The sequence below is a fragment of the Cetorhinus maximus genome, chromosome 14 (assembly GCF_964194155.1).
Source record: "Cetorhinus maximus chromosome 14, sCetMax3.hap1.1, whole genome shotgun sequence".
Taxonomy (NCBI): domain Eukaryota; kingdom Metazoa; phylum Chordata; class Chondrichthyes; order Lamniformes; family Cetorhinidae; genus Cetorhinus; species Cetorhinus maximus.
Genome location: NC_135892.1, coordinates 7,053,595 through 7,297,589, shown reverse-complemented (window position 1 = coordinate 7,297,589; position 243,995 = coordinate 7,053,595). Strand labels below are relative to the sequence as shown.

Sequence of the window (243,995 nt, the reverse complement as noted above, 5' to 3'; positions counted from 1 at the left end):
TAGCTAAGGAGTCCAGTCCTAATCCTGGTCTAATATTTTTTCACAGTGAGGAATGCCCCGGAGCTTGCTGCAGACATGGAACGACCGGAGCTTTTCCAAGGTGTCATGGCTCAAGCGCAGCCTAAGAGATGACATGGGAAAAAAAATCACACAAGGATCCCCTGGGCCTATCATTCCTTCCAGATGGATAGCATCAAGATGATCTGGCATTCCTGTGGTGCTGTCTGATAAATCCAGCCTCCTGCATCTCCAACTTGTGTGTCATTGGGAAACCCATTTTTCAGCCTTCAGCTACTCATTCCCTAATACCTTTTCAATCGGTGGTTGTACAAAGGTAATGGAAGAGCTCTTGAAAAACATGCAATCTGTTCCTCAAGTAAGTAGCATGAATATTTATGTGTCTTTTGTTGAGGCATATTCAAGAAACATCACAAGTATTGTTGAAGCAATAACTGTTGAAGAAGGATCTTTTATTCTTCACCTTTTTTTACATTCAAAGCACAGTTAATTTGAATTATTTCATGGCAGCAAAGCTAGACAGGATGTAATATCATTCAAACACAATACCAGAGCTCCAATTCTTACTTCGTTAATTGATTTAGTCACCTCTTTTCATGCTGCATCCAAGTGTATTTTTATCTTAAACAAAAACAGAAGTACCTGGAAAAACTCAGCAGGTCTGGCAGCATCGGCGGAGAAGAAAAGAGTTGACGTTTCGAGTCCTTATGACCCTTCAGCAGAACTGAGTATAGTTAGGAGAGGGGTGAAATATAAGCTGGTTATTTCACCCCTCTCCTAACTATACTCAGTTCTGCTGAAGGGTCATGAGGACTCGAAACGTCAACTCTTTTCTTCTCTGCCGATGCTGCCAGACCTGCTGAGTTTTTCCAGGTGATTCTGTTTTTGTTTTGGATTTCCAGCATCCGCAGTAGTTTTTTGTTTTTATCTCTGTATTTTTGTCTTGTCTATAAATTCATGAATTGTGTTCCAGGAATAATGGGTCATTCAGCACCTCAAGCTTCTTCCACTATTCAATTAAATCATGGCTGATTTCAACTCTATCTACCCACTTTGGTACCAACACTACAACAACAAAATTTGCAGTTATCTAGCACCTTTAACACAATAAAATATCCCAAGGCAGTTCACAGCAAAATTTGACTCTGAGCCACATAAGGAGGAATCAGGAGAGTTGACAAAAGGTTTGGTCAAAGAGGTAGGTTTTAAAGAGTGCCTCAGAGGAAAATGCAGAGGCTGAGAGGTTTAGGGAGGGAAATCCAGAGTATAGGACATTGGCAACTGAGGGCAAGGCCATCAAATACTGAGCAATTAAAATCCAGGATGCTCAAGAGGCCAGAATTAGAAGAGCGCAGATATCTCGGAGGGTTGTAGAACTGGAGGAGATTACAGAGAGAGGGAAGGGTGAAACCATGGAAGGATTTTAAGACATGGATGAGAATTTTCATATCAAGACGTTGCTTGACTGGGAGACGGTTTAGGTCAGCAAGCACAGGGGTGATTAGAGGAACAGGACTTGATGCGAGCAAGGACATGTGCAAGGGAAGATGATTTCAAGTTTATGGAGAGTAGAAAGTGGGAGGCAGGCCAGGAGTGCTTTGCAATAGTCAAGCCTAGGACCTTAGTGATGCCAGGAATGTAGGGAGGCGATAGCGCAGTGGTATTGTCACTGTGCTAGTGTTCCAGAGACCCAGGGTAATGCTCTGGGGACTGGGATTTGAATCCCACCACAACAGATGGTGGAATTTGATCAATTCAATCAAAGTCTAGAATTGAAAGTCTAATGATGACCACAAAACCATTGTCGATTGTTGTAAAAACCCATCTGGCTCACTAGGGAAGGAAATCTGCCGTCCTTACCTGGTTTGGCCTACATGTGACTCCAGACCCACAGCAATGTGGTTGGCTCTTAACTGCCCTCTGAACAAACAAGGGCAATGAGGGATTGGCAATAAATGCTGGCCTAGCCAGCGATGCCCACATCCCCTGAACGAATTAGAAAAAAGTATGCGACCCGGGTGAGCATCCCAACACCATTGCACACTTGCACGATATTTTAGCCAGCAGCCACGCGCCGGAGTTGGCAGCACACCCGCTGACAATAGAAAGGCCTTAATAGACCTTTAAAAGGTCATTGAAAGGCCAAGCGGCCTTTGCATTTTTTAGGCCAGGATGAGGTTTCCAACAGCAAATAAAAATAAACGAAAAATTATTAAGTTTCGTTCATAACATGCCCCTGCTCATGTGACCGAGTCGCATGAGGGAACATGTTTTCTAACATTTCGGAAATCGTTATTTTTCATTTTGAAAAATGCTTTTTCAGCGCACACTCGTGCACATGCTCAAAGTTCGTGCTCTCCGCTCTCCACCCCACACAGGCAGCGCTGAGCAATGCAGCATGCATTTCATGCTGGCGGGCCTTAAGAGGTCCATCAGCGTGAAACCGCGGTCCAGCCCTGATTGCAGGCAGCGGGTGGCTTCCCGACCCCCCGCCCAACGAGGGAAAAATCCTCCCAGGAGTTATCTCAGGTCAAATATGATCCCAATGTTGTTAACAGTCTGGCACGGCCTCAGGCAGTTGCCAGCGAGTGTGATGAAGTTAGTAGCTGGGGAATGGAGCTTGTGGCCGGCACCAATAACAATGGCCTGAGTCTTCCCAATATTTAACTGGAGGAAATTTCTGCTCATCTAGTACTGGATGTCAGAGAACTTAGAGACAGCGAAAGAGTCGAGAGAGGTGGATTTGGGCATTGTCAGCTTTCATGTGAAAACTGGCGTATTTTTGAATATTGTCACCAAGTGCCAACAAGTCAATGAGAAATAGAAGAGGTGGGGTGGCCAAGAAAAGATCCTTGGGAGACGTCGGAGGTAACAATGCTGGAATGGGAAGAGAAACCATTGCAAGTGATTCTCTGCCTATGCGGATACCCTTAGCTAGCAACAATCTACCAAGTTCAGTGCTGAAATTTTCAGCTAACCTTGCCTCAACAGCTTTCTAGGGTGAATGAGTTCCAGATTTCCACAACCCTTTGTGTAAAGAAGTACTTTCAGACATCATCCAGAACTGTTTAGCTCTGACTTTAAGAATTTTTCCCCTTGTTCTGGATTCTGCCACCATTTTCATCTACCCTATTAACTCTATTAATCATCTTTAGATCACCCCTTAAGTTTTGTATACTCAAAGGAATACAAGCCTAGTTTATGTATACCTAGCCACATAAATAAACCCTTTTGGTCCTGGAATCCTGGATTCTGGACAATCTATGCTGCTCCCACTCTAAGGCATATTTCTTGAGGTGTAAATCACAACTGAATGTTATATTCTAAATGGGGCCTAATCAAAGGTTTCGATAACTAACATAGCTTCCACACCTTTGTATTTCAGCCTCTAGAGTTAAAAGAGGGGTCAATTGGCTTATTTGGCTAGATGACCAGAATGTGGTTCAGAATGATACCACTAACGTGAGTTTGATTCTCATTCCAGCTGAGGTAGACTTGGGACCTGCCTCCTCACCCCGCCCCGTAGAGTGGGAAGCAATGGCAAACCACCACTGACAAAAAACTGCCAAGGACAAAGGCTGATGAAGCGTCAGCAGACAATGAGGCAAGGACCTGCCTCCAGGTGGAGCACACATGAAATGAGAGATGAAAGCCAACATTGTTATAGCCTTTTTAATCATTTTTTGTACCTGTCCTTTTAGTTTTTAGTAATTTTTGTACCTGGGCCTCTAAGTCTCCCTGCTGCTGCACAGTTTCGAACTTCTCAACATTTAGAAAATAGCCTGAGCCGTATTTCTTCAGTCCAAAGTGAATGGCCTCACACTTTCCAACATTAAACTCTGTCATAGTTTTGTCCACTCACAATCTATCAATTCTCCATCACAACTTTCTGCTCCCATCTACCTCAGATATCGACATGTACGTCAACCATATGGAGCATAGAAAAATCTTTTCAAAAACAGGAGTCGATTTAGACGCCAAGTGGAAAATGTGTCATGCCAAGCAGCAACAAGGAATGTAAACACTCCGGCTCTTCTCCATTGGGAGGCTCTGTAAAGCTACACACAGCTTACCGTTATGTAGGGATATGGCAAAGCCAAACTCTACTCTTTTTAGGGATGCGCAATATTTTCAACATTTTATTTGATCAATCCAGTTTGTTTTAGTGCCTTGCAGTAGCCATTTGTGCCCAAATAAAATAAAATAAATCACTTCCCGCCCGTCTAACAGCACCCGGCAAAGGAAGAGAGAAAACCCCTGCAGGTTACGGCAAGTCACTTTGGAAAGAGCCAGCTGGAGTGCCTGGATGGGAAGCCCCACACCCCACGACACCTTGGACCAGTGGACCTGGCCCGGGGTGGATGGCTCCTTGGTTTCGGTCAGAGGGCAGTTGGACGGAACGTCCGAGGCCAAGTCACTCTCGCTGGAAAGCCAGCTTCATGTCAGTAACTTACCAGCTTTTTCCAATTTCAGCTGGGAATTCATTGACAGCATCCAGGAGAAATTCTTAAAAGAAATAGAAGAGCCCTGATCCGAAAATGAGTCCCAGCATCTGAGGGTAGGATTTTTTCATTATTATTATTTTGTGGTTGTGGAAAAATCAGCTTAGTCTCTGTTGTTTTCATCTCCGTTTTGTGGATGTTTCTTAACTGGGTGGGAATTGGGAGATGATGCTTTCATGATATAATCCAGACAGACTGAGGAATTTTATTAACAGAAAAAGATGGGGTTGACTTATACACTGATTATGGGCAAAAAGAGTAAAGTTTGGCTTTGCCAGCTTCTCACATAGCGGTAAGCTGTGTGGCGCTTCACAGTGCTTCCCAGTGGGGGTGAGTCCATTCTTAGCCAAAAAATATGGGGCCATCTTATACATCAGGTCGATATATATGCCGTGATTTAGTATATTTTTTTTACCATGCCACCTAGTTGGATTCACAGCAATCTATTTATCCATCAAAATGGTTTTTAATTTAGTGAGAATCTGAGGCCCAAATACCAATCTCTATGGGACATCACTAGCCACATCCTGCCAATCTGTTTCTACTCTCTGACTTAACCAATTCCATGCCAATGTCAATAGGTTGTTTGCAATTCCATCTGCACTCAATCTGTTAGCAGTCTCTAATGTGAAACATTATCAAATGTCTTCTGGACGTCCATATACATAACATCCATAGACACTTCCTTATCTAGCATGTTAGTTAATTCCTCAAAAAAATTTAAAAACTCTACTTATGGTATCCAGCAAAATTATATTTCTTTTAAAAAGTGGCAAATAACATTAGTAGAAATAACAATTAGCTATAGGTCATGTTTGAGGGAAGATGAAGTTGATGAAAACTGTTCATGATTTTAAAATATTAGATTATACTTTTGACAGATTATGACCTAACTGTGCAAGCACAATATGAAGTAATAACTGCAGGCAGTACAAGACTATCAGTGCTTTTATTAAACCCCATCGTGTCATTACCTCCAACACCAAATTTTAAAACTAAGGTTGCTTCATTCCAGTTATTAATTCGAGAAGCAATCAATGCATTCTGCTTACGGTATGCTTTGTGAGCATAGAAAAAGGCATCTGTGAACCAGGTCGGAAAGTGAATGCACATAAAAACAAGGGCCCTTTCAAACATGGAAACCACGAGGTATTGTGCCTCGAGATTGGGGGACATAAGAGCCCCCACGGCGGTATTTGTAACATCTATAGGATTCCGGGGTTTGCTTTTCATAATGTTCTGCATTTCATCAAAGCAAGCCTTGATGTACTCTTTACTGTAGACACTTTTTACAAAGTGTCATTTAATTTATTCCACAATTCTTCTCTTTTCTTTCTTTTTGTCTTCTCTTTTACAATGTTTGTTCCGCATGCATCGTTCCCTGGTTCAATGATGCTGATCTGGAGGGAACAAAGTACTTTAGTGAAACGGAATTAACCTTTGTTTTGCTCTTTTTAGTTGTTGGACCTGAAAATCTGTTATCGGTGCCTTACCTCTACTCCAAATTTCCTCATTTCAAGCCTCAAGCAATCTGAAAACGCTTTTAGACCATACTTAGTGATCACAAAGGTACTGCAAGCCACAGGATGAATATATGCAGTCTGGCTAGACATAAAAACAAAGTGACCTAAAATGTACTAGAAAAGAAGAAAAGTTACCTTTCAGAACAACAAAGAGTAAACAGTCTAGATCCAAGCTCCACTGTGCAAGAAACCATGGCCAAGGGAGGGGGAAGATATTATGGCCAATCCATTTCTGCCAGGTTTCTGTTGTTTTCTCACTGCCCCAAGAACTTCCAGTGGAGGAGGGAACATGAAATCCTGTTCCTACATTTCCCGATGTCACTTTGTAGTGCAGGATGTCACTAGATGCACCTGTCTGGAAATTCTGGTAGATATGCCTTATACATCTATTCTTGAGTATGCCTTCAAAAAGCAAGTGGGCCATAATGCTACATTCAAATGGCAAACTATCCTACAGTGATTGACTGCTATCTGAATAGAGGATCCATTAGAATGGCTGCAGCAGCTGAGAAAGTTGGGAACATCTTGCTCATAATGATGACAATATGATTGACTGTGAGACTTTGAGAGGGAGAAGGGAGTCTCACAAACCAAGGTTTTAAATTCAGGATGAACTTCGAAAGGGGGATCAGAAATGAACTGACCACAATAAATTGGCTGAATGATTAATGGGTAACTCCGTGGACAAATAGTGGGAAGTATTCATAGAAGCATTTGGCACAATACAAAACCAGTACCCTAAACCTAAAAGGCAAAGGCTCCACTTTGTAGTTAAGCAAGCGCAGTCAACAAATGAACTGAGAGATAATGCTGGGTTAAAGTAAAGACTTGCACAAATGAAAGAAACATAGAAATCCAGTGGACTGGATAGCTATAAAAAACAGCAAGGAAAGTAATAGAGTGCAAATAGGGAATGTGAACTCATTAAAGAGCGATATTGGCATGGACAATAAGAAAATAGCAAACTTGTTACAGCAACAGGCCTTTTGACAAATTTGTCTATGCTGGCATTTATGCTGCATTTGAGCTTCCTCCCACATTTCCTCATCTAGTTTTGTCAGCATAACTGTCTATTCACTTTGCCCTTATATGCTTATCCAGTTTACTGTTAAATGCATCTATATTATTTGCCTCAAAAAAACCCCTGTGGTAACAAGTTCCACATTTTCACCACTCTCTGGGGAAAAAGGTTTATTTTGTATTCCCTCTTGGTTATTTCTTGGTGGCCTCTAGTTTTGCTCTTCCACATGAATTGAAACACTCTTCCTGTGTCTAACCTATCAAAACCCTTCATAGGGCAGAATTTTACGCTTGGCATGCAGGCTCATGCCCCACGCACCTGAGCATAAAATGACGCGCGATGACATTGGACCTGCGTCCCGATGACATCGCGCAGTCACGCGATATTTCGTTCGGAGTCAGCTTTTACGTTTTTTAGGAAACCCCATTCACGAGTGGGATGAGGTTTCCTAAAGCAAATAAGCATTAAATAAAAACTTTATTTTTGAATTAAAAACATCTCCCATCTCATGTGACAGAGGGGCGTGTTTTATTAAATTTTTGATGTCTTTATTCATTTTTAAAGAAAGCCACTGCCTGCCTCAGGGAGATTGAAGCGCTCTTTCACGCACATGCGCTAACTGCGTGCTAGGCCCGGCTCTCCCTCCTGCCCCCCCACCCGCACAAGTAGCGCTCAGCGCTGCCGCTCATAATCCACGCAGGGCATGAAATCGCGGAGCTGAGCCGATCACGAGCGGCAGTCGGCTGCCCGACCACCCCCGCCAAGGACAAAATCCTGCTCATAATTTTAAAGACCTCAATTAGGTGAGCCCACAGCCTTCTCTTTTCAAATGAATACTTGTAATACGAACAAGGAGCAGGAGTAGGCCATTCAGCCCCCCCGAGCCTGCTCCACCATTTAATAAGACCATGGCTGATCTGATAGTAATGTGAAATCTGCATCCCGCCTACCTCCGATAATCTATCATGCCCTTGCTTACCAAAAATCTATTCACCTCTGCCTTTAAACAGTGACCCCTAGTTCTAGATTCTCCAGTAAGAGGAAACATCCTCTCCACATCCACCCTGTCAAGTCCCCTCAGGATCTTATATGTTTCAATCAAGTCGCCTCCCACTCTTCTAAACTTCAGCAGATACAAGCCTAGTCTGTTCAACCTTTCCTCATAAGACAACCCACCCATTCCAGGTATTAGTCTGGTAAACCTTCTCTGAACTGCTTCCAATGCATTTACGTCCTTCCTTAAATAAGGTGACCAATATTGTACACAGTACTCCAGATGTGGTCTCACTGGTGCTCTGTATGACTGAAGCATAACCTCCCTACTTTTGTATTTAATTCTCCTCACAATAAATGATAGCATTCTATTAGCTTTCCTAATTAATTGCTGTGCCTGCATACTGGCCTTTTGCAATTCATGCACTGACACCCTCTGCATCTCAGAGCTCTGCAACCTCTCACCATTTAGATAATATGCCTCTCTTTTATTCTTCCTGCCAAAATAGACAATTTCACATTTGCCCACATTATACTCCATTTGCCAGATCTTTGCCCACTCACTTAATCTATCTATATCTTTTTGTAGCCTCTTTGTGACCTCTTCACAAATTACTTTCCTACCTATCTTTGTGTCATCAAATTTGGCAACCATCCCACCCATCCCTTCATCCAAGTCACTTATATAAACTGTAAACAGTTGAGGTCCCAGCACTGATCCCTGTGGCACACCACTCGTTACATCTTGCTAACCTGAAAAAGACCCATTTATGCCTACTCTCTGATTCCTGTTAGCCAAACAACCTTCTATCCATGCCAATATGTTACCCCATATATCATGAGCTTTTATTTTCTGCATAACCTTTGATGTGGCAGTTTATCAAATGCCTTCTGGAAATTTAAGTACAGTACATCCATCAGTTCCCCTTTATCCACAGCACATGTTACTTCCTCAACGAACTCCAATAAGTTGGTTAAATATGATTTCCCTTTCACAAAATCATGTTGACTGATTACCTTGAACTTACCCAACACACAAAATCATGTTGATTGATTACCTTGAACTTACCCAAGAGCCCTGCTATAACTTCTTTCATAATAGCTTCTAAGATTTTCTCTATTGTAGTTTCCTGCCCTCTGCCTCCCTCCCTTTTTGAATAATGGAGTTACATTTGCTAATCAATTTTCAAAATGGAAGGAGGGGGTCAAAGTATTAGGGAACCTAAAACTAAATCAAAAGGAATTCAGCAGATTTAATGTAAGTTTACAATTGATAATGAAGAAAATAGTTTGACTTAAGCACATCCCCATTGGACCTGGTTTCCACTGTAGAATATGAAAAGGAATAGGTAAGAAAATTGCCAAAGCTTTGTTCTAATTTTTCAATGCTGTTTTGATTCAGGATTTGTGCCTTTCGGTTTGGAAGATTGCAAATGTCAGTCCATTATTTCAAAAGGAAGAGAGAGAGAATCAAAATAACTGCAGACACAACACGGAAATCACCTGTACCACAGGGTGAAAGAAAGAAAGAAAGTGCGAGTGGTTGATACCATTTATTCTGCCATGTAATAATGAGACCGCATGTGCAGATACATTTGTAAATGCGTGGTGCTGGTGGATAGCCTTGCTTGTTGACCATGATGCACATGATTTTCTGTCCATTGAAATGAATAGACAGAAAGTAGCAGCAGTTCCAACTTGCACTGGTGATGGACAAGGTTTTCTATCAGCAGCACGTGTTGAGAATTGTCCTCGTCACCTAATCCTCGAAATCAACTTGAACTGAGCTACAGTACTGAGCCCAGCTAAACCCGAATGTTGGTAATACTGACTGAGTTATGACACGCCAAGCAGAACTCAACTACTGCTGTGTTGTTGCAATTTTGAACCCAAATTAATGCACTGTGATGAACATTCTAAACTCAAATCATCTTTGCAAGTCTAGAGTTAGGAAAATAAAACAACGAGGTACAGCTTTGTGTTGCCATTCATTTCATGCTTTCTGATTTTCAATCGATGCTACGCATAATTTAGGCAACCAGCAGACTATCTTCTGGTCAGTGAACGTCGCTGAAAGCACAGTGCAACATTTCTTTTCTACTTAAAAGGTGGTTTCTAAATGCTATATATATTGTTGTACTGACGGAGGTGCCATCTTTTGGAAGAAATGTTTAAACGAGGCTCTCTCTGCTGTCTCAGGTGGGTGTAAAAGATCCCATGGCACGATTCTGAAGATGGGAGCAGGGACATTATCCCCAGTGTACTGGCCAATATTTAAAGGTGAGGTTGTGATGATTGCACATATTCAGCAACCTGATGACATAACTGTCACAAGCTGAAACTTGACTTAAGTGAATGGCAAAAGTCACAAATGTAATCATATGTAGATGATGAAATGACCATTAAGAGGGATGGAAAGTTTTTGATATCTGTCACTTGAGGAGAATGGGAGACAGCCTCCAATCTCAGTCGAGTATCCCTATCTGCCGTTAACTATTACAAATTGTTGCTTGAATTAGAATCAATCTTGTCGATTCTTGTTAACTGTCCATTAATGTTGTGTCTAATTGACTTTGGACCTTGATTAAGTTAATAAACATTTAAACCTAATACCCCTTGATGTATGTAGCTGTGTTGGTGCTTTTAAGTGTTACTAAGGGACTTGGGAATTGTAAGCTGCTCCCTTACATCAGGATGGAAATCAGGTATTTGTCGGCACAATTTTACAATGGAGACTTCCTAGAAAAATCAGCATGCCTGCTTAATGCAGTCAGAGTTTGCACTGGAGACATAAAGGATGGAACTGGTAGGAAGCCTGGTGAGTGGCATCATTCTGCCAGTTTTACCGTCTCCTTGACCTTGGCAGTGAGAGGGGGAAGGAGAGGCACAAGGAACTGTCTTTTTAAAAAAGCGGGATGGAAACTCAGCAGCACCTGGCCTTACCCCAAATTCTGCCCATTTTGGAAAAGGCTGTTTTGAAGGTGATGACCAGCTTTCATGTGTGCATCTCTCCTTCCATCTCCTATTTCTCCATCTCCCTCACTCCTCCCCACCCCACAATTCTCTCTAATTAGCCTTTTTTTTAACTGTTTTTTTCTACTTTTATTTCAACATAGCTCTTCTGGTAATTCTGCCTTGAATATTATCATGTATGACTGGCAGACACAGCAGCACGCAAGCAGAAGATATTCGCCTATAAGGATAACTAGCCTAAGCTATGGGGTGGGCAGAGGGTAGTTGCAAACACTTGGTGAAGGATTTGCCTTACATACCATAGTGGTCCTATAGGTCTGAATTAAAGCAGTGAGAATCTGAACAAGAGTCTTTGATTGAAACTTAGATCACTACAACATCTGACCAACCTTTAGATTGTCGAAGAAGTGGAATGAAAGCTATTGCCATCCGGATGCTTCCCCTCAGATCAACGTCAGCTTGTCTTTGATAGATCTGAATATTGCTCCATTCCACCTCACTCCGTCCTGAATCACCAGCGTTGTTGACTAATCCCCACAGGCCTGAAATAAAACCTCAGCACATCAATACAGTTCAACGAGCATTGCAATCAGCTCTGAAACATACGCACTATAAACGGAACTCATTCAGCGCTTGTATGAGTCTGTTTAGAAGGGACGCAGTCATATTGTAGGTCAAGCTAAGAATCAATTAAAATTTTTCACCAGGTTTTGTTACAGTATGGCAAGATCAGAATTCATAATGAAAATGTCACATTCTTCCCACGGGAAAGAACAGAAATAAATAAAAACTTTGCTGAGAAGGGAGATAGTGACAATAAAATATTAACAGACACGGGGATTTATTCAGGGAAAGAGAAAGGAATTAAAATACCCCAGAAAATACTTGTAACCCTAGAAAGAAAATTAAGAAGACCATAGCACAGTCCAGTTACATGATTCCGACTACAAATGATAATGGCAAGCTAGGCCCTGAGCCTCACCCATATTGGAAGACTTAAGGCAAAAAAAATTCACTGAAAGTGGCATCACAGGTAGACAGGGTTGTAAAGAAAGCTTTTGGCATACTGGCCTTCATAAATCAAAGTATTGAGTATTGGAGTTGGGATGTTATGGTGAGGTTGTATAAGACATTGGTGAGGCCAACTTTGGAGTATTGTGTGTAGTTCTGGTCACCTAACTACAGGAAGGATATCAGTAAGATTGAGAGAGTGCAGAGAAGATTTACTAGGATGTTGCCGGGTTTTAAGGAATTGAGTTACAGGGAAAGATTAAACAGGTTAGGACTTTATTCCTTGGAGCGTAGAAGAATGAGGGGAGATTTGATGGAAGTTTACAAAATTGTGAGGGGTATAGACAGAGTAAATGCGAGTAGGCTCTTTCCACTTAGATTAGGAGAAATAAACACGAGAGGACATAGCTTTAGGGTGAAAGGGAAAAGGTTTAGGGGGAACATTAGGGGGAACTTCTTCACTCAGAGCGTGGAACGAGCTACCATCTGACGTGGTAAATGCGGGCTCACTCTTAAGTTTTAAGAATAAATTAGATAGATACATGGATGGGAGAGGTCTGGAGGGTTATGGACTAGGTGCAGGTCAATGGGACTAGCGGAATAATATTTCGGCACAGGCTAGAAGGGCCGAATGGCCTGTTTTCTGTGCTGTAGTGTTCTATGGTTCTATGGTTCTAGAGGCAGCAACTACATCTGGCCAATTGACTAAGTGTGCGTGACAGCCCTGGAATACAAAAAGGTTAAGGTGAGATTTGATTGAGGCTGCTAAAGGACCTGGAAAAGAAAGAAACAGACATGGTAGATTGAGAGAACCTTTTCCAGCTGGTAGTGGATGGAGACAGGGGGAGTCTGGAACAAGAAGGCATGACCTGAAACTCAGAGCCAAGCCATTCAGGAGTGAAGTTAGAAAGAAAAAAAATGAAAGGCTTCCATTTATATTGCATCATTCAAGCCTACCAGGCATTTCAGGGTGCTTTGCAGCCAATGAAGTACTTTTTGAAGTGTTGTAATGTAAGAAATGTGACAGGGAACTTGTGCGCTCAAACAGCGACATAACAGCTAGATAATCAGCTTCTTTTTACATGTTGATTGAGGGGTGAATATAGGCCAGGTCACTGGGAATGATTTCTTCAAAATAGTGCCAGGGGATCTTTTATATCCACCTGAGGGGGCAGACAGGGCCTTGGTTTAACATTCATCCAGAAGGGGGCACCTCCTATAGTGCAGCACTCCCTCAGAACTGCAGTGGAACATCAGCCTGCATTTTTGTGCTCAAGTACGAGAGAGGGACATGAACCCAGCACCTTTGGACTCAGAGGTTACAGTGCTAACATCTGAGCCATGGCTGACATCGTTCTTCACGGAAAGGATGCTGAAAAAAGCTATAGATGCTAGCTCAATTAATAAATCATTGTAAATCTGAGATCGAAAGATTTTTGCTAGCAAAAGGTATAGAGGGAAATGCAGCCAAGATAGGTGGATGGTGATACAGATCGGCCATGATTGTATTGAATGGTGGAACTAGCTTGAGCAGCTGAATGGCCTCCTCCTGTCCCTATGCTCCTATCATAGACATTAACATTGAATGGATTTTGTATGGAGAACTTGCAGATGTTTCAAGGCCATTTGGCCTGCTTAGACTCAGGTTTAAAAGATAATCACAAGAAGGACTTGAAAACCGAACTGATATGGAGAAGATGTGACCAACAAGAGCTCATACTGAAGGACGGTGCTGCACAGGGGAGCCAAAACGATGAAGTGAATGATGTTGAAATGCAGCAATGTCGGTTATACTGTTATCATGCCAGATGGTTACGCCATTCACCAGTGGAGGGAGTTACACACAAATGTGCTGGATTGGTCCATGGACTGGCATGATTCACACGTAAAATGAGTCTGAGCCATTGAACCCTGAGGAAACTTGAGTACCCTTGCAACTGTTTGAAAGCATACTGCATTCTCCACTCTTCAGTACAGCTCTGGGAGTGTTTCCATTTTGGTTAGGCACAAATCTCCCCACAATATCCAAAAGCCACGGCTGGAATTTTACGGCCCTGTCACGGTGGAGATGGGGCGGTAAAATGCAGCGAGCCATTCGAAATTGACTTTGGCGGGACCGTAAAATCCCACTGGCGTAAAATTTCACTCCACATCTTTGTTCTAGATCAGCGGCCGGGCGGCAATACAGATTGGAGCTGTGTTCTTTGGGATAGCACGCAGAAGGGGTGGGAAAAGAACAGTGAACTTTATACAGTAGACCTTGATGCCCTTTTGAATGAGCTGGAGGAGAGGAGGCACAATTGTTTGGGACCGGGCTCCCCCACGTCTGGCAGCTGTGTCATCTGGAGGGAGTTGGCATTGACACTCTCAGCCAACTCCTGCATTCCCAAAACAGCAGAGCAGTGCAGAAAAAAAATCCAATGACCTCACAAGATTTCACAAGGTGCAACACTCATGTTAAGCCAAGTTAAAATGAGCTCCACTGATGCTCAAGTAAAAAAGCCCTCATCAGGAAAGATTCCCCTAAAGAAGCACAAATTTATGCCTCAAGTAGGTGGGCGTTAAGGATGTTATCATCTAATATCCATATAAAGGTCTTTAGCATGGATAATTGGAGCTTAAAGGCACTTTGCTACACTTTTTTATTATTGAGAAAGCATTGGGAGTAGCCATAGTCCAGTACAGCAGCATGGTTGAATCGCACATGGGGCGCGATTTTCCGGTCCTGCCGAAAATCACTGGACTTTTGGCTGGGCTGCTGAATCTCCTGCAGTGGGTCCCACCACAACGGGGCTGGAAAATCCTGGCCATGGTTTCACACTGGCTGGTGATAACCCAGCGTTAGACTGATAAGAAATTACTCAAGAACAAAAAAAAGGGAAACTTTGCACCTATAATAATGCATAGAAGGGAAATAAATGACTCCTGTCCATAGCAAGAGCCACACCAAACTTGGTTCCAGCATAAAGATATTCAGAGATGGAAAATATGTCGCCTTTAGCTCCCTAAAAGTCAGTGGTATCCAAATATTTGGAAAAAGGAACCAGATCTACATGATACAACGACAGAATAACTCACAGTAAAAATCCCACGAAAACCTAATCTAGAGTTATTTGGGTTGATTCTAACTCCAAATATAGTTTACAGCTCACCTTCAGAAACTTCTCAAAGTGATTAACCATCCCTCAAATCTTTTAATCAATATGGTAAAGTAATGAGTCACATACGGACTCTGGGATGAGGCTATGTCTTGCTAAAACTTGCATTTTCACTTCATTAATTCAAACAGAGCAGGAAATTATTAAGAAAGTTCTTATTTTTACATTTCTCCCTTCCACAGAAATCTCTTTACTCTGTACTATCAGTTTAATTTTTAATAATTGTTTCCCTGTTCCGACTCACCTTGTTTTAATTCTTAACATGTTTTTATTCTGGACAATATGCAATGTTGATTCCACTACCTTGGGCAAGTGCCATCCCAAGCTGACTTATGGAACACCCATATACTTTGCTGGCCAGTGCTTCATCACATACAGCTATTCCATTAGTAATTCCCCCTGCATCACATCACTCACCTCCATTGCTACCTCAGGACCTCTAGCACCACATTATTGGTCCAGGCCTTCATCCTTTTGAGACTGGACTCACCCTGTTGCTCATATAACCTGCTTCAGCCTTCTCGAGCTTCAGTTCATCCAAAATACTGTGGCTCACACCCTACACTCCTGTTGCCTCTGTCTTCTCCTTCAATGCCTTCGCAGACTCTCAGTGAATTGATTTTAAAGTGCAAAGTGATACATTTTGGTAGGAATAATGAGGAAAGAGAATATGAAATAAAGGATACACTTCTAAAAGGGCCCAGGAACACAGTGACCCGGGAGTATATGTGCACAAATTGTTGAAGGTGGCACAACAAGTTGAGAAAGCAGTTAAAAAGGCACCTGGGATCCTAGATTTTATAAATAGAGGCAGACGGTACAAAAGCAAGGAAGTCACGGTAAACACTAATAAACACTAGTTCTGCCCCAACTGGAGTACTGTGTCCAATTCTAGGCACCACGCTTTAAGAAGGATGTTAAGGCAATGGAGAGAGTGCAAAAAGGATTCGAAGAATGGTTGCATGGATGAGGGACTTCAGTTACATGGGTAGATAGTTCTCCTTTGAGAAAAGAAGGTTGAGAGGGGCTTTGACAGAGTTGTTCAAAATCATGAGGGGTCAGAATAGAGTTGATAAGGAGTACCTGTTCCCATAGGTGGAAGGATCGAGAACCAGAGGGCACAGATTTAAGGTGATTGGCAAAAGAAGCAATGGTGACACGAGGAAAACCTTTTTCATGCAGCATGTGGTTAGGATCTAGAATGCACTGCCTGACAGTGTAGAGGTGGAGATTCAATCTTGGCTTTCAAAACAGGATGTGATTGTTGTCAGAAATGAAAAGGATTTGTAGAACTAAGGGCAAAGGCGGGTGGGGGATGTTGGATTAGGGGAGTTACTCTTGCAGAGAGCCGGCAAGAACGTAATGGGCTGAATGGCTTCCTTCTGTGCTGTAACCATTCCATGATTCAGCCACTGAATACCTTCCTCCTGTAACTGCTTGCCCAGATACCTCTCCCTTGTCAACCCCCTACTCTCCGTGTTCTCAAAACATCTCATTTTAAGTCCTAGTCCTTTCCTTTCACCGTTAATAAGTCTCAAAAATTGCAAAGTTGCAGTAAATACCTTCAGCGGGCAGATTCGGCTGCACAAATTCCTTTGCTCTTACCACATCTTCATCCAGGGTGACATCAAGTTTCAGAATATTCAGTTCAATGGAGCATTCCTTCTTCAGGCGTTGCGCCCCTGGTCGATCTGGGAACAAACAGCCAGCAAACGCACGGAACCCCATCTCATCGAGCTGCTTTGCCAGGAGGTGTCCAAAGCCGGTGTCACAGCCTGTGATCAGCACGGCTCTGCCTTTGGAGTTAATGCGAGCGGCCGCCTGCTCCCCAGAAGGAAAAAACAGTTCGGACCAGTACTCCCATTTCCCGCTTTTTACCGGTGCTTCATTTTAAAGTATACAAGACCAGTTCGGACCAGTATTCTTATTTTCCAGTTTTTACTGTTTTTTTCTCTTTCTGGGTACTGTGATACAATCCAGATTAATGGAGGGATTAAGCATGCCACAGAAGAGACCAACCTGAATGAACACAGAACACCAAGCAGCAGTAAAACTGTGCGCATCTGTACAGCTACAGAAATCTTCAATTGCCAAAATGTTCCCTGTGCTGTTTGTTCTCAGGCTAGCTAATCTGGTCTATTTGGTGATGCTCAGTCTCTGCTGAGGCTCCCTAAGATTCTACAGTGACCAACCCCTCCGGCCCTTCCTGCTGGTTTAATCGGCAAAAACAGTAGAAGGCGCAGTAACGAATGAATTGCAAAGTTAATTGGACGATAGAGAAGAAGAAGAAGATCGGCAAGTGAACATTGAAGGATTCAATTTCAAAAGTCTCTGTTAATCAATCTTGAGATGATGGATTGCTCTCCGCCATTTGCAGCAATTAGTTCCACATTTAAGAAAAACCAAAGGAGATGGGAGGAAAAGGTTGTTTGACTGAAATAGGGAATCAGTTGGGTAATAGAAACAAAGAAAAATTTGCGCCCACAGGAAAAGGTCATTCAGCCCTTTATGAATGTTCTGCAGCCATTCAGTAATATCTGTGCCGCTGGCATCAGGGTAGGTAACATACCATCCTGGAGTCACATCTGCAGCCGCAGAAACACCTGTCTGTTCGCCTAACTTATTGCATCTCCCAACACTATGGCTTTCCTGACCTTCCTGTTTTCCACACAGCTGTGCGCACATTGGCGGCCAGGTTTCCTACACGACAACAGTGACTACACTTCAAAAAATACTTCATTGGCTGTAAAGTGCTTTGAGACGCCCAGTGGTCCTGAAAAGCACTACATAAATGCAAGTTTTTCTTTTCTGTGCCAACATGGTGCTGTGGCCTCGGCTTTGGTTGTATCCTCCAGAGGAACTAATGTTCTCACTCGTATTCAAAACTGGTTGGAGAGCGAGACACACTCATGGCACTTCTACACATCCTCTCTGGTGCACCATCTACTGGATCTCAAAGTCTATGGGCAGGCACAGCTTCTGCCAGTACCCAGTTCCATTGAAATTTAATGTGCATTCATTTTAGAACAGGTGTTTTTAACTCTGGTGTAGCTCATTTGTAACTCAGTTTCAAACCCCGTACCTTGGAACTACACCAGTTTTGCCTCAGAAAGAAATGTCCTAGGCTATCTTTAAAAGCATTTTTTCATTTACTGAAAGGATACATAATCATTGCCGTTGTTACATGCATATAGCACCATCTACTGGGTGCCACTGATAAAAAAGGAATTTATAGGTTGTAAATCATTTTAATCTTCTGAGACCTGTAACTCCAGGATGTGAAATACACCTGGCATCCTAAGTAAGGTTTATTGCAAGCAATTCCTAGCTCCAGATTATCGGAGGCATCTTCCAGTTTGGGTACGGACGGAATACCTGGCGCTCGTGCTCATCCAATGACATCAATAATAGGATAGTCAAGCAATCAATCCACAACAACCAACTTCCTGTCCATGTCCAGAATGAGAATGGCCCTCATAGCCTGCCCATCAGGAAAAGACCTGCATATGCATAAATACGTGTCAAAGGGAGACAGTGGTTGGGTCACTAGACTAGTAATCCAGAGGCCAGGCTAATTCTCTTGGGGCACAGGTTCAAATCGCATCATGGCAGCTGGTGGAATTTCAATTCAATTAATAAAATCTGGAATTGAAAGCTAGTCTCAGTAATGGTGACCATGAAACTATCATCAGTTGTTGTAAAAACCCATCTCTAATGTCATTTAGGGAAGGAAATCTGCCGTCCTTGCCCAGTCTGGTCGACATGTATTTCCAGACTAGTGTTGGACAGAGCTGTGTGTACCAGCCAGCATGGAGACAACTCCTACCTTGTACCCTTTACTGTAAATTTGTGAATAGTTCTAAGAGTCAGCAAAGACTTACAGTTAACCTATGTATGACTACAAATACTTCTTCAGACCTACCGAACTGTATCCAACACAGTACAACACCATTAGGCAGTCATACCCTTACATTACAGGCTGAGTTAGATAGTTAAGGACCACTTACCCTGGTCCTAACCCTTGGCAATGCCCAATTCCTCAGCCACAAAGAGCAGCAAAAAGGGGCAGAAAGCATAGGGTCTCCACCCCTTTAAATTTGCCACCAGATTTATGGAGCTTTCCTGCTTAGCTTGTAGGATAAAGGAAGTTAGTGACTTTTCCGATGAATGTGTTGAATGGACCTCTTCTATTGTGTTTGTCATTTATGATCATTACGAACCAGTGCACTTGCTCTTTGTTAATCCACTGCCGAATATGTCCGCCCTGCATGGGAAAGATCTACTCATGCTAAGAAGATGGATGCCGTTCTGAATGCAAGTTGCCGACTTATCACAGGTTGTTTAAAACCAACAAACACCAACAGCCTGTTTATCCTGGCGGGTATCGCTCCCCCTGATATAAGAAGAACGGTAGCCAGCAAGAAAGAGTGGCTCCGTCAAACATCAGATGAGAGGCACCCTCTACATGGTCGTACACCTACACCCAGCCACCTGAAGTCAAGGAAGAGCTTCATGAACAGTGTTGTTCCATTACAATCAACCCCATCTGAAGCCTGCATCGCCTTGTGGAAAGATCGGCTCGCCAGTCTCGAACAACCCCCAGCAATGGAAATTCTACCGGATGAAAGCCTTCCCCCAGAAGCTAATTGCAACTGGGCAACCTGGAAGTGCCTTAACAGACTTAGGACTGGTGTAGGTCGTTCAAAGGTATCACTAAGCAAATGGGGATATACAACCTGCCCAACAACTTGTGAATGTGGAACTGAGCCACAGACTATGCAACATCTCCTGCAATGTCTATCGCTAGAGGAACCCTGCACTGTTGCAGATCTTGCCGAATTCAACAACAAAGCACAAAAATGTGTCTAGTTCTGGCTGTATAGACTGTCCGTGGACACGATAAGAAGATCAACATAGGTAGCAAGCTATAGGATATGGGTTGGGAAGTGCTCTTCTGAGACTAGGGTTAATTCATAAATATTTAGGTAAGAGTAGAGAGAATGTAATCCAGAATCCAGCTGCTGTAAATATTTTTAAAACTGTTCAGATATCATGCAAACATCTGCCACAAACCATGGAGTGGTACAGAAGCGACTGTTAGAAAACACAGACTGCAACATGTCTAACTACGCTACCGTAGCCTATGTAATGCATTATCTTGCCGCGCTTGCCTACAAATATGGCACAACATCCCATTTGCTAGTACTAACATCAATCATTTTCATAAGCACAATAATTAACTTCTTCAAGAAAACCTTTAAAAAACACAAATGCGGATGTATTTAACCTGTAAAATAATGCCTGCTGTACAGCCGGTATTCTCACACAATGGTTTACAATGCAATGTGTATGCACGGTGAAATCCTCCTCCTTCAGATACCATGCCCTAAGAAGTCTTCAGTGTCCATGGACTTCCATTGGATTGGTCCATGATTATGCTTGGCAAAGTACTACAGTGGTTAGCCCTTGCCTTCTGCAGTATGGCTGACCAGGAACCCCTCCTGCTCTTATCGCTTGCCATCAGGTGCATTGGAAGGATTTACAGGCTGATAATCAACATGTTTGACCACGTTATGAACACACCTTCCATGGCCATCAAGTCCCAAAGTGGGGCTTGAACCCAGAGCTAGGGACGCTACCGCTGTGCCACAAAACTGGACCATGAAATGACGGGGGTAAATTTGACTTTGGACAATCATTTAAAAGAGGTGCTATTGGCTCAGCCATCTATTAAACACCTCTCCCCTTTTCTTTTGTTTCCATTATATTGGCAAATGTTACCTCCAACTTGTTTGAATAGTATTTTTACAAAGCTGAATAAAATTGCTAACAACTTTATAAAGTACTTGAACTTTGTCCTTGTGATTTGTGAGGCCATCCAAAACTCTGCTGTCTGTGTCCTTACTCAGACCAAATCCTACTCAACCTTCACCCCTGTGCTCGCTGACCTACACTGGCCCCAGCCCTAGCAACGCCCCAATTTTAAAACTCTCATCCTCGTTTTCAAATCCCTCCACGGCTTTGCCCTCCCCTATCTCTGTAATCTCCTCCAGCTTGACAACCCTCCAAGACATTTTCACTCTGCTGATCCTGGCCCCTTGGACATCCCTGATTATTAGTAGCCATTCCTTCAGCTGCCAAAGCCCTGAGCTCTGGAGTTCCTTCATGAAATTTCTCTACTCCTTTAGCTCTCTTTCCTTCTTTAAGATGCTCCTTATCTCTTTGACCAAGCTTTTGGATGCCTGCCATAATTACTCCTCATGTGGCTCATTGTTATAATTTTTTGATAATGCTCCTGTGAAGCACCATATGTTTTACTATGATGAAGGTGCTATATACATACATGTTGTTGATGATTTCATATGTTTCATGAAATTTGTAAGGTAGCGTCCAATGCAACCACTAGAACCCATTTTCTATCCATTATTCTATATGCTGTTCCTTTGATGTCAATATTTTTCAATGCCAAAAAATACTATTCATCATGCTAAGATTGTTAACTTTGCAAGTTAAATTTTGATGTCCTGTATAAACCCATGAACAGTACTCACCTACACTTTATGCACAGCAAATACAACACAGAAAAGTAAAGAACAACAATCATACCATTCTTATGTCTCAGGCTTGTTTTGGTTTATTATAAAAGCAAAATACTGCAGATGCTGGAAATCTGAAACAAAAACAAAAATTGCTGGAAAAACTCTGCAGGTCTGACAGCACCTGTGGAGAGAAAGACAGAGTTAACGTTTCGAGTCCTAATGACTCTTTTTCAGAATGAAGAAGAGTCATACGGACTCGAAACGTTAACTCTGTCTTTCTCTCCACAGATGCTGTCAGACCTGCAGAGTTTTACCAGCAATTTTTGTTTTTGTTTGGTTTATTATAGTTTTGTTTAATTTTGCCCCAGTCGCTGGTATCTAGAATACTTCAGATATAATATTTTTCAACAGCTGAAAGTAAAATTATTTTGAACGCAGAAATAATACAATATCGGACTACTTTTTGTACGTTAATTATTGTACTGTTGAATAACACAACAGCAACCCTGCAATGAAAATGCAAGTGCTGTGTAAGATTTGTATTTTATTATTTCATAACTTCAGTGATGTATGATGTTATATAAATAATTGCTTTCATTTGGATGAAAGAATTGATATTTACCGCTGCCACCATATTATGTTTTAAAACCCAGGGCAGTATTTAATGGAGGTGGTGGGGTGCTTAACCGCCAGCAGGAGAACCGGTGAGAGACCCACGTTGCCTCCTTTTGGGCTGACCCACCAAACTAACTGCCAGTCAGGCACTTAACTGGGCAGTTTCAGGTGCCCGGGAGACAAAGGGCCCTGAGGGTGGAATTCCCACCCTCAAGAGCTGTCAACCGATCAGAGGCCGGCAGCTTGGCAGCACTGGCAGGAGTGGTGGCTGCTGTCGGCAATGGATGCACTCAAGGCCCAGGATCGCCGATGGACCCAAGCCACAGGTGAATGATGGTAGGATGGGGTTTGCAGGTTGAGGGACATAGGGGAGTGTGTGGTGTTGGAGGGGATGGGGCGGGGGGAAGGAAATGGCAGCAAGGGAAGCAGGGTGGCTCTCAGCAGGCCCCCCACCCCACCCCCTTGTCCCAGATGGCAGGTCCCTCAATCAGGCACTGAGTGCCTTTGCCGTTCCCGGAAGCCTGCAAGTAACCCTGAAAAGTTTGCTTTTCAGGCTCCTCACATGGCAAGTCCCCATTGCCGGCGCTAAATAAGCATCTGTATCAAGGCTCTTCACAGGAGTGTTACCAAAAAATTATTACACTGAGCCACACAAGGAGATATTAGGACAGGTGACCAAACGTTGGTCAAAGAGGCAAGTTCAAGCCCACTTAAGGGCCTTAATTGGCAGCGGGGCTGGTGACCCTCCATGAGCCTTCCTGCATCAGAATTAATCAGGGCAATGGTGGGAAGGCGGGAAGGTCCCCTACTGCCGCACTCCCCCACCCCCGGTCTGGTTAAATGCCACCCCCGCAACCTCCCCCCATCCCCACGCCTCCAAACTCCACTCGTGGTAGAGCACTAAGTTCCACCCAATAGTAAGATATACAAGTAATTCGGAGATTTTTAGATTGTAATTCTAGTTCGTTTTGAAATTGGTCAATGATGGATTATTTCCTCCGCTTGTATTGGCTAAGGAAGAATAATATTCAGCTTGTTTCGCTTAAGAGGCTTTAATGGTTTGAGGATTCTTTCTCTTCAAGATTGATGTTAAGCAGTTTAATTTTTTATCAGCAAATTTAAAAATGCAGAAAGCTGTTCAACACAATGACATTTCTACAGCTTTTCAGATCTCTAAATCTCTACTTTTGCAAAAGCTTGCTAAACCTACGGCAAAAATATTATTGCTTATTTTCAAAATGCATGAAGTTTTAGGATTGCATTTTCTATTAGGTACAAAGCAGAAGTACGCTGAAAAGATCCAACCTTAGTAGTGCCTTCTGGATATCTTGGATTTTGGATTTTGTGAAGTATATCTGACAGCAAGCTTGACAAATAATACAAGCATTATAGTAGGTTTCCTAAAAATGATAACAGCAAGTTAGAAACTCTGCAATTCGAAGAGATACAGTGAGCACTGCTCTCAAAATATACAACACAAAGACTGAGACCTTGAAACGTAAAAGTCATCCTGAAATTTTTACTAAAATTGTGCTTATTAAGTGGTAAAATATTCATATTCTATTATTTACTCTTGCACACTTGTGACAAGTTTCAAAAATAGGAATCATTTCAGCATGAGATATCATTATTATTAAGGCCACTGATTTTTGGCGACTTAACAAGTCAAGTGTTATTTTTGTTACAAAGGATTTGGGTTTTTACCATGTTGGGGAATCATATTGTGCACATGCTACTCACTTATAATTAGGGATACTGGTTTATAGTGACTGAATAGGTCATGTTCCATTTTTATTACATGAGATTACAGAATTTTTTTTGAATTTTTAGTGGTGTCTTGGCAATCATATTCCATAATTCCATCTATCTTTTATGAAAATAGGTCAAGTTCCATTTTTTGTATGTGGGATTACAGAATTTTCTTCAATTGTTAGTGGTGCCTTGGGAATCATATTCCATTATCTATTTTTTAAGGAAAACCACAAACCAATGGATTTGATTATTGTGAATCTGTACTGAAGCTAGGATATAGTCTATTTAGTCCAATTCACTCCAAGGTGAAAGATTTGTAGAGCTGCTTTTTTGAAAGACAATGCCTTGCAATGTCAAACTTTTAAATTTCTCACCCTTGTTTTCAAATCCCTCCATGGTCACACCCCTCCTTCTCCAGCCCTACAGCCCTCCGAGATCTCTGATCTCCACAAATTCTGACCTCTTGACCATCCTTGATTGTAATCACTCCATCGTTGGTGTGCTGTCAGTTGTCTAGGCCTTAAGCTCTGGAATTCCCTCCCTAAATCTCTCCACCTCCCTACCTCTCTTTCCTCCTTTAAGAGGTCCCTTAAACCCTACCTCTTCAACTAAGCTTTTGGTCATCTGTCCCGATATCTCCTTCTATGGCGCAGTGTTGAATTTTTGATTGTTAACGATCTTGTGAAGCACTGAATCTTCTGAATATTTTTGCTACATTAAAGGCAGTGTACAAATGCAAGTTGGTATTCTTGTTGCATTTCTGAATTATCTTTAGTGCCATAATGAAATGCACAAAATCAAAAGCAAATTTTCTGCTGAAGGAAAGTTTTCTGTCACCCTTCTGTATTCCGTATGTTTAAAATCGTGTCACTTTTATTTGTGTAACTGTGAGGTAATTTACTGACTGACTGACTTAACAAAGCATATACACAAAAGACTACAATATACTTCTTTCAAAATGCAAAGAGCTCATTCAAAACTCTGTATTAATTAGACATTTATATCGAATCCAGACACCATTCCTATTGAATGTCAGCTTGCTCTACATTGTAACCCATTTTAATTTGCTGATCTTGTTTGGTTTCCAGCAGGTACAAGAGTATACTTGAGTTGTATTAGAAATAGGTAGGGCAAAGAAATGACTGGATTTATAAACCCCAAATACGCTTGCAGGATTGGTCTACTAGAATTGTCACTTGGTAATACCGAGCTTGAACATTGTTGAAAAGAAAGACGTGTTGTTGAAGCTTTCCATCTTATGCGCATCTCTGTGGCTTCTAGCAAACATAAATGTGTCACTTGGATGAACGCTTATTTTTGGTTGAATTTCTCTTAGTATGTATTCGACCCAAGGTTGTGCCTGCGTTCATTTGCAAGTGCATTGACAATGCTAAGGTGAAACATAGTCCCACAATAGAGCAAATGTTCATACAGGTGGCTCACTTACACTCGGTAAAAGCAACTTAAATTCATATGCAGGAATCAGTTCTCTGCAAACAAAAGGAATATGTTCAAGCCCTGCGCCTTTGTGAAATTACCCACAGCATGCAGAGTCTATAGTTCCCCATTGCTTTCTCCATAGCAATGCCTCAGCCAATCAGAATTGACTTGCCAACTAATCAACATCGTTTCCTCCTACAGTATTAATTGTTGTGATAGTTTGAAATATGGCGTTCCTGGATTTGTCCTAATGAGTGCCAGTCGAAAATCTTCAGCAACATGTCTTGCTTTTCAGCAATAAGGAAGTTATTTCAAATTGAATTTGGACAGGGTCACAATTGACCTCACAGGCTGTTGCCAATAATCAATAGTTTCATTTCGTTTGCGCCCATCGTATTGGCATTAAACCAGGACAAGAATGTAGTCCTTTGATTGTTAACTTCTGGTTTCAAAGTTGAGGATCCAAACTAGTAAAACGCCAAAAATAAAAAGCAGGTTTGGATGGGCATAATAGTGATGTTTTTTGTGTGTGGGGGTGACAAGAATTTAGAGCAGGGAACTTGATCCACCAGGTTTTCACTCCACATATAATCAAGGATAATGGCAATGGAGCGCCTGCCGAATAAGTAAATACTAGGCTGAGGACAAGGTGATGCCTTTCTAACATGTGCCTGTACAAAGTAGGCATCCCTGCCAGAGGATGATGTGTTAAAGGTGCAAGTGGAGCCATAAAGGGCAAACTGCGCAAGTTGTTTTATAAGGAATTTTAATAAGTTTTAAACAGAACTTTGGTTTAGCTGCATCTTTCGGAAAAATCTGAAGGCTCCAGCTGCAAAGCTTGGTCCTGCTGAAAAGGATTTTGAAGATAGGGATTCAGGGAACGTTGTTTGAAGGCTGCAGAATGGTGCTCCCAGTGGGGATCTCATTATTTCTCATCTGAACTCGCCTATGGTGTTATGGCACTGGAAGCTTTGAAGCAATCCTGAAGCCCTGCAGGTGGCCAAGCTCCCCGTTGCAACTGAATTATGTCCACGCCTGGAGCCATGACCATGCTAATTGTTGCTCAGAAGGTGACCACAGTCTAAATTTATTTTCTTGCACAGGCTCATTCCATGATATGATTTTTGGGTTCTGTCACATTTGTCAGTTAGCAGTCCACATAAGGCAAGTCTTTAATGCTTTGATTGCCAGAACCATCAACTTTATTAAATTTGGTACTGGATGGGGGAAAATGAACAAATGTATTATCAGTTTCTACAGAGAAGCAGGTTTTCCTGTGCTTCTCTGTATTATTGACTTCACTTACGTGCTCTGACAATCCTCAAGGGGGCTCTTAGATTTTCTAGGATAAACTTGGGTTTCTGAATTTCATTAAGATGGCACAGCGGCATGACTAGTTAAAGTGCAAGTACATGGCCCCTGGGTGGCATGGATAGTTACAGCACAAATACATAGCCTCGCAGAGTGGCGTAGCTAGTTAGAGCAAAGACATGTGGCTCCCGAGTGAATGGCTGCAGGCACTGCGCACAGGAGCCACCCTTTTATCCTGGCTGCGCAGAGGCTGAGCTCAAAGCCCATATTTGCAGGTTAGAAATAAGATTTTCACTTTGTTGGTCAGGAGGCATTTTCCCCATTTGGGAAGGCCCATACCCAAAATCATAAAGCCCTGTTGAACAATTGGTAGATTTCTTGTACACCTCCAGCCATTCTAATGCAGACAACAATCTACTCGACAGCGACCATGATTGTAGCCACTTTTCTTGATCGGGGAAAGTGGACCGATTATTTTTGCCAACTGAACAATCCTCCTGAGCATCGAGGTGACAGCCATAGTGGAGCCACATGTCTGGAATACAGTGGGCATAGCAAAGGAAATGTAGTTACATGAATACGCGAGAAAAAATGAATAAGGGCCTGAAGTTTCCATTTAGTTACATTAATATTTTCAGTGCAATTCACCCAAAATCAACCAAACTAAATTGCAGAATTTTAAGATGAAATTACAGAGGATCACAAAATCACAGAATGGTTACAGCACAGAAGGAGGCCATTCAGCCCATTGTTTCTGTGCTGGCTCTCCGAAGGGACCAACTTACCTAGTGCCACTCCCACACCTTCTCCTATAGACCTGCACATTCTTCCTTTTCAGATAATAATTCAATTCCTTCTTGAATGCTTCGGTTGAGCCTACATCCACCACACACTCTGACAGTGCATTCCAGATCTTAATACCTTGCTGCGTGAAAAAGTTTATCTTCATGTCACCATTGCTTCTTTTACCTTAAATCTGTGCCCTGTAGTTCTCGATCTTTCCACCAATGGAAACAGTTTCGCCCTATCCACTCTGTCCAGGCCCCTCATGATTTTGAACACCTCTATCAAATCTCCTCTCAACCTTCTCTTCTCCAAGAAAAACAGTCCCAACTTCTCCAATCTATCTACGCAACTGAAGTTCCTCACCCCAGAACTATTTTCACAAATCTTTTATAAACTCTCTCTAATGCCTTCACGTGTCTCCTAAAGTGTGGTGCCCAGAACTGGATGCAGCACTCCAGTTGAACCAGTATTCTATATAAGTTTAACCTAACCTCTTTGCTTTTGTATTCTATGCCCCTATTAATAAAGCCTAGGATGCTGTATGCTTTATTAACTGCACTGTCAACCTGTCCTGTCACATTCAATGACTTATGCACATAAATATCCAGGTCCTTCTGCTCCTGCACCACTTTAGAATTGTACTCTTCATTTTATTTTGTCTGTCCACATTCTTCCTGCCAAAATGAATCACTTCACACTTCTCCATATTAAAATTCATCTGCCACTTCTCTGCCCATTCCACCAACCTTTCTAGGTCCTTTTGAAGTTCTACATTGTCCTCCCCACTGAGAGTTGGAGAACTCAGATATGTGGACAGATTGGGGAAGCTGGGGCTGTTCTTCTTCTAGAAGAGAAGGCTGAGAGGAGATTTGATAGAGGTGTTCAAAATCATATCGTCTCTGGACCGAGTTGGTAGAGAGAAACTGTTCCTTTGGCATTAGGGTCAAGAACCAAAGGGCACTGGCTCAAGGTGATTGGCAAATGAACCAATGGTGACATGAGGAAAAACCTTACAATTAGGACCTGGAATGCACTACCTGAGAGTGCGGTGGAAACAGATTCAATTGTGGCTTTGAAAAGGGAATAAGTGTTTGAAGGGGGTAAAAAATATAAGCAGGGCTATGGGGAATGGGCTGGGGAGGGGTATGATTAGGTAAATTGCTATAGGAGAGAGCAGGAATGGGTTTGAGGGGCCAAGTGGCCACCTTCTGTGCTGTAACCATCCTATGATTCTACGAAAAAGCTTCTGGGTGGTGTAGTGGGGTGGGGGGACAATAGATATGCTAAATCAAGGGCATGCTTTTCAGAGGCAGATAGCTGCCATGGTTAAAAGAGCCATAAGAAAATAACATTGCTCATACAGATAATCACTACAAAATAATAGCTTTGCATGCAGATTGCCACCATTATTTGGGGTATCGATGACAAACCAGCTAATGCAATATCCACTGGAAACATATGTAATAGAATCTAAACTCCTGTGGCATTGCACAGAGACAAGAGTGAATGTAGAAGCAGGGTTAAAGAGTGTGGGATTCACACAATCCACAAATATAACTCAGGCCTCATTTAAAGTCACATTTCATGTCCTGTTTTCATGTAATGCTTTGCGAGTGGATCTCCTCTGGTATTCACCCACAGCAGGAGTAACAATGGAGCCACTTTTCTTCAGTGTGTTGATGCAGCTGCAGGTACAGGACTGGGAATCCGCAGCTTCTCAAGCTCTTTCCAGTGACAGAAATGTAAAGCTGCAGCTGTGAAGGTGAACAGTGAGAACCTGCAGAACAACCTGTAAGAGGGCAAGAAGAACTGATTGGCCGCCAAAAACACAGTCAGAAAAGGTTAAAGCAGATAATCATGGCAGGAAGGCAAATGCACATTGGTCTTTATTGTAAGGGGAGTGGAGGACAGGTATAAAGAAGTCTTGCTACAATTGGACAGAGCTTTGGGGAGACATATCTGGAATTGTGTAGTTTTGGTCTCCATATTTAAGGAAGGATATACTCGCATTGGAGGCGGTACAACACAGGTTCACTAGATTGGTCTCTGGGAGGAGTGGGTTGTCCTATGATGAGGGGCTGAGTAAATTGGGCTGATATTCTCCAGAGTTTAGAAGAATGAGAGATGATCTAATTGAAGCATACAAGATTTTGAAGAGGCGTGCTAAGGTAGACACTGAGTGATTGTTTCAGGATCTAGAGCAGGGGTCTCAGAATCAGGGGGTCAATCATTTAAGACTGAGATGAGGGGCAATTTATTCACTCAAAGGGTTGTGAATCTTTAGAACTCTCTACCCCAGAGGGTTGTGGTTGCGCCATCGTTGCATACTTTTAAGGATCGGATAGACAGGTTTCTCTCAAGGAATCAAAGGATATGGGAAGTGGGCGGGGATATGGAGTTGAAGCCCAAGGTCACCCATGATGGTCTTGAATGGCGGAGCAGGCTCTACAGGCCGTGTGGTCTACTCCTATTTTTTGTGTTCTTGTGAAGCAAAACCTCTGGAGGGTGGGAAGCTGATCCTATGAGGCAGCGGTGGTTACGCAATAGGCTCCTGAATTGGATTTCAGGGTTAATTTTAACCTAACATGCCTGACTGAAAACTGGCTGGATTAGACCGGTCACCCATCTGGTAAAATCAAATCAGACAGGGCATAAAATGGACTACCGATCTGACGCCATCAGTTTCCTGCTGGGTAGGTTATATTAAGACTTCCCGGGCTCGAGAAGAACCAAATAAAAGACTTTAAAGATCAGTTAGGAAAGCTTCAAAACAGGTAAACACAGGGAAAGGTTCTGAGAACCATGCAGAGAGCCCTGACAGGGAGGAGAATGGGTCACGTCAGACAGGGGTGGGGGATGGGGAGGGGGGGAGGGTGGGGGTGGGGGGTTGTGGGGAGAATTCAAACGTGACAGAAACTTCTGGAAATACTCAGCATCTGTGGAGAGAGAAACAGAATTAACCTTCCAGGTCAACAACCTTTCATCCAAACCAGCTTCAAGCATGTGATCGACCGTTCCTCTCTCCACAGATGCTGCCTGAGTATTTCTAGCCTTTTCTGTTTTTATTTCAGATTCCCAGCATCCACAATATTTTATTTTTGTTTTGGGGAGGATGAGGCCATAGCTATTACACCATGCCTCTGTCTGCATTCTCCAAATGCCCCACAGAGGTACCCATAACTACTGTCTTCTAAGCAACAATCTGAACTGCTCCGCCTTCCCTTTCTCAGCAACATTCCCACCCAGCGGTGTAGATGGGAAAAGTAGAAATGTCACTAATAGCTGCCATGTTAACGATGCAGAAAGCCACAAAGGACCTTCAAGAACAGTGCGTCATAATCATCCACTCCGCCTCTCAAGAAGCCCCTTCAAACCTACCTCTTTGACCAAATTTTTGTCAAATTTTCTTTGTTTTTAGAGCCATTTTTTCTCATTTCATGTTTTTTGATAGCAGCTGTTAGTGATGATTTTATTTCTCACATTTGCACCTCCCCTAGACTCATCTTTTGTTTCTTTAAATTTGCCCATGGATGTGGGTGTCACTGGCTAGGCCAGCATTTACTGCCCACCCCTAATTGCCCTTGTTCAGAGGGCATTTAAAAGTCAACCTCATTGCTCTGGAGTCACATGTAGGCCAGACCAGCTAAGGATGGCAGATTTCTTTCCCTAAAGGGCATTAGTGAACCAGATGGGTTTTTATGACAATCGGCAATGGTTTCATAGTCATCATTAGACATTTTAATTCAAGATTTTTGTTGAATTCAAATTTCACTATTTGCTGTGGTGGGATACAAACCTGGGTCCCCAGACCATTACCCTGGGTCTCTGGATTACTTGCTTAGAGACAATTCCACTATTCCACTGCCTCCCCATCTTGTCCCATCTTTATCTCCTTCTCCCCTGCATCATCATCCCTTCTGTTATTTAATCTCTCCTGCCTTCCACCCTATCACAGACCTTCCCTTTTGCTCTTTCCTCCCATCCCTTTCTTTACCTGTCTTGCTTAAAAACTGCTACATCTTGAGTACTTCCTGTTCTGATAAATGGTCAGCGACCTGAAATATTGGGCTGAATTTTCCAGGGCGCTGTGTTCCCTGGGCCCCTGATTAAAAAGTCAGTTGGGAGCCAACCCACAAAAAAGCCACTGCCCACAGCTATTCTTTGCTCAGAAGGGCACTAATTGGCTCAGGATGAGACTTCTGCCTGCATTTGGGTAGGAAATCCCGCCTTACAGAGCTTCTGGCCAATCTGATTGTTCGGCAGCACTGTCGGCCCAGCAGTGCCAGGTTTGAATAGTGGCCAATGCTGGGACTACAAGGCTGTCCCTGAAGAAGAGGAAGTTATGGAAGCCAAACTGAAGGAATGTTCGGGGAACTGGCGGGATCTGGCTGGCAGGCCTCAGCAAGAGGGACGAGGGAGGTAGGGGGCTGGGGTTGAGAGGCTGGAGGGTTGGGGGGGAGGGTATGTCCTTGTGGGAGGAGGGGTGATGGGGGAGTGCCTCCGTTATTACAACTTGTGGTATGAGTGGCAGGTTTTCTGTCATAAATCATATTATATGAAATTGTCCACTATACTTGTAGGTTGTAAAAGTTTACAAGAAAAAGACATCAAAAAGAAAGAAAATACAGCCCTCAGTAATATCATGGCATATTACAAATTACTTGCAGAGGTGTGAAAAAACACAATTTCTTAGCAGATTTTTTTCAACAACTTTTAAAAAGAAGTATACAAAGTTATTAGGACAGCTCAGCATCCTCACAATCTTCCACCCTCTTCATGTCCTTAAGATCCCTACTCCAAACCTCCGAAATCTCTTGCCTCGCACGTCCTGCCACCAGTCCAGGCCTCCCCATCTTCATGACTGCTCTAGTCCCAGTCCTGTTGTGCCTTCACTTAATCTATCATTGAGAGATGGCGGTGACAGCAGACTATTTAGGGATCCTCAGTTTGTGAGTGATTTGTCCACCCCATTCACTGGTTCTCAGTGAGACAGGGTAGAGTTATCGCACAGGCCCCTAGTCATTGCAGAGCAAGACTGATGTGGTCTAGTGACACAACAGTCATGGATTTCTCATGGAATGGGGGGGTTGGGGTGCAGAGATGTGCAGAGATAAAGCGCTAAGGTTGAAGGTGTCTATAGGCTAGTTCATCTCACAGCAAGACATAGGCAGCTAGTTAGACCCATGTGCAAAATGTCAAATATTGCCAGTTAATAGCAGGATACAATTAAGTACCAAATGATAAAAGATTATTGCCAAAGATTCAAAGGGAGATGGTGTAGTGGTACTACCACTGCCAGAGACCTGGGCTAATGCTCTGCTCTGGGGACATGGGTTCAAATCCCACCATGGCAGCTGGTGGAATTTAAATTCAATTAATTAATAAAATCTGGAATTGATAGCTAGCTTCAGTAATGGTGACCGTGCAACTACCAGATCATTGTTGAGGTGTCAGCTGTGGCTCAGTTCATAGCACCCTCGCCTTTGAATCAGAGGGTTGTGGGTTCATGTCTCACTCCCGGAAACCAAGAACTGTGAATGTACTCGAAAGAGTTACATGCGATCTGTTGATAACTCGAAAGAGTTACAAGGTCATTGTAGAAACCCATCTGGTTCACTAATGTCCTTAAGAGAAGGAAATTCACCACACTTAACTAGTCTGGCCTACATGTGACTCCAGATCCACAACAATGTGGTTGACTCCTCACTGCACTCTGAAATGGCCCAGCCATCCATTCTGTTCAAGGCCAATTAGGGACGGGCAGCTAATGCTGGCCTAGACAGTGACAACTGAAAAGAACCAAAGAAAAAGATCTGGAAGACTGACGGGGAATGAGTGTGATCTTAATTTTCCAAGCTTGTACTTTAAGGTGATGTTCTAGTTTCCATTATTAAAAGGGAGCCAAGACTAAAAACAAAGACCCGCACATTACGCCCAGCTTTCAACCCCCAACCCTCACCTGCCCCACATACTGGTTCAATGTTGCTACACACTATATTAATCATCTTCAGATCATACCTTGCAGTGAGAAGTACAGAGCGATTCGAGAAAAGAATTCGAATTTTTATGAAAGAAAAAAAAAATCAATTATCCAACGACAATGCTGGGGATTTTGCCATTCTGGGCCTCTCAGCTCCCAGCTAACCAAGTCTAGCTGCTAAAACATGGAAGAAATATTTTAAATGAAGCTACTTATAATTTGGTAGCTAGGCGTTTACAGTCACTGAAAATAATTTCTAAATGACTCTTCAGTAAACCTTGACTCTCTAAGATGGCAGGACAAATGCTGGAGACCGTCATTCGGCAAAGGCAAAGATTGCATCCTCTTAACAAAACAAAGGCTAATTACAATGGAGCGGGCAACCAGGTTGATGGATGGATTCAGAATACAATAAGGTCAAGGCACTGATCTTTAAGGTTGTTTGAAAAGTGTTGTTAGCTGCAGAAAGATTGACAAACAACTATGTTTTCTGGCTTATTAATCATTAAATTTGGGCCAATTTTTTCTCCAACTTAGCCAAGTCAGCCAAACCAGTCTTCTGTGAAAATACAGTAAAAGAAACGTGGCTTTAACTACCTTGATTCAAGGTCACTTGGACCAGTCTGTGGTGAAGCTCTTTTTAAGAAGTGTTTCTTACTACACTGTGTCTCTTGCCAATAATGCCAGTGATGGCCATGCATGTGCCCTGCTGCACATTGCCCTCTATAAAAATGGCGGCCGTTAACCTGGGCCTGCCATCAGCGTACAACTGCACATGCATGGCGTTGGCAGCAAACGCAGCCTTCTTAGTATTCCTCAGCTGGCTATCCTGTCACTAAGCCTTGGGAGGTTTGCCCACCTGTAACCCTAAACTGGACAAGGGGAAACTTAATCTTTCCTTCCTCAACAGAATTAACTCCAACATGCTGAGTTTGAACTCGATTGCTACTCACTGCCAAAAGGAACTAAATTATATAATTATATTTGGCTCTCACATGCATTGATGGCACAAAACTCCAGTACCTGAAGAATACTTTCTCTAGTTATTTACCTAGCACTCAACTTGCCCAATGCTCCTGGGCAGCATTAACAACTCTCTTTGCACAGCAGTGTTCCTACAAAATTCCCATTATGATCATCTCCCTCTTAAAAAAAGCCCACCCTTGACTCTTGTGTCCTCCCTAACCACTATCTCATATCTAGTTTTCTTTTTAAAGTTCTTAGATGAAGACATTAATAAACTTGCAGAATGGCCGTGTGAATGGCACATTAACTTTAATATAGATAAGTATGAGGTGGTGCATCTTAGTTAGAGGAATAAAGAGGCCAGCTTGGAAATAAGAGTCAAAATGGGTTAGTGGAATGAAAGGATCCAGAAGTACACACGCACAGATCAATAAACATAGCAAGGCAGGTTAACAAGCCCATAAAAAAATGCATACAAAGCACTGGAGTTCTTTTCCAAGGACACAATCTGAAAAGCAGGGAAGTTACATTAAACTTACATAGAACTTTCATTACACCCGCCATATTACAAAAAGGACATAGAGGCACTACATCGGGTGCGTAAAATATTTACAAGGATGTTACCAGAATTGAGAACTTATAACTAGCAAAGAAGACTGAATAGGTTGGGGGATAAGAGCATAAGAAAAAGGAGCAGGAGTAGACTATATGGCTCCTAAAGCCTGTTCCACCATTCAATATGATCATGGCTGATCTTCTGATTCAACTCCACTTTCCCTCCCACTCCCCATATCCCTTGATTCACCGAGAGATCAAAAATCTGTCTATTTCAGCCTTGAATGTACTCAATTATCCACAAAACTCTAAGGTAGAGAATTCCAAAGATTCACAAACGTTTGAGTGAAGAAATTTCCCCTCATCATTACGATGACCTAATAAAGGTTGTCACGATGATGTGAAGTGTATGAAATAAATCTTTAATTTCATTGGCTGGTCAAATATATATGTTGAAATGATTTCAAAGGACTTTGAAAAAGCAAGCAAAGGCCCTGACTTAAGGTGTCTGCCACAGGTCACCTGATGTCTCATATTACAAGTTGACCAGTTTCTGGAAGTTTCCAATGTGAATTACAATTCAGACATGCCAAGACAATCTCCAATGGACTTTCATACCTGCTAATGTCAAAAATCACTTCAAAAGATGAACTGAAACTGCATTGGACATCACTAATTGCATTCCTATAAAGCTACCTTTCAAACAAAGATCAGAAAGTCTACCGGGACAATGGCTATGTAGAAGGTATTCTTCCTATCTCATCATGATGGAGGATGGATCATTCAGGAGTTAATTGCTGGGACACTAAAGAAACTAATCGCCTAGGCCATAGCAATAACCAAGTCTATCCAGGTCTGTCCAGCCATGAGCTAATCAGTTACCTCCTAAAATCACCACGGGGAGAGAGAGATCAAGTGACCAGAATAACCATTTGAAATGTATTTTATTACAACATTCAAGCTGCTAAAAAGGGTCTGGAAGAAACCTGCCAATGGAGTGGCAACACCATCTCTTTCCCCTCTCTGTCAAGTTCAAGACCCTATCTCCGAAACATATTGGTAACCCCACAGAGATAGAGAAATTTCATTGAAAAGAATCTTAGGTACAATTGCTTCGGCTTTTGGAAAAGACGGATTATGGTTTAAAAGAGACAGTCTCCAGAAATTGCAGTTTACATCAGCCTCAACTCTACTGGAATTTTAAGACCACCATGGAAAAAATCTGCCTCAACCATGGACACCAGCGAAGGTCTCATAAACAGCGAACTCTCTATTTTTTGCCCTTTTATCAGCAAATTTTAATTTAGCCAAAGAGTAACCTCCTACTGTAGAACTTGTAATTTTGCATGCTTGAGTGTGCGTGTGTGTGTTGCAGAAGTTGGAATGTGGATTTACCTTTTTAAATATCTTTATATCTTTACCTGGATGGGTTTTCAGCTCAATATAAACAAACCCCTTTTGATTAAAGCCTGTCAGACTGGTCAGGCTTTGCAAAGTCTGACTCTGCAATCAGCACGTAAATGGTTAAGCTCAGGCATTGAATTAATACCTTCATTCTTATAAATTACAAAAAAAACCCTGTTACGATCAATTGAAGAATGGGAATGAAAGGGCAAGTCCTGGCACGTGACCTCCCGGTCGTAACTTTGGGTGGAATTCTCCCATGCCCCTGCCTGCAGGATCAATAGTGGGCTGGGGGGTGGGGCGGGGAGAAATCAGCAGCAGGGTGAGATGACAGGGGGATATTCCAATGCTGCCCACCATGGCGGATCAGGAATTCAGCTGGAGGCCCGACCAGAATCTTCCCCGCCATGCTCAATTCTCCGCAAGGCCAGCGGGAAAACACTTCGGCCCAGAACACGTCTGGGCCAGCGTGGCGTGCAAAAGTTGGGACTTAATTTGAGGGTCTTATTCAACTCGCTGATGTCTGACGAGAAGAGGGCGATGGAGTTCTGCAGCTATCGGACCCCGGAGGAACACATGCATTGCATGCTGGGTCCAGAGCCTCATCCATGTGGTTCCACCGCGAAACAGCTTTGGGAAGGCGGGAGATCTCCACGCAGCAGCTTCGGCTTTGCTGAGGCTTCGGACTTCCAGGGACTTTATTGAGGCGTTCAGACTATTTTCCAGGGACTTCGGCATGGGAGGTGGGATCATCAAGCTGCGGAATGGAAGGCAGCAGGAGGTACTGAGGGGTTTCAAAGGATAAGTGGGGGAACAACGTCATAGTCTGGGGGGTCTTGCAAAGCCTTTAAAATTACTCTGAAAGAAAACAGTAGACATAGTGCAGTGAAAGTGAGTATATTTGCAGACATTTAATTTTAATGTGCAACCAGTTGTGATCAAAATTTCTTGATTTTTCTGGGCCTACCATTTCTTCTAGGTGCTGCCCTGACATCCGCAGCAGGAGTGGAGGCAGCCTGTTGACTCATTTGTCCTGTTGCCTCTGGTGAGCTGAGGCCTGGAGGGCCCTGGCTTCCTTTGGCTGTCTCCTCCTGTGGGCGAGCTGCTCCCTCTGAAGGGGCCACAGGCAAAGGGGTTCAGAGGGTGCGGACAACCTGTAAGAGTCCTGAGTGGATGACCCGGGGTGTCCAGCTGTTGCTCCTCCTCCCTTTGGGGGCCGAGGGCACTGGCCCGACTCCTTGAGGGGAAGGAGCATCAGGAGGGAGGTCGAGGTACCTCATCCCCCTCTTGCATTGCCACTGCAGAAACTCGCCCATGGCTGCTGTGATGGATGCAGGTCTACGCGCATCTCCGACAGAAACTAGGTGTTCTGCTGGACCAGGGTCTCCATGGCATTCGCCATCCTCCCACGGAGACCTCAAAGCGGGCACATGTGGGCAGCATTTCATCAGCCAGCAGGCGGACGGACTCCTCTGATTCACATGCCACTCTGTTGAGGACTTCCAACACCTCTGCCTGATGTCGCTCAGCCTCTTGCTGACTCTCCACCATGAGTTGGAAGGCCGATTCCGGAGGCTCGTCATCTGACTCGGATCTCACAGGTTCTTATTCCCCAGCAGTCTTCTGAATGCTGGGGATGTCGGCTGAAGTTACCTCCTCTTGCTGCGGACATGACTATGCCATTGCAAATGAAGCCCTTGTACCCTGACATATTGATCTCTTTGTGGTCTATGTGACTTACCCTGGTGGAGCGAATAAGATATTTCATCCTCTTCCAGCGCTGTATGGCCAACCACTTGTGCACCCATTGAGTACTTATGGCATTGGTCACCTGTGCCCATGTGGGGTTAGTCTCCTTGCTCGACTTCCTCCTCCCTTTCAGCCAGGAAAAGTATACTCCGCTGGACTTCCACATGGTGCAGGAGGATGCATAGGGAGGCCTCACTAAACTTAGGCGCTGGCCCTTCAGCTCCCCTTCCAAACATCCCGGTGTTAATGTATTGTGGATGCCCGGGTGCCTTTTAAAAAGGGCGCCTGGATATGACAGTGGGGCACGGGCCATCCATCCCGCCCGCCACAGAAGACATCACAAAACCCCTGGCTGCATAATTAATGATGCCAGAAAGGGAAGATACCGCAGGATTTCCCATTGGCCTCTGCCGCGGGAATTACTCCCTGTTGCCGCCCCCTCCACAGGACTTCATCCCGGATGGGAGAGTTCCACCCTAGGTCTTTCAACAATGAAGTGGTTTCATGGGGTTGACACAAAGAAAATGGCTCCACTTGGCTAAGGGAGTATGGGAGTGAAATGCAGTTTACAAAATAGCAGACATAAAATGAAGGAAAATCTGACAAGCATTCCTCATAATCACTCCTTGCAGTAAAATACACAAAGGTTAACTCAAAGATTGGATGAACGCTGACCTACAGAAGCTTCACAGAGTCAGCCCTTCCCTGTCAGATGAATGCCAGGAAGAATGCAGCCAAAGTGATAAGTTCAAATGCCTCACTCTGGACACCTTTCCCAGAGGCCCATACAATACAATCCCTCTATCCCATCTGCCTCTGCAGATAAAGAAGTGGATTGATGGCAGACAGATGTCAAGGTGTCTCTTCCAAACAATAATGGAAAGCCAGACAGACGTTTTGAGTAACACAATGGCAGGAAAGTAGGACTATTCAGATTGAAGTTCTCATAAGATTAGTCAGACCTAGGACTGGAGGAACAGTTAAATGTTTTGTCAATTAAACCCACTAAGTGCTGCTATTTTTCATTATGGTATTGAAGTCAAGACTCTCAGGAATCATATGTTTTAAAACTGTCCTCTGGTCTATACTACAGCAGACCATGCCTTTACTCACTAAGACATTTGGATAACCCAGTAATACTTAATTAAAATAAAAGTCACTCCAATTTAGCTTTATTTTACTCTTTCATGCGATGTGGGCGTCACTGGCAAGGCCGGCATTTGTTGCCCATCCCTGATTGCCCTTGAGCTGAGTGGCTGGCTAGGCCCTTTCAGCAAAGAATCAACCACATTGCCGTGGGTCCGGAGTCACATGTAGGCCAGACCAGGTAAGGACAGCAGATTTCCTCCCCTAAAGGACATTAGTGAACCAGATGGGTTTTTACAACAATCGACAATTTATTAATTGAATTTAAATTCTACCAGCTACCATGATGGGATTTGAATCAGTGTCCCCAGGTCATTAGCCCGGGCTTTGGGTTTACCACTAAGCCACCACCACCCCAGGTTAAATGGTGAATAGCTTTAAAAATTGACTCCTTGGGGAATGGCCTCCAAGTGAAGGGGGGGAGAAAACAGATAAAGATGTAGAAAATCCATTCTAAATTACACGTTACCAACTTTGGGAAGTGTTTTGAATGAGATTTACAGCAACACAGACGCTGATTATGAACCATTTTAACTATGCAGCGCCATAGCCTGCACCTTTAAAACAAACTGAAACGAATGCTTTTCACACAATATGTATGGTCTTTGGGACTTGCATTCTAAATATTGTTGCAAAGTGCTCGGCTCCAGAGGTGTGAACGGACCACGTGCTCACTGCAGCTCCAGGGAGGAGGTAACAGCACACACTCAGGCGCATGCGCCACAATAATGGCCCCTCCCATCCCCGTATATCAGGCCCCGCCCCTCCCCCCCCCGCGGCCCACCGACAGGCCTCTCCCCCGCAGGCTTGCTCAGCCCCGCCCCTCTCCCCAGCTGGCTCTGCCCCCGCCCTCCTCCCCACCGCGCCCGCTCAGCTCCGCCCCCTCCCCGCGTGCCTGGCCCAGCCCTCGCCTGCTCAGCCCTGCCCTCCCACCGCGCGCCTGACCCCGCCCTTCCCCCCACGTGCTTGGCCCCGCCCCTGGCCGCGGCCCGGATGCTGCAGCCTCCTCACCGTGTGTAGACAGGGGAATATGGCGACTGTGGAGTAACCGGGGCTTTGGAGTGGAGTGAAGGAGACCGAAATTGTACCACCGAAAGGTAGATATATCTTTATTTTTCTAAAAAAAGGTAAGATTTTAATCTGTCATTTTATAACACTGTTTAACTGGCGGTGACATTGTGTCCCTGATGGTTCAATCAGACGGTTGGCGATGAGGGGACCGGTTAAAGTGCAGCCTGACAGCAGCTTTGTTTTATTCTAACACAGGGAAACGGTGTTAACTTTCTCCACAGCCTTGCAGACAAAGAGTGTGGTGCTGAATTACCCGGCTTTGTCGTCTGCCTGCCGTCTATCCGGCTGTATTTGCCCCCCCCCCCCCCCCTGGTTAGGAGCAGGTGCAATGTTGAGGGAGAGCTGGTCATCTTATTGATGAACCACGCTGGGCAATGGGTTGTGTTCCTCTTCACATGAAATGCCAGTGTGTCTTTTTTCTTGCTTTAATTTAAAATGACACTTGGGTCACCCCAAGTGCCATCGAACCAAAGGTGCTCCCTCCTCCTCCTCCTCCTCTTCTTAATTGTCAGCCTGTTTGCTGCCTCGTTCGTTCTTCCACTTGAATGCGATAACCCTTTCAAGCCAGGCTTGCATTTCCTTGGCATATGCTTTCCCCAGTGTGCCCCCCCCCCCCCCCCCCCCCCCCCAGCTTTATGCATCACGTTCTGCAGTACAATATTGCATTTCAGGGCTTGAAGTGAAATAGTTTTGTTTATCTATCAGCATTGTATGAAAGAGTGACATATATCCACACATGAACATTTTCATAAGATTGGGAAATGTGTATCTTAAAATTTTGGGAGGGGGAATATTGGCAAAGAACCTAATGTTGGGTGAAAGCCTTGTACCTATGTTATATAAGATGCAATTGCATTTGCCTGACCATGTCTTGAGTTTCTGCACAAGATTGTGTCGGTTGTCTTATCTCTATCTGTTTCTTGCCATTGTTCTGAGAATACAAAAGAGAATTTCCCTGTAACATGTTGTGGTTTAATAGAAGTTTAATTTGGAAATTTGAAGAATACATTCATTATGTTGTTGAACCTGCTATATCTGATGCCTCTTGTATGGTGGGTACATTGCACACATTTACAATGTAAACACCCCCCCCCCCCTTTCTTCGATGCACCCTGGCCCTGCCCCCTCAGTGCCCCGCCCCCCAGCACCATCCCCCGCACCCTTCCCACCCACCAACAATGTAATTAAAGATAATCAATTGAGCACGTATGGTGGCTCATTTACACTTGCTTTAAGTGACATATGTTCATGTTCGGACCCATTCTCTACAAATGAAAGGAATATGCGCCTTTTTTGAATGAAAACATGGGGAGCACTTGGTTCCTTGTTGCTTTCATCATGGCAACACCTCAGCCAATCAGAGTTGACTTGCCAACCAATCAGCACCCTTTTCTCCTGTCATATAAATTATTGTGAGTGTTTGCAATTTGGCATTCTTGCATTTGTCCTGATGAGAACAAGCCAAAAAGCTTTAGCAAAATGTCACGGGCCTTCCTGCCACGGACTTAACCGGGGTGGAGATGGGAACATGGCTGTGTCCCCACCTACCCTCTCGCCTGATAAGTGGCCCCCTGCCCCCAAACCTGCCTTGGGCGAGGGCACAAGATTACAACCAGAAATAAAGGCAGCTTTAATTTGAAACCAATGTCACACTAACTCTTGAAAGCTACTTTAATCAGTAGATGATGTACACGCATCCATAAAGCAACTTATTAACTTATTTTCAGTGACAATATGGTAACAGTCTTTGAAGAGTTATGTTGATATTTGGAATTAATTTATGAAATCTGATGATTATCCTTCTCATAGGAACATATTGGGTGAAATCTTGTCCCTTCCCTTGTGGCGAGTTTGATTGGACCCTGCCACCTCCCTGCCTTCGCCCAGATTTAAGTACTTGACTTGAAGGCAACTAATGTGGCAGTTAATGCCCACTCAAGGGCCTCATCCTGGCGCCACTGATATCAACCTAGCGGCAGGTGGGGGTATTCTCCACGCAGGACAAGTAAACCCTGGCATGTTTGCTTGTTGGCTCCTGGGCTGGAGGGGATCCCTCATTCTATGGCACTCAGTGGCTGAATGAGGGATCTGGCATTGGGAAGGAGAGGCCTGTTGAGAGCCACACCCATGCCCTTCCTGTCAACCACCACGCTGCTGCTGCTGCTGCCGCCCCCCCCTCACCCTGTCATCACTCACCGTTGGCTTGGGATCCAGTGATGATATTATTCCTTGGGTGGGTATTGTACCGGCAGTAGCCCCCGCCTTCCTGGTGGCGCTGTGACTCAGTAGAGGCCAACAGCTCTCAGCAGATAGGACTTCCACCTCCTGAGGAGACCCGCCATTGGCCTGTCAATGCCTGAGTGGAACAAGATGCAGCAGACCGTCCCTAAAGGAGGTGACCTGGAGTTCTTGCCGGGATCCACAAGCCCTTTGAACAAAGTTTGGAATCTTCATGGACAAGATGGGCCGAATGGCCTCCTTCTGTGCTGTAACTTTTCTAAGGTTCACTGTGCTTTTGATATTAAATCTGCACCTCAGTCTGTGAACCACTGAAAATTTGGATGAGCATTTTAATTGCTCCATCACGACGTAAGAATTAATGGGGCTTTCTATCTCGAATTGTATCGGGCCCCTGTCAATGTCTCTGTGTGATTGCGTGACCTGGAAAGGTGAGAAAGGAAAGTTTTACTGGCAGTGAATCTCTTGTGTGAGCCCATGTCATTACTCAGTGCACTTTTGCTCTGATGCTCTGCTAACATGCTACATCACCAACTCCCTTGAATGTGTTTTATAGTCAGGAGGTGGAAATAACCATTCATAGCACTAATATGGCAGTATCTTATTTGTATCCATATTGATACAATGTTATTCTCTATGCAAAACAGGTGAAAAAATGACCTGATGTCAGCAAAGTTTTCACTGAAAAATTAATTTCTTAATTTTTGTGGTCTTTGGATTCACCACGTGCATATTTTCCAAAATAAAACTGCTGATAAATGGCTCCATAGTATCTTGGCTGCTGGAGGGTGATATCAAGAATTGTGAGGCAAATGCATTAATTTGAAAAAAATTATGTTGGTTTTGCTGCTTGTGTTACATCGACATACCTCCCCATGGCCTAAGGTGATCATCATTCCCCATACTGTTCCCTTGACCCATCCTAAAGAAACTTAATGCAGCACTTCAAAAATTGATGAGAACTGTTGCAAAGGATGGTGCATAATTTGTGGACTAAATGTAATTGGAGGTTTTGGCATTGTCATAGTCTATAATGTCCAGATTGCGGATTTGTGTGGGAAACTGGGATAAGGTTTACCAACTGTGAGGATTTAAACTCCAGTCTAAACCAATGAATTAGCATGAAATGCTGTTTGCTTTGCACCAAAGTTTGACTTTAGTAGCTTTGTCAATATTTGTTCCATAATCTTAAAGATTCATTGATGTATGTATTTCGATAGGGCCCTTTCTCTGTGTTTTGAGGTTATTCTTTGAATAGTTACGCTGCGAAAACTCCTTTGCAAATTCATGCAGTGGTCATATGCACCCAATCTCTGGTTGAACTAATCCTGCTCCTAAAGGCAAAAGAAAATTTGTATCTTTAATTCTATATTCTGACAGAGGAGAGAGGAAAATTGGAAACTTCATGCTTCTGAAACAGATTGGACTATCATTTTGAAAATCTTTTAACTGCTACTATAACATTTGCGGCATTTAGTGCAAATGCTCAAAGGAGAGGGGGTGTTTACGTTATCCCACAAGAATATTTATTTGTATATAGAAAGTATGTAAAATAATTAAATTTATGGAGCAAACCAAAATATGGAATATTAAATGCCATAAATACATAAAAATAGATAAAACTGTCCACATTTGGAAACATCTGTGAATAAAAATGTACCTCTAGATAATATGATCTAACTTAATGCTTCATTAGTTAATGTAATTGTTTTAACGGTGAAGCTAAAACTCTACATGTTGTGAACATGTTTTGGTTATTTGAGTGCGAATGATGAATTGGATATAAATCAGTCCATTCAAATGAATGTAACCATAATATTAAGGGAACCGAATGGCACATTTTTCTGTATATATGTTTTTTAAAAATAAATAGAACATCATGCACAGAATTGGAACCCTGTAAAGATGGATCTATTTAGTATCCTAAACTATTTTTTTAACCTGCAATGGCACCTTGACTAACTTATCAAAATTTGTACAGACTCTCCAATAAGGTTTGATCCAGTAAGTGACTAGGCTATAGCAATGAGTAAGCTGCTGTGTTGGCTGACCTCAGTGATAGAGCTGTTACAGTTGGTTTTGCTTGCCTAGGTTAGGGAGCAGAAAATTGGCCAGGATCCCACAGCATTTAATCCTTAAGCAATTCCTTCTGAAAAATCTGCATGTGTTGATGTTGGGTGGGGTTTGTTTAAGACTTGGCTATTATCCTCTCATGGATACTGCACCATCAGTCTTGCAGTCCAAGGCTCTCACATAAGTACATTTTTTCCAATATCTGTATGTGACCCTGACATGCAAGGCTAGCATTTATTGTTAATTCCTAAATTCCCTTGAGTTGGTGGTTGACTTTCTTGAACCACTACAGATGATGAGGTGAAGGTGCAGCAACAGTTGTTGTTAGGCAGGGGATTTCATGCTTATCACGTTGGACAATGACAAAAATGGCAATACATGTCCAAGTGAGGAAGCTGTGTGACTTGGAGGTGATGGTGTTCTCATGCACCTGCTGCCCTTGTCTTTCTAGGTGGTGGAGGTGACGGATTTAGGATGTGCTGCTGGAGAAGGCTTGGTGAGTTACTGCAGTGCATCATTTAATTGTATACACTACAGTAACGGTATACTGATGGCAGAAGGATTGGATGTTTCTGCCAGTGATGGGATGCCGATCAGAAAGACTGCTTCGTCCTAAATTGTGTCGAGCTTCTTGAGTTGTTGGAGTGGGACAAATCCAGACCTGTGGCGGGTATTCCATCACAGTCCTGAATGTGCCTTCTAGGCAGTAGATGGGCTTTGGGAGTGAGAGGTGAGCCGCTAGCAACAGAATACCCAGCTTCTGACCTGTTCTGGTAGCCGTGGCGTTTTTGTGGCTGATCTAGTTGAGTTTCTGGTCAATGGTCACTTCCTTGATGTTGAAATTGACTATCTGAAGAATTTTGTGACTGGAATTGAATATTGTGAAGTCATCAGCAAACAGCCCTCAATGACTATAACGTTATGATCTTGAAGGAGACAGCAACCTTTAAAAAGAAATTCAGATCCCCGGTTTCTAACAGAAAGAATTATGCCATAAGCCTTCATGTGTTAAACAAGCCTTTTACCATACAAGAGTTAAACAAAGCAAGTACTACTAACTTAACAGCATATTTCATAAACATTTATTCTTTAAGCCTGAAACTCTCAACAGAGATACCGCCCTGTTCTACTGCTTTTAAATTTATTTAATAAACACAGGCTACCCTTTGAATGGCAATACCTCAGGTCCTGTATACCAGCCTCTCACCAGGGACTTCCATTCATCTTACATTTAACAATTCAATCCCCAAACCAAAAGTTATACTCCTAAAACATATGCATCATTAAATTAGACGTTTTCGCAACAATAATCAGCTTTCTTTGTACCAGGTATGATTCCAATCACTGGAGAAGATTGGTTTGTAACAAAGATCCCAAATTTGTGGGTCGTGACAAGGCTATCGGGGCATGAGCAGGTTGCCAGTTGTAAATCGCTAACAGGTAATGATTGCAATATGTACTTCGTCCATTGGTAGTGCTGCAGCACTCCCCTCAGTTCTCAGCTTGACTCCTGATTCTGCACTCTTCAAAGCTCAGGCATTTCCTGCCCTTGTTTACAAGTATTTTCAACACTCTTCAGTTAAAATATGTCTTTGAGTTAACAAAAAAAGGTTGCTTTCCTTCTGGTATGTACCTTTGTGCAGCATAAATTTATTTTTGGAAGTGCTTATGAGCTCTGTGGTCTCTGCTGAGAAATAAATAAATAGGTGCCTCCCTCACCTGCCCTCCCAACTCTGCTTCAAAAATCTGCCAAAAAGTTCTTCACTCAGAATTCTGCAGCTCTGTGAAGCATCTGTTTTCTTTAAATCCCTGTATTAAAGTCCTCATGTCCCTTTGCCTTAAAACCCACCTCTTTGACCAAACTTTGGGTCATGTGCCCTAATATCTCCTATGTGGCTTGATGTCAGATTTTTGTTTTATAATGCTCCTGTGACATTTTGCTATGTTAAATGTGCTATATAAATGCAAAATTGTTGTTGATGTTTAGATGGAATAGGTAAATACTTCTCTCTTTTTAAAAAAAAAAGTGAACTGCACATTTCTGGGAAAATTTATTTGGCTCTGCTTGGATTTTATGCCAGCCATGGTTCAGTTGGTCGCACGCTCGCCTTTGAGTCAGAAGGTTGTGGGTTCAATTCCATTGCAAAGACTTGAGCACAAAATCTAGACTAGTACTTTGCAGTACTGAGGGAGTGCTGCACTGTCAGAAGTATTATTTCAGATGAGACATTAAGCCAAGGTCCTCTTTGCCCCTCTTGGGTGGGCGAATGACAGTATTTCAAGGAAGAGCAGGGACTGCACCCCCAATGACATGGCCAGTATTGATCCTGCAACTCATGTCGCTTAAAAAACTACCTGGCCATTATTACATTGTTGTGTGTTAAATTGTCCAGTGTGTTTTCTCACATTACAACAATGGTTACACTTTAAAAGTACTTTGATTGTAAAACCCCTTGGTTTGCCCTGAGGTCATAGAAACTATATAAATGTCAATGGTCTTTTTTCTCATTTTGCTAATTACTTGGTGTCATCTTAAATTGAGAAATAAATTAATAGTTGCACTACAGTAATGGGCCCTTTTAAATTTACAAACAAAAAAATTAAACTTAACATATTAGCTTCTCCAGAGGAGCCTCATGAATCATTTCTCCCTGTATCCACACACCATCCTTGCCCTAGTCAAGGAATCTGAATCTGAATTAGCTCTTTCCAGTTTTGTCTTCAGGGGTTTGTCTATTCTTCATTCAGCTTGCATCCATAACCTAAAGAAACCCGCAGATTTCCTCCAGTGAAGTTTTTTACACTGTCACAGTTGGCAGAAAATTTCTCAGACCTGCTCTTTCTTTGTTGACGCTACTGCACCAGAGGTACAATGAAAATGAAAACCCAGTTTACACGTGTAAATGGGGTTTCTACTGCATTTCCAGCAGGTTAATGCCAATGATGTGGGTGTAGATCTGAGGAATTTCCTGGCTAGTGAGTTCTAATAATAATGGTTGAACTTCATATCAAAGCACAAAAGTGTAAAGGAATAGAACTATGTTATGGCACAGCCGATGGTAAATGCTAAACTGCTCAAATCCCAAAGGGAAACTTGAAACAGGTGCCACAACGGTTTTGCAATTTATATGAATTTCGAGATGCATGCCTTGAATTCAGTAGTAACAAGACTGCTAAGTCTTACAGGTTTCCTACAAAACTAAATTAAACCTTCATTAATAGAAGAAACGATTTTAAGTACGTACATCTACAAATTATTACTATGATAACTTCTAAACCCCCTAATTAATCTATGTCCCAGTTATACCTCCATTAAGGCGACAATGAGACACAGATTTTAAAAGACCCAGGCAAAGTAACACACAATACCTGAACAGTCGAATTCAAAATGAGCTTTTCTCAGCTTCAGTTCCTTGTAGACAGCAGCTAGAAGCTTAGATGCTGGAGGCTTTTCACACTTGTTAGACCTTAGGATTCCTTCCCTTGCACACAGCCTTCTCTTCTTTATACGTATTCTCCCCTTTGAATGCAAATTCCCATTATTTCACTATGTCTTTGGACTTTTACCTCTCTAATAATAAAAATCCATCAAAGTACCAATTTTACCAGTAATCTTCGGGAAAAATAAACATACTATTTCTTAACTTTTCCTGGCTAGGTGAAACATTTCACCCCTTCTTTTGAATTCAATCTAGTGTGGTTTATTTAAAATGCAAATGTTCCCTTTACACCCATGTCTACCTACTTAACATTTCAAATCTAGCTTATCTTCTGTTACATCAAAGCCTTCAGACCAGCTGCCTTTAATTCAATTAAGTCCCCCCCGCCCCCCCCCACACACACACACATACAGACCCCACTATTACTATATTTTATAATAAATTTCAATAACATTATAAAAATTATTATATCCCCCTGTCAAACTAAAACATTTGCTATCGGTTATTTCCGTTGGCTGCACTTCAAGTAATTTTCGTGCAGGTAATCCTCATCCCTTTGTTCAGGGGTGATTTAATTATTTTGCAAGTTATGGATGTGACACTAATCGTTCTGTAGTTACTTGGAGTTGTTTGCTACATTTTCCTCAGTGAAAGTATCATGCTAGCTAATTTTGAATCAGTTGGAACCTCCCATGTGCTCCCTCATTCAATATTTCGAATATTTGTCTTTAGCCTGAGCACCCTGTGGTGTATTGGGAACAATGCTATTCTATGCAAAGCAATGTTAGTGTGTGTCTGTTTCACGTTGTTGTGGTTTTTTTAACATTCCTAAATACTGTTTTATCAACTGTGGCTCTCTGTAAAATGAAGGAGACAAAGAATATTAATTGGAACATTCTGAAATGTGGCTAATCAAATTGTTGTGTGCGTTGATACAAACTTTTCAAATTAATGTTGTATATTCATAAATTGACATCAACCTCTATCATTAGCAGTGATAGCAATTTCAGTTATATGGTGCATTTCACATAAAGAATCATTTCAAGACATTTTATAAATTGGTGTTAGGAAACACACAACAAGGAAGGTGGCACTGACTTTGAATAGTGCTACGGGATCTTTTATGTCCGCCCAAACAGTCAGGGTGGACTTTCATTTTCCATCTCATCCAAAAATGAGACAATGCAGCATTTGTTCAGTCTTGGATTGAAGCCTTAAGTTTCTTGAGTGGGGCTTAAATTATGATTTTCCACTTGAGAAGTGGAAGCTCTACCACTGAGCTAAGGATGATAGGATGTTAACAACAGAATTTGGTACAAGGTGAAGTTTATGAAGGGCGGATGATGAGAAATCAGCAAGGAGAGTGTTATGAGGAGTTGAGCTTGGAGTTAACAAAATATAAATGTTTTGGTGCCAGAGTAGTAAAGGAGGTGGGGAATTTAGAATAGCGGGAAATAAATGATCCTTGGCGATGGATAGGATGTGGGGTGTTTGACACACCCCTCACTAGTCTACTGGAACTGAAACGGCCAATTGTGATATTCTTAAAACATTGGGCCGTAACTTCTGATCTCCAGGGCGTCGTATCTGTGGGGTACCCCAAAGATGTGCTGGCAAACCCCCGGACATTCTTAGGTAAGGATTGCACAGCAATTGCCTAGGAAATGTAAACTTCCCAGAGGCAATTGCCCTGCACTGGGAACCATATGAATATTGAGATTTAAATCGCAAACTTCGGATGGTTCCAACTGCCATACAGCAATAGTTAGCCAGAAAATGTTAGAATTAAAACCAGTTTTAGCTTCTGGGTAACTATTGAATAAACCCACACCGACCCCTGGCACAGGAATCCTCCCCAACCCCACCCCCACCATGGGACATCCTCCATGCTCTCCCAAACCCTCTCTCTCCCCCCCCCCCCCGCCTCTCTCCCAAGCCTGGCACGGTACGACCCATCCCTGGTGTCTGAGCTTTTTGAGGCAGTAACAAACAAGGCAGATAAAGGGGAACCTGTGGATGTGCCGTACCTAAAAGTGACCCACTTATGCCTACTCTGTTTCCTGTTAGCTAACCAATTCCCTATCCATGCTTATATGTTACCCCTGACATCATGAGCTCTTAATTTGACTAGTAGCCTCTGATGTGGCACCTTGTCAGATCCCTTCTAGAAATCTAAGTACAGCACATCCCCTTTATCCACATTGCTTGTTACTTCCTCAAAGAGCTCCAACAAATTAGTTAAACATGATTTCCCTTTCACAAAACCATGTTGGCTCTGCTATTTATTTATTTATTTATTTGCTTACTGACTTATTTATTTTTATGTATAAATTTAAGTATTTATTTATTTATGTATCTATCCTAAGTTTAAGAAGTTCTCAGAACTCATTGAGCATTTTTAAGTTAATTTGTACCAGACTGGAATTATATTACACCCAGTAAGAATTGAACCTGTGTTGGACTCTCTCCTGGGCAAGGCCACACACCTCTTGGATTTAGTGTGCACCAGGTTCCAGCATGAAACCTGACCACTGAGTTGTAAAGAAAGAAATAGCTGCATTTCTTCTTTCACTGCAAAATAACCTTCCACAATGCCTCACAGCAAAGTTTTAAAGTGTAGTCATTACTATAACATAGAAAAAAGTAGCAGCAAACAGAAATGAGATTTGTGATCAGGTGTTGGTTGAGGAATAAATAGTATTCGGGATGCTCAGAGAGCTCCCCAGCTCTTATTCGGAGATCCTACGGGAACTTCTAACTCCACCTAAGAGGCCACATGATATTGGTTTAATGTCTCATCTGAAAGCTGGCACCTCTGACAGTGCAGCGCTTCAGCAGTGTTACACTGACATATCAGTTTAGATTATGTACAGAAATGTCTGAAGTGCCTTGAAGCCTCAACCTTCTGACTTGGGCAAGGCTGACACCATACTCTTACCTGTGGTTTTGCATTGGTAACTACGTCGTTTCAAATAATAATAATATTATTGAACTTTATTCCTAGTTTTTGATAGCTTTATGAAGAAGTAATGAACTTAGAGGAATTTATGATTTTTTTCCCCCTTACTTGTTTTGCTATTGACGTTGAGCTGTTTCCCCTTGTGCTAGTAACATACTGGGACATAAAGGAACATCGGTGATGGGTTCTGTTGCTGGTACATGATGCTTTGCAGAATGAAATGGGATCCAGCACGTGTGTTATGTAAGTGGAAGTGGGGAAATAGGAGAATGACAAAAACCAAATAAGTGAAGCATGTTCAAAAGGAGTTGGAAATAAAGGGACATCTTAGGCACATTATACCAAATATAACTATACCAAAGTAAGACACAGTGAACAATTTCCACATGGATGGAGGCACCAGTTGTTTATGCTTTACTTTGGTTTGGCTCTAATCCATCTTGTTCCTCCCCAGGCATCAATTAATTGTCTTGGATACAATAGAGAGACATTCTGTATTGACATTTGTGCACGGCCATTTTTTCCATCAGTACAGGCTATTAAATTACAATTTGAATGTTAAAGCTTAAATAAATTATTTAAAATCAAAGCACAACATTTTAAAACAAACAATACCTCTTTATGGCATGATAAGATGATATTATGTTTGGTGGATTCAAATAACTCTGTTAACACTAAGTAGCTTTTCCTTGGGTAGCAGCTGGATGAACCCAGTAGGTAAATCTCCTTAACTGTTCTTTGGTCAATGAAAATTAATGCTGATAAAAAGACAGCTGTCACTAAAAACAAATTGAAGGACAGCTCCTCCCCAATTATAATTGAAAATACATTAAATTGTTTGGTAGTACAGAACTTGAGTATTGCAGAAAAAAGAGACGTGTCGAAGCTTTTCACCCTGCACTCATCAGGACACTTTGCAAGAATATCAATGTAAGGGGAAACAGCAATTTATACACTTTTTTTCAGCAATACTGAAAATACTTTCCAGGGTCACTGTCTCACGCTGTCTCCTCATCATTCTTGTTTGTATTATCTGTACAACTGAACATACTACACTTCTTGTGGAAATTTTCCTTTGACACAAATTCCAACACGAGGCACTGCTTCATACCTACTTGTTCATCCTAAAACATTCAGGAATCCCATGACCTTTTTTCTTTTTTGAAAAATGTGCACTCCTGATAGGCATTGAAAGTTGTTCTTTTTTGAAGACTACTTTGAGAACAATTTGTACAATAGACCATTCTATTATTAAATATGAAACCTGAGCTTAAATTGAAAAGTCCCATCACTGAGCATGGGTTAACAGAAAATCTAATTGCTAAAATTAGCCTTTTACGTTTTTGTCCATTGCTGAGAAAGTTGCATGATTTAGATCCAGAATGATCACTCACATTGACAAAGAAGCTGCATGACATTAAAGTTCTCACTTTTCTATCAATCCTTGAAGTGTAACTTTGAAACTGATTACGCTGACAATCCAGTTTCGGTAATGCAGTGCAGCATTTCTTTTAATTTATGCAACTGAGTATGGCTGTCGTATTCTTCAAAGAGTATAAGAGTTGAATTACTTATACTGGTTCAACAAATTTAACAAAAATCTTTTCATGTCTTAATGAATAGGTTCAATACAGAGCTCTGATCTTGTGTAAGTGTAATTTTCAGTTCCTGAGTAACTTGCATTTTTTTTTGTCTTGTATAATGTCAGGAATTGAAGACAACAAAGAAATGGTGGTAGCGTTAGCTTATGACAAGGATGATGTTCAACACTTAGCTATTCAGTGAAATCTGTGTAAACGGACAGTCCCAAAAATGGATGCTTATTGAAGGACCCAAATAACTTGCCTGGTAAAATATACAAGAGACACTCTGAAACCATGGAAGCTTGCAAATTGAAAATGGCAGACAGCCTTAAAATGTACTAAGCTCTCTTCCTACTTAAAACACTGGACGCTGCTTTTGCAAAGCTGTTGTATCTGACCCCGACTCAGTGAATGTTTCAATGGCAGTTCCCCTTGCAGCTTGCTTCCTTTCTGTCCCCAAATTCTCTTGGGCCCTTCACTTTTGTGAGGTCAGTGTGAGGCAGCAGTGCATTTTGTGAAACTGTTTTTATGGAATGGGGTGTCTTACTCAACAGAGAAACCATTCTGTTTCTGGGGTTGAATGCTTGCATGGCTCTATCTGCCACAATGAATGCTGGGCAAGGATCTCTCCATTCAGCAAAAAGTATGTTTGCATCAAGGAACCCACTGCTGCCTCAAACTGACCTGTATACAGTGACCTCACCAACATCTCTAATCAAGGAAAGCATGTGCAAACTGTTATGACAGGATGAGAGCAGTGTGCAGTTTCTCTAATCCCACTACTCCACAGGTCACACCATAAGTGTAAATGTTTTATTCACTCAACAAAATGGCTAGTTCTTTATTTTCACTATTGTTGGAACCAGGCTAAAAGAGACTTTAACCAGGCTTCTTCCGATAAACTTAGAATGATTGATTTATTAATAACCAAAATTTACTTTTTAAAAAAAAGTTACCAAAACTGGTTAACGTGCAATTTGTAATTCGGAAGTGTAACTATATACCCATTTAAATCTCAACACACAAACACATGCATACAAAGGACAAAACAAATAGGGTCTCTGCAGAAATCGGCATTTAAGGGTAAAACATTTTTTGGCCAATAGGAAAACTTGATGAAAAAGGATAAATTTCAAAGGGTTTTGATGCTGTTGATCTGGCGTTGCTATGTGTGAAGACAGATTGCAGGTCACAGCAGTTATCTGGAAGTTCTTTCCAAATGAGATTTGGTGTGGAGGAGAATAGAGCGGGATCAATGACTTTGGGATTTCTTTCTCGTCTTGGCTTCTTGGGTTTCTGAATACAGATGAGTTATACTGAGATGAGGATTTCGAGCTGGATACTGATAGCTACACTGAATTTCAGATGAGGTAGGGAGAAAGCGAGTTGGACAACCTTTTTTGGTTTATTCCCAAATTGAGTCCAAAAAAAAAGTCCAAACAGAAACTCACCTCAGTCAGGTGGTTTCCAGAAAATCACCAGGACAGCCTCTTAAAGCAGTAGTTTTTTTTCTCCAGCAATTAAAGTTCAAATAAACAAATAATTCTTATCTCCCCAGGTGTCTTGCTGGTCATTTAGCTGAAGTCACGTGACTCTTGGAAAAGGCAGTTTGCTCATAATCCAAAGTGAATTTACAACCTTTTTAAAAAAAAACCCAGGTGAATTCCCAAGAAAGTATCCAAATAATTCCATGTCCTTCCAATTTTTTTTAAAAAAGCATATAGTTCTTGGAGATATGTATTCATAACAGAACAGTGAGAGGGGAACAGTCTTTCCTTCGTAGCATTTTGTCTGTACACACTTTCAGTAGCTGCTGGCAGCTCTTCTCCCCTTATCCTACCACCTTTCCTTCAACTTCTGATCGTGGGTCCGTTTCCTTGAGGAGCTTTGACTTTGGTGAGTGATGGTGGATGGCTGTCTCAGGGTTCTTTGGTACAGAGTGATGAACAGGTCTGAGAGTCCCAGCTGTTGGTCAGTCTTCCTGCAGATTGGCTGCTCAACAAACAAGTTGCAGTTTCACACCTATATATGACGTAACTGTTGTGTTTTCCTCTTTAAATGTTCTCAATACATTCTAAAGCATGCTTTTGGAAGCTTTAATATACTGGCACAACCTGTCATCACACTTCCCCTTTTTTTTGATCCTGTGATTGCCCTAATGCTGGTAAGTAGAGCTGAGAAGTGTAGTTCATTACTGAAGTTGCCCTCTGATGCAAGTGAGAGCAAATAAGACAGGAATTTAGACTATAAAACTGAGTAGAGCTGAACACTGGTATGCTTGGGAGAGATTCTTAGCATTGTTGCAGCTGTTTAATGCTGATCGTCATCATGTCAGCTGACTCTCAAGATTGTTGGGAAATTTTTACCTTACATCCAATAACCATTTGAAAATGAGATATGTAAAAAACAAAAGCAAAAGGATATTTGATGTCAGCTCCTAAGATGTCCACTAGCTTACAAATTTCATTGTACTTGATTGGCTATACTCAGTAACAATTGGCAGCTGCATGGGGATGATGAATCACCTTTGTAATGGCATAACGAGTTGTGAGCACTACTGTCGGCTTGCTTTAGGCCTGCAATGGTGACTAGTTTAATGTGTGAATCCTATAGTGTTGGAACATTGTGCATGACCTAACAATGCTATCAGATAATTGTGACTGGAATCAGGTAAAATAATAGCTGGAAGCAAGATACAAGATAGTACAGTAACGTAATAAAATGGTTCACTGGCCATATTGGAGTGAAGCTTAAGCTAATGATCAACATTGTCATCTGAATCCAATAAATTGCAGCCTTAGGCTCTCGCTGTAGAACTGTGCATTGTACTGTGGATGACTCTAAAAGTTAGATGATTTGCACATTACAGTTATGTGCAAAGTTCCAATGAGTTATAAAATCGTACACCACAAAAGGAGGTCATTTAATTCATCATGTCTGTGTCAGCAGTGCTCTAATGTTCAGAAGATGGAACTAATTTCCTTTGTGATATTTTTGCAGTATTACTAGCAAATAATTGTCTGTAACTTTATTATTTGAAGTGTTTGGTACTAGCAATAGGATAATTCAGAGAAAGAAGTTTATGAGGTGCATCATACCTGCACTGGCTCTTTGAAAGACCGATTGAATTAGCCTCACTTCCTTGCTTTTTCCTCACAGCCATGTAAATTCTCCTCCTCCAAATATTTATCCAATTCACTTTTGAATGTTACTTGTTTTCAGCAGCCTTTCAAGCAGAGCATTTCATGATTTGCTGCAGAAAACAATCTACGGTTGTTCCCTCTGGTTACTGACCATCAGCTACTGGAAACAGTATTCCCATATTTACTCTATCAAAACATTGCATAATTTTGAACACTTCTGTTAAATTTCCTCTAACTTTCTCTGCTTTAGAGAGGACAACCCCAGTTTCTCTAGTCTGTCCACATAACTGAAATCCACAACTTTGGTGAATTCCCCTAAATCTCCTTCTGCACCCTCTCTGAGGCGTTGTATTACGATTGGGATGGGAGGAATGTGCAGTTTGACTAGCCCCACTATTCCACAGGTTGCACCGTTAGTCTAAAAGTTTGATTCACTCAGCAAAATGATGTTTACTCAGAATAGATTGGAAAACTGGCACTTTTTGATAGTGCAGCACTCCCTCAATATTGCACAGTAGTGTCAGCCTAGATTATGTGCTCAAAGCTCTGGACTGAGGCAAGAGTGTTGCCAACTGAGCCAAGGGTGAGACTTTGTGCTATTGCTCTTGTGATCTCCTCTCATAACTTCAATGGTTGAGCAATTAATGGCCATGCCTTCAGCTGTCGAGGCCTTAAGATCCTTAAACTGCTCTGCCTCTCTACCGCTCTTTCCTCCTTTAAGGTACACCTTAAAATTTACCTCATTGACCAAGCTTTTGGCCATCTGCCCTAATATCTCTTTATGCAACTTGATGTCAAAGTTTTCCTTTATAACACTCCTGTAAAGTGCCCTTGAACCTTTCATATTACATTAAAGGCACTAAATGGATATGTTGTTACAGATTATCTCTTAAGTATCTTATGACATAAAATGTACCATGGGGTATGATGTGAATGCAATAAGAATTGGAGAAAGTTAGTCCTGGAGAATTGTTACCATCTGTAACAATCTTGTTCCTGTTTAGTAGGGGTGGAGATAATAGTCTTATTGCTTGGCATGATAGAAGGTGTATTAAGCAGTCATGTACTTAACTTATGCAATGCAAAGTTTTCTATGCAGTCCAACTTTGCTTAATTATAATTCATAGTTTTGACATGCACCAAAGATAAATTGGACCATTTTTACTGCATGTATTGCACTTTATAAAAAAACTTTAATATGATGCCACTATAAAACTTATTTCAACATCCATTGGCCCAACATCTCTTTTGTGGTTATTGTGCTGATTAACAGGTCAAATATTAATTGCACATTTTCATTAAGGGTTGTGTTAGGGGCTTCTGTGGAAAAAAAAATGTGGTGGATGTTAGATTTCTCAAACCGATTTTATGAAAGAAACCTATTGCAGTACTGAACTGCCTTACTCTCTTTTGATTTTGAAATGTACCAGATTTCAGTCAGTATTTGAAATTAGATGTCTCGTTAGCTATAATTAGAGGCTCCAGTACTGGAAACGTGAGTGAGAAAAATGAAGACGTTTTAGTTCAACAAATAGAAAATATTGCATGTAATTTTGTAATATTGAGTAGAAAAGTCTCAAAATTAAATAAGATACCTTTTGAGGTCAGAGCAGTAAATGAGACCAAGAAGTTAGATTAAGTGAAAATGTACTGAAGATGTGCATCACGAAATTGGTAGTGGTTGTTTCGACTTGAGAAATGTGAACTAACCGCATTTGAAAAAAGACTAGACTTTGGTTGCCCTGTTGAAGGGAATGGGAGAGAAAAAGATTTCGTGTTTCATCAATTGTACTTTGTGAGGAATAAAAGTGTGGACTAAGAATGTACCACTGGCTGTGTTCCTTTTATTCCTGCTCTAGCAGTGCTGCCATTTTCAGTAACTGAGAGTCTTGCCTGACTGTTAAATGTTTTCCTTCCCTTGCTTTGTTCGTGGTCACATACAGCACTGAGAAGCTGGCCAGCATAAGAACAAGTAGAAGTACTAGTATGCAATGGGATAAAAACCAAAAAGGATAGTGGACTGTTACAACCCACTTTAACCCCTGCAGAGTGCCATGTGATATCTGTTCAAAGTGTGAACAAATGATTTGTAAAAGTGTGCAGCCCATTGGTTATGCTACCCATGTTTATGTATTATATGAACTAGCTAGATATTCTGTGGAACATTCATGTTTGAGGTTTATTGTGCTTTGTTGTTAGCACCAGTGGTAGATTATGTAGGGAGAAAAACTCCCAATGCTTTGGTATAAAGCACAGATAGAAATTACTTAATTTTAAAAACAGCCATAAAACCTTGAAGGGAGCAGATTGCTTTTGCTTTGTTGAAGCACACTGCAGTCCTCGTGGCAGAATGGTGGCAACTGATCATATTCCAATTCTTAATTGTGCAACTTAATCACTTTTTGAAGATTTTCATTCTACATGTTGTACATCTGGGATTTGGAGAGCATTTTGAGATTAGGATGTGGAACAGCAAAATCTATGCTACCAGAAGGTTTGCATGAATAAAAGTAAAAAGATGATTTAAAAAAAAGAGATTTTGGGATTTTTTTGTTCTGTGAATATTTTCCACCTTCCTTTGTATCTAATGATTAATCCAAATGTGAATTGTATAAACCAGCTAGTATTCTAGGAAGCAAAGCACAATAATAAATGTAATCTGTTAGTACAGTCAGGTGGCAATATATGCATTGTTACTGATGGATACAGGCCAATAGAATTTTCCCCCTTCCAGGAAAGATTGGGTATCAGATTGCATGTTTGAACAGACCAGACTATATTTGTGCTAATACCTGAGGACTTTCCAAAAAGAATCATGATCAGTACATTGGTGGCGTAAAAGAAATGGACACCATTTGGAATAAAATGAGCTTCCTATCTTTAATCACTTATTTGTATGATGCTCTCACCCTTTGCAGCTGTTTGTTTAATTAGCACTGTGTATTGAATGTGTATGGATACAATATCAGCCTAATGTGTTTTTTACCTGTCTAAGGGTTGCACAATTCGTGTCCTTTGATTTGTGTATGTAACACATGAAATTCTGCCATTATTCAATATTGCATTTCTGTAATATATTATAAATTGTTTGAGGAGTGTTTTGTGCATGTACTGGAAAGAGAACTCTAAAGCAACCAGCAAAAAAGGGTTATAGACAAGATTAGCTATTCCTGAAATGACTACCACTTAAGTTTATAGGGAGGTTTTCAATAAAAAAATTCTGAGCTTAAATAGATTTAAGTTGCATTATGTAATACTGCATAAATGTATTTGCAAAAATACTTTCTTTCCCCCTCTCTTTCTTTTTCTGTACCTGATGTAACAATTCAACCTCCACCACCCTCCCCTCTTTTATTCCTCTTTTTCTTTCCCAATCCTTAAATCACATTTCAATTGGCAGGACCAATAACCAAAAGTCCCAGATGCCCCATTTCCCTCGCCGCACCGTTGCTGTCTCACACTTCCAGCAAGGTACAACCCAATAAAATTCAAACAAGTGTGCAAGAAAAAATCTGTCTAATGGTACATGCTATGATATCCCTCTCTTGCAGGATCTGTTGATACCATAAAATGCTTAAAAAAAATTGGCACAGTTTTTAAGAAAATTGACTTTGCTTCTTTTTAAAGCTAAGATAGGACATCCAGAGAACATCTGTGCAAATTTTACTCCTTAGTCTGCAAAATGGAATGGGGTAGCCTGACTATACAATAGGAACTGTTATAGCCATTTTTGATTAGAAGTGCAATTTGTACTATTTTACTGAAAATAATTGTTTAATCTTTCCACTCCAGCAGTGGGTTGGAACAAATGAGATCAGATCACCTGCCTGCACCTAGCACTATTTTCCAAAAGGTTTTGTACAATGGTGTCCGGTAGCTGTGCACTTTTACATTTTGTACCGGTGATATTTATTTCCTGAAGAAAGGTCTTATTATCTGCATATTTTCCCACCTGATATTTTAGCTTGTAGTGTTGTCCTGACTGCAACAACAACTTGCATTAATCTAATGCCTTTTGTGTGGGGAATTCCCAAAAGTGCTACATGTATGGCTCAGTGAAAGAGTTGTTTTAACATATCAAGCTCATTCCCAAACTGACAGATAAAAAGAGAAAGAGAAATCTAAAAATACACTACAACAACCTGCACACCTTTAACATAGTAAAACATCCCAAGGCACTTTACAGGAGCAGTGTTAAAACAAAATTTGACACAGTGTCACTGAGGAAATATTAGGACAAATGCCTAAAAGCTTGATCAAAGAGGCAGGTTTTAAGGAGCGTCTTAAAAGAAGGAAAGAGATGTAGAAAGATGAAGAGGTTTAGGAAAGAACTTCCAGAGCTTGGGGTCAGGCAGCTGAAGGTGTGGGTAGCAAGGGTAAAGCCATAAGATGAGCAAGAGACCAAATTTCCCAGAAGGTAAAAATAGTTCGGACCAGTACTCTTATTTCCTAGTTTTTACTGGTGTTCCATTTTAAGGTATACAAGACCAGTTCAGACCAGTATTCTTATTTCCCAGTTTTTACTGTTTTTCCCTTCTGGGTTGGAGTAGCATACAAATCTTGGAAGGTTGTAGGGCTGCAGGAGCAAATAAATATACGGAGGGGTGAGGCCATGGAGGGATTTGAAAACTAGGATGAGAGTTTTAATATCGAGGCTTTTCCAGACCGAGAGCCTATGTAGGTCAGCGAGCACAGGGGTGCTGGGTGAACTGGATTTGATGCAAGTTAGAATGCAGTTGGATGATCTCAAGTTAATGAAGAGTGTAAGATGGGAATCTGGCCAGCAGAATGCTGGAATAGTCGAGTCTAGAAGTAATGGCTGCATGGGATGAGTATTTCAAAAGCAGGTGAGCTAAAGCTGGGATGGAACCTGGTGATCTAACAGATGTGAAAATAGGCAATCTTGGTGATGGCACTGACATCTCATCTCAGGGTCAAATATGACACCAAGGTTGAGAACAACCTGGTTCAGCCTCAGACAATTGCTATGGAGAGGGATCAAGTTTGTGATGACTTTGGAATTCCCAATATTTAGTTGGAGGAAATTTCTGCTCATCAGGCAATTTGATAATTTAAAGACTGTAGGGTTGAGAGGGGTGGTGGTGAGGCAGAGCTGGTGTTGTCAGCATACACGTGGAACCTGACGCGTTTTCAGATGTGGCCGAGGGACAGCGTAAAGATAAGTAGGAGAGGAGAAAGGCTACACCTGGAGTATATCAGGAATCAATGTAGTGGGAAGAGAAACCATTGTAGTTGATTCTCTGGCTACAACTGGATAAATAAGAATGAAAGAAAACCAGTACAGCCCTACCCAGCTGGGCAATGGGGATCAACCATATTCAAGATTACGTACAGGTTCGGAAGGGATAGTTTACCACAGTTAGAGTCACATAGCATGTCATTTGTGACTTTGATGGATGTTTCAGCACAGGCAGGGGGGGAATCTTGATTGAGTCACTCAAGCTGAACAGCATGCAGAGAAACTCTGTGGAAGGCCAAATGCCTGGTTCAGTAGTTGGAATATTGAACTACCTTCTCCCCAGAGGCCTATGTAGACCATTTTGAACTCTTATATAATTGCTTTGTTGTGCTGTGGTTTGAAAGGCAGCTGTGTTGTGACTTGTATGTGCTGTGGTGTTAGATTTTTTTAGATCAATAATGTATTTATCGTTGTTTTATTAGTGAAGTTGATTGACCAATAATAAAATGTCTTTTATACCGGCTCTTTGCTCTTGCAGTGCAAGCATTTAGGCAGAGGGAGAGATGTGCTTTCAGTTGAACTTCGAAGGACTGCAGTCCTACAATGAAAATTAGGCAATCAACAAAAGATTGATCAGTACCTCTTTCATATTTAGAATCTTTGAGGTTTTTTTTGTCAAATATTGTTTTTCTCAGATACCTAACGAATAAACTGTAAACCAGAAGTCCATATCCTTGATTTGGTTACTGCTGTATACAGTTATGTGCTATTTTGAATTTAAAAATTGAATTGAATTTTCTTATGCTGTGTGAATAAAACTAATTTTATTATTTTATGGCATCAAGAAATGGGCCAGATCTGCAAGAGAGGGGCATTAGTCACACTTTCCTGCACTCTTTAGCTTGAAGTCTTTTGCATTGTATCTTGCTGGAAGTGCAAGGTGGCAATGTTGTGATGAGGGCAATGGGACATCTGGGACCTTTGTGATCAGTGGGACCAACAATGTATCTCCTTAACCAATGAAATTTAAGGGTTGAGAAAGAAACAGAGGGACAACAGAAAATAATCTGTTAATTAAAGTCAAAGCAGGTATAGAAAGAGAAATAGAAAGGGAAGGAATGATTAGATTAAGAGAGGGAGAACAAAAGAGAAAGCAAAATAAGAAAATTAAAATTAAATTTAAAACTTAACATTTTTAAAATCTCTAACAACATTCTGGAATTGAGATTGATTAGTTTACATTTTCCCCTCTCGGTGGGAGAGTGACAATGATCACATTGTTAAAAAAGTACTTACTTTGTTAAGTTCCAGTCCTAACTTTCTGCAATGGGTTTAATGGGCAATTGACATGAAAATCCAAAATGTCCTTGAAAATAACAGGGAGGCTAAGGGTGAGAGAGCATTGTAAATTGACCAAAAGCTCTTGAAATTTGTAACTCAAAACATATCTCTTAATCACCCAAATTTGCTGGCTGATTTTCACAATAATAATGATGTGTATGTTTAACATGTCATTTTTTTCCCAGTAAAATCTGCATCTTTGCTTTTTACAATGACAGTGTTCTGCAAGGCGTTTGAAAGCAAGCTGTGGGGGTAGCATTTGAAACTTGTTTGATCTATCAGGCAGGTTAGGCTACTTAACAGCAATAACTGTAGAAGAGAAAAGAAGCAAATTGCACACAACTGCCATTCATGCTGATGAACTAAAATGTACAGCCAGCTACAAATTTTCAAGTGTGAAATTTGCTCCACCACATTCAATCTGTATTACATGTGCAGTGCTAGTGATAACCTGCATTGGTTTTCCATTGTGTTTCGTAGCATGTGTTTATTTTGCAGTCCTGAGGTATTGCTTGTTGGTCCATATTGATTTATTTAAAAATGCAGATGGTTTGCGAATTTGTGTGGACTTTTTTAGCTTATTCTTTTTCAAATCACCTTTGATGTTTTATGACCCTGGTGGTCAGGAATAATTAAATATTCATTTACTATTTGTTACATGAATAATTAAGACCACAGAGACCCCAGGAGTCCCTTTCACTTTGATTGGTGACAATTTTAAAAAGTCATGCTAAAAATGGCCTGCCACTTTTTCCATTAGAGAAGCATTCATTTGGGAATTCTCCATCTTCACTGTTGAAGTGTTGATGTCTTGCTGCAATGCTTATTGTTAATTTGGAGAGAGACTCTTATTTCTCAGTCAAAAATGCATGGTTGTTAAATCATATCTGATGCTGTAATTGGTATTTGAGACTGTTTTGATATCAGACGTTCACAATGGCTCGTCCAGTAGATCTTAGAAGATCAAATATTGAGCATCCAAATTAAGGAATCAAAAGAATAGGAGCTTGCATTTATTGACGATTTTTAATATAGAAATGCATCATAAAATTCATCTTTAGCATAAGATAGAAAAACTGTCATATCTGTAGAGTTGGCTTTAACTGTACATGGTTCAACAGGTGATATATGTCCTAATTTTAAATCTGAAGTACATTAATGTTATGTTAATAAACTGGCATATCGGGGAAAACCAGCTGCTGGTTAGCAATCTGTACTTCCTGCAAATTTGGGAAAGTAAATAAATCAATCAATTGTTATCCATTCATAACCTTATCATTGCAGTTGGACATCTGTGCAATGATAACAATTCTTCCTGGTGGCTACAAGTGCCAGTTGTTGCATTTAATTGTAGCATCTTAACTGCTGCAAGTTCCCCTGTAGTAATCAGGGATGGTGACTCAAGCAAATGGTATCTTTGGTGTGGTGAAACTTGCATGCAAAGAAGTGTGTTTGTTTTCATCAGAAATAATAATATCTCTATGATCTCCTCAAGCCCTGTAAACCTCTGAGACATCTGCACTGCTCCAGTTCTGGCTTTGTGAGTTTTCCCAATTTTTAATCGCTCCACCATTGGCAACTGTGCTTTAACTGCTAAGGCCTTAAGGTCTGGAATTCCCTCCCAAAATAATGCAACCCCTCTTTCCTCCTTTAAGGCACTCCGTAAAACCTACCTCTGACCAAGCATTTGTTCATCTGCCCGAATACCTCCTTGTGTGTCACAATGACGTACATATTTTGCTTTTTAACGCCCCTGTGAAGCAACTTGGAATGTTTATTATTCTAAAGGGGATATATAGTTACAAGTTGCTATTGTTATTGACCCTTCAGGTTTTATTAATAAGTCAGAAGCTTTATTTTAATTGCTAAAAATAAATTTATACTGATAGTTGGCCACATTCTTGAGTGAGCAAGGTACGTTTGTGTGTACTTTTGCCGATTTGCATTCTGGCCCCATTATCTAATTTGAGGCTTTATCAAATAAAATTTGAGTTCCCTGTATGCACAGTGAGTGAATGTGATTTGAAGGTTTCTTGGGCATAGATGGTGATTGCAGTATCCATATTACTTGGTTAAATTCAAATGATTTTGCATAGTTTATGAATTAGCTTGTTCACATGCAGGAACCTAATCACAATACTTAAATTTCATTTATAGTCTGTCCAAGACCAAAATTATACAGCTTTTTTTTGCTCTACTTTGATTTTAGAAAAACAATATTAAGCAGGCAATTTCAATCCAATTCACTGGGTGGGTTAACCCATGGGATTGGGTGGAACCCATCCACCACATGGGTTCAACTTTAACCCTCTGTCCAATTGGCAAACTCCGATGGGTTTGGGTGCAATGTTGGTTTTCCACCCCATCCGATTTCCCTCCATTGAGGTCAATGAGTAATATTTGGGATGTAAAATCAGCATTTGGTTAAAATTGCCTCCTATAACTCTGAAGGCAGATCCTTACCTGACACGTGAGGGAGGTTATCCCATACTCTTGATAGCCCATACAATATAACGCTCTAATGAAGTATCAACCTGGACTTTTCACTTAAAGTAGTTTTCTTTAAATGCTCCTGCTCATGCACAAAACCATATAACATTTATTATCTGTGAGTGAATTTCTACACATATACAGAAGCATTGATGCCTAAAACCTCTTGTAACAGCAGGAGTGCACATGTCAGGAAGATGTAATAATCCTCAATGTTTTTGGAATTTATTGTAAAATGGGGTAATAGTGGGATGTGTCTCTATGTATCTGTGCATGTGTGAGACTTAATTGAATTAGTCTGGGTGCTTTGATGTAAGAAGAGAAGTTAGGTTTGAAATGTTAATTAGGTAAACATGGGGAAGTTTAGAAACATAGATGTCAAGGGAACATTTGCATTTTTAAATAAACCAGGCTAGATTGTTTTCAAAAGAGGGAGTGAATTGTGTCATCTAGCTTTAAGTTTAGAAACAGTGTGTTTATTTTCCTAAAGATTACTGGTAAAACTTAATGCTATAAGAGGTTTTTATTACCAGGAAGATAAAGTCCAAAGACATAGTGAAACAGTGGGTACTTGCATTCAAAGAGGGAAATATGTATAAAGGAGAGAAGAGAGAAGACTGTTTGTAAGGGAAGGCATTTTAAGACCCTACAAGTGTGAAATCTTTCAGCATCTATGCCTCAAGCTGCTGTCTTCAAAGGACTGAATTTAAGAAAACTCACTTTTTGAATTTGACTTGTTCAGGGTATGTTTCTTTGCCTGGGTCTTTTAAAATCTGTGTGTCTTACTGTTGCCTTAACGGAAGTATTACTGGGAGTTAGATTGACTAGGGAAGTTAGAAGTTATCATAGTAGTAATTTCTATATCTATGTATGTATTTAAAAATCATTTCTCTTATTAAGAATTGTTAAATCTAGTTTTGTAAAACTTATATGACTTGGTGGTCTTATTACTACTGAATTCAAGGCACGCACCTCAATTTATACAAACTGCAAAATAAGTTGTGGCAGTTCTTTCAAGTTTTCCTTTGGGATTTCAACAGCTCAGCATTTACCATCGACTGTGAGATAACAAAAATTGGGGGCTCTTTGCGGGATATATTTGAAATTTCTTGATGGAGTTGGAGCTGGTGAATCTTAAGGTTATAAGTACAGGAAGCACTTTGAATTCAGGAGTTGGTGTGAGGTTTTTTGTAGTGGTGAGACTGCAACATGGCTTTGGCAATTGCTAAGTTTTGTCTGGGAGTTGAAGTTGTAACTTTGACTGGTTTACAAAACGTAAAGAAAGCTACATTAATGGAATTGGCAGATAAATTCCAATTAGGATTACCTGCAGGGGTGAGGAAATCAGACATAGTTGAAGGTATAGCACAGCATTTGAAATTGGAAGGAATACCTGAGAGATCGAATTGTCTAAGGGGTAGTTCATTGGAATGGACTCAAATCCAGTTGCAAATGAAAAAAATGGAACTAGAGGCAGCATAAAGAACATTTCAGAGGGAACAGGTAGAAAGGCAGGAGAGAGAAAGAAAACAATAAAGGGAATTAGAAATGGCATAGTTAGGAAAGGAGGAAAGTGGAAAAGTAAGAGAGTGAGTTCCAGCTTAAAATGCAGGCAGTTAGAAAAGGGACACCAATAGGTGAGGAAGGACTTATCCCCAGATCAGAACCCAGTGGGGAGATGTTTAAATTTGTACAAGCTCTTCCAAAGTTTGAGGAAAGAGATTTTTAAGCATCCTTTATTTCATTTGAGAAGATAGCTCAACAGATGAAATGGCCACAGGAAAATTGGACGTTGTTGTTACAATCCAGGTTGGTGGGTAGAGCACATGAGGTTTATGCTTCACTGTCAGAAGAATATCAGTGAACTATGATGTGGTTAAAAAAGGCTATTTTCAGTGCATGAGTTGGTTCCTGAGGCATACAGGCAGGAATTTAGGAAAATGAGAAAACAGCCTGGGCAAACTTATTTTGAGCCTGAGAGAGTAAAACAAAGTAATTTTGACTGGTGGATACAGTTGACCACTGTGTTGAATGTACTCAATGACTGAGCATCCTTAGCCCTCTGGGGTAAAAAGAAATCCACAGATTCAGAATCTTCTGGCTAAAGAAATTTCCCCCCCTCTCAATCCAAAATGGCCAACCCCTTATTCTGAGACCGTGACACCATGTTCTAGATTCCCCAGCCAGGATAGACATTATCTTGGTGTCAAGCCTCTTTAAGAATTTTGTGTTACAGTTAGGTCACTTTTTTCATTTTAAACACCAGGAGACCTAGCCTACTCAATCTCTCTCCATAAGGCAACCCCCTTATCCTGGGAACCAGTCTAGCGAACCTTTGTTGCATTCTGTCTAGCACAAATATGCCCTTCTTTAGGTAAGGGGATCAAAACTGCACACAGGTACTGGAGGTGTGGCCTCACCAATGCCTTGTGTAATTGTAGTGAGACTTCTTTACTCTTGTACTCCAATTCCTAGGTGCCAAAAGCTAACATAACATTTGCCTTCCAAATTGCTTCCCTCACCTGCATATTGACTTTGTGATTTATGTACAAGAACACCCAGGTTGCTCTGAATGTAGCTATTTCCTAGTATCTTGCTATTCAAAATATTCTGCTTTTATTTTTCTGACCAAAATGGATAAGTTCACACTTTGCGGCATGGTATTCCATCTGTCATGTTCTTGCCCAATCACTCAAACTGTCCATATCCCTTAGCAGCCTCTTGTGTCTTCCTAATTGCTTACTTTGCCACCTGACTTGGTATCATCAGTATACTTGGATATGTTAAATTTAGTGCACTTATCTAGGTCATTAATATAGATTGTAAATAGCTGAGGCCCAAGTACTGATGCTTATGTTACACAGCCTGATAACCAAAATGTACTGTTTATTCCTACTGTTTTCTATCCACTAACTAATCCTCAATTCATGCTAATATTACCCCAATTCCATGACTTCTAATTTTGTGTAATAAACTCTTTTTTGTGACACTTTTATAATGCTTTCTTAAATAGCAGGTCTTACTAAGGATTATACAACTGAAGCATCACTTCTGCACTTGTATAGTTTTATTTGCTATTTTCCAAACCTTTGCTCCTGTACTACAAGGTTAATAATTAACCCTTTCTCATTACATAATACTGGATCGAAAGTACCCTGTTTCCTAGTTGGTTCCTCAACATACTGATCTAGAAAACTATCTTTATATATTCAATGAACTTGTCCTCCATGCTGTTATTGCAAATTTGGTTTGCCCAGTCCTTTTGAAGATTAAGGACCCCCATGATTACTGTATTATCCTTGTTATAAGCATCTCTACTGATTTATACTCTACCCTACATTGCAACCACCTGGGGCCTCTAAACAAACTCCCACCCACATATTTTCTGCCCCTTACTATTTCTTAGCTTCACCCAAACTGATTCTACTTGATTTTCTGAGCTAAGATCCTTTCTCTCTTTATCCCATTCTTTATTATCAGGGCTGCCCTACTCCTTTTCCATTTTACCACGCTCTTCTAAAAGTCAAGTATTCTGGAATATTTTGTCCTCAAACTTGGTTACATAGCTATTATGGAGACATAGTTGCTTTTAGATTAAACCTATTAATTTCTGTCTGTCCTTTTTATTCATCAAATTTCATGTGAATTATTCTCTCACTAAGATATAGTGCCTTTAGTTTTGGCTTTTATCTGATTTTCCCTGATGTCATCTTAGTCATTCATGTCCTATTATATTTGTTACACCCCCTCTCCCCTCCCTGACCCTTTTTGCTTATTATTATCCCAAATGCTGTGCTGCTTTAGCCATGACATTTTGAATTTTCCCATTCTCTGAATCCTCCCAGCCCACCTTCAATAGTTTAAAGCCCTGTTTACTCACCTTCTAAATCAATTTGCCAGGACATTAGCCCCAGCCCAGTTTAAGTGGAGCCTATCCCAATGGAACAGCTCTCCTAGTGGCCCATGAAATGAAACCCCTCCCTCCCACGCCATTTTTTTCAGCCACACATTTAACTTTCTAATCTGTTTATCCCTATGCGATTTGATGTGTGGCTCGGGCAATAACCTTTGAGGTTCTGCTTTTTAATTTTGGACCCTAATTCCTCAAACACACTCAGCAGCGCATCATTCCTAGTTCTACCTATGTCTTTGGTTCCTATGTGGACCAGGACAACAGGATCATTTCATTCCATTTCTTCTTAGAAGATAGAAAAGGCATGTAAGAAAGGCAAGGTTATAGTGATCATGGATTTCAATATGCAGGTAGACTGGGAAAATCAGGTTGGTAGTGGATCCCAAGAAAAGGAATTTGTGGAATGTCTACGAGATGGCTTTTTGGAGCAGCTTGTGGTGGAGCCCACTAGGGAACAGGCAATTCTAGATTTAGTGATGTGTAATGAGGCAGATTTGATAAGGGAGCTTAAGGTGAAGGAACCCTTAGAAGGAAGTGACCATAATATGATAGAATTTACCCAGCAATTTGGGAGGAAAAAACTGGAATCAGATGTAATGGTATTACAGTTGAATTAAGGCAACTACAGAGGCATGAGGGAGGAGCTGGCCAGAATTGACTGGGAGATGAGCCTAGCAGGAAAGCCATTGGAACAGCAATGGCAGGAGTTTCTGGGAGTAATTTGGGAGACACAGCAAAAATTCATCCCTAGGAAGAAGAAGCATACTGAAAGGAGGACGAGGCAACCATGGCTGACAAGGGAAGTCAGGGACAGTATAAAAACTAAAGAGAAAGCATACAATGCGGCAAAGAGCAATGGGAAACCAGGGGATTGGGAAGCATACAAAGACCAACAGAGGACAACTAAAAAAGAAATGAGGGAGAAGATTAAATATAAGGGTAAACTAGCCAGTAATATAAAAGAAGATTGCAAGAGGTTTTTTTTTAGATATATAAAGGGTAAGAGAGAGGCAAAAGTGGACATTGGGCTGCTGGAAAGTGACGCTGGAGAAGTAGTAGTGGGGAAAAAGAAATGGCGGAGGAACTGAATAGGTACTTTGCGTCAGTCTTCAAGGTGGAAGACATGAGTAAAATCCCCAAAGTTCAAGTGAGTTGGGGGGCAGAGGTGAGTATGGTGGCCATTACCAAGGAGAAGGTGCTAGGAAAACTGAAAGGTCTGAAGGTGGATAAATCACTTGGACCAGATGGACTACACCCCAGAGTTCTGAAGGAGATAGCTGAAGAGATAGTGGAGGCGTTAATGGTGATCTTTCAGGAATCACTGGAGTCAGGGAGGGTCCCAGAGGACTGGAAAATCGCAAATGTAACCCCCCTGTTTAAGAAGGGAGTGAGGCAAAAGACGGGAAATTACAGGCCGATTAGCCTGACCTTGGTCGTTGGTAAGATTTTAGAGTCCATTATTAAGGATGAGATTTCAGAATACTTGGAAGTGCATGGTAAAATAGGGCAAAGTCAGCATGGTTTCATCAAGGGGAGGTCATGCCTGACAAATCTGTTAGAATTCTTTGAGGAGGTAACGAGTAGGTTAGACAAAGGAGAGCCAATGGATGTTATCTACTTGGACTTCCAGAAGGCCTTTGACAAGGTGCCGCACAGGAGGCTGCTCAGTAAGATAAGAGCCCATGGCGTTAGAGGCAAGGTACTAGCATGGATAGAAGATTGACTGTCTGGCAGGAGACAGAGAGTGGGGATAAGGGGGTCCTTCTCAGCATGGTGGCCGGTGACTAGTGGAGTTCCACAGGGGTCAGTGGGACCACAACTTTTCACTTTATACATTAATGATCTAGATGAAGGAACTGAGGGCATCCTGGCTAAGTTTGCAGATGATACAAAGATAGATGGAGGGACAGGTAGTATTGAGAAGGTGGGGAGGCTGCAGAAGGATTTGGACAGGTTAGGAGAATGGGCAAAGAAGTGACAGATGGAATACAACGTGGGGAAGTGTGAGGTCATGCACTTTGGTAGGAAGAATAGAGGCATAGACTATTTTCTAAATGGGGAGAGAATTCAGAAATCTGGAGTGCAAAGGGACTTGGGAGTCCTAGTCCAGTATTCTCTTAAGGTTAACTTGCAAGTTGAGTTGGTAGTTAGGAAGGCAAATGCAATGTTGGCATTTATTTCGAGAGGACTAGAATATAAAAGCAGGGATGTGCTGCTGAGACTTTATAAGGCTCTGGTCAGACCAGTTTTAGAATATTGTGAGCAATTTTGGGCCCTGTATCTCAGGAAGGATGTGCTGGCCCTGGAGAGGGTCCAGAGGAGGTTCACGAGAACAATCCCAGGAATGAAAGGCTTAATGAGGAACGTTTGAGGACTCTGGGTCTATACTCAATGGAGTTTAGAAGGATGAGGGGGGATCTGATTGAAACTTACAGAATACTGAAAGGCCTGGATAGAGTGGACGTGGGGAAGATGTTCCCATTAGTTGGAGAGACTAGGACCCGAGGGCACAGCCTCAGAGTAAAGGGAAGACCTTTTAGGACAGAGATGAGGAGAAACTTCTTTAGCCAGAGAGTGGTGAATCTATGGAATTCATTGCCACAGAAGGTTGTGGAGGCCAGGTCATTGAGTGTATTTAAGACCGAGATAGATAGGTTCTTGATTGGTAAGGGGATCAAAGGTTACGGGGAGAAGGCGGGAGAATGGGGTTGAGAAACATATCAGCCATGATTGAATGGCGGAGCAGACTCGATGGGCCGAATGGCCTAATTTCTGCTCCTATGTCTTATGGTCTTATGGGCGTTCAAAATAGAGACAACATATGCAGCTCTTAGAGAAGTAATTCTTTTGGAAGAATTTAAAGAATCAATTCCTTCGGTAGTGAGAATTCATGTGGAGGAACAGAGAGTTGAATCTGTAAGGCAAGCAGCAGAGGTAGCTCATGATTGAGTTAGTTCAAAGAACCGAATCTTTTTTTCATCACCCTTTCAAATCGGAAAATGATAGAAAGTGGGAAGGTGAAAGGAAGGAAGGTGGTCGGGGGAGAGAAGGAGTAGATGGAAATTCCCAGGAATTTTTTTCTCAGAATAAAAAGGAAGGTGCTGAGGGTAGAGGTGACATTAGAAAATTGAGGTGTTTTCATTGTAATAAAGTTGGATACAAGATGTCTGTGTGCTGAAATTGCAGGGAAAACCTGTTGGAATTATAGGGGGTAGTATAGTAAAAGTGGAAGTAAAAGTACTGTGGGTTCTGAGGTTCAGGCACAGGAAAAACCAGTGGTTTGTGTACAGGTAAAACAGGAAGAATCAATGATAGCTAAAGAAGTAGGAATGTGTTCACAATTTACCCAAGGGAATTTGGAGGAGCAGATTGCAGAACTGTTTAAAGATTTTGTATATGAAGGGAAAGTCTTTCCATGTGTACCAGGTGGAGTAGGTAAAGATCTTAAAATTTTAAGAGACACAGGGGCTAGTCAATCCTTAATGTTGTGGGATAGTGATATTTGTTGTTCAGCGGGAGTATTCCAGGAACAGATGATAATATGTTGGGGTGGGGGGTTGGGGTGGATTCATGGAGTTGCTAAACCTATTCCCTTGTGGAATATACATTTAAAGAGTAAATGGAAAACAGGCAAAGTGACTGTTGGAGTTGTGGGAAAATTGCCCATTGCAAGGGTTCAATTTATTCTGGGTAATATAGCTGGATCACAAATGTTGGTGATGCCTGTGGTAGTTGAGCAGTCTGGAGGTGTCTTCAACAGAAGTTGGAGAGAGAGCATCCTGGATTATTCCCAGATTGTGAGATAATGAGATCAAAGGCCCATAGGTTGAAGCAAGAAAACGGGAAAGGCAGGAAAGAAGGTGTTGAAATCTAATTAGCTGACACGGTGTTTGATAACATTGTTCAGGAAGAAAGACTAGAGGACAACTCAGGTGAACTATTTAACTCAAGACAGTTGGTGGAGATACAGAAAAAAGGATTTGCAAATACAACATTTATATCAAACAGCTTACTCAGAACCAGAGGCAAAGTGTATTCCAGAATGTTATTACCTTATGGGTAGTATTTTAATGAGAAAATGGAGACAGTATCATGTTTTAGCAAATGAAAGTTGGAGGGAGGAACATCAGATTGTTATCCCATTGGGGTATAGAAATTAAATACTGAGGTTAGCTCATGAAATTCCAATGGGGGGACATTTAGGGATTAGAAAGATACAGGCAAAGATACAAAATATTTTTATTGGCCTGGATTGCATAGGGATGTAGTCAAATTCTGTAGAACATATCACACATGTCAGGTGATAGGGAAGCCACAAGCAGTGATTAAGCCGGCACCTTTGATTCCAATTCCAGCATTTGAAGAGCCTTTTACTAGGGTTGTGATTGATTGTGTAGGACCCCTACCTAAGACTAAAAGTGAAAATCAGTATTTACTGACAATAATGGATGTGTCTACCAGATTTCCTGAAGCAATACCTTTGAGAAACATTTCGACCTAACTTCTCTTCTTACATCAAAGCACCCAGACTAATCCTGTTGAGTCTCTCACATACACGCAGACACATCCTGCTATTACTCTATTTTACAATAAATCCCAATAACATTGAGAATTATTATATCTTCCTGACACACAGTTGCAACCCACATAATCTGCCATTTATGAGGCCGTCATATCAGCTACCCAGTTAAGCCCATTAGCACAGTATAATTGGAATCTAAATTAGATATCTTCCTGTTGTGGAGGTACACCCCATTTTACCTCAGCCCAAAGACTTGGTTGCAGCTGAGAGAATCTGGACCTAGGGCAGGGCACCATGTGTTTGACTTCCATCTCTATAGCATCGTATGTCAGTTTATCTGCTGTTGAAGCTCTCACCTGTGCCTTTGATACAGCTGGTCTCAATGATTCCAATGCTCTCCAGGTCAGCCTTCTGTTTTCTCCATAAATTGAGCTCATCCACAACCCTGTTGCCCCTGTCCTAACTTGCAGCTAGTTCATTCACCCATCACCTCTGTGCTCGCCAACCTAGATTGGCTCTGGTCCAGCAACACAACAATGTTAAAATCCTCATTCTTGTTTGAAATCCATCCATGGCCCCGCCCTTTATTATCTTTGTAACTTCCACCAACCTTATAGCTCTTCAAGGTGTCTGCACTCTTCCATTTCTGGCATTTTGCTTGATTTTCATCACTCCAAACCTTCAACTGCCTTTGGCCTTAAGCTCTGGTATTTTTTTTATTCACTCATGGGATGTGGGCTTTACTGGCTGGGCCAGCATTTATTGCCCATCCCTAGTTGCTCTTGAGAAGGTGGTTGTGAGCTGCCTTCTTGAATCGCTGCAGTCCATGTGGCATAGGTACACCCACAGTGCTGTTAGGAAGGGAGTTCCAGGATTTTGACCCAGTGACGGTGAAAGAATGGCGATATATTTCCAAGTCAGGATGATGAGTGACTAGGAGGGGAACTTTCAGGTGGTGGTGTTCCCATGTGTCCTTCTCGATTATAGCAGTTGTGGATTTGGCAGGTGCTGTCTAAGGACCCTTGGTGAATTCCTGCAGTGCATCTTGTAGATGGTACACACTGCTGCTATTGTGCGTTGGTGGTGGAGGGAATGAATGTTTGTGGATGGGGTGCCAATCAAGTGGACTGTTTTGTCCTGGATGGTGTCAAGCTTCTCGAGTGCTATGGAAGCTGCACTCATCCAGGCAAGTGGGAAGTATTCCATCACACTCGTGACTTGTACCTTGTAGATGGTGGTCAGGCTTTGGGGAGTCAGGAGGTAAGTTACTTGTCGCAGGATTCCTAGCCTCTGACTTGCTCTTAGAACCATAGAACCATAGAACACTACAGCCCGGAAAACAGGCCATTCGGCCATTCTAGTCTGTGCCGAAATATTATTCCGCTAGTCCCATTGACCTGCACCTAGTCCATAACCCTCCAGACCTCTCCCATCCAAGTATCTATCTAATTTATTCTTAAAACTTAAGAGTGAGCCCGCATTTACCACGTCAGATGGTAGCTCGTTTCACACTCTCACCACTCTCTGAGTGAAGAAGTTTCCCCTAAACCTTTCCCCTTTCACACTAAAGCCATGTCCTCTCGTGTTTATTTCTCCTAATCTAAGTGGAAAGAGCCTACTCGCATTTACTCTGTCTATACCCCTCATAATTTTGTAAACTTCTATCATATCTCCCCTCATTCTTCTACGCTCCAAGGAATAAAGTCCTAACCTGTTTAATCTTTCCCTGTAACTCAACTCCTTAAGACCCGGCAACATCCTAGTCAATCTTCTCTGCACTCTCTCAATCTTACTGATATCCTTCCTGTCGTTAGGCGACCAGAACTGCACACAATACTCCAAAGTTGGCCTCACCAATGTCTTATACAACCTCACCATAACATCCCAACTCCTATACTCAATACTTTGATTTATGAAGGCCAGTATGCCAAAAGCTTTCTTTACAAACTTGTCCACCTGTGACGCCACTTTCAGGGAATTATGTATCTGAACTCCCAGATCCCTTTGTTCCTCCGCACTCCTCAGTGCCCTACCATTTACTGTGTATGTCCTAGCTTGGTTTGACCTTCCAAAATGTAACACCTGACACTTTTCCGCATTAAATTCCATCTGCCATTTTCTGGCCCATTTTTCCAGTTGGTCCAGATCTCTCTGCAAGCTTTGAAAGCCTTCCTCGCTGTCCACAACGCCTCCAATCTTAGTGTCATCAGCAAACTTGCTGATCCAATTCACCACATTATCATCCAAATCATTGGTATAGACAACAAACAACAATGGTCCCAGCACAGATCCCTGAGGCACACCACTAGTCACAGACCTCCAGTCTGAGAAGCAATCATCCACTACCACTCTCTGTCTTCTCCCACACAGCCAATTTTGAATCCAGTTTACAACCTATCCATGGATACCAAGTGTCTGAACCTTCTGAACTAACCTCCCATGTGGGACCTTGTCAAAGGCCTTACTAAAGTCCACGTGGACAACATCCACAGCCTTTCCTTCATCTACTTTCTTGGTAACCTCCTCGCAAAACTGTACAAGGTTCGTTAAACACGACCTACCACGCACAAAGCCATGCTGACTATCCTTAATCAGCCCTTGGCTGTCCAAATAATTATATATCTGATCTCTCAGAACACCTTCCAATAATTTACCTACTACTGACATCAGGCTCACTGGCCTGTAATTACCTGGTTTACTTTTGGAGCCTTTTTTAAACAACGGAACAACATGAGCTACCCTCCAATCCTCCGGCACCTCACCCGTGTCTAAGGACATTTTAAATATTTCTGCCAGGGACCCTACAATTTCTACACTAGTCTCCCTCATGGTCCGAGGGAATATCATGTCAGGCCCAGGGGATTTATCTACCTTTATTCGCTGTAAGGCAGCAAGCACCTCCTCCTCTTTAATCTCTATATGTTCCATGAAACTACTGCTTGTTTCCCTTCCTTCCTTATACACTATGCCAGTTTCCTGAGTAAATACTGATGCAAAAAAACTGTTTAAGATCTCCCCCATCTCGTGAGGCTCCACACATAGACAACCACTCTGATCTTCAAGGGGACCAATTGTGTCCCTTACTATCCTTTTACTCTTAATATACTTGTAGAAACCCTTCGGGTTTACCTTCACATTATCTGCCAAAGCAATCTCATGTCTTCTTTTTGCCTTCCTGATTTCCTTTTTTAGTATTTTCTTACATTTTCTATACTCTACAAGTACCTCATTTGTTTCTTGTTGCCTATACCTGCTATACACCTCTCTCTTCTTCTTAACCAAATCGCCAATATCCCTTGAAAACCAAGGTTCCCTATGCCTGTTAACTTTGCCTTTAATCCTGACAGGAACATGCAAACTCTGCACTCTCAAAATTTCGCCTTTGAATGCCTTCCACTTACTGAACACATCCTTGCCAGAAAACAACTTATGCCAATCCACTCTTCCTAGATCCTTTCTCATTTCCACAAAATTGGCCTTTCTCCAATTTAGATTCTCAACTTGAGGACCAGACCTATCCTTATCCATAATTAGCTTAAAACTAATGACATTGTCGTCACTGGACCCAAAATGTTCACCTACACATACTTCTGTCACCTGACCTGTCTGGTTCCCTAATAGGAGATCAAGTATTGCATCCTCTCTCGTTGGTACCTCTATATATTGATTTAGAAAACTTTCGTGAACACATTTGACAAACTCCAAGCTATCCAGCCCTTTTACAGTATGCCACAGTGTTTATATGGCTAGTCCAGTTTAGTTTCTGGTCAATGGTAACCCCCAGGATGTTGATTGTGCGGGATTCAGAGATGGTAATGCTATTGAAAGTCAAGGGGCGATGGTTAGATTCTCTCTTGTTGGAGATAGCCAATGCCTGGCACTTGTGTGGCACGAATGTTACTTGCCACTCGTCAGCCCAAGCCTGGACATTCTTCAGGTCTCACTGCATTTGGATGTGGACTGCTTCAGTGTCTGAGGAGTCGCCAATAGTGCTGAACATTGTGCAATCATCAACGAACATCCCCACTCCTGACCTTATTATGGAAGGAGGGTCATTGATGAAGCAGCTGAAGATGACTGGGCAAAGGACACTATCCTGAGGAACTCCTGCAGTGATGTCCTGGAGCTGAGGTGACTGACCTTCAACAACCACAATCATCTTCCTTTGTGCTAGTTATGAATCCAACCGTTGAGAGTTTTCCCCCTGATTCCCATTGACTCCAGTTTTGCTAAGGCCCCTTGATGCCACACTCAGTCAAATGGAGCATTGATATCAAGAGCAATCACTCTCACCTCACCTTGGGAGTTCAGCTCTTTTGTCCATGTTTGAACCAAGGCTGTAATGAGATCAGGAGCTGAGTGAACCTGTCGGAACCCAAACTGGACGTCAATGCTAGTAGACTGATGGGGCGGTAATTGGCCGGGTTGGATTTGTCTTGCTTTTTGTGTACGGGACATACCTGGGCAATTTTCCACATAGCCAGGTAGATGTCAGTGTTGCAGCTGTACTGGAACAGCTTGGCTATGGGCGTGGCAAGTTCTGGAGCACAAGTCTTCAGTGCTATTGCCGGAATATTGTCAGGGCCCATGGCCTTTGCAGTATTCAGTGCCTTCAGCTGTCTCTTGATATCATGTGGAATGAATTGAATTGGCTGAAGACTGGCATCTGTGATGCTGGGGACCTTAGTAGGAGACCGAGATGGATCATCCACCCGGCACTTCTGGCTGAAGATTGTTGCAAATGCATTTTCTTTTGCACCGATGTGCTGGGCTCCCCCATGATTGAGGATGGGATAAATGTGAAGCTGCCTCCTCCAATGAGTTGTTTCATTGTCTACAGCATTCACAACTGGATGTGGCAGGACTGCAGAGCTTAGATCTGATCCATTGGTTGTGGGATCGCTTAACTCTGTCTCTCACTTGCTGCTTATGCTGTTTGGCACGCAAGTAGTCCTATGTTATAGCTTCACCAGGTTGATACCTCATTTTCAGGTATGCCTTGTGCTGCTCCTGGCATGCCCTCCTTCCCTCTTCATTGAGCCAGGGTTGATCCCCAGGTTTGGTGGTAATGGTAGAGTGGGGGATATGTTGGGCCAACACAGATTGTGTTTGAGTACATTTCTGCTGATGGTCCACAGTGCCTCATGGATGCCCAGTCTTGAGTTGCTAGATCTGTTCGAAATCTATCCCATCTAGCACACTAGTGCCACACAACACGATGGAGGGTATCCCCACTGTGAAGGCGGGACTTCATCCCCACACCGACTGTGCGGTGGTCACTCCTACCGATACTGCCATGGACAGATGCATCTGCGGCAGGCAGGTTGGTGAGGATGAGGTAAAGTATGTTTTTCCCTCCTGTTGGTCCCTCACCACCTGCCATAGACCCAGTTTAGCAGCTTTGTCCTTTAGGACTCGGCCAGCTCAGTCAGTAGTGGTGCTTCCGAGCCACTCTTGGTGAAGTCCCCCACCCAGAGTACATTCTGTGCCCTTGCCACCCTCAGTGCTCCCTCCAAGTGGTGTTCAACATGGAGGAGCACTGATTCATCAGCTGAGGGACGTGGTAATCAGCAGGAGGTTACCTTGCCCATGTTGTGGGTCTGGAGCCATATGGAGGCCAGACCAGTTAAAGGGTGGCACATTTCCTTCCCTAAGGACATTAGTGAACCAGATGGGTTTTTACAACAACTGACAATGGTTTCAAGGTCATCATTAGACTTTTAATTCTAATTTAAATTCCACCATCTGCCGTGGCAGGATTCGAACTCGGGTCCCCAGCTTTACCCTGGGTCTCTGGAATACTAGCCCAGTGACAATACCATGCCGCCATCGCCTCTCCCAATCCACTATGCCATCGCCTCCTCCTACCCACTACGCCATCGCATCCCCCTACCTCCCTAAACCTCTCCATCTCTTTATCTTTCCCTCTCCTCCTTTGATGCTAAGGTTTTTCACTGAGGTTTTGGTCATTATTCCTAATATCTACTTGTGTAGCTCGGTATCATTTTTTAAAGTGCTTCTATGAAAGGTGCTATAGTAATGCACCTTTGCTTATGATCTGTTTAATTTCAAATTAATCAGCTTAATGGTGAGATACTGGTGACAAAGGGATTTAGATGTCCACATGCACAAATCATTGAAAAATTAGCATAAAAGCAAAAAACTGCGGATGCTGGAAATCCAAAACAAAAATAAAAATACCTGGAAAAACTCAGCTGGTCTGGCAGCACCTGTGGAGAGGAACACAGTTGACGTTTCGAGTCTGTATGACTCTTCATCAGAACTGAGGGAATATAGAAATGAGGTGAAATATAAGCTGGTTGGGGTGGGACAGGTAGAGCTGGATAGAGGAAAAGCTAGCGTGTTTTTCATACAAGAATTATTGAAACCTGCATCTTGTCGCCTGAAGATGCTGGATCAATTGAAATTTTCATAGTTGAGTTAGGTTTGTTTGTTAGGTAAGGGTAACAAGAGCTACTAATCAAAGGTAGGTAAATTAAGTTGCAATGCAGATCAGTAACAATCTAGCTTGAAGTGCTGAATGGTCTTTTCCTGTTCTTATATTCTTATCTATGCAAATGCTTTTAAGATGCTGAAAATGCTACCAAAGCAGGAGCACTGTTAGTGACAAAAGTGACTGGATAGTGTTGTACAGCAATTAAATTAAGGTTTTATCTTTTTCTAATTAATTCCCAGTAAATGTTTTTTTGTCTGTAATTTATGAACTATTTTGAATCATCATGTTAATTAGAATAAGATGTGTGCTAATTAAAAGGAATGTGGGAAAACTTGCAGTTCATTTAACAAGGAAGTGTTGAAGTGCTCTGTGAAATGAGCATACAGATGGCCTCAATCAGATGGGAGGCTGATCTCACAGTACTTCAACCCATATATGGTACATCTTGTAAGGTCATGGCCCAGTGTGCTTCAAAGATATCTTCAGAAGGGATAATTAATTCATCTTGATTTGTAAATGATTCAATATACTTTTCTATTATTTATTTTTTTTCCAGAGTTAATTTAAATAACCTGTGTTTGATGTTTTGGCCTAATTATTTTGCCATACATTAATTAGCAGCACTGATTCTTTTTATAGTGTAAATGGATGGAAATGAAGATTAAGGTTTAACAACTGAATTCATGCCCAACTTGTTTTCCATGCAGAAACACAGGATCCTGAATTGAATGCGTGGATAACTTTTATCACCATTAGAGTTGCATATCATTTTTGACAGTTTTTAAGATCAGTTATAGGGTTAGTAGTCAACTGGGTAATGGCAGTGGCACTGTTGGAGGGAAATTCATTGGGGAGTGAGTTAAGTGGTAGCAGCATTGGGGAAGAAAGCAATCTTTGGATTGTGAGTTGTCTTGGGAAAGAATGCATGGCCTAAAGAAAGATTTATACTTTGGGAAGGGAACAGTATATGGGAAACTGTTTGTGTTTCCTGGCTGGCAGAGTACATTAGGTGGGGGAAGGATATGGAGGTTTTGAATGCTAGAGGTGCAGATCATTCCAGTAGATCTAAAATTAAATCTGAATGCAATATACTGTACATTTATTCCCTGCTATAATGCTGCGCAGGAGTGAAATAATCAAAGCCTGTTGTATAATTCTAATAACATTTTATAATATATAGGAAATTGTTTTAATTTCAGTGCATAATACACACTACCTGGTTGATTGGGTGTACAATGTATAGATTAAGTTTTTTTGAGATAATGTATACATAGCTCTAAAATATGTCGCTTCAACCTGTAAACTTCATATAAGAGGTAAAAATAAAGACTTGCATTTATATAGCATCTTTCATGACCACTGGAGGTGTCAAAGTGCTTTGCAGCCACTGAAGTACATTTTGAAGTGTAGCTACTGTTGTTTTGTGGGAAAGGCAGCAGCCAAGTTGTGCACAGCAAATTCCCCCAAACAGCAATGTGATACCAACTGAGCCACTGCTGACACACAACAGTACTCTCCTTAGTGCACAGTACTAACCAGTCATTTTCTCTGTAAACGTAAGCTCTGATTTTAATTCTGGCCGTGTTCAAAGCATAAATCCTCCCAGAGGGAATTGAATGTGAGACCCAAGCCCTAACTCCTAGATCTAGAAGCTGGAGATTCTGCTGGCAAACGGACAATGAAGATCCAATGACTCTCTGCTGCTTGATCGGTCCCCCTTTTGCGCAACATCAGTGGGTCTGTGATCCACCAATCCATGCCAAGATTTTATTGGCAGTACATAATTGGGACGGAGGTGGGGGGGTGGGGTTTCAGAGCAATTATAGAAAATGTACGTATTGTCCAGCAGTGGACTTTAGAGGTAATTCCACAGTCTCTCGCTCCTACTAGGCATCCATGCTCACAGAGTTGAAGACTTGAGGCTATCGTGTTGTATATGCTGTCTCCGAGCATAACTCTCATCTAGCAATGTGACATCTTGGATTTGTTTAAACATTATCACTGCAGTGGAAGGCAGCAAGTAAATATAAATTGTTCAAAAAAATGAATCCACTGCCACATGATCAAGGGGATTCCTAAGGAAAACATTGATGAAAAGGCTGTTCACAAGGATTAGAACTGAAATGACAAAACAATTAGAATGCGTGAGAACATTGTATAATACATATAATTCAGACAACAAATTAGATTACTGTGTTTTAGAGCAGCTTACCAGAATTTGCCAAAAAAAAGGCTAAAAGGGATTTTAGCTGGAAAATGATGACTGCAGATTGTACAAAGTAGGTTTCAAATATGAAAACCTGCTTAAATCACCATAGCTGATTAAGGAATTCTATATCTCTACAATAGAAGCAAAGGTCGAAAACATTTTTATGAAGGCTGATGCTTGAGATAAATTCCTAATACAATTCTGGTTTCCATAATAAAGTTAAAATTGAATAAGCATAGTTAAGCAATCCAGTTATGCCCATGAGGTTCTCTAAAGTTGTAGATTACTTTTATGAAAACATTTTGACAATTCTAAGAAAATGTACTGTCAACAGCTTCTTTAACTGAATGACAAAGAAATGGCACATTACTCATTCTGGGACTTTCGAATCTAAGCAAGCCCACTGTAATGAAATGTTTCCCACAATTTGTCACTAACTAGCAGTTTTGCTCTGATAGGCAGTAATGGTGCTCATTCTGTCACATTGGCCATCTTTTTTTAAGTAAGCAGGTTAGATTAGAATGTCAGGGTTAAAAACTTATTGTAAAACTATATTCATGTCTGCATAGGTAAACAACAAACTGAATTTTTGCACAGTACAGTTTAAATTGATCCATTAAATCAAACCCATTTGAAAAGATTCAAATTTAGAAATTCATCACTTCATATTCAGATATTTTTAGTTTCAAAATTACCTCGTAATTCAAAATGACCAGGTCCATGTGAGAAGGGACAGATGTCTTGTACAGAAATCATATTGAATATTCCGAGAGGGCACAGGTTTAAAGTAATTAGTAAAAGAGCAATGGTGATATGAGGAAAAGCTTTTTAACACACTGGTTAGGGTCTGGAATGTTGCGCCTGAGAGTGTGGCGGAGATAGGTCCAATTGAAGCATTCAAAAGGCTATTACCTTAAAAGGAAGAATGCGCAGGTTACAGACAGAAGGAGAGAGAATGGAACTAGATGAGTTCCTCATTTGGGGAATTGGTGCAGACACGATGGGCCAAAAGGCTTCCTTTTGCGCCATACCAATTCTGTGATTTTGTTATCTATTTGCTCTCCATTCTGTTTATTCCATGTAGTTCCACAAAGTACTGTATTATACAAACTCATTTTAAGGTTCTTGCTTTTCTCTCCGCCCTTTTTTTACTTTGATTTCCTGCTGAGAGGATAGGCAGGTGACCTACATCAGGCCTCTGTGAATGAAGATAAATATTCAATCAACGAGATGGTTGGAAATGACTCAGCTTTCCATGGGATAGGATTATTATGGCCTCTTAAAAACTCTTGGAATTCCTAATCTGCAGGTATATCTTTGAACTTTTGGGAAAACTCTTTGCAATGATATATCTGCAGATTAGGAATTCACTTTAGGAAATCAGTAGAATCACGCTGCACCGTGCTTGGTTATTAACCCACACACCACTGTTCCCACTACTTACAACTAAAAATTGTACAAAACAAAAAAGAGGTGAACAGCACACAGAGTGCAATCAACTTGTTGAGACCAAAAATCTAACTCTCTAGATTATTTTGAACATCAAATGTAACTGATCTGTGCTGATATAAAGCTACATCAAGATACCAAGGAAACCATATGTAATGCTCTCGTGGAATAATGTGTATTTGAAAAAAAATGAACACACTTCCTTTTATGCAATGCCTGTCATGTCCTCGAGGACATCCCAGAGTGCTTCATGGCCAATTACTTTAAAGTGTAGTCACTGTTTTGTAGGCAAAGACAGGGACCAAATTGTGCATAGCAAAGCCTGAAAACAGCCACGAGAAAATCACCAGTTATTTTGTTTTGATGGCGTTGGTGGAGCGATAGATGTTGACCAGGCAATGCAAATGCAGTTGGCCCTGTACGAATCATTCAAAGATGAGCTGGATACATATCTGGAACTAGCACTGAAGGTTATGTTGACAGATATGGACTGAGGTAAACAAATACTGTGCAACTGTTTCTGTGAGCAGGCTAGAGTTCAATGCTGGAGGTGAAGACAGAAAGATATTGGAGTCTTGCTTATCTTTGAGGAGCAGGGATTAATACACAACTTAAACAGGTGGAAATGAATTACACCCGTAGAAGTTCAAACTAAAGAAGCGAGCCATGTGGCCCATCATGTTTTGTGCTGTCTTTCTGCTAAAGCAATACAAGAATAATCCTACAGTCCTCTTCTCTCCATGGTCCTTGTATTTTCCTCTGTTTGCATATATTCTTAAAAAAAAAAGAGGCTTCAGTCTCAGCTGCTTTTTAAAGTTGCTAATCACTTTCCACTGACCTGCCAACCAGAAAAAATAGGCTTTCCAGATACATCTTCTCAAGCTTCCATAATTTTAAATACACTTTGGAAGGAGTAATTTGACAAGGAAGTATTCAATGAACGGCATGACACTGGAAAGTTCTGAGGAACAAAGAGACCTTGGCATGTGTGTCCATAGATCTCTGAAGGCGGAGGGGCATGTTAGTGGGGTGGTGAATTAAGGCATATGGGACACTTGCCTTTATCAGTCGAAGCATAGATTACAAAAGTAGAGAGGTCATGTTGGAGTTGTATAGCACCTTGGTGAGGCCACAGCTGGAGTACTGTGTTCAGTTCTGGTCGCCACATTATAGGAAGGATGTGATTGCACTGGAGGGGGTGCAGAGGAGATTCACCAGGATGTTGCCTGGGATGAAACATTTAAGTTATGAAGAGAGGTTGGATAGACTTGGGTTGTTTTCGTTGGAGCAGAGAAGACTGAGGGGCAACCTGATCGAGGTGTACAAGATTATGAGGGGCATGGACAGGGTGGATAGGGAGCAGCTGTTCCCCTTAGTTGAAGGGTCAGTCACAAAGGGGCATAATTTCAAGGTGAGGGGCAGGAGGTTTGGGGGGATGTGAGGGAAAAACTTTTTTACCCATAGGGTGGTGACGGTCTGGAATGCACTGCCTGGGAGGGTGGTGGAGGCGGGTTGTCTCACATCCTTTAAAAAAAAGTACCTGGATGAGCACTTGGCACGTCATAACATTCAAGGCTATGGGCCAAGTGCTGGTAAATGGGATTAGGTAGATAGGTCAGGTGTTTCTCACGTGTTGGTGCAGACTCGATGGGCCGAAGGGCCTCTTCTGCACTGTTATTCTGTGATTCTATTCAATTTCTTGGCTTTCTCTGTTGGGTAAAAGTTTCAACATCTAACAATATCCTATCCTTGGTATCAATCAGGTGAATCTATCCTGAATGTTCTTTATGGCATCATTGCATTTTTTGTAATGGGGTGGCCAAAATTGCATACCGTGCTCTAACTGACTTTGTACAAATTTCACAAATTCTTGTACTCTTTTTGTACCTTGCCTCTAAATCTAAAACTCAAAGGCTGTTGCCCTTTTCATGGTACTCATACTTTTCAAGGAATAATGTATTTGAAGGCTTTGTGAAACCACTTTCTTCTTCCTATTGTAAACTTCATTTCTTGTTTTTCCTCCAGGAATGCATTACTCCACACTTTTTCTGCATAAAATTATATCTGTCAGGCGCTTGTCCATTCTGCTAACCCATCAACATCCTTCTTTTGATGTTCGCCCCACTGTTTGCCAAGTCATTTACCTTTCTTTCTCTAGCATGTTTTTGGTATCATGCTCCCAAATTGTTTTCATCTGAGAATAAAAGTGATGTCAGTGACATTTAAAATTGTACAAAGCCACAAAAGACCCTCATGGCATAGTAGATTTCTGTCATTTAGTGAAGGAACAGGCATAACAGTATATATGGATTTCTTTGATCCTTGCTAAGTATTCTGTTTGCATTTTATGATACCTCTGGAAAATAAGTTTGGATACAAACTCCAACAGAAAAATACTGTAACTGGCAGGTGGCCTATTTGAAATGTTTCCCCTGCCCCTCTAAAATGAGAACACAAATAATTTAGTAGAATTACTATTGAGGAAAATTAGATCCAGAAGGACAAGAAGCAACATTTTAATTGTACAAGTAATCAAATGATGAAAGTAAGAAATAAATGCAACTTTTAATTAGGTATTAGATTTAGATTTTACACTTAGTTAGCCATTATTCAGGCTTCTAAAGAATTATTTATTTGAAGATGTATTTACTGGAACAATTTTATTGAAAGTGCAATACAATCTTCTCAAAGCATTTTATGTTAGCTTTAAACAGCTGTCAACTTCAAAGGAGGATTAGATCTGTGAACCAGAAACTATGAACTATCTCAGCTCTGTTAAAAAATATTATCACTTTTTTTTAGAAATAAAGAGTACTGCTGAATAGTACATGATATACACATTGCGACATATTGCTGAAAAATATAATTAACACATCAAAACATACCAAAAAACCCTGATGCGTCATGTTAATACTTTAACCAATGAGAACAAAACTTTTTCTGCCTTAGTGTTTTCAAATAAAGCAGGGATCATTGCTAATTGAATTTGATGATGTATCCAATGAAGCCCCTTCAAATAACAAAAACATATCAAATTGACCCTCTGTTGTATTATGCCTTTAAGGGATAGGCGCATGACATCACTAGAAGGGAAGTGTGTCATGCGATCCAGCTTTCGCTTCACTTTTGATTTTCAACAGAGCACACAGCAGTCAGCTCTGATGTCTTCAAGCTTTACACCTCTATAACGCCTAGTCTAAATAAACGAACTCACAACGTGTTTACAAAATCCCTTATGAGCGATTAGTGCTTTTATATCATTATAAAAAAACATCATACCTTGCAGCAAAGTTAGGCAGGATTACTACTTTTTCTTCATATAAGCAAAGCGATTAGATAACTGTTTAAACCCCACAATGCTGTGGCAGTAAAAATCTACATTCACATAATTATTTGAAAGTTTTACACTGAAGATGCATATTACTTTTGTTTTGTATTCTATTAACTTCAAATCTGTCACTGTTGAATCTCGTACTGACAACAGACATGTGACAGTAGTCAGTCATGTGCATACTTCCTGACTACCAATCTCTAACCACTTACACACCTGCTTTTGTTTTTTTAAGCACTAAAATGCTGAATTCATTTAAGAGGCTAATGCAACTGGCTAAAGTTTAAAAGTGAAGCTCCCCATATTGCCTTAGTAACACATCACCCAATTCAGTGCATTCATGACACTCGAATTGCTAGAGAGTAGGAAGGGAGTAGTTTTCATTTAAAGGTGAACTACTGCAAATTTTCTTTTCACATTCTTTGTGCACAGTTGGGGTAACTCTGGTCATACTTTCATTCTTATCAAAAGAGAGGGCTAGCATGAGGAGGAATGGACCCTCTATAGTCTTGCATGCCATGTAAGTCATGCCATCAGGTCTTGCCATTGTGTTACACCCAGCTAGTTTCCTGTATGAGGGAACTCACTCCTTAACTTCTCAGCAAGGATTTGCTAGAGTTCCTAGCAGAGTTTAGGATGAGGAGAGAATGATACCTAGGGCTGAAATCTCCGGTTGGCGAGCGGGGGCGGGACCTGCTCACCGACGCGTAAAATTAAGCGCGGTGATGTCGGGCAGGTGTCCTGACGTCACTGTGCATCATTTAGATTTTCAGTTCGGTGGGCGCGCAGCTGAGTCAGCTGCAGGCCCACCGAACTGTTAAAGGCCTATTAAGACCCGTTTAAAACTAATTTAAACAATTAAATGAGCTGCTCATCCGACCTTAAGGTTGGCGGGCAGGCGAAGAGCCCAGGCGGCCTTCACGTTTTTCATGGAACCTCATCTGTGGGCAGGATGAGGTTTCATGAAGCGTTTAAAAATTCAATTAAAAATTTTTAAAAAATCATTGATATGTCCCAGCTAAATGTTTTAAAAGTTTTCAAATACTTTATTTAGAAATTTTAAACTTAAACAAATCTTCGCATGCGTGAAAGACCGCACTCCCGACTCGGGGAATTCTCCCTCCCCCCCACCCACAGGGAGCGCTCAGCGCTTCCGGGTGAGTATCATGCTGGGCGGGCCTTAATTGGCCCGCCCATGTAAAATGGCGGCGCGTACCCGATCGGGCGTGCCAATCAAGTTCACGCTCGCTCTCGCCTGCCTCCGCACAACCCCCCCGACGGGGTCAAAATTCAGCCCCTAAATTTGGCTTGCCAAAATTGTGCTTCAACCAGTTTAAGTTACATTAGTAATTATATCACAAACAAGCTACTGACCACAATTAAAACCTTATTCTAACTGTCTCCCCAAATTAGAAATGGCTGAATTCTCACTAGGTGTTCTGAAGTCGAGGCATAGTAACCTGGTAATGACAGTGGAGATGTGTCTATGGAGACTGATGTTTAATGAACCAACAATGCAATGCAATGCAATAAGATCAAGAGAATCTTATAGATAACATTTAACATCTGTATGAGACGGATGGGCTCAAATTCTTATATACTAGGGTCCTTCAGGCCAGCATTGTAGATTCTTTCAGTCTTTGTCCGACCTATTTTCCATAGATATACCATGGGAAACATAGAGATGTTATTTAACTATATTTGTTTCACCTCTGGTCACCTGTACCACCATAACATGGCAACAAAATTCTTCTGAACTGCTAACTCTGTGACTGCTGGGTTGGGAAGTTTCCTGACTTGACCTTCCAGCCTCCTCCACAAAAGTTCGGCCCTCATTGTCAATAGGGTAAGGCAGAGGTGCTCTGATCACCTCATTTGTCTCTCTCTATCTCCTCTGAAATCAAAGATGGTGCAGCATGGGATCGTACTTAGAGAAAAATGTTCAACAATGGACAAATCCTTAACTTCTCATCCTGAGCTCTGACCATAGTCCATGCCTAGGAGAGAATGTTACCTAAATTTGGCTCGCTGAACTGTCATACATCAACCAGTTTGGGTTATATTAGCATTTACACACCATCCACCAATTAATGCAGAATGCTGATGAACAAATTAACCTTTGACAAATCATCAAAAGGTGGAAAATCAAGTCATGAACTAACAATTGGTTATTAACCTTATGCTCATAATTAGCAATATTTAGTATTGAGTATGCAACCCTTTAGTAGATAGGTTTAATTGATGGAATGAACAATGAGGCTACAAGTCTACTTCAGTTATGTCACAGCAATTCAGCATCAGCTAACTTGCTGATAATAAATTTACAATTGAGATCAGTGCCTGAAAATAATTTTGATGGCTTTTTTACGATTAGACACTTCAGCTAGCTGACAATTTAACAACAATAAACAGATGATCTATTGGAAAGATCGAAGTCTACATGCTCCGTGTTGGTAATGTTTCCAGAACTTATACAGCCTCAACTTGCTGTGTTGGTGAAGTTCGACTTGTCTTCCTCGGGGATGATGGTGTGAGCCTTACAAGGATGAACCTCTGTTCTGAGAAATTATATCTGTTCGACTTTCATCCTCTTCTCCTGGGTAAATGTTGTTTCTGTGCTGGTAGCTATATCTGACTATTTGACCAAGGATGAACCTCTGTTCTGAGAAATTATATCTGTTCGACTTTCATCCTCTTCTCCTGGGTAAATGTTGTTTCTGTGCTGGTAGCTATATCTGACTATTTGACTTACATTTACCTTGATTTTAGGGTAATGTATACATTTAAATGACATGTTTATATCTGCTTGTGCATGCCTGATACAGGCATAACGCTTTAATTTCTGTAAGGTATCGTTCTCCCTTTTTCATGCTGTCCTGATTGGAGAATGATGACTGACTTGCCTAAAAGTGTACTTCTGCCTTTTACAAAGAAACCCTTCATTGCATATTAGAGAGTCTCCTAAACTGATATTTAATTCTACCATGTAAAAACAGTTATGATTTCTGCTGTAACCTGCACCACTAAGAACTTACTAGTGTTAAGTGCCATCTTATAACCTTGATTTTCCAAAGAAAGCTCTTAATTTTATCACTAATCAATCTGAGTGACGTATGTTAGAAGATTTGACCCCTTTAGGTGTCAAAATAATGCGAACAGCCATGTTAGTATTCCCTCAAGATGTTGGATTTAAAAAAAAACACAATCCGGGCACTTTCACCTATCTAATTTATGAATTTCTTTTTCATAAAAAGCTTCACACACTTTCAGATAAGGAATGACACATTTATATCTTGTGAAATGGTCCTGTGATCAAAAGATCCAAAACCACTTCAGGAGATACACTGCCTATGTTAGGACAGTTAGAATGGAACTGTGCAATGTGGTGTTGAATAGCTGGGCAACTGAAGAAAGGAGGAGATTGGAGAGGTCAACCATCAGCGAGGTAACCAATTAAGGAAGGGAATAAGGGATATAGCACCACACAGCATTTTCCTCTGTAAACTGTTATACATCATGGCCTGAATTTTTCGCGCATGCACGGAAGAGCTGCCTCTGGGAGATTGAAGCGCTTTTGAAAATAATAAATAAAATCAATAAAAATTTATTGAAACAATGTCCCCCCCCATGTGGCCCCTGCACGCCAACTGAAAAATCCTGGCCCATGTAAACAAGCCAGACATACTTAGCCTAACAGCATTATGATAACGTGGGTCAATGTCTTTGAAGTTGAGAAAAAAAGAGCTGGTTTCAACAATGTAATTTCTGTTTCTGAAGTTTTTTATTAAAGCAGAGCTTAGCCTGCCTAGGTGTTCGGCACTGCAGGTGTAAAGGCTGGCTACAAGTGTGTGCGCATTGTTGTCTTGAAACTACAGATACGGAATTTTGATGAAGATTTTTAAGAGATCAGTCAAACTCATAATTCTGGTTCCATAATGCTAATTTTGCTTTCCCTAGTTCACAGTGTAGGGCTGGACTGGGCTATGAGAATGTGCTATCTCTTGATCATTTTCCTTAAAACCTGAGGATTTCTCCCCTGCCCGGACAATTTAATTTCACTCTCTCGTCAATTTTCCCGTCTCTTGCACTGGATGCTTGAACCAGAAGAATCATGGGAAGTTGAGCTCTGATTATCTAAGGAGAAATCTCCAGACCCACAGGTCCTGCCCTGGCGTGCCAGTAGTAAAGAGATGGGGCTGCCAACTGTGATTAAATGTATTCCTGGAGGTTTCATCACATGACTTGCCCCCACGCTTCAGCCATTCGTCGGCCAACACATCCATCCTTGTGACCTACTGCCTTCCTACAGCAATTAGAAAGCAAAAAGACTCATTGCCCAATTGGATGATACTTGATGTCAGCTAAAAAGCCCTTTTTTTAACCCCCATTTTCAATATTTTTATCTCTGGTAAAAAGCAGTGTCCTGGAGATTGATCTTCAATTTCTGAAGAACCCAGGCCAATTCTGGTGGGTTGGCAACCCTATGAAGAAATGTTATGTATCTCATAAAGTTCATGTTGGAAAACCCCTGCATTGAAATGATTGAATTTTTTTCGTGAAAAGATTTATGTCTTTGGTGGTTTATTGTCCCTGACAATGATTAAAGTAAATGGACCCCATTTCTAATGAAATTATGCCCAACAACAATTTCAAGCGTTCTGTTTGTTAAGTTTAGTATCACATCCATACTCATGCAATGCAAGTCTCTGGTGGCACCGAGTGGCAGTACAAACTCATAGTACCAGCAGTACTTTGACTTTATCAGAGTGATTGCTGTGAATATTGACCCAGTCCATTTCTGCCTTCCAGTCAGAACACAGTTGGCTTGGTTTTCCCTTTTCCCCAACCTGCTCTGTTGAAGTTGCTCGGTGTTCTTTGTGCTTGCTTTCTGCTGCTGGGCCTGGAGTGGTTTTATGGTCCAGTTGACCTCAATAACAGTTTCCTCTCTCTACAATGTTGCTGGTGTTTCCATGCTGTGTTACACACCATTTTAGCAGTTAACCAATAAACTGTGACCAAGAATGAGGAATAACCTGCCTAAAATATGCTTTCTAGCTTTTATGGAGACACCGTTTACAATTAGACAGCAAAACAGTCTCCTACACTGATTTTTTCGTTTTGTTTTACCATGTAAAGACAGTTAAGACTTCTACTATACTTCCATTAGTGCTAACTTAATTGGTGTCAAACATCATCATATCCTTGACTTTTCAAAGAAACCTCTTAATTTTATCATGTACCTGACCAAAAAACACACGTACAGTCTGCTTTTTGCCTTATTTTACCAACAAATGCATTAAAAGATTAAAGAAAACATATTTCATGTGAATACGAGTATTGAGATCAGACGCCTAACAATGGCACCTATTACAATTTTTTATTTCCTCATCAAAAATGAAATCATCCGCATCTGCATTCCCAATTAGCCACATGTGCCTAGTGGTTTTCACCTTGGATAACATAGCGCTAAAACACATCTTAAGGGGGGGATATTTTGGCTCCACATAGCTATAGAAACCCATGGTCATTTTATCACAACATCCAGCTATCTATTAAAGAATTACAAAGTTTCCCTTCACTACCCTACAGAGAAGCCCTTTCCGGGTGTTTATTACTCTTATGAACGTGGGTCTAATACTTGAAGGATTTCGTGGTGTCAGCTGGGGCCTAAGTGCCTTGCTGTTACTGGGGTTGATTCACACTGCCCTATATCATCTTGTACTGTAGCATAACACGGTGTAACAATAGGACTGGTTATAATCATCTACATCCTGGGGAGAAAGGAATAGAAGGACATGTGTGATTTACCTTTGTGGTTCTTTAATCTCTCCAAAGTTAAAACTAGATGAAATGAAGTTAGGCTTGAATTGTAAGCTTCCAGTTGCCTGCCATTTTAATTCTCCACCTGACTCCCATTCTGACCCCTCTGTCTTTGGCCTCTTACACTGTTCCAGTGAAGTTTGACATAAGCTCACCTTTTAATTAGGCACTTTACAGCCTTCCGAGCTCATCACTGAGTTCAACAACTTCCAGTCACAACTTGTTCCAGTTCTGATGAAAAGTCATCGACCTGAAATGTTAACTCCGTTTCTCTCTCCACAGCTGCTACTGGACCTGCCAAATATTTCCAGTGATTTCTGTTTTTATTTCAGATTGCCAGCATCCGTGTTTATTTTTCTTTTGGAAAAATTTAGAGATTTAACAGGTTTTAAGCAAATACAATGTCAGAGAAAGGGAGGATGGGGGCAAGAAAAACAAAAGGGAAGGTCTTTGATAGGGCTGAAGATAGGAGAGATTAAATGTCAGAAGGGATAGTGGTGCAAGGCAAAAGAGGATGGTAATAGGACCAGTAAAGAAACAAACGATAGGTCTAGAGGTGTAAATAGGAATCACTTCTTAGTTTGATCAGATATTCTTTTTGGTAGAGGTGATGTTCCTAATTTAAAAAGCAACATTGAAACAACACTAATGAAATGCACAGCTGCACGGGAGTGTAGGAGGCGAAGGACAGGGAGGTCAGAATGGGAGTCAGGTGGAGAATTAAAATGGCAGGCAACTGGAAGCTAATAATTCAAACCTAACTTCATTTCATCTAGTTTGAACAACTGTTTTGTGTTTGTATGGTGGAGCAGGGGCTGTCAGAAAGGTGGAAGAGGGCAGGAGGGATGACATAGGACCCCACCCCTGTGATAGAAGATGGCAGTAAATGAAGCAGTTAATTATTTTTTTCCCCCTCTGGCGCATTTTTCAGAAGCACCAACAGAGCAAAATGCATTAAATTTGTTTTTGCTGCTTTCTTAGACCATGCTGTGATTGCACTGGAAAAAAAAGTTTGCCATTTTTAAATAGCTTACAATGCAAGCACAGGACAGAAATAATGTTCTTCAAGTAATTGCAATGTCTTAAGTACTTGTTTACCTTTAAATTATTTAGCTTTAGCCAGCCCTTACCTTCACGTTATGCATACCCCAATCCTCTATAATGGATTATTAGAGACTATGCAGCCAAGTTGCCTGTCAGGAATAGTGTGAATGTATGTTCTATTTGATACTGTGCTGCCAGAAATCACAGAAGGTAAATTATTCATCTGGGAAACCTCAAATAAATTGCAGTATTTCTGCCTTGATAGAACGAGGATCTGTGATCAAGCTACAGTACTAATTAACTCATTAGCACTATAGTTATAACTGTGGGCTTCCTTTGCTGGTGGACGTAGTAGCAGATGCATTTGGCCACAAATCACATTGATTTAAGTCATGCCAGTATTGTCCTCTAAACCTCCTCAGTCAGAGGACAGAGTTATGACGATCACCTAGAAAAACTCAGAATCCTCTTTGAGAGCAAAGTACTGCAGATACTGGAAATCTGACAGAAACGACATGCTGGAAAAACTCCGCTGATCTGGCAACATCTATGAAGCAAGAAACAGAGTTAACCTTTTGGGTCGCTGACCCTTCAGAACGTCAAGATGTAACAGTCTTTAAGCAAGGCAGGGAAAGTGGAGAGGAGAGGAAAGAACAAACAGGAAGATCTGTGATGGGGTGGAAGGCAAGAGAGATTAAATAACAAAAGGGATGTTGGCGCAAAGTAAAAATGATGGAGATAGGACAAGTAGTGAAATTTAAAAATGGGCCTGGAGGAGGTGTAAGAGAGAAAAGTAGAATCATCACCAACAGCTGCTGTAGAAAGACACACAAAAATTGGGCCAGCAGCTACGATCTGAAATTGTTGAGCTTGATGTTCAGTCAGGAAGATTGTAAGTGCCAATCGAGCGATGAGGTGCTGTTCCTCGAGTTTACATTGAGCCTCATTGGGACAGTGCAGGAAGCCGAGGATGGAGAAGTCAGTGGGAGGAAGGTGGAGAATTAAAGTAACAAGAAACTGGAAGCGAGGGGGTCACACTTGTGGATTAAACTAAGGTGTTCGGCAAAGCACCCACCCGATCTGTGAAATTGAAAGAAGTGCAAGTAAATCGTTGTTTCACCTGGCAGGAGTGTTTGGGGCCTTGGATAGTGGGAAAGGTGGAGGTGAAAAGTCATCCACCTGAAACGTTAACTCAGCTTCTGTCTCAACAGATGCTGCCAGTGTTTTCTGTTTTTAATCCAGTTTTCCAGCATCTGCAGTATTTTGCTTTTTTTTGCAGTTGTGCTGGTTTGGTGACTTCAGATGTTTTAAAAACAGATTCTGGATAAGCAGGGCTGAAAGTTCACGTTACTGTGGTTGTGTTCAGTGGTTTTATTCTGCTTTCAGCATATATACCCATCCAAGCAGAATTTAAAATATTAATTGTGATGTACAGTTTAATCTTTTAGCTCTTTATTTACTGATTTGCTGATTTTCTTATAGTATGAATTACAACAGGTACATCTGATAGATTTAAAATTAAAACTTTATTTGATTTCTAGGATGAACAATGAGCTCCACAAATCTGTTCTTAAAAAAAAAGAAAAAAAGTATACACTGGATTTTGGCAAACACTCTGGGCCAAATTTTCAGTCACCTGTGGTAGTGGATTAGAGACAGGGAGGCCCAAAAATGGGAGGGAAATCCCACTGGGCCGCCTCCATGGGATTATGGAGGAGTTGGATTGAAGGCAGAAATGGTTACCTTCCTGGATGCGGAGGGTAACCAATAGGGGCTTAATTATGGGCACTTCCATCGTCAACCAAATTTTCGATCCAGTACATGGGGTAGCTCAGGAGACCACCCATGAATAGAGCAAATAGAAATAAATAAGTACGATCTGATAGCCATTACAGAGGCATGGCTGCAGGATAACATAGATTTGGACCTGAATATTGAAAGGTACATGACATTTAGGAAGGACAGGAAACTAGAAAAAAGTGGAAGGGTAGTTCTGCTAATTAATTATGGTATTAGCACTTTAGAGAGGGATGACCTAAGTTCAGGAAACCAAGATGTAGAAACAGTTTGGGTAGAGATGAGAAATGATAAAAGCAAGAAGTAATTTGTGGGTTTGGTACAGGCCCCCTAACATTAGCCACGCGGTAGGACAGAGTATAAAGGAAGAAATAATGGGAGCTTGTCAGAAAGGTATGGCGATAACCACGGGGTTTTTAATCCACTTGTAGACTGGAACAATCAGATAGGCAAAGGTAGCCTAGATGAGTGGATCATAGAATGTTTTCGGGATAATTTCTTAGAACAGGACATTCTGGAGCCAACTAGAGAGCAGAATATACTAGACCTGGTATTGTGCAACGAAATAGCATTAATTAATGAAATCATAGTGAAGGCTCCCCTAGGTAGCAGTGATCATAATATTATTGAATTTTACATTCAGTTTGAGGGAGAGAAGAGTGGGTCCAAGACTAGCATTTTAAACTTAAATAAGGACAATTGAAAGCAGAGCTAGCCAAAGCGAACTGGCAAATTAGGCTAAGGGATAAGTCAATAGAGATGCAGTGGCAGACATTTAAGGGGATATTTCAGAATACACAGAATAGATACATTCCAACAAGAAAGAAACATTCCAAGTGGAGGACCCACCATCCATGGTTAACTAAAAAGTTAAAGATAGTATCGAACTTAAAGAAAAAGCATGTAATTGCGCAAAGATGGGTGGCAGGTCAGAATATTTGACAGAATATAAGAGAAAATCAAAGAATGACTAAAAGATTAATAAGGAGGGAAAAGGAGAGTACGAGAGAAAGCTAGCTAGAAATGTAACAGAATACTAAGAGTTCCTGTAGATATTTAAAAAAGAAAAGTTAACAAAGTAACAAAGTGAACATTGGTGTTATAGAAAGTGAGTCTGGGGAGTTAATGGAAAGTAAGGAGATGGCAGATGAATTTAACAGATATTTTGCATGAGTCGTCACTATAGAGGATACAACTAACATCCCAGAAATAGCTGTAAATCAAGAAATGGGAGGGAGGAACTTGGGGGAAAATTACAAACACCAGGAAGTGGTACTGATCAAATTGTTAGAGCTGCGGACTGACAAGTCCCTGGGTCCTAATCGACTTCATCCTAGGGTCTTAAAAGAAGTGGCTAGGGAGATAGCTGATGTGTTGATTTTAATTTTCCAAAATTCTCAAGATTCTGGGAAGGTTCCATTAGATTGGAAAATAGCAAATGTAACTCCTTTATTCAAAAAGGTTGGTGGGGGGAGTGGAGACAAAAAAGAGGAAAGTACAGGCCAGTTAGCTTAACACCTGTCATAGAGAAACTGTTAGCAGCTATTATTGAAGATGCTATAGCGTGGCACTTGGAAAACTTTGAGGTTATCAGGCAGAGTCAAAAGGTTTTGTGAAAGGGAAATCATGTTTAACTGACTTATTGGAGTTATTTGATGAAATAACATATGCTGTTGCTAAAGAGGAACTGGTGGATGTACTGTACTTCGATTGCCAGAAAGTATTTGATAAGGTGCCGAATCAAAGATTATTGTGGAAAACAAAGGCTCAAGGCCTAGGGGCAACATATTGGCATGGATAGAAGATTGGCTAGCTAACAGGAAATGGAGTAGGCATAAATGTGTCTTTATCTGGTTGGCCACAGGGACAGGGCTGGGATCTCAACTTTTTACAATTTATGTAAATGAATTGGATGAAGGGACCGAAGGTATGGTCGCCAAATTTACTGATGACACAAAGAATGGGTAGGAAAGTAAGTTCTGAAGAGGAGGTAAAGAGGCTACACAGGGATAGAAAATCAAAATACTGCAGATGTTGGAAATCTGAAGAAGGATCATACGGACTCAAAACATCAACTCTGTTTCTCTCTCCACAGATGTTGTCGGACCTGCTGAGTTTTTCCAGCATTTTCTGTTTTTGTTACAAAGGGATATAGATAGGTTAAGTGAGTGGGCAAAGATCTGTCAAATGTAGTATAATGTGGGCAAATGTGAAATTGTCCATTTTGGCAAGAAGAATAAAAAAGAAGCATATTATCTAAATGGTGAGAGATTATGGAGCTCTGAGATTCAGAGGGATCTGGATGTCCTAGTGCATGAATCACAAAGGCTGGTATACAGTTACAGCAAGTAATTAGGAAAGCTATTGAACATTATCATTTATTGCCAGGGGAATTGAATAAAAAAGTAGAGAGGTTATGCTTCAGTTATACAGGCAACACCTGGAGTACTGTGTACAGTATTGGCCTCCTTATATAAGGAAGGATGTAAATGCATTGGAAGCAATTCAGAGGTTTACAAGACTAATAACTGGAATGGGCGGGTTGTCTTATGAAGAAAAGTTGGACAACCTAGGTTTGTATCTGCTTGAGTTTAGAAGAGTAAGAGATGACTTAATTGAAGCATGTAAGATCCTGAGGCGTCTTGACAGGGTGGATGTGGAGAGGATGTTTACTTATGTGGGAGAATTTAGAACTAGGGGTCACTGTTTAAAAATAAGGGGTCACCCATTTAAGGCTGAGATGAGGAGAAATTTTTTCTCTGAGGGTTGCAAGCCTTTGGAACTCTTCCTCAAAAGGTGGTAGGAGCGCAGAGCCTTTGAACACTTTTAAGGCAGAGGTAGATAGATTCTTGATAAGCAAGGAGGTAAAAGGTTATCGTGGGTAGGTGGGAATGTGGAGTTGAGGTTACAGTCAGATCAGCCATGATCTTCTTGAATGGTGGAGCAAGCTCGAGGAGCCTTGTGGTCTACTCCTGTTTCTAATACGTATGAAACTACGGTGGCCTTCTAACGGCAAGGTGGGCAGACATTTGGAGCTGGTGGCTCCCATCTATTTGTGCCCGTTACTATGAGCAGCTTTCCCCCTGATCTCTGAAGGCTCTAGCCCTTAATTCTTGGCCTTACTTACCTGATTGTGGCAAGCCCTTACACTCGCCCTACCAACAACTTCTTCGACTGCTGGAAGGCCTCCTATTGGCCTCCCAGAATTGGGAGACTATGCACTGTCGTTGATTTAATGGACCTTTCACAGGCTGCCATTTAATTAGCTGCCTCCTTCAGAATTGCACTCTGGGTCCTGCGACCATTATTTGTGGGTTCATATTTCATCTTAACGGCTGGATCGAAACACATGAAGAATGAAAATTCAACTCCCTAAGTGTATAGATTTGTTTTTAGCAATATGCTTCTACAAATGGTAGAAGTTATCCTTAAGCATTCTGTACATTTGCAGACCAACGATCCACTTGATTTTTAAAAAATATATATTTTGCTTAACATGTGGCTTGACTAAGTTAAACCAATATAAAACGTGCCCATTGTCACTGGTTCTGCTGGCACTTATGTCATACGTGCAATGAAATTTGATTATCTGTTAAAATCTGAGTACCTTTATTGGAAATGCGTTCAAAAGCAATTTTTAATATTGCAACCGTACTTTGCAGAAAGTCTGATGCTTACAAGGCCTGTTGACTCGATGTAGTTAACAGTAATTAGAGTCAGTCTGTTGGATGTGTAACATATTTTCAGACAAGGCTGTAACCCAGTTGGAATTCGGATGGCCAACTGCTCCAGGGTTGGATCATTCAGTTTAACACTTCCAATCTACATTGGGATGTTAAATATTGCTGCCATGTGAAACATGCTACTGAGCTCCTCAGCGGCTGTGAATTCAGGAGCAATCTTGAGAGGTAACGGACTGCGATAACACTAAGACCAGTGCAGGACACTCAAGGTTTTTGTTTGTACTGTTTAGCATATTACAATGCAGTGTATCAAAACTGCAGTAAAAATGGAAGACACTGAGAATACACAACAGTCCATCAGTTTTTTAAAAAAAACATTTTAATGATATGAAATTTAAATCATTTTAGTCTGTTTACCAACCCTGATGGATCTGCTGGTATTTTTAAAACTAGTGTCCTTGATTTAAAATTTGCTTTTATATTGGCATTAATGGAATGCTGAGCTGTTGGCACCCCATATGAGAGGTTGACATAGCAAGCAGCCTCAAATTAAAATTGCTAGACTCAATAAGATTGCTGGCTAAAAAGACCCAGTAAAAATGGGCCTTCCTGACTGCCAACCTTGGCAAATCTAACAGTTTTTATTTTGGAGTTGCTGTTGGCTATGTAAAACCCTCAGGAGCCAGCAGATCTAGTATCTCATTAAACTGATACATAAGTAGCTTAATTGTACCACTAATACTGAAGTCTGTACTATAAATACAGCTGTTGCTACTTAGTATGTTTTATTGTAACTGGCATTAACGACTAATAGTTTCTCCCAGTCCACTTTTGCTCTTTGCATATTCTGGATGTGCTGAAAGCCTCCTTAATCTGCTTATACATTTGCCTTCTGTATTGCTTAGTTTGCCTGTTGTTTTAGTCAGGTTTCACCAATTCCTCCTCCTGGCCTGTACCGTCTCTGCCAAATTTCTTTTGGGGGTGGTGTCAGCTGGAAATAACATAAAATTGTGGACAGTCCCCACGGCTTATAGCAGGCACTTTTGTGTGAACACAATTTTTCCTCTATACACATTGACTGATATAACATGGTAATTCAATTACAGTAATCAGCAAGAATACTGTACATTAGTATTGAATACACTAACCAAGACTGCAGGAAATGCAACTATCTTTGTTTAAACAGTAGTCAGTGCTTAGTGCAAACTGTAGCCCCATACCACTTGAAGGGGATAAGAAGGGCTGACGTACACAAAAGGTAATTGAATGAAAAGAAAAACTTGCATTTGTATAGCACCTTTCATGACCTCAGGACAGCCAAATCATTTTACAGCCAATTAAATACTTTTGAATTGTACTCATTGTTGTTATGTAGGAAACTTGGCAACTGATTTGCGCACAGCAAGTTCCCACAAGCATCAATGTTATAATGACCTAGATAACCTGTTTAGTGATTTTGAATGAGACAAATATTGGCCAGGACACTGGCGATAACTCCCCCGCTCTTCTTCAAAATTGATCTCTGGATCTTTTACGTCTACCTGAAAGAGCAGGCAGAGTCTGGGTTTAAAATCTCATCTGTGAGTCGGCACTTCTGACAGTGCAGCACCCCCTCAATATTGCACTAACGTCAGTAATGCAAATGGGCAATGGATATCATTTTTTGGCTTACATAAGTGAATGCCCATTTTAAACATGGATGTTTTAAGTGCTCGGGACTGCAATAGAATGTCTCCTTTCTTCCAAACCCATTTTAAAAGTCACTGAGAAGCATTCGTCATTTGTCAATGATCATAACATTTGAGAGACTTTACATTCTCCTCTTAGCATTAAATTTTGTTTTTGCGTGCAGAGTTTGAAATCCTTTCCAAGGACTTTACATGTGAAACAGATGTTATTCCCAGTTTGACTGTGCTGCACATGTTGAAAAAACAAACATTTAATAAAAAGTGAATTATTGGAAGGTGATTACAGGATTTTGATATAATCTGCAGCCTCTAATTTGTATCTGAATTATTTCTTCACCCACAGCTTTTAAAATAAGTCGTTTATTGCTTATTGCAGGCATAATTCACCGAGTGGAAGAATAAGGCTGCTGATACAACTGTCACTGATGATGGCTTTCACACAGTTGTGATTGCTGGCCTGAGTCATCTTGGAGCCAGCTGTGCATTTGAAAAATTGTCATTGCTAGCAGATAATAACTCATTTATAACCAAGGTCAACTATATAGCGTAGAAATCTGGATTGTGTTTAATAGTTAATACGCACATGTCCATAGTACTTTCTTGTTATAAATGTTAGTTTCCTGTTCATTAAACTGAGATGTGCTTCCACAGTTCTTAATTGTCAATGGTAGGATTAGGCTCCTTGGGTAGAATTTTCTTGCATCTTGTAGTCAGAGCCATTCTTGCTGCCAGCAGTGACTAGAATTTAAACCTGCCATAAATAGCAAAATAGTGTTGTTAACAAGCCTTCAGCCCTGCCTTATTCAGCACTGACCGTAAGGAGCTGTTAGTCAGCTTGGGAAAGATGAGTTGACCTAGCAGACATACTTGCACATAATTTGGTTTTCATTTTGTTGCAGTGCTGTTGTCAACAGAAGCAGGCTTTAACCCTGTCATAGCAGATAATTGTTGTTTTTCTGACGTGCTTCATATCAAGAAATGTACAATTAACCAACATATAACTCCGGTTTCTTGAGCCACGCTCATAGTTTAGAATGAGAGGGGATCTCATTGGAACATATAAGATCCTGAGGGGGCTTGATAGGGTAGATACTGGGAGGATGTTTCCACCTGTGGGGGAGACTAGAACTAGGGGACATAGTTTAAGCATAAGAGGTCTCCCTTTTAAGACAGATGAGAATTTTTTTCTCTGAGACTTGTTAGTATGTGGAATTCTCTTCCTCAGAGAGCAGTGGAGGCTGGGTCATTGACTTTATTCGAGGCAGAGTTAGACAGACTTTTGGTAAACAGGTAAGTCAAGGGTTATGGGGAGCAGACAGGAAAGTGGAGTTGAGAGGACAACTAGATCAGCCATGACCTTATTGAATGGTAGAGCAGGTTCAAAGGGCCAGACGGCCTAGTCCTGCTCTTAAGCCCTATGTTCTAATGTTTACAGTATTATATAATACATTAAAATGGGTGCTTTGATACTTTTGTAGAAACTGGTAATTGCTTCATCTAGTCATTGAAGAGCCCCCATCTTGTTTTAAATATCACGAGGTACACCATGACCATCATTCATCCAAAGCAAAGAATCAGCAATCATCAAACCTTTGAGCTCCAGTATGTACAATATGTGATAGTGCTAGGCCCAATTAAAGAGAAAAGTTAGCTAGTTACCAAAAAGATACCAGTGTAGAAAGTTAGTTTTCCATTGATTTAAGTACTAAAGTTTACAGCTTCTACCTCAAAGAGAAAGGACATTGGTTTTCTAATTTCCCTGGACAGAATTCTCCCCCTTCAGACAATGCAAGCAAAACTTGAAGTCTGGAGTTTACAGTGAGTATCTGAGCCATCAACTTAAAAAATTACGAATTCAGTTCCTGCTCTGTGGTGAGTTACCTGATCTTAGAAGAGTGTTGGTGGGGTTACTAAATTAGCCTCAGCACCTGCCGATTAGGGAGGGAGAAATCGGCCAAGGGCTTTTGATTGTTACTCAAGGACTTATGTAGGAAGCACGCCTGTGTGAAAGTTGGATGGGTTCAAGATCAGCCTCAGTTGTAATGCCCTGGGCAGTCAAAGACTCATTGCATGTGGAGATTGGTGAAGTATTTTGAGGCAACTGACATCTCTGGAACCACATCCCAGTCAACCTCTTTGAAAGGGCAGAGGAAAAATTGGCAGAAAACACATGCAATTGTCAGTCCCACATTCCTTCATATTTTCTACTTGTGATTGTACAAAAGAACTGACGGAATTCTGTTGTGCTACTCAATGTATTTCAGTGGAGGTTTCAGCTATAGTTTTGAAGAATATGGATTGTAATGTTGGCATACTTTCAGAATTTATAAATCTTGTAAATCAGCCATTGCTCTATGGTTTAGTTTTAACCACACATAGACAAATTGATTTGCTCTGGATTAAATTACTGTGGATCTAATTGCTCTCAAGTGATATTAGCTACAGTTAAATTCAACACATACCTTTCACACTCGGGGCTAGAGTTAGTAATTGCTTTGAATACTGGATTAAGTAGCTTGTAGCTTATAACAGTAAGTAAAAGGTAATTTTGAAAAAGAGTCATATTGGACTCAACGTTAACTCTATTTCTCCCTCCACAGATACTGTCAGACCTGCTGAGTTTTCCAGCGCTTTCTGTTTTTATTAACTAAGAGATGGTTTACTAAGTTTAATTTTTGTTACATTTATTTCTAATATTCTAGAATATTTCAATATTCTCTCAATTGCTGTATATTCTCCACTTTTTTGAAGTTTTAAGCATTTATGGGGGGGTAGGGTGGGGAGATGGTTGAAAGAGAGGAAACTGCACTTTTAGGAGGAGATCTTATTGAACATCATATGGTACAAAACACACTACAGCAAAAGTCCAACATGATCTTGCAAAAATATATTCAACTAAAACATTTCTATTGGCTTATGACTTCCTGCTCATGCACTGTTTAATAAGTACGGAAACATTTATACAATTTATATTGTAATGCATTATGCTGCTGTTAAAAGGTAGGTTTGTGCATATCCCTTTAGGGCTACAAAGTGCAACTGCTGTGCATTCTTGAGTGGCCTCCAAGCTGCAAATTAGAATCATGGCTTTTTTTTTGTTGAGTCAGTTCAGAAACTGCAGATATTTTGCTTTGCGCTGTGTGGAGTAGTCAATTGCATTAGCCGTTGACATCTGGAACACACTATATCAGTCCCAATAGTTATGGGGAGGCTGGAGGTCACAAGAGAGGCCAGAAGTGGCAGAGGAGCCCAGCAAAGTTGTGGAAATGGAAGTTCTGCAGAATTTAACGGTAGGAACTTTTTTTTTTGGATCCATTTCTCAGCCAAATTGAAAGACTAACTAGTGGATGGGAGGGAAAACCAGTGGAAGGAGGTCGCAGCTGGGTTCAATTCCCAGGGAATCAGGAGGATGGGAAGCGATCATGTGGAGTGGAGTGTTTAGGGGAAAGATATGGGCCACCATGGGCAAAATCAGTTGTCATGGCGGGGAGAGAGAAGCCGGCAGTGTGGGAGCGGTTCTGGGGGGTGGTGGGGTTAACAGTCTTTGGGCCCACAGAGACCTGTAAAAGGCACTTGCCATGGGAATCTGGCAGCTCCCATCACCCTTTCACTGCTGGATTTCCTGAGCCCTGGGAATGCTGTGCAAGCAGTGAATTATAAATTGGCCTCCCAATTGGACACTGGGAACCCAAGTAAAATATATTAATCCTCCATGACAGAACACTCAGACACCTCAGTGTCCACTGCAATAAAAGCACTGGACGCATGCACAGCCTCTTGGGGATGGGTTCCCTGTATTTAAGCTTTTAACTGTGCTCTCGTGTCCATCATGGAGTCATTACTATCGAGGCCAATATCGCAAACCTTTTAAGAAACAATTTAATATTGCAATGCGGGGCACTGTGGTCTGAATTGAATGTGCTATATGGTCTTGCCCATCAGTAATGATCTTGCTGATCGGGGAATTAACATAACATTGCATGTTTGTGCTCCAGTAGGCAATGCCAACATGTCACTAAAATACACATTTGCAAACTAAAATTTAAGAAAATCTCAATCAGCAGTTAAAACTTCTACAATTTTGTATTCAATGCTGTCTCTTCATAAGTCTCTTCCTTGCCTCATGTTGAAATCATTTGACAATTGAGCCAGGAACTAATGAAATTCCCAGAGGCATGTGAGTTTGAGCTGTGGGAAGTTGTTGGGCTCTCATGACATTCTTGTAGCAAGTAAAGTGCTCAATTGCTTTGGCTACTTTGCTGGAGAGATCTGATACGCTTCTCTTTCCTCTTAAGACTGAATGTCCCGAATGATTGAAGTCTTGCATTTAATTAGTTTCAGTGTGAGTTTGAATACATATTCATAATGCTGCAAAGATAGCAAGGTATTGAAATTTCTGTCATGCCTTAGTGTCCTGGTAACAGATTGAAAAACATATTGACACGTGGTTGGAGGTACAATACTGTGATGCATGTTTGTTAATATGTAGCTCTTTTATTGAGTTCTGAAACTGTTTACCAATACATGCCTTTGAGTAAGTTTTTGTCAAAATATTCATTGCTGTATGCAAGTAAAAACTTGAATTTTGGAATTGTTTTCTCGGACTTGGTAATCACAACCACAAGCAAAGCCAAAGCAAATGTCTTTACTTTTTCATTATATGCCAAATAAAGTAATACAATTTGATGATGGAATAGAATGTTTATTATATGCAAATAAGTGTTTTTCACCTAAAAGATGACACTTTAAATGGTTAGCCCTTTTAGAAACTGATAGAGCTGTACAATCTTATGCCTTCGTTTATTCCTGACAAACTTAACAAATAGGTTATCATTTTGCCATACAGGTGTGCCGATGTCATGAATTACATGAATCTAATGCAACTTTGAACGTTATTGCAGTTGATTCTGTATTCCATCTTTCTGCTTGGGACGGGGGGAGGGACTTTGCCCCAGTGATCGATGAACACATTTCTGGAAGGTAGCGGCTATTCTGTTTTTTCTCAGTTAATAGCTCTGAGATACCGAACTTTGAGTCTTGATGGTCAGGCTGGACCTCAACTCATACTGACATCCATATAAATATTACTGGCAATAAGACCATCTTTAACCCAGGGAGGTAGTCACCAGTCTTAGTGTATGGTATTTGAAGTGCAATCTCTTGTGTTTTGGAAGTCTCCTGACCACATTGTCTCTGTTTTGAAATAAGCCACATTTCTGTGTTCAAGATTCTAATAAGACACGATGGGAAACTAGGCCTAAAGTTAGCTCAGAGGTCCAAAGTGAAAAGGAAATGTAATTATTGCTTCTGATAATCCAGCTGGCTCTTTTCCACATTTATGTTACTGCTACTGTGCTGCATTCCATGTCTTTCGCCTTCCTAGTAGATTAGCAGATACTTTAATGTCTCCGGGGAGTCAGCAGGCTGAGGGAGTTGTTGTGAGCTCAGTTCAAAGATGCTGACTTGGTGAACCAAATAGCAGTGTTGTTACCCCTCTGGCTGATTGCTCAGCAAGGCAAAGGGGAATCCTTCAAATGTACTTAAACATAATAATATACTGTTCCAATTCATTTTGTTAAATTTGGAGATTCATCCATGTTAATTGATGAACCACAAGTTCCATATCTATCTATGTACTCTGTCATGCCTAAGTTGTCAGCTGGCATCAATCCTCAAAAACAAGATCTTTTTGCTGACCTGAAGCTGTTGGCTTCCATTTTAATTGATGTCAGTGAGCCAGTAACTGATTAAGGTACAAGCCTGCTATTTGAAACAAATCTTAAGAGCTAATAAATGACTGACTGAGTAGCTGCACTTTCCTGGCAGAATGAGATATTCATAAAACCTCAGCAAGAGTATGAAAGCTTTCTGTGAGACTGGCACGTTCACTGTTGCTGTGTATGAAGAGGGGATTTGAGCACTGAAGGTTAAAATGCTGTGTGTGGGGTAGTGCATTGTATGGATCTGCATTTATCAAGATAACAAGATACAGCACTTGGAATTTTAAATCCGTTGGATTGGTGTCTGGTGCAATGAGCAAATATCCTAAAATTACTTGCATGTATTTTGACAGTATGCAAAGCATTTTGATATTTGTAATTTGTAGTCCACTTTTGTAAGTTGAGTTATGCATGCCTTAGTTTGGATAAGCTGTTCAGTGAGCCTGCATGTGCAATGGATAAGTGATGGATTGGGGGGTTTTTGCCTTTTGTTTATAAGAACTGCAACTTGCATTTGTACACTAGGCCCCCACAGCCCCTCTGGGATAGAGAATTCCAAAGATTCATCACCCCTGAGTGAAGAAATTTCTCTCTCATCTCAGTCCTACATGGCCTACCCCTTTATTCTGAGACTATGTCCCCTAGTTCTAGGCACCCCCCCCCGCCACAACCAAGGACAACATCCTTCCTACATCTACCCTATGGAATGCTTCCCTTTTTTGGGCAAGGTATTGAATAAAAAAGCAGGGACGTAGTGATGGAGCCGTACAAAACGCTGGTTAGGCCACAGCTGGAATTTTGTTTGCAGTTTGGTCACCACATTACAGAAAAGACATAATTGCTCTAGAGAGAGTGCAGAGGAGATTTACAAGAATGTTTCCAGGACTTGAAAATTGCAGCTATGAGGAGAGATTGGATAGGCTAGGGCTGATTTCCTTAGAACAGAAGAGGCTAAGGGGTGACCTGAGGTGTATAAAATCATGAGAGGCCTAGATAGGGTAGACTGGAAAGACTTGTTTCCCCTAGCTGAGGGGTCAATTACGAGGGGGCATAGATTTAAGATGATTGGAAGAAGCATTAGAGGGGAAATGAGGAAAAACGTTTTCACCCAGAGGGTGTTGGGCATCTGGAATTCACCATCTAAGTTGGTGGTTGAGGCTGAAAGGCTCAACTCATTTAAGAGTTACCTGGATCCGCATCTGAAGTGCTGTAACATGCAAGGCTACGGACCAGGTGCTGGAAAGTGAGATTAAAATGAACGGCTAGTTTCTTTTCTCTCTCTCTGACCAGTGCAGACACAATGGACTGAATGGTCTCTCTGCACCGTAACGTTTCCATGGTTCTATCAGTCCTGCAAGAATTTTGTATCTTTCAGTGAGACCATCTATTATTCTTCTAATACAGGCCCAGTTTCCTAAATCTCTCCTCCTAGGACAATCCCAGCATCCCAGGAATCAGTCTGGCGAACCGTTGTTGCACTCCCTCTATGGCACGTATACCTTTCCTTAAGTAAGGAGACCAAAACTGTACGTAATATTCCAGGTGCAGTCTCATCAAGGCTCTGTACAATTTCAGCAAGACATCTTAGCTCCTCAAATCCTCTTGCAATAAACACCAGCATATCATTTGCCTTCCTGATTGCTTGCTGCAACTGTATGTTGGCTTTCATTGACTCGTGAACAAGGACACCCAGGTCCCTTTAGACATCAACACTTCTCAATCTCTCAACATTGAGGAAATGGAAGGAAAAATTGTCTCCAGGTGCTCATAGCGGGGCAAGGATGCCGAGCCAAATGGAGATATTGGGAGGGAGTGACCAGACGTGAACTTTAAGGAAGCTTTAATAGCTGAGGTGCAGAATGATTCAGGAAGGGGATTACAGAGTGTGTGTCCTTTGTGACTGAAGAGCTGTCAGCCAATAGTCAGGCAAATGGAGGAGGGTGTACACAGGAGTTAAGGATGGAGAGCTTCAGGGGTTGTTGCAGGCCTGAAGGAGGTTAGAAGAATCAGGAGAATTAGGGTCATGAAGAATTTAACCAATAAGATGAGGATTATAAATTTGAGATGCTGGGGGACTGGAAATCATTGTAGGCATGGTTGCATGGGACTTGGTGTTGGATTGGATATGGGCATCAGAATTTTGGATGTGTTGAAGTTTATGGAGGTTGGAGAAATGGATTCTGGTCGAGAGAACACTGGGATACTTGAGTGTGGAGATGGAAAAAGCATGAATGCCAGACAAGTTGAGGTAGAAATGGAAATGGGAGCTATTATAAAAGCGCAAATAGGCCATCTTTGTAATGTTAAAGACATGGTATTGGAGGCACATCTCATGGTTGAAGAGGGTACTAAGGTTGTGCTAGTTTGATTCAGGGGGATGAAGTGCTATCAGTTGAGCCAAGTTAACCTTAAGTGCTCACTGCAAGATTTTACAACTAGCATCATGGAGCCTGTTGTCTACATTCTTTGAACTTGATTTGAGTTCATGAAGCTCAAAATGCAGAAATGGTCTTCCAGATGTGCATGTAATTTCCATAAATTAAACCTTACCAAATGGAGTGGTATATGTTTGAAACACATACACTAACAGAGCTAGAAATTTAATTGGTGTTTGAAAAGTATGATAGGAACATTAATTGGTTTACTGAGCAGAAGGCCTCTAGTCAGAAGACTCTGAATTCAAGTCCCACCCCAGGACATGAGTAAAAAACCATCTAGGCTGACACTCCAATGCAGTACTGAAAGCATGGTGCACTGTTGGAACTGCGGTCTTTCGAATGAGGTGTTAAACCTCATTTGCCCTTTCAGGTTGATGTAAAAGATCCCATGGCACTGCTTCGAAGGTGATCAGGGGATTAAGCCCCAGTGAATTAGCCAATATTTATCCCTCAACCAATGTCAAAAAAAGGATTATCTTGTCATTCTCACATTACTATTTGTGGGAGCTTGCTGTGTACAAATTGGTTGCTGCGTTTCCTAATCACAACACTGAAGAAACTTGACACCATCCAGGACAAAGTAGCTTGATCAGCATCCCATCCAGCATCATAAACATTCACTCCTTTCACCACCAACACACAGTGGCAGCAGTGTGTACCATCTACAAATGCACTGCAGCAACTCGACAAGGCACCTTTGACAGCACCTTCCAAACCTGCGACCACTACCACCCAGAAGGACAAGGGCAGCATTCACATGGGAACGCCACAAGCTCTCTCTCTTTCTCTCTCTCTCTCTCTCTCCCCCCCCCTCCCCCCACCACCCCAAGACACTACATACTGTCTTGACTTGTAGCTATGTTCACTGTTGCTGGGTCAAAATCCTGAAACTCCCACCCTAACAGGAATGTGGGTGTGCTTACGCCAGATGGACTGCAGCAGTTCAAGAAGGTGGCTCACCACAATCTTCGCAAGGGCAATGTGAGATGGGCAACAAATGCTGATATTGCCAGCAACGCTCAGATCCCATGAAAGAATACTTCATTGGCTGTAGATCACTGTGGGGTGGCTTGAGGTTGTGAAAAGTGCTGTAGAAATGCAAATCTCTTTTTATTGTAAGCAAATTTTAATTTTTTAAAACGTATTGTGGCAGTTAACTGTGTATAGGGTGTCACACTGTATCACTTGGCCTTTGTGTAGCTCTTAGAACTTGAAATTCAATATCGACATAGTCATCAATGTTACTGACAAGTCAGCACAGTACGGTTCCAAGGCAAGATTTTGTGTTGAAATTGAAATTTCAATAGGCCGTTGCTTTCTGCATTAGTGCTGGAAGGGTTATTTTCTGCATAATTGTTAAATATTGGTGACAAGGAAATACACTATACTTCCTATCTTGAGAAGCTAAGCAAAATGCTCATTGAGATGGCTATTTAAAGAGTTCTTGAGTAAATTATTACATGCTTCTAATATGCACATACCATTTTAATCCATTTGAAGTTGTAAACAGCTGGTGGTTACATTTTTTTTGGTCCAGTGCTCATATACTATATTCATTCATCGATAACCTAAGGCATTTAGATAAACTGGCAGACATAACAAAAGAACTCATTGTGCAGAATAATCCCAAAGACTTTAATAAATAACATTACATCAGCACTAACTGTAGCACAGTGAAATCTGAGCACAATTAGCTCTCCATGTAGCTAGTGCTCAGTTACTGACTGCAGCAGGTGCAATGCCAAGCATCTAGAATTAGTGATAAAATGATATCGTGTCTCAAGAGGAAACCAGACTGCTGTTCTGTCAGTCACAGTGCTTTCGTGTTGTATGCTAAGATACCTTAGTACATTCTGGATTCAAGTGGTCTATCTTCCATTCTGTTGGCTTGAAGACCTTGACAGTTGATAATGATTTATTATCTTCTATATTGGCTTGGAACTGTTCACTACTGTTTAATTCCGAGAAGATATTTGCATCTATGTCTAAGTAGCTCTTAGAAACAGCTGTAAAGACCAAATGCTGACAGAAGCATTCTAACCAGAATGCCTGGCTGACTGGAATCTGTATCCTGTAGTCTATCCTGAGTGATTTGCAGTCAGATGGTAAAGCAGGAGGATGTGGCTTGTTTTGTCTGTCAGTTGCTAATGTCTGCAGTTTTGGATGAATGTCAATTTTGAAGTTATCAGATTGTGTAAAAGCATACATGCTGTTCTGAAATGCAGACATTTTTATAGTTCAGCATTTATGTAAATTCTCTTTTTAAGCCCTTCACTATCCTATGTTGCAGAATAGCTGCTATGATGTAAAACTGACTTTTCAGGATAAGCGTTATTCAACCAGAACTTTTGCAGAGTTCATACAGTGTGCGGCTTTTACTGTAAGGGAAGAGCATGCATCATTTCCCAGGTGAGTAATGAGTATTAGAGAGTTAATAATTTATTTTGTTGGACAGACACATTCTATAAAAAGACTGGATGAAATAGTGTAACCATCTTTTAAACAGGTAATGTTTGTAGATCCTACTAAGATTAATGTTTCAAAGGCAATTTTTAAATAGTACAGCTATAATCTTGCCATAAGAATTCCATTATGATTTGGTAACACTTTATGATGCTTGTACTAGCCTACAGCTAGTAGAAGTAAAGCTTATCTTTGGTACTTAATACAGCACATGCCTCAGAATACTGTGCTATTCAACATGTGTAGATTTAACGTTTGAGGATGATGAATATTTGAGAAGAAATGGTAAGCAGTCAGTAGCATAAATACTATTTTTTTAAAACCCCGCTTTGATTTGGAATCTAGATATGCAGGGCGTTCTTGATTCATTCCAGGAAAGTGCCATGTTCGGTTGTAGTCTGCACTCGGTTAGCTGATTTTAGGTGAGCTGGTGGTAATTGGCACAATTATCAGCCTTAGCATGCATGAGTTATGATGGAAGCTTCTACTTTTGATTGCTATCCAACCACTCCTCCTAGAAGTAAGCAAGTGTGAATAGATCTAGCCTAGACAATGATGCCCGCTGTGAAACTTGGTCAAATAGCCTGCCAACATTTACTGTCAAGGCTTACACATGAGTAATGATGATTAAGAGAAGGTACAGGTGGATGTGTGGCCCTTCTTTACCCTGCAAGAAGTCAACATCTTCAGCAGAGAAAAGAAGGGAGGAAAGTGACAAAAGAAATTAGAAGTACCATCGGAAGCATTTTAGTACATTAATTTGTTGGAAATTAACTGAACTGAACAGTAAAGAAATTCTCGTATTTATTGAATGCCTTTTCAAATCATCAAAATATCTTTAAGTGCTTTCACACTGAATTATTTTTGGAGTATAAAGTGGCAAATGCTGCAATCAGTCTATACCAGCAACAACCTGCAAACAGTAATGAGGTGAAATCTGCTGGTATTAGTTGAGGTATGTTGACTATGAAACATTCAAGTTGTGCCTACTTTTTTGTTCAAACAATGATCTTGGTGGACTGAGATTGATGTGATTTAACAATAAGACCATTCCAAACTTCAAATAGCCTTTATATTTGTTGATAATTTGGATGAAATTACAGAAACATAAAGGAAATAAAAGTAAAGATCTAAGAATGTAATGTAACTCTCAGATTTCATTAGATTTGCTAGAAATGTAAAACTCTTATTTTTTGGAAAAATGATGTTCAACTTTTTTTTCCCATTCTGCAATATTTCTGTCCCTGTTTTGTATGTAATCCTTTTAAACTGCACCCTTACTAAACAGATTAGGTAATAGAAATTTTGTTTCAAAATTGTTGACTTTGAGTTTGAATTGCGTAATGGATCTCATTTTTACAATATGACTTTTTCTTCATCACCCGCAATGGTTGGAACCGATTTATTTCTCCATTGAAGATTTGATAATCCAAAACCTGAGCTAGCTAGCTAGTTCTTCTAAAGTGTCATTTATGATGGTCAATCAATTTGACTCGTTAATGGAACCATTATTGGTGAGTTTTGCTGTCACTATGGGCTGATATTCTTTCCAGTTGGCTTTAGATGACTCTGTGGGTTAATACCCGAAACTGGTGAGATGGTCCTGAGATTAGACGGGAGGAGCTTTCAAGTGCCTTATGTTGGTAGATTATGCTGCTTTACACAAGGTGCTGCTGAAAGTAATTATGTATGTTTTGGGGTCCTTAAGCTTTGACACTTGCGAAGCTGCACATAATTTGTCTGGACTTGGGTAACTACAGTATGTCATTTGCGGAGACAACGTAGATGACTGTTTTTTTGTAAGATGATTTTCTGTGGTATATTGAACATGTTAATAAATTGCAAAATCCCTAAAACTAGTCAAATAATTTCGTACAATTCAAAAGGTAAAGATATTTGAATAAAATGAGGGAAACCCACTGCATACACACTCAGTAATGAACACTTTGACAAGTAAAAACAGATTGGACTGCTGTAAAATTTAGGGCCATGACCCCTCTGCTCAATTTTATTTTAGATGATCTATTAAGTGGTGCAAACTTGCTCCAAGTAGTAGCGAAAGACAAATAAGTAAACAAAAGTAATGGAAGAATGTGGCATATCAAGCTCACCCCATCCAGACATGGTGCAGTCCCATAAGTCCCTCCATCCCTCAATTTTGTAAACTCCTGGCAGAGAGAAGAAAAACTCTGGAAAACTTCTCTAAAACTCTCTCAAGCAGCCAATCAAGTTCCAGTAGACTTGATCCTTGCAACTTCTAATGTCTTTCTCTCACATGGATCTCTAACTTGTTGCAGTTTCAAAATGAATCAGGGCAGTTTTAGGTGTATCATAATCAAAGCATGAAAATGTAACGTGTTAAAATTGGGTAGCAGGTAGTTTAGTGTGGCACTGAAGCCCTGTTCTTTGAATTTCAGTTCCTTCTGATTTCTCTGCAAAATTAGATTTTAACTTTAAGGAATTTGCATTTCCAAGATCTAACAATTCACTCTGATCTGACCTTGTGTCCTCCCTAAGCCTTTCTTCCATATAAATGCTCCCATCCATATTCACAGTCGTCCCTCAACTTCATCTGTATTGACTTCCCTACACCCATGGTTTTCATTACTGATGGGGCCATTTCTGACCACTTCCTTATATCCCTCACCACCCACGCCCTACTGTCGTCTTCCAACTCCACTTCCTTCAGTATCTTCCTCTGGAAAAATCTATTTTCCCCCAGCCTCCTCAACTAAGCTGCTTAGAATTGTTTTCTCAAACATCCAACTGCCTGGTCTCTGGTCCTCCATTCACCACATGCCACTGCAGTTGCCAGTCTGCTCAAGCTCAGCTTCACCTTTGACTTTCTTGTCAGCAGTAAACCATTCATTGTCTACCTTTCTGGTCATTTGCCCAGATACAGTCCTTCATTCATCTCCTGAAGTCCAAGGAGTACAGACTTGACCAAATCTAGTGCACAGCTGGTTTAGCCATCGATCCATGTCAAACGCTATAAGGCTACACTCGTTTAAACCAAAACTACCAATGCCCTTGGATTATCTTAGAGCAAAGATAACTTCTGGCTTTATATTCCCTACCAACTACTTCTTTAAACTGTTCTACTCTTCCAGCTGTAGCCTTGCCTCTATCCCAAAAACTGACAAGTTCACAAACTTCTCCAAAATAAACCATTCACTCTGCTACCACTGCTCCTTCTCGCTCTTTGCCTATAACTATTGTTTTGATGTGGCAGATGATGTGTGCCAGGTGGACTAAATCCACAAGGGAAACTTGGCTACACTATCATGGTCTTGCAATTTGTATTTATCACGAGAAGATGTGTGCACTGAATTTAGAAGTAATGAGTCCACCAAGGCTTTTAGAGATTTTAAAAATTAAATTAAAACGTTTATTAACAAAATAAAAGATTTCGAGCACATACATAAGACTACAATTAATTAATACTATAACAACTCCTAAAATTCCAAATTAACCTGACTCCCAGTTACACACCCCCTTTAAGGCAACAGTCCAAAATAGATTTTAGATTTTTTAAAAATCAGCAAGTTAACACAGTACCCACTTGACAGCGGAATCCAAATGGCTTTCTTCAACTTCAGTTACTGGACACAACAGACTTATGCACAAATGGCTGGAGGCATCTTCAAGGCTGTTTCACACATCTTAGATCTTACATGGCCCCCACATAACCTTTCATTCTCCTTTATATATGTTTCTCTCTCTTTAATATGTAAATTCCATTATCCCATACGTCTTTGGAACTATACCTTTCCCATAATATAAAAAATTTCATGTTGCCAATATTGTCAGTAACCTTTGGGGAAAAATAAACACACTCCTTAGCCTTGCATACTTTCCTAGTTGTGAACAGACTAACACTCCTTTGTAATCCAAACAATCCCTTCACTTATCTAAAAATGCAAATTCCCTTCAAACCTTACATGCTAAGGCAGCATCCATGTTTACTCAGCATTTGAAGTACATTTCTACACCTAGCTTCTTTTGATAATTTCAAACTTGCAGTCTACCTGACTTCAAATATAATTAAATCAAACAGACAGAACCATCCACATTCACACCCATAAGCTTACTTTTCATAATATTTTTCTGGTTTGTTGTAAATTATACTTTTGTAACACTATTAAGCCAAATTTATCCCTCAGCATACACCCTGGCCCTAGCTCTAGCCCTGAACTCCTATCTCTCGCCCATCACCCCTGTTGTCCTCTTTCAGCTTATTTTACCCATGAGACCCACTTATTGAATCATGGAAAATGTTCCCACTAAACTGTTGACCATCCAATTCCCCTTCATGGTCAAGGATGCTGGGTAATATTGTTAGTTTTTTTTTTCGCTTTCCTTGGGTATTGTACCTCTGTCCCTCCAGACTGCCATTGTTTTCTCTTCCCATGATTGACTTAGTCCTTGCACCCCACGGCAAACTCTGTCCTCTTGCCACTGTTTTCATCCTTATCGCCAGCCACACACTCAAGCTAAACCAAATTGTTCGCACCTCAGCATCATTTTGAACCCTAAGCTCTGCTTCTGATTCCATATTCTTTTCAGCACAAAGTCAACCTACTTCTAACTCCATAATATCATTCAATCCACCCGTAAAGAACCCCATGTGCTGCAGAAGCCCTTATCCATGCCTTTTGTTATTCTGGACTCAATCATTTTGAAGCATTCCTGTCTGGCCTTCCATGTCCCATGCTCCATGAAATGTTCATCCAGAACTCTGCAGCCTCTATCCAATTCAAATCCAACTTGCCAACGCTCATTCCCTTGTTGGCTTGCTTGCTTCCAGCCCCTCAAACATCTCAAATTAAAATTCCCACCTTGAGTTTAAATCACTGCACGGTTTTGCCCCTGCTCGCTGCCCTCCTGTCCATCCACTTCTCTGCCATACACCTTCCTAGCTGCCGCTCCGCACCCACCACTCTCCCTCTCGCAACCCCCCCCCCCCGCCCGTGTCTTTATACCTTTCTGGCATATCTTACCCCTTTCTTTGCTCTACTGTTGTTGGTCGTGCATTTAGCCAGCTAGGTCCCATCTCCTGGTATCCTGTCCTTAAGCCCCTCTGCCTACTTTCAGATTCTTCTTAAATCACACCTCTGACAAAAATTTTGACCACCCCTTCTAATACCTCTTCTTTGATTCAGCATCCTTTTGCTTTAAATGCAGTTCTGTGAAACACTTCAGGACAATTTTGAACATTAAAAGTGCCAAATAAATATAAGATGTTGGTCACAAAACTGCCTCTTGGAAGTCATGGAGGATTCCCAATCAGTACAGAAGGCAAAAAAAAATCACAATGCTGAAACTGCTTTGCACAGGCTAAGACAATTGATTAAACTTTCTTCCAATTAGACAACATACTTTATAGCACAAGAAGTAACTTACAACTGAAATGACTTTCTATGAATCTGCATTTCTCCTAGCTCTCTTTGGCAAGATTTTGAGGTGAAAATGTTTTTACACAATTCTTTGTAATGGAGCTTAGTGCACCTGAATAAGAGTAGTTAAACTTAAAGATTTCAAACCTTTATCCACCCAATCATTGATGTTGAAATAGTTTCTTTTAAAGATTGTCTCTTGCAGCCAACTTCGAAAACTTACAAAATGCACACAGTTGATCAGATAGTTGATTGGTATGTTGACATGTGACCATAACTCTGCCAGGAATTCAAACATTGGGCTACATCTTTAAGCCCTGTTCCATAAGACCAGGGTGAAACAATTTCTGATGTTAAACCTCAACAGATTTTAAGAAAAGACTTGCATTTATATAGCTCCTTTCATGACCACAAGATGTCCCAAAACGCTTTACAGCCTTAGAGCTTTACAGTACTTTTGATGTGTGGTCACTGTTGTAACGTGGAAAATTTCCTGTAATTTTTCATAAAGCAACTATTTAGATGTAACAGGAGGCAAAATCTTTTACCTCTTAATTTGTTATGTGAATTCAGGATAGAGTACCTGGGTTCCTTGAAGTGCGAGCAACAGGCTACTGAATGTTGTTGGCAAGCTTCTGTCGATTTAAAATGAAACAATATAGTTTTCCCAATTTGTGACAAATGGCATGAAACAGAAGTCTTTTTGACTGGTTTTCTTTGCACTCTGTAATTCACTGCCTGATTTACTTGATTCTGGTTGAACAACAACCTTTGCATTATTGTTTAAATGTTGTTGGAAGTTATACTGGAAGAGCAGTTGTAGATTAGCATTTTAACATGGCCAAAATGCTCCCAAATGGAAATATTATGCTGAGGGTTGTAGAAATGTATATTTTGTAATATTCTGGTTCCAATTTTATCAAAACACAAATAATGTTGCAGTGCATTGCAACAAACCAGTCACATGATTATGATGAGCATAAAGTTGACTTATTTGTTGCTAAGTTACTATTATTAAAAACTTCCTTGAAATCTGAGCTAATCTTGCAGGAATTCAATGTACTGTTTAGCTTGGTGATAAAATGTCAACATTTTGTTTTTCTCAGTATTAGACTATTCTAAGACTTGAAATTGACATTTTGTTTCTGTCTGTGTTTCTAAGTTGCAAATTTGTGTGGTGTACAGCAAAGTGTGGCGGAGAATCTGGTCTGGCCTCAAGAGCTTCTTGTGACATTTTAAATATATATTTATTAAACTAAAGAAATTTGCCTGTTTTTAAAAAAAACCCAATCCAAACTTAAGATAAATTGGTTTTCAACAGGGGTAGATATGGAGAAGCATGCGTTCTTCCTCATGTATTCAAACTCCTTAGCATGCTAGGAACCCACATCATCTCAGAGGGAGAGAGATAGGAAACAAGATGAGCTTGGCATGTGGAAGTTCAACTTTACCCCGAGGTTGATATTCATGTGGTAATAAAGCATTTTTGGTCATTTTCTCAATCTCTGTATATGAATTAAAATTACCACAACAATGTAAAAACCAAGGACAGGACTCCTGGAGAATTTGCAACTTCAGGCCAGCATGGAGCACAACAGCTCAGAGCTATTTCTTCCTAAGCTGTCTGGTTAAGACAATGCTTGGAGAAAATGCTTAATTTTACCTTGCACTTAATCTTGAAAGGGTTTCTCTCCTTGTTTGCTCACAAAATGGTCACTGTATAAATGGGGACTCTCCCAAGTGGATATTGCAATAGCTTCTATGAAAGGTTATATACGGTAGATAAGCTCCACAGTCCAGTTTGTTAAATAATGTTTGGAACTTGAATTGTCCCAATCTCGCTTTCGAACAAAATACATCACCTTGGTTGGCAGTCTTGTTTGTATACAAAGCAAACTCCTGTGTATATCACAGTCAAATGATCCTTTTTCAGAGGAAACATATGATGGTACATAAAATTGTGGTACCGCCTCTTCCCTAAGGAAAAATGAAACTTGAACACAGTGTTTTAAGAAATGATAGATTGAGGTTTAGGACCATTTGTCAAAGCAAGTACGATGGATGCTGTACCACATATCCTTCATGCTGAAATTAAGGCTAGTAGTGTTACGATTTAAAAGGAAAGTTGCTGATACTGAATTGCCACAAAATTCCAAGTGTATTAAAATGTGAAGTTACTAGTTTTTCTCAGTCATCCCTTGGTCTACTTTATAGTTGTTGGTCAGTACAGCCAGAGAACAAATACTTAATGTAGAACAATTGTTGTGATGCTAGCTAGTTCAGGCTCTGTGCCACAAATGGAGAAATTACTTGCATAATCCACTGTGTCCACTTATGATTATGACAAAAACGGAATTTTCATTCTGTGACAAATGGGGAAAACCTCCATCTTTGTTTCATACAATGTTTTTAAAATACCTAGAGATAAAATTGAAGTCATGTTTACTGACCAGATTTCAGAATGGAGCCTGGTTGTCTGCAAGACCTAGATAGACTAGTCAGGGCCCTTGCCCTACCTTTCGATCAAGTTATGCCTGACCAAAGCACTGATAGATACGAGGAGCTGCAGAAGGTGTGAATACGCAATAGCAGGAAATGCCTCACTAGTCAATTTTGTGCTGTTGGCGTTTGCACAGATTCACTGTCGTGTCCCATGCTGTCTGTTCTTCGAAAGTTGCCCCAAAATACCGACAATCCTGTTGTTTGATCTGCATACTGAAACATGTATACAGGTGCAATTAAATTGAATCTCCAATTTATATGTTTTGTCTCAGCTGAAAACTCAGGACAGCATAGCCTGTGTTGATTTTTGTCAAAGAACACTTGACACCTGGATGCAATGCAAGAGTTACTGGCTGTTGATGGGATTTAAAATGGGAAAATACGAAGTCATGGCAATGAGTAAAAATGTATAAGCTAAATGCTATTATACGGGACATGATGCAAGACAAAGATTTAAGGGTACTCGTGTGTTATTTGGTGAAGCTATCAGTGCAGTGTTCAGCAAAGCAAAGATCTTGGGCTATAAAACCGGAGAAATGGAGTTGAACATAAATTAGTGATCCAGCCTAAGCTGTTTTGGCTCTGGCAGAAGCACTGTTTACAATTCCTATTACAATGGCCAGACTGTAACAATTTAGCTGCCATTTGCTTCAAGGCAATCAGGCAGAGTCAACATGATTTTGTGAAAGGAAAATCTTGTTTAACCAATTTATTGGAGTTCTTTGGCAGAGTCACATGTGCTGTGGAATAAAGGGAAACCAGTAGATGTACTGTACTTAGATTTTCAGAAGGCATTTGATAAGGTGCCACATCAAAGGTTAATGTGGAAAATAAAAGCTCATGGTGTGGGGACTGGCAAGGATAGAAAATTGACTAGCTAACAGGAAACAGAGTAGGCATAAATGGGTGTTTTTTTTGGTTGGCAGGCTGTAACGAGTGGTGTGCCACTGGTGTCTGTGCTGGAACCTCAACCTTTTACAATTTGTGCAAATGACTTGGATGAATGAACCAAAGGCATGGTTGCTATATTTGCTGATGACATAAAGATAGCTAGAAAAGTAAATTATGAAGAGGACATAAGGAGGCTACAAAGGGATATAGATAGGTTAAGTGAACGGGCAAAGATTTGGCAAATGGAGTATAATATGGGCAAATGTGAAATTGTCTATTTTGGCAGGAAAAATAAAGGAGGAGCATATTATCTAAATGTCGAGGGATTGCAGAGCTCTGAAATCCAGAGTGCATGAATCACAAAAGGCTAGTATGTAGGTATAGCAGGTAATTAGGAAAGCTAATAGATTGTTATAGTTTATTGCAAGGGGAATTGATTACAAAAGTAGGGAGATTATGCTTCAGTTGTACAGGACACTGGTGAGACCACATCTGGAGTACTCTACGATATTGATCTCCTTATTTAAGGAAGGATGTAAATGTATTGGAAGCAGTTCAGAGAAGGTTTACTAGACTAATACAAGGAATGGGTGGGTTGTCTTATGAGGAAGGTGTTAGGAACTAGAGATGGTTTTAAGTAAGTTATATGTGTATTTGTGTGTGTTAGGAGTAAGCTCTAGCTTTAAGTTTTAGTTTAATTTTTTTTTTATTTGTGTGTTAGAAAGATGAAGCCTGGAATTTTGGTTTCATTTTAGAGTGGAGTCAGCACATTAATGGGTTTGTTTGTGTACCTGCATTTTAATGCGGTTTTACGCCCCTTGAAGTGGTTTAGTGAAGTTAGAACAAAGTAGGAAAAACTGTCTTGTTGCTTAGCAACAGGGCGCCCACAGAGAAACAGGAAGGATTTTGAATTTAGCTGGTTTTTACGCTCGAAGGTGAAAGGAGCAGTTTAGATCTCTCTCTCGCTGGACATACTAGCAGATTACTGAGGAAAATGAGTCTAAGAATCTTAGATGAGTTGCTCTAAAGTTAAAGTAACAGCGAATGTCAAGTGAGTTCTGTATCTCAAGGGAGATACCAAGTTTGTCAGCAGTCTACTGGGAGAGGGAACTGCAGGGTGCTGGTCCTAAGAAAAAGAGAAAGGTCCCAAGAAGACATTTAAGTTAAAGAACAAGGACAGGAATTTGGAACAAGATCCTGTTCAGTGAAGTTAAAGTAAGGAGCAGAGGAAAAAGCTCCAAATTAAAGAGAGAAAGCTGTGGAGAGCAAAATCGAGGCAAAGTCAGCTTGCGAGAAGCCAGAAGATCTGAGAAGGCAGCAACAGGATCGTGGCTCCTTTCTATGGGGCTGTGAAGCAGTGATGTTCTGTTTGCACGGCTGAGTATCTGAGAGAGATTGTGTGGAAGGCGAAGCTTGAATGCACATAGTGATCCAGGGGAAAGGAACATCAGCAGAAGAGGTTGAAACCCTGGAGGTGGATCCTTGTGCAAATGTTGTGTGGGAGAAGATTCCAAAGCGAGTTCTTCGAGCGTTGAGATTGGAAACCCTTGGGAGAAAGACGGAGTTCCGAGAGACCGATTGGCCCATAGTGTGACAAACCTGGGGGGAGTTGATGAGAGATCCATCACATCTGCTTGGGATGGCATCTGTCACTAGATCTTGGGTGTGTGGTGTGTCTGACCACAGGTCGCCTATTGGTTTACATGGACTGTACATGTACAGTGAACATTAGAATATAAGATAGATTTTTCTTTTAAATTTGTGCTATTCTTACAAATGTGTACATATCTGTAAAGGTATGATTGCAGGTGAAGGAGTAGTGTAATATAATTCATTTTTTTCTTGTTTAATACATGTTTTATTCTTTTGTAAAAAGTACATTAGTAGACCCTGTGACTCCGTTCAGTAGCTGTCCTCCATGTTTCTAACAAAAAATAAAAGTTAGGATCTATCAAGCCAGGTTCCACCCAGGGATCTGACATGTCCAGTAGTAACATAGCTGGAATCATAACAAAAGGTTGGACAGGCTAAACTTATTCACAGGAATTTAGAAGAATAAGAGACAACTTGATTGAAACCTTTAAGATCCTGAGGTGTCTTGACAGGGTGGATGTAGAGAGAATGTTTCCTCTTATGGGAGAATCTAGAATTAGGAGTCACTGTTAAAAATAAGGGGTCGCCAATTTAATACAGAGATGAGGAGAAATTTTTCTCAGTAGTGAGTCTTTGGAACTTTCTTCCTCAAAAGGCAGTGAAAACAGAGTCTTTGAAGATTTATAAGGCAGAGGTAGAGAGACTCTTGATAAAGAAGGAGGCGGAAGGTTAGCAGGGTAGGTGAGAATGAGGAGTTGAGGTTCAATCAGATCAGTCATGATCTTGTCGAATGATGGAGCAGGCTTGAGGAGCCAAGTGGCCTATTCCTGTTCCTAATTCGTATGTTCGTATTTATATCAGTGAAATAAGGAGGGGAAAGGATAGGTATTTGAAACTGTATGTCCTGATATTCCTTAAAACCATTAATCAGCTTTTGCCTGTTTGTTGGATGGGCATGTATGACTGGTAGCCATCTGAACAAGGCATGTAGGGGTGTATAATAGCTCAACCGTTGAGATAAGAATGGGGAAATAGTCTTTGAGGAAGTACCGCCAATGTGGTGACTTCCTTGTCTAGTGCCGTACCTTGCTTTTAAGGTGTTTTGTCAATGGGAGTATTTAGCTAAAATGCAAGAATAAAGATCATATCACCATTGTAGCAGCTGCTACATTCCTTCAATAATACAACATTCCATATCCTTATTCTAAAAGTCAGTTGGATGAGATGTTTCAAGATCGGCATGCATTTAAAATTCATATTTGCAAACCATTGCAGATACTGTGATATACTGCTCTGTCTTTGACATTTGTCCAATGCACCTACATCATGGCATTTATGGAAAGTGTTAGCAATGGATAGGACAATGAGTTGCTAAAATATCTAAAATAAATATCAAAATGGAATCTTGATTTGCGAGAGGCCCACAAAAGGCTTTTTACCATGTACGTAATCTTGAGGGAACCTGTACCAGGAAGTCTGTAGTATTGACCTTCAGGAAAGATTTTGTAGGGGTTGACATTTTAAGGGAAGACATTTGGGGCATGAATGTACACTATTCAATTACAGTGCCATCGTTTCTCATTTCAATCAATGAAAACAACCCATCGCTTACTTCCTCCAAATATCCACATGCAACTTCTAACCATTACAGAATCAAACCTGTACATACCATTATATTGGAGTTGCAGTCTTACAGGACTTGTAATGTAGTTAGTTGTACCAACAAAGTGGTGAGTTCCTCAGCAAGTGCCTTACTGTTATAACAAGGGTGTACACAACAATGTCCCATAGTCTGCAGCAAAATAAATGATCAGCTAATGAGTTCAATTTTCAGTTTGATAGTTGGAGGTAAAGCTGGTGTTGCAGGACAGCACATCTGCCTCTTATAGATACTGCATGATTCACATTACTGTCGATTTGGGCAGTCTACCCCGATCTGTTCAATGATGGTTGAGGGATAAATGTTGGTCAGGGAACTAGGAGAATTCCCCATCTCCTCTCTTTGAATAGTGCCATTTACATCCACCTGAGAGGGCAGATAGAGCATTGACTTATCACTTTACCAAAAGACGGGTCTCTGACCATGTGGTGTTGAAGGAGTACTGCACTGAAGTGTCAGCCTTGATTATGTGCTCAAGTCCCTGAACTGGGGTGGGGGGAATTAAATGTAGATTGTATGATGAAAACTTCTGTGATAGAATATTTTTGTTTAAATAGCCCTGATGTTGTCAATATTGTCCCAGTGAATTAAGGGTGGGACATATGGACAAAATCTTTTATTCACTGTGTGTATGTTAGTCCAAGCTCTGGAGCATTTTTCCACTAAATCTCTCCCAGTGCATCCAAGGGGACCTCCCTCAAGTGCTGCCAAATATTGACATCTCCCTCAGCCTTCTCTGGAAGCCCAATCCATGTTTGGACTAATGTTGCAACATCTCAGGATCTCCTTCCTTGGGTCTAACAGAATGCACTAGTTCCACTTTACTGCCAGAGTTCCAACACTGGGAGTCCTCCATATCCTAGCATTTTCTCCAGTGCTAATATATCTGTAGCCTTTCCTTCACCACTCCACCCTCAGTTCTGCAACCTTTGTAACTCAACCAACTGCTCCCAGATTAAGACACCTCTCTCTAATACAAAAACAGAATTACCTGGAAAAACTCAGCAGGTCTGGCAGCATCGGTGGAGAAGAAAAGAGTTGACGTTTCGAGTCCAACATGACCCTTCCACAGAACTGAAGTATAGTTAGGAGAGGGGTGAAATATAAGCTGGTTTAAGGTGGGGGGCGGGGGGAGAGAAGTTGAGGGTGGGGTGGTTGTGGGGACAAGTAAGCAGTGATAGGAGCAGATAATCAAAAGATGTCACAGACAAAAGGATCAAAGAGGTGTTGAAGGTGGTGATATTATCTAAGAAAAGTGCTAATTAAGAATGGATGGCAGGATACTCAAGGTACAGCTCTAGTGGGGGTGGGGTGGAAAGACTGACAGGGTATTGGTTGTAGATTTAAACCTCTCTAATGTTGACTCAATTGATTGAATTTGGTATTTTCCATCAAACCTTCCAGACGTTGAGACCCACTCAGAGTACTGCTAAATCCCTGGTATCATCCAGTAAATCAAACACCATATTTAATTTCCAGGGCCAGAAACCAACAGCAACTGTAGCAATATCTGAGAACTCCAATCCTGCCACTCTGAATGTTGCTGAACTCCAGAACACCACCCCTCTCCCCCGCTACAGCTAAATCCCACATACTTTAAGGCCCCAATCCCATTCACGCTGTGTAAGTGGGTTTTGAGTGAGTTGAAATCTCGCCCAAGCTTATCTCCAATATGTCTTATATTGTTCACCATTTTATTATGCATATGAGTTTCAAAAAAGATAAACAGTAACGGTACTGTCATATTTTAAGATTTCCTTTTTACCGTTTTTGCCCCAAAAGGATTTGGAAATGAGTAGCCATTTAAATGTTTGGCTTCTTAACTAAAGTATATTCACAAGTTTTTTTGAAAAGCGCTCGAGATAACAGAAGGCTAAAATACAAATGGGCTAGGCATTGACGTGGTTTCCCCAGAGTTGTAAACAATAAATAATTCATTAGCCTGTCGTAACAATAGTTAACAGCTCGCACACATGGTGAGAGGTCCTTGGTCTTGGACACTCGGCAGGGGTTGTCTGGCATAAGTCTTCCCCACGAATTATGAACGCTAGGAAATGAACAGAAAATGGCAGAAGCCCTCTGACAGATTTTTAAACTGAATACTATAAGGGCTGACTTTTGTTAGGCTCAGAAGGGTAGAATGCAGGAGGCTTGTTAGAAGTTGCTTTAAGTTAAGCAAGAGGACCACTCCTCTGGGGAATCATTTGTATTATTTGGTGAAGCCGAGTTGCATTAATTGAACTCGGTGAGTCTGATCGTTACTGCTTAATGATTTATATTTGACCTCATCTTAACACGTTTTCTCAGTCTGAATTAGAAAAGATTAGGCAAGCCCATATACCTAATTTAGATCACAAGGGGATGTTACTGTTATAACCTGTCATGCTGTTACATAGTTAGGTCTTGGGCAGTACGGGCACACCACTAAATTCAAGCCGCTGATAACACATATCAAAGACTAGCACCACTGTAGCCAAGGCCCAAATTTGTAACAGTTAGACATGTAGGGAGGGGAAAAAAAGACTTGCATTAATATAGCATCTTTCACGACCACAGGATGTCCCAAAAAATTTTACAATCAAACAAGAACTTTTGAAGTTTGGTCAATGTTGTGATGTCAGCAACATGGCAACCACTTTGCACACAGCTAGTTTCCATAAACAGCAATGTGATAATGACCAGATAATCTGTTTCTGTGATGTTGATTGGGGTAAATATTGACCAGGGCACCAGGCATAATTCCCCTGCTCTTTGAAATATTGAGGCAACATATAAGGCTGTTAATTATACATTTTTCAAAGGAAAGTTAATAGCAAAGAGTTAACAGACCTTCAGTTGTCTCTTTAGACCTTCTTGCCCTTGCAAGCTGTTCTTCCTTTAAATCTGCTTTCTGCAGCTTTTGTCTCTTTAAATCTGAAGCTTGGAGCCTTGTTCTCTGGCCCTCACTCTAAACTATACTTAAGAAGACCTTTTCCAGGTCCTGGTCCTTCCTTTGACTAGAATGTCTGCTTGGGACTTTCCCCTTCCTCCACTCCCCTGGATTTTTGGTGTCCTCTCTTTAGCGTGGGAATGGCTTTCTGCCCCCTTTTCCAGTCTCTCCTGGCAGCTATTTTCAAACCAACAGCTTTCAACCCAAACTGCTTTTTTTTCTTCTTTGTGTGTCTATGGGAGGGACCTGCCTCTCTGGACCCCTGTTGCTAGGCAACAGTCAATTTTGTACTGTTGTGTTTGTTTAACTTCTCCTTAGGAGCCGTAAAAACCTCATTAGAAATACAGGCACCTTTTTGGAGTGAAACTAAAACTCAATTTGACCTTTTCTTAAAATCCAGATATAGAAATACATATCAAATTTAAACATTAAAGTTAAAACTCATTCCTAACACCCACAAACACAAATATAACTTACTTAAACTATCTCTATTTCCTAACAGCTCACAAAAATTGGTGATTGTGGTAGGGCCGCTTGAGGATGAGACTGGAATCAGTAAAATACTCGTAAATGTGTCATGTTCTCAGTTCTCAAGTTCCCTTGCAATAATTATTTAGATTTATTTCTGTCAAATAAGTAAGTTTACACAGAATGATGCAGCAACTTTCCTTAATTATAGCTTAACACATTGCATTCTCAAGAAATCAAGACATTTTTATATTTTAAAACATCAAATAAAATGCTTTAACAGATATTTAACATGATGCAAAGACATTCTGAAATAAGCATAATGATTTGGAAGTGGTAGTTAGAAATATTCTTTTAGTAAGTTTAATTGCTATTTGAGGAAGGAAAAGATCCCTCCAGAATTTACAGTGAGACACCCATAAGATCAACCCTGAAAAGTACAATGTCGGAAAGTAAGTGCTAATTTACTCTATTACCCACTGAAGTAAGGCACAAAATGGAATAATGGGTTTCCTACATTGTACTTAAAATCCTGGTAAATCACTTCATGCTTTTCCCTGCATTAAAACAGTGACTACAAATCATAAATAGTTAATTGGCTGTGACGCACTTTGAGATGGCCTGAGGTCGGGCAAGTTGCTATAAAAATTCAGGAAGTCCATTTTGATAATACATATACTTGGTGCAGTGGATCTTCTACATTTGTGTGAAGTTCTCTGCCACTGTATCTTTATGAAAATGAATGATCACTACTTAGCTGCTTGTGTCGTGCTGAAATATCTCTGTTTGCATGGGGCTGGATAAACCAAGCAAAAGACAAGGAGAACCAGAATTGAGGGAAACAATACACATTTTTTGTCATTTCTATTAGAAAGCTTTTTTAAAAATCATGAGTCTTAAATATTCCACAAACATTGCCCAATATATAAACATGCAAATACAAAATTTTTATGTGACCTCTTTTATGAAAGTTCTTTGTTTCCTTCCTACCTCCCCAGATTTTTGGGTATCCACAATTTACATCATTCTTCAATTAGGCAGGCAAGTTATATGCACTTGCAGAGCAGCAGCATCAGCTGAATAATATGTGGAGAACTTCTGGGAATACAACAGGCTGACCTGTCCTCCAATTCTAGGATTTTCCCTTTGAACTACCTCCCAAACAGGAGCTTGCCATTTAGGAATTTCACTCAATGCTTTTAAAATTGTTGATTAGTGTTCCACACAGAGAGAAGTTATGTATTCACTTGCCATATGTATAGTAAATTTCTTCAAGGGAGAAGTTGACCTGATGATTCTTAGTAGAGAAACTACAAATGAGTTGTAGTTCACTCACAAGATAGCATATTTGTCATAGAATCTGCCAATACTAAGCTATCTCTACCAGGTTTTCAACTGGAAAAAGTTAAATATTTTTGTAGTCAAAGAAAATCCATTGGAACTGATTTATGCCATGGTCATCTGAGACTGTACAAATTGAAGTATCATCTTTCTTCACTAGATTTTCCAAACACATACTTTATATTGTAATATTTTCATAATGCTGAAATGAATTCATTATAATGAATTCCAGGAATTCATAAACATAAAATGGTAAGTATGCAGGTGCGTTTCTGTCCCTTCCCCTCCCCCATGCACCAAAAGGTGCCCTATTAAAGAGGAACAAGTATGGGTGAAGCACTAATCTTTCTTGCATCTGCTTAGCCTTATGAGTAAGCGATCTTTCGTAGTATTGTTTTTGTTAATCCATGTAGCTGAATGATCTACTGGTACATAATTCTATTTCACTTACTCTGCACCTGCCTAATGCTTAATTCCCAGCCACGGTATCTCATCAAACTGCAGAGCCTGGGGAAATCCAGTGGAGAAATTGCCTGAGAGGGGAAAGATAATTGCTGCAATTTAATCGGGCTCTTCTCGGTTGCTGTCTTGTTTATTGTTGTGTACTTCAAATAAATTCAAAATAAAACAAAAACATTGACATCACAATTTATGAAAGAACCATGACTGTATGGTGTGTTGAATGACCTCCCTTGAACTGCTTCTCACACATTGGTTTGATGCAGCCAACCAACACATCAGCTGGTTTGGTAGCAGATTCATTTGCATCCATGACTTCCAGTTAAGGGCATTGCACTAATTTGTGTGGGTTCTTTTTTTTAAAGAACATAAACAGATGTCTGTTCTGTGTTTCCTTCTATCTTATTTGGTGTTCTCATTAATACCTCCTGACTAATTTCTGTTTCTGAATCTTTCATTTAACTGAGGAATTGCATGAATCTGCTGTCTGGAAATGACCATCGCTGCTGTAGTGTTGCCAAAGAGAGCAGCTTTGACTGTGAGGAAGGTACTGTGTTCACTGGTATAATATGGTGCATAGATCATCAAGATAAATGGCAGACAACATATTCTGTTTCACACTGTCTCATGTGGAATTCCTGATTTTTTTTTTTGCAGACGAACTGCAGTGTAGGGGAGCTGCATAAGTTCTTTTGTTGATATCTGTTTTCCAGCAATATTGGGGTAAGTATTTTATACAGGGGGAAAAAAAATATTTTTATCATGAGGCATTTAAATAATGAGCATTTGGCTGTAATATTTGCAGTTAAAACAATATTTTACTGGGGCACTGTACTTGTACTGATTTATAATGTATTTCACAATGCTTTCTCTGTTAGTGTTGAGTATTTTTTTTAAGTATTTGAATGATTTGTCTCAGTCCTGTTTCTTGAACACTTTAGACTAAGAAGGTAGGATAATATGAAATAAAATAATGCAGGAGATTTATCTTGCCTAGGAAGTGAGCATAAATAGTATAATAAATTTTAGCCTGTGTTTTCTTCAGCTTTCACTCCTTGATAGATACAGTATATTTATTTATATTAACATTATGAACCTAAGCATGGCTTTTGGATTGTGTAAATGAGTTTGTTGGCAGGATAAATATTAAAGTGTTGATTTGAATAATGCTTCCAAAACTAGATTTCATCAGTTTTAATTGTATGCTGTTATCACATTTGCATGATTCATACAATTTTTGAAAAGCACCGGGGGTAATATTTCTACTGTGGGTACATTTGTCGTGAATTATAGCATCAGTGTTAACAAAGGTAACACAAGTATATGCACAACACGCATACATACACACACGCACACACACAAACCCAAACCAGAAAATAAACCATTGTTTCCTTTGGGAGATGTACAACAACAGACGGCTCTGTAAGATATTCCAGCAAATACAGCAGAACCTTGTAGCTTCCCCATGGGTATTACCAGCGTTATGGCCCAAGGCCAACTTGAGCATATATGTGACGATAGTACTATAAAAGAGAACTTTATCAAATTCATTAACACTAGCTTTTTAACCATATTTAGCAGAATAAGCCTATTTTTCGATCTGCATTTTAACTCCTGTGTGTTTGGGACTGTTACTAGCACAAGCTCTGGACAGTGGGCTGTTCAGGCCTTTACCAGGTATTCATCTAATCTCAAACCCAAATGTCTGCATTACAAAATGGAAAATTTGAGATTATATATCAGTTCTTGCTGCCCTCACATTGCTCAGTGGGTTGCTGCCACACTCTCGTGTTGCTTAGTCTCTTGCTACCACCCACTTATATTGTCACCTGCCACTGTCTCATGTTTTCACTTTCTTACCACCACCTTCTATTCTCTGTATGTCATCCTATCACCTTTTTGTGTTGTTTAGCTTCTCATCCCTGGTGCTGTTTACAGCAACTGAGATTTACAGCGCAAAGATCCATCAGATTACTGGAGTGCGTTATCTTTCAACCTCAGTGAGCTAAAAACCAAACCAGTCAGTAACAGTAAAAGCAAAATACTGCGGATGCTGGAAATCTGAAACACAAGCAGAAAATGCTGGAAAAACTCAGCAGGTCTGACAGCATCTGTGGAGAGAGAAAAACAAAATTAAAGTTTCGAATCCGTATGACCCTTCTTCAGAGCCCGCTCTGAAGAAGGGTCATACGGACTCGAAACATTAACTTTGTTTTTCTCTCTCCACAGATGCTGTCAGACCTGCTGAGTTTTTCCAGCATTTTCTGTTTTTGTTTCAGTCAGTAACAGTGATGTGTTTAACCTCTATCCCAAGCTGTAGCATTTTATTTTTCCTTTTCTTTATTTTTACATGCTTTTGTGATTTCTTTGAGCACTCCCAGCTTATATTGTTGTTTTTAACCCTCCTTAAAAAATGTGGTCCATCTTGGTCCATTGTGCTTGCCAGTGAAATTGAAGCTTATCCATGTAATATTTCTGACTGATCAGGATGAAGAACTGTCATTCAACTGTTCCTAACTCATTACTTCAGATTTTTTGTTTGTTTAAAGAGATTGGAATGTTTAAGAGATGCTGGTCAATGTAATTTTTCAAAAGGTTTATGCAGAAAATTCTGGAAAACCAATCCATATATGTCTGGGGCTTGACCATTGACTGTTTTAAGTGAGGCTGGGGTAAAAGGGAAAGGAAAACTGGAAGCTATTCTCAGTTGTCCTGAGAATTGCACACACCTAGTTCCCCTAGCAGGCAAAGCACAAACCTGTGGGCAGATCACAAGCTCCCAACTAGACAGAAATTATCAAATTACTCTTTTGACTTTCAAAGTTAATAACCAAAAACTAGCATCTGCCACAAAATGTATCAATCCATTGTTCAGATAGTTTGTTTTCACCATTTCTTGTGGTGCCATGTTGTTTCTTTAAAGAGCTGCACATCTTTAAGAAAAAGGAGAATATCTAGCAAAACAATACTAAAACGGATATAATTTGCAGAACATATGTCAGAGCTTACCTATAAAATGACGCGAGTCCTGGTGAAAACCTGATAAGTTTTCCCTCAGAAACTCATCCTTCCTAAGGGGCCTGATGAGCCTTGGATTTTGCCCATTTTAACAAACCTCCCTTGTTATAACGGAATCCTCTCCTCCAGTGGCTTTTGATCCACTGCAGATATATCAGTTCAATTCCTCTACCTTCCCCTGCACAAAAAAATGTGGCCATATTTTAAACTTGTGATATCCTTTTATTCCCTTTTACTTTTCCTTCACTGCTGTCTCTGAATTTGCTGTACTCTGATATGGCACCTGTATTGCCTTTCTGGTCTTCATGCCTACTGTGTTTCTGGACCAGACCTGGACATCGATCTATATTCAAAGCTGTCTCCAACATCATCTTCACACCCTAGAGCTTCACAGCTTCCATCTTCCCCACCCCTAGTCCAACCATCTTCAGCTGCTTCATCAGTGACCTTTCCCCCCTTATAAGGTCAGAAGTGGGAATGTTCACTGATGATTGCACAGTGTTCAGTACCCATTCGCCACTCCTAGATACTGAAGCAGTCTGTGTGCATGTGCAGCAGATGGACAAAATTTAGGCTTGGGCTGATAAGTAACATTCATGCCACACAAGTGCTGGATAATGACCATCTCCAACAAGAGAGAATCTGTCTATCTCATCCTGGGGGTTACCATTGACCAGAAACTGAATTGAACTGGCCATATAAATAGTGTGGGTACAAGAACAGGTCAGAGACTGAGAATGCAGCGGTGAGTAACTCGCCTTCCAATTCCCCAAAGCCTGTCCACCATCTACAAGGCACAAGTCAGGAGTGTGATGGAATACTCTTCATTTCCCTGAAAGAGTGCAGCTCCAACAACACTGGATAAAGCAGCCCACTTGATTGGCACGCGTTCACCACCTCGTAAAACGTTCATTTCTTCCTTCACCAATGCACAGTGTGTACCATCTACAAGATGCACTGCAGCAAATCGCCAAGACTGCTTTGACAGCATCTTCAAAACCTGCAACCTTTACCACCTTGAAAGGCAAGTACAGCAGACGCATGGAAACACCACCAGTTGCAAGTTCCCCTCCAAGCCCCACACCATCCCGATTTGGAAATATATTGCCGTTCCTTCACTGTCACTGAGTCAAAAACCTGGAGCTCCCTCCCTAACAGCACTGTGGCTACACCACATGGACTGCAACAGTTCAAGAGGGAAGTTCACCACCATCTTCTCAGGGGTAATTAGGGATAAGCAACAAATGCTGGCCTAGCCGGCGATGTGCAGATCCTGTGAAAGAATTATGAAAAATCTCAGTATGTCCAGCCCTATTTCCTCACTTCACTGTTCTCAGGCTCCATATTTTGCTCTCAATTCTCACAGTCCTCATCTTCCCTCATTCATACTCCCAGATTCCACCTTCTCCCCATCAGTGCTTCCTGATTTCTAGTCTCCATGTGCTCCAGTGTTTGCCTAAACTTTTTTTTGAAAAGAAATAGAAATTGAATGGATCAGTGAAAGAACATTTATTTGGGAGCAACATATCTGAAGATATATAAAAATGGCATGCAAACTGAATGAAAGAGGGAGACCAAAAAAATTAGGGGAATGGGAAAGAAGCATTGACAATTTTAGGAAGAGAATTTCTTTTCCATAGCAATGCCATAGGAGATCAATTATCTGTCACGATACTATACTGTATCTTTCTGGCACACCATAATAATCGCTGGATCTCTGCCAGTATTTTTTGAAGGAAATTGAACTGGCAACTAGACCGAAACATTTCACCGAATGTTTGCATCTTCCGTGATTCATTTCTTCTTCTAAGTAGTTTTGCGACCTTTCTTGTGTGGAAGCATTTCAAAGTTTTAAACAAAGATAATAATCACCAATTGGTAGGTACATTTTAAAACATTTTAGCAATACCAGACTGCGCTTGCAGTCACACTCAATTCTTAGAGAATTTGAAGTGATGTATGTTTCTTGGAGCTGTTCAGTATGATGTGCTAATTTCTTAGAATTTGCCGTGATTCACTGGAACAATAATTTAGTTGTAAGAAATCATTGTGATTTACTGTGACACTTTAATTTCCTCCTACTTTGCTGTACTGTTCCCATTTCTTGTAGATGATTGTCACATTTCTGCTCAACTTGTACCACGCCAGGATAGAATTCCATTGCATTAATCAACTACCATGTATTTTAGAAAGTATGCATTGTCCATGTGGTTTTTTATATTCAGCAGCAAAAGATTTTCTGCAATTGTACATACATCACACCACCACATGCATTTTGAAAAAAGAGAGCTGGTCTTCAAATGTTGCATTCACTGTGACAGACATGTTCCCAACCTGCAAACCCATCCAGTGTGTTGGTAAATATTCATGTAGCTATCTTCTGTCACTATCAATCATGTACAAGCACCTTTGATAAGTTTTAATTTGTAACTTGAATGGATCCTGCTGAAGTATGAGTATACATAAGAAGCAGTGGTAGAACTATGTTTGTGTGTGAGGAATTCGCATGGCCCAGCAGTAAATGTGGAAGAGTTTGATGGGGACATGTACTTGAGGCATCCAACTGATAAATGGCACTGTTGTGTTGTCTTATCTCATCAGCTTCCTTAAGGTGGACCATTTTTTCCAGCACTTGTTCCCGGGTCATTTGGGTAATATACACAGGTGCCACGTGCTGCCAGACTTTCATTTGTAGGTCAACAATATTGACATGGTTATCCTGAATTCAGAAAGCTTGGCACCGGCAATGTTCAGGGGAGCCAGTTTCAGTAAGGGGTCTCAAACAGACTTTAGGCCACCTATTTGTATGTGTCAAGGATTTAACTGTAGTTTCAGATGGCAGTCCAGGGTTCCTATACTGGAGCCTTTACCTGCATGCAGGTAAAGAGGTGACTCACGGAATGTAGGAGAGAAGTTAGAGATTCATTTGGGTCTGAAAATGTGTCTACATCTCCTGAGGATGCAGCCCCATTAACCTGGTGCATGCATCTCTGCAAATTATTGTCTGACCTATGGGAGGTTTGAAGTAATTCTAAATTCCCCGACATTTTGAAAAGTTGAAATGTTTTTCCTAATTGCCTAATGCCAGACTCTTCAAAACTATTAAAGCAATTTGTTCTTTTAGGTATGGATCAGTATTTTACCACACTGATATAGTGATATGCAGGGACAGACACGTGAATCGATTCCCAAAAATATGAGTATGCCTGCAGTATTTGACCTGTAAAAGTATAATAGTTTATTTGTAACTAAATTGTTTCCATTTAGTATATTAGATAAGTTCTTATGCAGGGCTCATGGCGAATCAGATGTGTTGCTTTATAACATGGATGCAACATCATGTAATATTGCATGATGCTAGCACATCGTCCATAGCATTAGTTTGAGATTTAAAGGAGCTGAGCTGTTAAGCAATTAGTATTATCAGGGACATTACATATTAACAGTGGGTGAGGCCTTTGGAGCATTTGAAAAAGGCCCTGGGGTCCAACAGAACTGGAACGGAGCCTCAGAATTCAGAGTCTGGGAGCCCTAAGAGGGAGTATCCTAGGTTCCAGAGCAATGGCAAAGGAGGCTCTAAGACCATGGTGGCATTTAGGATCAGTGGAGGAAGGATTCTGGGACCTTGGGACATTTTGGAGGCAGAACAGCCTATCAGAGCATCTCATCGATTTAAAATGTAAACAATTAGTTTGTGGTTGCTACATTAAGTGGTCATAACATTCTACTTAAAATTATATATTGGAAGCAATGCCTAAAACTGGATTAAGAAGTTGGCCTGCTTCCAGTATTCAAGTATTGCATTACACAGGATCAGGATGTGTAGAATTCTCTTTCACTTGCAGGTGCTGTGCACAAACCCTTTCGTGTTTAAGTTTACATTTTTCTGTCATGATGATCTCCCAACGATTTACTTCTGTTTTTTCTTCCCATTAGAATCAACTTTTTAGATTGTCATACAGCATTTAACATGAGTGTTTCCAAGCCCTGTTTTTTGAGTGAAATTCTTTAAACTTAGTAGTTAACATGGCATTGTTCACAAAGGAGATTGTTGATGTCTTCCTCTAACTGTCTTACTGGAAGTTTCTTTGCTTCTAGTTCTTTGTCTCTCTCTTGTCTTTTACCCTCATTCTGTATGGTTCTTCTCCATTGCTTTGACTTACTTTCTTTTATTCTCTCTTTCTCTGGTTCTTCTGTGCTTTCTTTTTCTGATAGTATTTCCCTCCCTTATCTTTTTCTCTTTGGTTCATGCTAATCGTTCTGTATGCCAATTGATATTTACCACTGCTGCTACATGAACTATATTTATAACTATCCATTTCTACTTTATCATTGAACTCATATTACAAAGCTCTAAATGGAGACTGCAGATAAAAAGAGGTAAGGGATATCAATGCTACGGAAAACAAATGCACAATCCACACCTAGAATTTGGAGAGGACATGTAGGAGATTAGGCTAAAGCACCTCTCTCTTATTCTCCCTCTTTCCATTTTCCAGACGCAATATATATAATAGAGAGAAGGGGAGCTATCTCAGTCCTGAATACTGCATTTCAGTAACAAATCTATATTACTTGTAGTGCTTTAATTTGGTTTCAATAAGATTAATGTAATAAATGTATTTCAAATGTATTTATGGCTGCAGAAAGGAACTAAGCCGCTACATCCAGACAGTAGGCGATATAGTGCCGGTACCTTAAGTCATCAAATATTTTCTAGTTATGGCAGAAATATCACATTAATGGGCCTTTTGAATGGAATTGATGCAAAAGTGTGTTTATATTTTATTTTTGTATCATAGTTTATGATAAATTTAAATATTTGACTTTAGGTTGAAAGTACGCAGCCAGCTGTGAACTATACTGAGGACTGCAGGACAGCAGTTATGCCTAAGCGCCTTTGGAGGCAATACATGGTGCTCCGTTCCCGGGAGGCTAATTTTTAATGTTGGGGAGGGCAAGCAGATGTATTAAAAACATTGAACAGTAAGTTTCTAAAGTCACAAGGAGGCCAAGTGGACGGCCAGGGCATCATGGAATTGCTGCCTCACTAAGCTAGAGTTTTACTGTGTTCAAGCTGATACGAGGTTGTCCGCTGGAGTGAGTTTCGCCTGCAAGTCGGAGACCTGACTCATGAATGCACTTCCAGGTTGATGCACACCTGAAATTGGTTTGCATTAATGTAAAAGTAATAGTTTAACTGCGTCCTTATTCAACAGGTTCAAAGATTCTATTTTAAACTTTGTTTAGCACTAGACCTAAGAATAGTTGGGGATGAGTAGATCTGTGAAGTTGAGACTCACTTAGGCAACTAATGAATGATATCTGGTCAAAGGTTTAAACCTCAATTCTCTGATTTCAATTATTGCTCTGATAGTCTGAAATTAACCAAATTCTGAGAGTTCCTCTGAATTTATTCATTTGTTCATGGAATTTGAAAGTTGTTGACAAGGTCAGCATTTATTGCCATTCCTCATTGCCCTTGAGGAGGTGGTGGTTAGCCGCTGCAGTCTAGATGATGTAGATACACCCACAATTCTGTCAGGTAGAGAGTTCCAGGAATTTGATCCAGTGGTGATGAAGAAAAAGTCATATATTTCCAAGTTAGGACTTGGAGGGGAACTTGGAGGTGGTGGTATCCTTTGCTATGTTATAATGCAGCCTGAGTCATTATGTTTTCTTTACAACTCCTATTAACTTCTGCTTCACGGTTATTCCAAAATAAAAATGTTAAGCTCTAATCTTTTTTCACAGAACACTGCCAAACACTTTGTCCTGATTCTCTTCGTGTAGAAGCAGATAAGGGCTATACATCCCTGGTTAGTGGAAATGTATGTTTTACTGCAGTGTGATGAGTTTTTCAACAGTACAACAAATCTTTAAGCATCTCACATAAGTAGATTTACCTAATCAGTAAACTTAATTAACTTGCTACAAAGATGTTCATGTACCAGGAGATGGATATCCCTGCTTAGCTCAGTCGGCAGCGCATGCGACCCTCCGTCGCAGGGTCGTGGGTTCGAGCCCCCCTTGAGGTGTCAGCTGTGGCTTAGTTCATAGCACCCTCGCCTTTGAATCAGAAGGTTGTGGGTTCATGTCCCACTCCCGGAAACCAAGAACTGTGAATGTACTCGAAAGAGTTACAATCTGTGACTGTTGATAACTCGAAAGAGTTACCAGGAGATGGGGTATTAATGTTACACTCTATAAAGCAATAGCTTTCCTGCTTTATTGTGAATTATAGTCACTGTTTTGGAAATTTAAATTTTGATATAAATGGCTCTTTAGAAATGAATTGAATTGGAAATGTTTTGGGTCCTTTCAATTTGCAATGAGTTGTCCTTAATTTTTTAATCTCAACTTTCTTGCTTTATTTCCTTCTCATAAAAAAGGAGCATCAAATTAAATATACAGTTTACCTCCATGTTAAATAGAGGCTCTTATTACTGGGGATTGATTTCTCTAGACATAATTTCTCTGCTCATGAATAATTCATCTGAATAATTAATATCAAAATGTACATTTTGTGAAGAACTAAATAGCTAACCCATAATTTTTTGAGGATCCACATAATGTAAGTGAAATGGTGTCTTAATGCTTGCCTCCACCCATACCTTTATCCCTTTGGTGCTGAAACCTTAATCCATGCTTTGATAAATGCCACGGCCATATCCTCATCCATGTAAAGTCCCATGCTTCCATCACCCTGTTCTTGCCAAACACTGGCTCACTATCTCTCCATGGCCTTGCCCCATCCCCATGTCTGCTTTCTGAAATTCTCTCTAAAGGCTTAGGCAGTGCTTCGTAATCCACTTTGCTTGATGGATTATCACTAAGTAGCGTGGAGGATGCAGCAAATTGTAACAGCAGAAATCATTTACTTTCAATCATTAGGTTCCACAAAATCCACAAGAATATGCTCTTGTTTTTCCAGTCAGAAATTGGGATGTGTTATAAAGCAACAAAAATGTTTTCTCATTGACAGCAATACTGGCCATTAACAGGTGTGCCAGTGCCCCCTGTTTGTCCACCCTGCCCTCCTTGTCTAGGTTTACTCTCCATAGAAGGTGACAGGCATAAAATGGCAATTATCCTGCATTCTGAGAAGTGCATTCAATCAGAGACCCAGCCACTGTGTAGCACTGATGAATCTCAGGAATTTTCTATCCAGGTTGAGCCTTTCTTGTTAAGACATGGCTGAAGTGCACAATGCCAGTGATGAGAAGCAACAGAACTCAAGTCTGGATTCTAGAGAGAGATCACATGGGTTGGGGAGGTGGGGAGAACTACTTGAAGTAAGTTTAACTTGCAGTGGCTGAGTTTTCCTTATGCATCTATTATAGATGTTATTTATATGACTCTAATTTAAATCAGTTAATGAATGAAAGGAAAAAAGACTTCGCACACCGCCTTTCACATCCCCTGTATGACCCAAAGCATTTTGCAGGTATTTAATTGGTTCTTCCGAAGTGTAGTTTTGTCATTTAGTAGGCAAATGCAACAACCAATTTATGCATAATCTTATCCCATAAAGAGCGATTAATTGAATGAATAGCTAATTTCTCTTGTTGGTGGTATGAATATTACTCTTGTTCTTCAAAAAAAATACTGTGGGATCTTTTATGTTCCCCTGAGCAGACAAGCAATCTTCATAAAATGCTTTGCCTGACAGAATGTGTCTCTGATGGTGTAGCATTCTTTTCTGTTCAGCGCTGTGCTCCAGACCTGGAGTGGGGCTTGAACCCACTCTCTCCAAGGAGGGAGTGTTGCAAATGAGTCAAGTGTCACAAGCTTAATTCATGCAAGTCACCATTACCAAATTAGTATCCTTGGGCAAGGCTATTAATTATATAGAGAGATTTGGTTTGTAAATTTAAACCTTTATCGTCACTAGTGAGGTTGTGGGGACTAGTATATAGCATATAATTACAGACATTTATAAAATGCTGTTTTCTATTTGATATTATTGTTATTGTTCAAACAAAATAAGAGAATTACACTTTAAAATCTGCATGCTAGCTCTCAAATTACCCATCCAAAAATCCTCCTCTGTTCTCATAGTGTAATTAAACAGAAGCTCATATTTTGTCAAATGTCTTGTATATCAGTTTGTATATGATGAATAAAATGAAAATTTAATTTTGAGTGAGGAAAATCAGTTTTTATTTTGAACATAGTTTAATAGTACAAGATGTGTTATAAATCCTGTTTGCCTTATTAAATATTAGATGTGTATCACTGTTCAACATTTGCTGAATACAGTCTCAGAGAACAGTGGTTCACAACCCCTTCCTTGATAATACTGTATCTGTAATATTTTACTAATTAGAAATGTCTAATACATGATTATAAGGAATGTGTTTTATGCACATAAGAAATGTTTATTTCCATCTGTAGTTATTTAGTAGTATTTGTATAGGGACTATGTATAATTTTACAAAGGTGGATTCATTGTCCAGATTTGAGGTTGTGATGCATAAGCTGTAAATCAGTTATTGTATGTTTCAGATTGGATTATATAATAGTATTGCATCTATAAATATCATGAAAGTAAGTTGTGGAGAACAGTTTATGCTTGTTTTAGATGGTTGTAGGTGAGTCTGATCTCATGTTTTTTAAAGGGCTGGATGAATAATTGATCTGGCTTGTCTCCAGTCCAGTCCCATTTTCCTGAGAGGGTTTTGCCATCTTTTCTGTTCCTAGATGCCGATCCAGACTCCAAAAAATCTTAAACTTGGCATTTGAACCACAGATTTGGCATTGAATGATTGACCAATTTTTCAATTCCTCTTTAACTCCATTCCCATTTGCCTGCTTGTGATTTGCCTAATCCTTGGGAATGCTTCTACACCCAGTATGTTGGAAGTATCTCCTCAGTGAGACCATACTCTCCATAATCTATTATCACACTAATCGAAAGTGCCACCTATGCCTGAAAGCAATGCTCCCTTTAGGTTTTCCTCATTCTTGAAGTAAGCTGGCTTTCCCTTCTTTGTTTTTTTTCACATCATGTAGTGCGGGGAGGATGAGCAATTACTGCGAGATTAAAATATTATCAATTTTGGTTAACAGTAAGCAGGATTTAACTTAAATTAGCTTTCACTGAAGGCTCCCTATGAGCCTTTTCCACTGTCCCATTATGGACATTTTATATTTTCAGCAAGTTGCATTCTACAGTTGACCTACAGAGGCACACTTTTGAGTTCCTTTGTCCCTTTCCTTCACAATTGCCAAGAATGTGGTTGTTTACCATCATGGGAACAAGTAGTGATCTGACCAACAATTGATAAAAGCCTTCAGAACAGTTGGGAACTTCCAAGTGTAAGTCATAAACCTGTCTCCTCTGCATTGGAGAAGAAAAACCCTAGCCGGTGTCTGATACCTTGGTAAATCCAATCTCTAATGTATTTCTCCACTGAGTTCCACTTGGCTTTCATGCATTCAGCTCAGTGAAGGGCACCTCTTACAGTGGTTTGCATAACACAGCACAAGCAGGCTATTCAAGTTTGAGTTTGAGCTCCATCTAAAGAAGTATGTTTCAGATAAATTGATTATTGAAAGTATATTAGAATATCTCTAATTAGTGTCTCAAGCTTTGTTTAAATTATCACCCCAGCAAAGCACATGTTGATCCAATAGGTTCTCTATTCATAACCGAAAAGAGAAGCCACATTGTAGTATTCTGAATCGTTGATTTTGTTTGCTGTACCATGGGTCATTCCATTCTCTTTGTGCATTAGATTCTGTTGCTAGGATCTCAGAGGATTACAAAAAGGACTTTGTAGACTTGTGACAGAATCACTGATTATATGACCTATTGGGAGCAGTTTAGAAAAACACTTGCCTTCCCAACCATCTCCAGAAAAACAATTTGTTTGTTATAAATACAAATTGTTGTTGTTAGGATTCCGTTGTTAGGATATTTTAAAAAGCACACCAGAATATGATAAAAGTCAAGTGCAGAAAGTATGCTCTTTCACTGCTAGTGATTGATTGATCATCATTAGGGGAAGGGCAAGTCTGATGTAAGTATTTTTAGTTAGCAACATTATTTTAGCTTCATAAATACTTTGGTTTTATCTTTACTATGTATAAACAGAAGTTGATGACCAGCATGTGCACTGCTGAATATGGCTGAAAAAATACTTTTTTGTCGAAGCTTTTCGTCTTGCACTCATCAAGACAATTCACAAGAATACCAGATATATACAATTTATACTGTATGAGAAGAGAGTGTTGATTGGTTGGCAAGTGGACTCTGGTAGAGGCGTTGCCATGGAGAATGCACCAGTTGGTGGTGACTGACAGTTAACTGCCAAGCATTGCTTGAAATTTAAACCAGGCAGCTTAACTCTGGTCAAGACATTGCCACCAGCGAAAGCCATCACTTATTTTGTTTAGCTGAAACAGGCACGATGTGTGTACATGTTCTTTTCGTCTGCAAATAATGGGGCCCTGTGTATTAATATATGTAGCTTCCAGTACATGCAGCTGGAGCCCGACTGACAATCTTAAATTGGCTGTCAGCGTAATTCTTAGCACATTGAGGATTATTTAGCAAATGTTGTCCAGTCGCAGAATCGCATATAATGTTGGACACTGTGTTTTGAGTTTTGCAAGCATGAGCTGGCTGGGTACGCTCTCTACCTTGCTTGTTACAAACTGCGGAAGGGACATGCTGTTTGATACGATTCGCCAGTCTTTGGGACATACGGTCTACATACCTAGCATCACACTGGCACTGAAATTCATATATCACACTACTCATTTGTGTGATAGGCAGCACATCTTTTTGGCTTGATGGCAGCATCCTGTTAGTGGTGAATACCACTCATGTTGCTACTGCATAGTAGCAGCGTGAAACAGCTAGCTTCACCTGTTGCTCAAAGTTTTGAGTTACCTTGCCCTTGCAGGATAGCCTAAGGTATACTGGGCACTTTTCAGGGCTGAAAGTGATGGCTTTAGGTCCATCCATGAATTTGCGTGATATACAGTGCGTCTGTTTCAGCTGAACAAAATAAGTGACAGCATTCGCTGGTTGATTCCTCAGGGCAATGTCTTGATCAGTCAGAGTCGAGCTGCCTGGTTTAAATTTCAAACAATTGGTATTCTTGTGAATTGTCCCGATCAGTGCAAGACGAAAAGCTTTGATAGAAAAAGAAGTCTTTTCTTTTCCCAGGAATACTCAAGTTCTGTACTACCAAACGACTATTTGAACTGTTGAATGTAAACTACCTGTACAATGGTTTGTTCAAGCTGAATTATTTGCTTATCCTACCCTTCAGTTTAGATTGGGCAAAGCACTCTAGGTAATTTTCTTCTTACATTACAGCAGTGGCTACATTTCAAAAGTACTTCATTGGCTTTAATGCGCTTTGAAATAGAAAAATTGCTTTATAAATGCAAACCTTTCTTTTCCTTTCAAAATAGCAATGTAAGGAGTTTTGTACAGTATCACAGGGCTATTAACGTTTTAGGAATTGTACATGCAAGGTACCAAAGAATTATTGTTGGTGAATAAAGTAAATTTATAAAGCTGTACGATTCCAGTTGACTATTGTTTTGTGGTCCCTACATTTTTTACGGGGTTAGCTTCCCTGTGTACATTGATGACACACTGCTCTATTTCTACTTTTTTTCGATCCTATGTGCCTGTCATGGATGTGTCAAAAATATTCCACTAGACACTGGGAAGACTGATCCCATTTTCTTTCAGCCCCCAACATAAACTCTGCACCCTTAACACTAACCCCATCCCCTTCTCTGCCCACATGCTGAGGTTGAATCAGACGATGTGACTCTTTGGTGCCCTGTTTGACCCCAAGCTAAGCTTTTACACCCATATTTTATCCAAGGCTGATTGTGTCAACCTCTACAATATTGCCCATCTCTAATTTTGCCTCACCGTCCCCCACCACCCAACTGCTATTGAAACGCTAATTAATGTTACGTTTTGAATCCTCTGGGCTCTATTTACCACTTTCCAGCCTCCTATTCTCAGTCTCACTGCCTCAGGTTAGCTTCCTGTCCCTCAATGCATTGAATTGAAGATTCTCACACCAACCTTTAAACTCATTCATTGCCCTGCCCCAGCTTATCTGCAACTTCCACAACTCATGTCCTCTCCTTCACCTTTCAGTTCACAGACTCTGGTGCTTTGTGAATTTCAACCCTTCTCCACCGACCAACTTCAATTGCCCCATTATTGCTGGCACAGTCTTTATTGACTATACCCTTTGGCGAGCTCTTCCTATTTCCCCCTGTTTCTCTCTCCATCTTTTAAAAAGAAACCTTCTCTAAACACATCCTTACAACCAAGCTTTCAAGCTGTTAAAACTGTCTTGTCTCATTACTAATTCCTGCATTTTATCATTTTTCTTTTCCTCTGTAAAACACCTTAAAGATGTTTTCTACATTAAATGCATTCTGCTGTTTGCATTGGTTTGGGAAGGTTCTTCAAATTGCCCTCTTTTTAGGTACACAGGCACATTTTAAATATTTCTCATATCAAAAAATATTTAATTTACAAAGAAACTGAACAGTGTATACCAATGAAACAATTGAATAGTTAAATATAGTTTATATTAGGACATTTTCAGCAGTTTTAAATCGGGTTACTCCCAAACACAGACTGGGACACCCTTAAAATGCTCGTCTTTGATAACCCAATTTTCAGTAATATTAATAAAACAATGCCAAGTTCCCACTCTTAAAAGCATCAGACAATACTTCTAAATGGAAAGTAAAATTATACACCTTTACAAGAAAAGCAAAATACTGTGGATCCTGGAAATTTGAAATGAAAACAAAGTGCTGGAAAAACTCAGCCAGTCTGGCCTCATCTGTGGAGAGAGAAACAGAGTTGATATTTCAAGTCCAACATAACTCTTGCAGAAGTCATCTTGGTGGTGGGGGGGTAGCCCCACTGCATGCAGGGCATCCCCGAATGAGGTCACCTTTTTTCATCTAGGCCATCAAACACAGCCTGCCCGCTCCCACCCGTCTGCGCAGGCCGGCTGCATTATGGTGTTGGCAGCATATTATACAGATCAGTGGGGCCTAAGTGACCTTTTATTATTTATCTACATATGGCAACCGGGCTGCTGATTTTGGCTCCTGCCTACCTAGCGTATTATGGGGTCAGCTGAGGTGTGGGCAAGAAGGTCCTGGGCTAGCCATCTTACATGCCCCTCCCCCACCCTGCTGAAAACACGCTTGGCGGGGGCCACATAAAATCCAGCCTGTTTTGTGCGCAATTACCCAATTGCGCCAAAGCAGAAACTCTACCCTAATAGTTTTTAAGCAAATAACATCATTAGTGCTTACAAATTATGAAGTTGGAGAGAAACAAACCCGTAATGCAATGCTTAGCATCCTAGTTGTGCTCTTTAAAAGTGTGATTTTAAGCAAATCAGATTTTCCAATAAGGATTAATGTATAAACTGGAGTTAGGTTCCACAGCTAGTCCCCTCCCCGCCCAGTCTCTATTACCTGGATGTGGAAACAGCGAATCAGTAGTACTTTTGGCCATTTGGAGCGAGGTGGTGAGCAAGGCAGCAAATAGAGCAGAATCAGGGCTGTCCTGGGAATCTCCCGTCAACTCCTGAGGTTGCAGACAAACCTCCTGATAGCACTGTTCCATTGGTCTAACTAACAGTAATGACGACGCACGCAATGATGACATAAAAATTGAAATCGCAACATAAATCGGAGAAACAGGCCTTAAAGAATAAACAACTTTGAAATGAAGCACCATTAAGCTGGCCGACTTAAAGCGAGGGCTTACTGTACAGCATTTATTTCTTAAAATGATTTGTTTTAAAGTTGTCTCAGTTAATATTTCTGCAACCTATCTACAAGAGGGGGCAAATGTTATGTTCTCATAATGAATATTTTGAGTGTGTATTTTCTAATTTATACATTATTTGTTCAGTGTAGACTGCACCATTGTAAAATTTAGTGCATCCTAAAAGGTCCCCCCCCCCCCCCACCAATTACCTGGTTTTGCCCTTAATATGACACAAGTGACTTTTGTTTTCTCCTTTTTAACATATGGTTAAGATTAACAAACGCTTCATGGTATCCTGTCTTCTAATATTGTTGCAGGTCTATTAGGATCCGGTATGTTTGGAAAGAAGAAGAAACGTCTCGAAATTTCCGCACCTTCTAACTTTGAACATCGGGTTCATACTGGATTTGACCACCATGAGCAGAAATTTACAGGACTTCCTCAGCAATGGCAAAGCCTGCTTGCAGACACAGCAAATAGACCTAAACCTGTGGTTGACCCATCCTGTATAACCCCTATACAGTTAGCTCCTATGAAGGTACAGGTTCAGTTCTTTGCATGCTGTAGTTTCTGATCTGCATTGACTTTTGCATTCAATTTTATTATATTGAAATTTTAGCTGCAATGAAGGCACAGGTTCAGTCCTTTTCCTGTTGCGGTTTCTAATCTGCATTGACTTTTGCATTTCATTTTATTATATTGAAAGGTTAGGTGTTATTATTTATAACGTAATCACAAGACAATTGCAACTTGGAAACAGAGTGTGTGACGGAACAATATGTAAATAACACATTCAAGTTTAACCATAACCTAGCCATAATCTAGGATTTTTGCCACATGACTGTGTATTTAGTAATGTACGTCTGCCAAAACAGAAACAGTGAAGTGAGGGACATTACTCTGAAAATGTGGGAACTCTGACACTTGGTAATGTGCTGACTGTTCTTTTGCTACAAGGTAGATTAAGGTAGTTGGTGAGAAAGGCTGGTGGTTTCAGAGCTCCTGTTCCAAGGGTGAGGGCAGTAGGAGTGGTGGTTTATTAACATGAAAACGACTGCTGTGCTTTGGATGTGTCCTGCCACTTAACTGAAAGTGTCTCCTAGCTCATTGGCGTTACCTTCCACAATTGGTAAATCTTGTTACCATCTGCAGCCTGCCTTATGGCATCATCCCTTTGGAGACTGAATTGTGTAGAACATGGCAGGCTGCAATTGTTTGAAAGGCTATTCTACGGTCTTAATTAATCCAGGCATTAGAATCTTTGCTTGAGAATACTGAGACCATACAGCTCATGTTGCTCTTCAACACTTGTATGTAGGTTCCTCAGTATGGTAAATATCTATGCCTGCAATGAATAGTTTATTATGCATGGGTGGCAGTCATCCGTTCAGTTTTCTTGATCTTTCAAGTGATATTGGAACCATGGATTGCTGTAATTATCATAACTGCCAGCAGTAGATATGGCTCAATATCTATGGTCACAGAACAGTCATATTGATGGATGTTCATGAGAGGCATGGCATTGGGCTTCTGTCCAGCCACAAATGTTTGGGTCCTAACATGTTTGACAGCATAACAGTAGGTTCGCATCAGCCTCTTGAGATGCAAACACTACATGTTTCCTGTGATCTTTCTCCTGCACTTAGAGGGAGGTCCATAGGTCTTCTGAAAGTAACACACAATGACCCTTTCCTGGAGAAACAGGAAGGGAAAGTCAATGCAATCCAACTTTAAGAGTCTCTCACTTTGCCTCAATAACTTCCTTGCTCAGGCAACAGCAATATAACACTGAAGAAGTAACTAACAAACAGCTACATAGGAATCGGCAAAATGGCAATATGCCTATCCTGTCCCAGCAAAGACCTAACCTGAAGGAAGAAACTCCTTGTGCAATAACCTATATTTGGGACCAAAGCACCTGGAGCACTGCTGAGGTGGTCCAAATATATTCTAGGGCCAAACCCTCAGTTGCATTTTTTTCAAGACTTTAATCAGCCAGCCTGTTCTATCGCAAGAGCTCAGGTTCTAAGTGCCACAATTGTGCTGTACGATGCATTATAGCGTGCTGTGCACACAGCCCCAGATTTTAGCAATATGTGCAGGCATTCAAGTCAGAGTAGGTACCAAAGTTTGCCTTTATATTTACCTTTCTGGATTAACTTAAAAGAGCTAAGCCAGGTAACATATTTTTAAGCATTCAGTGTAATGCAAATTCTGTGGGGATAGGCTAAAATTGTGTCTATTACAATGCACGTGAATTTAAAATTAACCACGGAAAAGGATAAAGGAGAAAGCAAAAATATAAGTATTTAGCTAAATTCCCATTTTTTCTTACAGTTTAAAAAAAGAAACTTTTAAATTTTCATGTAGATGGCCAGGTGACAAAATGTTCTGGAGCTTCAGTTTGCAACACCGTGCAGTATTCGGACACAGGTTTGCATATGCAGTAACCACTCATAAAGTACTTGATGTGCCATAGCTCCTGATCTCTTGATATTGAACAGACCCAGTTTGAAATGGTCTTACAGTACTCTATGCAAGATAAAGATGGGTTACAGTGTCCGTTAGTTGAAACAGATCAGCATATACTTGATTAAAGTTTCCAATTTATATTGCACAAAAGTTATGCTGTTCGTTGAATGCGTAGTGTTAACCAAAGGCAGAGAAGGAAAAGGCTGCAAGTTCTAGAAATTCACAACACTAATATCTGAAAACAAGTCAGACGATACAAAATGCTGTCCCATCATAAGCCCTAATGAAGAGTCAACACTCATGAAACCAAGTCCTTCCATTTCCCAGCAAATGCTGATTGACGTGTTAATTTCCAGTATTTTCTCTGTAATTATGTTCTTTAAACAGAAGTATTTTTGCAAAATAGATGTTCAGTAAAAACAATAATTGCATGCAGAATTTCCTTGAAGTTGGCTGTCAAGTTAAGATCTAACAGAGCTTGATCCAATGGAGGTTTTACCTGTGATGAACTCTTTCAGGATACGCTACATTAGATGCTGTGTAAACTTCTTATCCTGTGAATAAAGGAGGGAGAAATGTCATGCGGTTGTAGTATTCTGAGTAATCAACCCCCTGCTCTGAACTTCTGAACAACCATGAAGGGTCACTTTAAACTGGGTATTTGAAAGAGGCACACTTCACAACTTAAATGTGAACAAAATGTACATTTTTGTAAATCATTTGCAGTGTAGTTAGCATGTGAAACGTTTTTGTTCTATTAGAAACTCTGTTTTCTTTTCATGTTTTCTGTCATCGTACTGGTCACGTAATGAATGGTACGGTATTGGAGCCAATTGCTTTGTTCATGTTATCGACTTTGTTTTCTGTTTATTCATTCATGAGGTGTGGACGTCACTGAGGTGAGAAAATACAGCTGGATGTACTGAGGTTTTTTAATTCTTTCACAGGATGTCGGCATCGCTGGCTAGGCCAGCATTTATTGCCCAATCCTAATCACCCTTGAGAACGTGGTAGTGAGTCGCCTCCTTGAACCGCTGCAGTCCATGTGGAGTAGTTACACCCACAGTGCTGTTAGGAAGGTAGTTCCAGGATTTTGACCTAGTGACAGTGAAGGAATGGCGATATAGTTCCTAGCCCGGATGGTGTAGTGCTTGGAGGAGAACTTGCAGTTTGTGGTGTTCCCATGCTTCTGCTGCCCTTGTCCTACTAGGTACTAGTGGTCGTTGGCTTGGAAGGTGCTGTTGAAAGACCATTTGTGAGTTGCTGCAGTGCATCTTGTAGACGGTACACACTGTTGCCACTGTGCGTCGTTGGTGGAGGGAGCGAATGTTTGTGGATGGGGTGCCAATCAAGTGAGCTGCTTTGCCCCGGATAGTGTTGAGCTTCTTGAGTGTTGTTGGAGCTGCACTCATCCAGGCAAGTAGAGAGTATAGCATCATATTCCTGACTTGTACCTTATAGATGTTGGGCAAGTTTTGGGGAGTGAGGAGATGAGTTCTCTCCACAGGATTCCCAACTTCTGACCTGCTCTTGTAGCTACCGTATTTATATGGCTGGTCCAATTCATTTTCTGGTCAATGGCAACCCCCACAGTGTTGATAGTGGGGGATTCAGCAGTGGTAATGCATTGAATGTCATGGTTAGATTCTCTCTTGTTGGAGATGGTCATTGCCTGGCACTTGTGTGGCACGACTGTTACTTGCCACTTGTCAGCCCAAGCCTGCATGTCCAGGTTTTGCTGCATATGGGCATGGACTGCTTCAGTATCTGAGGAGTCACAAATGGTGCTAAACATTGCGCAGTCATCAGTACCCACTTCTGACCTTATGATGGAAGACAGGTCATTGACGAAGCAGCTGAAGATGGTTGGGCCTAGGACATTACCCTGAGGTACTCGTGCAGCAATGTCCTGGGAGTGGGATGATTGACCTCCAAGTGGCTTCCCTTCCCCAGAAATAACCAGTCCCCAACATTTGTTCCCAACAGGAAGGCTGGTCTCACTCAGAGCAGTGATACCAATTGGGAGTCTTGATAGCTCATGTGATGTGATTGCAGTCCATGAGCGTTCTAACATTCCAAGTTGTAAAATTTAAAGCTTTCTTTCTTTGACCACAAATATAGCGATCCCACAGAATGTGGTTCCCCAACTAGGAAAAGGTTGGCTAAAAAGTATTTTTGGGGCACCTTTTCTAGCCCCCTCATCATTTTGGGGTGAGCTGAGGGTATCCTGAACAGGATTGCTCAGTCACAGATGCTGCTGTCCAAAGACACCTCTGTCACAACTTGGATGCCCAAAGAACTTCATGCGTCTATCATCAGTGTGCAGATTCTTGACTAGGGACTGCTGGGTTCACAGCCCTGTCCCTGTCGCCAATCCTCCATCACCACGTGACTTGGCAAATGGACCCTGGTAGGAGCCTGCGTGTGACTGCGTGGGGACCTTGGGACGATGTCATTGTCCACACGATCTCGACGGGTTGGTGATCAGATATTTGTGACATGATGACCGGGACCACCTTGGCGCTGCAGCCTTCTTCCGCCTTTGCAGCTGGTGAGATGCACAGTCTTCTTTCAGCTGTTCTGCCGTTGAGGACATTTTGGGCTGCATTTTGTATGGCACCTTCCCCTGACTTTGCCGCTTTGGCTGGCCTACCGTGATCGAGGAGCTCCTGACGGCATCGCTCAAGGGGGTCATCAGAGCACACAAGCCTCTCCACCATGTCGAGGTGGCAATCCATGATGGGTTGCCGATATCTATCATCTATCTGTATTGATATTATGCGAGAAGTCACAATAGCATTAGTATGTTGGGTGAGTAGACAAAGCTGTTTGGTTTAATATATCCCCTGCGAATGCTGAATAAATGAGAAATATAGTGTATGTACTGCATTGGTGGCTTATTTTCTATTTCTTTCTTCAAAGAGGAAAGTGTGTGTTGTAGATGACAGGCAGCCAGATCGTCATCGTCCATTCTGCTGGGTGTAAAATATATTGAGACTTCTTCCTGCACTTGAATGCTATGGAATGTATGTTCTTTAATGTTTTATGTACTAAGACATTATATTATTTATGCTATTTCAATATTTTTGTGATTTAAGTATTCACGAATCCCATTGCAATGTGCAGAGGGACCCGGAGTCTCAATAGTTGGCAAGTGTCTGACAGAGAAGGAAATTAGTATGGCTGCTATTAAATTTCGGTTCCCAACACAGGAACCTGACTGATCTTTAATGGGCCTTTGAAATGAGAGATTAGAAAACTGCATGTGTTCTGCAAACAGGAAAATTGCAGGCTCTGCTTTTATGTAGAATTCATGAGTTAATATTTGAATTGGTAATGAAGTGAATACACAGCGTAAGTCTGAATTGGTACTGGTGACATGAAACCTTTGCCAGAATTTTCAGCAATACGTTGCACGGGCAAGAAACAAGTACATTCAGGAGCTTTCAAAATCACTGCCCAATTTCAGTTAGTGAAAGCTGTTGGAATTTTCAGAGTCAGTAGTCGGCCGTCGCTTGTTTAAAAGGAAAAATATCATAACTGGAGAGCAAAGTGTGCCTGCTGTTTGTAAGTCAAGTGCTTTTATGTTTCACACATCTTTGGTGTCTCAAAAAATGTGCTTTCAGACGATGATCCTGATCTTGGAATTATGTTGCATGTTACCAGGACAGAAAATGCTGCTGGTTTTAGTGGTGTGCTGCAGCTGATGATCCCTGCAGTATGGTGTATGAAATGAGGTAATAGTCAGAGAATATCAAGGCATTCACACGGGTGGTAAATAGAAAATATACAGAGGAAGCACTTGATAGGGACCTTTGTTGTATTTTAGATATTTTTCCAATTCTGGGGGAATCTTTGGAGCTTGCTCTCTACTGTTTAATGGGACATAAATGGTATCTTTGTGCATGAAAACTTTTGCCGACATTAAATCACACCTGTCACAATGCTGTCTTTTTCTATAACTCCCAAGTATAATTTAAGTCATCCGTCACATCAGCATGTCGAACTTCTGCAGTTACAAATGAATGAGTTAACCATTTAAATAAAGCACATTTTAAATGTCTCAAATGTTTATGTATTTCATAGTACTAGGAAATTATAAAATTACTATTTGGGTATAGTTTAGACCAGTTGGTCTCCAGTATGTCAAATTCATGTTTCTCTCTACAAGCACACACATTGAATAGTAATATAATTCTGCCAACCTATTTTTGGAGAAAATGAAGTAAGGCTGCCCTCTAGAGGTCACCATAGTTTAGTTCAATCCCCCCTCTGCTCAATCGCTGATTTCTTATTGTTATGTCTCATTTCTCATCTGACAATTGATATATTGGTTTCCTGTCACCCAGCAAATGGATGTCAAAATTCTTGTCTTTCTTTATATGTCCACTTGTGGACTTGTTCCATTTAAGTTCTCCATACTCCTCCAACCCCTGTGTTAGCTAACATGCACATACTGTTCCTTTCCCTTCCCCCTACCCCACCCCCACTAGGGCCATCTGTCACTTGCTCGTCCTGCTTTCTATCCTTAATGTCGTCATTAGCACATCCTTTAGATAATATCACCGCTGTCAACACCCCTTTGTCCATGACATCTTTGGCAATCTCTTCTTTGCCTCCACCTATCTCTGGCCCTCGATCCAGCTCCACCTGTCCCACCCCCCTTAAATAGCTTATATTTCACCTCATTTCTATTTCTCTTTAGTTCTGATGAAGAGTCATACGGACTCGAAACGTCAACTCTGTCTTCCTCTCCACAGATGCTGTCAGACCTGCTGAGCTTTTCCAGCTATTTTTGTTTTTATTTCAGATTTCCAGCATCCACAGTATTTTGCTTTTATCTTAGTGTACATACCGTTCTCCTGACTCTAGCCTACACTGCTCCCTACTTCCTGTGTCCCACTATCAGTGGCAGAGCCTTTAGTCATCCTGCCCCAGGACTCCCTTCCCAGGCTTCTTCGCATCTTTCTTTAATTTAAGCCACCCCTAAATCTATCTTTTCAAATACGTTTTCTGGCACAAGCCCGACTTCCTCCTCGTATCTGGTGTCTTCTTTTTGGTTAAGTAAATGGTAAAGATAGTCAATGAGGATAACTTCCTAACCTCTAAAATTATCCATAATATCAACCTCTTGTAGTTCAGGAATATATCCTGTTGATTTATGGCATTTTGAGGAAGCACATGATGGGGAAATTGCCAACCTCATGTGATATGTTTGGTATGATTGCATCTGATTGGGTACTGATTCGCCACTGTGGACTGACCAGCGCACCTTAGGGGGAAGATTGGTGATGTGGTAGGACCTTGTGGGTAGTAGAGCATCAGGATTTTTAAACGAGATGGGAGGGTGTGAAAGAAGGTGAGGTTTTCAAGGAAGAGACTAAGGGTAAGATTTGGTGATGAGGGACACAGCATAGCTGCAGTGGTTTCAGTGGGGCAGGCGGTAGAAATTATAGCCAATCAGGGACACTTTGGTGAGTGAGAGACAAGGAATTGCTGCCACCAGTGAGCCGGGTTTCCTTCGAAGCATCAATATCAATGCAGTCATTCGCAACAGAGCTGTGGAGGGTAAGGTCCTTGCTCACAAATGAATAGGCATTCTGGAGAGAAGTCTGGAGAAGGATGCGGACTGTAGAATCTATGTCGAACGGAAAACTTGAAAGTGAAAAGTTTATCTAAGTGCCCCACCAACAGAAATGGTGGTTTGTGAAACATGAAGGAAAAGCAGTGCCATCTGTTGCTGAGAGGCCTGAACAGCAAGTATAAAAAGGTATGCAAACATTCAATTATTCCATAAACTCGTGACAAAAATATTAGACAGGAAATAAAAGGATCAAACAGGAATCTCACACTAAACACAAGGGCAGTGATTTTCCTGGCTACTTCGGGCACTAAAGAGCCTGCGGGATCCCCAAAATGGGGTGTTAAGTTGAAATGCTGATTTAGCGCAGGGCACCACCTTGGTTCCTAGCGCAAGCTTGAGCTCATTTGCCTTTGGTGATGTGGATCATTAATGAGCTGATTTCCACTTAAGTTGCCTGCTCATTTAAGGAGGCTGCATGACATTTTGGTGGCTAACATTTGACTTGACGCTCTCTCCTAACAGCAACCGGCTGATTGGGGGTAAACACATTGCTGAGGATTTAGAATGTTACTTAAAGGCATACTCAGCTACCACTGTTCACATGCTGCTGGAGGCATGACGAGGAATATTGAAATGCATCAGAAGACTTTCTAGAGCATTTTATCAAGACATTAACATTCAGCCTGGAAATTCTCTGAGGGCTTCACCTAAAAATAAGTAGGTACTATGCAACTCTCCCTTATGGACACCTTATAGGAATCACCGGGAGAAAGCGAGTGTTCGGTCACAAGCATTTTGTTTAAGGGTCCTCCTTGATCGGCAGGAGGAATGGGAGGAGAACACAAGACCTCACAGAGCAGCACCAGAGTGAGAGGGTAGCTTGTCCTGTGTAGGTACAGGACATCCCTCCTCCTGTGGATCTCCAGGACCTCCAGTGCTGCATACAGGAACCTGTCCACCCTCTCCCTCAGTCCCTGAGCCAGCCTGAAACCTGCCACCGGGTGTAAGTCAGGAACTCCACACCTTCACTGAAAGTGGGTGAGTGCAGCCACTCACTGCAAAAATTGCATCTACTCAGCGTCTGAGTATTAAACCTGCAAGTGTCTGTTTAAGCACCTCCAGGCAAGTTCAAATTATGATAATTAACACTTGGGACCGAAATTGTGTGTTAAAACTGGACCTTCAAGGAGGCCTGTCTTTGTTAGCACAGCGCCTATTTCCCTCCTGCTTTCACCTTTTCAACAAAATAACCTTAAGATTTAATATATATCCAGCAAACCTCCCAAAATGTCTCAAAATAACAGGATGATACATTTATCTAAAAGAAGGCAACTCCCCTTCCCACCTTATATGCGAAGCCATCATCCATGTTTACTTATTAATATCTCAAGCACATTTCTACACCTAGCATCATTTGATGATTTTACGCTTGAAATCTACTTGATTCCAAAAGTAATTAAATTACACAGACAGAACCACCTATACTTACACCCGTAAACCTACTTTACAATAAACCCGAAAAATATTATGAAAATTATTATATTTTTGTCAGTGTGCATGTGTGTTATGTTTATATGACTAATTTAATTAAACTGAAGACAGTCAGACTGCAAGGTTTAAATCATCAAAGGGATTAGGTGTAAAAGCAGGCATCTTGAAATGGAAATGGACAAGCTAATATTTGCATTTGTAGATAAGTTGAGAGGTTGCTTGAATTTCAAAAGGGAATTAGAAGGTGTCAAGGAAAATGTTTGCATCTTGCAGGAGTTCATAGGCAAACAAGTAATGGGGATATATTTTTATTGACCCAAAAGCAAAGACAAGATGGAAGCATGGAAGTTTTTATATTCTGGGAAAGATAACTTCCAAAGAAAGTTTAGAACATTGGGTTTAAAGATTAAAGAGGAAAAATATATTTAAAGGAAGATTGAAAGCTGTATGAGGAGAGTGGCCATGTGAGATCTTAGAGTGTACTGTGAAGTTGCAGCTTCTAGCCACCCCAGAGAAGTGCTTGTTTGCTCCAGAAAGCAAGGTTTTATTACAAACCTTGTATTTCCATTGTTGAGGGAGAGGGAAGCCCTGTGAAATACCTCCCTCATGGCAATAGTGGGTCCCTTTGGTAATATTACTGGATGTTTTATAGATTAAGAACCTATTTGGACTGTTACCTGAAAAGGGTGTTTATTTTGAGAGTCTAGCTGTGTAGAAATCTCTTGGGAAATGTTGTTATACCAAAATTAACTGTGTAACTGTAATCATGTCTGTTTAAGATTTCTTTAATTTTGTTAATAAATATTTTAATTTACTGTTTAAAATCTACAAAAGTGGTAGTGGAATCTTAACTTCTGACTTCAGTGCACATACTTTTTTGTAATAAAATACAAATTGCAAATCATTGTGATAGCTTGGCCAAGTTTCCCCTTGGGGATTTGGTCAGCCCGGCAATTACCACCTGGCATATCATAACACTCCAAAGATGCTTCCAGACCTGTAGAGTTCTTCCAGCATTTTCTGTTTTTATTTCCAATCTTGGATTTTGTTAATATCATCTACGTTGATGTGAAAAGTCAGTTTTGAAAGAACACCTGGAAATTAGGTGAAAAAAACAAAAAGAACTTGAGAAGCTTGTGCCATGGTGACAAACGACTTAGAGTTACAGTGTGACAGGCAAATGTTGACATAGGTTTTTCCATTTACAAATTGTGGACATAGAGTACCCCACTATGTAATATCGGCATAGCTTTTCTCATTATGAGCACTGGCAATGAAAATGTGACTTAAAAATCATGCAACACGAAGTAGGGTTATTGTGGACAGGAAGTGTGCATTATATACAAGGTTTTTAATATGTATATTTATATATAGATGGCAAACATCGCATGCATTGCTTGTGGAATTTTATGGATCTATTCTTACCTGTCGTGATGTCTGTAAAAGCGAAATAAATTAGAAAGGTTCCAGTTGGAAATAAGAAAATAATTAAGAAGGACTAAGGCTAGGACGAAAGAGATAAACAGATGAGTGATCCAAGGTGAAAAGGATTAAATAAATGAGAAGAGACGAGTTGCAAAGAAGCAAATAAATGAATGAAGTCTCAGAGTGGCAGGTCAGAATAATGAAGTAAATGAATGGGAATCAAGGCAGGAAAGAAAGAAATAAGATCATCACAGGGTGAAAGAAAGGGGCTGGAGGCAAAAGGCACAGGTGGGCAAAGATTGTACATTAATTGAACCATAAAAACTACATTGACAGCCAATCAAATGGAAAAAATAAATAAATAAAATGAGCAGATTTGAGGTCTGCCTTCAGTTTTCATTCAGGCTAGTGTTGGTCACTTCCATGAGTGATTTCCATGTCTTTTAGAGTGTTCCACACTCTAAGCCATGATAGTGTAACATTAGTAGCCCCTTATGAGCTGGATTGTGTACCATGCCTTTCACATATGCACTTCTCTGGTCTTTCAGTAGGTGGGTTGAGAGCACAAGATGAGGCCAGATCTAAACTGTTGTGTTGTTTTATTTTACCTTGACCATCAGTGCTTATGTTTTGTTTTCTATGTCCAGAAGGTGTTTTTTTTTTTAAATCATTCATGGGATGTGGGCATCTTTGGCAAGGCCAACATTTATTGCCCATCATTAACTTCCCTTGAGACAGTAGTAGTGATGCCGCCTTGAGTACAACTGAGTGGCTTGATAGGCCATTTCAGAAGGCAGTTCAGAGCCAAGCACGTTGCAATGGGTATGACGTCACATATAGGCCAGACAGGTTAGGATGGCAGATTTCCTGAAGCTCGTGGAGTTGGGGGTAATATATTGGTTAACACGCTTTTAAGCTGAAAGGCTGTGAATAGTAGAGTGCAGCAAGTATCAGTGCTGGGGCCTCAGCTATTTACAATCCATATTAATGACTTAAACAAAAGGACCGAGAGTAATGTATCTACGTTTGCTGATGAGATAAAGCTAGGTAGGAGTGTAAGCTGTGAGGAGGACACAAAGAGGCTGGAAAGAAATATAGACAAGTTAAGTGATCGGGCATAAGTTAGCATTAATAATGTGGGGAAGTGTGAGGTTATTCACTTTGGCAGTAGGAATAGGAAAGCAGAACATTTTTTAAAAGCTGTGAAAAGTGTAAATGTTGATGTTCAGAGGGATTTGTGTGCACTCATACAAGGAACAAAAGGTAATCGTGGAGGTACAGCAAGCAATTAGAAGACAAATGGCATGCAGGCCTTTATTGTAAGAGGATTGGAATACAAGAATATGAAAGTCTTGCTAAAATTGTGCAGAGCTTTGGTGAGACCACACCTGGAGTACTGTATGCAGTTTTGCTCTCCATATTTAAGGAAGGATATACTTTGCATTGGAGGCGGTACAGCGAAGGTTCACTTGATTGCCACCTGGGATGAGCGAGTTATCCTTGATGAGAGGTTGAGTAATTTGGGCCTGTACCTTCTAGATCAGCAATCTTCATTATTTTTCAAGCAAGGGCCACTTTAGCAAAAAGCCTGCAATGCGAGAGTCACGTCGACTACTAAATTACCATTGCTTGTTACTCCTTCATGATGTAATGTTACAGAATGTTGTGTGTAACTAAAACAAAATCATATTTTATACTTAAAATAAATACACATGTGTAATTTAGAAAATGCAACATTGAAAAAACAACCAGGAAAATAGAAGGAATTAAAAATGCACCTATGCAAGTAAACTTTTTGAAAGCAGAATAATGCAAAACTTACTGGAAGAGCGAAAGTGTGCCTGTCGCTCCTTGGCTTTCTTCATGTATTTGTACTCTGTCATTGCAATCCTAGTAAGGCAGTCCAAATGTTCATTGCTCAGTTTGTTTCTCTGTTTTCTTTTCACAATACTCATTGTTGGAAAGTTAGATTCGCAGGTATAGGCACTGACAAAAAGATGACAGCACTTTCTGCACGCCCTGTTTCAGAGATGGGTATTGTGTATCAGGGACCATGTTCCAGAAATGATAAACACCTGCCTTAAGTTCAAACTTCATGATGCAACCAGTCCGAATCTCCATAATTTTGCCCTCCAATTTAGCACGGTCTGACCAAAAGTCTGTGATAACTGATAACAGAGATGACACTGCTACGTGAAAAGGGTTCTCAATGAAAGTAAAACACCTCTTTGTAATCGGTTACACCTTTAAATTTAGACTCAAATTCCGCCCTCCATTCTTCCAAAACCTGTACAAATGAATTGTACTTGAAATGTTTCAAAAGCTCTGGATTTTCTGAGGTGACTGTCCTGAGCTTTGGAAAGAGAACAAAGTGCATGTTGGGAATGAATAACATTGTAATTCTGTTTTGAGAAGCAATTATTACATGCAGCATGTTACTGAGAAGTTTCTGTTTCCCTTGCAACTGGAGATTTAGTGCATTCAAGTGACTGGTGATGTTGGTTAAAAATGCCAATTTAATTATCCACATTGGGTTTTCCAAGTCTTTCTCCTCCTTCCCCTCACTTTCAAGAAATTCATGAATCTGAGGGAAGAGACCCAAAAATCTTTCAATGACCCTGTCACGGGATAACCATCTCACTTCATTGTGCATCACTAGGTCGCCATACTCTGTCTCGTACTCTTCCAGTATGCTCGAAATTGCCTGTGATTCAGTGCTCTTAAAACAATAAAAATTAAACCACCTCTACAACCAACTGCATGACGCTTTGCATTTCACTATTTTTTAGTTCACCCATGAGTGCTTCTTGATGTATAATGCAGTGAAACACAGTGAGTTTGGGTATTTTCTCTTGCTTCCTCATAAGGCCAATTAATCAATTCTTCCCTCACACATTTGGTGCACCGTCTCTACACGCGCAGCTGTAAGCTTTGTCCAATCCAAGTTATTCTCAGCCAAGAAAAACCAAGGAGGGCAGTCAAAATGTTTTCCCCTTTTGTCTGACCTTTCAAAGTTATTAAACACAACAGTTCTTCACAAAATAATTCTTCTTTGGAGAAACAAACCCAGACACACAGTTGCGAGACGTCACATATATCTGTACTTTCACTCACCGCTGTACTAAAACAAGGTGCTGTCAAAAGATCTGTGGTTAACTGTTGTCAGATTTCTCTCCCGATTTCCTCCACCCTTCTCATTATTATTGTATCCTACAGCTGCAGTCCTTTTATTTGCTTTAGGATTACATTTTTCTTGTCAGAATTGGCATACAGAATTGCTGCAGAAGCCAGAAAACACACCTCAACGATCTCTGCATCAGTAAATGCCTTTTTATGTTGTGCTAAAATCCATGCGATTTCGAAAGGTGCCTCTGTCAAACACTGCAGCGGAACTCGATCTCTCTATTTTTTTTGCTGGCCTTGGAATGAAGCAGCAACCTGCCCAATTTCACTTTTTCTTAGGCTACTTCCAGGTGGGTAATTTTTACTGAAACTTGCGTACGCTACTGTGTAATGGCATTCTAAATTGCTGCACTTCAAAGCAGAACACGTCTGGTGACGAATTCATCAAACCAGCTTCCTACAAAGAAAAACTCAACAGCCCACTTTTCTTGAAACTTTCGGTTTTCATCTTCCAAAACAATGTACCTTTCTCTTCTTTTGGCTTGTGGCTCGCTTATGGCCTGATCATGGCTGCTACTTCCTCCAGCCTCCTTGTTTTCTGTAATTGTTGTAGTTTTGTTCGTTTCATTAATATCCACAGTTACATTATTATCTGCTTTTGCTTCTGTTTCACTTTCACTTTTCGATTTTCTCTTCAATGGAATTAAGAATCAATCCATTCTTTCCAGTAACTCACTTGGGCTAAAGAAATACACCACACCAATGGTTGAATACTCTGCTAGTTCTATGGTGGTTGCTATGGTAATATAACTGTTACTATGCAACGCAAATGCTTAGATATACTCATTGGTGCACATTGTACCATGTGGTCAATCTGACATGTAAAGAGGGCTGACTTTTGGTAGGCTCGCTACACATTTTTTAATGTTAAAAATAAAATAAACAGGCTCCGACCCCCCCACCCCCCCGCAACCTGAATCGGATAAAGCAGTTCTGGAAAAGTGAGGGAGTGAGGAATATAATGCTGGGCTGGGCTCCAGCTCTCTGCAACCCTCTGAGGATAAAGCAGTTACTGAAAATGGATGGATGGCTGGAGCCGGGGAGCCACACTTGTTGCAAATGGGAGCTGCCACTGACACAAGGGCCTTGCAACAAAGAATGCTGCTCTAGTTTTTAGAAGAATGAGAGATGATCTCATTGAACCATACAAGATTCTGAAGGGACTTGACAGCATAGACACTGAGAGGCAGTTACCCGAGGCTGGGGAATCTAGAATAAGGGGGCACAGTCTCAGGATAAGAGGCCGATCATTTAGGCTGAGATGAGGAGGAATTTCTTCGCTCAAAGGGCTGTGAATCTTTGGAGTTCTCTGCCCTAGAGGGTTGTGGATGCTCCATTGTTGAATATATTCAAGGCTGAGGCCAATAGAATTTTGGTCTGTCAAGGAATCGAGGGATATGGGAAACAGGCGGAAAAGTGGAGTTGATCAGCCATGATTGTATTGAAGGAACAGGTTCAAGGGTTCAATGATTCCAGTCTTTCCCCCTCTTTTTTTGAAAGAAAAGGTTCCACTACTTTGTGCACAAAAATATTAGAACTTTGGATTCGACTTCAGTTACAAGTTATATTGCACTTGAAACCTAAATTGCCCTCCGCTAGAACAGACAGGAATCCCAAAACACAGGTAGTGAAGAGGTACTGAAGAATTAAACAGGAAATAGGAAAAAAAATGGAAGAACAGGAGTGAGCTGCAGCAACAGGTGTGAAAAGCAAAAGTCATGCATGTTAAGAAGTGATACAAATAACATTGAATGATTCTGAGCTCACGATGTATTGAGACATGCAATGAATGGGTTCAGTCCATTGATAAGTTTTATTGGTTTTTCACTGGTTTGGGTATGCTATAGATATTTATCAGCACTCAATGATATTGATGGGTGAAAAAATAAGCATAGCTACTGACTGTTGTGCCCAAAGACAATGAAGTATTAGTTTTAAAATGTCTTGATTGATTTTTAGGCAATTGGAGCCTACCATTGTGCGTCACAAGGACACGATGCATTCCCTAGAAACACTGCCAGCTGCAAAACTTTTAATTTGTGCAAATTAATTTCTCGTTACGTGGCACATTGGAATGTAGAACCATGTATGTACGTGCAGGTAGAGTACCTCAAATCCGGCAACTTCAGGACCGAGTCCATGCCAGATTTCGGAACGTGCCGGTTTTCAGGAAAGCAATCAGAACGCCTTAATTCAAATCTTCTATTTTTTTTTGACCTGCGCAAAGCTATCCATTTTGTTGGCCATAAGCTTTGGGTTGGGTGCTTCTATGTGGGCTGGGTGGGGCGGGGTCAAGGTCCGCTGTTGTGTGGGAAACGTGAGACATGCAAAGCTCAGTCAACACTCGGCAACTCCCCAGCCTTTTCTGAGCTGGTCCAGGTGGGATCAAAGTTTGCTGGAATTTGGGTAAAAATGTCCAGTTTTCAGGTACGTGCATTTGAGATACTCTACCTGATTACTGTTTCTTGTTTTGTACTGGAGGTATGACGTTAGTTAGCAACAAACGCCAGGCTGACGATGGATCATATCACAGTTTGATAAGTTCACACATTGCGATTTATTTTACAAACTTGCTATCACATAGGAAAATCACAGCTCCTGTATGTTATAAGAAGGCCATTTCATTGGGTTGCATATGAGATTGTGAATTATAAACACCTATACCTAAGTAAATGAGTAACACATCTGTTGGCACCTGAAAGTGAAAGACAGGTCAGTGCTCTGAATGCTCGGGAGTTTGATGTTGATCTCTCTGTTTTAGATGCTGAATGATGTTTTGTGAATTCAGTATTTCCCGATTTTTATCTAAGAAGATGCTGCTTAAATTCCCCATTCTCCACAACCAAACAATGGTGTTATTAGCAATGCCACAATGTCATCCTTTTCAAAGCACACAGGCTAATTAGACAGTAATCAAATACAGTGGACTTTGATTACTAATTGAACTCCTACTCCTAAACAATAAGTTGAAAAGACTACGAGATGATTCATTCCTGTTTGCTGTCTCAGCATCCACCCACTTAGACAGTTTTAACAGGAGCCTGGGACAGCTGCCAAACCTAAGAGAATGGGAAGGGCGAACCTCACAGGGGCCACACAGATCATTTCTAATTTAACAACGAGTTGATTCACTACCATGAAGACATAATTCGATTTTAGAAAAGCCTTTGGAGTGACAGGTATTTCGGAGAGGGCAATCAACATCGGATGTGGAGATGTGAAGGTTTAATTTCCAAAGAGTAGTTCTATAAAGTATTTAATCAATAGTGGAGGATCATAGACTTTGAAAAATAGTGAGATTAACAAATTCAATAATAGTCGTTGGTAGTACAGAACTTGAGTATCGCTGGAAAAAAAGAGAAATGCTGTCAAAGCTTTTTTCTTGCCCTCATCAGGACAGTTCGCAAGAATACCAATGGTAAAGGAAACAACAACTTATACTGTATAGAGTGTGCTGATTGGTTGGCAAGTGGACTCTGGTAAAGGCATTGCCATGGAGAATGCACCAGGGAACAGTTAACTGCCAAGCATTTGTTCAAATTCAAACTGGGCAGGTTGACTCTGGTCAAGGCATTGCCATGGGGAATGAACCAAGGAATGGCTGCCCCCAAGCAATTGGACAACACTTGCTAAACAATGCAGATGATGCCAAGAATTACATTAACAACCAATTTAAGTTTATCAGTCAGGCTCGCAGTATGGCTCAGTTACCTATACTAGAAGCACAGGTATATTTACACCCAGGGCCCTGCCCTTTGCAGACAGAAGGAGCATGTCCACACATTGTGTCTTTTTCAACTGAACAAAAGCTTGCAGGACAACCATTCCCTGGTTCGTTCCCCATGACAATGCTTTGGCCAATCAGAGTCTGAATTTGAATGAAACCTTGGCAGTTAACCGTTCCCTGGTGAATTTTCCATGGCAATGCCACTACCCATCAGAGCCCATTTGCCAACCAATCAGCACTCTCATCTCAGGCAGTATAAATTGTTGTTCCCTTTGCAATTGGTATACTTGCAAATTATCCTGATGAGTGCAAACAAAAAGCTTCGATTTCCTTAATAGGGTTGAAATAGAATTGGAGTTGTAGTACAGATTAAAAGGTTACTTTTTGAGGGATTGGTTAGAATTTACTAAATGTTGTGATGCTCACTCAAATCATTTACTAACAGAAAGTGTTAAAAGTTGGCATAAAATTGGCCAATTTATGCATTTTGCCCAAAATTGGTTTTACAATGTATATGTTTGATAAATAGTGTTGAAACCCAGAAGTTGAAATCATGACATTAAGACCAGGGTTCACAAGTTCAAACTGCTAAAAGGCAAATTTAGGAAAGATGTTGGGGAGTTCTTCTCAAAAAAATTGTCACTTAAATTTCCTGCTAGTGCTCATTAAAGGAGCTGCAATTTTGGTATTTTGGTGGCCACTTGAATTAACGCCCTCTCCCAACAGATACCTGCTTAAAAGGAGTAAAACAATCTATCCCTGAGGATTTCATACCCTTCTTAAAAGCATGCTCAGCTTTCACTTCACTTGCTGCTAAATGTTTGAAAAGGACTTTTGAAACACATCAGGAGACTTCTTGGGGCAGTTTATCAAGAGTTCATCAGCACTCATTAGCATTTCTTCAGAGGACGTCACCGGTATATCCAACAGCAAGTTGTGGACACAAATAGCTTGTGGACTTTGTCACTAAGATTGAGATCCTCCATTCAGCTGCTCTTTCTCTTTTCAAATAAGCCAGGCTTCCCCACAATATGCATGATTCTACACCTTTCGCTCATTTCTTGCTTCTTGCCTTCTCCACACTCATCTTGTCCATTGTTTCTTAACCCTATTCGCACTAAACTGATGATCACCCATCTTTCCTGGTGCGCATGCAATTCACTGCAGAGAAATTTAAAAGAATGTATTGTGTTTTAAATGAATAGTGAAGGAATACCTATCCTAAACAATGAGACTTACCAGAGTGACAGAGCAGAGAGCTCCAGGTGAGCAGACATTTAGAGATGGGAGTGCAGGCAAAAGAAACCATAAGAGCAAAGACTTGCATTTATAAAGCGCTTTTCACAACCACCAGACCCCTCAAAGTGGTTTATAGCCAGTGAAGTAGTCTTGAAATGTTGTCACGGTTGTAATGTAGGAAAATGCCCATTTGCAGCAATGTGATAACGACCATATAATCTGTTTTGGGGGTAAATATTGACCAAGATACTGGGCATGACACCCCTACTCTTTTTCAAAATAGTGTCATGGGATCTTGTATATCCACCCAAGCAGGCAGATGGTGCTCGGTTAAACATCTCATCTGAAAGACAGCACCTCCGACAGTGCAGCACTCCCCCAGTACTGCACTGGACTGTCAACCTTGGTTTTGGGCGCTCAAGCCCTGGAGTGGGACTTGAACCTTGTGACTCAAGGTGAGATTGCTACCAAGTGAGCCACAGCTGACACACCATTAAAAACACAAATGAAATTCTGAGTTTCACCCCTAAAGATATTGAATGTAGCTGTACCACTGAGCGTTGTGTTCACAGCTGTGTGGGGACTGACATAGCTTAGTTGTTGCTTTGTGAGGGGGATGCAGCCTTCTGAAACAATACCAAGGAAAACAGTGAAGTTTTCCCACCTGATCTTACAGACAGGGACATGTAGGTAGCAGAATAGATGTCCCAAAGGCCACTTGCTCAGTGCTTGTCGAGTCTGGTTTCTCGGTGATGATCTACTGATCCTTTTTGCCTCGCTCAAAGCAGAACAACAGAAGGAAGTGTAAGGTCGATCCCCATTGCTTATCAAAGCTTAAAAATATTTTTAACTTGAAAGAAACTCCCAAACAACTTGCCCAAGTTAATTTAAAATAAAACTTTAAATATTCTGATTATAAACCTACTTGCGTATGGCCCTCCAATGTATAATGCTTCTGGCCCACCACAAGCAGGCCCCAGTGCTGATTTCCCTCAGACATGGTGGTTAGTAGATAAGGAAGGAAGGAAATGGGGTCCTGCAATGGAAGCCAACCCACTTGGCTTAACTTACATTCAACCACTAAAGATGTCACCCTCCTAGTGGGAGCAGAGTAACTTTGAGCAGCAGTTATTTCTTGGCAGTCAGAGATTTAGTGATAGGTGCCTATGTCCCATTGACCTTGATATATCCGACTCGGAAGCACTGGTCAAGGTTTAAAGTGAGGGGACCCACCCCAACATCCTGTAACTCATCCTCAGCAATGCCACAGGAAATGCTGTAAATCAGTCGGGACAGATTTCTTAGATAAGAGCAAAAAACTGCGGATGCTGGAAATCCAAAACAAAAATAAAAATACCTGGAAGAACTCAGCAGGTCTGACAGACCTTCTTTGACAGATTTCTTCTTTGCACCTTGGCTTAAACGCTTGGTAAGACAGAAGCAAAGATTCAGATGCAATCTGCCATAATTTCCCATCCATTATGGTTGATAAGACCATGAGAAGTTTGCAGGTCGCATTTACAGCAGCGCTTCTCACCCCACAAAGCTCATAAATCCAGGCTGTGAAGAGAAAAATCTTCCCTCCTATGTCTGATTTCATGTATCAGACACGGCCCCTTTGTTACATATATAAACAGTCCTAACAAAGCAGCCCACTGCAGTGCCATCAACAACGGTAAAGTGAATTTATAACGTAACACTGAGGTGCAGGAGCTTAGGGCATTGATGCAAGTTAAAAGATTTGGAATATATTATAGATGATTTCGACCGCTTTGTGTCTGCATTTAGCTTAGAACTTGCAACCGGAGCTCAAGTTTGTAACGTAATATATCAATACAACAAAATTTCCATTAAAAATTATTCAATTTATTTTTAGAATGGCACTTTTTGTGTTCAAAATATTTCTGTTTTTCAATCTGTGCTCTTCTGAGAAGCTAGTGTCTACAATTCCTGAAGACCCCAGAGTCATCTCTCTACATACAATCAGCAACTATTAGGAATTCTTTCTTACACTTAAGGAGTGAGACTGGCTGTTCACAGGTATTGCTGCTTTTAGGCCCCTCACTTCCATTTCCAGGTGCTGGAGAATTACTGGCATCACAATATGAGAAAAAAGCATTTTTGGACCTTCTGAAAAATAAGTAATCCCTAACTATGCATGAGTGTTCTGGCCAATTCCTCTAGCAGGGCACCCGACATGGTCCCCTACCCTACTGGGAACAAGGAATCCCTATGCCAGTAGTTGCCCACTTTCCTGAGCTCAGTGTGAGGTGGTCTAAGTGTGAGGGCAGGTATACACAGAAAGGTGCAAGTGAGCTCCTCCAGTGGGGCAACTCTTCTTTTTCCCCAGCCAGGTGACAGCACGTACCAGAATACCTGACGTGTGGGCTGACAAACACACAGGCCTCACACTAAGTGCTTGCAAGCCCATGGGCTTGTCCTATTCACTTGCCTGCCCCAAGTACTTGCCAACAAGCATGCTTACTCAGCTAGTTGTACATAGAGCAAAATCTCGCTGACTGTTCTTGGACTTCAGTGCTCCTCCATGTATCCCTTAGGGAGTAGTGCAAAAATAATTGTAGAGCGACAAAATAAGTTAAAGAGGGAGAATAGTTTTCTTCATGGGAGATGAACAATATTGCACATTGTATTTTAAATGCTTAACCTTATAATATTTAAAAATCAAAAGCTGGTACAGCTCCTATCACATTTAAATCATTGAAATCAGCCATAAAATGCTAATCTTTTTCCATTGCTACCATACCCCTAATGTAGTATAATGGATAGTAGTTGTGTTGCTGGACTAGTAATCCAGAGGCCTGGACAAATGACCTGGAGACGTGAGTTTAAATCCCACTGCAGCAGCTGGGGAACTTAAATTCAATTAAATAAATCTGGAATAAAACTCTAGTATCAGTAATGGTAACCATGAAGCTACAGGATTCTTGTTCATGAATGCCATTCTTATATGGTCTGGCCTATATGTGACAATGTGGTAAACTCTTAACTGATCTCTGAAATGGTGCAGCAAGCACTCAATTGTATTCAAGAAGGTGACTCACCATCATTTTCTCAAGGGCAATTGCTGATGAGCGATATGAGCAGTGATGCTGACACCCTCGTGAAAGGGAACAACTCGCCACTATAGACAATTACAAAGTCACCGTTTCAAGTATTTAAAACAGATGTTCAGCCATTCACACCTCGTTAATGTGCAATTCACTGTATACTTAATTACCTCCATCTGATGTTGGGTTGTGTAGCTCAAACCTGACTGCAATAACAAGCGTGGTCAATGAGTAATAACACCTCAGGTTCAATTATCTTATGTAGATCATCCCCTCTAAACGGCGTGGAGTTACATGCTATACTACTCAACACTGACTGCAGCAGCAAACATGCTTTGGAACCTTTTCCCACCAGCTTGTGGTATACCATGCAAAGTAGACCACCTGGATAAATGCAGGCTTTATTCTGAATGGGTATGCCTCTTGGATCACAAAAGGACGGGTTGTAAATTTGTCCTGAAAATAATATTTGTCATAGAAAGCAAAAAGACTTGTATTTATGTGGTGCTTTTCACAACTACTGGACATCTTAAAATGCTTTATGGTCAAGTATTTTTCTTGAGGTGTCACTATTGTAATGTAGGAAATGTGGCAGCTAATTTGTGTTTAGCAAACTCCTGCAAACAGCAATGTGATAATGACTAATTAATCTGTTTTTTGTGATGTTGATTGAGGGATTGGCCAGGACACCGGGGACAATTCCTCTGCTCTTACTTGAAATAGTACCAGGGGATCCTTTACTTCCACCCAAGTGGACCTTGGTTTAATATTTCATCTGAAAGATGGCACCTCTGACAGTGCAATGTTCCCTCAGTACTGCAGTGGAGTGTCAGCCTTGATCATTGTGCTCAAGCCCTGGAGTGGGACTGGTACCCGGAACCTTGTTTCAGAGGGGAGTGTGCTGTCAACTGTGCCGAGACTGACTCTATGCTGCAATAAGTCCTGTTTCATTTATTCGCTAGCAATTTTCTGCACTCGTATTCAATAGTAATTGTGGGCGTGCACGCACGCACATGAGGTGAGACTGACTGCCCTTGACATCAAGGCAGCATTTGACCAAGTATGGCATCAAGGAGCCCTAGCAAAACTGGAGTCAATGGGAATCAGGGGGAAAACTCTGCACTGGTTGGAGTCATACTTAGCACAAAGGAAGATGGCTGTGGTTGTTGAGGTCAATCATCTCAGTTCCAGGACATCACTGCAGGAGCTTCTCAGGACAGTGTCTTTGGCCCAACCATCTTCAGCTTCTTCAATGACCTTCCTTCCATCATAAGGTCAGAAGTGGCATTGTGCAATCGTCAGCAAACAATGTTCACCCATTCGCAACTCCTCAGATATTGAAGCAGTCCATGATCAAATGCCGCATGACCTAGACAATATCCTGACAAGGGTTGGGCTGACAAGTGGCAAGTAACATTCGTACCATGCAAGTGTCAGGCAATGACTATCTCCAACAAGAGAGAATCTAACCATCGCCCCTTGACACTCACTAGCATTACCATCCCTGAATCCCCCACTATCAAAATCCTGGGGGTTATTATTGACCAGAAAATGAACTGGACTAGCCATATAAATACTATGGCTATGAGAGCAGGTCAGAAGCTAGGAATCCTATGGCAAGTAACTCATCTGCTGACTCCCCAAAGCCTGTCCACCATCTACAAAGCACAAGTCAGGAGTGCAATGGAGTATTCTCCACTCGGCTGGATGAGTTCAGCTCTAATAGCACTTGAAGCTTGGCACCATCCAGGACAAAGCAGCCCCCTTGATTGGCACCCTATCCACAAACATTCACTCCCTCCAACACTGAAGCACAGTGGCAGCAGTGTGTACCACCTACTAGATGCACTGCAGGAACTCGCCAAGGGTCCTTAGCACCTTACAAACCCACGACCATTACCATCAAGAAGGACAAGGGCAGCTGACACGTGGGAACACCACCACCTGGAAGTTCTCCAAGCTACTCACCACCCTGACTTGGAAATATATCGCCTATCCTTCACTGTCGCTGGATCAAAATCCTGGAACTCCCTCCCTAATAGCACTGTGAGTGTGCCTACCCACATGGACTGCAGCGCTTCAAGAAGGTAGCTCACCATCACCTTCTCAAGGGCAATTAGGGATGGGTGATGGCTTAGCCAGTTACGCCCACATTCCATGAATGAATAAAAACAAACACACACACACAGGAAAATCAGCTTAGCACCACTGTGGCTTTCCGAAGTGGTGGGGGCTGTATCAGTAAAGGTGTCCAAGAAGCTGATTGTTGTACAAACCCACTAAGCCCCACACCAATGTAGTTGACTTCTTTACTGCTCTCTGAAGCGGCTTAGCAAGTCACTCAGTTGCACCAAATTGCTACTGCGGTTTAGGAATGAGGTTCACCACCGGCTTCTTAGGGTAACTAGGGATGAGCAATAAATATCGGCCTTGCCACTGATGCCAACATGGCAAGAATGAATTTTATAGAAAGCATACTCACTTCCTCACTGAGCAGTGGCACAGGAGATCTGCTTTTATTTTTAAGTACTTCTCTCTCTTCAGATGTACACTGGATCTTCGTCTGTGAGTCGGGTTTGCAGAGTCGGGAAAATTCCCATTTTAAAAATGGCTGCGTGGACTTCAGATTTTTGGTCCTGGGGGTGAGAGGGCGTGTTTGGGAGGTGACCCTGGAAATAGTGAGAATGATGCTGGGCATGGAGTTGGGTAGGGTGGAAGGCCTCCCTCAGGGCTTGCTCCAGCACAGTGTCCAAAATTTTTTTTAAATGAATACGTGAAACATCCCTACAGCCCTGACCGCCTGGCCCCCTCGCTCCTGATGCACTCCCCCTGCCCATCCACGCTAGCCCATTCCACCTCATGCCCTGTACCCAACCCATAACCCATCATACCCTCCATACCAACCTATGCTCCGTACCTACCTCCATGGTCCCGCACACACTCCATGCCAATTTATATCCCTGGCCCTTTATAGCTCTTATGTCAACTTAGTACCAACCCATGCGCCCATCCACCACCCTTTGCCTTTACACCTACCATGCCAACTCACCCAGTGTCCACCATGGGCAGACCTCAGGACCCATGCAGAGATGAGATAAAATAAAAGTGTCAACTGCAGACTTCATTACATTGAAAAAATGCACTGATTCATAAAAATGCATTTATTATATTTACATTCCTTCAACCATGTAAAGCCTCATAACAACAAACATTTCATTCAGTTGCACAATCCCTTATAACAACAAGCATTGGAAATCATAGTTCTAATTCAAAGAGTCTCTAACCACTTGTAGCTGTCAATCAAACTGTGAAATGGCAGGCTGTGATAATGGATGGTAATGAAATCAGTCATGCAGCAGTAATCCAGAAATGGAAGCCCTCAGGCTTATGTCAACAGTGAAATAGCAAGCATTGTTTTTTTTAACACCCCAGATTTTTTTTCAAAGTTTCAAAGGGCAGGAGTTTTAAATGCCTTGATAACTTGACAGCTGTCTTTGACAGATGCTTTTGACAAGTCGTCTTGACGTTATTGACAGGTCCTCTTGAGAGTTGCTTTTGACAGTTGATTTTGATAGGTCTGTTGACAATTCCAATCAACTTTACGGTTAATGAGTTTATGCATTTTTACGCACATTCATGCCTAATTCTAAAAATTCCAAAGGGCATCTGACCTCCCCCAAAGTGTCCCGGGACCAGAACCAAAGGCAAACCTTATCTCTCCAAAAGTATACCCTGCTCTACTCTGCACACTTCAGGTTTCATACTCCTGGTCTACCAAAATCTGACTTGAGTGGAGGCAGCTGATGATTTAAATGGCCAGCTTGCATCCGTGAATCGTGCATGCACGAAGCATGAACCACCCCCACTCCCACCCCTGCAAAAATGGGACGTGCCATGTCGGGGACAGAACTTGCAATTTCCAGGCTCTATCGTGGCAAAAATTTGGGCCTTACTACTAGACCTGCTGAGTTCTTCCAGCATTTTCTGTTTTTATATCAATGTCTACAATGCTATTTCACAAGTTTGGATTGTATATCATTTAGTTTTTTTTTAATGTGCAGGAAGGATATAACCAGTGTATATTTGTTAAAATATTAATGAATACTGAGTTTTAATATCAAATTGCTATTTGTGGTAAACCTTTGTTTGAATGCATGTAGTTTGTGTTTATGCAACTGAAGTTCAGAAGCAATGCTGGGGGTGTTGTAACTCTTTCGAGTTATCAACAGTCACAGATAGCAACTCTTTCGAGTACATTCACAGTTCTTGGTTTCCGGGAGTGGGACATGAACCCACAACCTTCTGATTCAAAGGCGAGGGTGCTATGAACTGAGCCACAGCTGAAGTTCAGAAGCAATACTGATAGTGAAACATATATTGATGCACTAAAGTGTACCATTGCTGAATGGATTGTATTTCATGCATTGTGGAATAGTACACATTTTTAAAGATTAGATGAATACTTCAAGCTATGACAGCCATGCACAATACTTAAAACCTTCAGCTAGATTATATTTAACTACTGTTGAGGATTCTGCAGAGAAAGCAGACCTTTACTGATAGCTCTTGCTGATTTCTCTTTGTACTGGAGTTTGTTTAATTATGCATTAATGATTTACTCCAACAGTCTATGCCTTTGTGTTGTACAATTCTGTCCATTTTTAATGTCTCCCTTGAGTCTGAGATCAATAATAACAATCTGTACTTCCATTGAAATAAGCTCCGTGTATCTATTACCACTTGATCTAAATGCAGTCTGGCTTAGTCTTCAATCGCTTGGGCTGATTCACATGTAAATTTCGAAAGTATTATCACTACAAAGAGCGTAATTGCTGCAACTTCTTTTTACCTTTTATAAACTGGATTAATCTATTCTTCTAGGACTTGCATCGAGCAATTAAACAGGTTATCAATGTATACAATAAAAGCAAAACACTGCAGAAATTGGAAATCTGAAATAAAAACAGAAAATGCTGGAAAAACTAAGCAGGTCTGGCAGCATGTCTAGACCTGCTGAGTTCTTCCAGCATTTTCTGCTTTTATATCAATGTCTACAATGCTATTTCACAAGTTTGCATTGCATATCATTTAGTTTTTTTGATATGCAGGAAGGATATAAATGAGTGTATATTTGTTAAAATATTATTGAATACTGAGTTTTAATTTTTTTTTCAAATTGCTATTTATGGTAAACCTTTGTGTGAATGCATGTAGTTTACGTGTAACCTGACAAAAAAAAACACACACACAATGCACTTGGAGATGGGGTGACTTGATTGCCCTGTTGACATTTTGATTTTGTGGCGATCAGACCTTTATTTCTATCCTTACCTTTGATACCTGGTCCCTGCAATGAGGTTGAAAGTTTATCTACGGAAATAGAGCCATAGAATCATAGAGTTATACAGCACAGAAACAGGCCCTTACGCCCATCGTAAATACATGTAGGGTGCAGTAGCATACGGGTTACGTTAATGGCATGGAATTCTAGAGGCCTGGACTAATGATCCAGGGCATGGGTCCAAATCCCACCAAGACAGCTGGAGGAATTTAAATTCAGTTAATTAGATAAAACTGCAATTAGAAGCTACGATCAGTAGTGGTGACCATGAAGCTACTAGATTGTCTGGTTCACTAATGCCCTTTTGTGAAATGAGAAGTTGGTTGTCCTTGCCCGATCTGGCCAATATGCGACTCCAGACCCAGTGTGATGTGATTGACTCTGAACTACTTCCGAAATGGCCTAGCAAGCTGGTCACAGTTTTTAAGAAGGCGGCTTACCACCTCGTTTTCAAGGGCAGTCACGGATGGTTAATAAAATGCTGGCTTTGTTAGCCACACCCACAATCCATGAATGAATTAAAAAATATATAAACTGGCAATTACATATGGAATTAAGTGGTGATATTCGGGTTCCTTATGACGAGAAGCTGAAATACGTTTTGTAAATCAGTGCATAGAATTTGGGTCAAAATCCTGGAACTCCCTCCCGAACAGCACTGTGGGTGTACCTACACCACATGGACTGCAGCGGTTCAAGAAGGCAGCTCACCACCACCTTTTCAAAGGCAACTAGGGATAGGTAATAAATGCTGGCCCAGCCAGCGAAGCCCACATCCCACGAATGAATAAAGAAAATTGCAGATCAATGTACAAGGCTTATTTAAATTTAATTTTTTTAAAAGTCGAATATGTTAATCAGTTTGAGAAACAGTAACTGTCAAGATGAGAAATGGCTAATTTGACATCTCCATTGCTCTTTCAATCCATGTACAGAACTGACAGGCATCATTTTATCACCTATCTACCTTAATGTGCTCATATCCCTCTGCCGTTGATTTGGGAATCAGACAGTAGCCTTCATGAATATATTGAATGGGACAACAACGACGGCTATTTCTGGCAGGTTATTTTATAATTGCAAGTGAAATTGATGCATTTTTATTTGTTATTTATTTATTTATTTAATGCTCTTTGAAAATGTTTACCTAATTTATACCTCAAATTGTAGAATGGAAAAGCACTCTGACCTTTACAGTACTGAATGAACTTTAAATTTGTTCTGTAATTGTAGCAGTGTTGTAATCCCATTAAATCAAGTATTGAATTACAGCATTGTACCAGATTAAATAGGTTCCATTAATTATGTATGTTATTGTGTATCAAAACATCAGTTCAGTTATAGCTCTCTCACTTCTCAGTCAGAAGGTTTTAGATTTATACCTCATTAAGTCTTGAACATATAAACGCAAATGATATTCCAGTGCAGAATGGAGGTGGTGACTTTCACTTGAGACAATAAAACTAAGTTCACTGCTCAGTTAAATGTAAAATGTCCCGTGCCACGAGTATAAGAGGAGCAGGGAGATACTTAATGTGCATCCAGTCTGCTCATCATGTCTGACTTGATACATCAAGTATTACCATGTATCTTAGACATTAATAAGCTTGCAGAATGGGGATGTAATTGCAAATGATCTTCAATATAGGTAAGTATAAGGTAGTACATTTTGCAGGAAGAATAAGAAGAGATTCCTTGGAAAATAAGCATCGAAATGGGGTAGAGGGATGTGGAGGTACAGATACACAACATAGACACAGGTTAAAAAGATCATTAACAAAAATGGCAAACATAACACCATAAGACATAGGAGCAGAAGTAGGCCATTCGGCTCATCAAGTTTGCTCCACCATTCAATGAGATCATGGCTGATCGAATAATCCTCAACTCCACTTTCCTCCCTTTTCCCCATAACCCTTGGTTTCCTTACTGATTAAAAATCTGTTTGTCTCAGCCTTGAATATGCTTAACGACCCATCTTCTACAGCCCTCTGTGTGGTAAACAATTCCACAGATTGACCACCCTCATAGAAGAAATCCCTCCTCATCTTTGTTTTAAATGGCGCCCCCTTACTCTGAGATTATGCCCTCTGGTCCTAGACTCTCCCACAAGGGGAAACAACCTCTCAGCATCTACCCTGTCAAGCCCCCTAAGAATCTTATATGTTTCAATAAGGTCACCTCTCATTCTTCTAAACTCCAATGAGTACAGGCCCAACCTACTCAACCTCTCCTCCATAAGAAAATCCCTCCATCCCCAGGATGAACCGAGTGAACTTTCTCTGGCCTCCAATGCCAATATATCTTTCCTTAGATAAGGGGACCAAAACTGTTCACAGTATTCTAGGTGTGGTCTAACTAGTGCCTTGTATAGTTTTAGCAAGACTTCCCTATTTGTATACTCCATTCCCTTTGAAATAAAGGCCAACATTCCATTTGCCTTACCTATTACCTGCTGAACTTGTATGCTAGCTTTTTGGGATTCATGCACGAAGACCCCCAAATCCCTCTGTGCTCCAGCTTTCTTCAGTCTTTCGCCATTTAAATAATATTCAGCTCCTCTATTCTTCCTGCCAAAGTGCATAACCTCACACTTTCCCATATTATATTCCATCTGCCACGTTTTTGCCCACTCACTTAACTGTCTATATCCCTCTGTAACAAACGTAGCACCAGGGTTTATTTCTATTGAGGGATAGAATTGAAATCCAGAGAAATTATCTCAAACTCATACAGAACCTTGGTTAGACCACACTTGGAGCACTGTGAACAGTTCTGGTCTCCATATTATTAAAAGGATATAGAGGCACTGGAGAAGGTGCAAAAAAGATTTACTAGAATGATACCAGAACTGAGAGGTTATACCTTTCAGGAAAAATTGAATAGGCTGGCCCTCTCCTCTAGAAAAAAGACCTGATAGAAGTCTTCAAGCTTATAAATGGGTTTGATAAGATAGCTGCACAGAAAATGTTTCCACTTGCAGGTAGACATGAACCAGGGACCATAAGTATAAGGTAGTCACTTAAAAATGCAGTAGGGAATTCATGATACGACGGTGACAATTCAGCTGCCTGGAGGCAGGTATGCAGTGGCAGGCCCACAGGTCCTCCCTGCTGGCTGGCTGGGTGCAGATGCAGCCAAAGGCTGCCCTGTGGAGGGATTTCCCCTCCCCATGCTGGTGACTTAACTGCTTTTTTTCTATTACTTTTTAATTGAACTTTTAAAGATGTTTCCAAGAGGGCACCTCCATGTTGAAGCCTCCTCTTGGCTGCTTACAATTCACCGCAGCTGGTTGCTCCTCTGAAGCTGGAAAGCCTCTGGCCCTCCAGCTTCACAAGCCCACCTGCTTCCCTTAACTGGACAGAAAACCTGTCTCTATGTCAAATAAGGAGGTGCCCCAGTCAAAATTCCAAGGAGTGTGGAACCCGCGACCTCTACCACTTAGAAGGATAAGGACAGCAGATGCTTGGAAATGCCGCCACCTGTAAGTCTCACACCATCCTGACGTGGAACTATATTGCCATTTCTTCACTGTCCCTGGGTCAAAAATCCTGGAACTCTCTCCCTAACAGCACTCTGTGTGTACTGCTGTGTGTGCAGCCGTTCAAGAAGGCAGCTCACCATCACCATCTCAAGTGGAATTAGAAATGGGCAATAAGTGCTGGCCTAGCCAATGATGCCCATATCTCATGAACAAATAATTTTATTTAAAAATGTGTCATGCATTAACTGTGGCCAATCTCTACCCTCTCTTTCTTCTGAGACTTTTGAACAAGCTTCCTGCCTATCATCTTCCAAATTCTCCATTTAAAATATGGTTACTCAGGTGATGGACTAATCACTGTAATTAAAAATGTGTTTTATTAATGTTTATTATTTAATGTTTTAATGTTCAATTATTTATTAACCCATTTTCAGCTGTTTTAATCAAATTGCACTGAGTTCCTGCTCTTGAATGTATCAAAGAATGTTTTTTAAAGCAAACTTATTTTAAAAAGTACATTTTAAAATGCAGCCCAATTGTGCTGGTTCATGAAAGATTTTACATTTGATGATATGCAAGGAAAATTGAGAAAAGAAACATTTCGTAAATCTAACACAATTACGTGCACACTTTGTACCTTGATCACCGATTGTGCCCGTAGTGAAGACATCTGATCCTACTTTCTACCATATCTCTAGAATGCACAGCTTAATCAGTGCTGTCAGATTGCATGTTTGGTGGTTAGTCATGATGTGTCACAACTTCCTCTAAACTAACATCAAAAAAATGGAAACAATTTCTTTCAGCCATCACTCTGCCCCTTTGCCTCCTTGGCTGCTCACTAAAGTTGAACCAGGTCTTGAGAAACATTAGCATCCTGGTAGATCCTGAGCTGAGCTTCACACTTATCCCATCACCTATTTCCACCGGTCCAACACTGCCCAATCTACTCTTACTTTCATTCCACACCCACCTATATGCCTGCTTTTGTCACCTTGACTTGATATTCCAACTCTCTCTCTCCTTTACTAACTTCAGCTTGTTTACGATGTTGCTGACCTTATTCTGTCTCTCACTAAGCCCTGCTTGCCATGATCCCTATTCTACCTGATCTACATTGGCTCCCTGTCCTATGGTATATTATTACGATCAAAGCTGGTCATCAATTTCTTCAAATCCCCCCTCCCATTGCTTTCATCTCCCATAGCTTTGCAACATCTTCAGTCTTGTTTCACCTTCCTCACTTTCCACCTCCCCATACCACCAGGACCCTTTGATCTTCTAACTGTAGTCATATATATATCTTCCTTACCTTCAACAACATCATTGATGGCAGAGCTTACAACCACCATAGCCTCATCCTCTGGAACTCTTTTTTTCTTCACTTTTTTTCTCCTTTTTGTGCCTCTCCCTTTCCCTTTTGCTTTTTATCTCTTCTATCTGTCATGGCCAGTAAAAGGCATGTCATATTCTTAAATCAGTGTGGAATCTTCTGGTACTGACTTTTCTTTTAAAAAGGGACATTAAAGTGCTGCAAAAGATGGTTGCCAAGAGTCACCTGACTTGATCTGTGAATTCAAACTGCCACACTGTCTTGAGAGGACAAAATGACACATTCCAAGCTAAGAAGGTGTCATTAAACATCTCCTGAGACCATCCACAAGAGAATTTCTGACCTGCAAGGGTCTTTTCAGAAACAAAGATGGAAATTGTCTCAAACCGTCCAGGGTGAATGTCTGCACACACAGACCCAGGTTGTGTTTTTCAGCTGAGCCCAACACCATATTCAGAAAGGGGAACTGTGCAAAAAACCACATAGTAAGGCAGCCATGTTGGCCTCCATAATGAATTTTAAGGGCTGTCTGCAAGAGGCACAACAGTGGCAGCAGAAAGGGCAATAACATTTACTCCTTTAAGAACTGGAGACTACAACATTGTAAGGTCGCCAAGCCTGTGCCTTTTCAAGCCCACCAGTACAGAAAGCCGACCTACTGGAACAAAATTTGTGACCTGTAGAAAGTACATCTTTTCAAGAGAATCCTGCAGTGACTCTGGTATACAACTTTGGCTATTGAACTCACCTAACTACACTTCAGGAGTGAAAAACCTCTTCTTCATCAGGCCTGCACCATATGTTTTTTCTAAGATGAGCCAATCACATGAACAAAAGAATAGTTCGTAATTCATAACTTGTAAAAGTGCACTATTTTCTTTAACTGTATTTTGCTCGAGTGTGTGTGAGAAAGTGGCTGAGTGAGTGACGTAGCTTTAGATTTTCAGGATAAACACGTGAGTAAGTAATCCTGTTCATTTAAACCCACAAAAAGCTTTGTTTAAATTGTCCACACACTCGGGGATTAAGAAATGCACATATCTTCCTTTTCAACAACACACTGACTACGGACGGTAAGAGAAGGGAACAGGGGTTTCCGTTCTCTCTCATCCCTGTCCGTAGCATACCGCTTTCTCTTTCCCTTTTCTCACTTCTTTCCTGCCCATTGCCTCTCTCCCCTTTCCTTTTTTTTTCACTCTCTCTCTTTCTCTTCACTCTCCTTTCCTCTCTCCAGTCTTTCCTCTCTGTTCTACTTTCTATTTATCTCTCTTTAAAAGCTTTCTCAAACCCACCTGTTTGTCTAGACCTTCAACCACTTCTTTAATGGATCCCTCCTTGGCATCTGTTTCCTTTTCTATTTGCATTTATTAGGTGCAATTGGGAATTTTAAAACATTAAAGACATTATATAAATGTAAATTATTCACGTGGCCTTCATTCCCCTCTGAACCAACACCACCACATGGGATGGAATTTAATGTCCTCTTACAAAGGCCATTTTGGAGGCAGGGAGCATTTAATTGGGTGGGTGGGGATCCAACTGCCTTCCCAATCTGCCTCAATTATGCCTGGGATGGGAAGGCTTGTGAACACCCTTCCTGCCCCACCATGGCAATTAATGCCCACTTAAGGGTCTCATCCCCAGTGACAGCTGGGACAGTCACCAAGCAGGAAGCCCGAAAAGCAAATCCTGATGTGTTTGCTTGCAGGCTACCAGGGGAGGGGGGATGGGTGTTCCATGTTCACAGGTATTCAGTGTTTGATTGAGGGGCCCAGCATCAGGAAGTGTTGTGGGGAGGAAGGGACGGGGGCCTGCTGAGAGCCACCCCACTATCCTTGCTGCTGAACCCATCCCTGTCTCCTGCAACGCCCTCTTACCCTCACTTGCCTGTGGCCTGGAGCTTTCTCCCTGGCTGCATTGCTGGATGCTGCTATCACCCCCACTAACGCTGTCTGCAGTGAACACCTGCTGGCCTCTGATTGGCCAGCATCACTTGGGGGTTGGGATTTCCGCCCCGGGGTCTTGTTCCTAAGGAAGGCCTGCTGCTGGCCACTTAAGTGACTAAGAGGCCTACCCCAAAGGAGGCAACGCAAGGCTCTTGCCCGCTCTCTAGCCGGTAGGTGAGACCACGGTTGCCTGCGTTAAATACTGCCCATTATGTGTGAATAATTTATTCTGCTGTTTGTGAAGGCTTGTCTGCACAATTTGAATGTCACACTTAGCATAACAATGGTGGCTGCACTTAAGAATGAAACTGTTGGTTGTAAAGCAATTTGGGGTGTCCTGAAACTGTGAGCAATGCTATATAAATGTGAGAATTTTTCTCAAATCGGGAAGGTGACCAATTTAAAATATAGAAATAAGTAAAATTTATCTCATAAAACTTTTCTCCTAACGGAGATTTTCATCTTGACAGATTGTGCTAGGAGCCTCTTCAGAGATAATGGGGCCTGATGATTCTCTCATCAGTTGCGCTGCTAATGCAAGTAATGACTGGGTGAGTAGGGTTTTGAAGAATCTGACAAATGGGCCTAAGATCATAGGGCTGAACTTGACCAGGATTGCTGGTAGAACTAATCTTCATCTGACGAGTGGGGACAGGAATTCTGGAGAGCAGCGTTTAAATGTGCTTCTCCCCGGTTTCTCCATGCAGTTTTGCCTCCACTTAGCCCAGAGGAGTTGCACATTTTATCCATTGTCATCATTATAAGGCCCCAGAAGTCATTCAAACCCACTTAAATTACCTTGACATGCTGTTCCCTAGATTGTTTTGTCAGAAGTATGTTGTGTCTTTTTAAAAATTTATTCCTTCATGTGGGCATCACCAGCAAGGCTAGCATTTGTTGCCCCATCCCTAAATGCCCTTGAACCGAGTGGCTTGCTAGGCCATTTCAGAGGGCATTTAAGAGTCAACCACATTGCTGTGGGTCTGGAGTCACATGTAGGCCAGACCAGGTAAGGACGGCAGATTTCCTTCTTGTGAACCAGATGGGTTTCTTTGGTTATAGTTCATGGTCACCGTTCAATTCCAGATTTTTCATTAATTGAATTCAAATTCCACCAGCTGCTATGGTGGGATTTGAATCTTTGTTCCCAGAACATTAGCCTGGGCCTCTGACAAGTGACATTACCACTACGCCACTGTCTCCTCCTAAAGGTAAAAATTGTACTGGAGAGAAGTAGCAGTCAGCCATTTTGAGAGTGCACTCTTGAAGATAAGTGTCAATATTATATTTGTAAATTGGTTTTCCTGCAGTAATTAGTATACAGTATGATTTTGTTTTTTAATGCCCAGGCTTCTTATGGGTTTGCCCTTTTTCAGTGTATTTATTTATTTTTGCTCCGTATTTTACACGTGACTTATTTGCCGACAGTCACCACCAAATTTAGAAGATGGGCTTCCCAAAGGTCACGGGAAGAAATAATAAATACCCATTTAAAAATAAAGCAGGAGTGATAAGAGGTAAGAACGTTGGCCCAGATTGTCTTGCCACATTAATATGATGCACCCCAGTCCTTTCAGTACTGTAGCAGGTCCAGATAATGTGCCATGATATCTAATTGGTAATTAATTAAATAACAAATGAACATTATTTTGGATCCAAGCAGCAGCTATATATTGTATCTCAAGGTCACAACGTAGGTCCAGATGGAAAAGCCATCCAGCCCATTGGATCTCATCTTTCCAAAATACCAAGACCTACCATTTTCCCATTCTAGTATACCTCAGGAAAGTCTTGGACGAGGAGTTCAGCCACAGATGAACTGAGGTGGGGCAGAATTGGTGATCTTATGGAGGTGGAAATATGCAGTTTTAGAAATGTAGTCAGAAGCGCATCTTGTGGTCAAATATGACACCAAGGCTGCAAAATATTTTGCTTCAGCTTTAGACAATTGCCAGGGCAAAGGGGTTGATGGCTTGGAATCCAAGTTTGCAGTGAGGACTGAAGACAATGGCTCCTGTGTCCCTAATATTTAACTAGAGGAAATATCTGCTCATCCAATGCTGACAGTTTAGAAATGATGGAAGGATTGAGAGATGTGCTTATAGCACGTCATGCTGACGAGAACATGTTTGCGCCTTGTTGCCTCTTGGTAGTTAAATCTTTGAGGACTGTGCGTAACCATTACACCTACTGCCATAACTAGTGAAACCCTTTTATGGGGAAAAAGCAGGGGAGTGGGAGAAATTGTCTAACACTTTTTCAAACTATCAACACGTACAGGCATGATAAGCCAAATGGACTCTCCTCCCCCCCCCCTCCATGCTGTAAGATTCAATGATTCTACTCCTATTTGATTGCCTGTAAATTACATAGAATTTATGGTACAGAAACAAATCATTCGGCCCAATCAGTCCACGCAAGAAATGCTAATTGAAGGGCAAAATGGAAAATTATGTTATAAACTGCATCTTTAATTCCATATGAGTCACTTTAACATAGCCTTTCTAGATTTTCTTTTCTGGTAAACATGACGATGAATTATGATTGTAGTTTAATGAAAAGAAATGCTTATTGATTTTGCATCTAACAGAAATTAATAAAATCTGATAGCACTGAAATTCAGGTAAAGTGATTAAAAGTAAAAATGTTATCTTAGATAATTTACAATCTAAATGAAGAAAGTATTGAAAATGACAGTTGGAAACAGTTGTGTATTAATTTAGAATTACGACAGCATAACTTTGTGCATTGGGTGGTTGAACTTGTGCAATGCAATAGATGAGAGGCATTAAAAGAGTAGGGTTATTAAGTATACACTCTGCTATTTATCATAGTTAATTTGGTTTGTCTGCGTCTTATTCTGCTGCTGAGAGGAAGCAAGTCTTTCTGCAACCAGAAAATATTTTCCCATTGCAGCTTATCATCAAAGAACAGACTGTGCAAGGGGCCTCATGAAAAATGGCCACTGTCACTGAATAGAACAAACCCCCAGAACAGTTCCCAAAGGCAATAAAATTGAATTGGAAGGCAGGCACTTGAAAACATTTGACTTTAATTCGTATATATGGGATTGCATTGTGAAACACTGATATTTAAAACTAGATCGTCTTTGATGATTAGAACATCCCCTTTGCCCTTGCATCTTGTATCATTTCAATGTGCTTTATGCCGATAAATGTGCTTGGGACTAATAAATGTACTTTTATAATAAACAGTGATTGTGGATATTAACATTGGTAACTTTGTTGAGGTTAAAAGTTTACTCATACAAAGTTGGAGCTGTAATCATATTATCTGTACTCAAGTAGTTGGTTGTAAAGAGTTCAATACGTGAAAATCCATGGCCTGGTAAAATATTGGGTTCACTAAAGCTGGTGAGGTAACTATTCCTGTTGCAGGAATAGTTTTGAAATAAAGCTACAGCTGATTGGTCTGTCAGTGTTTGCAAGCAAAATTATTGAATGCTTTTTCAATGCTTGGGGCAGGATTTTATTATTGGCGAGTGGGGGCGGGGCCAGCTCGCCTACACGTAAAATGATGCGGGTTGACGTCGGGCGGAACTCCCGACATCACCCCGCCCCATTTAAATTTTCAGGAAGGCGGGAGCGCAGCAAAATCAGCTGCGCGCCCGCCGACCTGTCAATGGCCAATTGAGGCCATTGACAGATCAGTTAAAGTAATTAGTGGACCTGCCCGTCCAACCTTAAGGTTGGTGGGCAGGCCAGGAGCCCCGGTGGGAAGTAGAAAAAACATGAAACCTCATGCACAGGCGGGATGAGGTTTCATGTAGGGTTTTAAAAATTTTAATAAAGTTTTGTTGGAAATTATGAACATGCCGCAGCTCATAACATTGTCACATGAGGGGACATGTAAGGGGAATTTTATTTTTCTATTTTTGATATTTTTGCACGTGGAGCCGATCTCCCTGAGGCTGCACTTAGCCTCAGGGAGCTTAGTGCGCTCTTTCGTGTGCGTGTGTGAAAGAGCGCGCTCTCTATTTTAGGATTCCCCCCTCCTGCATAGGGAGCGACCACGTAAAATGGCACCGCGCCTCCGATCGGGAGCGCCGATCGGAAGTGTGCCTGCACACACGGACCCGCCCATCAACTCTCTCCCGCCCCACCCCCCAAACGGGGGGAAAATTCAGCCCATGGAGTGAGGATACATTTCTTGATTGAAGCTAAAGAGAAACCCCTTATGCATAAAATATGAAATAACGTTTACTCTGAAGACAACATTTTACCTTAAAAATGTGATGCATTTAGAAAGTGTAATTTCGTCTTTAAGCTAATTATCGAATTGAAAAATGACATTCCTGATATTTTCAGTTCATCTCTCAGCATAATCACCAAATAATTTTTTTAAAAACAAGTTAGCGTTTAACCTTTAATGTGTAGTCAGCACCAGAGAATTCTGCACTTCTGGGGGCAGCCATTTTGTTTTCAGCTTCCCCACCATAAGGCTGAAAATAAATTTTTTAAATTTAATACAGCTGAGATTCAGACATACATCAGCTTTATAGCTTTAATTCTACTGTAATGCCAGGAGAACATAATTTCATCTGTTAAAAGAACTTAAAATGTTTAAAATTTTTTAAAAAATCTTTTTTTAATCGTCCTGTTCTCTTCCCTATCTCTTCCACATTACCAATTGCTTTTTTTTCATATTTATTTGATAGCTGTTACCATGGGGGGCGGGGATCAGATCTTTTCCTATTATTTCCATCGCCTACCCTGATTCACATTCATTCATTCACTTATAAACAGTTTAAAAAGTTGCATTTCACATAACTAAGAAACTGCACATTAAGTTTGGTTTGGTTTTTTCACTGGTTGCCTGTGAGAAGCTTTGGCACCCTGTTCATGCAGGTATCAGATGTCTAGAGTGTTGGCCTGTGATTTAAGAGAGCTGAAACAAATTGCTTTGTCAGCAGCAATGTGGGTTTTAAAAAAAAAAATGAGGCAGCAAGTTCAAGTCAGCAAGAAAAAAGATAAAAGGGATTGCTAGACGTAAAATACTGCTCCGAGGATACCAGCTGGTTAATAGGAACATTTACCATTAGGCCATTCTACGCCTCTGGCCCGTCCCGCCATACAGTGAGATCTGTATCATAACACCATCCACCTGTTTTGTTCCTTTTGTATGCTTCCCTAGCAAAAATTTATTGATTTTGGGTTTTAAATTATTAATTGAGCTAACACATTTTTTATGGGAAAGAGTTCCACACTTCTACCGCCTTTTGCACGAAGAATTCTTTCCTAATTTCTCTCCTGAATGGACTAGCTCTGCTTTTAAGGTTATTTCCCCTTGTCCTGGGCTTCCCCGCCAGTGGAACAAGTATTTTGCTGTCATTTTTAGGAGGGAATATTTTGTGCTTTGGACATCAAGGGGGATGGAACATTTTCCAAATTTTATACCTGTGTCCATGCCTACATCAGTAATACAACATTGGGTAGGATACACACTGTGGCTATCCCAGCGCTATACCAACAGATTATCTTGGCTGCAACTGCATAGACTGACTAAGCTCATTTCTCTTAAGAACACAACAGCCTTCAGAGAAAAGAGGTTTTCTTGCCATCAATCTGGATTTGAGCTTAAGCCTATATTTCAGAGGCTAGAGGACAATATTATAACTCACTGCGCTACAACTTGACATTCAGTTTGTAAAATAGCAATAGAGAGCACCAGAAGCTGAGACTGGTTTGTCGGGTAATATTGAATTTTTCAATTAAATTGAATCTGAAATCCAGTAAACTACATTAAGGATAATATAAACCTGTGAAAATTAAAATTGTTATTGATTAAGGGCCACAACTTATTAAGTAAAAATAAGTAGACTTTTTCCCTGTGGCCTTTGCACCTCAGATTAGTTTCATAAAATGAAAAAGAATTTAATAATAGATATTACTACTGTTTGCATAGACCCAGATCAGTACCATGCATAACAGCATTATGTTTTGTGACAGCCAAGTGTTTTTCCAACTCCCTTCATATCTGCCCAGTAATTGTCAGCTACAACTCTGAAAGATTTTGCATGTTTTCTAGTGGTTTCCAACCTTTCCCAGTTTAATTCTTAACCTGTGCAGTGCACTGAAGAAGAGCTGCACTGTCTGAGGGGCTGCTCTTAGATAAGATGTTAAGCCAAGATTCTGACTGACCTCTCCAGTGGATATGAAAGAGCCTATGGGACTATTCAAAGAGGAGCAAAGGAATTCTTCCAGTTGTGGCCAAAGCCTTTATCTCAATCAGCATCATAAAAGCAGATTAACTCATCATAATCTCAGTGGTGTTTGTAAGATCTGTGACAAACTAACAAATTAGGAAGAAAAATAATAAAATACCATAAATCACGGTGTATAAGCCGACCCAGCATTTAAGACAATCCCATTTTTCCAGCCCCCAAATATCATATTTTTGCATATACTCTGTAGTTAAGTCAGCCCCCCACACTTTTCAGCCAGGACTAGCTATACTTGTGTTAGTAGTCAGCCTCAATTTTTCTCCCCACAAATGCACATCTTACTTACCAGTATCTTATAACAAAGCATAAGGGATGAAGCAGGCAAAACAGAGAGGGGGGCGGGGGGGGCGGTGTTGCGAAGGTGTTCAGGAGTTGAAGAAGCACCCACTCTTTGCGTCGGAAGCCAATGACGTTTCCAAATGGCCACCACCCATGCCCACGCCGGCATTTCACCTTTATACCCGGTGTATAAGTCGACACCTGTTTTTGGAGGGATTCTTTGAGACTTCAAAGAAGTTTGACTTATATGCCGACATCCCCGGTATTTTTACTTACAAATACTAGCTAATCTCTGATGGTATTGCACGGGGTTAGTCTGACATCTGAGAGCGTGGTTATCATCTTTCGTCCGGCCTCTTGTGCCAGTTGAAATGTTGCTCCTTGGGGATTGCAATTCCATAAGAATATGGTATAAGTATTTCAGCTGACTAATTCTGCAGGGGGCACAGAGTACACAGGATTTGTCAGCAGCATCTTGAAATCCCAGGGTTGGTTAAAGGATCCTTTCCCACTGGGTTCTTAGTCACTCTCAGTATTATTTTCCACAGCAACATATCGAAAACTAGAACGGCCACCCTGCTTTCCTCGTGTTTGTTTTCTTCCTCTTGCCTCTCCACCTCAGAACTTACCTACTGCCCAATGATTTTAGTTTTGGACGTTTCTCATATTGTCAATGTTATTTATATGACTGCATATTCAACTGGGTCAGAAATCAAAGTGGCGCTAGGAATTAAATTGGACAGCCTGATTGGTTGAAATTGCAGCATTTGAATTAGCTGCTTTTCTCTGGAATCTTTCCTGATCGCATTTTAACATAAGCATTTCAGCTAATGAGAAAAACTTGACTCTTTTTCGTGTTGCAGGCATTTTTAACGTGCCATCATAAGCATTTAATGTGCAATATCTTACACACGAGATTTTTAATGAATACAGATTTTTGCATCAGTCGTAAGGAATCATCTCCATTTAAAGATGAGTTTTCCCCAATAGAACCACATTTATATCAGGCTGTTGGCTAGAAATGTAACTACTATGATCAATCAAATTTGACGTGATATTCTTCAAATGTACTACCTAATATAGAATGCAATGTAGAACAACTACACCCATCGCCTTTGTTGATGTGGTTTAGCTGCAAATTTTATTCAAATGCTAACAAGTGTTCAGAGGAAAATGAATTACAGCAGACCAGCTTTAGCATTACTATGCAATCACCAAAGTTGCAATGGCAAATGTTTGGTTGAGGGCCATTCATTGCAGTCTTGACAGGAAAGATCAGTCCAATAGCCTCTCTTCCAACATGGGTCAAAGCTTCTGAAAACTAAATTTTCCTTTTATTGTTTGAAGACAAGGATATGAAGTGCTCTTACTGCAGCATTCTCATTACTAAATTTTATGCAGTGAAATTAATTTGAAAACCTTGGAGGGAGGACTCATAGGGAGGGGGGAAACCAAGTAGGTCTGGAATAAAAGGCCAGAAAATTGAAATGCATCCCATTGTTTCTCTGGGTTGTGTTAGAAAGCTTCTTCGTATGTGCTCCACATCTTCATTTGAAAAATGACTAACAGGCAACTTAATATTTGTTGATAGATCAAGCAAAAATAATTTAAAAAGTAATAAAAATAAGGCATGTTATAAATAAGTTATGCTTGAGAGCCTGAATAGCCTACTTCTGCCCCTATTTCGTATGTTTGTATGTGCATTTCCAGTTCTTGTGATGAGTATAACACCGAATATTACAGAGCAACAGTTTGGAAAAAAAAAGTTTTAACATTAAAATACTGATGGTATTGTAGCATGGCATTGAAAAAATATATATTTAATGCTGCCCTAAAGTTGACATTTTAAACTCAGTGGCTACTGGATTTTGATGTAAGCTGAGAGATCTATGCCATTCTTCCTATATCACTTCTGATAATTCAGTCATTTTCTGTGGTGAAAATTGAATGATCTAACAACTTAAATTAAGTAATGTGAATAACACAAGGTGATGATTTTATGCTAAATATTTTCAAATTATCCAGTAATTTGACTTCAGTAACTGTGAATTACCATCAAAATTATTTTGAACATTTCATTGATATTATCCAGCAGAAAATATTTGATAGGTAGAATATTTTATAAGAACAGAAAATGTGAGAAAGTACATAAGTCCATGATAAAGGTTGCAGACTCCAAACATTACATGATCACTTTGTTTTTCAGATGATGACTGATGTGCTGTGTATTTCCAACAGTTTTGTTTGTTTCTTCAAATTTTCAGCATTTTCAGTTTCATTTCCACATTTGAAGAATGGGGCCCAAACAAAGGGAAGAACAATGCAGAGCGAAGTTCATCACTGAGAGTACCACCGTTACTCTGAAAATTAAATGCATTGTGTTCCTAACCTTCCTGATCCACCCATCACTCAAACCCCCATCCCAGTTGATCAGAGTTGAGTCGCATCTACCACCTCATTGGCAGTTCTCAGCTAAATATTTGAGACCAAGTGGAAAGGATTGGATTGACAGTCCAATCAGACCATACAAAGCAGATGGACCAACACAGCCCAACACCAGATAGACGTTTTAAAATAAGAATAAGTGTAAATATTTGTAATTGTTTGCAATTTTTCTCTGTGAAACTAGATTGTTCTAAACAAAGGATTACATTGAGCTTTAAAGCATTGACATTGTTCTGATATTAAGCATGATTGTGTATCCTCCGTCTATATTAACTGATTTATTTTTTGTTACAGACTATAGTCAGAGGAAACAGAGCATGGAAAGACACCTCTTTAAATGGCCTTTTGGAAGAGTTCAATGATATTTCTGTAACTCGCTCAAACTCTCTACGTAGGGAGAGTCCTCCTGCTCCACCACAGAAAAATTCCAACCATAGCCTGTGCAGTCCTGAAGAAAATGGTTACAGCCATTATTATCTCAGACACTCATATGATATTGAACCTTCAAAAGATTTTACAGCAGGGATATGCAAAGAACAGAGCAATCCTGCTGAAGACTGGGACAGACATCTCAAATATAACAAAGCTGCTCAACAAAATGGCCAGGATTCTAACAGAGTTCGATCTGTAGAAACATATTACTTAGAAGACAACGTACACAAGGCAGATTTTGGTAGATTGCCACCAGACTACTATACATATTTGGTGTCAAAAATTAGGCCAACAGACCACATTGTGGCAAGCAGGGACTCCCCAAGAGTTCAAAGGTCACCACCAGTTCACAGGAGACACCTACAAAGTACACCTTCTAGAAATGTTCAAAGAGAAATTCCTAGGGAAAAATTGGAATACAAAGAGAAAGACTGGGGCCCAGAACCCCAAAAGGAAGACTTGGACAAACGACCAAAGTCATCCTATGTCATACAGACAAGTCCTCAACCGACTATGAGACAGAGATCAAAATCAGGATCTGGACTGCAGGAACCAAGTGTGCCATATGCTGCCAGTGCATTTAAGTCAACACATCCCACTGGACATGCATATAGTTCATACACATATCCAAGGCTGTCCGAGTCGACGGCTGTATCATGCATTCCGAAGGTAAATGCCACTTTCATATTCAAACCTTCAACACTTGTATTCACATCTGCATTCCATCACTGCGTGGCACTGTGTGGTTTGATTTCGTTGGATCTCCATCATTACTAGTTGCAATATAACACCCCCTCCCTTTTTATTAGCTAACTCAAATGTAATTGTACTCTTTGAATTTTAAAACAAATGCTTTCTTCTAAAGGCTCTCAATGGGTTTGAAGAGTCAACAAGAAAAACACGGTCATGAACTTTTTTTTATGAAACCTTGATAAGTAGGGAAATTATTATATATTACAAATATAATTAAGTGAAGAGGTAGAGTACATATCAAATCTGTGAACAATTGTCCCTCCTACTGATTATTCTGAAGATACTTCATTTATGTCATGGAGATCAATATTGGCATTATATGGTTAGTGTGCTGTACATTCCACTAATCGTTCTTGAGTTTTAGCAAATCACAGAACCATTTTATATTTCTATTCTGATTTTGCACATTCATCAATCAATGCTGCTGTAATCTGCATACAAGGAAATGCATGTGTGGCAACAGATCCTCCAGTTTTTCCTGCATCTTTCAGAAGTGCATTCCTAAATAGAATGAGATTGAGAACTAACGTTGTAGGAGATTATGGAGCAGAAGCCCTATACTGCCTGTCCATTGTAATACAAATGGTCTGACAATGTAACACTGTTTAGCTTTTTAAAAAAATATTTTGACTGGTGTCCCCATAAATTTTTTTTGTTGGGAATAAAGATCAATCAGTTATTCCCAGCTGTGTCACCTGAGATCCATTTGTACTGCAGTTAAGAGGATGGATCGGCAACTCTCATCTCGGCCTCCGGCAGGACTGCTCTGAAATTGGAATCTCGCTGTAATGACACTCTTTGGCAATACACCTCCCCTGCATGTTGCCCGTTTCTCCTTTTTACTTCAAATTGCATTTATATAGCAGCTTTAAAACAGTTAAAATGCCTCAAAGTGTAGCACAGGAGCATTATGAAACAACTGAGCCACATGGGATATTAGGAGAGGCAACTAAAAGCTTGGTTAAAGAGGTTGGTATTAATGAGCATCTTAAAGGAGAGAGAGGCTGAGAGGTTTATAGAGGGAATTCCAGAGCTTGGGGCCTGGGAAGCTGAAGGCTGCCAGTGCTGGAACAGTAAAAATCAGGGATGTGCAAGAGACCAGAATTGGTGGGATACAGAGATCTTTTATTATAGTGGGTTCAAGGAGTGACACCAATCAGGAGAGCATTAGAATAGCTGAGTCTAGAGGTGTCAAAGGCAGTGATGAGGATTTCAGCAGCAATTGAGCTGAGGCAGGGGCAGAGACAGGTGATGTTATAGAGCTGAAAGGAGGTCCAGTGGTGAAGAGGAGGATATAGGGTCAGAAATCAGACCAGGGCCAAAATGGTGCCGAGGTTCTAAAAGATCTACTTCTCCTGAGACAGTGGCCAGGGTAAGGGGTGGAGTTGGTCACTAAGGAATGAAGTTTGTGGGGAATAGCTTCTGTCTTTCCAATATTTAGTTGGTGGAAATTTCTGCTGTGGCAATACTATGTGTTTGATGAGCATCATGACAAATCAGAGGCAATGGAGGATTGAGTGAGGTATTGGGGAGATAGAGACTTAAATAATGCTTTAGTGTGGTATAGATGTCCAGATTTGCACACTAACTCATGAGGGCCACATAAATAGTTATACTTAGAAAGCCCTTCTGTCTTCTCTATCCGTTATGAATGATTAGTTCATCAAGCGTTTAGTTTTGTCTGGTTTGACAGAATTCAGTGCTATACTAAAATTAACTATGATAATCTGTAACAGAAAGAAAAAGCGAATTTTTTTTTTAGCTATTAAAGGAGCAGTATTCTTTATAGAGACCCTTGGTAGTACAGAACTTGAGTAATACTGGACAAAGAGACATGTTGTTGAAGCTTTTTGTCATGCACTCTTCAGGACAAGCGCAAGAATATCAAATTTCAAAGGGAACAATTTATACTGCATGTGAAAAGGGTGCTGATTGGTTGGCAAGTTGACTCTGGTTGAGGAGGTGCCATGGAGAGTGCACCAGGGAACAGTTATTCCCCCAAGCTGTTGTTTAAATTAATAAAAAGACAAGTTAACTCTGATTGAGGCATTGCCATGGGGAATGCACCAGGGAACAGTTGTCTCCCATGCATTTGTTCAATTGAAATAGGTGCAATGCCTGGACTTGTTCTGTTCCCTGGTGCAGTCTCCATGGCAAAGCCTCAACCAATCATCCACCTGCCAACCAATCAGCACCCTTTTCTCATGCAGTATAAATTGTTGTTCCCTTTGAAATTTGGTACTCTTGCATCTGTCCTGATGAGTGCAAGATGTAAATCTTCAACAGCATGTCAGCTGTCGAGTTGTGACAACTGAGTTATGTTATCAAGGATATTGCAACTCTTACTAATTGTATGCACAGACTTTTTTTTAAACTGTTCGATGTGTAGCATTTTTTCAAACTAAAGTATGAGTATCACACCAGCTATGCACAAGGATAAGATGCAGCTGGAGTTCCTCCCCTGTGAAAATTGGAGTTAATGGGATATCACCACATGGAGAATATTAGAAGCTATCACTGCCATTTATTTTTACTCTCCAATGAGATCTTTTTTTGCCTTCTTAAAATACCATCTGTAAGGATTGCCAGAGCATAGAACAAGATAACAGCAGAGAAGTAGGGTGATTATAATATTTGGAAACAATAGCAATTGCATTTTCCTCTGGCCACTAATGTGATCAAAGCATCAGCCCAAGTATAAAATGGGGAAACATTTTGTGCTTGCCTTAATTGTATTTTGAATTATAAGGCTGCCAGTGGCATCAGTAGAATAAAGAAACAATTGGGCCCAGTAACTAATCTAAAGCTTAAAGCATATATGAAGGTCTGTCCAGCCATTTCCCTTACACAATTAAACTTTCCCTTGTAGATTTTTGAATATTCTTCTGTATAGCTACACTTCAATGTCCTTTTTAATTCCACTCCCTCCCACCAACCCCACCAACAAATAACTCTTCACAGAGTAATGGATCTGCAAATATCAATATCCTTACTTTACTCAATGCCATATCTAAATGGTCACCTATCATGTGTGATTTAGACATGAAATGACTGTGGCAGGTACTATAGCTGAGTTCGATTCACTCTTTATCTTACATAGCCATATGCCCACTTTCTATTGGAGTTATTGTCTAGCACTAGGTAAACAGGAACTCTTTGTTTCTTTTTTCCTCCCACACTCTCTTATCTGGAGGGTTTATGGTGCAGTGGTAACCGCCGTATCTGGGCCAGAAGCTCTGGAGCAGAATTTTGCCCTCATTGGGTGGGCTCGGCAGGAGAGAGCAGGAGCTGTCAGGAAGCCGACTGCTGCCTGCAGTCGGGGCCCGACCACGATTTCACGGTGGGGCAATTAATGTCCGCCCATTATGAAACACGTGCTGCAGTGCTTAGCACTGCCTGTGTTGGCGGAGGAGGGCGTGGGCGGGGGAAGGAGGGCGAGCGAGCAAGGTCACGTTTGTGTGCGCGGATGCACGCAAGAAAAGCTCCCTGAGGCACAGAGCTGCCTCAGGGAGATGAAGATTTCGGGGAAAAAAAAATTTTAAAATGTTTATAACATGTCCCCTTGTGACTCTGTCACATGAGCAGGGACATAGTAGAAATTATTTTGAAATTTTTTTTTAAATCACTGAATGAAACCTCATTCTGCCCATGGATGAGATTTCGCAAAAAATCCAAAGGCCACTTGGCCTTTTTGCCTGCCCACCAACCATAAGGTCGGACGGGAAGCAAAAGAATTAATTCAATTGGTACTTTAATGACCATAATAGCCCGGTTAATTGTCGACTGGCAGGTGTGCCCACCGACCGAAATATCACGTGAGTGCGCAATGATGTCGGGACACTAACCCGATGTCATCATGCATCATTTTATGCTTGTTCGGTTTGGGCACCCGCCCGACGAGTGCAATATGCTGCCTCTGGTTTCAAGACCCACTCTGGGACTTGATGGCCATTGAAGGTGTGTTCATAACTGGCCGAACAGGTTGATTATCAGGCTGTAAATCCATCCAATATGCTTGATGGCGGGAGGTAGCAGCAGGAGAGCTTCCTGTTCAGCCATACTGCAGAAGGCAATGGCAAACCACTGCAGTACTTTCCCAAGCATAATCATGGACCAATCCAATGGCAGTCCATGCTCACCAATCCCCTAAAGGGGGAGGATCCCTTATCCACTTGCCCCCACCCCCCACCAAACCCAAACTTGGGTTGGAGATGGGCCTCAGCCAATTATACCAACCCTGATCCCACCCCAGCTGAGAAATGCGGAATAGGCTTGTGGGGTTAAATGTCCTACTGCAGTTCCTGTTATATAATTGGAAATGCACAAGGAATCCAACCTGTTCCTTCCTGGCCCTTGTGGTTTAACTGCAAAATTTCAAAAATCATCATTTGTTAAGTGTCCTAGAAACTTCATCTATCACTTAATTTGAATTTAGATACAGCTCTACAGATTTTGGAACGCTAGGATGTGTTTTGGAAATCAGGCAAAGTAACAAGAGCTGCCCCCAAAAAAACGGGTCACTCAGCAGGTTTTATGTTTCCTTTCTTGCCTCCAACTAAATTGGCTTCTCAGCACAGGAACCTTGAACTCCATTGACAATAAAGTGAAGATAACGTAGAGATTAAACTGTATTCGCAGTAAGTAATTATTCCTCTGGAATGGTCAAGTTAAATTGTGCATGGGATCATTTATCTAATGCAGTCATTATTTTCCCAAACCTTTTCATTTCCTTTTTATACATGCTGATTTTACTCTGTGGAGTGTTTTGTCAGGGAATGGATACTAAAGGTTGCTGAAACAGGGTTTTAGTTCATTTACAGTGCACCAGTGCATAAAATACTTACCTTTGTAGGGAAAACAAAGGTGATTCTAATTGACTAATAATTACTTTGAAACATTTTGTAGTAATACATTTATTTTACGCACAGCCCTAATTAATTTTTAAAATTTTAAATGTTGATTCAGAATAAAAATGTAAAACTATGTATTAAGACCATCTAGTGTGCATTTTAAAATGTAACATTAATGTTTTATTCCAAAGTGTTACATTTAGCAGCACCCTAATTCAGTCACCTCTAGTTGCTGGCGAGACACTGATACCATAAATCTAATTTAATTAGATTTAATTTTTGTGTTTCTAAACAATGATTAACATGCATTGTCTTAATCTACAGAATGGGATGATTAGCTCGATTCTTAATTTTGAAAGGGACTGAATGGTGCTTCACTGCTACGATGGAAAATATTCCCCTTTTACACAGAACATAGGTCAAATCTGACTTGGACTAACAGGCATAAATTCTCCTCTTTCTGCCAGCTGAGACTGTGCAAACATCTCCATAATTTGACAAAAATAACAGACTAAGAGCTGAAAGGGGATACTAGACTGGATATCTCTTTTTCAGCTGGCATGGACACAATGGGCCAAATGGCCTCCTTCTGTGCTGTAAATCTTTCTATGTTTCAAATTGACACTAAGTTGACCACCTCATTGAAGTCAGAGAAGTAGCTGAAGATGAAAAATAGAATGCCAGCAACAGAAGCCTAGTGATTATCTTGCTGGACTAATGAGTGAGAGATGTGAGCTCAAATCTCACCATGGCAGCTGGGGAGTTTAAATTCAGTTAATTAACAAATCTAGAACAAAAAGTTAGTATCAGTAATGGTGACCATATAACTACCAGATTGTCATAAAAAACCCATCTGGTTCACTGTCCCTTTAGGGAAGAAAGTCTGCCATCCTTACCAGGTCTTATGACTCCAGACCCTCAATAATATGGTTGACCCTTAACTGTCTTCTGAAATGGCCTAGCAAGCCAATCAGTTGTTAAGAAGGTGGCTCAGCACTACCTAGGGATGGACAATAAATTCTGGCTTTGCCAGTAACACACTCATCCCATGAACGAATAAATGCTCGGGGCAGGTTATAAAGAGCAGTATTTCACAAGTGGTGATGTATTGTTTGCTCTAGTTTGATGCTACCACTGGATTCCAAAAGCAGAAAGGTACATTATTCACTGGCAATGATATCAACCCAATTACAAAAAAATGTGTGTTGGGTGTTTTCCACTGTTGAGATTTTTTTTCCCTTCCTTGCCTCCTCCTTGTTTGGAGATTACATAACAAATCCTGTTGGAAGCTTAACCAGTATTAAGCAGGACCAGCAATGTAGTCATTTCACAAATACGTGCCCATTTGAAAGACTTTCAAATGCTGCTACATAATGCACTGCCTGAAACACTTACAATGAGCTGCCGGCACCAGTTCAATTGGCTCTTGCCCCTATGAGCCTGTTTTTGAGCACAGTCAAATTTCTAAGACCTCTTGTTTACTTGTAAAGGGAGGAACATCAGTGGGAAAGTTGGAATAATAGAGCTGCATTTGAGTGTTAATCAATTAAGCATTGGTTAAACATGAAATCGAGACTAGACTGAATCAATTCAATTAAATATTAATATTCTGCTGTGTTTGATTGTAACTGAATTTTAATCACAATAATTGGGAACTCAGTGAACTACAGAGAAGAAAAGAAACAACCATTTTAATGATAAGTTAGTCAGTCTACAATATAAAAAAAACCAAAAGTACTGGAATATGAAACTGCACCCAAATACAACAAAAATCAAATAAGTAACTTTACACTGCTTACAATAAGATGTGTGTATTGTAGGTTCTGAATTCAGAAATTTTAAGTTTCATACCTTGTCAAATTTTTAATCCACCACTCCTACTCTCTCATTGCTGCTGTAAGTAGGATGCTGTAAATTCACACTGGACCTTCTGTGTCTTTCCATTTGTGAATTTTAGCTTTCAGTAACTTTTTTAAAAAAAAATCATTACTTTCCTAAACCTGGTATGAACCTTCCACTCAGCAGATACTGGATCACTTTCAAAAATGGACAATGTGCGTAAGCCCCATATTTATACATATACCATCACTTTAGTAACTATAAGTGTCATGTGGAAGAAAACTTGTACGCGGAAGCTGCAGAATACTTGTAACCACTTTGTTCTTGAACATTTGCTTTGGATTACTACAAATGTACCAATTAGTCATCCTACTATATATGGTTCATTAAGTGGAGGAATTGAAGTTATAATTTTAAGGAGCATTGGCATTAAATAATGATATCATTAATTGGATAAAGTTTGTTAGATTGTAATTGTGTAGTACTTAGAGTAGACAAAGAACAAACTGCAGATAAGTGTTGACTTATAAAACAAATGATCAAATAATATTGAGACAATGCATGTATATTCACATGGACAGTGTGATCAGAATATGTGAACAATATACCTTTGAACAGAGGCTTTGACTTTAACCCTCTGGATTGGAATAACAGTAAAATTCAGTGCAAGTTACTTAGTAATTTCGCACATTAGATTTCAATATTGGTGTTCTAACCTTTGCAACGGAGGCCGGTAACTTTTGGGGCAGGATTTTTAGTCCCATATGGGGGTGAGCACACAAGCAGCCAGGCATGAAAATTCTTGCAGCCATCCAGTGTTCCACTTTGTCAACACTGTCCTGCTCAAGGGTCATTTTGCCAGAGGTGCTTGCGGGTTGGCAGGGCTACCCATCTGTGAGCAGTGGGTAGCCAATTAAGGGGATTAAATGGCTACTTCAGAACTGTTGTCACAGACTGGCATTTTCTAGGCAGCCTACAGTCTCCCGCGCCCCCCCCCCGCCCCGCCCCAGGCATCAGGTACATGCCAGATTCCTGGAGGTGGCCTCCTAGTAGCAGACCAGGGAGCCAGTGCTCCAAGCAGGCTTTGAAGCCTTCCCTGCCTGCCTGACCACAGGTCACCTGGTGGAGGGGTTTCCCCTCCACAATGGTGGCCTGGCTGCTGAGGGCATTTTCTCGCTTTCTAGCACCAAGACTTAGTGGGTGAGGATTGGTGACTTTGGACTCTGTAAATTTTAAAAGTGGTGCATGACAGACTGCTGTGCCTCGCTCTTAGACAAAAATACTGGGGCATAATTTGATGTAGCAAGGCATCTCAAAGTTTTTGCCCTACATTAGACTTGCCCTTGCATGTTTAGGCCTTTGCATTTTTTGCCTGACAAGTTTCTGAAAGTCCGAGTTGGTAATGGTGCAATGAGAGGGAAACTGGGACCCAAGTAAACTGGGCAAGCAACTGTGTATTTCATTAATCAAATTGAAGGTTTATGAAGTTAACAGCGTAAGGACTGAGAAGGAAGGGTAAGTTAGAGTGGGTGAATTTAATGTCAAATCAGATATGGAAAATGAAAAAAAAGGGGGGGGAAGGGAAGAGTAATAAAAATGCTTTAAAAGTTAAATCCCTTGCAACTGTGTTAATCCAGCTTCTCTCGTGTTCTCAAATTTTGTAAAATCTCCAACAACAATTGAAACCTGAAGGAATGAGACTCCATACCTGTAATAGTTAATTTTCAGTGCTAAAGAGGTTGATTGACAGTACGAACACTTTCACATCATTGAAAGGGTGCTCAAAATGAAAACGATGAGACAACTTTTTGTGGTGAGTCTTGTTCATATATAGCTTGCAAATACAGGAACTTAAGACCATTCAATGCATCTAAGTGGGGAACCAGAGGGTGGATCCCATTGTTGTGAAGCTAATGACAGAATGGCACAATTCGGATTGCAGCTTCTGAATTTTTGGATTTATCTGCGCCTCTTTCACTCACTTGAAATAGCTATACCATTTGTGAATAAATAGAAATGAGTGCATCTAATCTCACCATTGTTTTGACATCAAGTTATTGTCCATTAGGTTGTAATGGTGAACTCCCCCCAAGATGGCATTTATATGGGCATTTATATGGCTGCCTGCTGGGAGCCAATCCCCTCCCCCATGACCTTCCTCACGTCATAACTCATCTGTGGCCTGGAATCCAGCAACGATACCAGGCCTTGTGTTGTCGTATCGGCAGCTGCCACCACCTCCCCAGTGACGCTGCCTTCAATAGAGCTGCTGGCCTCTGGTAGGCAGCTCACGGTAGGCTGGACTTCCGCCCCCAGGATCCTTTTATTTAGCTGGAGGACAGTTCTGATGGTGGTTTTGCCTATATTGCCTCACTGAAGGAGGAAGCACTACAGCGGGGGAAGATACTCAGGATGTAAGGAGAATTATTAAAACGATGGGTGGAATTTAATGCGCTCTCCCATGGTGAGTTTGGTGGGGGTGGGGGGGGGTTTAATCAGGCAGAAGAGTGGGGACCCTGCCGCCTTCCCACCTCCACCCCAATTAAGTCTGTGATGGGAAGACCCCTGAGAGGCAATTAATATCCACTTAAGGGCCTTATTCCGATGCTGCTGGTATTAAGCCAATGGCAGGTAGGGGGCTCACGACGTGGGGAGCTCTACAAGTAAGCCCTTTTGGGGTTTGCTTCTGTACTTCTGCGGGACTCCCTCATTCAAAGGTACTCCGACTGATCGAGGAACTGGCATCGGGAAGGGGGGCTGCCTGCTGGGAGCCAATCCCCTCCCCCATGACCTTCCTTATGGCATAGTTCATCTGTGGCCTGGGATCTAGCAACGATACCAGGCCTTGTGTTGTTGTATCGGCAGCTGCCACCACCTCCCCAGTGACGCTTCCTTCAATAGAGCTGCTGGCCTCTGGTAGGCAGCTCACAGTAGGCTGGACTTCCGCCCCCAGGATCCTTGACCCCAGGGAAGGCTGGCCACTGTCCAATTAAGTGCCTGAGTGGCATTTAATTCAGCGGCCCTTCCCTAAAAGAGGCATTGTGAGGCTCTCGCCAGCTCTCCAGCCAGCAGGTGAGACTCCCATCGCCTCCATTGAATACCCCCCAGTGTTTAATTACGCTTTCCCCATACTTAACAGGGGACAATCTTTCAACAGCTTCTGGATATCTTAAAAACTAAGCATGCAGGAAATCATGATTATAGTGCACACATCCCTAGAAACTATTAAATTATTTTTTGAAGTACAGGCACTGTTATGCAGCTAAAAGTGATGGCCAGTTTCAGAATAGCAAGGTCCCATAAACAACAATGAGATGAATGATCTGATCATTTTTTTTCATGTCGGCTCTGATATAAATGCCAGCCACAACAACGAGAAAACTTTCTGCTCATCTTCGAATAGTGCAATGAGATGTTTATGTGCTTCTCAACAAGCAGATGGCGCCTCGGTTTAACCATTCTGTCAGTACTGCAGTGAAGTGTCATGTTCATGTAGGTTATGTTCTCAAGTCCTCTCTGACTCGGGAGCTGAGTGTTATGACTAAGCCACGCTGACAAAGTGTTTATATTGTCATCATGTCAGATGACTGACACATTTAGGTGTTAGTAAAAGGAATTGGGGCGATAAGATAATATGAATGTTACTTCCTTGAATTTGTGGAGCAACATTAAAAGAGAGAAGGTTTAACCATCACAAATATCTTTAAAAAGCTAACCCACCGGGTCAGATATATGCATGTAAAATCAGATTCCCCTTTTACTTTCCAAAATAAAATGTAATTTTTTTACTGCCCAAGTGAAGGCTCATTTTCCTGCTTATCTGAGGCCTTGATCTTTTGAACATTTTGCAACTTGCCTTGCATTATCAGAACAATTACATATTGTAAAATATTTGGACTTGAACATGTTCAAGAGTGGGGCATGTATGATTTAAATACTTCTAAAGGGGATTTAACCCCCTCACATCTTCATATCAGAATTCACACCTGTCACAGATTTGCAAACCAGCAGATCATCTCAATTAATTGTTGCTATAAGTAATGTAACATTATTAATATTGCAGCTTCTCCTGCATGAGTGCCATGGGCCGATATAAACGTAAGCATATTCAAACCTTTCCTCATGTGCAATACTGTTGATTTGACAGGACCTTAATATGTCTGTCAGCGGCACAACTTGTCACAGTATTGTAGGATGGTGAATACTGTGGCATTTCTGCCAATTTTCCTACTTATCTGAGGACTTGATAATTTCATAATTTTCCCTGCATTATCAGGACAGTTTTTACATATTGTAAAATACTTGGACTGGAACATGCCCAAGACTGGGGTGTATGTGATTTTAAAACACCATAGTGTGCACCTGTTTGACCACAAAAAAGCATGAATCAATTATCAGCTGAATCAAGGCTGCCACACTCATGCAGTACTGAGGGAGTGCTGCATTGTTGGAGGTACCATGTTTTGGATGAGGCTTTAAACCGAGGCCCTGTCCGCCTTCTAAGGTGGGCGTGAAAGATTCCATGGCACTATTTTAAAGAGCAAGGGAGTTACCCTGATTGTCCTGGCCAATATTTAACCCTCAATCAACATTAAAAAAAAAACAGGTTGTCTGGGCATTATCACAGTGCTGCTTTTAGGGGCTTACTGTGTACAAATTGGCAGCCATGTTTCCTACAGAACACTACCTTTCAAAAGTACTTCATTGGCTGTAAAGTGATTTGGGACGTCCAGTGGTGGTGAAAGTCTTAATTGCAGTGGCCATGAGCAGCTCTGCATGTTTTATATGGGCTTAGACTAAACCGTGCAATGTGTTGTTTTGTTGCTTTTACGGTTGACTGCCACAAACCCTTTTTAAATATAGAGCACTAAACTATGGCCAGCTAAGCCTGCAGTGATTCCACTGATAGAACTCATTCATTCTGGCTTTAAGATGCAAATTATATCCATGAGGAACACAAACCGCTGGTTTACGCATATCAGTTCTTTAAGCTGAGACATGTGGAAAAGCTTAACATTTGTTCAAGCTCAGTGGATGGATTTTGTTTTAATAAAGCAGGATGAGAGTACTTTCATGTTACCCCTAATTGTAATCTCACTCTGTGACTACTGGGAGCAAAATAACATGGTCTGCCTGTAATTTTTATTATTATTCACATACACAAGCAGTCTCAGCTGTAGAGCATCTATCAGTGACTAGGTCTATTATCAAGTATAGATCCACATCCATGGCAGTCCTCAATACAGACATGAATCAAAAGCTGAGTGTAGGTACAGCCTCTGCCACTTACAATGTCCACGGTTATTACAGTCAGCTGCCCATACAGAGCCAGTAGCACAAACTATTTGCCAGTATCATAGGTGTCATTTATAACATACTGAACTTGCTGGTTATTTTGGCAGTGGTGGCTCTAACAGTGGTTATCATTGATATGAAATCAGACAAGGTGACTTAAGATTTAGCTGCTAATTAGCTTCATGTTCTCTCAGACTTTGTTACAGTCACTTTCAGTTTTTAACTGATTATTTTCTAACTAAGGGGAGGGAGGGGGAATATTTTAAACATTTTTGTTCTTCAAGAAGAAAATTATGACGAAATTTGAAAGTTTGTGATCACTTAGTAATGTGTGTTGACTGGGTGAGTTTTGTGTGAATGACCCTCAACAGTTTATAATTTTATTTATCCAGTTTTCTCTTTCCTCCTTCCTTTTCACCATGAAACATTCCCATTCAAATTAGCATCCCTAAGCAGGATAGGCTTTAGGTTTAAGCTAAAAGCAAAGTACTGCGGATGCTGGAAATCTGAAACAAAAACAAAAATTGCTGGAAAAACTCAGCAGGTCTCACAGCATCTGTGGAGAGGAAGACAGAGTTAACGTTTCGAATCCGTATGACTTCTTCAGAACTAAAGAGAAGTAAAAATATGGTGAAATATATACTGTTTAAGGGAGGTGGGACAGGTGAAGCTGGATAGAAGGCCAGTGATAGGTGGAGGCAAAGGAGAGATTGTAAAAGATGTCATAAACAAAAGGTCGAAGGGGCATTGATGGTGATGATACTGGCTAAAGGAGGTGCTAATGGTGACATTAAGAGTAGAAAGCAGGATGAGCAAGTGGGGGGAGGGGACAGTGTGGGAGAAAAGATCGAAATAGGCTAAAAGGTGGGGATAAAACAATGAGTAGAAATAAATTTAAATAATAATAGAAGTAGGTGGGGAAAAATATATAAATAAAAATTTAAAAAATAAATATATATGATGTGAAGTTGTTGAACTCAATGTTAAGTCCGGAAGGCTGTAAAGAGCCTAATCGGAAGATGAGATGCTGTTCCTCCAGTTTGCGTTGAGCTTCACTGGAACATTGCAGCAGGCCAAGGATGGACATGTGGGCATGAGAGCAGGGTGGTGTGTTGAAAAGGCAAGCGACAGGGAGGTCTGGGTCATGTTTGCAGACAGACTGAAGGTGTTGCGCAAAGTGGATACCCAGTCTACGTTTGGTCTCTCCAATGTAGAGGAGATCACATTGGGAGCAGCGAATGCAGTAGATCAAATTAAGGGAAGTGCAACTTGAAAGGAGTCCTGGGACGGTGAGGTGGGGGGAGGGTGCTAGTAAAGGGGCAGGTGTTGTACCTTCTGCGGTTGCATGGGAAGGTGCTGTGGGAGGGGTTGAGGTGTTGGGGGTGATGGAGGAGTGGACCAGGGTTTCCCGGAGGGAATGGTCCCTACCGAATGCCGACAGGGGGGTGAAGGGAAGATGTGTTTGGTGGTGGCATCATGCTGGAGTTGGCGGAGGATAATCCTTTGAATGCACGATTAGGCTCTTTACAGCCTTTAGGACTTAACATTGAGTTCAACAACTTCAGATCATGAACTTCCTCCATCCTCACCCCTTTTTGATCCCCCATTTTTCAAATATTTATTTTTAAATTTTTATATATGTATTTTTTCCCCACCTATTTCTATTATTATTATTTTTAAAATTTACTTCCACTCATTATTTTATCCCCGCCTTTTAGCCTATTTCGATCTTTTCTCCCGCACCGTCCCCTCACCCCCCCCACCCCACCCCATCCCCATTAGGGCCATCCGTCACTTGCTCATCCTGCTTTCTACCCTTAATGTCACCACTAGCACCTCCTTTAGCCAGTATCACCACCACCAACACCCCTTCGACCTATTGTTTATGACATCCTTTGCAATCTCTCTTTTGCCTCCACCTATCACTGGCCCTCTATCCAGCTCCACCTTTCCCACCCCCCATCCCTTAAACAGTATATATTTCACCACATTTCTACTTCCCTTTAGTTCTGAAGAAGAGTCATACGGACTCGAAACATTAACCCTGTCTTCCTCTCCACAGATGCTGTCAGACCTGCTGAGTTTTTCCAGCGAGTTTTGTTTTTGTTTTAGGCTTTAGGTTTCTCTACTTCGGCCTGGGCACAACTGTAAATGGAGTCCCAGGAAATGATCCGCTTTTATCTACCCAACCCTATCTCATCATAATTTTAAACACCAAAAGCAAACCAGCTTGTGTTCTGATGAAGGGTCGTACGGACTCGAAACGTCAACTGTATCCCTCTCCGCAGCTGCTGTCAGACCTGCTGAGTTTTTCCAGGTATTTTTGTTTTTGTTCCAGCTTGTAATCTCTTCAGTTCTAACAAAAGTAGCCTCAAATTGCCAAGCTTCTCTTTTTATTTATATTTTCTCATGCCGGACAGCATTTTAATGAATCTGTTGTAATATCTGGTGAATTAAACAACTTTCCTATACCATTTGGTCTAAAAACTGCATGCAGTACTCTTAACTGTGGGCTTAATTACAAAGGTTTTGTATAGGTTCACCTTGAATTTCGAGTTTTATATTCTATTCTACTTGCCATAAAAATTAATTTTCTGTTTGCCATTTTTTTTTATGAGCTGTCATTTATGGTGTTTCCCTTAATGTCTTGCGAACCTAAACCCCCACATCTCTCCACTCATATTACCTAACCTTCCTCCATTTAAAGTATAATCCTTGCCTTTTTTTAAAACTGAAATACAATACATCACATTTATATATATTAAATATATATATAAAATCCTTATCAATATCTCCCTGTAGCTTCCTTTGATCCACACAATTATTTATTCCTATTTTAGTATTATCTGAGAATTTGGACACTATTCTGTCTAGTCCTAAATCTAACTCTGATGTACATGGTGATTAGAAGTAATTCCAGAACACAACACTGTGTGAGACCACTTTCTACTTCCAACAATTCTGATAAACTGTCTTAACTGCTATTTTTTTGTTTCGCTAATTGCGACCGTGTTAATCGAGTTTGCCTTACACTCCATGACTATCTTCAATAATCTCCTATGGTAATTTGCCAAAGGCCTTTTGAAAGCTGAATGTAAATTTTTTTTTAGGCTTGATAAATATCAGACCAAAATGATTAACATTGAGCGCATAGCAGCCAAAGGTGCCGGGGATTGTTATTTTGGTGAAAGGGTGAAAAAAAGTTGCTGAATGGGTTTTTGCACACAACTTTGGTCCCAATGGCTGATTACTATAATTTGAATTTGAGTGGAGAGGCTAAAACAGAAAGCTTCAAAGTTTAGCATTTGTGCTGATCTGGTAAAAAATTTTGTGGAGCAGTATATGTGGGCTGCACTAACCTACTTCCATTGAAGGTGTGCAGTGGGCTGGCCAACACATGGCAGTAGGTTTCAGGATGGCTCAGGGACCAAGAAAGAGGGTAGACTGATTCTCTGATATGATAATGGAGATCCAAAAAGAGCAGGGATGTATAAGAGTCGAGTCAGGAAGGAGTCCACCTTGCTCTCCTTGTCTGTCTCTCTCCTGAAGCAGCTCTGCCTGTCCTTATCTCCTTCACCCATTCCTCCTGCAGACCAAAGAGGACTCTTAGCAAGATGCTGATGACCAAGTACTCATTTTCCCTTGGTGACTGCTATAAATGTGTCAAATGAGGTAGCGTAACACAACACTCACTCTCACTGAGGAGTCCTCAGAGAATTTCCAGAATAAATGTTGATCGAGTGTTGGTTAAGTCTTGACAAAGGGCCCCAGAACACCATCTGAAGTATTTCAAAAGACCTCTTCAACCCTCGAGCAGCAAGTGAATGGCAAAGGGTGATATAACTTTAAGTAGCCTCTGCAATGACTAGTTTACTCCGATTCATCTGGTGGTTTTTAGGAGAGGTGTTAAGTCAAGAGAAAGCTACTAAAATGCTGTTTACCCTGCTTAATGAGTACAAGCAGGCAATTTAAGCGGCAGTCAGCTGCTTAGCGATCCTCCAGGGAACCATTCCTGACCCAAGCTTCAACTCCTCTATCAAGATGCCATTCTGCACTAAACGCGGGCTAAACTGGCATTTCAAATATAGGCCCATTAGCCAACGCAGAAGCTCTTTTGCACCTAGTATCCAGGGAAACCCTTTATTGTATGCAATTTTTCTTGGTCAACTCAACAAGGAGGAAACTTAATGTGAGGCCAGAAAATGAGCTTTAGATAAAATCTAAGCACTGCACCCAGCTCTCTGCTGACCTGGATTTTGAGAATCCAGTTCCCTATTGCCCTGTAGTTGTGCAGTGTTATGACACAGCAGTTTGTAAAGGCTGAGTTATTTAAAATCCCAGAGGGAAACTTTAAACAACTGTCATAACCTATATTTTCAATTGGTATGTTTTGAATTGCAGTTCTAAATTCAGGAATTAGACCACCAGTTCTCGAGAAGTTTTTATATCACATGATATATAATGAAACATTTATTAAGTCACAACAAATTAAACACATACACATGGCTACAAATCACCACTATCATAACTTTTAACTTCCCAAATTAATCTCTATTAAGGCAACAATAACCAGTAGACTTAACCAGACACCAGGCAAAGCATTTTCACCTTACAAATTCAGAATGAGGTTCCTTTCAATTTGGTTCCTTTGCAGACAGTTGTAGGCTTACAGGCTTAGATCTTACATGCCTCTGACTTCCACACAAAAAACCCTCTCAGGTTATACCCAGCCTTCCCCTTTGTATGTAAAATTTCATTGCATCACCAGGCCCTTTCACCTCTTTTCATAGTACCAATTTTATTAGTAATATAAACATTGCTTGGTGTCTCCTAGCTAGATGCAAGATTTCACTCCCACCCTTGAATGCTCAATTCAACAAAATGCAAATGTACCCTCTACCTCTGTTTACATCTCAATTACTATATGTCAAAGCCCCCAGACTAGCTGGCTTTAATCCAATTAACACACACGGACTAAATCTCTATTTAAAAAGAAAATTCCAATAACATTACATACAGTAATATCTCTTCCTGACATCCCCCTTCCTATCGAAAAATGAACCGTCATAATTCTAAAAGATGGCTTCATTTTTTAATAACCCATCTCACACTATCTCCGATACTTATTACGCTGTTACATTACCAGATGCATGCATTAACATAATACATACAAGTCCTTGGTATCAACAGAAATCACTCCAGTTCAGCGTCCAGGTTTTTTTTAAATGTCCAATTTTCCTTTAAGCTTCAAACTCTTGATAACGCATCTGCGAACAGATTCTCTCTTCCAGCATCACAATCCATAGATTAAACGGTTGTAATAATAGATTCCATTTGAAAAGTCTTGCACTTTTATCTCGAAACTTGTCCAGAAACTTTAGAGGATTATGGTCTGTATAACAATTGTTTTTGCTGAATTTTTTGCAACATAAATTTCAAAATGCTGCAATGCTAACACCAAACCCAAAGTCTCTTTTTGATCGTTGAATATCCTCTCTGTTGTACATTTAGCTGCTGTGAAAAATACCCTATCGGTTTTTCAATTCCAGTGTCATCTTCTTGTAACAGCACAGCCCCAATGCCAATATTACTTGCGTCAACAGCCAACTTGAATTGCTTGGCATAATTGGGTACTGCCAAAACTGGTGTTGTCGTTAATATAGCTTTCAAACTATCAAATGACTTCTGACACTCCGGTGCCCACTGGAACTTCTTGTTCCTTTTTCATAGTTCAGTTAGTGGAGCCACCACATGGCTAAAATTTGGTACAAATTTCCGGTAAAATGCACTCATGCCCAGAAATCTCAAAACTTCTTGTTTTGTTGTAGGCACTGGGAAACCCATGATAGCCTTGACTTTCGCATCTCTCAGAGCCACTTTACCATATCCGGTGGTATGGCCTAGATACGTAACTTGCGCTTTTACAAATTCACTTTTAGCCAAGTTCATCACCAAATTAGCTCCTTGTATTTGAGTAAATAATTCTTCCAGATGCTGTAAATGCTCCTCCCACGCCTGACTGAAAAATATTAGATGGTCAATAGAAACAGCACCTTTGCTTAGACCTGCAATTACTTTGTCAGTCCTTGAAATGTCACAGGTGCATTCTTCATACCAAATGGCATGATTTTAAACTGACATAGTCCACTTGGGCATTACAAAAGCTGATATCTAAAAGCTGATATCTCCTTTGCTCTCTCTCCAACAACGGTACCTGCCAATATCCTTTTCTCAAGTCAATCTTTGTGATAAATTTAGATTATCCCACTTTCTCAATGCAATCTTCCAACCGTGGTATAGGATATGAATCTGCTTTTGTCACCGCATTCACCTTTCGATAGTCCACACACAGTCTTTGTGTTCCATCCAGTTTCGGTACCAGTACAATAGGCGCACTCCAGTTACTGCAACTAGACTCAGTGATATCATTTTGAAGCATGAAATCAATTTCTTTTTGTACTTGTGATAACTGTGCCGGATTTAATCTAAGGATGTCGCCTTATTGAAGATGAAACCTGTGGTGAGGCATCATGTATAATTAAATGTGTCTTTCCCAACTAATTTCCACAAATAGGTTTGTGTGACTGCAATAGCTTTTCCAAATCACTTTGATTTAATTAAATCAAAAGGTTTGGAAGGTAACTCAATATTTCATTTAAATTTTCAAGCACCTCTTCATTATCCAATTTGATTAGAGGGAAATCAGTTTCAGAGTCCTGTACTTCTGCCTCTTTCTCATCCACCATAACTAATACCTCTTTTTGTTTCTCTTCCCTGTCAAAGCACTTTTTACATATTTACATGACACACCCTCTGCTTCTTTCTTCTATCTGGAGTATTTATTAAATAAATTACTTCACTCAATTTATTTTCAATCCTGTCAGGCCTACTAAATCTTGCATTTAATGAATCACTAGTACTGGTTACAAAACTAATACTTTCTCTCCAGAAACAAAACTGCGAGTTTTAGCTTTCTTATTTGCCTTCACTTTCCTCATTTGCTGTGATGTCTTTAAATGTTCCCTAGCCAACTCTCATGCTCTGTTCAATCTTTCCCTGAAATTTGATACGTCATCCAGGAGAATAGTTTCTGAATTTTGACCCACCGATTTCTCATGAATCAATTTCAATGGTCCCTTTACCTCATGACCATAAACTAATTCAAAAGGGCTAAAACCAGTTGATGCACTAGGAGCGTCTTCAATATCAAATAACAAAAATGGAATTCCTGTATCCTCATCCTATGGATAATCCTGACAGTGTGCTCTCATCATAGTTTTTAAAAGTTTGATGCCATCTTTCCAAAGCTCTTTGTGACTCCGGATGATAAGCCGTTGACTTAAACTGTTTTATCCCTAAACTGTTCATTACTTCCTTAAACAGCTGTGATATGAGATTTGACCCCTGATCTGATTGTATTTCCTTAGGTAAACCATATTTTGAAAATAATTTAATTAACTCCTCACAATCCTCTTAGTTGTAATATTTCTTAAAGGTATGCCTGCAGGAAACCCGGTAGACACATCCTTTACTGTCAGTAAATACTGATTTCCACTTTTAGTCTTGGGGAGGGGCCCTACACAATCAATCATGACCCTGGTAAAAGGTTCTTCAAATGCTGGTATTGGGATTAAAGATGCCGCCTTAATCACTGTTTATAGTTTTCGTGTTATTTGATATGTATGACAGGTTCTACAGAATTTGACTACATCCCTATGCAATCCTAGCCGAAAAAAATACCTCTATCTTTTCCTGTTTTCCTAATTCCTAAATGTCCCCCCATTGGAATTTCATGAGCAATTCTCAGAATCTCATTTCTATACCCTAATGGGATAACAATCTGATGCACCTCCCTCCAGCTTTCATTTGCTGAGACATGATCCAACCTCCATTTTCTCATTAAAATATCTCCCTGAAGGTAATAACATACCGGAATACATTTTGCTTCTGTTTCTGAATAAGCTTTCTGATATAACTGTTTTAATTGCAAAATCATTTTTATGTAACCCCACTAACCTCCTTGAGTTAAACACTTCAGCTGAATTGTCCTGTATTCTTCCCTCTTGAACAATATTATCAAACACAGTGCCAGCTAATTGGACTTCTTGCCTTTGAACTGCCTGCCCTTCTTGTTTATCTTGTTCTTCACTATGAGCCTTTGATCTCATTACAACACAATCAGGAAACAATCCAGGGTGTTCCTTATGAAACACTTCTGTTGAAAACACTTCTACAGGCTGCTCAACTACCAAAGGCATCACCTATATTAGCAATCCAGCTATATTGTTGCCCAGAATAAATTGAACCCCTGCAATGGGCAATTTTTCCACCATTCCTACTGTAACTTCACCTGCCTTCCATTTGCTCTTTAAATTTACCTTCGACAATGGAATAGATTTAGCATCTCCATGAACCCCATTTATTATTACCTGTTCCTGCAATACTCCCTTTGAACAACAAATATCACTATCTCACATTAAGGATTGACTAGTCCCTGTGTCTCTTAAAATTTCAACATCTTTACCTACTCCACTCTGTACACATGGAAAGACTTTCCCTTCACACACAAAATCTTTAAACTTTTCTGCAACCTGCTCCTCAGAATTCCCTTGGGTAAACTGTGAACACACTCCCACTTCTTCACCTATCACTGATTCTCCCTGTTTCACCTCTACACAAACCATTGGTTTCTCCTGTGCCTGAACCTCAGAACCCACAGGACTTTTACTTTCAGAGCTTTTCTGTACCCTAATAATTCCAACAGATTTTTCCTGCAATTTCCAATTGACTTCATGTGCCCCACCTTATTACATTGAAAACACCTCAATTTTCGAATGTCACTTCTACCTTCAGCACTTTCCTGTTTATTCTGAGCAAAAGCTTCCTGGGAACTTCCAGCTACTACTCCTCTTCCCTGACAACCTACCTTCCTTTCACCTTCACGCTTTTTATCCTTTTCCAATTTGAAAGGGTAATGAAAAAAAGGTTTATCTCTAACTCATATTCATCAGCTGTCTCAGCTGCTTGTCTTACAGTATCAACCCTCTGTTCCTCCATATGGGTTCTCAGTACCCAAGGGATTCAATCTTTAAATTCTTCCAAAAGAATTACTTCCCTAAGAGCTGCACACGTTGTCTCTGTTTTTAATGCCCGTATCCACCGGTCAAAATTACTTTGTTTTACTCTTTCAAACTCGATAAGTTTTCCCAGGCTGTTTTCTCATATTCCTAAATTTCTGCCTGTATGCTTCGGGAACCATCTCATATGCACTCAAAATAGCCCTTCTCACCACATCATAATTCACCGACATTTCTTCTGATAGCGAAGCACATACCTCGTGCACTTTACCCACCAACTTAAACTAACAATAACGTCCAGTTTTCCTGTGACCATATCATCTGTTTAGCTAGCTTCTCAAATGAAATAAAGAATGCTTGAATATCTTTTTCCCCAAACTTTGGAAGAGCTTGTTTAAATTTGCACGTCTCCCGACTGGGTTCTACTCTGGAAATAAGTCCTTCCTCAACTCCTGGCATCTCTTTTTTAACTGCCAACATTTTCAGTTGGAATTCTCTCTCTTTTTCTCTTTCCTCTCTCTCTCTATCTTCACAATTTCTAATTCCTTTTTCTGTTTTCTTTCTCTCTCCTGCCATTCTACCTGTTCGCATTTAAAAGCCATTTCTCTGTGCTTTGCTTCTAATTCAAGTCTTTTTCAGTTCCTTTGCTTGTTCAAATTCAAGCGTCTTCATCTGTAACTGAAGTCTCACTACCTCCAGCTGTGACTCACTAATGTCAGGTTTCACTTCCAACTGTAGAGGCTGTGCTACACTTTTAATTATATCTGATGTCCTAGTCCCCGCAGGTAACCCCAATTTTAACTTATCTGCCAACTCTGTTAACTTACTCTTGGTTAATTGTTGCAACCCAATCAGAGTTTTGTCTTCTACTCCCAGACAAGTCTTAGCAATTGCCAAAGCCACCTTGCAGTCTCACCACTTCTAAAATACCTCACCAACTCCAGAATTCAAAGTGCTTCTCGTACTCATAACCTTAAGATTCACCAATTCCAAACCAATCAAGGAATTATAAATATTATCTCGCCAAGAGCCCCCAATTGTTATGACACAGCAGTTTGTAGAGGCTGAGTTATTTAAAATCCCAGAGGAAAATTTTAAACAACTGTTATAACCTATATTTTCAATTGGTATGTTTTGAATTGCAGCTCTAAATTCGGGAATAAGACCACCAGTTCTCGAGAGGTTTTTATATCAAACTAAATTAAACACATACACATGGCTACAAATTTCTACCATCATAACTTTTAACAACTTCCCAAATTAATCTCCACTAAGGCAATAATAACCAATAGACTTAACCAGACACCAGGCAAAGCACTTTCACCTTACAAATTCAAAATGAGGTTCCTTTCAATCTGGTTCCTTTGCAGACAGCTGTAGGCTTACAGGCTTAAATCTTACATGCCTCTAACTTCCACACAGAAAACCCTCTCAGGTTATACCCAGCCTTCCCCTTTGTATGTAAATTTTCAATGTATCACCAGGCCCTTTGAACCCCTTTTCATAGCACCAATTTTATTAGTAATATAAACATTGCTTGGTGTCTCCTAGCTAGGTGCAAGATTTCACTCCCACTCTTGAATGCTCTATTCAACAAAATGCAAGTGTACCCTCTACCTCTGTTTACATCTTAAAACTACTATACATCAAAGCCCCCAAACTAGCTGGCTTTAATCCAGTTAACACACACACAGACTAGAGCTCTATTAAAAAAAAATGATTTCCAATAATATATACATTAATATCTCTTCCTGACAGCAGCCTCACGATGGCTGCGGTCATTCGGGCTCTACTGGCTGTTGATACTGCTGGACTACTTTCGTTCACCATCTAGAGCATGCAATATTGTAATCAGAGTGATTCCAGCCTTAGGACTAGCCAGACTGTAACACATTGCATTCATTCCATCATGTTTGTTGTCATCTTCCCTTGGCAGTTGGAGTTTCTGCATTTTTAGTGCACTGAAAAGGTGCGTTCCTCTCTTCCCCTGTGGATGTGAATGTGAGAGCTCTCAGAGCAGCAGCAGAGCATCTGTACTGCCTGCTTTAATTCATTGGCAGTCTTCCTCCAAAAAGCACAAAGTATTGGATGACTCCCAGTGGAGAACCCATGTGGACACTGTTGTTCTTATTGCCAAAAAAATAGCTGTGCAACAGCCATTCCCACAATGGTTCCAAACCACAAGTCAGAACAGAAAGAAAAAGATGAAAATGTTGCAAAATTGCTCAGTAATCTTTCTTGAAATCCACCTCCAATTCTGCCCACCTGGTTTTTCCTGTATGGGGACATTGGGAAACCACATTTCTGACAAAATGGCTGAGGAATTCCCTGCCTTTCCTGCACCCGTGTAACCCTGAATCCTCCGTTTTCAAACTGCCCTTCTTTCTCTGATTGGTTATACCTATTAAAATTCGACGTTACCAATTAGAAAATCTAGCTTGCTGCGTCTCTCTTAAAGTCAGAAATAGTTTTACTCTACTGGGGGACTGCAACCTTCCCCACTGAACAGGAAAGTCCCATACGGGCCGACTAAATCGCAACGGTTTTGCTGGGTTAAACAGAACTGGCGAGGGCCCTTCAGCCTTCTGTAGTTTTAAAAAAAAACATGGGTGTTGCTTCCGTAGGAGAGCCACCTTTCTGTAGAGTGCACCTTTCTTAAATGGTTCTGTAATTTCTTCATTTACTGGGCCATTTTGCTGGCAACTTTGGGGCCTATACTGCCAGGAAAATAGCTGAAGAAATATGGTGTAACACAACAGTAGCAGTTGTCAACTCGAAGAGATCCCTCAACAACCTGGGCTGAAATTGGAAATGCTTAAAGCAGGCAATTGTATACTTAGATTAATGTCTGCTGTCGCTCTAACTACATCTTGTTATTGTCTTTCTCTTTAAAACTATACATCAGCCTTTTCTGCTTAGTGCGCATATATATCTAGAGGATTTTCGAAGTGAAGCACATAGAGGGAAATTGGGTGGAATATTGCGCACACATAAGAGGCCGCCTGATTTTTCCATCCAAATAGATTACAATTGAGTGGGCTTCGTTACAAGCATGCAGTTCTCTTGGTGATTTTTTGCTGGATGCTGGTTTCTTTATACTTAAATGTAATAGAAGCCTGGTTTTGGTCCATTTAACAAAATTCTGTCCCAGACCCCCCCAGGCGGCACTGCAGCATTTTTTTCTCTTTTTTCCCCTAAGGTCACCCAAAAGCCTGTTACTATGGTGACATCCAGCAAAAATGAATTGTTGAGTGGACGGCATGTGGGCTTTTCCATCTAATGTTAATTTGCCGGGATGGTTGTCTGGGGTGCAATCTATCTGGTGTCATAGTCCACTCATCATTTTGCAACCAGGCGTTTGGTTCTGTTGGAAAAGGGGCATGCTGTTCCTTTAATAGGGGAGGATTGGGGACAAAAAGATCCCTTGGGAGTCACTCCACGGCATTAAGTTGTTCTGTTTTCCTGAGCTTTCTGTGATAGATTTCATTTAAGAAAGCTATCCTGGAAACTATAGTACGGGCTAAAATCAATAATCACTTAGATAAGTGCAGGATAATTGAGAAAAGCCAGCATGGATTCATCAAGGGAAAATCATGTTTAACTAACTTGCTGGAGTTTTTTGAGGAGGGAACAGAGAAGGTTGATAAAGGAAACACTGTTAGTGTGTATATGGATTTTCAAAAGGCATTTGATACAGTGCCACACAACAGAATTGTGAGCAAAATTCTAGGTCACGGAATAAAAGGGAAAGTTGGCACCTGGATAAGAAATTGACAGGAAGCAGAAAGTTGTGATAAATGATCGTTTTTCAGATTGAAGGAAGATTTGTAGTGGAGTTCCTCGGGTCAGTGTTGGGACCCTTGCTCTTCCTGATATATATTAATGACCTAGACTGGCATGCAGGGCATGATTTCAAAATTTTCGGATGATGTGAAGATTGAAAATGTTAACTATAGTGGGGATAGTCTTGAACTTCAAAAGGACATAGACATGTTGGTGGATTGGACATATCGGTGGCAGATGAAGTTCAATGCAGAGAAGTGTGAGGTGATTCGCTTTGGCAGGAAAGATATGGTGAGACCGTATAAAATAAAAGGAGAGCCTCTAAAGGAGGTGCAAGAACAGAGAGACTTCAGTGTATACGTACATAGGTAAGTGAAGATCTAAGGGCATGTTGAGAGAGCAGTTAATAAAGCATATAGTATCTTAGGCTTTATTAATAGGGGCATTGAGTACAAGAGTAAGGAGGTCACGTTGAACTTGTATAGGACGCTAGTTAGGCCTCATCTGGAGTACTGTGCCCAGTTCTGGGTGCCAGACTTGAGGAAGGATGTGAAGGCATTGGAGAGAATTACAAAGGAGATTCACAAAAAATGATTCCTGGGATGAAGAACTGTAGATATGAGGATAGATTGGACAGGTTGGGACTGTGTTCCTTGGAGAAATGAAGGCAGAGAGGAGACTTGATAGAGGTATTCAAGATACTGAGGGGTATGGACAGGGTAAATAGTGAGAAACTGTTCCCACTTAAGAGAACATCAAGAGCTAGAGGACACAGATTCAAAATAATTGACAAAAGGAGTAATTGTGATGTGAGGAAAAATTTTCTCACCCAGAGGGTGTTTGGAGTCTGGAACAAACTTCCTGAAAGGGTGGTGGAGGCAGGTTCAACTGAGATATTCAGAAGGGAATTGAGTTGCTACCTGAAGAGAGAGAATGTGCAAGGTTACAGGGATAAGGCAGGGGAGTGGACAGGAATAAGGCAGGGGAGTGGGACTAGGTGGAATGCTCTTTCAGAGAGTCAGTGCTGACTCAATGGGTCAAATGGCCTCCTTCTGCACTGTAAAGATCCTGTGACAGAACATAATCTGCACTGTTGACATGATCTTGAATGCAGACTGAACTTACAAGCTGTAAAAGGTTTTCCTTGGGTTGTGAATCAGTCTCAGCAATGCACAAACACTATTAATGGAACGTGAGCAGTAATGTAGTGAAGTAGAGTCAGAAAACACGTTGCATATTTTCCCTATACAGGTCTGAAGTGGCATTCTAATACAGCAGTTGACCAAATCAGTGATGGCTTTTGTTGTAGTACAATAGGACCGTTTGCAAGTTCTCTGGTAATAGCTCTAAAACGTTCCTTATTTTCTCAAATGCCTTCTTAATAGAAATGGGGCAAATGCTTTATACTTTGTGTATATATATAGATATATGTTTGTGTATGTGTTGTGAATACCTATATATATAAAATAATTTCTATTTTAGAAATGTTAAATGCACAGTAGGAAGGTTTAATTTGTTTTAATCTACTTTTTGTCTAAATAGTACAACTGATTGTGAAAAGTACCCAAGCATGCTTACTGACAATAACAGACTCTGTCTTGCAGAATGGAAAGATTCAAACATTGATCGTTGTTGTGCCTTGTTTTACAGTTTCCGTGGAATACAAATTTAGCAAATATAAATTTGTTTCGATTGTTTTTTTTTGGAAGTTTATAAGTTACAGGTGGAAAGGGAGGGAAGCCCCATTTTGCTCCACCTCCTTAGTATATGATTATTAGGAGAAACAAATTGAATAAATGTTAAATACTAATTCCAAATTCTATCAGCTACAACTTTTCCAATTTGTTACATTTCATTCATCTTGGCACATCTTAGCTACTTCTCACCTCATTGCATTGCAATGGCAAGACAATGGAAAGGAAGCCTGGTTCCCAGCTTTTATAATGTTTCTGGGGAACCTCAGAGGTTTTTACATAGGAACAGCCCAGGTAATTTGGACGTCCAGCTTTTATGGCTTTATCATGGAGAATTGCCCTTCATCCACTTAGCAACGTTGTTAGGAAGCTGTGCTAGGGTCCTGAATTCCAGCTGTGGGCAATTGCGCACTCAAATCTGTATCTTGCCACATTAGAGCAGAATATATTACAGCACAGATCTCCATACAACACTGCCAATTAGTGAGAAATCCTGAACGTTTTCTTTCAGATCAAAAATTACACATTATATGCCACTGAGCCATGGTGTTTGACAGTCTAAATTATTTTTGTGACTTAAGCATTTCTAATCCAACAATGGAAAGCAGTTATAGTTAATTTTTCCAAAAATTGTGTGTATTTATGTTTATTCTCCATCCCATTTTCTTGTTGACCCTAAGCTGCATACTATCCATGCCAAGAAGGGAACTGGGTGACTGACTTTAAAGACCACACCAATGCTGCAATGAAAACAGCTGCTCGTGTGTGTAAGGGAGCAGCCTGCTGATTGTTTACCCTCCTTCCGTTCTTGACTGGCCTCCAGTTGTTACCTCATTATAGCAACACAGCTTAGCATGCGATGGCAGGGTGCCCAGGCTTTTGGTCTCGAGCCCATGGATATGTCTAATGGACTTTTGAAGGCCATGCATCAAGTTTTAAATCCATGTTCCCATTAACTGGCATACATTTCAAACCGCAGACCCATCATTCCATCAATGACATAGTCATGATAAGAACGACCCTGTTCAAATTTCCAAATCCATTAAATTCAGACATGACAAATCAACAAATATCAATTATAAACACAAGGAAAAATGAGTTACGTGAACACCATTGAACAGATTGCAAAGTTTGGGTGCCACAGTTTGGATACCACTGATAATAGAGGGTCAGGTGCAATGAGCTTGCAATGCACAAGAGTGTGGTGCAGCATGTTGGTGCCCAGTTTGCTGTGCTGCCTCCTTGCAGCACTATATCAGTATTTTTTTTAACCACTGTTTTTTTAACACAGGATTAATATGAATACTATTTTAGCGAGGAATACTGTTATTTATCTTATCAGCAATGGCATGTCTCTGTTAAGAAGGGGAATCATTCAAGGAGGCATGGTTTTTAAAATATGCAAATTTCTATCAAATTTTCCATTTTTGCGATGGGCAATGAATTTCTCCTTCAAATGCTGATCTTTTATCAATGATAATTCTGTTCCCAGTTAGCTCCCAAATATAGTGTAATCTAAAGGTATTCGATACTCAGTCCTCTCCACCTTAACAGCAGATAGCAGTGACAAATTGATGCCATAGTATTTCTCTCCTGCTGTCTTAGCATAAAGTGGGCAAATGATGTTCCACTGCAGAATTCAATTTCACAGTTCAGTTGGGTCCTTGATTACTCTGCCAAATTCAGATTAATGTGCATTTAACTAACATGGATCAGGGGACTCTTGGCAGGCAGCCAGTAGTGGTGCTGGCAATTGATAGCAGTGTTGCGTTTTATGTCCTGTCCATCCCCGAGCACCGCTGGTGAAAGTGATTGATTAACTGAATCAGTGGCTGTAATTATTTGCAATTGTGATACATCACGAGGCAGTGTCTAAGGCCTTCCATTGAGACTCTGTACATTTTGTCATAAAGAGGTTACACCACGTCGGTAGGGATTATTGGGTTTGCAGCAAGCTGTAAGGTTTTAGAAAGAACATGAGCATAATTGGATTATCCGTTAGTTTTTTTTGTGTTTATAGGTGGATTATGAAAAACTACAAAGGGGTGTAAGTCCTCAGATGACTTGGTCAGACACCTATCCTCGAGGCCCATCAAAACTACCTCAGTGTCCAACCAACCCCATCTACGCAACATCTAGCCATTATTTTCCATCATCATATTGCAAAACATCTCAATATCACAATACGCCGCCTCAGTCGAATTTTCAGTATGTTAACCAAGGTGCTTACCAGTATCCAAGCTGGAGTTCGTCGACACAACAGCAGCCCACCCGTGTATCCCACGAGCAGTTCAGAGCTGCCCTGCAGCTTGTAGTTAACGCAGGTGATCCACGGGAGTACTTGGAAAACTTCATCAAAATCGGAGAGGGCTCCACAGGCATCGTTTGCATTGTAACAGAGAAGCACACCGGGAAACGAGTGGCAGTGAAGAAAATGGACCTAAGAAAACAGCAGAGGAGGGAACTGCTCTTCAACGAGGTTAGAGAAAATGTCTTTTTCATACATGAGAACGTCTTGGACTTTATATGAAATAATTTTCAAAATTTGATTGAGCCAGTGAGATTGATTAAAATTATTTCCCTTTGGGATTATCTGACTAGATTTTTCCCCATCAAGACATAGGTGCTAATGCAAATTGAAAGGGTTATAGTGCTCTGCTGTTTCACTCTTTCCCTTATGGTTCATGATTAATTACTAAATGTTTCAAGCTTTCAGAACCAGAAGCCACCCTGTTTTTATTTTTATGTGACTATTAAATTGCCAAAGCTATGACGATGGGTTCTGAGCATAGGATTGTGCAATTCTTAGACTTAATGTAAAATATTCTATATTGTCATTCAATCGGTAATTGAACTAACAGCAGCAAAATTATTTCAAGTGCTATAGGTGCCCTTTTGTGTTAATGTAGAAAGCTTAAAATCTACCAGCACAGAACTGGTAAGATTAAAAATGGAAGAACTGCAAGTGGGGTAAATCTTGAGAAAAAGCTGTGAGTGCACAGCAGATCTGTCAGCTTCTGGAAACAGCAAAAATATTAAAACTTTAGACAAACCTGTGCCCTTGAAATGTTAACTTTTCTCCCTCTCTTGTCAGTTAACATACTTCCAGTGTGTTTGCAGCACTCAAATAATTGTTCAAGCAAAAAATACTTTTCCCATAATTTTTTCTGGATGTCTACCCACCAAGATAACCCCCCACCACTCTGACCTTCCTCCATGGTCCCTATTCTGTGGCCTTCTCAGTGGACATTGTTAATATTGTTCTCCAAGGTTTATCTTAGATAAGGGGCTTTTTTTTTTAAAGAACAGGGTTAGGCTCAGTGTTTCAAGGTAAATTTCCACCCCTACATCATCTTGTCCCACCTTATCCCAACAACTACTTCAAACTTATATCCCCACCCACACCCTTTGGTCCTTTGCACTGGACTTTCGTACAGATCACCATTCTTTCAGCCCACCATTGGTGACAGAACCTTCAGTTCCATTTTCTGAAATTCCGTCCCTATCTGTCTCCACTTCGCCCTGCACCTTCAATGACCTTCTGAAAGCCCATCACTTCAATCTAGCCTCAGCCACTTCACTTTCTAATCTTTCCCTGCATGGCTCAGTGTTCACTTCCTTATCTTTTTTTGTGTGTGTGTGAGACCACCTTGGGACATTCTTTTTTTAACCTAAAGACATTAAAGCATTAAATTGGTGTTCTCCAAGAGTCAGTCTGGCATCCATTACTCTGCAATTTTTATAAATGACCTAGAATCGTGTGCTGGGATTCTCAAGTTTGTAGATGAAGCGAAACTTGGTAAGGCTTCAGGATGACATAGATGGGATGGTGAAATGGGCAGAAGCATGGCAGATGCAGGCAAGTGTGAAGTGACGCACTTTGGGAGGGCCAATATGGAAAGACAATATACTACAAATGGCACAATTTTGAGAAGTATAGATGAGCAGTGTGTTCATATACACAATTTCTTAAAGATGGAAGGACAAGTTGATAACATGATTTTTGAAAAAAATATGTGCAAATCACTCAGTTTTACAAACAGGGGAATAGAATATAAGAGGTCATGCTAGAGCTTTATAAATCACAGGTTAGGCTTCAACTTGAGTATGATGGATATTTCCTGGCATCACACTTCAGGAAAGATGTAAAGACCTTCGAAAGGGTACGGAGGATGTTTACGAGATGTTTCCAACAATGAGGAAGTTCAGTTTGGAGGGGAAGTTGGGAAAGTTCGGACAGTTCTCCTCGGAGTAGAGAAGGCTAAGAGCTGACCTCATTGAAGTTCCAAGATGAGAGGGTTTATAGAATAAATGGAGAAGAGTTATTCCTGTGGCTAAGTCAACAGAGGTCAAAGATTCAAAATAATTGGCAAAACACCCAGAGCAGAACTGAGGAGAAATGTTCTCACTCAGAGTTGCAACACTCTTACCTAAAATGGTGGTGAAAAGTGATTCCAGAAATAATTTGAAAAGGGAGTTGGTTACTTGACGATATGAGCTTAATAGGGTTATGGACAAAAATAGGGTATTTGGGACTAAGCATGACTGCTGTTTCAAAGAGCCAGTACAGATATGATGAGCTGAATGTCCACCTCCTGTGCTGTAAGTTTCTATGATTTTATGAAATAAATGCAGTTATTACTGTAATCATGAACAGACAATCTTACCAGCTAATAACTTACATTAAATGCACAAAAATAAAAATGACAGTATGCTGAGGGCAAGGTATAACTAACTTTCATATCTATTAACGTAGAATAAAATTGACAATACTGTTTCTCAGGTTTAATTTCTTTGCACTCAATGGAGTGTTTAAAAAGAATTTGATTTTCTAAAAGTATTTTTCATTTTTCTTTTTCCAATCCACAAAAGTCATTATTATGGACCAAACTGGCACCCAAAAGAAAGGAGGTAGTGACATCATGTAATCAGGACTCTGAATAAATCAACTGCATTATTTCCCACAGAGATTCTGTTTTCCTTGGAGTATAAGCCAGTTGATATATTCTGTGCCTGGAGTTGTATTTATGTAATACAAAATACACTTTCTTGCTCCTACATCTGTTTTGTTTCCTGGGGTTCACAGGGGACATTGCAAGGATTACACTCTTCACCTTTTTATTTACCTTGCCTTGTCTGTCCTTCAACCAGCTTGCCTGTTGTAGGAAATAACTTTAAGAACGTATTTAGCATTTTCATAATGCAGCCTTCTCTCTGCCTGTTAGACATCACAAAAACTTTTCACCTTTTTAATCACTGAGTAATTTTTTTTAAATAGGCAGAGCCTATCAACTAACCGATACAAAGCTTGGAATATTGATCGAACAGGCTTATGCTTTAGAGAAAAAAGGTTTTTAACCGAGAAGTTGGCAAAGCCATTAAGAGTTTTGATAGTATTAATCTTGGAAGCATGCACTGCCACAGACTGAGCCCAGAAACCACAGTTTTGTTTAATTTTCTGCCGTGTGTCACGAGGCAAGTCTTCCAACTCCCATCAGATCATCCGAGGTTGAAGAGGAACTACCATAAAGGTTCATGGACATTGCCAGACAGTGATAAGATTTTTCCAACCTTTCTGCCTCTACCTCACTCTTATCTTGCAGTTGAATCACAGGCCTGTATTTTCCCCCAGAAAATATTTTTTGGAGTTTTCCATTGGGTATAGGAAACAGTCAGCATTTCTTTCTAACCAGGTCCAGAATAAAGGAAGGCACTCTAGCAGGAGATCAGTCACCTGCTGGATCTTAAAATAATGAACTCATTTTATCTCTGAGAGAGTTTTTTTCCCAGGTTTCGTCTTTGGTGGGGAAAGGGGTGGAGGGTTAATATTGCATCCTGGATTAAAGGAAATTAAACTGAATAATTTTAAAAACATTTCTAAATGAAAACTTGTACCCTACTGTCAAATCTGGCTTTCTGCAAACTAATTATGCTATGTCAAGCTCAGAGATGTGGAAATATGCTGCAGGGATTTTCACACCTATCTCTTAGCTGCCAAATGATGCCAGAGGCCCAATATATGCCAGGATCTACTTGGAGATAATAAGTAGAAAGAGTTGCATAGATTTAAGAAACATGCCTAAGCTTAAAGTGTCTTGGTACATCCTTAGCTTTTTTCTGCCTAATAATTCCTTGAAATAACATGGTTGGCTGGGAAAAGTACAGAAAATGTCTAAGCCGAACATCCCACTAACCATTTTTTGCGGAGATTAAAATTAAATCCATTCTGTGTTCTCTGTTACAACCTGGTAAGATCATGTATTAATGTGAGAATGTTGGTTTGTTTATGTTGGCTGGAGACACGAGGAGAATAGACTTGAGAGGGAGGGGAGGAGAGTGAGCCAAAAGAGGTGTCTACGCACATTTTTTTTACCCAAAGTGATTACAGAGCAAGCGAAACTGTTGAATAAAATGTTTGCCCACAATATATCCATCTCCAATGAACTTGGCATAGCCAGGAATAGCATGTGGCCAGTGCTGGGAAGGAAGGACTGCACATATAAACCTATTTTAAATTGCCTAACCTTAGGAGTCCATTATCTGATGTTAATTTGGATAGAGAAACCAACTATTATAGAACAAATATTAACAGTAATGGTCTTTAATTGAATTGCATATGAGACACGTGGAATATTGAGATGTAGCTAGCCCATTTGAAAAACCTATTCAAAAGATATTTCCTTTACAGCCACAAAACGTAAATCTGTTTGGGAATCTCTTTCTCTCTCATACACACTCTCACACATGATTTCTTTCTTTTCCTCAATTTGCAACCCATATGGAAAACGAGTTTCATTTTTATCAGAGATTTTATTGGGGACATTTCCTCCGCATCTAGAAGCTTCAGTTTTTGCCCACTGGTGCCACTGGATAATTCCTTTTGCCTTGTTACTTTAGTCTTGATTTACACTGTTTCCTGAAGGGCATGCCTGACTAATTGGGCTGTCTGCAATACGCTTTGAGGAATGATCAGGTGTGCCCCTTCTCTCATTTAAAATAGAACTCGATACTCTAGGCTTTTTTTGTAACCGCACAGCTATGGAATAAAGATCTCTTCTTTGTTACCAGATGTTAAATTGGTGAATTACAGCTGTTGGTTTATGGTAGGGCTCTCTCTAGTGTCCTCCTTTACCATATTACTATCTTCTGCATTCTGAATGTTGTTGTAACATTAAATCCACAGTAGTAATGCCCATAAAGAAAAATGCAATTACACAATTTTAAAATGTACATCCTGTTATTTTATATTACATTATTTATAATTTGCTTCAGAAATCTATGATTTTCTGATTTTGTTTTTTTTTAAACATATAGGTTGTCATTATGCGTGATTACCATCATGAAAATGTGGTGGACATGTACAACAGTTACTTGGTTGGAGATGAGTTATGGGTAGTTATGGAGTTTCTGGAAGGTGGTGCTTTAACAGACATTGTTACACATACAAGGTATGTTTTCAAATCTCTGGATTTTACCAGCTACCTTAACTAACTGAAACTTAAAACATTTTCAAACTTTTGCTTTAAACGTAATTAATTAAAAAGTTAATTCACAAATGAAATCTTAATGGGAACTGATCTTAGCGATTTGTTGTGTAATGGTAGCATTAAAGGAGCTGCATCCACTCTCTGTCTGTTAGCTCTTCCAATAATGTTACTTCCATTAATGAAATACTGGACAGGCTTGAGTGCATGAAATGATATCGTCTCATCATGCTGAACCAGGTTATACTTGTTGCAATTAACTCACTGTAATGATAAGTGAAAATGTTGGAAAAAGAAAAGAATGGTTGAACAGAGTAAATTCACTAATGCTGAGTTCCCAGCACTGGTCAGGGACAAGGCTACAACTTTGTAATGACAGTTCTTTGACCTGTGCTCATTTCAAGCTTGGCTCCTTGCTGCAACCAGAAGATTCATTAGACCAGGCTTGTCCAACATTTTTGCATGGGTTGGTTGGGGGGGGGGGGCACATTTCAAAATTTTTCTCTTTCAAGGAGGCACTGAGCAAATTTCGGAAAGATGAACACAACATTAGACATGAATTTTTTTTAAAAACTGAGGTATGAAAAGAAACAACTTGCTGAGTGAAAAAAACAATGAGTAACAAATAAAAATCAGTATTAGAGTGTAATGGGGTGAGAGTGTGTGTGTGTGTGTGTCCGGCTCAGTCCCGGTCTCAGGGTACTCACTCACTCACCCACACCCACTGTGAGAGTGCATGATGATGGTGGGGGTGAATGAGAACCCTGATACTGGGAGTGAGTCAGACTTACACACATACTCTGCCTCACACACACTCGCCTCACACTCTCTCCCTCTCCCCCTCACATTCTCCTTCTCCCCCTCACACACACACACTCTTTCTCTCCCATCTCTCAGCCCCCCGTCACAGTCTCTCATCCCCTCAAAATCTCTCTGCCTCACACTGTCTCCTTCCCTCACATTTTCTTTCCCCTCGCACTAACTCACCACACACACTCTCCCCCTCCCCCCACACCCTGTCTCTCACCCACCCCTCACACGCTCTCACACAGTCTCCAGTCATTCAATTACTCAGACACCAGTGGGCCCTGCTCCCACTCCCTCATGCTCCACTCTGACATGTCTGAGCACTGCTCTAGCCCTCACTCTGGCTTATCTGGGCCCCGCTTGAACTTGCCTGAGCCCTGCTCCGGCTGCCTCACACACTGCACCAGCCCGCTGGGCCCTGCTCCCCGGCACCTCTGCTCCCCGGGCCCTGAGCTCATCGTCACTGATATGCGCTGCTCCCCCAATCACAAATTGTTTCTCTCCCACATTTGCTGCTGATCAAAAATCTGTCTTGCTCAACTTTGAATATACTCAATGACCCAGCCCCCACTGCTCTTTATGAAGGGACTTCCAAAGGCTAACAACCCTCTGAGAGAAGAAATTCCTCCTTGTCTCCGTCTTAAGTAGGAGACCCCTTATTTTTAAACTGTGCTCCCTAGTTCTCTCACGCTAATCTTTGAGCCACGCATTCAACTCTCTGATCTTATTTACCCTATGCCAATTTGTTCATAGTTCAGGTAGTAATCCAGAGATTATTACCTTTGTGGCTCTGCTTTTTAATTTAGCCCCTAGTTTCTCATACTCCTGCAGCAGAACTTTTTTCTTAGTCCTGCCTATATCATCGGACCATGACAATTGGATCCTTCCCCTCTCACTCCAAGTTCCTCCCTCACTTCGAGGAGTTGTCCTCAAACCTTGGCACTGAGCAGGCAACACAGCCTTAGGAACGCTCGCTCTCAGCTGCAGATAATAGTGTCTGTCCCCCTAATTGTACTGTCCCCTACTACAACCACATTCCTTCTTTATCTTCCCAGCAGTTCCTGCTCTCATCCGGACCAGCTACAATAACCTCGAACTTGTTGGACAATTGCATAGGCTGAGGCCCCTCCGTTGCTGTCTTCTGGATCCCCATACCTACCTTCCCGACCATTAACCAATCCTCCATCCATATTAACATATTACCTCCAACTCCATGCATCCTTATCTTGTGTATTAGCCTTTTCTGTGGCAGCTTAACGAATGCCTTTTGGAAATCCAAGTATACTACATCTACCCCTTTATCCACCCTGCTAGTTACATCCTCAAAAAAACTCTAATAAATTTGTCAAACACAATTGCGTTTCGTAAAACCATGTTGACTTTATCTGATCGTACTATGATTTTCTAAGTACATGTCACGGCTTCCTCAATCACAGATTTCAGCATTTTCCCAAAAACCGATATCAAGCTAACTGGCCTATAGTTCCCTGTTTTCTCTTTCCCTTGAATAGCATTATCATGAGATATGTTGTGGTATGTTTTTACACTGATGTCAACACAGTGCTGCTCCATACCTGGACTGCTATGTTGGTTGGATTTTATCAATACAGCTGAATCAGAGTGGAATTCAGTATGATCTTCACACTGATTTCGTATTTACAGGCATAAATATTCTGCAGAAAGCATAGTCTTTAAAGACAAAAGGAGGAATTTTCCGGTCGGCGAGCTGGAGTGGGGCCTGCTTGCTGACACGTAAAATGTCGCATGGTGACGTCATTTAAAATTAAAATAGTTAAATGAACTTGCCCGTCCGACCTTAAGGTTGGCGGGCAGGCGAAGAGCCCAGGCGGCCTTCGCATTTTTCATGAAACCCCATCCACAGGCGGGATGAGGTTTCATGAAGTGTTTAAAAATTCAATAAAAATTATTTTAAAAATTCATTGACATGTACCAGCTCCTGTGATACTGTCACATGAGAGGACATGTTTTAAAAGTTTTTAATTACTTTACTCATATGTTTAAAAGTTAAACATGCGCTTTTTCAATTTGCAGAATTCACGTAACTCATTGTTGAAAATGACTCTTGAGCTTTGCAAAAGATTTTTATTAACTGTTTTATTAACTGAATTACACTTTTTAGATCACTTTTTCAGATCACTGGTTAAAGCAGCACAATCAGTACATTAAATTTTCTATTGAAATTAGAAGGAGTTGAGTTATTCAGCTTCCTCTGATTTTATTGCAGATTGCTGTCAGCAGAATGTCGGGTTACCATTTTTGATAGTATAGAAACTCAGTGGGTGGTAATCAGGCCACAAGCAAGATTTTTTTTCCAGTTCTATGCATACTGTCCCTCCAGGGAACGGCAACAGCCCATTTTAATGCGGAGATTCAGCAGCAAAACTCTAGTTCGTTAACTTTTTTATGTTTTAACTTCTATTACCTTTGATGCAATGATGCAGCAATTAAGTTTTTTCTGTATAGTTTCATTACAAATAGCAATTGCGTTAAACTGCATTGACTAGGGTAGATCGAAAACAGAAAAACTAAATGTTTTTCAATCACAGTAATTAGTTTCCTTGTGTACAGTGGAATATAAAAATCAAAATGGACAATGTTAATTTTTGAGCATTTTTATTCTGTGTATCATGATGTTCATCTCTGTTAAATTCTCATTGCTGCCTTCTGTCAATAAATTTGCTCCAGTAGCCAAGCAATCCTGGGCCAAAGCGAGTTGTGAGTTTCTTCATGATGCTGTTAATGCCTAATGGTTGGCCCAATATACTTTCCTGTAGAATGGGGTCAGATTGGTCTAACCGCTCTTTCCTTATCAAAAAAGCGATGTGTGTCATCTGGCGTGCAACACATAAGCTTGTAACATTTATTCTGCGTTTCAATGTTGTCCCTATTTTGGCACAAGGGCTCTGGAGCCTAGTTTACGCTTGGTTGATCATTAGAGTTTGACTTGATTTTATCAGCCAAAAGAGAGTGAATTTCAAGACTGCAAATTGTACAAAGAGTTTATTTTGCTATACCATGGTAACAACGTGCTGGTGATTGTTGCCTTTATAACCATCAAATTCACCTTTGCAGAAAACAAATGTTATATCAGAAATCACCCAAATCTAAATTGTGAAGCAAAATATTGAAAATTCCTCAAGCCTATTTCCTGGGAATTGCAGTAATGTTGGTTCATTCAGTGTAAATGGGACAATTTAAATGTGTGGCGTTTTGGATAGTTGATAAAATATGTAAGCGAATTAAATGACTACTTGTATTATCTCAACCATGCTTTCAGCAGTAATATATAATTTCTGCAATGACTTCTACAATTTATTCAGTTAACACAACAGTAGAACATTATTTCGGAGTTGCCTTCTTGTGGAGTCTGTTTTCATAGGAAGGGAAGATGGTGGTGCAGTGGAATGTCATGACTAGTAATCCAGAGGCCCAGGCTAATGTTCAGGGGGCATAGGTTCAAATCCCAAAAATCTGGAATTGAAAGCTTGTCTCAGTAATGGTGACCCATGAAACTATCATTGGTTGTCATAAAAGCCCATCTGGTTCGCTAATGTCCTTTAAGGAAGGAAATCTGCTGTCCTTATCTGGTCTGGCCTACAGGTGACACCAGATCCACAGCAACTTGGTTGACATTAACTGCCTCTGAAATGGCCTATCAAGCCACTCAGCTCAAGGGCAATTAGGGATGGACAACAAATGCTGGCCTTGCCAGCAATGCCCACATTCCCATGAAAGAATAAAGAAAAAAAGATCAAGGAAGAAAACCAAAAATGTGTTCTAAATGTGGCAGTAAGCATTTTCAAGGGAAGTTACAAACATTGAGAAATCAATTTGAATTTTTTTAAATATGTTTAATAATATATTAACTACAGCTTTGTTGACTTTGCAATGTTCTTGTTATTCCATCCCCCATGTTTTTTCTGCAGTTGATTTTTTGAACAGATGGTTTGTTACACCATATGGTTGATCGAACACATTGAGCCATCTCTCAGTGGGTTAATGATACTTATTGCATTGTACTTCCAAATTCTACTCTGTTGGTTAGATTGATGGAATGACTTATTTTTGTAATTAAAGTCCTAAGAATTAACATTTCTTTGCTGTATTTTATGGCTTATAAAATATGGTTGTTTGGTTCTTCTGATTTTACCCTGGACCAAATGTTCAACCTTAACATATTCCAATTTCATGCAATACCATGTGTCGATGAATCTTACATTTGTCCAAATTACTTTTCTAAATTTTATTAAGAAGGATTAGAGATTACATACTGAACTATTTGAATGTAATTAAGAGTAAAAAGTCCTGAACCAACAACAGATGTTCCACAGCAGGTCAATCAACATTTGAAAGAGCAAATTAAAGTCTTAGTTTGGTTCAGTTTGGAGTGGGGAGAGTAAATATATCAAAGAGGAGAGCACAGGTAATCATTAAAATTAAAAACAACTCCATTATCCAGGATTGTTCTCTTGATTGCATACAGTTCATAGTGTATGTCTATATCTTTAGAAAGTTCAAGCAACAAGCTGGTCAAATAAAATCAAATAATTAAATAACAGTGACCTTTATTAGTTTCCAATGGGCGGGGCAGAGAAGGAAACAGATCCTGAACAAGTCGTTTTTAATTTGGAATAGAAGTGGAATGATGAAAAATCCAACCTTGCACGCCAACCACCACCCTGACAGCAAAATGGAGAAAAAAACATGCTATGTGACATAGGTTGGGATAGAGGTAAAGTCTCCTTGGACATGTATGTAGATGGGTTTGTGGCACAGATCATGATAATGTCAACAAGTGGCCTGGAGTGGAAGGAGTTTTTTCTGTTTAGGTGAATAGTTTTAACCATGATTGTTTCTTTTAATTGCAGAATGAATGAAGAACAAATAGCGACTGTTTGCTTATCTGTTTTGAAGGCTCTAGCATACCTTCATTCTCAGGGGGTTATCCACAGGGATATAAAGAGTGACTCTATACTTTTAACCAGTGATGGCAGGGTAAGCAATATTGTTGATACTTCCTCATACTACCAGATCTCCACAAGTTATGTCAAAATTAGATGACTAAGTAATTAATAGAATGTTATTAATAGATGTGATTCCACAATTGGCAGCACTGGCTGAACAATCCTGAGTGTGCCAATAGATACAGTAACAACCAATTTAAGATAATCAGTTGAGCTCATAATGTGGCTCATTTACGCTTGCTAGAAGCAACATACATTAATATACAGGGACCCATTCTTTGCAAACGAAAGGAATATGTTCCAGCCTTTCACCCTTTTTGAACTATCTGGGAGCTTGGAGAACCTATAGTTTCCAGCTGCTTTCTCCCAGGCAACACCTCAGCCAATCAGAGTTGACTTACCAACCAATTGGCATCCTTTTCTCCTGTTGTATAAATTGTTGATCATTTGAAATTTGTTATTCTTGCATTTATCCTGATGAGTGCAAGATGAAAAAGTTCAGCAACATGTCTCTCTTTACAGCTTTGATTAATCGAATGTTAGTATATTTAATAAACAGTGAGCAACCACAGAAATCTTTTCCACTTTTACTTTCAACATTTATAGTTTAAGTATAAACTATAGTTTATAGCAAAAGCCTGGAGAAAGATAGTAAATGGTATTCGGCGGAGGAAATTGATTTTGCTATTTTATGTTTTTTTTTAGATTAAATTATCAGATTTTGGGTTTTGTGCACAAGTGTCAAAAGAAGTCCCCAGGAGGAAGTCACTGGTTGGAACGCCATATTGGATGGCACCAGAGGTCATCTCTAGATTACCTTATGGAACTGAAGTAAGGATAAGACCACTTGGGGTTGTGCAGCATGTTTTCATCTGAAACCAGACTTTGTGGTCTCTAAATTATAACGTTTAATTGCATGAATCACAATGGCTCTTTAAACTTTTAATTCCATTCAGACTATTGCTACAATACTTCAGTGGCCATGATCAACATATTAGATTATTGTTATCTATTTTAATGGACAAAATTAAATTATTTTTCAGGTGGATATATGGTCTCTTGGGGTCATGGTAATAGAAATGGTGGATGGTGAACCACCGTACTTCAATGAGCCACCTCTTCAAGCCATGAGGAGAATACGAGACAATCTTCCTCCAAGATTAAAGGATGTACACAAGGTAGAATTCCCAAATTATTTCTTTAAAATTATTTCATACAACTTATCTTTCAACAAGTGGGGGTTGGTTTTAACCCGGAGTGGGTTTTGGGCAGGTGGGGTGAGTCCAAAAAAAAACTCCCTGGCCTAGGTTTCAGCCTGCTTTAAGGGAGTGATTAGGGAGTTAACAAGTACGTCTAATTGCCGAGGGGCTTTATGTAACATTTCAGGAATGAGTAGGTCAGCAGAAGTGGTGCTTTTTTCAATGACTCCCTGACCTCCGGCTGCAATCGGTTGTGCTGGCCTTTTTCTTCTCTTTCTCACTCACCTTTATCCAATTCTTCCATGTCAAATAATGCCACCTCCTAGTCCTTTGCCTCTGGAAACTGCAGTCCTCTCTGTAATTCCAGATGATGCAATATGCAGCACACAACAATGATGCAGCAACCTTTCATGTTGTAGAGAGCCCCCACACTTATTCAGCCACTTGAACTGTTGCTTCAATAGTGCTGTGCCCTGCTCAATAATGGTCCAGGTAATCCCACAACAGTGGTTATAACTTAGTTGTTCAGACATGATGTGGTTAAAAAGACTAATGGAATGTTGGCCTTTATCTCCAGAGGGCTGGAATACAAAGGGGAGGAAGTTATGTTACAGCTGTACAGAGCTCTGGTTTGACCATCTGGAATACTGCATTCAGTTCTGAATTTGAGGAGAGATTGGTTCGACTAGGCTTGTATTCACTAGAGTTTAGAAGGATCTGATTGAAACATTTAAAATCCTAACAGGGCTAGACAGACTAGATGCAGGGAGGATGTTTCCCCTGGTTGAGAAGTCTAGAACCAGGGACCGCAGTTTCAGTATATGGGGCAGGCCATTTAGGACTGAGATGAGGAAAAATTTCTTCACTCAGAGGGTGGTCAACCTGTAGAATTCTCTACTACAGAAGGCTGTGGAGGCCAGGTCACTGAGTATATTAAAGAAAAAAATTATAATTTTTTGGATATTAGGGGCATCAGGAGCTATGGAAAGAAAGCGGGAGTATGGCATTGAGATAGAGGATCAGCCATGATCATATTGAATGGCAGAGCAGGCTCGAATGGTCGAATGGCCTACTCCTGTTCTTAGTTTCTATGTTTCTATGTTCTGGGCACTGCACCTCAGGAAGGAGATATTAGCCTTAGAGGTGGTGTAGTTCAGATTCACCAGAATGATACTGAGGCTAAAAGGTTAATTATGAGGAAATATTGTATAGACTAGGCTTGTATTCCCTTGAATATAGAAGATTAAGGGATGATCCATTTGAGATTTAAGATGATCAAAGCAGTATTTAGGGTAGATAGGACAAACTGGTGAGAGAGTCCAGAACAAGGGAATATAGCCCTAAAAGAGTCAGGCCACTCAGGGTGATATCAGAAAACACTTCTTCACACAAAGGGTAGTGGAAATCTATAAATCTCTCCCTCTAAAATTGTTGGTGCTGGATGTCAGTTGAAAATTTCAATATTGAGGCTGGTAGATTTTTGTTAGCCAAAGGTATTAAGTAGCGTGGGACTAAAGCGGGTAGATGCAGTTAAGGTGCAGATCAGCCATGATGTAATTGGATGGCAAAACAGGCTTGAGAGGGCGAATGAACTACTCCTGTTTATATGATTGCTAAGGGGTGTTATCAGTCAAGTGTGCAGGGAGTTAGCCCTTGGCCACAGCCAGCCACCCTACTATGTTCTCGGAAAAATGAAGAGTTGGAGGATAGATACATGTTACAGAATGAAATCATCGTAATGGCAGACCTGCTTGCTCCTTCTGTGGCAATCACACATTAATTAAGTGACCGTCCTTCCTGCTGACTGAAGCTGTTGGCTTGGCTTTTGCTGTCTTGATGGTTCCTTGAATGCAGTCAAAAATGACCAGACACAAGGGAACCTAGTCAGTGCCGTAAATTCCAGGGTTCTGTCCTTTGTGTTGGCCTGAGAAAGGTGATGTATTGGTTAGTCCTGGCAAATAGTGCATTAGTGCTCAATCGCGTCCCTGATGGTCAATCTTCCAACAATTCACTCCTCCAGGAATGTAGGAAGATGGCTACTTGGGGGACAAAGGGCTACCCACTCCACTGTGGCTGTCGACACCAGTCTGCAACCACATCCCACCTGAACAGCTAAGGTACAATCACTGCCATGTGACCATCCAAAACCTTTTTGAGCACAGTATTGAATGAGGCAGCTATGTGCTGCAGACTGGGAGATGCAGGTGGTATTGCCTTTAACAGCCTGTAAGGAGCCTAGGCAAACGGCAGTGATGACTTGACAACAACTGGGACAGCATGGCTGCCTGGACCGGTAAGTCCAGTTGTAGAATGATGTGCTGGACAATGGCAGCCTGGGCAAGACCTTCTGTAAGAGCACCCTGCCACCTACTGCCTTCTACTGAGTCTTGAGGCTGCTCCTGCTCCTCTTCCTCTTCTTCCAACTGTTGTGCCATCCAAAGCACTGAACCAAGAATGGCATCCATGATAAGCTATGAGAGGTCCATAAGGCAAAACTAAGTAATCGCTAAGCATAAAAATCCCTTGAAAACCCACTGATTACAGTAGGACATGGGTTGCTGCAATGTGAGTGCCCCTTAAATAGTGCTCCCAGTGAGTCAGTGTCCGAAGCCCGTCCCATGAAATTTTACTCGGCAGGTTGGCCATTGAGCAGTGCTCATGATTTGCCTAATGATAACAACAATGCATTTAACAGAGTAAAACATCCCAAGGCCCTTCACAAGAACTGTATGAAACAAATTTTGACACTGAGCCACCCAAGCTGATGTTAAGACAGATAACCAAAAGCTTGGTCAAAGAGGAGGGAGAGGGCGATAACATTATCGGACTCCAATTTGTATGCATTGATGAGGCATCCGCCTGCTTTCAATGTACATCTTAGCCACAAGAATGAAGTCTACAGTTAAACTGGCAGCTGGACAGGGTCAATTAAAATCAAGCCCATAGAAATCAGATCCTCAAACAAATTAGACAAGAAAAGTAATTCAATATATATATATATATATGTATAAATCTCTGATTAACTTGAGAGTACCACTTCATGACCAATTTGTACTGTGCATGTTTTTATGAAAAATTAATGTTCCCTTTTTGATTTCAAGACCTTAAAGATGTATCATTTCTAATTCATATTGGGCATTCTATTATGCTCTTGTCATGTAATATTTTCATTCAGTTTTTCAACGTGAGCATGGCTCAAACACTGAGAAGATATTTAATTAAAATTATGAATGGTGAATACATCACCTTTTGGATGAAGGATGATTACCTGAGAAGTGCAATTAATGTCAGTAATTGAATTCTAGTCCTTTGCTTATCTTCTGTTCTAACTAGAGGTCAATCTTGTCTTTAGGCAAATATGCAAATATTTAACTTTATTTTTAGGTGTGTAGGAAAATTCCTTGCACTTGATTGGCTCAATAAACTTCCAATTAAACAGCAACAAATCACAAAAAGTTATGAAATGTGCCAATCAGCACACACAAACCAGGAATTAATAGTCAGCTATGTCAAACAACTTCCAATTAGAAATAACCAACTGAAGAAACAAAGTGGAATCAACCAAATAAAATATTATTGCAAAATATTTTTGATTGCCAACTTGCATTCTCCACTAGTTTAAACAGGTTATTTCTGCAAGTGGAGATATTGATAAATGACAAGATTTACAAGAAAACAATGAAACTTGCCTATCCAATTTAATTTTCTGTGTTTAATTATTTGTTTATCATCAAACACCCCAGCCTCTCCAAAAAGCTGAGAACTTTAAGTTCATGGCTTTGCCAGAACCACCACAGGGAGATGAAGAGATCTTACTTATCTATAATTTATCATGCACTTGTATCAATAATTTCCAGTATGTTGCCGTTTGAGCATTTTCACTCTAAAGGAACATTTTAGCTTGCTTCAGCTTTAGTCAGTGCCGCAAATCTGTAATGCAAAGTTAAAGCCTGAAGAAAGAGAGGCTACGGGTAGTTACTTAAAAACAAAACAAAATATAAACTATGAAATACTTTGAGGGTATGTTTTGATGGGAGCACTGTAGTCTAGGGATGGATTGTTTAAATACTGGTGGTGAGAGACAAAATGAGAAAGAGCGCGACACATGGAAAGAAACACACATATATGCAGAGGATAAAAAGCACAGAGAGACCGTGATCCTGGGAGAAACGGTGAGGGAGGAAACCACACACAGGAAAGAAAGATAGTGATCCAGAGACAACTAGCAAGAGATTAGCACAAAGAGTGAGAAAGGCAAAGAGAAAGCAATCAAGAAAAAAAACACAGACCAGAAGCTATTGCAAGAGAATGGTAGACAGACAGGGATTGCAGAGAGAGAGGAGCAGTCAAATGCACACAGAGAACAAAAGAAAAACAGAGAAACACAAAGACATAAAAAGTAAAAGAAAGATTCAAAAAACAGAATGAGAGAATGGCACACAGACCCAGAGACAGAAACACAAAAGTAGAAAGTGATAGAGAGGTATCCAGAGAGGAACAAAAGGGGGGAAGAGGGAGAGACACATACACACATAGATGGAGAGAGATATAGACAAACAGCTAGGGAATGTGATGGAGTGAGAAGTCTCCATTTTAACTTGGAGCAGCAGCTGTCCATGTGGGATCCAAGGCAAGATGAAAACTCTCCCAACTTTGATAGCCCAAGAACCGGGGGGATTTTATCTCCTAGTCTTGAATGTACATAAGCCCTGTCAGTCTCCCACTCGCACCCCTTGGGAAGCAGCACTCTGATAAGTCATCAAGAGAGGATTTGGGAGGGGCTCATGGTCAGCTGGGGGGATGCCTGTGGCAGAGAAGGCCTAATCTTTCATAATGGGGCATAATGGTGTGTTTCAGCTCTTGCATTTTGAACCTGTGACTGCTCTTCCCACTGCTCCTGTCTTGGCAGGAAAGCCACCAACCCCCAGTTAAAATAGCAGTCAGCCTCTGATGGCAACATCAGACCCCCAACCTACATATTTATAACACAACTCCTCTGGTTTCTGGTAGCTGTCCTTTCTGCGTGCTGGGAAGATCAGATCAAAATCAGAACAGAGCCAGACCTCGTCGCCTTAGTCCCATTTTAATTGCCCACTCGTTTAACTGATGGGCTTCAATCACCCCCTGAGAAAAATTAAGGCAGATTCGTAAGACAAAAGGGAGAGGGATCCAGAGAGAGATGAAGTCACACAGAATTCAATTCCCAGAGTAGATAAGATGGTTAAGAAGGCGTCTCGGATATTTGCCTTTATTAGCCGAGGCATAGAATATAAGAGCAGGGAGGTTATGCTGGAACTGTATAAAATGCTGTTTAGGCCACAGCTAGGGTATTGCATGCAGTTCTGGAATCCACATCATAGGAAGGATGTGATTGCACTAGAGAGAGAGCAGAGGAGATTTACTAGGATGTTGCCTGGGCTGGAGAGTTTTAGTTATGAGGAGAGATTGGATAGACTGGGGTTATTTTACCTGGAGCAGAGGAGGTTGAGGGGAGACCTGATTGAAGTGTATAAAATTATGAGGAGCATAGATAGGAAGGAACTTTTCCCCTTGGTGGAGGGATCAATAACCAGGGGGCATAGATTTAAGGTAAGACGCAGGAGGTTTAGAGAGGATTTTTTCACCGAGAGGGTGGTGGGAATCTGGAACTCTGCCTGAAAGGGTGGTGGAGGCAGAAACCCTCATAACATTTAAGAAGTATTTGGATGTGCACTTGCGATGCCGTGGCATATAAGGCTATGGGCCTAGTGCTGGAAAATGGGATTAGAATAGCTAGGTACTTGTCTGATCGGCACAGACTCGATGGGCCGAAGGGCCTTTTTCTGTGCTGTAGACCTCTATGACACTCGGGTAGTTTTCCCTCATTAGCACCAACTACAGTATTTGGTGGGCCAGAAATTCCTGAGAGTAATGGGACAGTTGTGGAGAAATGTCTAAAAATTTGAAGCAGTTGCAGCAGATGTTTTTCTCCTTGTTCCAGCTGATGTTTCCCCTCACCAGCACTCTTAATATTAATCAGTAATATGTTTTAAAATGCCGTTTCCCTGCCTCTCCCAGCTTGCTTAAAATTGATACAATGCGATAATATGCTGGAACAAAATACTTGCCCAAACTATGATGAAGTGTTCTGCATTTCATGAAGTGTCATACCTGCCATTGAAAAAAACCTTTCATTTACGATTAGAACTTTACGGGTGTTTTGGGTGTTATGCTTTTTTTAAACCGGCTAATACTCAAATGTACAGGTCATAACCAGTTATTATGTCAACTATTAAAGGAGGCTAGCCTGGTGGTTAATGGCCCAAGCAACTGCTAATACCAGTCAGCACCTTGTTAAATTGAGAAATGCCCTGTCCTTTGCAGACAGAAGAAGCCTGTCCACGTATTACGCCTTTTCCAACTAAACAAAAGCTGGGGGACAGTCAATCCCTGGCTCATTCCCCATGGCAATGCCTTGACCAATCAGAGTCGATCTGCTTAGGTTGAATTTGAAACAAAAGCTTGGCAGTTAACTGTTAATTGTCCTGTGCTGCATTCTCCATGGCAATGTCTCTACCAATCAAAGTCCACTTGCCAACCAATCAGCACTCTCTTCTCATGCAATCCAATTTGGTGCTCCCTTTACTGTTGGTGTATCTTGTGTAGCTGTCCTGATGAGTGCAAGACAAAAAGCTTCGATGGCATGTCTCTTTTCTCAGCAATACTCAATGCCCTTATAAATCAATATACCTGGCAACCTGTCATGAGTATTGTCATGAATAATGCCTCTAGCATTTTAATAACTTTAGTATTCAGCAATAAAGAATGTGCATTTTATTATGAGTTATACACTTTGAAACATCCATCCCTTGGAACCCTGCAAATGAAGTTTCAAAATCAAAGCACTAAATAAATTGATTCACTGACACAGAATGTGTGCACCACCCACATATAAATAATATATCTGTACCTTAGCCAGAAAACATAATTTATAAATGGACGCATTATACACAAGTGTATAAGTGGTTGTACAATGAACCAAAATAATTATGGAATTTGTGAATAAAGGTTAAATGTAAGAAAAACATTAAATATATTGTTAATCTATGAGCAAGTTAAATGTTTCTCAGAGACAGTTGCAAAGTAATCTGGAATATTCTACATTTTTAAACCCATTATTTCATATTTTCTTTTCTCGTGTGCTTTAGGCTTCATCTGTGCTGCGAGGCTTCTTGGACTTGATGTTAGTGAGGGATCCTTTACAAAGGGCATCCGCACAAGAATTGTTAAAGCATCCATTCCTCAAGCTAGCCGGACCCCCTTCCTGTATTGTACCTCTTATGAGACAATACAGATATCGCTGAATGGAGAGAACCTCTTAGCACATCATTGAAATGAGAATCAAACAATAAATGGTAGCACCAGAAAATGTGAATGAAGAAGACTGAAGGATATTACAGTGAAAACAGATTATGATCGATCTTGAAACTGTTGGTCAAAGATATACAAAGCAAAATAACGTGTTGTACTCCAGTTCCCTGAGCTGCTGGTGTACCAATTCAGGTGCATAGTGCCGCAGTATAATCAATCAGGCAGTCGTGAGGTGTATTTCTCATGACTTGGCTGGTGACTTCAAGCAGTACCTTCTGGAGCTTAGTTTCCTCGGGAGGTCAGTTTGTCTGTCTTTCAACATGTGCAGGGGATGGAATTCATATCAGGTTCAAAGGCTCAGACATTGTAATAGATTGCAGCACATTCAGGACTCTCTTGCAGAGTCTTGCTCAGTGAAATGTGTGGAATTTGTATTTCTATAAAATAGTGACTTTTTTTTTCTTTGGTAAGCACTTTTTCCACACTAGACGTGCAATGTATTTTGGATTGGATTTGTATCTTATCTACATTCTTTTTTTTCTGATAAACTAACAGTATTTTGTGGTGAAGTAACTGTTGTGATAGCAATCAGTATTAAGAGAATATTTTCAGGGACATTAACAAGACCTTTACATGGGTGGGGGTTTGTCACTTTGTAGGATGAAATACTTTGAGTTGCATACATTAACGAACTTGTTCCAAATTTATTTACTGAAACAATTTGTTTCTGACTTGAGGCACTGCATTGAACACTAAAGAATTTGTTCATTTTGATACATTAACACAATTTTGCTTGACCACGTGTTACTTTATGGTTTTTTAAAAATATTTTTGCTGCTGTCTACTCGTCAGTGAATGTTTATAACATGAAATTAAATGTGATGTTTGTTAAATGTGGTTGCATGTTTTAACAGTCATGCAAAGTTTGACGGAAACTTAGTAAGCTATAGTGCTGCATAGAGTGAAATTTGTGCACCTCTACAGAAGAAATAAATGATGCTGGTTATTTATTAAAAATTAACGCCTTTATTTTGTCTCAACATTCACGAAACACATTTAGTAAAATACCTAATTCTACACTTACAACATATATAACTCATCAAGGGGAGATGGTGGCGTAGGGTATTGTCACTGGACTATTAATCCAGAGACCCAGAGTAAAACAGTGAAAACTTGGAAAGCAGTGGCAGAATCGGACAGAGTCAGCATGGATTTACGAAAGGGAAATCATGTTTGACAAATCTACTGGAATTTTTCGAGGATGTAACTAGTAGAGTTGATGAGGGGGAGCCAGTGGATGTGGTTTATTTGGACTTTCAGAAGGCTTTCGAAAAAGTCCCACGTAAGAGATTAGTGTGTAAAATTAAAGCGCATGGGATTGGGGGTAGCGTATTGAGATGGATAGAAAACTGGTTGGCAGACAGGAAACAAAGAGTAGGAATAAACAGGTCTTTTTCCGAATGGTAGGCAGTGACTAGTGGGGTACCACAGGGATTGGCGCTGGGACCCCAGCTATTCACAATGTATAATGATTCAGATGAGGGAACTAAATGTAATATCTCCAAATTTGCAGATGACACAAAGCTGGGCGGGAGGGTGAGCTGTGAGGGGGATGCAGAAGTGCTTCAGTGTGATTTGGACAAACTGAGTGAGTGGGCAAATGCATGGCACATACAGTATAATGTGGATAAATGTGAGGTTATCCACTTTGGTAGCAAAATCAAGAAGGCAGATTATTATCTGAATGCCTATAAATTGAGAGAGGGGAATGTGCAACGATACCTGGGTGTCCTCGTACACCAGTCGCTGAAGTAAGTATGCAGGTACAGCAGGTGGTAAAGAAGGTAAATGGTATGTTGGCCTTCATAGCGAGAGGATTTGACTACAGGAGCAGGGATGTCTTGCTGCAGTTATACAGGGCCTTGGTGAGACCACACCTGGAATATTGAGTGCAGTTTTGGTCTCCTTATCTGAGGAAGGATGTTCTTGCTATAGAGGAAGTGCAGCGAAGGTTTATCAGACTGATTCCTGGGATGGCGGGACTGACATATGAGGAAAGATTGAGTCGGTTAGGATTATATTCGCTGGAGTTCAGAAGAATGAGGGGGTTCTCATAGAAACCTATAAAATTCTAACAGGACTAGTCAGGGTAGATACAAGAAGCATGTTCCCAATGGTGGGGGAGTCCAGAACCAGGGGTCACAGTCTGAGGATACAGGGTAGACCATTTAGGACTGAGATGAGAAATTTCTTCAACCAGAGAGTTGGAAGCCTGTGGAATTCACTACCACAGAAAGTAGTTGAGGCCAAAACATTGTATGTTTTCAAGAAGGAGTTTGATATAGCTCTTGAGGTGAAAGGGATCAAAGGATATGGGGAGAAAGTGGGAGCAGGCTATTGAGTTGGATGATCATAATGAATGGTGGAGCAGGCTCGAAGGGCTGAATGGCCTACTCCTGCTATTTTCTATGTTTCTAGTGCTCTGGGGACAAATCCCACCATGGCAGATGGTGAAATATGAATCAATTATAAATCTGGAATTGAAAATCTAAGGATGACCATGTAGAAACGTAGAAACCCATCTGGCTCACTAATCTGCCTTCCTTACCCAGTCTGGCCTCCATGTGACTCCAGACCCACAGCAATGTGGTTGATTCTTAAATGCCCTCTGAAATGGCCTAGCACGCCAGTCAGTTCACAAGGACAATTAGGGACGGGCAATAAATGCTGGCCTAGCCAGCGACGCCCCCATCCCATGAACGAATTAAAAAAAGATCAAATGCTAACTTTTGTGCTGTAAGAATGTTGTGGTCATCTTTGCTTACTTTCCTGATAGTGTAAAACAATAAGGAATGAATGTTATGAAGAATGAATGTTATGAGGATGTATGAAATCAAATTCGCACCAAGTCCCATTCACAGATCATCCCTGCGCATGCTGACCTAGTTTCTGGTTAAGCAACACCAAGTCTAAAATTTGTATCCTTGTTTTCAAATCCCTCCATGGCCTCACCCATCTCCATCTCTTTAATCTCCATCAGTCCCGCAGCTCTACACAATATCTGCGCTCCTCTGATTCTGGTTTCAGATCCTCAGGTTTAATCGCTCCATCATTGGAGGCCTTCAGCTGCCCAGGATCAAAGCTCTGGTATTCCCTCCCTAAACCTCTCCACCTTTCTCATAACAAAATGCTGTGGATGCTGGAGATCGGAAATAAAAACAGAAAGTGTTGGAAAAACTCAGCAGGTCTGGCAGCATCTGTGGGGAGGGAAACAGAGTTAACGTTTCGAGTCCAATATAAATCTTCTCTGGAACTGAACAGAGGTAGGAATGTGATGGGTTTTATGTTCAGAAAGTGGGGAGGGTCAGATAGAGCAAAAGAGATCAGGGGTAGGTAGAAGGCAGGAGAGATCAAATGATGAAGGTGTCATGGAAAAAAAGGGAATGGTAATGATAGTACCCCCCAACTTTTTCAATATCATTACCACTCCCTTTGCCTTTCGTTCCGTGACATATTTGCCATTTAATCTCCCTTGCCCTTTACCCTATCCCTGACCTCTTTTGCTCCATCTGCCCCTCTTAGCAACAGCATGAAACCACTTACCTCTCTCTAGTTCTGAAGAAGTCACGTTGGACTCGGAACATTAACTCTGTTTCTCTCTCCACAGATGCTGCCAGACCTCCTGAGTTTTTCCAGCACTTTCTGTTGCCACCTCTCTACCACTTTCCTCCTTTGATGCTCCTTCAAACCTCCCTCTTTGACCAATCTGCCATAATATCGCTTTATGTGGCTGTGTGTCAAAACTTGCTCCTGTAATGTGCATTTGAATGTGTATGCCATTAAAGGTTCTATATAAAAACAATTTGTTGTTGGAATTAAAAGCACAGTTGTTGAATCAGATTAATTGCAGCACAGATATAACATGGGCAATACTCATTATATCACATTTTATTCTACCTGAATCAATTTTTGTTTATTTTTCCACTTTGTCCAGAATGCCACATTTATGGAAAAGATTTCTTAATCAGTCCATTAGTTACAATGATATTCTATATTCAAGAGCAAATTTTAAGATAAGACTGTAATTAACCAACTAACTTGTTCTGCAGTCTAATATAGCATTGGACAGGTAAACTGAGACTGACAAAAAGCACTTCAGAGCCAATTAAATACTTTTGAAGTGTAGTTACCGTTGTAGGAGAAAGTCATCGTTCTTTTGTGGGCAACTAAACTTGCTGTCAATCATGAAAAACTTCTGATGCTTTAAAGACATTTCCCATGTTTCCATTCAATATATCTTTGTCCTACCATTGAACATCCTGATAACATCAGGGTAAAGTTTCTCAACACTTGCCATTATATTTTGGCATGTTGGCACATTATCAAACAGGTAAGACCACAATTCTCTTAAGATGCAATGTTTTGCTCCAATCCCCACATTTCCCCCTCCTCCCACACCCCACCCCCCTCCACCACTGCCCCTGCCGATACTATTTTGCCTTATTGCCCAGCCCCTTCTTCGTTGTGCTCAGAATGAGACCAATCAAAACGGTTCTCAAGACCACACAGGCAATGACACTGGAGATTATTACAATGTCCTTTGGCTCCTGTAGATGCTAGTAATTCCATAACCGCTGTATCGGCATCTGGTTTGAAGGATTGGCGTTCCAATTGCTGACTGACCCAGCATAGGTGTCTCAATTTCTGTTGGTAATGCAGAAGCCCAGGTTAATGCTCTGAGTACATGATTCAGATCTCACCATGGCAGTTGGTGGAACTTAAACTTAATTAAATAAATCTGGAATATAAAGCTAGTCTCAGTAATGACAACTATCGCTGATTGTTGTAAAAACCCATCTGGTTCATTCATGTCCTTTAGGGAAGGAAAGCTGACATCCATAGCCGGTGTGACTCCAGCCCCACAGCAATGTGGTTGACTCTTAGCTGCCCTCTGAAATGGCCTAGCAAGCTACTCAGTTCAAGGGTAATTAGGGATGGGCATAAAAAGCTGGCCTTGCCGGTGATGCCCACATCCCATGAAAGAATAAAAAAAAAAGGCATGAAGCTCTGCCTGAATGGTATGTCTTCAGAGATGGTGCATGATTCAGGATAGTCTCACGAATGGCTGACTTGACAGGCTGCTTGCTATCAGAGTGGTGAATACACTCGACTAGATCCAGCAGGTAAGGATCCTTATGCAAATGATTTGGGATCTCCGGAAATGAGAGACAATAAATGAACATTCTAAAATGATTTTACAAGTAAGCATCATGGGGCTACATTTCAATCAAATATTGGAACGGGAGTGGCACACAAAGCATGTTTCTAAAGTGCACTGGTGAGTAAATAAAACTGATGTACGTGGGAAATGAATGTAGGAAGGAATATTGAAAAGATACAACAGTAATATTGGCCTCATCTTGCAGAGTACTGTGGATAGGAGGATAAACCAGTCTATCTAAAAAAATTTAACCTGCAATTTTGCTTCTCAGGTGGCCTAATACAATATTGGTGGCATCTGATGCTTATTGATGCTGCCAGATAAAGAAAATGTGCTCCAAAGCTCAATTCTCCGTTTAAGCCTTGTAGAAGTTATACTCTGATCTGTTCCTCCAATGTCTGCACA

The 243,995-nt window shown here is 40.7% G+C and overlaps 2 protein-coding genes across 2 annotated transcripts; one reads left to right on the top strand and one right to left on the bottom strand.

The window, feature by feature from the left end:
* Nucleotides 1–5,726: 5,726 nt before the first annotated feature.
* Nucleotides 5,727–111,280, bottom strand: LOC144690017 (D-beta-hydroxybutyrate dehydrogenase, mitochondrial-like). Its single transcript, XM_078557549.1, has 5 exons — nt 110,894–111,280; nt 16,762–17,020; nt 11,420–11,572; nt 6,014–6,147; nt 5,727–5,920 (listed from the first exon to the last, which is right to left on the bottom strand). Exons 1-5 carry the CDS (start codon nt 111,278–111,280, stop codon nt 5,810–5,812), a joined length of 1,044 nt encoding a protein of 347 aa, XP_078413675.1. The 3' UTR covers nt 5,727–5,809.
* pak5 (p21 protein (Cdc42/Rac)-activated kinase 5) lies at nt 46,183–239,381 on the top strand. Its single transcript, XM_078556439.1, has 9 exons — nt 46,183–46,264; nt 145,878–146,098; nt 189,116–189,922; nt 218,565–219,023; nt 223,859–223,992; nt 229,725–229,851; nt 230,526–230,651; nt 230,864–230,998; nt 238,207–239,381. Exons 2-9 carry the CDS (start codon nt 145,895–145,897, stop codon nt 238,360–238,362), a joined length of 2,148 nt encoding a protein of 715 aa, XP_078412565.1. The 5' UTR covers nt 46,183–46,264; nt 145,878–145,894; the 3' UTR covers nt 238,363–239,381.
* The last annotated feature ends 4,614 nt before the right edge of the window (nt 239,382–243,995 follow it).

Coding starts and splice junctions, on each gene's coding strand:
- LOC144690017 (XM_078557549.1), bottom strand. CDS start 111,280: ATGTCTGCATTTCAGAACAGCATGTATGCTTTTACACAATCTGATAAC. Junction 11,573..16,761: donor GCCGAATCTGCCCGCTGAAG/GTATTTACTGCA, acceptor GTTTTATTTCAG/GCCTGTGGGGATTAGTCAAC. Junction 5,921..6,013: donor TGAGGAAATTTGGAGTAGAG/GTAAGGCACCGA, acceptor TGTTCCCTCCAG/ATCAGCATCATTGAACCAGG.
- pak5 (XM_078556439.1), top strand. CDS start 145,895: ATGTTTGGAAAGAAGAAGAAACGTCTCGAAATTTCCGCACCTTCTAAC. Junction 146,099..189,115: donor TACAGTTAGCTCCTATGAAG/GTACAGGTTCAG, acceptor TTTTTGTTACAG/ACTATAGTCAGAGGAAACAG. Junction 229,852..230,525: donor TTTTAACCAGTGATGGCAGG/GTAAGCAATATT, acceptor GTTTTTTTTTAG/ATTAAATTATCAGATTTTGG.